The sequence below is a fragment of the Bos indicus x Bos taurus genome, chromosome 19, assembly GCF_003369695.1.
Source record: "Bos indicus x Bos taurus breed Angus x Brahman F1 hybrid chromosome 19, Bos_hybrid_MaternalHap_v2.0, whole genome shotgun sequence".
In the NCBI taxonomy this organism is placed as follows: Eukaryota; Metazoa; Chordata; class Mammalia; order Artiodactyla; family Bovidae; genus Bos; species Bos indicus x Bos taurus.
The window spans coordinates 33,884,705-34,138,599 of record NC_040094.1 but is presented as its reverse complement, the minus strand read 5'-3'; the positions used below and the strand labels follow the sequence as shown (position 1 = coordinate 34,138,599).

Here is a 253,895-nt window from a genome sequence, read left to right as displayed (position 1 = left end):
GCCTCCCCAGAATAAAGTCAGCCACTGTTTCTACTGTTTCCCCATCTGATTGCCATATTTGCCATGAACTGATGGGACCGGATGCCATGATCTTAGTTTTCTGAATGTTGAGCTTTAAGAAATGGTATGGACCTAACAGAAGCAGAAGATATTAAGAAGAGGTGGCAAGAATACACAGAAGAACTATACAAAAAAGATCTTCATGACCCAGATAATCATGATGGTGTGATCACTCACCTAGAGCCAGACATCCTGGAATGTGAAGTCAAGTGGGCCTTAGAAAGTATCACTACCAACAAAGCTAGTGGAGGTGATGGAATTCCAGTTGAGCTCTTTCAAATCCTAAAAGATGATGCTGGGAAAGTGCTGCACTCAATATGTCAGCAAATTTGGAAAACTCAGCAGTGGCCACAGGACTGGAAAAGGTCAGTTTTCATTCCAATCCCAAAGAAAGGCAATGCCAAAGAATGCTCAAACTACTGCACAATTGCACTCATCTCACATGCTAGTAAAGTAATGCTCAAAATTCTCCAAGCCAGGCTTCAGCAATATGTGAACCATGAACTTCCTGATGTTCAAGCTGGTTTTAGGAAAGGCAGAGGAACCAGAGATCAAATTGCTGACATTTGCTGGATCATAGAAAAAGCAAGATAGTTCCAGAAAACCATCTATTGCTGCTTTATTGACTATGCCAAAGCCTTTGACTGGACCACAATAAACTGTGGAAAGTTCTGAAGGAGATGGGAATACCAGACCACCTGACCTGCCTCTTGAGAAATCTGTATGCAGGTCAGGAAGTAACAGTTAGAACTGTACATGCAACAACCGACTGGTTCCAAATAGGAAAAGGAGTACGTCAAGGCTGTATATTGTCACCCTGCTTATTTAACTTATATGCAGAATACATCATGAGAAACGCTGGACTGGAAGAAACACAAGCTGGAATCAAGATTGCCAGGAGAAATCTCAATAACCTCAGATACGCAGATGATACCACCCTTACGGCAGAAAGTGAAGAAGAACTAAAGAGCCTCTTGATGAAAGTGAAAGAAGAGAGTGAAAAATTAGCTTAAAGCTCAACATTCAGAAAACGAAGATCATGGCATCTGGTCCCATCACTTCATAGCAAATAGATGGGGAAACAGTGGAAACAGTGGCTGACTTTATTTTTTTAAGCCTGAAAAATCACTGCAGATGGTGATTGCAGCCATGAAATTAAAAGACACTTACTTCTTGGAAGGAAAGTTATGACCAACCTAGACAGCATATTAAAAAGCAGGGACATTACTTTGTCAAGAAAGGTCTGTCTAGTCAAGGCTATGGTTTTTCCAGTGGTCATGTATGGATGTGAGAGTTGGATTATAAAGAAAGCTGAGTGCAGAAGAATTGATGCTTTTGAACTGTGGTGTTGGAGAAGACTCTTGAGAGTCCATTGGACTGCAAGGAGATCCAACCAGTACATCCTAAAGGAAATCAGTCCTGGGTGTTCATTGGAAGGGCTGATGTTGAAGCTGATACTCCAATACTTTGGCCACCTGATGTGAAGAGCTGACTCATTTGAAAAGACCCTGATGTTGGGAAAGATTGAGGGCAGGAGGAGAAGGGGATGACAGAGGATGAGACGGTTGGATGGCATCATCGACTCAATGGACATGAGTTTGGGTGGACTCCAGGAGTTGGTGATGGATAGGGAGGCCTGGCGTGCTGTGGTTCATGGGGTCTCAAAGAGTCGGACACGACTGAGCGACTGAACTAAACTGAACTGAGCTTTAAGCCAACTTTTTCACTCTTTCACTTTCATCAAGGGGCTCTTTAGTTCTTCTTCACTTTCTGCCGTAAGGGTGGTGTCATCTGTGTATCTGAGGTTATTGATATTTCTCCCGGCAATGTTTATTGCGGCTTGTGCTTCTTCCAGCCCAGTGTTTCTCATGATGTATTCTGTATATAAGTTAAATAAGGAGGATGACAGTATACAGCCTTGACAAACTGCTTTTCCTATTTGGAACCAGTCTGTTGTTCCAGAATCACAGAAAACTAGCCAATCTGATCACATGAACCACAGCCTTGTCTAACTCAATGAAACTAAGCCATGCCGTGTGGGGCCACCCAAGATGGATGGGTCATGGTGAGGTCTGACAGAATGTGGTCCACTGGAGAAGGGAATGGCAAACCACTTCAGTATTCTTGCCTTGAGAACCCCATGAACAATATGAAAAGGCAAAAAGATAGGACACTGAAAGAGGAACTCCCCAGGTCGGTAGGTGCCCAATATGCTACTGGAGATGAGTGGAGAAATAACTCCAGAAAGAATGAAGGGATGCAGCCAAAGCGAAAACAACACCCAGTTGTGGATGGGACTGGTGACAAAGGAAGGTTCGATGCTATAATGAGGAATATTGCATAGGAACCTGGAATGTTAGGTCCATGAATCAAGGCAAATTGGAAGTGGCCCAATAGGAGATGGCAAGAGTGAGTGTCAACATTCCAGGAATCAGCCAACTAAGATGGACTGAAATGGGTGAATTTAACTCAGATGACCATTATATCTACTACTGTGGGCAGGAATCCCTTAGAAGAAATAGAGTAGCCATCTTAGTCAACAAAAGAGTCTGAAATGCAGTACTTGGATACAGTCTCAAAAATGACAGAATGATCTCTGTTCGTTTCCAAGGTAAACCATTCAATATCACAGTAATCCAAGTCTATACCCTGCCTAGTAATGCTGAAGAAGCTGAAGTTGAACGGTTCTATGAAGACCTACAAGACCTTTTAGAGTAAGGGGTGAGTTAGAGATAAATCTTAATATTTTGTCAAACAGCTAGCCAGTTGAACTAACAATCTTTATTACTTAATTCCTTCCTTTCCATTGTAATGAAATGCATGCATCCCAGGGTCTAATTTTGGAGTCTGTTATATCTAATCTTGTGCTGGTTTTAGAGTGATTTTTTTTTTTTTTTGGCCTCAGTGTGCAGCATTCAGGGTCTTAGTTCCCTGATCAGGGATTGAACCTGTGGCCATTGCAATGGAGTGTAAGTTGTAACCACTGGACCACCAGGGACGTCCCAAGTTTTTATATTTAGAATGTAGTTGGAGATACAGACCCGAAGGTCTGAGCTGGAGACGTCAACTTGTCCACTTGGTAACTGAAGGTTAAGGAAGGGATGTACTCATTGAGGGCAGAGCATCAGCTGGGAGAGAAAGTGATCTTGGCTTAAACTTCAAAGAATTTCTTGTCTTTACAGCCAGGGAGAGGGAGAGGAGCAAGAAGAGCAGAAGGGAAAGTAGTGGCCATGAGACAGGGCAGTCAGGAGAAAGAGGGGGAATGTCCTTTGAAGGTTGTCTAATCATTATCCAGTTTTCTACTACATTATCTTGTTTCTTATTAAATTTTATTTTATTGAAATGTAGTTGATTTACAATGTTGTGTTACCTGTTACGCTATCTTGATTTAAAATTTAGAATCTTACAATAACCCTGAGAGTTAGACAAAGCAAGTCCTACTCTTGTTTTTCAGGTGAAGAAACTAAAGGATTGGATGACAAATGACATGCAAACGTGGTTAATGAACCAGTGGCTGAGTTGAGTGCAGACTTGTCTTCTGATTCCTGAGTCTTGGACATCTGTCCTTGGAAGATGACCCCTGAGCTGCCACAGGGGACGTGTCGACAAAAAGGTTTATTTTTTAAAGTTATTAATACTATTTTATGATAATGTATGGTATGAGTTGTTATTTTAAAAGTTGGGTAATTTGGGAAAGCACATTCCAGGTAGAAAGCACAACTACCTGGAAAAACTTCATGCATCTGGATGAAGTACCTGGAATAACTTCATTCCTGCTTTCTACATGTCGATGTGGTGTGCTTGCTCAGTCATTCAGTCGTGTCTGACTCTTTGCAACTCCGGGACAGTAGCCCACAGTCTCCTCTGTCCATGGGATTTTCTAGGCAAGAACACTGGAGTGGGTTGCCATTTCCTCCTCCAGGGCATCTTCGTGACCCAGGGATGGAACCTGTGTTTCCTGCAGTGGCCCACATATACTAAAGCTATGCTTTTGACATAGTCTTCTAGTGTACAATACATTTTATATAACCTTTAAGAAAATATATTGTGATCCTTCCTCATGCCTTTAAATAATGAGTAACTGGTTTTGAATGAGTTAGAAAAGCAAATAGAACAGCTTGGCAGAAGCAAACAAGCCTTGTTGGGTGGATGACCTTCAGTCCTACCCAGCTCCTATGATCTTTTTTATACTTTCTATGGAACATATGCATTCACTTTTTGGAATGAACAGTGGTTGCGGAACTAAAGTCTCCACGGCTCACATCACTAATCCCCACCACTCTCGTGCAACCCTGGAGGGCATGTGTTCTGTGCCTGGGCCTGGTCTGATGTTCCTGGCCCTGTGGGTCCACATGGGTTTCTAGTTTATGGGAGCAGAATGAACACACCCTTTCCCTGGTCCCTGAGAGGAAGCCACACTGTATTTCAAAGACGAAACTTCAGAAGCCCCTATGCTCAGTTGAAGGGAACAAAAAGATAGATTCTATGGGTGTCAGGATGGGTCCCAGGGAGGATCAAGTTTCAAACCTGACACTGATCCAGAAGGCACACACAGGAAGCCAGAACAGGAGGGGAGCACATACCCTCAGGGTCAGTGGAAGCCCTGTTTGCCTGTTCGTGGTCGGGGCTGCAGACCTAAGGCACATTCTGCCGTGATCAGACACCACTTAGCGACTGAACAATGAACAACAACCTACATCCTGAGACTCTCCTGCCTGACCTAGGAAGTGTCCCTGGTGCATGTTTTCTTAGGATGTGGTCTGTCCAGCTTTGAGATGCCGGGACTGAGATGTCATGCTGGGGAGAGAGCCCAGAAGTCTGAACACACCCAGGGTGGGTGGTAAAAAGTCAGAGCAGGTCCTCCTTGACGTCTGTCTGGATTTCTTCAGGCTGAACTTTCCCACCTTTGCCTTTGCTCCCGTTTTACATTCATCTATGGTTTTTATCACCTTTGCTCTCCTCCAACTCTCATATTTACTGTCCCCATCTTAGCATTGTCAGAGAGGAAGACATTTGGAAGCATCACTATGAACAAAGCTAGTGGAGGTGATGAAATTCCAGTTGAGCTATTTCAAATCCTAAAAGATGATGCTGGGAAAGTGCTGCACTCAATATGCCAGCAAGTTTGGAAAACTCAGTAGTGGTCACAGGACTGGAAAAGGTCTGTTTTTATTCCAATCCCAAAGAAAGGCAATGTCAAAGAATGCTCAAACTACCACACAACTGCACTCATCTCAGACAATAGCAAAGTAATGCTCAAAATTCTCCAAGCCAGGCTTTAACAGTATGTGAACTGTGAGCTTCTAGTTCAAGCTGGATTTAGAAAAGGCAGAGGAACCAGAGATCCAATTGCCAACATCCATTGGATCATTGAAAAAGCAAGAGAGTTCCAGGAAAACATCTATTTCTGCTTTATTGACTATGCCAAAACTTTTGACTGTGTGGATCACAACAAACTGTGGAAAATTCTGAAAGAGACGGGAATACCAGACCACCTGACCTGCCTCCTGATAACTCTATATGTAGGTCAAGAAGCAACGGTTAGAACTGGATGTAGAACAACTGACTGGTTCCAAATTGGGAAAGGCTGTATATTGTCACCTTGCTTATTTAACTTATATGCTGAGTACATCATGAGAAATGCTGGAGTGGATGAAGCACAGACTGGAACCAAGTTTGTCAAGGAGAAATATCAATAACCTCATATATGCAGATGACACCACCCTTATGGCAGAAAGCAAAGAACTAAAGAGCCTCTTGATGGAAGTGAAAGAGGAGAGTGAAAAAGTTGGTTTAAAACTCATCATTCAGAAAACTAAGATCATGGCATTGGGTCCCATCACTTCATGGCAAATAGATGGGAAAACAATGGAAACAGTGAGAGACTTTATTTTTTTGGGCTCCAAAATCACTGCAGATAGTGACTGAAATTAAAAGATGCTTGCTCCTTGGAAGAAAAGGACCAACCAAAACAGCATATTAAAAAGCAGAAACATTACTTTGCCAGCAAAGGTCCATCTAGTCAAAGCAGTGGTTTTTCCAGTAGTCATGTGAGAGTTGGACTATAAAGAAGGCTGAGTGCCAAAGAATTGATGTGTTGTTGGAGAAGACTCTTAAAGTCCCTTGGACTTCAAGGAGATCTAACCAGTCCATCCTAAAGGAAATCAGTCCTGAATATTCATTGGAAGGACTGATGCTGAAGCTGAAACTCCAATACCTTGGCCACCTGATGCGAAGAACTGACTCATTTGAAAAGACCCTGATGCTGGAAAAGATTGAAGGCAGGAGGAGAAGGGGATGACAGAGGGTGAGATTGGATGGCATCACCGACTCAATGGACATGAATGAGTTAGAGTAAACTCTGGGAGTTGGTGGTGGACAGCGAAGCCTGGCATGCTGCAATCCATGGGGTCAAAAAGAGTCAGACATGACTGAGCGACTGAATTGAACTGATCTGGGTTCTTCTGGCTTGTCTGAGAGTTAAACGAGACAAATTAACAGGAGGAGATCAGTAAAAGTTTAATAACAATACCTGTACTTGGGAGACACCCAGGAAAACTGAGTAACTTACCAAAATGGTCGAAACCCTCACTCTAAATACCATCTTCAACTCTGGTGGTTTAGATGGTAAAGATTCTGCCTGCAATGCAGGAGACCTGGGTTTGATCCCTGGATCAGGAAGACTCTCTCGAGAAGGGCATGGTAACCCACTCCAGTATCCTTGCCTGGAAAATCTCACGGTAAGAGTCAGACACATGAGTGACCAACACTTTTAAGTTAAAGACAAAAAGAGGATGTTGTAGGTAGTGGTTTGGGATTTCAGAGGGGAGGAAGTCAGTTTACAAGAAGATGGAAAAGTGAATGTTTGGTAAACAAGTGTTTGCTGGGCCAGTGGAGTCAATGGGATGCTGAGTGGAATTCTAACAAACAGACTCGGCTGGATTCCTCCCTGTCCCACACCTAGTTCTCACTGTAGTTATCTCTGGTGACAGCTCCCTTCCTGGAACAGGCCCTTGCTCTACATTCTTTCAGACTGTTCAGGTGAGGTAAACAGATAGACTTCTGTTTTTAAAAACTTTCTAAATTTTATTTTTGACTGCTCTGGGTCTTTGTTGCTCTGCGCGAGCTTTCTCTAGTTGCGGCGAAGAGGGCCTACTCTTCCTTGCGGTGTGAGCGCTTCTCATTGTGGTGGCTTCTCTTGTTGCAGAGCATGCGCCTTAGGGTGTGTGGGTTTCAGTAGGAGCAGCACACAGTTCAGTAGTTGTGGCTTGCAGGCCCTGGAGTGCGAGGGCTTCAGTAGTTGTGGCATATGGGCTTAGTTGCTCTGCGGCATATGGAAATCCTACTGGACCAGGGGTGGAACCTGTGTCCCCTGCATTGGCAGGTGGACTGCCATCCACTGTACCACGAGGGAAGTCCCAGAAAGACTTCTTGGCCTGAAATACCTTTAGGAAAGTGAACAGGGCTCCTTGGAATGTGTGGTGTCCCAGCCTGTTCTGACTGGGGGCTGTGCAGCTGTCCCAGGTCCAGGAAACTGGCCAAAGCCGCAGCTGTCCTGGGACCTCTGGGGTGAGCCTCAGTTGGAACCCATCTTCCATCCCCAGGGTGGGAAAGAGCATTTGTTCTATATTTTAAAAGATTTACTCATTTGGTCAGAATAGGTTGTTTGGCTGTTTTATGCCTAAGCTGTAGAGGGAACTAGCATTTAGTTTGTGTAGTTACTTTGGGTTTTCTCACATGGTTCTTAGAGTTATGTAGGTTGGACAGGGCACAGTTTAAGGGATGTGGTAGCCACCTGCCACATGAAGCGTCGTGCTCTTGGGTTTGGAATGTATGAGGAATGATTGGAGCGTGTGGCCTGGATCCTGGGCTCCCTGTTTCCAGGGCATTGAAAGCTCCCATGGGAGTTATTGGCAGGTCCAGCAGCTAATTATGGCCCTGAGAGCCTGGGTGGCTTGAGGATTGCTGATCAAGGGGTGCGCCGTGACCACACCTCATGGGCAAACAAGAGTGACCCGGAAACAGCCCAGGGCCAGACCCTCTGTGGGTGAGGCAGGAGGTGACCCATGTGCTTCCTTAAGCTGGAGGAGGTCTGTCACTCCAGGCACAGTGAAAGCTGATTTCGGCCCGTTTTCTCTGTCCATCAGCATGAGTTTTGTAGGCTCTGTGGTAGGTGCTCATGAGCAAGGCAGAGCACCCTGTTGGGTTCACAGTCTTGTTTCCTGAACCAACATGTGTGTCCCCCGTCTTTGTGAAGAGCAAGCGTGTGCAGCACGCCAGGACCGCCCCTCCCTCCCAAGTGGACCAGTCAGTCCCTCACAAAGGGACCAGGGGGTAGGGGTGAGGCTGGGGAGGGGCTGCGGTAGCCACAGCCGTCAGGCTCTGAGACTTAGAGCACAGACCCTGTGAGTCTATATTCTTCTGCGGTTTGTTCTCTTAGTTTGCAAATCACCAGAATGATCCAAGAGGCCGTCTTTTCATCTTGAGAGAAAGGCAGGGCTGGGGACCAGTTTGCTGATGGTGACCATAGGCTGGAAAGTTCACTGGACCCACATCCCCAAGTGGCAGGAGAAGTCTGCGCTGGTGTCCGGAGGAGTGATGGTGCAGCTTCCACCTCTGTGGTTCTCAGACCCTGGGATTTCACCAGAAAAGCTGCAAAGTGAATTTGGAGGACTGGTGTAACTCTTCCAGATAACTCTACCCCACTTATTAAAGATAAGACTGCCAGTTCCAGAAAAGGGGAAAGGACACAGCCTCCATTAAGTATTGTCCCTAGAGATGGGTCAAATTCAGATGTATAATTGTTTATTATGTTATTCTTATTTATCTCAGTCTGATGCCTGCTTTTTCTTAATTTCTTTTTGAAAAATATTTATTTATTGAGCTGTGCCAGGTCTTAGTTGTGGTACACAGGATTTCCTATCTTTGCTGCAGTGGAATCTTTAGTTGGGACAGGTGAACTCTTAGAGTGGCATGTGGAATCTAGTTCCTTGACCAGGGATTGAACCTGGGGCCCCTGCATTCGGAGTGTGGAGTCTTAGTCACTGGACTACCAGGGAAGTCCCCTTTCTAATTTTTGACAGACAAGTGTTAGCTAGGTTTATAAATCACAGCTCAGCAGACGCATATGAGAGATATTCAGTGAGATTTTTTTAAAAAGATGTATTTATTTACTTTTTTTTTTTTTGGCTGCACTGGGTCTTTGTTGCTGTGCACAGGCTTTCCCTAGTTGTGGTGATGGCGGCTACTCTCTAGTTTTGGTGTACGGCCATCTCACTGTGGTGCTTTCTCTTGTTGCAGCGCACAGGCTCTCGGGCACACGGGCTTCAGTAGTTGTGGTATATGGGCTTAGTCTGCCCGAAGCATTCGGGATCTCCTCAAACCAGGGATTGAACCCACGTCCTCTGTACTGGCAGGCAGGTTCTTAACCCCTAGACCACCCGGGAAGTCCTCAGTGAGAGTTTTGAAGCTGTTTCCTTAGGGAAAAGGCTGAGAGGCTTCCTTATCCTGAAACTGCCAGACAAGAGTCTTCGGGTGGAGAAAGCTCCTCTTGAGCTCTTCCCTCAGGAGGATGACCTTAAACCCAGAAACCGGGAAGGGGTGTGTTGGTGCTGCTGTTCATGTGGCCCTGAGGGAGAGTGTCAGGTTGTGGGGTTATTCATCACAGAGTCACCCATGAAAGATTAACCATTACCTACCTGCCGACTCATTTCCTACCACTGGGGCTCAAATTCTGGGCAGGAAACCTCCCTCAGTTTCAGAAAGGAAAACCAAGCTGCAGCTTGGCCCTGAGGCCCCCCATGGCAGATGTGATTCAGGGAAGAAGGAAATTATGTTTGTTTTGTGAAGAAGAAAAACATTAGTATTATGTGAGGCTGAACGGTCAGAGGCTGGCGTGGAGGACAGGAGAGGGTGGAGATGTGGGGCTCCAGTTCAGTCCAGTTCAGTTGCTCAGTCGTGTCCGACTCTTTGCGACTCCATGAACCGCAGCACGCCAGGCCTCCCTGTCCATCACCAACTCCTGGAGTCCACCCGAACCCGTGTCCATTGAGTCGGTGATGCCATCCAACCATCTCATCCTCTGTCGTCCCCTTTTCCTCCTGCCCTCAATCTTTCCCAGCATCAGGGTCTTTTCAAATGAGTCAGCTCTTTACATCAGGTGGCCAAAGTATTGGAATTTCAGCTTCAACATCAGTCCTTCCAATGAACACCCAGGATTGATCTCCTTTAGGATGGACTGGTTGGATCTCCTTGCAGTCCAAGAACTCTCAAGAGTCTTTTCCAACACCACAGTTCAAAAGCATCAATTCTTCAGCACTCATTTTTCTTTATAGTTCAACTCTCACATCCACACATGACCACTGGAAAAACCGTAGCCTTGACTAGATGGACCTTTGTTGACAAAGTAATGTCTCTGCTTTTTAATATGCTATCTAGGTTGGTCATAACTTTCCTTCCAAGGAGTAAGCGTTTCTTTCAATTTCATGGCCGCAATCACCATCTGCAGTGATTTTGGAGCCCAGAAAAATATGTGGGGTTCCATCTGACATCAAAGGAGCAGGTGTGATGACAGGATTGGAGGGTGGTCTGGACGTTGTGATAGGGGACTTCCACCTCAGCAGGGCTCTTGGGAAGGGGAGGGGGGCAGCGGGAGAAACAGCACTTTTGGGAAAAGCTGAGCTTGGTAAAGAACCCGCCTGCCGATGCAGGAGATATGAGAGACGCTGGTTCGATCCCTGGGTCGGGAAGATCCCCTAGAGGAGGGAATGGCGATCCACTCCAGTATTGTTGCTTGGAGAATCCCATGGGCAGAGGAGTCTGGAGGGCTATAGTCCACAGGGTCACAGAGAGTTGGACATGACTGAGAGGCTTAGCATGTATGAGCTTCAGTTAAGGCAGGGAAGTGGGGAACTGTGACTGAGAATATTGGGGCACCTGGGGCACAGGGGAGAGAGGGGGTGAATGTGGCACCCTGGGTCAGTAGGGAATTTGGGCTTAGGAGACACGTGGGGCATTAGCCCCAATCTTGAGGTGGTGGAGCATTGCACCAGCAGGCCTGGGGCATGATGGGATGCCCTACAGCCCTGGGAGGTCAGGTTGGAGCTCAGGTAGCAATGTTGTCTGGAAGAAGCTGCATCAGGCCCGGCAGTGAGGGGGACTTAGAAGTTGAGATGAATTCTGTGGTCCTTAGAGGGCCAGGGGCCTCCAGACGGTCAGCATTTTCCAGGCCCGAGCCCAGGCCAGACGTCCTGACTAGACCACAGGGCTTTTTCCCACAAGGTCGGGCAGATCTCAGGTACAGCAGTACAGTTGCCCCTAGAGCCAAACCGGGAATGTGTTTACTGGCCTTGGCTTTGCCAGCCTGCCCACTTCATAGATTAGGAGACTGAGGCTGAGAGAGGACAAATGATCTTCCCAGGTCAGGCTGGCATAGGAATGTCAGGTCTCCTGTTCTCCATGCTGCTGTGGAGTGTCTGCTGGCTCAGGACTCCAATGGGCACCAAGTGCGCGGGCTGCCCTCTTTGTTAACAGGAGAGAAGGGGCAGGCAGGGTGACCATTCGTGAAGGAGAGGCTGGCTCAGTGCCCTCGGATTGGTGCCCAAGGTTGTGGAACAGGTCGGGCCGGGCAGTTACCTCCCCTCCTTCTCCCCAGAAAGATCAGAGGCTCCTGGCATGTGAGTAGACCAGTTCAGTTTCCAGAATCAGGTCATCTAGAGAAAGAAAGGAAAGCAACCCTATTTGTTAAAATCCCAGGAACGGTCTGGGCCAGGAGAAGTCATCTCCTTTCCCTCCCACCTGGAGATTTAAAGCCATGAAGTGGGGCTTCTCTGCTGGTCCAGTGGTGAGGAATCCACCTGCCAATTCAGGGGACTCGGATTCAATCCCTGATCCAGGAAGATCCCACATGCCACGTGGAGACTAAGCCCGTGTGTCACAACTACTGAACATGTGCTCTAGAGCCCAGGAACCACAACTACTGAAGCCCAAGCACCCTAGAACCTCTGCAACAAGAGAAGCCACTGCAATGAGAAGGCTGCGCATTGCAGCTAGAGAGTAGCCCCCACTCGCTGCAAGTAAAAAAGCCTGTGCAGCAACAAAGACCCAGCACAGCCAAAAATAAATAAACAAATAGAATGATTGGGGAAAAAACCCATGGAATGAAATGCAGGGAAACCTCTTCTTGGGTGTCTTCACCAGTGGAGAGGAGAGTCAGGTTGAGGAAACTTAAGAACCTTCATGTTGCTGAAAAGGACCATGTCTAGGCCATCTTGACGTGCATGCTCTCTACATGTTGACAAAAAACAGGGCTGCGCCTGACATAGATTTTTACTGCCTGCCCATCCTCCTACACTAGGCAGGACTTCTTGGTTTGTTTGCTTTTATCTGGATCCTGTAGAACTCACATGGGTGGAGAGCCATGGCTGGGGGGAGGTGGCGGTGCCATGACTTGGACTTACCCCAACGCTAATCTCAGGGGCAAACCAGATCATCCCCACCCCATTCTGTCTTTGTTCCATTAATTTTCCAAATCCCTTGAGTGTATCTGGAGAAATCCTTGGGCAGTGGGGAGCTGTAGAACAGATACAGACAGGGGCCAGGTGACTTGGAATATCCTGGTTCCGTGATGTCCACCTGGTAGATGCTTCGTCTGCTGTCTATCCCCATCTTTCCCCTAAGGAGCTAAATGTTCACGTCTTATCCTCTGGCATCTGTTACGTGGTGAATTGTGTCCCCTCCATTCATATGTTGTAGTCCTAACCTTCAGAATGTGACTGAATTTGGAGACTGGGCTTTTTAAAGAGGGAATTAAGGTAGGAGAGAGGTCATGAGGGTGCTCCTCATCCAAATCTAACTTCTGTCCTTATAAACGGAGGAGATCTGGACACAGGTATGTACAGAGGAGAGGTCATGTGAGCACACGGGAGAAGACGGCCATCTGCATGCCAAGGAGAGAGCCTCAGGAGAGACTGACCCTGCTCAGACCTTGGTCTTGAACTTCTGGCCTCTCGGATTGGGAGAAGATAAGTTTCTGTTGCTTAAATCAGCCAATCTGTGTAGTTGGAGGAAACCCATCACCGCATTTTATTGTTTAGTCGCTCAGTCCTGTCCAACTCTGTGACCCCATGGACTATAACCCACCAGGCTCCTCTGTCCATGGGATTCTCCAGGCAAGAATACTGAAGTGGGTAGCCATTTCCTTCTCCAGGGGATCTTCCCAAGGATTGAACCCATGTCTCCTGCGTTAGTAGGTAGATTCTTTACCACTTAGATACATGGGAAGCCCTCACCATATCTAGGAAAACGTTAATAAGTGGGTAAAGAACCAGCCATCTCTAGGAGCCTCTGGGAAGGTTGTGCAGCCCGAGAGGGCTGTCTGCTTAGTTTTATGTGGAAAGAGACAAGTTCTTCCTGACCCTCCTGATGACCACTAGAAGACCCTTCTCCTGGAATGGAGAAGGTTATATGCAAAAGGTCAGAGACACAGATCTTGTTCCCAACTGTGTCCCTCCTATTCTAAGAGGTGGGAAGGGATGAAGGGCTGCCCTATTGCTTAAGTCCTTACATTTTGGGTCCCTTTAAAAATTGAAAAGAAGGGACTACCCGGATGGCTTCCCAGGTTGCTCAGATGGTAAAGTGTCTGCCTGCAATGCGGGAGACCCGAGTTCGATCCCTGGGTTGGGAAAATACCCTGGAGAAGGAAATGGCAACCCACTCCAGTATTTTTGCCTGGAAAATTCCATGGATGGAGGAGCATGGTAGGCTCCAGTCCGTGGGGTCACAAAAAATTGGATACAACTGATCGACTTCACTTTCACTTTCACTCTGACAGTCCAGTGCTTCTGCTGAAGGGGGCTTGGGTTTTATACCTGGTCGGGGAATTAAGATCCTGTATGCTATCTGGTGGGCTTCCTAGGTGGTTCTACAGTAAAGAATCTGCCTTCTAATGCTGAAGACAAAGGAGATGTGAGTTCAATCCCTGGGTCAAGAAGATCCTCTGGAGGAGGAAATGGCAATCCACTCCAGTATTCTTGCCTGGGAAATCCCATGGACAGAGGAGCCTGGTGGGATATAGTCCACGGGGTCACAAAGAGTCAGACACAACTTAGCGACTGAACACATGCTATGTGGCGTGGCCCCAGGAAAGAAAAAGTTGAAGACAAAAAAGTCAAACCTGTTAAGTTATATAAAGCAACATTGGCTGTGACTGCAGATCTCAGGAATCTCCGGTCCTTTCCAGACTGACCTGCCTTGGCTGAGGTTATAGGGTGGGGGTGGGGGTACGAATGATTTACAGAAGAATAGCTGTTTCGGTTCTGGGCTGGAGGAGGAGCCGGAGCCTGGGCCATTGGGCCTGAGGACCCGGGCTTCCTGGTGGCCGTCACAGTTGGCCATCCTCCCAGCTTATTGGAGTAATGAGCGACCGAGCTGCCTCTGGGGGAGGAAACAGTTAAAGTCCTGCCGCAGCTGCAGTCCTCTGGGCGTGGTTCTGCTGTCTGACTGGGGCTCCGGATCCTGGGCCCAGAGGCAGAGGAAGCCCAGCTCCGCAGTGGCAGACTGTCTACATGGCTGAATTGGATCTGATGGCTCCAGGCCCGCTGTGCGGGGTCCCTGCTCACCCTCCGGCCGCTCTCAGCCCAGACTCTGGCTCAGCCAGTCCCGCAGAAGAAGAGAACCCAGGCTCCCCGGGGAGCCCTCCAGGGGAAACAGGGGAAACTGGGGGACAGGGCTCTGAGTGGCAGGGAGCTCCCAAGGCAGAGGGCCTGGAGGAGGAGGAGGAGGTCCTGTGTGACTTCTGTCTCGGGGCCAGCAGGGTGAGGGCCGTCAAGTCCTGCCTGACCTGCATGGTGAACTACTGCCCGGAGCACCTGCGGCCGCACCAGGAGAACAGCAGGCTGCACGGCCACCAGCTAACGGAGCCCGCCAGGGACCGGGACCTGCGGGTGTGCCCCGCCCACCGCAGCCCACTGATCGCCTACTGCGACCCCGACGGGCAGTGCATCTGCGAGGAGTGCAGCCAGGCCGAGCACAGGGGCCACGCCTTGGTCTCCCTGGACGCCGCCCGCAGGGCCAAGGAGGTGAGTGCTGGGGTCTGGGGGAGAGGGAGGTGGGGAGGCCACCAGGCCTCCGCCAAGGCTCCTGGGGCTGCATTCTCTCAGCCTTGCTACCTGGCGGTACGCCCAGCCTGAATGTCTCTCGCACTTGGCTTTGGATGCTGTAGTAGCTCACTCTGTCCCCACTGGCCCCACTGGCCCTGAAATGCTCCCTGTCCATCTGTCACTCGTCTTGCTAGTTTCCTGCTGTTTCTCACTCAGCTTTCAGTGCTGATCTGTGTCTGGGGGTGGGGGATACAAGGTGTACGACTGAGGACAGTGGTGTCCCCTCTGGTCATGTCTGAGTAGCAATGAATGAAATGTAAACCTTGGCAGAAATTCTAGAGAAAAGAGCCAGAATTTCCGCCTAATTTCTCTTCTTCCCTTTACCCCAAATGAGATATCGGGAGACGGGGCCCCTCTGGAGGTGCCAGCTATGAAATTCAAGACCTTGAGATGGGCTGAGCTAACATAGAACTGGGAACGTCCCTCCTAGACAATGTCAAGGACCACTTCCCTTAGGGAAAATAAACCTTGTCATCAGATAGAGGCATCGGGAGAGACAGAAACTCTGTGCTCACAGCCTGTAATTTTATTCCCATCAGATAGGGAAACTGTTTCTGGAACAATTGGCTTTTCTCTGCCCTAAAGCTGAGAGCCTAGAGAGTTCTTGGGAATGGACTTAAATGCTTTGTTTCCCTGACTTGTACTTCCTTTGAGCACTTTGGTTCTGGGGGGGTGGGGGTGGGCGTGCAGTTGAACTTTGTCCCACATTTCTTTCTTTGTTTCTTTTTTAAAAAATGTTTATTTATTTAGCTGCGTTGGACCTTTGTTGAAGCATGCCAGCTTAGTTGCATGTAGGATCTTGGTTCCTTGATCAGGGATCGAACCCTTGTCCCCTGTATTGAAAAGTAGATTCTGAACCACTGGACCACCACGGAAGTCCTGTGCCACATTTCTTGTGTTCAGATGCTGAGCAGCTCCCTTGTTGGCGCTTAGTACAGCGCCTTGGCTCAGGGCTCCGAGACAGCTGAGAAGGAGCTTCCTGGGAGGGGCAGGTTCCTAGCAGGGTCCCTCTTCCACGTCCTCCCTTAAGTGTGGATTTTATCTGGTGTTAGTAGGAATAGTTCGGAAAGTTCTGTATCCCAGATGTCAGTGAGTCACCATTTCCAGCTCTAGAATCCACTTGTCGACTGTTCCCAGCATCTCTAGTGCCAGGAAACATCCGGTCAGGGGAGCTGGCCATTTCCACCCACTCTTCATGTTCATAGCCACAAGGAGGCTCTGAATCAACAGACAGCTCAGACAGAGCTCCAGGTAATTGAGAAAACTGGTCTTGGAGCGTTGCCACCTGCAACATGCTTCCCTGGGATTTCCCCATTCGGTCCTAGGATAACTACGAGGCGGTGACTCTTCATTCCCACCACATTTGTCCAAGCTCATACAGATGGCTAAGTCATGGAGTGAGGGATGGGAGCTTCTGGAAGGCCACCCACTGAAGGACATAAGGAAGAACTCCAAGGTCACAATATTATAACCTTATTATTTTTTTTAAATGCACCAAAAACCTGCCATACATGTAGTAAAGAGTTGAAGGCAGAGTGCATTTCCCTTGTTCAGAATATCTGAATTCTGTCTTGTTTAGCTGGAAAAGGAATGCATGTACATACACACAGAGGAACAATCACCAAATACTGCAATAGATTTTACCAGAAAAGGTCTCCCTCCCATCCTGGATCCACCCATCTCCTTCTTCAGAAGTATATATGCTCAGTCACTAAGTCGTGTCCGACTCTTTGCAACCCCACGGACTGTAGCCCTGCCAGGCTTCTCTGTCCATGGGATTTTTTCAGGCAAGAATACTGGAGTGGGTTGCCATTTCCTTCTCCAGGGGAGCTTCCCGACCCAGGGGAATAACTCTACATGGGAATAACATCGATCCCCAGGGATTGAACTTGCATCTTTTGCACTGCAGGCAAATTCTTTACCTTTGGGCCACCTGGAAAGCTCCTCTTCAGAGGTAAACACCATCATATACTCTTCCTTCTTGTTCCTTTCGTTAATTCTGTGCCTGTAGCAACATAGATACAATATGAATTTTAAATGTAGTGTAAGCTGGTATGTTACAGAGACATTGAGTAGTTGTCATTCTGAGCAAGGAGAGTTGTTTAGTGCAGGGATCCCCAACCTCCAGGATCTAACCTGACAATCTGAGGTGGAGCTGATGTAATAATAGAAATAAGTATTAGTCGCTCAGTTGTGTGCACTCTGTGACCCCATGGAATGTAGCCCTCCAGGCTCCTCTGTCCGTGGGATTCTCTAGGCAAGAATACTGCAGTAGGTGGCCATTCCCTTCTCCAGGGGATCTTCCCAACCCAGAGATTGGACCTGGGTCTCCCTCATTGCAGGCAGATTCTTTACCATTAATAGAAATAAAGTACACAATAAATAATAGAAATAAGTAATGTGCTTGAATCATCCAGAAAACCATCCCCCTATCCATGGAGGACTTTTCTTCCACGAAACCAGTTCCTGGTGCTAATAAATTTGGGGACTGCTTATATAGTACATATGCAGAACCCCAAATTCGGACATCCCAGGAGGGAGCTGTGTCAGGTAACTCAAAGACACCCAGGACAGTTTTTGGTGCTGAAAGCAGTGGCGATGATAGGAGCAGTGCGGTAGCCCCGGGCCCCAGATCTAGGCTCTGGCCTGTTCACCGCCTCTGTTTGCGGGTCTGCTTGTCTGAGTTTTCTGCTTTTCTGCCCTGTGTCCTTGCTTTCAATTCAGAGTGAGCGTGCCCAATAAGTGCTCTCTCTCTCAGTGGTCCTCACTGCTCAGGAGCTGAAAGATTTCTTGCCAGGAGACCGGCTCAGAAGACACAGTTCCTTGAGGATGCAACCTCCACCAGGATTATTTGGAAAGCCTTAACAGACCTAAGTAAGGCTCCAGAAGTTCCATCTTTCCTTCAGCCAGCCTGAACTTGCTGGAGCTGCTTGCTGAAGGTCACTTTGGATGGTGTTTAGAGCTGCCTGCTCAGGCAAGCCTATCATGCAGAGGAAACTGAGGGTCAGCCACAGGGACAAAGCGCAGCCAGGACCCTGGTCAGCTACAGGGTCTGCAGAGCAACTGGCTTCTCAGTTCTCCGACTGAGCCTCTTCCGTGGCTCCTATGCTCTCCAGCTATGCCTGTGGGCAAAAACTCTGAATTTGGGAATTCCAGGTGTTCTCTGACTATTTCTTCTGTGCTGCTGGGCTCCTAGGGCCCAGCCTTTTCCTGTGGGGACTCACCTCTTCCCCTTCCTGGGGCCAACTTCCCAGGGCCCCTTAACTTAAAATTTTTTTTTTTTTTTAATTGAAGTATAGCTGATTTACAATGCTGTGCCAATCTCCATTGTGCAGCAATGGAGTGACTCAGTTTTAACACATATATATTATTTTTAAAATATTCTTTTCCATTAGGGTTTGTCTCAGGATATTGAATATGGTTCCCTGTGCTATACAGTAGGATTTTGTTATTTATCCATCCTATATATAATTGACATAAATTCAAGCAAACCCCAGAAGATAGTGAGGGACAGGGAAGCCTGGCGAGCTGCAGTGCATGGGATGGCAAAGACTTGGACACGACTGAGTGACTGAGCTGAACTGAATCCCAAACTCCCAGTCTATCCCTCTCCCTAAGCTTTCAAGAGAAGCTGGTCTTAACTCCTCTTACCTTCTCAGAACTCAGGCTCACTGCCAGGAAGTGAGGTTGCATGCTTGCATGCCTGTGTGCGTGTGTGCATGTTGTGAAGTCTGTACCACTTCTGTGACTGCTTTTCTGTTCTATTCTGTTCCTCGCTGTGTTTATCAAACATTATCGAGAGCTTTTTGTGGGCTCAGTGTGCTGCACCCTCCCAGGGAGTGTGGGCTGTAATCAGGAAGCCAAGGCAGGCCCCTGGCTCCCCGGATGTCCAAGGGCTGGGACAGCACAAAAGCTCAGCCGTGTGTTCTGAGGAGGGAGCCCCTAGCAGGTGAGGGGTGGGGGTCTTGGGAGGGGGGAAGGCCTGGGCTGGACCCCATCTTAGATCTTTAGGTCCATTCGTGGCTGCATCCAACCTCAGCACAGGTTCCAGAAAGCTAAGGACAGGGTAGGGATGTGGACACAGTCTCAAGGTGAAGCAAGAGCCAGGTTCTGAGAGCCACAAGTGTCCCCAGTTCTCAGGGGAGCAGTTAACCAGCATTGTTCATGGCCTTCTGCTGCCAGAAGGTGGATGGCTTGAGGCTGTTCAGAAGAATTTCTTCTAGAACTTCTGAAGAGTGTGTTGGACTCAGTATTATCTAATTTGTTTTTTCTTAAACATTCTACTGCCTTCGAGAGCAGGGAGGCTGCCTTATGTAACTGGACTGACATGTAGTGGGCTCCGACCAGCCTCCCGAGGAGTGAAGTCAGGGCCCAGGCGGGACTCTCGTGTTCCCAGGGGGACACACAGAGGGCCTGACACCATGTAGAACGTCTTTCTTTCTCTCTCCTCACTCCCTCTGCTGTTCCAGTTTGCATCTCTAACCTGATCCTGGCCACCCAGCCAGGTGCCACCTGTGCCCTGGAGGAAGAGGCAAGAAACAGTCTGTTAACATTTTCTTGAGGTGCCAGAGGAGATGCTAGAGGGTCTGACGAGGGCCTTGGAGCGTGCCAGTGGCAGGTGTTGGGTCACAGACACGGTGCCCTTTGCACAGCATCTGTCCTCTCCCTGCCAGGGCAGGCAGGGCTCTCTGTGCCCCTGGATGTGGGGCATTTACACTCACTGGCACCCCTGTTCTGCTTTGGTGCAGAGCCTGCCCTGGCCTGCAATGTGTGTGAGGCTGAAGTCTTGGGAAATCCTGGAGCCGGGGTCTGAGGCACCCCGTCATTTTCTAGGAACAGGAATAACTGGAGGTGCTGGTTGCCCGAGTGGTCCCGCCTGTCATGGGTAAGCGGGAATGCCCGCTGGTGGGGTGACTCAGAGGTCCCCATGAGGCACTTTGGAGTCCTTTTCTCCTTTAATGGCAGTCTGCAGACAGTGGGGAGAAACCCCTCCCTATATACTCTGGGGGTCTCCTGGGTCCCTGGGTCAGCTGGGGCTGACCCCTTTAACATGTTCTCGTGTCTGTGCTGTTGCTAGTGTGTGGTCTGTTGTGTCTCCCACCACCTTTTAAACAAGCATCTCATGTCCTTCCCCCCGCCCAGCCTGGAGCGGGTCACTGGGTAAGCCTTTCTGATAGACCAGGATTCTACAATCTCCCCCAAATAGGCCAGATCCCCTCCTTCTCCCCTGCTTCCCCCACTCCAGGACGTCAGGTTTCAGGTGTGGGAAGTCAGTGGACTCCCATCAGCTCTGAGTCACGACTCTGAAGCCTGATCAGAAGTTCCTGGTTTTTGGCAGAGTGAGGCGGGTCCCCTGCCCGCCTGGGCTTCTGTCCCTGGGGCCTGGGATTACCACAGACTTTTGTGGGAGGAAGGGGAGATGCGTCAGGTGCTCCCCACCAGTCCGAGACCTGTTAGGGCAAGTGACTCAGAACTCAGTGCTGACACACGCGTCTGTGAAAGCAGCGAAAGCCGTCCTTTCTGTTGCCACTGTCTCACACCCTTGTGGAGGCAGAAAGTGACGGGGGCCTTTGAAGTTCACAAAGGCTCTGGTTTCCTGTCTTATCAGGTTCTGGGCAGAGAGTGCTTAGGGAGGTGGAGTGAGGCTGGGCGGGGGGTGGGGGTCAAAGCAGGCAAACCCAGAGTTCTCATGTGGGCACTCACCTCGGTTGGGAGGGGTTGCCCTGCCTGCGTCCAGGAGAGAAGATTCTGTGATGGAAAGCAGCCAAGGAGGCACCAGTAAAATGACCAAGTCAATGACGCCACTGCCACCGATGGAGCACCCGCAAGGTGCCAGCTGCTGTGCAGACTTCCCGCTGCCTCCTGTCCTCACAGGAACCCTGTGAATTGAACACTAGCTCTCCCCACCTCACAGTGAAGAAATGCAGTGTGGAAGCATTAAGTCAACTTTGTCCCAAAGTCTTGGCTGCTAAGTAGAAACCCTGGGGTCCCCTCCACCGCCAGCTCCAAGCCCCTGTGCTCCCTGTCAGCCTGTTCTAGGGCCAGATGGCCCTGTCAATTCCACTGACACCTGCGTGACCCTCGTGGCTCTGTTTTCTCTCCTGTGCTATGGAGACAGTGTGTTTACCTGCTGTGGGCATGGTCTCAATGACAGGAGGAGATTCAGCTGGTAATGCTGGCGCACAGTGGACCGTCTCTGCCTCCACGGAGGGCGCCCAGCCTGCTCCTGAGAGCGGCTTCCAAGGCAAACTTTCCTTTCTGTGGAAGAAGGGCAGGTGGCACCGTTGCTTCTGGGGACCTTCTGGGTGCCCTGGGCACCTTCCTCCCTAATGCTGCTGACCTTTCCTCTTCTTAGGCTGAGCTTCGGAGAACCCAGTTAGACCTGGAGCGGAAACTCAAGTTGAATGAAAATGCCATCTCCAGGCTCCAGGCAAACCATAAATCTGTCCTGGTAAGTCTGGCCAGGGTCACCTGCCGGGCTTTGACACACCTGGCTGGCTGCTGCTGCTGGTTCAGTCAGGCCCACCCGGAACTGTGGGACTCGGCTGCAGGCCCGGCCTCCACGTCCGCAGGCCCGGCCTCCACGTCCGCAGGCCCAGCCTCCATGTCTACAGGCCCCTTATATCTTATCATCTGATGGAAACTGTGGGTACAGATCAGGTTGGCTACACTGTAGGGTGGCGTCACCTTGTTGCTGGGATTTGCCGTGAAATTAGTTCAAGTTTGAAAACTGCCATGTGATTCACTTTTAACAATAGAGAATAGAAACAAACTAGTCCTGTGATATGTGTGCATGCTAAGTCGCTTCAGTTATGTCCGACTTTGCGACCCTATGAACTTTAGCCCACCAGGCTCCTCTGTCCATGGGATTCTCCAGGCAAGAATACGGGAGTGAGTTGCCATGCCCTCCTCCAGTCCTGTGATAGCTCTGGCTTATTTTTATATTTGCATATGCTTTTTTGACCAGGAGCAAATGGTATATGTGGGAATCGAGGAGGGTGGTTAGCTAGAGCTCCAGAAATTATGCATCATCTTGGCTTCTTCCACCATGAGAGGGTGTTCCGCATGCGATTCTCACCTGTTCTAAGTCCTGGCAGACAGAAAAGAGAGGTGAGAGTGGCTGGATTTGTGGATGGTACTTCGGGTTTGAATCCTCGGTCAGGAAGATCCCCTGGAGAAGGAAATGGCAACCCACTCCAGGATTCATGCCTGGGAAATTCCATGGACATAGGAGCCTGGCGTGCCACAGTCCATGGGGTTGCAAAGAGTCGGACATGACTTAGTGACTAAACAGTAACAACAGCAACTTGATAAGGCCAATGGTGTGTGTGTGCTCAGTCTGACTCTTTGTGACCCTGTGGACTTAGCTCACCAGGTTCCTCTGTCCATGGCACTTCCCAGGCAAGAATCCTGGAGTGGCTCTCCATGCCCTCCTTCAGGGGATCTTCTGGACCCAGGGATTGTACTCAAGTCTCTTGCATCTCCTGCATTGGTAGGTGGGTTCTTTACCACTGGGCCATCTGGGAAGTACCATAATGGTATGCCAGGCTACTTAGTTTTGGTCTCTCTGGTTTCTGACCACTTTCCATAATAAACTCTAAGTGGACCCAAACAGTTTCACAAAAGCTTCTCGCTAGTGCCAAGCCAATAACCACAACTCAGAGAAGAATGCAAAACGTGAACACATTGGCAGTTAGGAGCAGCAGCATCTTTGCATATGAAGAATGATTCTACCTCTCCATCCATTCATCTACCCATCCATCCATCCCTCCCTCAACCATCCATCCATCCATCCACCCACTCACCTGTCAGCACCAGTACCTGAGAACTACCAAAGATAAGAGGAAACTGTTGAAAACAACGTGGATTGAAGGTGTAAATATGACCTTGACTAAGGCATTTACAAAAGATATGGAAGGACAGACTCCCACATACACAGGTGCCATCAGGCAAATCCCTACTGTCCATCACGTGGAGTTAGTTGTATATGTTTTTGGCCGTGGCATTCCATTCTGCACAGGTAGGCTTGTCCTGCAATGCTCAGGTGCTGTGGCTGCCTTCACATGCCCTAAACGTTTTGTGCTCGGCTCAGACACCAGAGGATGTGCTTTCAGCTCCAGTGGATCCAGTGGGCAGTTTGTTGTTGTTCAGTCACTAAGTCATGTTCGACTCTATGCAACCCACGGATTGCAGCACACCAGGCTTCCCTGTCCTTCACTATCTCCTGAAGTTTGCTCAAACTCATGTCCATTGAGTCGGTGATGCCATCCAACCATCTTACCCTTTGTTGTCCCCTTCTCCTCCTGCCCTCAATCTTTCCCAGCCTCAGGGTCTTTTCCAATGATTTGGCTCTTCACATCAGGTAGCCAAAGTATTGGAGTTTCAACTTCAATATCAGTCCTTACAATGAATATTCAGGGTTGATTTCCTTTAGGATTGACTGGTTTGATCTCCTTGCTGGACAGTTTAATTTCCTTGGTGGGTAGTTTAGCTGGACGTAATGGAGTGCTGAGAAAGCGAATTCATGCTACTGATTTGTACAAAGAAGCCAAATTATTAATTTACTGCAAGAAATATGACTATCAAGTATGCTGAGTAGGTCCATTGTCCAGGCAGGAAGACTGATGTCACAGACTTGAAGAGGAACCTGACTGTCAGAGCTGGGCTCAGCAGACAGTGCACAGTCTCGTCCAATGGATGAGAGACAAAGTTAATGAAGAGTAAATAAGAACTCAGCCCGGGGGGTCCTTCTTGTTTCATGGAACCCAGGATTCAAATGAGAATAAAGGCTTTCTTTTATAATAGGAAATTGTTCCCTAATTTGAGGGTTTCTTGGGTTTATATTGGGATTCTCAGGTGGCGCTAGTGGTTAAAAATTAACCTGCTAATGCGGGAGACTCAGAAGACGCAAGTTTGATCCCTGGGTGGGGAAGATCCCCTGGAGGAGGAAATGGCAACTCACTCCCGTATTCTTGCCTAGGAAACTCCATGGACAGAGGAGCCTGGCGGACTGCCGTCTGTGGGGTCACAGAGTTGAACATGACTGAGCACGCATGCATGGGTTGACGTTCCTGTGTGTTGAGCTGTGATAGACTGATGCTTCACTAATCATTAATGGGTTTTTCACTGATGCTCCCTCCCCGCTCTCGCCACTAGGTGTCAGTGTCGGAGGTGAAGGCCGGGGTGGAGGAGCAGTTCGGGGAGCTCCGTGCTGCCTTGACGAAGGCCCAGGCCGACGTGATGCTCTTCCTGGAGGAGAAGGAGCAAGCTGCCCTGGGCCAGGCCAATGGCATCAAGACCCACCTGGAGTACAGGAGTGCAGAGATGGAGAAGGCCAGGCAGGAGCTGGACAGGATCGCTGCCATTGGCAGTCCCGTGCTGTTCCTGGAGGTATGGGTCACTGCGACGCTGGAGCCAGAGAGACCCTCACTCTGCTAGGTCCGCAGTGGTTGTGGCAGGGCAACCACCCTGTTGATAAATGAGGCAGAGAGCAGCAGAGAACAGGTGTAGGAGGGAGGGCTGCCCAGAGCGGGAGGCCAGACCAGGTCGTGGAAGATGCCTTCTATGTGGTCAGGCGCTGAGCTGGACCCATTACATTTTGTGAAGTACATGCCCCATCAGCCCGTGTCACAGATGCAGAAGGTGCTGTATTGAGTAGAAAGGAAGCACAGAAGCCAGGGCAAGTTCCGCTGTGTTTCTTTTCCTCCAGGAGTACTGCAAGTTCAAGAACACGGAGGACGGCGCCTTCCCCAGCGTCTACATAGGGCTCAAGGACAAGCTATCAGGCATCCACAAGGTCATCATGGACTCCACTGCCCTCCTGATCCAGCTGCTCCAGAGCTACAAAGAGAAGCTCCAGGAGTTCTCCAAGGACGGTGAGACGCCAGGGCTTGTGACATCTCTGGAGGGGTTGGCAGGGGAGTTGGGAGTCAGGAAGGGAGAACAGAACAGGGGCGGAGAGAATGTCCCATTTTCAGAGCCGTCCTCTGGTTGGACCGTGCGGCTGGTGGACACCTACCTTGATGATGTTAACTTACAATTGATTTCAGAAAACATAGTCTCGGTATGCACTTGGCCTGCATCTCCACTCAAGTGCAGACTAACTTCCGAGGTCACTGATGCCTATGCTTTCAAGTGAAACCCAGGTCAGGCTGGGATCTTTCCTCAGTGGATTTTACTTCGATGTGGTCCATTGAGCAGGATTCTCGGAAGCATGACTGGTGTCTAGTCCCTACTTTCCCCAGGAGGCCCAGGGAAGAGCAACAGAAGTGGGGGGTTCCTGTTCCTTAGATTCCCTTGCCCACCTGGACAGGTGAGCATTTACAACTCTTGATTTTCTAGAGGAGTACGACATCAGAACTCAGGTGTGTGCTGTCATTGAGCACAGACATCGGACCTCAGAACCCGAGCCCTGCAGCAGGCAGCAGCTCCTCCAGTGTAAGTCGTGAGCCGCCCTGCTTTCCCCGGGTGTGGATGTGCATGTGATGCTTCAGAAGCAAGGATACCATCTTTCAGCAGGTTTCAGGTTCTTGCAACTTCAGGTCTATCCCCAAATGGTACATTTAAATTTTAAATAAGTTGAATTTCAAAAAAAATTAGAACTTTTAATTTTGAAACCATTTCAGAGTTAAAAAAAACATTGCACAAAAGAGGACCAAGAATTCTGATACACCTTTCACCTAGCTTTTCCAAATGTGAGCACTTTATATAACTATGGTCCATTGATCCAAATCAGGAAGTGAGTATTGCCGGCTGGAATCTATTCAGATTTCACCAGGGTTGCTCCCGGTGTCCTTTTTCTGGTTGGAAGTCCAGTCCAGAGTCACAAATGTTTTGTGGTCTCCTTAGCTTCCTTCAGTCTGTGTCCAGTCCTTTAGTCCTTCTGTGTCCTTCACAACCTTGGCCCCTTTGAAGATCCTGGCTGATTTCCAGGTGGCTCCCTTTTAAGTCTGACTTGGCTGGAATTACCTAGCCCATTGTCCTGCCCTGACATGGAAGTGTCCTGGTCTGTCGGCATTTTTAGAAACACTTATTTCCAATCAATACTTGCTCATAGTTAACAAGACAGGGAGGTCTCATCTCCCAAGAGAGGAAGGACATGTCTGGGTAATCAAGGCTCATTTTTCTGACTTTAATCTCTTTGGAACTCACTGTTCAACCCCACTTCTGCTTGCTTTCTGGGGGTGAGCTCTGGCTAGCCAACTCCTGAACCCTGTTTGCTCTGGTCTTGATGTGGAGCCTCGAGTTTGATGACACTATTCTTACCACAGCTCCTCGTCTGCCCCAGGACCTCTTGGTTTCCAGTTTCCTTTATTTATCTTTCATGCTTCCTGACAGCAGCATATCTATGTTTTATAAACAGACAATACAGTTAATATAGGGGCTTCCCAGCTGGAGTGATGGAAAATAATCCTCCTGCCAATGCAGGAGACATAAGAGACGCAAATTTGATCCTTGGGTCAGGAAGATCCCCTGGAGAAGGGGATGGCAACCCACTCCAGTATTCTTGCCTGAAAAATGCCATGGACAGAGGAGTCTGGTGGGCTACAGTCCGTGGGGGTTGCAAAGAGTAGGACATGACTGAAGTGACTTAGCATGAGCACACGTAGTTGATACAAGAAGCCAACTGACGTGGAGCTGCTGCACGCATTGGGGGAGATTCAGGGGTGGCTTGGATGGGGGTGAACGGGGTCTCTAGGTGGGACTTGGGGCTTCCAGTGTGAGTTGAGGGGCAAAATGAGGGAGGATGGGGCCAAGAGAAATGTCAAAATAACCTGGAGTGTGACTTGAGCATTTGGATGTGTGGAGGTGTCCTCTGGGGCCAGGAAGAGAATATCTGTGTACATGTGGGGGGACTGCTTGAGACTTCCCTTGCTAAATAGTGATCAAATATTTTAACAAATGAGTGAATCAGATGTGGGTGTATGACCCTTGCCAACGCTGCATAGAAAAGCACCTGAATTTCAGGACGTGTTTGTCAAATGAATGAAAACATGAGCCCATCAGTAAATTTTATTTCTTGATTCAGTTCAACAAATAATACAGTAAATGGCAAGCAGTTTGAGCTTCAATAAGGAAGGAAGGAAGTAGGGGTGACTTGTTAAAAGGTATCTGGGACCACTTACCACGTGTATGGGAGTGAGGCCCCCTCCCCCCACCCCCACCTAGCAATTCCCCCAGACATGGCTGGGCATCCCAGGATTTAACTCTGTCCTGATGCTATCTGCCTGGAGATGGTGTCAGAGCCCACCAGACGGACCCCGCTTCAGATGCCAGTCACAATTATGGGGCCCCCAGAGGATCCACAACTTCTGTCAGACTTGGCTACAATCCGAGGCTCCTAGGACCCTCCTTGGATTTGAGCATTTGCTAGAACAGCTCACAGAATTCAGGGAGACACTTATGTTCTCCAGTTCATCAAAGGATGTGATGAAGGACACAGATGAGCAGCCAGAGGAAGGGAGAGATGCTCAGAACGAGGGCTGGGAGGGTCCCCATGGAGGTGGGATCAATTGCCTGGTATGGATGTTTGTCAGCCTAGAAGTGCTCAGAACCCCATACTACTGGGATTTTATGGGGGCTTTATCCCACAAGCGTGATGAACCACTTCCAGCCCATCTCTCTTCCCAAGAGAAGAGGAATTAGGGCTGCAAGATCCAAGCAGAAGTTGGTCATGACTTGGTCCATCTGGTGACCAGCCAGCTCCACCCCCCCATCTCCACACACAGAGTCACCTTGTTAGAACAGAAGACCCTGGGACTTCCCTGATGATCCAGTGGCTAAGACTCTGAGCTCCAAGGCACTGGGCCCAGGTTTAATCCCTGGTCAGGGAACTAGATCCCACATGCCAAAACTGAGATCTGGTGTAGCCAAATAAATAAACGCAAAACGAAACCCCCCAAACTCTACCTCTTAAGAAAAAAAAAGACATTTGTTTAACCCAGGAAATTACAAGGGTTTCAGGAGCTCTGTGTCAGGAACTGGTCTCAGCATGGGATTTTCCAGGAAAGAATACTGAAGTGGGTTGCCATTTCCTCTTCCAAGGGGATCTTCCTGACCCAGAGATTGAACCTGTGTCTCCTGCATTGGAGGCAGATTCTTTCTAGGCAAGAATGCTGGAGTAGGTTGCCGTTTTCTGCTCCAGGGGATCTTCCTGACCCAGAGATCAAAACTTAGTCTCTTGAATCTCCTGCATTGGCAGGCAGGTTCTTTACCTCTGAACTGCCTGGGAAGCCAGTCAAAGACCAAACATTAGAACAAAAGATGGTGCTAGTGCTGTTACCACTCAGGAAATTACAGGGAACTCTGTGCTGGGAGCCAGGGGCAGAGACCAAGTCTACAATTACTGTAAGTCACAGAGTCCCGCTTGTATTCTGTTTCCTGGTTTTCACCCACCTCTTCTCTGGGAGGGAACGGAACTTGGGTAGAAAGGGAACAGAGGGATGGATGTCTTCTCATCCCTTGGAGGCTGGCTAGGTGTGAGTCAGCTGTCAGCCCCTGATCTTCTGTGTCCCCCTCCAGATGCCTGTGACATTGTCTTCGACCCCGACACGGCACACAGGTACCTCCGGCTGCAGGACGACAACCGCAAGGTCACCAACACGGCGCCCTGGGAGCACCCATACCCCGACCTGCCCAGCAGGTTCTCACACTGGCGGCAGGTGCTGGCCCAGCAGAGCCTGTACCTGCACAGGTACTACTTCGAGGTGGAGCTCTCGGGAGCAGGCGTCTATGTGGGCCTGACGTGCCAGGGCATTGACCGCAAGGGCGAAGAGCGCAACAGCTGTATCTCTGGGAACGACTTCTCCTGGAGCCTCCACTGGGACGGGAAGGGGTTCAGGGCATGGCACAGCGATGCGGAGACCCTGCTCAGCGCCAACGCTTGCCGGAGGCTCGGGGTCTATGTGGACTTCCCCGGTGGGGGCCTCTCCTTCTACGGCGTCGAGCCTGAGACCCTGACGCTGCTGCACAGGTTCCAGTGTAAGTTTTCGGAGCCCGTCTACCCAGCCTTCTGGCTTTCCAAGAAGGACAGTGCCATCCGGATTGCGGATCTGGGAGAGGAACCTGAGAAGCCAGGGCCGGCCCCAGTGGAGGCTGCTGCCTAGACACCAATTCAGGTCTCAGACCTGTGCTGACACACAGACAGGTGGCAGTTTTCATTGGAAGACTGACTGGGGGTCTGTGCCAGCGCCTGCTGGCTTTAGAAATCGTGTGAGGATGAGGCGAAGGGTCTCTGGCTGCTGCCCTGGGCTCCTCACTGTGCTAGTCCCTTTGTTTGCAGTAATCCTCAAACCCTAGGTCCCCCTCACCATATTCTTATGATCCCGCCCTGTCTGCTTGGGTGGACCACATGCTGTGCCCAGAGGTGGTCACCAGGCAACCTCAGAGTGATCAGAAAGACTGCAGAGGAATCAGAACCAATCACTAACCTTGTCTTACTCCTGCATCCTCTGTTCTGAGCACCTCCTGAGCCTCAGCCCTCATGATCCTCTTGGCAGCCCCATGGGGAGGTGCTCAACCACCCCCACTTGGTGGGCGGGCAGGCTGCGGTCCAGGGGGTTAGTGAACTCACTCAGGGTCACTGTGGTCATGTGGCGAGTGAGTGGCCGAGCTGGGATTCAAACCTGACATTGAACTTCTAACCACTACCCCACACTGCCCTCCTCCTTAGATCACGTGTAAGGGAATAAACTACAAGCTGAACTGCATTTGTGAGCAGGGAGAGTCTGACAGCCTCAGTGGCTTTTCGTGCCCACGTCTGATGGGCCTTGCAGCTGTGCTGTGACGGAGAGCTCACTACCTCACAGGCAGCTCTCCTGGCTTGGGCACAGCGAGAACTGCAGGACTGTCTTCGTAGGGTCCACGTCCTAGTCCCTATGACCTCGGCGGATGGCCCTAGCACCTCTCTTCTGGAGCCACCTGGACGGTGGGAACGTGTCTAATTCCTTATCCAAAGGGCAGTTGTCTATACACTTAGGAGTAGCTCTCACGGGTCCCCTGGGAATATGTGTGTTTTCACATCCTGTTTCCCAGTTTCCTTGTGGTTTCCAGATCTTTTACCCCTCTGATCACTTTCTCTTCCTTTCAACAGATTGTTCCCTAAAATTAAAAGTGTCCTTAGTCCTTATTCTTGCTCAATCATGTCTGACTCTGTGACCCTATGGACTGTAGCCTGCCAGGCTCTTCTGTCCATGGGATTTCCCAGGCAATACCAGAGTGGGTTGCCATTTTCTTCTCCAGGGGATCTTCCCGACTTGGGGATCGAATCCGCGTCTCTTGTGTCTCCTGCATTGGCAGACAGTTCTTTACTAACATCAGACCTTTAGGCAAATGACAAATTGTATCTCAGTGGGTTTCTGAGGACATAACCTGAAATCCCTTCTGGGATTCACTGGAAATATAACTTCTGGGTCTTTTCCATGACCTGTGTCAAGGCAAGCCTCTTCCTCTTTGCCTTGTCTGGTGATCCTGTCTCAAGAGCACATTATTTCAGCATCGCTTGACTTGTTTCTGGAGACCCTGTCAGACATTTGAATCATAGGATTTACACAGTGTAGGATTTTAATTTCCAAACTGAATTTTAAATTTTTGAATTTTATTGACTTTTAAAAAATCTGAATTGTAAAACTCATGACATCACTGCTGCTTGTGGAGATAGATTTGTTTCATGATCCTACTAGGTTATAACAGCTCTCCTTCCTATCCTGCAGAAATTGGTGACCTTTTCTTAGATCTTACTCTCACTGATACCTAAATTGGTTAGAGTCTTGCAGTCCTCAGTCAATACCTTTTGGTTTTGGTTATTCAATAAGTCATGCATCCAGGTGGGACTTAGGGCAGTCTAGTGGTTAAGACTTCGCCTTCTAATGCAGCAGGTGCGAGTTCAATCGCTGGTTGGAGAGCTAAGATCCCACATGCCTCGTGGCCAAAAAACCAAGACATTAAACAGAAGCAATATTGTAACATTCAATAAAAACTTAAAAAGTAGTCCACGTCAAAAAAATTTTTTTTAAGTTATGCGTGAGTAGAACTCTTCGATAACGCGGTCCACCTCTGCACCTTTGTGGACTGGACACCATGAAGGACTTTTCAACGGCAAAGGTCAAGGTACACTATGTTTGCACTTCTAACAGTGCTCTGAAAGGAGGAAATGAGATCAGCTTGGCCACCGTGTTTTTTCTCAACCCCCGTAGGTTGTTGATGTTTCTTCTTTAAATGCTCACAAACTATTTGATAAAGCATCTTAGAATTCAGGTACAAATTCACATCTAGTCTGCTGTTTCCAGAATCTACCTTATTTTAATTTAAAAAAATCTAGACGATTTTATCTGTCTCCGTCCTCCAGCATTCTCCCTAGTTTCTCAAAATTTACTGCTTGGATTTCAGTCACATTGGTAAATTGTGTCAGTGTTGTGAGATGTCATTTGTTTAGGCCACACTCAGACTCATAAAAGGAACCCTCTGGGTGTCTCCTCACCTGTCTTCAACACTGGCTTCTCTTTTTGTTCACTTGTTAAGGGCTTCCCTGGTGGTTCAGGGGTGAAGAATCGGCTTGCAATGCAGGAGACACAGGAGACGTAGGTTCAATCCTGGGGTCCTGAAGATCCCCTGGAGGAGGAAATAACTCACTCCAGTATTCTTGCCTGGAAAATCTCATGGACAGAGAAGCCTGGTAGGCTAGAGCCCATGGGGTTGCAAAGAGTCAGACACGACTGAGCAACTATCACTTTCTTTCTTTTGGCTTGAAGACCTTTTTTCTTGATGTAAAAAAGTAGAAGTTGCTCAGTTGTGTGCAATTCTTTGTGATCCCATGGACTGTACAATGGAATTCTCTAGGCCAGAATACTAGAGCAGGTAGCCTTTCCCTTCTTCAGGGGATCTTCCCAACCCAGGGATCAAACCCAGTTCTCCTACGTTGCAGATGGATTCTTTACCAGCTGAGCCACAAGGGAATCCCAAGAATATTAGAGTGGGTAGCCTATCCCTTCTCCAGGGGATCTTCCTGACCCAGGAATCGAACCAGGGTCTGGTCTCCTGCATTGCAGGCAGATTCTTTACCAACTGAGCTATCAGGGAAGCCCCTTCTTAAATGTTAGTAACACTCAGTTTTGCTGTGATCAAAATTGATTGATCATCACAGCAAAACTGGGTGTTAGGAACATTTAGTTTCTTTCTATTGTTGCCTAAAGTGACAGTCATATCTTCTTTTCCTTGGTCCAAAACTGAAAATTGCCTAAAACAAACAGATTAAAAAATAAAAAGATAACAAAGGCCAGTGATATGTTCTCTGTCATTTTCTCCAAGCTTTGTATATATATCTCCAAGCTGTATGTCATATAGGAGCCTCCACTCTCTCTGGCAGCTCCTTAAGCACAGACGGAATGTAGGCCTCACACTAGGACACCCCACCAGGCAGTGGTAAGCACGTGTCTTCTATGATGAGAACAGGGCCCAGAGGGGCTGTAGGGCTTGCCCAAGTCCACAGCTCCAGTAAGAAAACAGTGGGGGATTCCAGCCCATCTCTAACTCCCAAGGTTGGGCCCTCAGGCATGAAGTCAAGGCCGAATTGGATTGTAAAACTGCTTCTTTGGTGTATGTCAGCCCCGCAGATTAAAACCCTAATTTATTTAGGCCTTTAGGAACAAGCTACTTCCAGTCTGTAGCATTTCTGGGGGTAACGTGCTCCCTATACAGGTGCTTTGGGCCTCTATGCTCTGTCTGGCCTTCCTGGTGGACCAGAAGCTAATCCACTCTTGCCTCTTCTCCAGGCTTGAGCTGTTAGCACTGATCTCCTGGGCATGATTCCTGTCTTCACCCTAACCTTTTATAAGACCAGTCTGGCAATGACTTCCACTGCCTTTCTCTGGCAGTAGCTGGTTTCCAAATGTGGGCGCTAGAAATGCTCATGCCATTGCCTGCCTTTTGATAGTGTTATAGTTGCTAAGTCATGTCTGACTCTTTGTGACCCCATGGACTGGAGCCCCCCAGGCTCCTCTGTCCATGGGATTCTCCAGGCAAGAATACTGGAGTGGGTTGCCATTCGTTTCTCCAGAGGATCTTCCTTCCTCTCCAGAGGATCATCCTTCCATCCAGTAAAGGATGAAGGGGGATCCTTTACTGTCTGAGCCAGTGGGGAATCCCTGCTTTGCATGTAATACCTCATTTAATCCTCACACTGACAGTGAAATGACACAGACACAGAATGAACTCTGTTCGTTTCCAAGGCACACCATTCAATATCATGGTAATCCAAGTCAATGCCCCAACCAGTAACGCTGAAGAAGCTGAAGTTGAATGGGTCTATGAAGACCTACAAGACCTTCTAGAACTAACACCCCAAAAAGATGTCCTTTTCATTATAGGGGACTGGAATGCAAAAGTAGGAAGGCAAGATACCTGGAGTAACAGGCAAATTTGGCCTTGGAATACAAAATGAAGCAGGGCAAAGGCTAATAGAGTTCTGCCAAGAGAACGCAGTGGTCATAGCAAAGACCCTCTTCCAACAACACAAGACAAGACTGTACACATGGACATCACCAGATGGTCAACACGAAATCAGATTGATTGTATTCTTTGCAGCCAAAGATGGAGAAGCTCTATACAGTCAGCAAAAACAAGACCGGGAACTGAATGTGGTTCAGATCATGAACTCCTTATTGCCAAATTCAGGCTTAAATTGAAAAAAGTGGGGAAAACCACTAGACCATTCAGGTATGACCTAAATCAAATCCCTTATGACTATACAGTGGAAGTGAGAAATAGATTTAAGGGACTAGATCTGATAGACTGCCTGATGAACTATGGATGGAGGTTCGTGACATTGTACAGGAGACAGGAATCAAGACCATCCCCAAGAAAAAGAAATGCAGGAAAGCAAAATGGCTATCTGGGGAGGCCTTACAAATAGCTGTGAGAAGAAGAGAAATGAAAAGCAAAGGGGAAAAGAAAGGTATACCCATCTGAATGCAGAATTCCAAAGAATAGCAAGGAGAGATAAAGCTTTCCTCAGTGATCAGTGCAAAGAAATAGAGGAAAACAATAGAATGGGAAAGACTAGAGATCTCTTCAAGAAAATTAGAGATAACAAGGGAACATGTCATGCAAAGGTGGGCTCAATAAAGAACAGAAATGGTATGGAGCTAATGGAAGCAGAAGATATTAAGAAGAGGTGGCAAGACCCAGAAGAACTGTACAAAAAGATCTTCATGACCCAAAAATCATGATGGTGTGATCACTCACACTCACCTAGAGCTGCACATCCTGGAATGTGAAGTCAAGTAGGCCTTAGGAAGCATCACTATGAACAAAGCTAGTGGAGGTGATGGAATTCCAGTTGAGCTATTTCAAATCCTAAAAGATGATGCTGTGAAAGTGCTGCCCTCAATATGTCAGCAAATTTGGAAAACTCAGCAGTGGCCACAGGACTGGAAAAGGTCAGTTTTCATTTCAACCCCAAAGAAAGGCAATGCCAAAAAATGCTCAAGCTACTGCACAGTTGCACTCATCTCACATGCTAGCAAAGTAATGCTCAAAATTCCTCAAGCCAGGCTTCAGCAATGCATGAACCGTGAACTTCCAGATGTTCCACCTGGTTTTAGAAAAGGCAGAGGAACCAGAGATCCAATTGCTAACATTCACTGGATCATCGAAAAAGCAAGATAGTTCCAGAAAAACATCTATTTCTGCTTAATTGACTATGCCAAAGCCTTTGACTGTGTGGATCACAATAAACTGTGGAAAGTTCTGAAGGAGAGGGGAATACCAGACCACCTGACCTGCCTCTTGAGAAACCTGTACTCAGGTCAGGAAGCAACAGTTAGAACTGGACATGGAACAACAGACTGGTTCCAAATAGGAAAAGGAATACGTCAAGGCTGTATATTGTCACCCTGCTTATTTAACTTATATGCAGAGTACATCGTGAGAAATGCTGGGCTGGATGAAGTACAAGGTGAAATCAAGATTGCTGGGAGAAATATCAATAACCTCAGATATGCAGATGACACCACCCTTATGGCAGAAAGTGAAGAAGAACTAAAGAGCCTCTTGATGAAAATGAAAGAGGAGAGTGAAAAAGTTGGCTTAAAGCTCAACATTCAGAAAACGAAGATCATGGCATCCAGTCCCATCACTTCATAGCAAATAGATGGGGAAACAGTGGAAACAGTGGCTAACTTTACTTTTTTGGGCTCCAAAATCACTGCAGATGGTGACTGCAGCCATGAAATTAAAAGACGCTCACTCCTTGAAAGGAAAGTTATGACCAACCTAGACAGCATATTAAAAAGTAGAGACATTACTTTGTCAAGAAAGGTCCGTCTAGTCAAGGCTATGATTTATCCAGTAGTCATGTATGGATGTGACAGTTGGACTATAAAGAAAGCTGAGCACTGAAGAATTGATGCTTTTGAACTGTGGTGTTGGAGAAGACTCTTGAGAGTCCATTGGACTGCAAGGAGATCCAACCAGTCCATCCTAAAGGAGATCAGTCCTGGGTGTTCATTGGTAGGACTGATGTTGAAGCTGAAACTCCAATACTTTGGCCACCTGATGTGAAGAGCTGAGTCATTTGAAAAGACCCTGATGCTGGGAAAGATTGAGGGCAGGAGAAGAAGGGGATGACAGAGGATGAGATGGTTGGATGGCATCACTGACTCAATGGACATGGGTTTGGGTAGACTCCGGGAGTTGGTAATGGATAAGGAGGCCTGGTGTGCTGTGGTTCATGGGGTCACAAAGAGTCGGACACGACTGAGCGACTGAACTGAACTGAACAGTTGTCTCCCTTTTACAGATGAGGAGACTGAAGCATAAAGGGTTAAGTAATCCACCTGTGTTCACAGACCTTGTGAGCAGCTGGGCTGGGGTCCAAACCCTGGGGTCTGACCCCAGACTCCCCACTCTTCTCCGCTCAGCTGTGGTGTCTCCAGACACCAGGGTTGGCATGTGATTGAAGCTTGAAGAGACCCCAAATATATGCTCAGGTCCAATGACATTTTTTTTACTAAGGAGTTTTACCTGCAGAGATTTCCATTTAGAATTCTTTTTTTTTTTTTAATTATTATTTATTTACTGTAATATGTGTATTTACTTGGCTGTGGTTGGGTCTTTGTTGTTATTTATTTACTGTAATATTTGTATTTACTTGGCTGTGGTTGGGTCTTGGTTGTTATTTATTTACTTTAGTATTTGTATTTACTTGGCTGTGGTTGGGTCTTGGTGGCAGGCCTTAGGATCTTCCTTGTGTTATCAGGGATCTGGCATCGCAGTGCAGACTCTGTAGTTGTGGCTCATGGGCTTAGTTGTTCCTCGGCATGTGGGATTGTGGTTTGCAGACCAGGGATTGAACTCACACCCTCTGTGTTGGATGGGCAGCATCTTAACCACTAGACAGCCAGGGAAGTCCCTTGGTTAGCATTCTGAAACACTTAAGTAACTTGAAAAGTGAAGTGAAACTGAAGCAAAAGTGTTAGTCACTCGGTCATGTCCAACTGTAGCCTACCAGGCAAACATATATTAAGCATTTATGTTTTCACTTTGATGTTAAGAAGATAGTTATAAACGTATACAAGATCATTCTAACTAAACAGCCATCCACAGAAGCCTCCATCTAATTTCATATTCATAAATATTTAAAATTCATTCACAACAACAACGGAAGCCTCAACACCAGGCTCCACCATATATTTTTCTCTTCAAAAGGGGTCTATCACTGTCTAGATTTGACCACCTCTCTTCCTGTTCTAGAAATGAGATGACCAGCTCTTTCAGAATATACAGCAACTGCCTCCCTCTGAGCAGCACCAGGCTTAGGAGATTTACGGTAAAGGCATGTTTCCTAGGAGGTCAGTACTGAAAGCCAGACTCAACCGGCAGTTTCTGGGAGAGAGAACTTCTCCACCCCATTGCAGCAGTGTACCTTTTCTTCAGGAGATGTTCATATCGGAAAAGGCTCAACTGGGATACTCATCAGCGTCTCCTGTCCGTCTGGGGTTTGGCCGAGGGCAAGGATAAAATGAGCCAGTCCTCTCGGGGCCATGGAAAACCTGGAGTCCAGGCTCAAGAATGCCCCGTACTTTCGCTGTGAGAAGGGGAATGATTCTGTCCCTGTGTGCCAGAAGTGTGAGACGTGTGTCCTGGCCTGGAAGATCTTCTCCACTCGAGAGTGGTTCTGGAGGGTGGGTGCTGGGTTCCAGAGGAGGTTCCTGGTGAGTGTCCTGCAGCAACTGGACAGCCTGTACTTGTTACACTACTTCCTAACCCTCCTGCAGACCACGCAGGGCAAGGATCTGGTCTACCACAGGACCCGGGTCGACCTGAGCAGGAAGGAGGGCAAGATGATCCAGTCCTCCTGGAATCAAAAGCTGGACGAAACGGTGGAGCAGAAGATGCGGGAGGCTCTACATTGGCTCCAGAACAGCAGCCAGCGGACGAAGGCCAACTACACGCTCCTGCTGCTGCAGATGTGTGACCCCAGCTTGCTGCTCACCGCCACTGACGTCATCAGAGTCCTGTTTCTGAGAGAGTGGGGTGACACCTCAGGTAAGTGAGGCCACAGGTAGAGAGACCGGGGGTCCCTGGAGACCAGGAGCCTGTGAAGGGATGGGAGATGTGGACGAGCTCAGGTTGACGGGCATTTCCAGATGGCAGGTGGTGGTGGGCTAGTTGCTCAGTCGTGTCCGACTCTTGGTGACCTCATAGACTGTAGCCTGCCAGGATCCTCTGTCCATGGGACTCTCCAGGCAAGGATTCTGAAGTGGGTTGCCATTTCCTTCTCCATGGGAACTTCCCAGGATACAACTCAGGTCTCACCTGCATTGCAGGCAGATTCTTTACTGACTGAGCCACCATCCTGGTGCCTGGTCCTGTTGACTGAAGGAGAAGCTGCTGAAATGTGACTTCCTTCTGGAAAATGATGAAATGACACATGCAGAAGGAACTTTGAGCTGTCAAATGTGGCTCAGGGACTTCTTCATCCCTGAAGCCCAGAAGTGGCTGGTCCTGCTGTCTCTGCTCATTAGTGCCGGGCCGGTTCCCGCCTCAGTGCATTCAGGATCGAAGTGGGTTTGGGAGGGGGTTAAGGTTACTGCTGACTCGTTTTGCCCTTCAGTTTGCACTGCACGGAAACCAGGCCAAGAAGTCCAAACCTAGGACTTTTCTCCATTCAGTCAAAGTCAAAGTGTTAGTCACTCAGTCGTGTCCTACTCTTTGTGACCCCATGGACTGTAGCCCACCAGGCTCCTCTGTCCATAGGATGCTCCAGGCGAGAATACTGAAGTCGGTTGCCATTCCCTTATCCAGGGGATCTTCTCGACTGAAGGATCGAACCTGGGTCTCTTGCATTGCAGGCAGATTCTTTACCGCCTGAGCCACCAGGGAAGCCCTATTTCCATTCATTCCACTGTATTCCTTGCTTGGACATGAAATTGAACCTGGATGTGGAGTTTATCCAAAGCTGGGTCAGATGTTATTGTTTAGTCTCTAAGTTGTGTCTGACTCTTTGGGACCCCATGGACTGTAGTATGCCAGGCTCCTCTGTCCTCCACTATCTCCCAGCTATGCTATGTTAAGTCACCTCAGTTGTGTCTGACTCTGTGCGACCCCATAGACGGCAGCCCACCAGGCTCCCCCGTCCCTGGGATTCTCCAGGCAAGAACACTGGAGTGGGTTGCCATTTCCTTCACCAATACAAGAAAGTGAAAAGTGAAAGTGAAGTCGCTCAGTCGTGTCCGACTCTTAGTGACCCCATGGATTGCAGCCTAACAGGCTCCTCCATCCATGGGATTTTCCAAGCAAGAGTACTGGAGTGGGGTGCCATTGCCTTCTCCGACTATCTCCCAGAGTTGGCTCAAATTCATATCCCTTGAGCCAATGGTGCTATCTAACCATCTCATCCTCTGCCACTCCCAGCCCCTTGCCTTCAGTCTTTCCCAGCAACAGGGTCTTCTCTAGTGGATCTGATCTTCACATTAGGTGGCCAAAATATTGGAGCTTCAGCTTCAAGGAGCATCAGTCCTTCCAATGAATATTCAGGGTTGACTTCCTCTAGGATTGACTGGTTTGATCTCGCTGTCCAAGGAACTTCTCAAGAGTCTTCTGGAGGCATGAAAGGACTGAATAAGGCTGGGATAGGAGTTCTCCATTATTGTTGTATCAGAATCACTTGGAAGGCTTATTGACACCCAGGTGGCTGTGGTCCTTCCCCAGAGCTCCAGCAGGTATGATGTGGGTGATGAGTCTGCACTGCTAACATGTTGCTAGGAGATGCTGATATTGGTCCGTGAACCTCATTTTGGGAGCCAGTGGTCCAGTCTGTTGGTGAGAAGGTGTTGGCCAGCTGGACTAGGGCAGCAAAAGCAGCCAGAAAGGAGGCAAGGGACTGGGGTTGCAGGGGGCTGTCTAGAAAGGCAAGCAGAGGTTTAGTGGCATGGGAGAAGGTTGGAAGGGGGCAAGAGATGGAGAGATTCAGAGGTCGAGCTCTTGAAAGTGGGGGATTCCTGCTGTCCATGAGACCTGGAGTGTGGTCCTGTTTGCAGACTCATAGAATTTCAAGACAGAAAAGGCAATGGCACCCCACTCCAGTACTCTTGCCTGGAAAATCCCATGGGCGGAGGAGCCTGGTAGGCTGCAGTCCATGGGGTCGCTAGGAGTTGGACACGACTGAGTGACTTCACTTTCACGCATCGGAGAAGGAAATGGCAACTAGCTCCAGTGTTTTTGCCTGGAGAATCCCAGGGACAGGGGAGCCTTGTCGCCTGCTGTCTATGGAGTTGCACAGAGTCAGACACGACTGAAGCGACTTAGCAGCAGCAGCAGGGGACTATTAGGGGCTTCCCAGGTGGCTCAGTGGGTAAAAATTCCTGGGTTGGGAAGATCCCCTGGAGGAGGAAATAGCAACCTATTCCAGTATTCTTGCCTGGAGAACCCCATGAACAGATGCGGGCTATAGTCCCTGGGGTCACAAAGAGTCGGACGTGGCTGAAGAGGCTGAGCATGCACGAAGAGGGCTATTAGAACTTGATAAAGGCACTTGCTTTCTTTGGTGTGTCCAGGAAGTAAAAGAATAATTATATGGAATGAAGAAGTGGTGGAGAAAGTTAGAGAATCCGGTCAGTTAGGTTAGAGATTGACCAGTCCAGCGCCTTTATTTTGTGGTTAATGATGTTGAAGTTCAGCGAATCTGAGTGACTTGGTTGTGGTCATCCAGTTGGGGGGTAAAAACCAGGCCTCCCATCCTAAGCATCTCCCATGGGCAAGGCTGCCCTTCAGACAGGGAAGCAGATCTGCCCACACACGTGCCCTGCTCTGAGGTCCTCCTCCACCGTAGGAATCATCTCCTTGTATTTACAGGTCTCCCTCTCCTAGGGGAGCTTCTCTATTAAAAATGAAATTTTCTAATTTGACTCAAGGGCATTTATTCATATCACCGAAGAAAATTAAGTAAGTGCTTCAAAAAAGCAATCTCTCTTTCAACTCCTGCCTCTTTCTCTCTTTCTTTTCCTCCTTCCTTCTCTCTCAGTCTCTATCTATCCTTGCATATATAGAGAACTGATGAGGTTTGCAGTGGAGGCAGGGTGGCAAAGGCTAACAGAAGCTTTCTGTGACTTTTGTGTAGAAACTCAGAGACCCCTAAATAAAAACAGACATGACTGGCCTGGTCTGTTTTGTGTGCTGCTGCTACTGCTGCTAAGTCGCTTCAGTCGTGTCCGACTCTGTTCGATCCCATAGACGGCAGCCCGCCAGGCTCCGCCGTCCCTGGGATTCTCCAGGCAAGAACACTGGAGTGGGTTGCCATTTCCTTCTCCAATGCATGAAAGTGAAAAGTGAAAGTGAAGTCGCTCAGTCGTGTCCGACTCTTAGCGACCCCATGGACTGCAGCCCACCAGGCTCCTCTGTCCATGGGACTCTCCAGGTAAGAGTACTGGAGTGGGGTGCCAGGGCCTTCTCCGCTGTTTTGTGTAGATTTAAAAGAAACCAGTAGACCAAAAGCCACTTTTCTTCAGCACTTCCTCTCCATGCACCTGTTTCAAGGGCCACTCGTCTTGGTCTTTTGTTCTTCAGGGACTGACCCAGACTTTACCAACATGTTTTTCATCCCTGAGAAAGGCCACACACACTCGTGTGACACCTCACAAGTCTGCTGGGCAGCCAGAACCAGGCACACAACCTTCCCGTTGTCCAAAGCTACAGGAAAAGCAAGCTTGCATGACCTTGTGCATCGGGGAGCAGCCACTGCTGGTAAGTCCGCTGGTGGCAGGAAGGCCCAAGGGGAGGGGTCCCTGTGGACCTGGAGGGGCTGGCAGGTGATGGAATCTGAGGAGGACAGATGTGGGCAACTCACACTCATTTGTTGTCTACAAAGTGGGCTGGGCACTCTGGTGTTTATTCCCTCATTTAATCCCACGTCTGGTAAGTGGGCTTCTCCAATGGCTCAGCTGGTAAAGAATCTGGCTACAATGCAGGAGACACAGGTGATGCAGGTTTGATCTCTGAGTCGGGAAGATCCCCTGGAGGAGGAAAATGGCAACCCGCTACAGTCTTCTTGCCAGGAGAATCCCATGGACAGAGGAACCTGGTGGGCTAATCCATGGGGTCACAGAATCGGGCACAAGTGAGCGACCGAGCATGCACATGCTCACTGGTGAGGTGAGAAACAAGGATGAAAATCAGTCAGTGTGATCCTAAGTCTCCCTCTGCACCAGGTTGTATCCCTTGGTCTAGCCCCCCGACCTCTGGTACAGGGAAGGGGAGGGGCACCTCCAGGATCCAACCCACCAGGAGCTATTTTTGCAGCACTGGATTCAGTCTTTATTTATTTGTTTGGCTCTGTGAGGTCTTAGTTGTGGCATGTGGGATCTTTAGTTGTGGCATGTGGGATCTTTAGTTGTGGCATGAGGGACCTAGTTCCCTGACCAGGGATTGAACCCAGACTCCTGGACTGGGAGTGCGATCTTAACCACTGGGCCACCAGGGCTGTCCCTGGATTCAGTCTTGAGGTGGAAATAAGAGCAGTGGGGAATTGGGCTCTGACCTTAAGCCTGTCCTCAGTTGGTTTTTGAATCAAGACACATACATGGAAATATAGGAAACACAAAGCATAGATTCTAAAATGCTTTTTATATGGAAAATTTGAAGTTTCAAAAAATAGGTTTGTTTTTGTTGTTCAGTTACTAAGTCGTGTCTGATTCTTTGTGTCCTCATGGACTGCAGCATGCCAGGCTCCTTCCTCTCTCCTCTCCTGTTCCTGGAGCTTGCTCAAACTCCTATCCATCAAGTCGATGATGCCATCCAACCATCTCATCCTCTGTTTCTCCCTTCTCCTCCTGCCTTCCATCTTTCCTGGCATCAGGGTCTGTTCCAAGGAGGTAGAACAGTGTAATCGTCACCCGTGTAACTGTCTTCCAGGCTCAATAATCGTCACCATCTTGTCCATCTCATTTCATCCACCCCTCTCTTTTGAAATTGTCTGAGACCTTTTCTTGTTGGGATCCTTTAAAGGGAACTCTGGACACCATGCCTTTTCACCAGCAGGGCAGTTTTCATCCTGCAGGTGTCACCTTGAGCTGGGAATGCTGAAAACTGCTTGTATGCTTGGTTAGGGGAAATTGTATTTGCACTTTGGCAGAAGAAATGACCAAAGCTCAGTGGCCTCAGGGTAGACTCTGATGAGCTCTGTTTTGGTGGGGGAGCTTTTGGCAAGGACTTGCTCTGGGCCTGGTGGTGGTGGTAGTTTAGTTGCCAAGTCACGTCTGACTTTTTTGCAGCCCTGCATAGAGTCGGACCTTATTGAACGACCAAGCACATACACACATGAGCTGTAGCCCACCAGACTCCTCTGTCCATTGGATTTCCCAGGCAAGAATACCGGAGTGGGTTGACATTTTCTTCTCCAGGGGATCTTCCTGGCCAAGGGACTGAACATGGATCTCCTGCATTGCAGGCAGATTCTTTACTGGCTGAGCCAGCAGGGAAGCCCAAAAGTGCTCAGAGAAAGCACATGTCCCTGGGTGGGCTTGGACTCATTCCAAAGATGCCCCAGTTGTGCCCCCTTCCCCGGTTTCCCTCTAGAAGTACAGTGGAAGAGTTCGCTCCAGTGTATTTCCGAGATGAACAGGCTATTTTCTGAAAAAGCCAGTGTGTCCAAATCAGGCTTGGCCCCGGCCACTGATGTGCTGTTGGAGCTGGACACTGTCAGAGAACTGTCCTCTGGGGTCAGCAGGTACCGCGACTTCATCCGCCAGCTGCCCATCCACCTCTCCAAGTATATTCTAAGTATGTGGGGCCTGTTGTGGGGTTTCTCAAGCACCCCCTCTCCCTCCTCGTGGCCCAGGTGGGAGGTTCCCAGGCCCACCTCTTGTTCTTCCAGGTTTGCTGGATAGGAGCACCTTGAACAGGTGTAGCTTTGTGAGCCAGCACTGGGCGGCGCTGGCACAGCAGGTCAAGGCCGACCTGTCCATGCACTCCTTCATCCAGCACCAGATCACCTTCCTGCAGGTACGGCCTGTCTGGGAGGGACAGTCAGACCAGCCTCCTTTCTGCCAAGCCTTCCCGTCTGTGGTGGCCCCCAAGCTGGCCTCCAGCTCCACGTGGGCTGCTTCCTCACTGCCCTCATATCCAGACTCCTGATCACCACTGACTCTCTAGAGGGGAGCACCCCATCTAGAAGCCCCGAAGGCAGAGAGAGGCAGAGCCTTCCCCACGCCCCGCGGAGCTGTGAGCTTTCCCCAGGGAGCCTTACCAGAGCTTGTGCCATAAGAGAGCCTCACATACACGGATGTTTACAAGGCCAAAAAGTGTATTTTTAGGTTATGATGCACTATTCCCTGGATAGTAACCACCTCTGGCATTTACAGTTCTGTCTCTTGCCTGAAGCCTGACCCTAAATCAGGGGTTCCTGGTAGTTTGGTTTTTTCCCAGCAGAGGGAGGGGACAGGAGACAGATGAGGAGGCCCTGAGACAGGCCACATGTTGGAGGCTGGGGACCACCCACCATTCTTTTTCTTTTTATTAATTAATTTATTTTAATTGGAGGCTAATTACTTTACAATATTGTAGTGGCTTTTCCCGTACATTGACATGAATCAGCCATGCCACCCGCCATTCTTGCTGGTCCTCCCTGGATGTTTGATGTCATTACCCTCCTCAAGCCGGTCTGCCCATACCACTGGCCCAACTCTCCAGGCCCAGGCCTTCCTGGGCCAGTGCTTGTCCGTCTTTCAGACCCTACCAAGAACTAGTTTTTAGTTTTCTCTTGGAGTGTAAGGACAAAGAATAACTGTTTTCTGTTATTTCCCCCAGGGGTCCTACACCAGGGGAATAGACCCTAATTACGCCAACAAGGTTATTATCCCAATTCCGAAAATGACGGATGATGGGAAGCGCCTTCGTGTGAAAAATCAGAAGTGGAAACTGAGAACGAAGGTGGGTTCTGATGGCATCTGGGGTAAGTGACTGTAGGGTGTCCTTTCTTACTGGCCACGGAAGGCCGAAGTCCAGGCTCGGACCTCACATAAGGATGTCAGACATCAGAGGGTACAGGATAGAGCATATTATGGATGTGGGGTACAGGATAGAGCATATTATGGATGTGGGGTACAGGATAGAGCATATTATGGATGTGGGGTATGGAGGATATGGGATAGAGCATATGGATATGGGGTATGGGAGGTGACGTACCCTAAGAAGGAGGCCAGGGTCCTGTGCTGTGTGTCTGTAAGCAAGTGATTTCCTCTCCTTAAGCAAGTGATTTCCTCTCCTTAAGCCTTATCTTCCTCATCTGTTAAGTGAGGGCTCGTTTGGGTGTCTTCTTGGAGTGCTTCCTGACTGAGTCTCCCACATCAGGTCCTATGTCCATGACGCCAAGCGTCTAGTGGGCAACTCAGAGCCAGCAGCAAAGTCAGGATCACTGGGTGTCCCCATCACTGGGCTGTCCCTGCATTTCATGGCCGCAGAAGTCTGTGGCTGGGGATGGGGAAGGACGTGGGGGCAGGGCCTCTCTGAGGCTACCCTCTCTGAGGCTCAGCTGTCTCATCTGTGAAATGATGAGAATACTTGGTGGGGCAGGTGACATGCTGTGTGATGCAGCTGTGAGGAGATGAGGGTTGCTGATGTGTAAAGACCTGGACACACAAGGCCCAGAGCGTGCAGCAGTGATTTCACTTGTGATTTCACAGCGATTTCATTGTGATTTCGAGTTCCCACAAGTATGCTCTGTACTGTCACATGTATACAATATGAACATAAAACCCTGGGTTCCATGAAATGGTCAGTCAAAGGGCACCAGTGACTTTATTTTGCATGCATCTTGGTCCTGAGCTCAGTTTAAAAAAGTTGTGTTATCAGCAGCACCGGACGTTCACAGAATCAGAGGTGGAAGAGGAATCAGGACCCTCGACTCAGTATTTTCACACTCAGGGGTTCCTTTTCTCACTGGTTGGCGCCCTCCCCATCACCACGTAGCAGTTGCCATGGCCTGAAGAGGAGAAGGCCTCGGACCCCTGCACCCTTGCCAGGGGGAATCCCAAGGTGCATGCCTGGGACTCTGGGTCAGGTTGCCACTGTCCTTTGACTGCGGGTGTTGCCTTGTTAGAATGACTACAACCTGTGGACTGCATACCAGAACCAGGAGACTCAGCAGGTGCAGATGGAGGAGAGGAATGTCTTCTGTGGCTCTTACAACATCCGCATCCTCTCTGACACGTAGGTACTAGGCTCAGAATCTAGGGCCCAGGGCCCCTGGACTACCCACGCAAGCATCTAAGGATTCCCATGACCCTCACTCATTGGAAAAGCAATCCTTCTTCACTTGAAACTCCAGCCCCAAACCCATCTGGAGACTTGGTGCTTGATTTTTGCACCATTCTCAGTAGAGGGTGGGCTTCCCTGGTGGCTAAGTGGTAAAGGAATCTGCCTGTCAATGCAGGGGACATGGTTTCGATCCCTGGGTGGAAAACACCCCCTGGGGGAGGAACTGGCAACCCACTCCACCATCCATGCCTAGGAAATCCCATGGACAGAGGAGCCTGGCAGGCTACAGTCCATGGGGTTGCAAAAGAGTTGGACATGACTTAGCGACTAAACAACAAACAGTTGTGGGTGGAGGACACTCTGCCCTTACAAATTTTGGGTACACTGACCAGCAACCTTTTGCACAATTCACATGCCTAAAATCTTTTAAAACTATCTTTACTGTTTAATTCTTATTTTAGAAGTAATATATCCTCATTGGAAAAAATATCCACTAAATGCCAGAAAATGTATAGAGAAAAAGAAATCTCTTCTATAATCTTGTCACATAGAGATAACTACCATTAATATTGATGTCTATCGTAGAATTTTTTCTTGGCATGTAAAAATACATGTTTTAAATATAAATGGAGCTATGCTATACATATTTTGGTAACCCACTCTAGCAAAGTACTGTGTCTTTTCATGTTAAATATGAAAATGGTAACTATGTAGCGTGACATCATTTGAATATGCCAGAAGAAGATCCTTTCATAATGTCAACTTCCTGACATATTTTAGATCTAGGACTTCACTCTTTATTCAAAAAGTTTTGTGAAGGACATCTTTTATTCTATTTTCGGCTGTGAACCTTACTAACAAACTGCATCTTGACCAGTCAAATAGGGGGAGGACAGAACAGATGGGAAAAGGCAGAGCTGAGTGTTTATGAGCAGTATGGTGATACGTGCTCTTTAGCAGAGAGAATGACAGGTTGAACTCTAGATACGACAAATGGAATGAGGGCAAACATGTCAGGAATTGCTCCTCGTATTTAGAGTGACTATCCATCCCTGTTTATCCAAACAACCCTGCTTTACTCTGTGGTCCTCGAGTAATTAATAATAGTGTCCCCTTTCATGATAAAAACAACCTCAGTTTGGACAATAAAATTTTTGGTCATCCTGCTCATATTTTATCTATTTGCTAATAATCTTATGATTGGAAAATTAATTCAACTCACCCTATTTTGTTGGATTTCATACTGATTGAGGGCAGGGTCCATCTATATCTTACTCGTCTTTGTATTTCCCATGAGCACCTATTAGCACAAGACTTTGCCCCTAATGTAGTATGCTCACTGGATATTGATTAAGGGAAACAATGACAGCAGGGGGATATGCAGTGGGTATAGGGCTTCCCAGCTGTGTTCTTCTGAGGTTTTCTGTGAAAAAAGGTTTCCATGATCAAACAAAGCAGAAAATGCTGCATACTCTGTTCTCTATCCTGGGGATTTATTATACATTAGCAGAAATTGTTAAAATAGTTGTGCCTTTTGTGTTTAGGTTTTAAATCTAATTGAAATGCATTTTTGTTACAGTGTGAGGTAGGGATCCATCAGGGCTTATTAACACTAGGTCTTGCCTTCTGCTACATCCTTGCTGGATGGATCTTCCATGATGGCATTTGCTATAGGCGAAAGGCACTGTACTAAGTAGTTCCATGGTTCTCTTCTCTCATGGTGCGTCTTTCTCCTGGCAACTCAGGTGGGACCGAAACAGAATCATCCACTATTCTGGGGGAGATTTGTTAGCTGTGTCATCCAATCGAAAGATCCAGCTTCTGGACATCATACGTGTAAAGGAGATACCCATCAGGTTTCGAGGCCATGCTGGAAGTGTCCGGGCCCTCTTCTTGTGTGAAGAAGAAAACTTTCTCCTGAGTGGGAGTTATGACCTGAGTATCAGGTAAGTGGTCCAAGAAAGTTGTGGTCCTCACCTTGCCCAGGCTTAAACACAGCTTGTGGAAAAAGCATGTGTGCTTTTATGTTTTTTCACATTTATGCAAAAGTTATCCTAAATGATGCTGACTTCTAGAATAACCCACACTTGTTTTTGGCAAGATAAAAACCAAAAATTTGTATATTGTTTAAACTTTGAGTGAGATAGATTTATAGTAATTATTAGATTTATTTTCTAGCTGAAGGCTACGAATCGGAAAGTATTTTCTTTAGTATTCTTAGATGAAAGCAAAATTTATATTTCTTTTTACAGATTCCTTCAGGGGAAAGTAGTTTTTTTGTGGGTGTGAAACCTGGTATGGAAACCAAATAGTGATAAAAGTGTATATATACAAATATTTTTAAACAATATAATAAACACTCATGTGCTCATTACTCAGGTCAAGAAGTAGGGCATATAGTTCAGTTCAGTTCAGTTCAGTCACTCAGTCGTGTCCGACTCTTTGTGACCCCATGAATTTCTGCACGCCAGGCCTCCCTGTCCATCACCAACTCCCAGAGTTCACCCAAACTCATGTCCATCAAGTCAGTGATGCCATCCAACCACCTCATCCTCTGTCGTCCCCTTCTCCTCCTGCCCCCAATTCCTCCCAGCCTCAGAGTCTTTTCCAATGAGTCAACTCTTCACATGAGGTGGCCAAAGTATTGGAGTTTCAGCTTTAGCATCAGTCCTTCCAATGAACACCCAGGACTGATCTCCTTCAGAATGGACTGGTTGGATCTCCTTGCAGTCCAAGGGACTCTCAAGAGTCTTCTCCAACACCACAGTTCAAAAGCATCAATTCTTCGGTGCTCAGCTTTCTTCACAGTCCAACTCTCATATCCATACATGACTACTGGAAAAACCATAGCCTTGACTAGACGGACCTTTGTTGGCAAAGTAATGTCTCTGCTTTTGAATATGCTATCTAGGTTGGTCATAACTTTCCTTCCAAGGAGTAAGCGTCTTTTAATTTCATGGCTGCAGTCACCATCTGCAGTAATTTTGGAGCCCAAAAAAATAAAGTCTGACACTGTTTCCACTGTTTCCCCATCTATTTCCCATGAAGTGATGGGCCCAGGTGCCATGATCTTCGTTTTCTGAATGTTGAGCTTTAAGCCAACTTTTTCACTCTCCTCTTTCACTTTCACGAAGAGGCTTTTTAGTTCCTCTTCACTTTCTGCCATAAGGGTAGTGTCATCTGCATATCTGAGGTTATTGATATTTCTCCCTGCAATCTTGATTCCAGCTTCTGCTTCTTCCAGCCTAGCGTTTCTCATGAAGTACTCTGCATATAAGTTAAATAAGCAGGGTGACAATATATAGCCTTGATGCACTCCTTTCCCCAAATCTCATTGTGTACCTTTCTCTTATTTTTCCTTTCTTCCTCCCAATCAGTATAAATTTTATACTTAAATTTCTTTATAGTTTTGCTACCTATTTATGTATCTCCAGATATATTCACTACCTTTGTCCTTTCTTGAACTCAACATAAATGTAGTTATATTTTAAAAATTCACGTGCACTTGATTCTTGCACTAATTTTGAGATTCATCTTTATGATATAGATAGCAGTAGTTAACTTATTGTCACTGAGATATAGTATTTTATTGGATGAATGCATCATCATAACTCATTTATTTACTCTTCTGTTGGTGGATATTTGCATTGTTGTTAGCTCTTTATTCTTTCAAAGATTACTGCCATAGACATTCCTGTATGTGTTTCCTGGTACCCATGTGTATGAATTAAAAAAATGTTTTTGTTGAGGTATAATTGACATACAAAGTTTAAACAATTTTTTTATTGAGGTAGAATTGACATAAAATATATTAGGTGTATAATATAATGACTTGATATATGTATATATTGCAAAATAATTACCCCAGTGAATTTAGTTATATCCATCACTTAACATAGTGACATTTTTTTTCTTGTGATGAGAACTTTCAAGATCTACTCTCAGCAACTTTCAAAAATAAAACACAGTGTTGTTGGCTTGCTTTTCTATTCTTATATCAAAACTACCTTTTTAAAAAAGACAATTTTTATAGAGCAGTTTCAGATTCACAGCAAAATTGACAGAAGACACAAAGTTTTCCAATATACCCTCTGCACCTGCACACGAATATATTCTCTTGTCCTCAAGATTCCCCATCAGAGTGGTACATGTGTTACAACCGATGACCCTGCTTTGACACATCATAATCTGTGCTTTCATGATGGCTCAGTGGGTAAAGAATCCTCCTGCAGTGCAGGAGATACAGGAGATAGGAGTTCGATCCCTGGCTTGGAAAGATCCCCTGGAGGAGGAAATGACAACCCACTCCAGTATTCTTGCCTGGAGAATACCTTGGTCAGAGGAGCCTGGTGGGCTACAGTCTGTGGGGTCACAAAGAGTTGGACGCAACTGAGTGACTGAGCATGCGTGCAATTACCTAAAGTCGACAGTTTAACTTAGGGTTCACTTGGTGGTGTACATTGTATGCATTTGGACAAATATATAATGACACATATCCATCATTATAGTATCATACAAAGTATTTTCACTGCCCTAAAAGTCCTCTGCTCTTTACCTATTCATGCTTCTCCCAATCCCTGACAACCATTAATCTTTCTACTGGCTCTGTAGTTTTGCCTTTTCCAGAATGTCATGTAGTTGAAATCATATAGTGTGTAGCTTTTTCAGATCTTCTTTCACTTAGTCATATGCATTTAAGGCTCCTCCATGTCTTTTCATATCTGGATAGCTCATTTTTTACTTACATTGAATAATATTCCACTGTCCAGAGGGACCACAGTTTATTTATTCCTTCATCCACTGAAGGATATCTTGGTTGCTTCTACATTTTGTCTGTTATGAGTAAGTGGCTATAAACATCCATTTACAAGTTTTAAAAAATATTTGCTTATTTAGTTGGCTACAATGGTCTTAGTTGCAGCATGCAGAATCTTCATTGCTGCTTGTAGGATCTTTAGTTGCAGCATGTGGACCTAGTTCCCTGACTAGGGATTGAACCCAATCCCCCTGTATTGGGAGCATGGAGTCTTAGCCACTGGACAACTAGGGAAGTCCCCATTCCTATTTTTCTAAAAGCGTTTATCAAATACCTTTTCTGCATAAATTATGAAAACAACCTGGGCATATGGTCAACCATGCTGCTAGGAAGTAGAAATTCAAAACATGCTTTTTTTTCAGACCACTGGGACCTTGTTAAAGTCAACTATGTATGCATAGGAGGCTCTGATGAACAGATAAAGGCCATGGGACCTTTAGGAATATTAGAAGGAAAAGTCTGACAATGCCTGCCCCCCCCTGCCCCCAATCAAAAGAAACATTTACTTATTGTTTATTATGTGCCAAGTCTCCTAATAACTCTATGGGATAAGTACCATTATTATCCCCAATTTACAAATGAGGAAACTGAGATAGCAGGTGATTCAGCAACTTATTTGAGATCACACAGCCAGTGAGTGATGGATATGGGAGTGGACCTCAGGCAGCCTGGCTCCAGAGCCCAGTCTCTTGACATTATACTTTGTCCTGTCACAAAGTCAGTATGAATGATGGTTGAAAGATCTGAGGCAGGTTTGTATATTAAAAAATAGTGTGACTCATACATGTTTCCCATATATCTCTTAGATATGCTTTGTGTGTGTGTGTTTAGTTGCTAGGTCATGTCTGACTCTTTGTGACCCCAAGAACTGTAGCCCACCAGGTTCCTCTGTCCATGGGATTCTCCAGGCAAGAATACTGGAGTGGGTTGCCATTTCTTCCTCCAGGGGATCTTCTCAACCCAGGGATGGAACCCAGGTCTCCTGCATGGCAGGTGGATTCTTTACCACAGAGTCACCTGGGAAGCCCTAGATATGCTTTAGAAATGCACATAAAATAGTCTGAATCCAAGTGGCATGTGTCAATTGTTCTGTTGTTCTTGTTTGAAGATCAGCTCTACCACTGAATCAGTGTTGTGGATTCTGAGCCTGGTGATTGTTCTAGGGACCCTTCCATCTGATGAAAAGTAAAAGTGTTAGTCACTCAGTTGCGTCTGACTCTTTGCAATCCCATGGACTGTAGCCCGCCAGGCTCCTCTGTCCATGGAATTAAGCCATTCCCTTCTCCAGGGGAACTTCCTGACCCAGGGATCAAACCTGGGTCTCCCACATTGCAGGCAGATTCTTTACCATTTGAGCCACCAGGGAAGCCCAGCTTGTGACAACCAAACATGTCTCCAGACATTGTCACATGTCCCCTGGGAGTGGATGTCACCCCTAGTTGACAATTTCTGCATTACTGTATTTAATTCTTCATAAACCTGTGAGATAATTATTTTTATTATCATTTCCATTGAATCAAGGAGGAAATGAAGTTTTCACTGAAGTTCAGTAGCTTTATTAAAGTTACACCTAAGAAATGCTGCAAGTGGGATTCAAATCCAAGCCTTGGACTCTGAGCTTAATCATGAAACTCTGATGCCTTCCAACTACCTATCAACCTAAAGGAACTCTATGCTATTGAACCCTTGGGTCCTCAGAAAGTCTCAAAAACATCTCTTTTTTGTGGTCTGATTCCTGCAGGTACTGGGATCTGAAAAGTGGGGCTTGTATACGCATCTTCAATGGCCACCAGGGGACCATCACCTGCATGGATGTGTATAAGAACAAGCTTGCCTCTGGAGCAAAAGATTGCCAGGTAAAAGGTGAGAAAGAAATGCCTCAGACTCTCTAAGATGTTTCCCTAAGCCCATGGGTTGCCAGAAGACTTGTTTTGCTCATTTCTACAGGCAGTCGCTTATCCCTTCATCCATCTATCTATGATCCATTGATGACTATTGGTTGAATGCTAGGAGCTGTGCTAAGTGTAAGGAAAGCAGCATATGCCATGGCCCTTTCAACGTGGCTTTCTATTTCCTCAAGAGCCTCGTGGTCTCCTAATGGAGACAGATACATAAATATATCATGGAGGGAAGAGTAAATATGTGAATGACAACAGTTGCCTTTTATTGAGTACTAACTTTGGGACTGCGATGGGTGCTTTACATTATCTTATTTCAGTCTCATAAGCGTTCTATGGGGTGGATGCAGATAAGGGATCCATGACTCAGAGAGAAAAACAATTAGCCATGAGTCAAAACTGCTAAGTGGTTGGGTGGGGATTTGAACCCAGGGCTGTCTGGTTCTAAAACGTGTACTCCAGCAAGTTTGTGGAGGGCTAAGTTACCATAGAAATAAGAGTAAAAGGGAAAGCACCGTAGGCAGGGTACTGTTTGAGTCTGGTCCTGAGGATGAGTAGTTCTACAAGCAGAGGGAGTGTGTAGGGCATTTTAAACAGAAGGAACAGCTCAGGCAAATCACAGAATATGAAAGAAAATGAAGAATTGAGGGACTTTCCCTCTGCTCAGTTGGCTGAGCTGTTGTGTGTTGTGTTGGCGATCAGGCAGGTATGTTTGTTTGAGGCCAGATTATAAAGGGCCTTTTGTGTTGAAAATTGAACTTTATTCTGTAAGATGTAGGAGGCTGTAAATGCATTCTAAGCTGAGAAGCGATATGATGAGATGTGTATTTGAGAAAGACTGCTCTAGTGATATTGTGGAAGAAAGATTTGGAAAGATGGCAACTCTTTGGAGATAGGATATCTTCAGAATATCTGAGAATAGGCAAGTGTGAAGTTATCGGATGGATCTGTATGTACCTGTAAGGAGATGGTACATACAGAGGACGGGGTGGGGGGGTGAGATTTCCAGAATGAGAACTGGCAGGACTTCAGCACTATCAGGAGATGAAAAGCAAGAAAGAAGGGTGAAGGGTGAGGCCAGACTTTATAACTCAGGCCATTGGGTACACAGAAGTACCATTGATGGAAATGGGACCTTGGAGGAAGAGCAGGGTAGGGGAGGGATGGAGGAGAAGATGATGGCTTGTATTTTGGACACGTTGAGTGTGGCAGGAGAACAGCCAGCCAAAGATGGTCCCATCCTAATTCCGGAAACCAGTGACTGTGTCATCTTGCATGGCAAGAAGGACTTTGAAGATGTAGTGAAGTCAGGGACCTTAAAATGGGGAGATGACCCAGGGTTATTGGTGTGGGCCCATGGGTCATCACCTGGATCCATAAAAACAGACATTTTCTTATGTGTGACCAAAAGGAGACATGACTGTGGATGAATGGTCAGAGAGATGGAACGTTGCTGGCCTTGAAGATGGAGAAAGGGGGTGTGAGACAAGGTGTGTGTCGGGGACCCTAGAAGGTGGAAAAGGCGAGGACATGGATTCCTCCCTCAACCCCCCTGAGACTCCCTAAAGGAGCACAGCCCTGCTGACACTTTGGTTTTAGCCTTGTGAGGTCATGCAGTGATTCTGTAAGATAATCCATTTGTCATTTTCAGGCTCTAAGTTGATAGTAATCTGTTACAGCAGCAATGGGAAGCTAATGCATTGAGTGCGAAGTTCCCGCAGATGCCCAGGTGAAGGCAAAATGGTCTCTGGACCCAGACTCCCTGGGTTCAAATCCCAGTTCAATCTGCTCACCACCCCTGTGATCTTGAGCAGGTTACTGAACCTCTCTGGGTCTCAGTTTCCCCATCTGTACAGGAAGGAGTAATAATAGCTTTGTCCTGTGAAGATGAGTTAATGCATGGCAAGCACTTTGATTAGCCCGGCTCATGGCTAGTGTGGGGTGGGTGTGCACTGTGGTTAGTATTTGGTCCTGTGATACTCATTGCATTGCCTGAGGAAGTAGGTTCTATGGGAGGCTTTAATGTTCTCATCACTGAATTTATGATGCCCACTTTCAGTCTCTTCCTTCAAGCTCAGTTCTCCCACCACCCATGGACTCTCATATCCACCCAACATTTATGATATGAGAGGTGGGGGCTCCAGCACCATCTGTGTAGAAGCAGCAGTAGATTCGCCCTCAGCTGTGACAATCTCTTAGAAGTAAAATCCAAAAGTCAGATTCAGAAGTACTTTAAAATGTAAATGGAGAGAGACAGCTTTCTTTTCTTTGAGGGTGGGTAGGAGGTGAGGGTCAGGAGACAGCATCTGGGAGGAATCATGCCCTGAACACCTGCCATGATTTTCCTGAAATCTACTCTAGCATCTTTCAGGCTTGAGGAGGAGGCTTACTGGAGATAAGCTGTCCACCTCTTAGACCAGGAGGCTAAGTTTCAGGGTCAGAGCCAAGGTCTATGCATTGCTGGATCTCCCAAGGGCTATGAGAGGGGAGCCCTGGGTTGCAGGTACATGGACTATGGGTGAGCCAGTGGGGGTGCTGGACCAGATGAAGCCTTCTGGAGTTTGATATGATGGGCTTGGCTGGTCTCAGCTTCTGCGATGGGGTATGGAGCCCCTTTGGCACCCTCTCCATGCACCCTCTTTTCTCTCTCCCCTTCCCTTTCAGAGTGGGATATAGAGACAGGGAAGTGCTTAAAGACTTTCAAACACAAAGACCCCATCCTGGATACCAGGATCAATGACACGTACATCGTGAGCAGCTGTGAGAAAGGCATGGTCAAAGTGTGGCACATGGTCACAGCCCAGCTGGTAAAGGTGAACGGTGGGGACTGGGGGGAGGGGACTAGGGGGAAGGGCTAGGGATGGGGACTGGGGAGCAGAGTGCTGTGGGTGAGAGGCTGGAGGACACTGACAGGCACTGACAGACAGGTAGCTCCCCAGACCACCCTAGGGTGGTTGAGAGGCAGTCACCAAAAGAGGGTGGTCCTGAGAAAGGGAAGGGGAAGACCCCCTAAGAAGGGGCCATTCTGAGTTGGTTGAAGGTCAAGGCCCACGTGAGCCATGTTTTCATGGGTGGAGGTGGTGGAGGCTACGTTCTGACTCCGCAAGATACATGGATTCGGAGGGGTCTTTTCACAGCAGTACAGGTAAAGTACCTTTTCTTCTTCTGGAACATTTGACCCTGATTCTGGCATGGGGTCTGGGAATGAACAAACCACAGTGATCTCCTCTTGCCTCTCTTCTGAGAAGAGAATGTTGGCTGTCTAGAAAGTGATCGAATGTTCACACACAGGAAGTGTTCTTGCCGGATGGGCAGCCCCCGTCCCTGGTGGGTGGTGCTGAGATATCTTTTGTGCTGAGAATACAGGATCACAGCGAGAAGCGGCTGCCTGGCTGGTGGGCTTTTCTCACCAGTGATGTTACTGTGGTCTAAGCAGTAGTTACTGGATATCAAGCTGCCTCTGGTCCTGGCAGGGAGCTGACACATGAGCCTTGCCCTTCTGGCAGCAGAGGAAGGAAGACTGTGTCCCTCTCAGGCACTCCAGGAAGGCGGGGCCTGCCTGGTCACAGACCCACTGGGTACAAGGCCTCCCCAGATCTCCTTCCTCCTTAACTGGGGAGGGAGCAGGTTGCCTGAACCTCACCAACCTTCTTAGAGCAGACATGCAGTGGGCTCAGGCAGACTCCCAGTGTGGTAGCCTCAGACTGGTGGAGCGTGGCTTTGGGATCCATCTCAAGAAGCCTCCAGCTCTGCTCCTTGAGGAGTCATGATTCGGGCTGAAGATGGGCTGAGAACAGAGGCATCTTTTCTTGCAGACGCTCAACGGCCACGAGGGGGCCGTGAAGTGTCTATACTTCGACCAGTGGCATCTCCTGTCAGGAAGCACTGATGGCCTGGTCATGGCCTGGAGCATGGTGGGAAAGTACGAGCGGTGCCTCATGGCCTTCAAACATCCAAAGTAGGTACTCAGGACACCCTGGCCAGGTCCCTGCCCCTGATCCCAATTTTCCCAACAGAACCTAGACTTCACTCTTTAGTGAAGTCTTCATTAAGTAGGGACTTCACTGTCCCTACTGCTCTCTGCTGACCCTCTCGCCTCTGCTCCTCACCCATTTCCACTTTCCTCTTCTTCCACCTGTTGCCCAATATAGTCACCCCCTCTCCTGCCCTCCCTTGTCTCTCTTAAGAAACAATAATACTATGTGGAGATTTTGAGAAGTTACTGAAAATTTACACTTAAGGCACATGTAATAAATTTTATCTGTTACCTACCAAACTTAGGAATATTGGCGGAACTGTCCCTCTGTGATGCCAATTCCAGTAAACTTAAGTTCTTGGAATTTTGTGGTTGTGAAAGCTTAAAATGACCCAGGTGCCAAAGGTTTAAAAATAAGGAAGGGCTTAAAGAAGGCTCTCCCTTAAAGCCTGGGGGCTCAATTCTATTCCGGGACAGCAAATGGATTTCATTTTGCATTTCCAATCCCAGTTTAGTGATGGTGCGTGCTTGGATCCAATTAAGAAGTACTCTGAGGTTATCTAAGCTTATTTGTAAAGGGCATTGTGGTCAGTTAATGGTTCTGCCATAATTGTGGGTTTTACAAACTGCTCTATGCCACTCTTGTACTGCACAAATATTGCTTCTTCCCCTGAGTGCATTATAAGAGACGCCAGGAAGCTAAGTGCTATCCTAATTCATTGAGAGAGGGTCTTCCAGGAGGATCTGTCAAGGAGAGTTATTTAATGAAAAATGGTCCTAGATTTCCTTGTACCCTCACAGGAACCTCTTTTTTTTTTTAAATTAATTTTTAAATTTTTAAGAAAGGTTTTATATTGGAGTATAGTTGGGTAACAATATTGTGATAGTTCCAGGTGCACAGCAAAGGGACTCAGCTGTACATATATATGTACCCACTCTCTCCCAAACTCCCTTCCCATCCAGGCTACCACATAACATTGAGCAGAGTTCCTTGTGCTATACAATACAATAGGCCCTTTTTGGTTATCCACAGAAACTTCTTGAGCAGGCAGACTGGCTTTGTGGGCAGTAGAGGGGGATATGGGCCTATATGTGTATGTTCTCTATCTGGGGTGTAACTGCATTGTTGACAGGTGGGTAGTATCAGGAAGGGCCAGTGTTCAGTGATTTAGTTAAGCCTTGGGTGATTATCGATAAACCTTACAGCATTGATCATCTGGCTTGTCCAAACTTGACCTCAAGGAGGGACTCAAACTTTGTGATATCACATTAAAATGGTAACGCTACATTTTTAAAACCTTCCAAGCATGATTCAGTAGGATTTAATTTAGTTATTGGAAGATAATTGTTTCCAGCAAACTTAGCAGTATGTTCACCATTTCATCAAACCCATTCTATTAATACCTCAGCTTTGGGATCTTCTTAAACCATTCCTACTTCCACTGAATGACAGCCCAACACACCATCCACACTGGCTCTTGATGCCTTGCACACTTACTGCCTTGCACACTTACAGCAAATCCATAGACAGTTATAGTACATTTGGAGGACATGGGCAGTGTTCTCATTTGTAGGGCCCTTTCTCCCACTCATCTGAAGCAGTACTGTGTATATATAAGTGCTTGATTGTTGTTGTTCAGTTGCTAAGTTGTGTTTCACTCTTTGTGATCCCATGGACTGCGGCAAGTCAGCCTTCCCTGTCCTTCACCATCTCCCAGAGTTTGCTCAAACTCATGTCCATTGAGTCAGTCCAGTCATCTCGTCCTCTGTTGTCCCCTTGTCCTCCTGCCCTCAACCTTTCCCAGCTCTAGGGTCTTTTCCAGTGACTCAGTTCTTTGCATCAGGTGGCCAAAGGATTGGAGCTTCAGTTTCAGCATCAGTCCTTCCAATGAATATTGAGGGTTGATTTCTTTTAGGATTGACTGGTTTGATCTTGCTGGGCAGTTTGATCTCCTTTGTGGGTAGTTTAGCTGGACATAGTGAAGTGTTGAGAAAGCAAATTTATGCTATTGATTTGTACAAAGAAGCCAAATTATTCATTTACTGCAAGAAATATGACTATCAAGTACACTGAACACCTTCATTCCATTTAATGTATACATTGTATATTTATATATATTATATAATATATTTAATACATTAAATATATATTTATATACTATATATAACATTTTAATATATATTAAGTAAATTGAATATATATATTTACAACTTAAAAATTAAGATAATTCACATGACACAAAATTCACCGTTTCATGATGTACAATTGAATGTTTTTTAGTATATCCATAATGTTATGTGGCGATTCCCACTATCTAATTACACAATATTTCCATCAGTCAGTAGTAATGTCCTCCGTTTCATTTCTGATTTTAGTAATTTGAATTTTATCTCTTATTTTTTGGGGGCAGTCTAAGCAAAAATTTTATAATTGTTATATATCCTTGGTAAATTCATTCTTTTACCATTATTATGTAATGTTCTTTTTTTGTCTCTATTAACAATTTTGTCTAAAAGTCTATTTTGTGTGGTATTTGTGTAGACACTCTGGTGCTCCTTTGGCAAGGAGTATCTTTTTTTCCCACTCTTTCACTTTCAACATATTTGTGTCTTTGAATCTACAGTGAGCCTCCTGTAGGCAGCATTTAGTTGGATTGTGTTTTTAATCGTTTCTCCCAATGTCTGCCTTTTAATGGAAGAATTTAATCTATTTACATTAAGTGTAAAACAAACTTAACTCTACCATTTGGCTTTTTGTTTTTCTATAGTCTTATATATATTTTGTTTGTTTGTTTCATTTCTCAAGTTTTCTATTGTGGTCTTTTTGGGTGTTGAACAGATATTTAGATATTAACAGTGTACCATTTTAATTCTGTCATCACATTTTTACTATGTATTTTTGAATTACTTTATTAGTGGTTTCCCTTGGGTTGCTGCAAGCCTTTGGTTATTTTCCAGAGTTGCATCTCTCCCAGTGTGGATCGCCATAGGTGGACTGAGGTGCACTTAGGGCGCCAGTAAAGTCATTGCATTTTCATCTTGGGAAAAAATGAGAATTTTGTTGAACTTTCTTACATGTATTTTATACCTTACATTTATTATCTATCTATCCATCTGTCCATCTAGCCATGTGTTCATCACATGATACATCAAGCCGCATTGACTTCTTTGCTGTTCTTTGAATGTCTTCTGCGTTTCAAAGTCTTTGTTATTTTTGTTTTGCTAGTTGTTGGAGCCTTGAAAAGTCTCAGTATGACTCTGGTACCTAGGTCACCTTGGAATCTGACCAAGTCCAGATGATATGTGGTGGATGTCATTCTTTTAACTTTTTATTTTATATTGAAGGATAAGAGTCAGACATGACTTAGCAACTAAACAACAACAAAAACACAGCTGATTAGCAATGTTGAGATGGTTTCAGGTGCACAACAGAGCAACTCAGCCATATACAGAGAACACATATACATGTGTTCTTCCCCCAGACTCCCCTCCCACCCAGGCTGCCACATAACGTTGAGCAAAGCTCCCTGTGCTATATGGTAGGTCCTTGTTGGTTATCCATTTTAAATAGAGCAGTGTGTACTTGCCCATCCCAACTCCCTATGTTGGATGTCATTGTTTTAACATACCTTAGCAATGATCATACACTGAAACGTGAGCCAACGTTCACTTTTGTAATAAATATTTATTGAGGACCTGCTGCAGGGCTGGGCCATGTGCTGGGTGCTGAGTGTGCAAAGGTGGATAAGACAGGTGCTGTACCCAAGAGGATCTGACAATATACCAGAAGTCTATGTATATGAGTAGGGTGAGAGGAGAAGTGGAGATGAGAGGTGGCTTTATGGAGAAAGTAACATATGAATGTGGCCATGGATGGACTTGGATGGGTGGAGGTGGCAGAGGTCGATGGACCTGCTTTGCACACAAGGTCTAAAAAATTGGTGACATCAAGTTCCATTTTTCAGTAGCATGAATAGCAGTAGGGTAATGGCACTTCTCAGATCTGAATACTCCACTTATCTGGAGCCCAGCTAGGACCCAACTGTTGTCAGGGGGATTTTGTTAGAGGCATTTATATAAATCTTCTCCCGATCCCCCCCTCTCTTCCCCTGCTGGTAATCACAAAAGAGAGCTCAAAAATCTCAGCTGGTGGATACAGTTTTCCTATGGGATGTTTCACTGAAAGAATGAAAGCCACTAATTTAAGGACCAAGAGAACCTGCTCAAATACCAGGTTTTTGCTTCTTACAAAGATAACCATTTTCCCGTCTGTTTTCTTTCATTTATATAATAATGCTACTTTTAAAAAGATTAAAAATGTCAAATGATTCTGAGCATGACATTTGTAGAAGTCTGATAGCTAGAAATCAAATTGTAAGAGAGAAGCACAGTCATCTATATATCTGACCAAAAAAAAAAAAAATCTTGACGTAAGCCCTTTTGTTTTTCTGCCTTGTGGCACTGTGACCAAGTTGTAGGAACAGTAACTGCAGAGTCAGGGGAGAGAGTACAGCTGCGTCTTGAGGGTTAATGGTTTACATCCAGAATCACAAAATGATGGCAAACGTTGCTTCAGGGACAGTCCATGAGCCCCCCACCCACTTCCAACCACACACCAAAGTCCCTGACTGCAGACACATCCGAGTGGTTCACCGGAAGGTGGGTACTGCCCGTCGCTCTGTTCCCTTCCAGGGAGGTTCTCCACGTGGCCCTTCTCTTCCTCCGGGTCATCAGTGCTTGTGCCGATGGCAAGATCCGCATTTACAATTTCCTCAACGGGAACTGTCTGAAGGTGATGAAAGCCAATGGCAGAGGTGATCCTGTGCTGTCCTTCTTTATTCAGGGCAACAGGTGGGTGGTCGGTGTGGAGGTCAGGGTCCTGAGCGAGTCGGTTTAGATGGTTTCTTTTTTCCCTCCTCTGGGACACTGGCCCCGGATTTGCAGGCAGCAGGAGAGCACAGGTTGTGCTCACCTGCAGTTTGGGTTGTGGTGGATGATAGGCTCAGGGGCTCATTTGTTCCCAGGCTCGGATCTGATCACATGATGGGCATGATACAGCTCTGCCGCAGGGACCCGGTTCTGCCAACAGGCAGCCTTCCCCTGCCCCCTGATCCTCTGTCCAGCCTGAGCGCTCCTCAGGTCCCTGTGTCTCGTCTCTGATGCAAAGAGACTTGCAGGAAAGTTGGGGTGGCATTGGTAGGTGGCCCCATGTCCAGTGGGGCAGAACTGTGCAGAGGTGTGTGTGCTCAATCACTTAGTCAAGTCTTATTCTTTGTGACCCCATGAACTGTAGCCCACCAGGCTCCTCTGTCCATGGGATTTTCCAGGCAAGAATACTGGCGTAGGTGGCTCTTCCCTTCTCCAGGGAGCAGAGGAGTTTATGAAACAGAACCATGGTGGCACTAAGTGAATATAGCACTGTGTTGTTATACGCTAGGTTCACGTGATATTATGTAAAAATACCCAACTAGACTTGTAAATTCTAGCACAGGCTCACTTGAGACATCACCTAGTCACCCCGAACGACTTTGCCTTCCTTCTGCGTAATAAGGCTCAATAAATGAATACTCTTTCAGTCATGAAGTCAGAAAGCCATAAAGAGAGATCACCTCTGACCTTTTTCTCATTTGTGACATCCAAAGAGAGATGTCAGCTTGAGTAAAAATGAGTCTGAAAGATTTCTAACTGGGATGGTTCTCTAATTCCATTCCAGCGTATCCTACTATAACCAGTCACTTTTATGGAGAGTTTATGCTGACTGTTGACAGCCTTAAAATTACAGCCTTTTGGAGCAGAAAGGAGCCTGCACACAGCATTTCCATCTCTTGTTTACAGCTATAGGCGACCTAGGAACCAGGGTTGGGGAGCAGCGCCCTGTGAATGCTGTGAACCCCAGGAACAATGGGTGGGAGGTAATATTTGGGGTCCCGGGTTCAGGGGGGATTAGGGAAGATGGAAACCCTCCTGCTTTCCAAATACAAATGTCCTGTCTGGATATAGAGTGTGCACAGAGATCCTGGAGTGATGGAGTGAAGATTGGGGTAGAAAGTCAGCAAGGGCTTGAAGACTTCCCCCATTAGCGAGCTTTCTCATCCCATCATGACAATAGACATGTGGCATTTGGATGCTGTGCTTAAGAAAGGAGTGGACTTCCAGACATTTGTGTGCAGAGTAGCTAAGCTTTCTGCCTCGGGTACCTAGGTCCTTAGCACTTACTCCAGGAACAGAAATTCACTTAAAATGTTTTAACTCGAGAAGTGAAGTAATCAGGACACGTGTGCTTTGCTCACAACTCATTTTTAAAGAAAATAGCTACAGAGCTAATGAGTTCTGCTGCATGGCCTGCTACCTTTCTCTGCTCTAGACCCTGAAACAACCTACACCACCCTGTTTGTGTGGTCATTTCCCCAGCACTGATCTCTTGGCTCAGGATCCAGTGGGACAATAGTCCTAATGCATATTTGGAAGCTGGGGCAATGGCAGCCTCCACGTTCCTTTTAAGGGTATGTGGGATCTTAGCTCCCCGACCAGGGATTGAACCCGCTCCCCCTCACTGGGAGGTGTAGTCTTAACTACTGGACTACCAGGGAAGTCCCCTTTTGTGGGCAATCATGTTGCTTTGGTTCCAGGATGGTGATCAACACGGAGAGCAACGTCCTCCTGTTTCAGTTTGAGAATATCAAGTGGCAGTACTCAGTGGAACGGGCCAAACAAAAGAAGAAGGACAGAGAGGAGGACAGGGAAGAAAACAGCTTTGCAGAAGTCCTCTCCAAGTCTAGCACCCAGTTCTACAGCCCAAGGGATTCTGTGTCCAGCAAGCAGACAGCCCAGGAGTCCCTGTTAAGCAAACCTCGCAGGTCCCGCATCTTCCTGAGGGCATCCAGATTACCTACAGGTGAGACAGCTGAACCCAGGCTGCCTCTATGGTATCCATTGGAGCAGGCAAGGGGCTGCTAGGACCAGCTTCTTTGTAGGATATTTTGGGCAGTGGTTTCTTAATGATGTACATCCCAGTTCTTTAGGGCAGGTGGGAACCGTTCTCTTTGACATGACAATCTAATAGGCAGCTCAAGGGAAGCTGCTAATTTTCAAGGCCTAATTTCCAAATGTATTAGACTCTTTCTACAGGAGGTGACGCTAGCCCTTCATCAGTCCAGTTCAGTTCAGTCGCTCAGTCGTGTCCAACTCTTTGCGACCCCATGAATCGCAGCATGCCAGGCCTCCCTGTCCATCACCAACTCATGGAGTTTACTCAAACTCATGTCCATTCTCCATGCCCTTGATCCAAACATATGTTGCCATTGTGTTAGTTGCTCTGTCATGTCCGACCCCATGGACTGTAGACTGCCAGGCTCCTCTGTCCATGGGATTCCCCAGGAAACAATACTGTAGTGGATTGGCATTCCCTTCTCCAGGGGATCTTCCCAATCCAGGGATCGACCCTGTATATCTAGTGTCTGCTGCTTGGCAGGTGGATTCTTTACCACTGAGCCATCTGGGAAGCCACTTTCCAAGCATATAGTACATGATTATTTCCTTAGGACAGAGACAAGCTACATTGTGCTCTTCTCTCTAGACCTCTGGTTGATAACATGCATACCTGGAAAATACTAGATCAATAGATCACCTCCAAGCATATTTTACACAAATGATCAGCTAGGACAGAGCACCAGAAATTTCAGATAACACTTAAAGCTTCATAATCAGTAGGAAATCAGATTGGGGGGGGGGGTGTTCAGCAGGTGACCTAGATGGACCTTTGGTTCCAGGTGACTGCCTAGCTTCCAAGGAATAAGAAACATCAAACAATAAAGTGATAATTTGGGTGAAGATCAGTTGAATTATCAGCTGTGCCCCCAGTAGTCATCCTTGATTGAATCACAGAATTACTACAGTTTCCTCCTCAATCTTAATTTAGGTGTGTTAATGGAGACACCTCCAAGTCCAGGAAAGCCAAAGTCACCCTGGAAAGATGGCAGGAAGAGACTGGGTTCTCAGGAAGCAAATGGCATGGGTGCCGAGCAGGAGAATTTGGAAGCAAAACCTGTTGTCGCCGGAGATCAGAAGACGGGTGATCCTTTATTCTGAATCAGTGTGACAGGATTCAACCCCTCTTTCTCTCTCTGTTCAGTCCAGTTTTTCACCAGGCCAATAACTTTGCTTATCTTTGATTCAGAACAGATAAAATGCCCAGCTTCTCCTATGAATGACTGTGGTGTTGGTTTAGTGACTGATTTCCCCTAATCATCCCCTACTAACTTGAGGCCACACAGAAAAGTGTGAAAGTGTTTAGTCACTCAGTTGTGTCAGATTCTTTGTCACCCCATGGACTGTAGCCCGCCAGGCTCCTCTGTCCATGTGATTTCCCGGCAAGAATACTGGAGTGTGTTGCCATTTCATTCTTCAGGGGCTCTTCCCCACTCAGGGAGCGAACCTGCGTCTCCTGCACTGGCAGACAGATTCTTTACCACTGAGCCACCAGTGTGCTAGAATGAATCTCTTGTCCTTATCAGTGGCTTTTGGACCTTTATCATTCAAAACATTTTGGGATCTCCTGTTCAGGAGTTGCTTTTTGGCCATGTGATAATTTCCATTTTGCAGTGGAGACATATTTTTTGAAGGCAGTTTTGATTCTAAGAAACATCCAAAGATCTTTTGGAATCAAATTTGATTATAATAAAGTGGAGATCAAGCTTTGCTATACAAGTTTTATTTAAAAGTCTATGTTACTAAAAATTTATGGGCTTTCCAGGTGGTACTAGTGGTAAAGAACCTGACTGCCAGTGCAGGAGATGTAAGAGATGAGAGTTTGTTCCCTGGGTTGGGAAGATCCCCTGGAGGAGGGCATGGCAACCCATTCCACTATTCTTGCCTGGAAAATTGCATGGACAGAGGGGCCTGGTGGGCTACTGTTCATAGGGTTGCAAAGAGTTGGACATTACTGAGCAACTAACACTTCACTAAAAATTTATAAGGTCCATAAATGGGGTGTGAAGTTCATTCCCACAGGGGAATTTCAAGACTGTGTGGAACATAGAGATGTTCCTTCCAAAATATGCATATCTAGATGTTAATACACCCTTGGACACAAATACTAGCATATCTGTTAGAAGCTCATGTTAAATATGTTGTGATTGCTTGTCTCAGAGAGGATTTTTGCTCACATGATGGTGGCGTGTCCATTCAGCAACAGCGACCTTAGTCTGCATAATAGTTAGAATGGATTTAATTTTCATGCATGAGTATTTAATGGTTTTCATGGAACACTGATTTGCTTTTCTTTTGTTTTTGGAAAAAGCAGATGATATGGAGAAATTACCAAAACAAAGGTATCTGGGAATTTCGGGAGACTTGATCCATCGCTCAAAGAAGTCCTGGTGCATTCCCATGTCGCCTGACCAGTTCCTCCTGACCGTGAATGCCCTGCAGAAAGCCCATAATTCTGGGGAGTTTGCCTATCCCCGGAGGCCCCAGGCCCAGATCATCGATGTTTGGGGACCTTCCATTCCATACCCAAGGAAGGTCCTGAGTTTGAAGGGCCAAGCGGTCCAACAAGCAGTTGACCGACTGAGATTCAGCACTCTTCCCATAGAAGTGAAGCAGACCAGTATTCCCCTCGAAATCCAGAAGCTTCAGCCCAACCTGAAGAAGTCTGTACATGGTCCCCAAGTGCATTCCACCATCCCCCAGCCGGTGCTTATCTGCCCCAGGTTCCGTGGTGGCTCGAAGGGTGAAGACCGGGCCACCAGTTCAACTGACGGAGTGCGCAACTTCAGCCCCTTAACCAGCACGCAGGTCATCAAGCCAAACCGCATGCTGGCTCCGCCCGCAGGCACGGCAGCCCAGGCTGCCAAGAAAGAACGGCCCCGCTACTACTCTGCCGTTGACCCCTTACGAGTGAACACAGAGTTCATGCTGCTGACTGTGAAGGAGCAGAAAGAATATAGGGAGGCCAAGATGAAAGAGTTTCAGGCCATAAAGCCAGTTGGAGTGGTCGATCCAGAAAAGGCCAGCAGAGCTGCATGGATCAGGAAGATCAGAGGTCTGCCCATCGACAACTTCATGAAGCAGGGGAAAACCGCGGCCCCCGAACTTGGACAAAATGTGTTTATTTGAACCAGCCTTGGGAAATTACTGTGTCTTATAATAAACAGGAAACCAAGTAGATGTTGATATTTGGCCTCTTTTATTTTGTTTGTTTGTTTGTTTTCAACTGTTTCTTGGCAATTACCATGAGGACTCTTCATTATTTTCCTATAAGTCAAAGAACTGATACTTATCAAAGTAAGAAAACAGAGACTAAGAGAGATTGGTATCTGTATTCCCACTGAAAACCACTCACTGAGATGCATGGAAACCCTGTTTCATTGATGGGGGATGGAGAAGTGGTTTTTGGAAGTTTAATACCACTTATCGCTACCAATTTCCTGTGTCATTTCTTCTAGCAAATGGACCAAAGGGATTATATCTGAATTGTGCACTGGAGTCCCCTGGTGTTTTTGTGCAGAAGCCTGATGAAGCGCAGTAAGTTCAATTAAGTATCAAAAAGGAGCCCTTAAATTGTGTTTCCTTCTCAGGGCTAACTCCTAGGGAGAAGAATTAATATGCCAGCAAATTTGGAAAACTCAGCAGTGGCCACAGGACTGGAATAGGTGTTTTCATTTTAGTCCCAAAGAAAGGTAACACCAAAGAATGCTCAAACTACTGCACAATTGCACTCATCTCACACACTAGCAAAGTAACGCTCAAAATTCTCCAAGCCAGGCTTCAACAGTATGTGAACCGTGAACTTCCAGATGTTCAAGTTGGATTTAGAAAAGGCAGAGGAACCAGAGATCAAATTGCCAACATCTGTTGGATTATCAAAAAAGGAAGAGAGTTCCAGAAAAACATCCACTTATGCTTTATTGACTACACCAAAGCCTTTGACTGTGTGGATCTCAACAAACTGGAAACTTCTGAAAGAGATAACAGACTACCTGACCTGTCCCTGAGAAATCTGTATGCAGGTCAAGAAGCAACAGTTAGAACTGGACATGGAACAACAAACTGGTTCCAAATCTGGAAAGGAGAATGTCAAGGCTGTATATTGTGACCCTGCTTGTTTAGCTTACATTCAGAGTTCAGTTCAGTTCAGTCGCTCAGTCGTGTCTGACTTTTTGAGACCCCATGAACCGTAGCACACCAGGCCCCCCTGTCCATCACCAACTCCGGGAGTCCACCCAAACCCATGTCCATTGAGTCAGTGATGCCATCCAACCATCTCATCCTCTGTCATCCCCTTCTCCTCCTGCCCTCAATCTTTCCCAGCATCAGGGTCTTTTCAAATGAGTCAGCTCTTTGCATCAGGTGGCCAAAGTATTGGAGTTTCAGCTTCAACATCAATCCTTCCAATGAACACCCAGGACTGATCTCCTTTAGGATGGACTGGTTGGATCTCCTTGCAGTCCAAGGGACTCTCAAGAGTCTTCTCCAACACCACAGTTCAAAAGCATCAATTCTTCTGCACTCAGCTTTCTTTATAGTCCAACTGTCACATCCATACATGACCACTGGATAAACCATAGCCTTGACTGGACGGACCTTTGTTGACAAAGTAATGTCATCACCGACTCAATGGACATGAGTTTGAGTAATGGATATGAGTTTGGGAGTTGGTGATGGACAGGGAGGCCTGGCGAGCTGCAGTCCATGGGGTCGCAAAGAGTCCAGCACAACTGAGCAACTGAACTGAACTGAACTGACCCTTTCTACACTGATAGTGTGTGTCGATGTTGCTACTTAAACCTGCTGAGGGGTCAGGCAGGTAATTTAGAAGCATGCAGCCCAGCACAGGGCCTGTGGCCCATCAGAGAGCTCAAGCCCCATCCGAAGGGGGTACCCTCCACTAGCCCAGCATGGCCATGGGATGGAAACCATTCAAACAGTAGCAGAACAAAACAACAAAACACCAACCCCACAACCCACACAGTGGGTGGGCCACCAAAATCCTGGCATGATAGACTAGATGCATGGGATACCTGCTCCCAGCCTCTGCTTTACCTCCAAGTGCATGAATACTAATGTTTGACAGCCTTTCTCTCCTTGGAGAATTTTTTTCTCCATTATTTTTTTTTCTCCATTATTAAGACATCAGGTGTAAAGTAGCATTGGCCAATAGCCATACAAAATTGTGATTTGTATGGAGAGAATCCCCTCAATTAAGGAAACGTGCTTCTACTCATTATTCCATGAGTCTTCCAAGAGCAGTTTCACATAGGCCTGCCTAGCAGATAGAACACTGTTACAATCCCAGTTTCAGAGAAGACCCCAAGTCCCTGAACTCAGCTCCTTCAAGGGGCAAGAGCACATCCTTAGCTGCTAAACTTAAAACCATAATTAGAATAACATGTCCTATTGAGTAGGTACCCACCCTGTAGGGACACCCTTTCATCACCTTCTCCAGGAAGGGAAGGAACACAGGGGTCAGTTAGATAATTGGTAAGTGCAGATTTATTTTTTCAATTGTTTCCACCATTTAAAGTACAAAAGCAATGCTGTACAGGATTACACATCATTGTAGAACACTCAAACGAAAACTATGGAACACCCCGCCCCCAAACCTGCCCTGAGGCCATCCACACTGATGGGAAGGACACCCTGTAAGTACAAGCAACATCTCCACATGATAAACCATGAAGCTTTCCCCGTTATCAGTTCAGTTCAGTTCAGTTCAGTCTCTCAGTCGTGTCCGACTCTTTGTGACCCCATGAATCACAGCACGCCAGGCCTCCCTGTCCATCACCAACTCCTGGAGTTCACTCAGACTCACGTCCATCGAGTCAGTGATGCCATCCAGCCATCCCATCCTCTGTTGTCCCCTTCTCCTCCTGCCCCCAATCCCTCCCAGCATCAGAGTCTTTTCCAATGAGTCAACTCTTTGCATGAGGTGGCCAAAGTACTGGAGTTTCAGCTTTAGCATCATTCCTGCCAAAGAAATCCCAGGGCTGATCTCCTTTAGAATGGACTGGTTGGATCTCCTTGCAGTCCAAGGGACTCTCAAGAGTCTTCTCCAACACCACAGTTCAAAAGCATCAATTCTTTGGCGCTCAGCTTTCTTCACAGTCCAACTCTTACATCCATACATGACTACTGGAAAAACCATAGCCTTGACTAGACGGACCTTTGTTGGCAAAGTAATGTCTCTGCTTTTCAATATGCTATCTAGGTTGGTCGTAACTTTCCTTCCAAGGAGTAAGTGTCTTTTAATTTCATGGCTGCAGTCACCATCTGCAGTGATTTTGGAGCCCCCCAAAATAAAGTCTGACACTGTTTCCATTGTTTTCCCATCTATTTCCCATGAAGTGATGGGCCCAGGTGCCATGATCTTCGTTTTCTGAATGTTGAGTTTTAAGCCAACTTTTTCACTCTCCTCTTTCACCTTCATCAAGAGGCTTTTTAGTTCCTCTTCACTTTCTCCCCGTTATGCTGCACGGTTAATTTCAGCTCCTGCGTGGGACCAGTCCGCGAGTCCCCGCCCACTCGCTAGTCCCGCCCCACCCCGAGTCGGCCCCGCCCCACCCTGAGTCGGCCCCGCCCCACCCCGAGTCGCCCAGTCCTCACGCTCGCCTCACCCCACTCGCTCCTCCCCGAGAGCCCGGATGCGGAAGTGGGGCCGGGTTTCCGCTGTTACTTCGGCTCCTCTTGGCTGGTGGAGTGCTTTCCGCGTCTGGTCCGTCCCTCCCCGAGGCTGCGGCGCTGACGTGGCTCCCGGAAGTGGCGCTGGCGCCTAGCCGTCATGTTGCAGCAGGTAAGGGGCTGTGGGCACCGGGAGAGGGTGGCGGCGGCTGGGCCTGCCGGGTGAGGGCCTGGAGGGGCCCGGCCTGCCGGGTTTGAAGGGGGCAGTAGCGAAGACGCCGAAAGTGGACGGGCGAGGGGAGGGGGCCGCTGCCCTGGACATGCGATTAGAGGAGTTGCCCTCCCGGGCCTAGCAGTGAAGTTTATGCCGTCGAAGCAGCGTTGGAGGTGATGGACGCTTGGTCCACTCCCGTGACCACATCTGCCCTCAGGGCGAATTACAGCCCTTACGTTTATATCTTCCTGTTTTTGGAAAAATTACACTTTTACTCAGATTATCGTAGGTGGTGTTTTCGTGTTGAGGGGTTACTGTGGTCGAGGCCACCGTCCTAGGCCCTGGGAAAGAGCTGCGAACAACGCGGAATGCTACCTGCCCTGAATGGGCGGGTGAATTGGCCTGCGCGTGGGGGGGGGGGGGGGGGGCGGGGGCGCGGAGACAGGATAAATTACAAGACGAACGGTGTTTTCACAGAGTGATAACAAAGCCAGGGTGAGCCCTGGGCTGTGAGTTCTAGGTGGCTGTGACCGTGTCTTTCCGTTGTCTTCCGTGTTGACTAGTGGAGGACGGAATTTCGTTTTGCCTCATGAATGTTTGCTTTTCCTATCAGGACAGTAATGACGACACTGAAGATGTTTCACTGTTTGACGCGGAAGAGGAGACAACTAACAGACCGAAAAAATCCAGAATCAGGTATGAGGACAAGTTGCAAGGGATGGGTTAGCGTCTGGTGCTGTTTCGTCTGTTGACTGGTGCCAGGACTGGGTTTCCGGGCAGAGTGGTTGTGACAGTGCTGGTGGAGATTGTGTACTGCCAGTTTGCTTTTCAGTCTGAGATGAGATGACATCTCACGTTTTCTCTGGGAATAATGGACATAGGGAATTTTACTCAGTACTTTTACTCAGATTTACTCAGATTTGAGTTTTCAAATCTGCAAAGCCAATTATTCGAACACTGGTGCTTTTAATTCTGACTCTTGTACCAAGGACACACAATTTTTTTAGATAGTTTCTAAAGATACATTACATTTGAGTTTATTGTGAAAATTTCAGTACTGTATCTTTTGTATCAGTTAATATGAAAACGTCAAGCCAAATTTTAGTTCCAAACTTAGTACTCTGTAAAGAAATAAACTTAATGAAATCAAACTCTACCTGAACCTTGAAAACATTACACCAAGTGAGAGATACCAGTGCAGAAGACCACATTTTATATGATTTCATTTATGCGGAATGTCCAGAACAGGCAAATCCATAGGGACCGAAAGTACATTAGTGGTTACTGAGGGCTGGAGGAGGGGTGAGATTGGGGTAAATGGGGGCATGACTGCCCACAGGTATAGGATTTCTTTTGGAGGCAGAGGGGGTGGGGGTATCATGAAAAAGTTCTAAAATTGATTGTGTGATAGTTGTACAATTCTCTGAATATACCAGAAATCACTGAATTATACCCTTTAAACAGGTGAATTGTATGGCATGTGGTTATATCTCAGTGATGCTGTTAATGAAACACCAACTCTGCCTGATGGGTATTTTGTCTTAATGCCTGAAGGGAATTCTGAGGGAGTGCTTTTTAGACAGGTGAAAATGGGAGTCGGTCCTAAGAGCATAGTGTCCCTTATTTCTCCAGCCTTGGTAAGGTTTCTTGTTACGTATCTTGTGAAAGTTTATAGTCAGTGAGGTGTAAAGTCGTGTTTATATAGTGTATTTTCTGTGACAGCAGGGCCTAGTCAAATAATGGGACTTAGGAAAAAAGAGAGCTACTCGGTTTGCTTCTTCCTCAAGTCACCTTTTATTTTGACAAGACTCTGCATGGTCCTGTGGCTGAAACATTTTCATCTACATCTGCAGTATCTGTCGTAAAATGTAATTGCATTTCTTTTGTTATGTTTTGGTTTTCAGACACCCAGTGGCATCATTTTTCCATTTATTCTTTCGAGTCAGTGCAATTATAGTCTATCTTCTCTGTGAATTGTTCAGCAGCAGCTTTATTGCCTGTATGGTGACAATTATCTTGTTGTTGTCATGTGACTTTTGGGCAGTCAAGGTAGGTTTGATTGTTTTTATTTAAAAATCATTTAATATGATGAGATTGAATGATGTATAAACAGTAAAAAAAAAAAAAAAAAAAGACACTGAGCATTTTCGATTGGGGTTAATTTATCTTTTTGTTACCTTAGGCCTCATCTGTGTAAAAGTGCCAGTTATGTCACAGTAGGTTACCGCTCTACTGACCTGTCTGTGTGTTATGTTAACCTGCATCAGCTTTAGAGTGAAACAAACAAAAATGCGACCAGCTGCTACAGACCACACACATACTGCTTCTGGTCCACACCATTGGTTTTGCTTCAGGGGTCACCTCTGGCTGTGCCATGTGTGATTTCTAGATAAGACACCAGGATAGCTTGACCACAGATAACTGAAGGAGTCCGCACCATTGCGAAGGCTCCCATGGGAGCTCCAGGACCGTGTTTCTTAGCCAGGGCCAATCCCCCCCACCCCAGCGGGCATTTGTTGTGTGTCACCGTCCAAAGACATTTTTGGTTGTCACAGCTTGGGGTGGGGGAGTGTGCTGTTGGCATCACGGTGGAGGCCAGGGATGCTGCTGGACATCTTACGGTGCATAGCCGGGACAGCCCCCCACGTCAGAGAACTATCTGGCCCCGAGCGTAGATAGTGCTGGGGCTGAGGAGCCATGTCGTAGGGGATACTGAGAAAGTAAGAAATGGACCCAGAGGCCAGGGTGGTGGAGCGGTAGTTGTATAGATAGAGGGGCGCGTGAGGAAGTCACTGTGGTCCAATATGAGATGTAGACTCCAGGATTAGGCATATGCGTATTCACTGTAAAACTTTTTTGTATATTTGGAAATTTTCAAATTTCGAATACAGGGGAAAAAAATGCAAAAACTAGTTTTACAATTTCAGAGATGTGTTTACTGATTCAAAAACCAATGAGGTGTTACAGGTCTACTCATGCCCACCAGCCCAGTCATTTTAGATCTTTTGATTCTTACAGATAATCAGAAGTGGTTGGCTTGGTGGTGGCCAGTTTCTGTAGGCCACAAAATGTAGAGAATAAAGATTACAAAGGTCTGGTTCCTGTAGGTACTTCTTTTGTACAGTCTTCTTTGGCTTGAATTTCTTTGAATTCCTTTTGTTGCTTTATGTCCTAAAGTGTTTACTGTATCCAGGTCATAGTTTTGTTTTGACGAATGTTTCTTTTTGTTGTTCATGTTATTTCTGCCTAGCCAGATAGAACACTACCTTTTGACTTTTAGTCAGTTCTTCCTGGTAATTTCTAAAAATTAAATAATTAGAACCTTGTGGGTTTAGAGTTTTAAGAAATAGGGCCAGAATATATATTTTCTGATGAACTCTTTAAAAAAAAAAAAAAGGCTTAAAGAAAGTCACTCTTTGTGTGTGGCAGGATTACTTACAGATACACAAATAATTGAGATATGAAAATAAGTCAGGAATGGGGAAACCATTAAATGGACTGCTTACACAATACCAGAGACTGGGTGGTTCGCAAACAACAAGGATTTATTTTCCACATTCTGGAGGCTGGAAATCCAGGTACAGGGTACCAGCGTGGTCAGCTTCTGGCGAGGGCCCTCCTCTGCGTTCTAGACTGCTCACCTCTTAAACAGCTGAGAGCAGAGAGAGAGGATAGAAACTCTCTTGCCTCTAAGGGGGACACTAATCCCTTCTGCACAGGCTCCCCGCTCTTGACCTTATCTCACCCTCATCACCTCCCTCAGGCTTTTTCCTGACACCATCACTGGGCGATGCTGTGGGGCTAGACTTTCAGCATATGAATTTGAGGGGACTCAGTATTCAGTCCAAAAGTAGGTCCCAGTGGCTAAAGAGTCGGGTTTAGAAACAGGGAACCAGAGAAAGGACGAGAGCTCACGAGGGGAAAGAAGGGTGATGTTTGTGGATGTGCCGACCCTATCACCTCTGTCCTGCTGGGCCTGCCATGGCCATTGTAGTTACTCTTTTGCCCAGGCCTCATATGTACTGGTCTTAATTGGGTGTTATGGATGGAAAGCTGATGATTTGTTGTTTGTGAAATATTACACTAAAATAGGATGTTAAAGTAGATGTGTCGGTGCTGTTTTTAAAATGTGTGTATATGTATTAATCTTCACCAGAATGTCACAGGTAGATTAATGGTTGGCCTGCGCTGGTGGAATCATATTGATGAAGATGGAAAAAGCCATTGGGTGTTTGAGTCCCGGAAGGTAAACAGCCTTTGGTGTTTTGGTTTTCTTGCATGTCATTTAATACATTTTGCGTAGATAATATTTGAATATTTAAGGATAAATTACCTATGCAGACGTAATCAACTCATAAAGAACTACCCCGGATCACTTGTGGGGCAGCACTAAACTAGATGGCCTTCTGAACGCCCCGTTTTCTCTGGCTGGCTCAGGCTGAAAACGGTGTGTCCAGGAAAGAATCATGAGAGAGGGCTTGGGCTCCGAGTGTATGCCGTGTGCCTGGCTGGCCCCTAGGGGCTGCTGCTGCTGCAGGATCTCTTCTGAGCCGCTTGGCTCTGTGGGCTGTGCCAGGGGTAACTGCCTCCAATGGCTCCCTCTTTCCCTCATGGTCCTCCTCCATTCGTGGGCAAGGAAGAAAGAGGATTGCAACTGCATATAAAATCTGAGTTGATGGAAGCAGTTTGCTCTTCAGGCTTTACCTTCAGAAGCCCTGGGGGACACTGGTCTGTTTGGGGTTTTTAGTCTGCTTCCCTGTAGTAGAATCAGCTTGGGCAGCAGAGGACAACATTCTTGGAGACAGCACAGGTTAAATCTCTCGCCTTCTGCTTGGAAGGGCCCTGACTAGTGCTTCTCAGAAAGCAGTGTTGTGCTCAGTGAGCCCTAGACCTTTATGTTATAAAACCCACCTGGGGAACAGCACACAGCCTTTTACATTCCTGGGTATTGCTAAGACGTGGTGGTCATTGTCAGGGTCCTGACCCCTGGACCCTGACTTGACATTTGAGTCTCCAGGATGACCATAGCCTTGATTTACTGAATCCTTACCATGAAGGTGTTGTTCAAGGGTTGATTATGAATAACCAGTGTAAGTGCAAGAGGCATGACTAGAAGTGCAAAAGGCATGACTAGAAGCCTATCAGAGGCCACCCTTACTGTGTTGGGTGATGACAGACTGTCCACTCTGCCTTGAAAATGAAACATTCTTGATTTAAAACAAAGCATGTTAAGACCAGTTCTAAAAATCACAGCGATGGTACATCTACTGTTTGAATGGGGCAGGGAGTAGGGGTTCAAAGTTGGGACTTGGGTTGTCTGTATTAATTTATTTAAATTTGAGGGTAAGGAGTTTTTCACTAAAAATGTTTTAACTTTTTGCCAATAAATAGCACAGAACCTCGGTTATTAAATCTGTGTTGTTTTGTAGGCCTCCCCTCAAGAGGGTAAAACCGTCTCTGAGGCTGAATCAAGGATCTTCTGGTTGGGACTCGTTGCCTGTCCCGTGCTGTGGGTGGTCTTTGCCTTCAGTGCCCTCTTCTCTTTCAGAGTAAAGTGGTTGGTGAGTGTCGGTGACCCACCCAGGTGGCCAGTGGGTAATCGCAATGGGTGACCACCAGTCTTAACAATAACATTAGGGTCCCGTCTCAAACAGGCAGCTTCATCCTGTATTTCCCAAGTTTGGGTTCTCAACTCGGCTTTCCTCTGAGCACCAGAAAACAGAGTCCTTTGAAAGACCCGTCTCACCAGTTCTCCAGGTGCCCAGCAGTGTGTTGACTTAGCCCATCTAAGTGATTACCACATTGGTAATCACAGTGCATTGATTACCACATTGATCCCATGACCTTGTCAGGTGTGGGTGGTCTGCATACTCCAGACATGCTTAGCTTAGTTTGGAACTAACAGTGGTCCTTCCTGAAAATGCTGGTGGTGACCTGTCCTGGTCATCTACTGCAACAGTCATTGTACCATCTCTCTCAATTTCTCTGGTTCAGGAGGTTGGAAGGGGCTTGTCTGGGAAGTCCTGGCTTGGAATCTTTTGTTTTTTTGATCGGACAGTGGCTGGGGGCTGGTATGGCCCCTCTCTATGAGGTCCCATGGCCTCCCACATGGACTTTGCACACAGCTAGTTGGGGCTTCCTCACAGCCTGGTGGCCTTGTGGCCTTGTGGCAGTAAGACTGCACTCGAGGCTCGCAGCTCCAGGTGAGAGTGCTGGAGCTCACACGCTGAGGTACCTGGTGCAGCTGTACCTGTCTGCTCCGGCTGCCCTGACAAAGTACCACAGACCAGGGGCTGACACGGCAGAACTGTGTTTTCTCCCAATCCTAAAGGTCTCTGTCTCTCTGGCTTATTGGCCGTCTTCTCCTTGTGTCTTTACGTGGTCCTCCCTCTGTTCTTGTCAGTGTCCTAATCTCCTCTGCTTATAAGGACATCAGTCATGTGGGATTAGGGTCTTGTTGATCTTTCTCTTGACCATTCTTTTGGAATTCTCAAGGGAGTAATTGATATTTGCACTCCTGGATCTCAGTTGCTTTTATATGTCTACTCACAGAACCATGGAAAACAGTAGGGAGAGAATGGCCCCGCCACTGCACCCCTGGGTCTGACACAGAGCTCGCATGTTGATGGCTGCTTGTTGGACAGTGCAGAGCTCATGGTGGATGAGTCTGTTCTGGAAGGGAGACAGGAGGAGTCTCTGCCACCCTTCACAAAGCTTCCTCCTCCTCTTTCGCGAGCTGGGCTCCATGTCTCATTGATGGCAGAGAGAATGGTCAGTCACCGTCAGGCCTGTAACTGTTGATTGTTGCCCTCTCCCAGGCGGTGGTTATCATGGGCGTGGTGCTGCAAGGGGCCAACCTGTATGGCTACATCAGGTGCAAAGTGGGCAGCAGGAAGAACCTAACCAGCATGGCCACCACGTACCTTGGGAGGCAGTTTTTAAGACAAGTAAGTGTTCTCTGGATGTGAGGATCATTTTGATGTGGTCAGTGACTAATGCAGTGATGATTTCTAACTCTTTTAGAGTTTAATTTCTATGAAATACTTGAAGTTTTTAAAGGGATATATTTAAGTATGAAATGATGATGGTCAAGTTATTTTAATTTGTCTTTGGAAGCTTTTAGGACATTCCAAAAATGTCAGTGTCCTGAAGTTATTTTAAAACCAGAGGGCTAAAATGTTCATTGACAATAAGTTTTTTTTTAGAAAAATTAGCTGAAGTTCAGTTGCTTTCCATTACTTCTGGTGGCAGTCTTGAAGAATGTATCTTATATGGTTTTAGGGTTTATAGTAAGAGCAAGTTAGAAACATAAGACCATATCATTAAAGATTATTTTATTACTGTAGTTTCTGGATGTGAAGGTTTCAGTTAGAGTTTTCAGTGGGATCAGTAGTATTCTCAGGTAAAAATAGTTGCTGGTAAAATCTTTAGGAAATTGATTAGGTCTTTGTGTGAGTGACGCCTCACGTTTGCATTTGTGCAGTAGTTTGGGCAGGTAATGATGCACGGGACAGTTAACATGTTTTCAACCTTGGCCCTGCATCAGGATAGCCTGGAGGGCTAGAACACAGATCTCAGGGTCCTACCCCCGAAGTTTCTTACTTACTTGATAACCTGAGGCCAGGTCTCACCAGTTGCATGTTTACAGGTTCCTAGGTGGTGCTGATGTTGCTGGTCCAGAGATTACCTTTGTGACCTAGGCCCTGAGAGGCTAAGTGATTCAAAGTGAGGGTTTAACCCAGCTCTCCTCTCTTGAAATTCGTTGCTCTTTCCTGTATGGTTTCTCTTGTAGAAAAGTTAAGAAGTGAGGAAAGCAAGGACTCTTGCAGGGCCATGACTCATCTTGAGGGCTTTGGCAGAGTCCTAGTATACTTTTGCTGGGTGAAGTCCACCTTATGGTAGTTTTCAAGTGCGCGCTCAATAGGTTTTTCCCTTCAGATTTTGAACCTTGAGCTTGACGTACATGGACAGGGTCAATAGACTTACATGGCAGCCAGTGATGCTCTGCTCCAGTGAGACTGCTTGCTGGACATCCGGGTGGACTCACTGCTTTACTTTTCCAGCGTGACAGTAATTTTTAACATAATCGGGCCATGTAGTAACTGCATCTGCTGACAAATACGAAATGTTTTCCTAGTGCTTTGAATCTGGTGTTTTATGTAAAATAGCTTTTCTTTATTTTGTAAATCACTTTTGGCATTAAGGAATTGTTTCTCTGTTGCAGACCACCGGCGACACTCAGACCTCCTCAGGAGAGTGAAAGCCTGCGTGCTTTTTTCAAGGGGAACCGCCCAGGGTGGGTCTTGACTGAACCTTCAGAACTCAGAAGCTATTGCAAAGAGGAGTGTGGGGTTTGTTTTTCCATTTAAAAATTTACTTTAAGAAAAAGGAAAAGTAGTTTTCATATTGTCTTCTTTCTAGCACTTGGGCCTTGAAGGTGTGGTATGGCTAGAAACATTGTCAGCATTTGGTTTATGGTATGTCTGTCCATAGTCTTGTGAGATCCCTGTGTGTTAAGTTAAAGTGTCTGTGTTCACATCCATGTAAATGGAGACCTTTGCATCTCGGTCCATAGAACACAGAAGGATGTTCTTAGTCGATCTCAAAACTCTCTGTGTTTACGTACTGTTTCTGTAGATTATTTTAGAAGTTTTTGCTTCCATGGTAAGAGTGAGCACTTTGGCTAATGTATACGTTAGGAATAATGGTTAATTTTACACTTAATATATACTTTCATGGTGAAACTTCTTATCCTAGGCATTCACAGGCAGGTAAACACCACACTTGGGCTGTTGATGTTAACTAGTTTCTAAAATTTGGTTTATTGATGAGTCTTGTACTTAAGACCCAGTTAACATAACAGGAACATTCATAGTGTATTTTCATGGGATTCCTAGGGATTGCTGCTGTTCTATTTATTTTTGGGGGAGAATAGCCAGATTTTACTTTGAAGCCCCCAGAAGCTTTTCAGTGGTCCTCGGCCTAATGAAGTCTTTCTCCACTAAAAGAGTATTATTCTTATGTAATAGTGAGAATAATTATTTCGATACTTGGCATTGTAAATGCCTAAAAGACGTTTTATTTTGCGAATCTATTTTTTTGTCTTGCTGTAATGGGGATATTGTAAATCATGCATTTGTATTAACGGTATTTCTTAAAACAACATATGTAACAATCTGCAAAATACTGTAGGCGTCTGTGAATTCTGTTGTAGGTACTGTAAACTTTGTTTTAATCAATGGGTTATTTTGTGACTGTATTTATACATTGTTAAAAATTTTTTGAAGATGTTTTGTTTAATTGAATGCGTGTCTTTATTGGAGTGAGAGCTTTGAAGGTGCATAACTTTATATTTGTATAAAACTCTACTGTTTACAAAGCACTGTGACGTTTGTGATCTCATTTGATCCTCATGGCAAACCTGTTCTGTGTGACACCAGTGTATTGGTGACAGAGGGGGACCTCAGGTCACTGAGTGACTTGTCCAAGGAGCCACGGATTACAGGAAGACCCATCAGACACGTCTCTGATGTTTGAGGAATCTTTGTCTCTAAAGGTCCTTTCCTTTCTTATGAATCATTAACTAACTAAGTCATTAATTTATACTCATCTGGTGAGGAAAGTGAACGCTGTGTAGAGACATGTTTTTATTGAACCTGAAAGATCCGACGTCAGTCTGTTGAGTTGGGAGTCTAGCAGGAGACCCAGTGGTGTCATTCTCGAGGCAGCTGTTGTTATTTGAGGCTGCGATCCTAAACCAGACTGAATTTGGGAACGTACATGTGGCAGCACCTGCTGTTTGCTGCTGTTTATCCCCCACTATTAGCTTTTCCCTTCTACTCATTTCCCATTTATTAGCCAGAACATGGCAACAAAGACAGTGTTTCCCAGATTTTTCTGCCGTTTCATGGCTGCACTTCCAGGAAGTGTCCTTAGAAGGATGGCATGCCTGTCTCTTCTCCTTTCCACCCCTGTTAGCTGAAACGTACGTGGAACAGATGGTGCTTGAATAGTTGTTGTGGTCAATGGGGTGGAAGCCTCGTCTTGTGAACAGCAATGAGTTCCCTCTGGTGGGGACAGTAGCCCTGAAGTGCCCCTCTGAATTTTTAAGCGAGAAACAGACTTCTCTCTTTTTCAAGTGTTACTACTGTTTTCCTGTTGCTGCAGCCTAACTGAATTCTTATCAGTCCGTATTTTTAGCTTCCCCCACAGTTTCTGTTAGTGTGGAGTTTGAGATGTAGGAGTTCAGCAGACACACGTTTGCTCTTTCCACTGTGAGGTATTTAAGCTAACAAGTTCAGCCCTTCCAGATGCTGTTGTTGCATAAAAATTCGCCCCGAAACCAAGCCTTGCAGAGCATCATTTCATGGCACTTACACAAGCTGGGGATCAGGGGTCTGGGTGAAGCCCGTCAGAGACAGCTTTTCTCTGCTGCACAGTCTAGGCTCAGCTGAGAGGTTTGAAGGCCGGGGTTTGCATGCTCTCCAGGAGGCAGGAAGCATCTAGGGGTGTCTTCTTGGGTCTGGAAGCTGATGCTGGCTGTCAGCTGGACCGAAGCCAGGTTGCAGTTAGAACACCTACATTTGCAACCTCTGGGTTGTCTGTGGAGGCTCATCTGGGGTTGTCTTCACAGCCTGGCCGCTGGGGTCTCAGACAGGCTTCCCTAGGGAGCCAGAGAAGTGCGTGACGTTCTATGACTAGCCTCGGGATTCACGTAGTGTTGCTTCTGCCACACTCTGGTTGAAGCAGCCACAAAGTCCTCCTGCGTTCACGGAGAGGGGACATAGCAACCATCTTTGGAAGGTAAAAATCTGCCCCCCCCGCACTTTAATCGTTTCAAGACTGAAAGCTAGTTGGAAGAGACTGTGGGGTGCAAATATTGCTTTCCCTTTTGTCTTGCTTGGTCAGCCTTGAGCACAAGTGAGTTGGCTGACCGGTGCAGTTAACATGAAAGCAGCATTGCATTCCCCAGCCCCCGTGTACCTGTTCCCTGACCCACACCTTTGAAAGCTGTGTGTTGTGCAGAGCTTACGGCACAGTAAGTCCACCGAGGTGTCGATACTATCATCCATCAAATTAGTAAAACTCTTTAGAGCTCATTCAGAGTTCTTTTATGTCTATTAACCTCATTTGATTCTCCCTCTGTAACCTCGAGAGGGAGGTGAGACCGTGAAAACCTCGTGTTACTGACGGTTGCATGTAGTAGAGACAAATGATGTTCCCCTGCTATTGCTTTTGTTCTCCTCTGCTTCTCAGCAGCCCCCTATTTAACAGAAGCCAGGGGGTCAGTTGTGGCCCATGTGATGCAAGTGAAGGTGTGACCTGTGTCACTTCTGGGTGAGGAACGTACAGCGGATGTGGGCTTCTCCAATCTTCTTCCCTTCCGAGGCAGCCAGGGGTGCTCGAAGTCGTACCTCGGCCAGCCAGGTCTCTGGGGGGCTTGTCGAGCAGACTCTCCCACCTGCTGCCATCAGACGAATGGTGTGAGTGAGGAGTAAACTCCTGGTGGAGCCACTTGATCTCCTGGTGAATTTGTTTCCATAACAACACAACACAGTAGCCTGTTCTGATGAATACAGGTACACAACTGACAAGTAATACTCAGAAAACTTTTAAGTCCCAGTTTGCTGTTGGATTCTGGTCCCTTGGTGCAGGGTTGCCAGTTCTGGTCATAGCAGACAGGTGAAGTCAACCAGGTGAAAACTCAAGCAGGAGAGTCCACCTGCATCTGAATGAACCGGAAGTGCCTCGTTTCCAGCATTGCTTGCCCCCTTAGGTGTGTGGTCCCTGTGTGGCTAGGGTTTTCAGTTTTTCAAGAGAAATGGAAAATTTGGATGCTTGTATGAAATCTAGTCTTTTAATGCTTGTAAATTAAATGTTAAAAGGGGAAAAGAGAACACATGAAGGCAAACAGTTTGTTTGCAGGTCAAGTTCGGCTGTGCTAACTTTTGCTGTTGTGTGATCATGTTCACACTAGTGGGACTCTCTCTTCTGAGTCTTGAGTCAAAGCTGAGTGTCTGTAATGAGCACAGCTGCTCGGCCATCACCCACTCGGCCCTAACCACCGATTTCCGAGGAGCCCCCAAGCCACTGTTTGCAAACCACTGCTAGGAATGTGAAGCCAAAGTCTGCGTGGTTTTGAGGAACACGTTCTCAAATCATGTGTCAGATACATTTTCAATTAAAAACAAAGTCAAAATAATAAGTTCTTGTGAGAAGCAGGAACCATTCTTTCTATCGTTTTTATTGTTATTCTAGAAGGAAAAGAGCAAGCCTATCGTTTCCTGAAGAAGTGAAATGTACCAAGGAAAGGGGTAATCTAACCTTTACCCACTTTTAATTCATGAAGAAATAATAATTAAAGTACTATGGTCAGAAAATCAAATAGTACCGAAGGGCTACAAAGAAATGCAAGTCTTGCCCACTCTCAGTTCTGCTATCAAGTAGTAGACATCTTTATCTGCGGCAGTTTTTGTATTTGGGGGTATTTACCTCCACACTGAATAAAATGCTTGTTGTTTTTACAGTGTTTCTTGACTTAACAACTGTCTATATTAGCTTTTGGCTTCCCACTATGAAAAATGAAGATTTAACTCAAACCCCTCAGGTGGTGCTAGTGGTAAAGAGCCTGCCTGCCACAGTCCCTGGAGGAGGTCATGGCAGCCCACTCCAGCATTCTTGCCTGGAGAATCCCATGGACGTAGGGTCACACAGAGTCAGACGCTACTGAAGTGACTTAGTGCACAGTATGTACCCCCCTCATAGTTTGAGCACTTTTCCCCCAGTTGTTTATAAAATCACAGGCTTAACGTAAACCTCCATTTGTTAACTCCTTCAGTTGTCCGAAGGTAAAGTTAGTTTTCTCTTTTTGTTAGTAATTTGTTCAACTGCAAATAACAGAAATAATAGTGGCTTATTATATTATAAATAATACTGGCTAAAAAAAAAAGTGTATGGCTTTCTACAAAAGAGGTTTAAAAGTGGGCACATGGTGGTGTTGATGCACTTACTAAACAGTTCTCAGAAAGCTGGTTTTTGTCCCCATGCTCATTGTCTCAGGGTCACAAGACGGCTGTCACAGCTGAAGATGACTCATCTGTTTATGAGCAAGGAAGGAGAAGGGAGGTTCCGGTCCTGTCTGTCCTCTTCTATCAGAAAATCAAAAGCTTTCTCAGCAATCACAGTAGGGTTTTGCTTCTGCTTACATCTCATTGGCCAGAGTGGTGTCACTCAGGTGTGTAAAGTCTGGAAAAGCAGGTAGGTAGGTGGACATTGCTGCCTTGAGTAAAAGTGAGGGCTTCCCTGGTGGCTCAGACAGTAAAGAATCTGCTTGCAATGCAGGAAACTCAGGTTCAATCCCTGGGTCAGGAAGATTCCCCTGGAGAAGGAAATGGAAACCCATTCCAGTATTCTTGCCTGGAGAAGTCCATGGACAGAGGAACCTGGTGGGCTACAGTCCATGGGGTTGCAAAGAATTGGACATGATTGAGCGACTAACACTTTCAAAGGAGAAAGGGACATTGGGTAGGGAACTGGCAGTGCCCACCAGTTCTCATGGGGGCTTTATGTAGGGGACACTGATGCTGTCAGCATTGCTTCTACAATAAATAAGTAGGTGGGCATGTTGCTCCATTGAATCTGGACAGCTTTTTAAATGCCAGCTTTTGCTGCAAAGCTATTGAAGCACAACTTGGTGAGGTCTGTGAGGGCGTAGGCTGGTGTGCTCTTACATACGTATTCTTACTTTGGTGTGATTTGGGGGTTGGATTTAGAATATTCAGAGCCTACTCCCTCAAGAGTTCTCTCCAGGTGGTGCCATCCCCAGGGGAGGGTGTTTTTGTAAATACATTAACCATTGGCTTGCACAATGATGGGTTATTTCATGGATAGAGAACAGTTCTGTACAACCCCAAGTTGTCTGGCATCTCTATAGCTTCCATATGTCCCAGGAAAATTAGGTACATGCAAATCCTCCTTTAAAAAGAAGGGAAAAGCAACCCCTGACAGCTGTCAGTTGGAGGCTGACCTGGCCCTGCCCACTAGACTATGGGGTTCTCCTTGAGCATAGGTAGTCCTCTATGACACTGACATCTGACAGAGTCATTCTGTGGCCCTGAGAGAGTAAGACAAAAATGTGGACCCTGTGTAATCGTGTTGGAGCGTAGAAACAACCTTTTGAATTGCAAGTTAGAGTCACTGCCGCAGCATTCGTCTGCTTTGTTGCGGCCACACTTACAGGAATTATATGTGTATTTGCAGCACCTGACTGCCACATGCATGTGTAGGGTCTGCATGTCCAGGAAAGACCTGAAAAGGCGCTAATCTCTCACCTCTAGACTGTCTTGAGGTTCTACACAAACAGGAAATAAAAGCTTAGGTAGAGTTGTAAATTACTAGTGTTACGTGCCCCAGTACACGTGAGCCCTTCAGCAAAAGGCTTACTTCAGATGCCTAAGGAAATCTCTGATTATTAGCTGAAGATGAACCTAGCTGAGTAGAGATTTCAGTGACTACACATGACAAAGAATACTACAGATGCTCAGAGTTAGTTCTGAAAAGTTACTGAAAGAAGCTGCAACCTCCACCACAACAAGCATTAAAGGAAAGAGGAAACAAATCTGATTTCCAGAGTTGTCTCCTTATATTGCTGAAATTGTCCAGTTTTCAACAACAAAAAAAATGGTAAGACACACAAAGAAACAAAGTATGGCTCATACACAGGAAAAAAATTCAACAGACACCTTGTCCAGACTTGAAATCAGCTGTCGTGTATGTTCAAAGAGCTAAAAGAGGCTGTGGGCAAAGGACTGAAAGAAATTAGGGAAATGATCTATGAACAAAATGTGAATATCAGCAAAGATAAAAATTATAAAAAGGAACCAAATAGAAACTTTGGAACTGAAAGTATGGTAACTGACATTAGAAATTCAGTGGAGAAGTTAAACAGATGAAAGAACAATTGAAAACAGGACAATTGAAATATTGCAGTTAGAGGAACAGAAAGAAGAGTGAAGAACAGTGAACACAGCCTGTAGACCTCAAACATACACCCTAGGGGAGTTCCAGGAGAAAGGTGAATATTTGAGGAATTAATGGCTGCAAACTTCTCAAATTTCATGAAAGATTTTGGGGAAAAAAAAAAAACCAATCCACATTGATCTGTACTTCCAAGAAGTGCCATGAATTCTAAGTAGGATAAATTTAAAGAGGCCCACATCTAAATACATTCATAGTTGAATTGTCAAAAGCCAATGCCAGAGAATATTAAAAGCAGCAAGGGAAAACAATATACCACATGTAAAGGATGCTCAGTGAACTTAAAAGCTTGCTTCTTGTCAAAACCATGAGGTCAGATGACACTTTCAAAACAGACTTTAAGACAAAATGAATTGTTACAAGAGACAAGGACATTACATATTGAAAAAAAAAGGTCAATCCATCAGGAAGACGTGACAATTATGAACATATATGCAGTTGGTATCAGAGCTCCAAAATGCATGAAGCGAAAGCTGAGAGGATTGAAGGGAGGAATAGAAAACTCAATAATCATTATTACTGATGGTTCACTATTAATAATTTAATGATCAAGTGAGATGATCCATGTAAAATATTCAGCATAGTCCCAAATACTCAGCTGTCCATAATGGAGACTCAGAAAGGAAAACAGTTGCTTAGCTAGTTGAAAGTAGAGAAGTCAGGAGGCCTAACCCCTAGTTGAGTGACTTCTATATGGTTTGGATTCCCATTCAGGATGCGGCATGGAGAATTCAAATGGACAAAAGCCATCAGTTGCAGGGATTTTTTTTCTATATTCTGTAATTTATTATACTATTGATACATGATTCCATATTATAACATAAGGAAGATACTGTAATAGAACTGTACTGTATATATCCAAATTTTTTTTTTTAATTTTAATTGGAGGCTTATTACTTTACAGAATTGTGGTGGTTTTTGCCATACATTCACATAAATCAGCCATGGGTGTACATGTGTTCCCCATCCTGATCCTCCCTCCCACCTCCCTCCCCATCCCATCCCTCAGGGTCACCCCAGTGCCCTGAGCACCCTGCCTCATGCATCGAACCTGGACTGGCGATCTATTTTACATATAATATACATGATTATATACAAGTTTCAATGCTATTCTCTCAAATCATCCCACCTTCACCTTCTCCCACAGAGTCCAACAGTTTGTTCTTTACATCTGTGTCTCTTTCACTGTCTCGCATATAGGGTCATCGTTACCATCTTTCTAAATTCCATATGTATGCATTAGTATACTGTATTGGTGTTTTTCTTTCTGGCTTACTTCACTCTGTATAATAGGCTCCAGTTTCATCCACCTCATTAGAACTGATTCAAATGTATTCTCTTTAATGGCTGAGTAATACTCCATTGTGTATATGTACCACAGGTTTCTTATCCATTCGTCTGCCGATGGACATCTAGGTTGCTTCCATGTCCTGACTATTATAAACAGTGCTGCAGTGAACATTGGGGTACATGTATCTCTTTCAATTCTGGTTTCCTTGGTGTGTATGCCCAGCAGTGGGATTGCTGGGTCATAAGGCAGTTCTGTTTCCAGTTTTAAGGAATCTCCACACTGTTCTCCATAGTGGCTGTACTAGTTTGCATTCCCACCAACAGTGTAAGAGGGTTCCTTTTTCTCCGCACCTTCTCCAACATTTATTGCTTGTAGACTTTTGAATCGCAGCCATTCTGACTGGCGTGAGATGATACCTCATTGTGGTTTTGATTTGCATTTCTCTGATAATGAGTGATGTTGAGCATCTTTTCATGTGTTTGTTAGCCATTTGTATGTCTTTTTTTGAGAAATGTCTGTTTAGTTCTTTGGCCCATTTTTTGATTGAGTCGCTTATTTTTCTGGAATTGAGCTACAGGAGTTGCTTGTATATTTTTGAGATTAATTCTTTGTCAGTTTCATTTGCTATTATTTTCTCCCATTCTGAAGGCTGTATTTTCACCTTGCTTATAGTTTCCTTCATTGTGCAAAAGCTTTTAAGTTTAATTAGGTCCCATTTGTTTATTTTTGCTTTTATTTCCATTACTCTGGGAGGTGGGTCATAGAGAATCCTGCTATGATTTGTGTCAGAGAGTGTTTTGCCTATGTTTTCCTCTAGGAGTTATAGTTTCTGGTCTTATATTTAGATCTTTAATCCATTTTGAGTTTATTTTTGTGTATGGTGTTAGAGTGTTTTGGATGTGAGGGCGATTTGGTTGCGACATCTGTCACCCCATTGATCGCCAGGGTTGATTTGGCTGATCTGGCTGGCTAGGCGGGTGTCCCCTTTCTCCCTCACCGCTCCATGTGCGTCCCTCCCAAAGCTGTGCACCTGGTCGAAGAGGATGACCGTCCTCCATAGAGGAGGACTGGTCTTCGGTTAAGAGTGTATGAGTAGCTGTGCTTCCCTGTGAGAACCTCCAAACAAGCTTTCAAGGAAAGATTCTTTTGCAGGCTGATTCTTCTATTTTGCATTTTGCTTAGACCAAGTTAGAGATTGTAAGATAAGCTGGTAACTTACTATAGTGTTTATTTACAGCTTATATTTAGAACACATCTTATTATTTGTGTTTTTCAGATAGTCATTGAAATCCAGCAATGCTATGGACCGTGTTCATGGTGAACATTTCTTTTAGGGTATTGCCTTTCTCTGCACGCCCTTTTCCTCTTTTGCTTGTAACTTTTGCAGGGTCCACTAGATGGCAGTACATCAACGTAAAATGCAAAGAAAAGAGCCAGACTGGAGCATCTTGTTTACTTGGTTTGGTGAGAAATAATAGTTTTCCTGGAAAATTAGCCTGCAAGTAGTGAGTTAGGACTAAATCCATGTTTCCTGTTGTGAAATTAATTAAAACCAGTGCCTATGAATGAGTAGATGCTGAATGAATGAGTACAATTATTTAGTACTTACAGTGTACCAGACACCGAGTTAGGTACTACATACATGATATATGTCTGCTTTCCTCACATCACCAACCCCCTTTCCCCCAGTTGAACAATACAACTAGAGCATCTTGTTTACTTGGTTTGGTGGGAAATAATAGTTTCCCACCAAACAGGTGAAGCCAGGACTGGTCAAGTGTCAGGGGAAGGTGATGAGTTTGAATCTAAGATATGTTTGGTTTGAAGCCAGTGTTTACATCCAGGTACCAGAATGCAACGGAACAATGGATTTCCATTAGGACTGGGCAAAAGCTATGAATTTATGAGGCCTCTCTGCAGAGCAGAGTTGAAGCCATAACAATGGATGGGCTGCCTTTGGCAAACGTGCCTGTTGAAGGACAAACAGCTGTGGGACTTCCTGGCCATTGGGTGGCTAAGAATCTGCCTTCCAATGCAGGGGATGCAGGTTTGATCCCTGGTCAGGGAACTGAGATTCCACATGTGGGGCAAATAAGCCCAGAGCTTCAGGTACTGAGCCCACGCACTCTGGAGCCTTGAAGCCACAGCTAGAGAGAAGCCTGCACACTGCAGTGAAGACCCCATGTGTCGCAACTAAGACCTGACACAGCCGGATAAATAAATATGAAAAGAAAGAACAGCTGAAGTGTAATTCCCAAGCAGAAGGTGATTCAGCAGAGGGCTAAGGGAACATGCACTGGAGGCAGACAGTCCTGAGTGTAAAGCCTGGCTTTGTCCTTCCTGGTGGTGTGTTCTCAAGCAAGGTAAGAACCTCTTTGACCCCTTGCAATAACCTCCAGAGGGAGATACTCTCACCATTTTACAGATAAGAAAACTGAGGCCTGCAGAATGTAGGAATTCACCCAAGTTCATGGTGCATCTGGTACATGATGGTGCCAAGACTCGGATCTGGCAAGTCTGACTGAGGCTTAACTTACACTGCCAGGTACCATGTGTGATGCTTCCCCAATCACAGCGCATAGGACACTGCCTGGTAATTCCTTGTGTATGTTTCCATCTCCTTGTATCAGTCAGAGAAACAGACCAGTAGGAGATATAAACGTGAGCTTCTCAGGTGGCACTAGTGGTAAAGAACCTGTCTGTCAATGCAGGAGAGATAAGAGACGCAGTTTCCATCCCCTGGAGGAGGAGATGGCAACCCATTCCTGTATTCTTGCCTGGAGAATCCCACGGACAGAGGAACTTGGTGGGCTGCCGTCTTTGGGGTCACAAAGAGTCGGAAACGACTTGAGTGACTAAGCTCACACACACATTCTATGCTGAAGACCTAACCACTGTGACTGTTTGGAGGCAGAGCTTTTAGGAGGTAACTAAGGTTAAATGAGGCAGGATGGGTCCTTATAAGTGGCCTTATAATAACAGGAAGAGATCACTCCCTGTGCCCATGCCGAGGAAAGGCCATGTGAGGACACAGAGAAAGTGGCTGTCTGCAGGTCCAGCTGAATCCGTTGGCACTCTAATCTTGGGCTTCCATCCTCCCAGAACTGTGAGAGGTGAACTTCTGTTAGCTTAAGCCACCTTGTCTATGCTGTTTTGTTACGGCAGCCCAAGCTGACTGCTACAGTCCTAACCGGAATGAACTGTAGTATTTTAAAGCTTGTCTCATAGAGGATGTGAAATGAGCCAAAGAAGCATAAAGGAAGGAAACACTAATTTTCATGAAGGCTTTTCTGGCTCCAGGAACAAAATAGAAGCTCTTTCTGCATCTAATTGGGTCCCGCCCTGTCAGTGTCCAAATTCCTGCCTTGTGGTGCGGGGCCTCATCACTTTTTGTTGTTGAAACTCACTTTATTTTTAAAAAGTCTTGAACAATAAGTTATAATTATTTCCCCTTTTTATATCTCCATCACTTTTAATCTTGCTAATCCCTTCAAGGGCTTCCCAGGTGGCTTAATGGTAAAGAATCCACCTGCCGATGCAGGGGACGTGGGCTTGATTCCCGGGTCGGGAAGATCCCCTGGAGAAGGAAATGGCAACACACTCCAGTATTCTTGCCTGAGAAATTCCATTGTCAGAGGAGCCTGGCAGGCTATACAGTCTCAGGGTTTGCAAAGAGTCGGACACAACTTCGTGACTAAACAACAACAATCCTTTCAAGCCTGGTTTCCTTGTCTGAAAAACTCGGATAATAAAACCCACCTCACAGAATTGTGGGAATTAAATGATAACTTATGTGCCAGCACCCGGTCATACATAGGATTGATTTAGACATGCTCCTGGACCAGGCATTCTCCCACATCACTGGTGGGACTCTCAACTGGATGAATGTCTAAAAATGCTCAGAAATAACTATTGTTGTTTTGTAGTTCAGTCGCAAGTTGTGTCTGATTGCCCGTGACCCCATGGACTGCAGCACATCAGGCTTCCCTGTCCTTCACTATCTCCCAGAGTTTGCTCAGACTCATGTCCATTGAGTTGGTGATGCCATCCAACCATTTTATCTTCTGTTACCCCCTTCTCCTGCCCACTCTTTCCCAGCATCAGGGTCTTTTCCAATTAGTCAATTCTTTGCATCAGGTGGCCAAAGTACTGGAGCTTAAGCATCAGTCTTTTCAGTTAACATTCAGGGTTGGTTGGTTTCCTTTAGGATTGACTGTGCTGATCTAAACACAGACTGAACTACAAATACATGTTGTGGGGAACTTCCATGAAGTGGTAGCAAGGACTGGACTGAACCTCCCATTGTAAACAATGGGAAAGCTGAACAAGATACATAAAGTAACTTCCTCCGCTACCTTGGCATCGTACCACAAGTGGTGCACAATGGTGGTGCCTGAGAAAAGGGATAAAAATGAAGTGAGCCTTTTAGTTGCCTTGGATTTCCACCTGCAGGCAGTTTCTGATGCTGAGATGGGGAGGAGGAACCCAGAGAGAGGCAGGCAATCCCTCCCAGACTTTCCTGGTAGTCCAGTGGGTAAGAATCCACCTTTTAATGCAGGGGACAGTTTCCATCCCTGGTAGGGGAACCAAGATCCCACATGCTTCAGGGCAGCTAAGCCTGCATGCTCTGGAACCTGAGTGCTCTATCCCACATACTGCAACTAAGACCCGATGCAATCAAGAGGAAAAAAAAGCGCATATTGAGAAAATTAGAAAAAAGTCTCTGAAAAACCCACATGGTAAAAAATTCAAGTGCAAAGGAACAGAGCAGTTTCCCCTACACGTCATTGGCATTTATATTTTTATTTGATTTCTCATCTCTGTGCATTCCTTGTTGGAGGCAGAGACCACTGTCACGCGTCTCCCCCCATCCCCCATGACAAACCCTGTGGGTACCACATGTTTTCTCAATATCTGACTGTCCTCACGCGTAGACCCTTGGCCTGAAGAAGGGCTGGCAAATGTGCACCTATGTGCTGCCCACCTTCCTGGGCCCTGACAGACATCACTAGTCAAGCCTGGAGCACTTTCCCACTGAGCTTGGTTGTAGTCAGGGTTCTATTAATAGGTTATATTAATAGATGGTTGCTTCCAATTCACTAGCATTAGTGCTGACAGTATTTAACTGTTTGGCATCCTGGGCCTGAAGGAACGCTTAGGATTCAGAAAGGCACAGTAACATCCTGTCCCGGACATGGTCTAAGTTTTCTGCCAGCTGTCGTCTGCTTTCCAGTACGTGGTCATGGCTGGCATGCTGGCGGTCTGGCTGAGAGCCGGGTCGGGGGGAGACATTCTGAGGGGACTGAAGGCTTGGGATGCCTTGGGGCTGATGGAATGAAGAGGCTTTTGAGCTTGGCTGGGTTGCTGACAGTGTCCAGGGTTGCAACCACGGCGGATGGAAGTTGGGACTTGATCACAGCTCTGAACCCCTTGTTTTGGGGGTGGAGCCTGATGTGATGTTGGCCCCTGCTTTGGACTCTTAGTGCCTGAGGGGTCCTCTGTGAGCACCTGCAGTTGTTCTCGGCTGAGGATTATCTCGGCCTAATTTGCAGATGGAATAGAAAGAGACTGGGTGTGAGACCTGGCTCTGGACTCATGTTTTGTCTCTGCCGCTTACCAGCCAAGCAGTCCAGCTTCCACCTCTGTTTTTTTTTTTTTTTTTTTAATTTACTTATTTGTTTAATTGAAGGATAATTGCTTTGCAGAATTTTGTTGTTTTCTGTCAAACCATAACATGAATCTTTAAGGAGGGGTTGGCGACATCAACTCAGGAAGTTGTTTGGAGATTTAACGAGACAAAGTAGGTAATATATCAAGCATACAGTGGATATTAAAAATAATAAGCACTGGGACTTGCCTGGTGGTCCAGTGGTTAAGAATCTGCCTTGCAATACAGGGGATGCAGGTTCCATCCCTAGTTAGGGAACTAAGATCCCACATGCCATGGGGCAACTTACCTTTGGACCTCTAGTGCTGCACTGAAGACCTGCCACAGCCGAATAAATGAATAAATGAGCAGCACTGACATACTGCTTACTGTGAGAATCCCAGGGACTGGGGAGCCTGGTGGGCAGCCGTCTCTGGGGTCACACAGAGTCGGACATGACTGAAGTGACTCAGCAGCAGCAGCAGCAGCACCAGCAGCACTGTGAGGTATCTTCCCTCATAGCTAATTGGCCTGCAATGCAGGAGACCTGGGTTTGATTCCTGGGTCAGGAAGATCCCCTGAAAAGGGAAATGGCAACCCACTCCAGTATTCTTGCCTGGAGAATCCCGTGGACAGAGGAGCCTGGTGGGCTACAGTCCACCAGGGGTTGCAAGAGTTGGACACAACTTAGCAACCAAACTACTACTACTACTAGACTAATTCAGTTAACATTCATGACATTGCTCATGCTGTGAGGTTCTATAATTATCATCCTAACTTGATAAGGTGAGGGGAGCTCAGAGCGGTTGGTTTTGGTCAGGGTCACGCAGCTGGTCCCTGCTAGAGACCCGAGCGTTCTGACCTCTGGCCTGCACTCTCAGCTGCTGTTCTCCCCATGGAGGCCAGTCCCCTTCGCCACAGCATGGCCAGCAACTCATATTCATTGGCCACCAGCTTTGTGCCAGCATCTGTGTTAGGTGCTGGGGAAATACAAATATTATTAAGTTATATTTGGGAATGAATGAATGGGGACATGAAGTTGAGTGGCATATGGTTTTGGGGTCATAGAAAGCTTGTAATTGGTGTGGGGTGATGGGATCGGGGAGAGAAACCCAAACAGCAGAAAAGAAGTGTCCTACAGAAACGACTGGCAAACTCAGTGTCCTTTCAGAAATCTCCGCGGGTAGATGATTAGATGTGCTCAGTTGCTCATTCGTGTCTGACTCTTTGTGACTCCATGGCGGCCCGCCAGGCTCCTCTGTCCATGGGGTTCTCCGGGCAAGGGTACTGGAGTGGGTTGCCATGCCCTTCTCTATCTTCTCTCTTCTTGCTGTTGCCTCTGCACTGATGACCTGCTGTGGGCATCCCTGAGCCTCCCTGTGCTTGGAGACCCCAGAGCAAGGGAGAGGCTGATGAAAGATGGATTTTAGGATAATTGTGGTCTTGACCCCTTGGAGTGGTGTTCAGAGGCTCGTGTCTTTATGACCTGGCCTTTCTGGATTCTGCTTCTCCACAAACAAAAACGAGTATGAAAAAAAAAATCCCATTCTTTCTCTCTTCTGAATTCAAGTGACCCTGGTAACATTTCATCATGAAAGTCACATCCAGGGAGGGAAATTCAAGGGGGAGGGGACACGTATACATATATTAATGTATGGCAGAGACCAACACAATATTGTAGAGCAAAAGTGAAGTCACTCAGTCGTGTCCAACTCTTTGTGACCCCATGGACTGTAGCCTACTAGGATCCTCCAACCATGGCATTTTCCAGACAAGAATACTGGAGTGGGTTGCCATTTCCTTTTCCAGGGGATCTTCCTGACCCAGGGATCGAACCCTGGTCCCCCGTACTGCAGGCGGACTCTTTACCATCTGAGCCACCAGGGAAGCCCTGTGGAGCAATTATCTTCCAATTAAAAATAAATAAGTCACATTCCACATAGCTGGCATCTCACTTCTCAGGCCCCGAGGAGGCCTCCTGGGTGGAGAGACGCTGCAAGGCTGGGTGGCAAGTCCTCCATGGAGCCTGGCTCCAGGCCCCCTTCACCCAGCTGGTCGTCCTGGGTCAGGTCCCCCAAGAGGGACACTGAGATGACAGTTCTGCAAGCCCCGTATTCCTGGTTCCCAGAGAGGCATGAGAGGAGCTGGGTGGGAGAGGATATGACTTCAGACTAAGTCCCGAGGAAGTGACTTTAGCCCGTTTCTGCAGGGGGTTTGTAAACAAGGGGTTTGTAAATGCCCAGGAGCAAAGGATGGGGGGCTGGGTTCTCTTGGCTCCTTCCCGTCAGTCACTGGCCATGCCCCCCCCACAAGTGAGGAAGGGGTTCACCTCACCATTTCTGACTGATTCCAGTAGTCCAAAGGCAGCTGTTCAAAAAAGACTTGCATTTGCGAGCTGTTGGAAGGAAAAAGCCCCCTGAAGTTGGGTAAAGGGTGCCCCCATACAGTGATGGGGTCCCTGGTGGGGGGCAAAACTCCTACAGCTGGGAGCTCCCCAAGGCCAGGACCTGTGAGTCATCAAACTGTTAGTCAGAAGGGAGAGAAGCCTTTCACCCTTTTTTACTTTGAAAATGTAAATTGAGAGATTGAAGATTATACGTCAAGGTCCTCTGGGTAGAATCTTGGCTGTTTGGATAGACTCTTAGGACTGGATGACAGTTTGGGCCTTGATGTTCGGTCCCCCATCGGAGGCTTGAACACCCTATTTCTTATTATTTCCAGTAGTGAAAAATCTAAATAAAGAAAATGCATAACTGTTGTAAAAAAGAAATGCCTGATTGTTTTCACATAGAATGTTTCTTAAAGCCCAATTTAAAATTCAGTCCACTCTTGGGATATTTTTAGCATCTTGAGAATGTTCCAGATCGCTGACTCAGTAAGCCCAGGCTCTTAAAAATGCGTGTTTTTAAACCCCACAATGTAACATTGTCTGAGCTCCTTACCATTTCAGTCTGCTCGTACAGCCTGAAGTCGGCCTTGGTTTCCTAGGGGATGTATCTGAGCATCCAACACCCCCAACTCAAATCTGATGACAGAGCAAGTTCCGGGCATAGCACAGAGTAAAGGGGGCCTATGGTGGCATGAGAAGGAACAGAAGTCTACTGTGTTCACGGCAGCCAGAGCCGCCAGGGCTCCGGAGCTAGTGCAGGTCAGCACCCTCACTTTGCAGAGGAAGAAACGAGAGCCCGGGGATGGCCAGGCACTTGTCCAGACCGCCTGCTGCCTGCTTACGTCCTTCCCCATGGCCACCTGAGAGGGGAGTGGGTGTGCCGGCTCCCCCTTGATTCAGTGGAGCTCCTTCCTTTGGTGAAGTTAGGTTTGGTTATGGTGGTAACGGTGGTTTGCTTGACACACGTGGATGCTTTAGGAGGTGGTAAGACAGAGTGTGACACTATTTCCAAATCTGAACTATGTTGCATTAATAAAACTATCTCAGGCTTCCCTGATGGCTCAGTGGTAAAGAATCTGCCTGCCAGTGCAGGGGACACAGGTTCAATCCCTGGTTAGGAAGGATCCCACATACCATGGAGAACTAAGCCAGTGAGCCACAACCACTGAGCCTGTGCTCTAGAGTCCAGGTACTGCAACTACTGAGCCCGAGTGCTCTAGAGCCTGAGCTCCACCAACAAGAGAAGCCACTGCAACAAAGAGTGTGGTACAATCTATCTATTCATCTATCCATCTATCTGTCTATCCATCTATTCACCTATCTATCTGTTCATCTATCTATCTATCTATCCATCTACTCACCTATCTATCCATCTATCTATCTATCCATCTATTCACCTATCTGTTCATCTGTCCATCTATCTATCCACCTACTCACCTATCTATCTATCCATACATCTATTGACCTATCTATCTGTTCATCTATCCATCTATCTATCTATCCATCTACTCACCTATCTATCTATCCATCTACTCACCTATCTATCTATCCATCTATCTATCCGTCTATTGACCTATCTATCTGTTCATCTATCCATCTATCTATCTATCCATCTATTCACCTATCTATCCGTCTATCTATCTATCTAGGGCTTGTCTTGCGCTTGTGCTCAGTTGTGTCTGACTCTTTGTGACCCCGTGGACTTTAGCTCTGTGACTTCGCTGGTGGCTCAGATGAGTCCGTCTGCAGTAGAACCTGGATTTGATCCCTGGGTTGGGAAGATCCCCTGGAGAAGGAAATGGCAGTATTCTTGCCTGGAGAATCCTATGGATAGAGGAACCTGGTGGGCTACAGTCCATGGGATTGCAAAGAGTCAGACACAACTGAGTGATAAGCACAGCATAGCACAGGACTACAGCCTGCTAGGCTCCTCTCTCCAAGGAATTTTCCAGGCAAGAATACTGGAGTGGGTTTTTGCTACTCCAGGGGATCTTCCTGACCCAGGGATTGAACCTGTGACTCTTGCGTCTCCTGCATTGGCAGGCAGATTCTTTACTACTAGCGCCACCTGGGAAGCCCCAAGTCTGTCTATCATCTATAATGTTTATCTAATAATCAATATGCAGCAGAGAGGGAATGCTCCCAGCAGTTTCAGACTGTAGTGACATAGATCACTTCCCTCTCAGGGGCTGGGTACTGACAGTTGGGACAACATATTCTAGTTTTTTTTTTTTTTTTTTTTTATGAGCCCCTGAGCATTGCAGGGGTTGTGTGGGCTGTCATGGTTACCAATGCTGGAGAATTCCCCCTGGAGCCTTGGTTTCTCTGAGCCACATCAGGAAAAGTCCCTTCCAGGTAGACAGACAGAACGTGGTCTTTAAAGAAAAACCTTAAATCGCATGCTGTCTAGCCCACCGGTGGGGAATGCCAGGGTGCACCTACAACCTGACTTAGAGACCTCAGGGCAAAGGTATGTCTAGGATCCTACCCCCGTTCTCTGAGGATGGGCCAGAGAAGGTCTGTGTTCAACAAATGGGCCAGGGGCGCTGGTGCTCACTGTGGTTTGAGAATCACTGCTCTAAAGGACCACCGATGAAGTCACACTCTCCAGCTCTTGAGTCTTCCTTGTCCTTCTGTGAGTTAGGTCTGATACAAAGCTTATTTAACTATATCAGACTTCCGAATTTTTATGTATTAGCTATTGCAAGTTATTTCTCCAAAGTCGTACATATTGTTGAAAAGGGGAAATGAACAAGATTACGGTGGGTCCTGAGCTATCAGGTGAAGAAGGGAAGCCCACTTGTAAACTCAGGGCTATTCTGATCTGGAGAAAGATGGAGGACTGAAGTGATTTTCTGATTAGAACAAAGAGAAAAGGGAAAATGGGACTAATTAAAAGCTCCTCTGTCTTTGTAGGGCCAGGATCTCTATTGTTTCTGTATATTTCTTAATGGTTCTAATTTGTCAGGACCTAAGATTAGTTCCTCTGGGTTCCTGGAGTCTGTAGAAACATTTAGGATGATTTTTACTAAGGACTTAAGATTGGCATACTCTGTAGACTGAAGGCTTCAGTGGGGCAGATATATGTCTTGAGATCAGGGATTGTCTCTCTTGTGGTGATGCAGGGAGTGAAACAGGACCCTTGTTCTCAAGGGCAGTGAGCACTTCCCGGTCTGTAATGTCATTGTTTGCCCAGAATAACCCCTCACATTTGTCTGGCTCTGTGGTTTTCAAAGCATTTCGACATCCAGTCCTGTATTTTGTCTTCCCTAATGGAGATGAAGTACCTGCGATTTACTCTTGCCATCCCATTTCTTTAGGGGCTTCCCTGGTGGCTCAGCTAGTAAAGAATCTACCTGCAATGTGGGAGACCTAGGGTTGATCCCTGGGTTGGGAAGATCCCCTGGAGAAGGGAATGGTTACCCACTCCAGTATTCTGGCCTGGAGAATCTATGGACTGTATGGTCTATAGGGTCGCAAAGAGTCGGACACGACTGAGCAACTTTCACTTCACTTTCATCCCATTTTCTTAGCTGTGAAGCACAGGAGGTGGTTTGTTCAAGGTCAGGTAATCTGTGGGCTGCCCCGCCCATTTTTTGTTGACGTTTAAGTGGCTCAGTCATGTCTGACTCTGACTCTTTGCAACCCCATGGATGGTAGCCTGCCAGGTTCCTCTGTCCAAGGAATTCTCCAGGCAAGAATACTGGAGTGGGTTGCCATTTCCTCCTTCAGGGGATCTTCCCTTCTTAAAATGAAAAGGGCCAGTGACACCTGTTTCCATTTTTAAGGAAACTATGTTAATATCTGAAAAAGCATTGGTGTAGTTAAGATTTGGTAAAGGTTGTGTGTGCCAAGTCGCTTCAGTTGTGTCCGACTCTGTGTGACCCCATGGACTGCAGCCCGCCAGGCTCCTCTGTCCCTGCGATTCTCCAGGCAAGAATACTGGGTGGGTTGCCATGCCCTTCTCAAGAGGATCTTCCCGACCCAGGGATTGAACCTGCATTGGCAGGCGGGCTGTTTAACACTACTGCCACCTGGGAAGCCCTGGTAAAAGTTAGTGGTTACTAACTTGTCATCACAACGTGGGGCATGACAGAGGAATGAAGTGGCTTTCTAGGGACAGCCATGCCATCACAGAGCTGCAGCTCTGGTTGGGGTGATTGGGGCTTCAGCCCTGAGCTCTCTCCCTGAGCTACAGGAAGCAGACATGTCTCATGTGGGGAGGGCTCCTCAGATTTCCCCTCATCTGGCTTCCTCCGTTTCTTTTACCCACGCTCTGCTTCAGCACTCCCTTCTCTGCAATTCGATGCCAGAACCTCTGCGGAGCACAAAGTTACTTACTGAACACCTACTGCATGCAAAACACTGCCCTGGACATGGGGTAAGACAGGTACAAACTACTCTCATTAACTCTACACAGTGTGCAGTGCTCAGTCGCTCAGTCCAGTCTCACTCTTTCGAGACCCCATGGACGGTAGCCTGCCAGGCTCCTCTGCCCATGGACTTTTCCAGGCAAGAATACCAGGTGGGTTGCCCTTTCCTCCTTCAGGGGATCTTCCCGACCCAGGGGTTGAACCTCTGAGCCACGGGGGAAGCCAAAGAGAACTAAGAGGGCTGCAAAATGAGGCAAAGATAGCTGTCTGGGCACCCCGCCCCCCGCCGGACCCTACATTTTCAATGCTCTTCACTGCTCATTTCTAAGGACTGAGGCATTCTGTTAATAATTTCTGTGATCTTCTGCCTCGAGGACCTATCCTCAGATAAGCGGGCTTCTTCACCCAGGATGCGTGAACAGAGCCAGTTACCGGCACCCCCGGCCCCACCCTAAGGTCCCCCTCGTCTTCGCGAGCTTCAGGCTGCGGACGTTAGGTGGCGCTAGCCGCCCGGTGTGGGGCCCGGGGAGGCCCGAAGACCAGGCTGCGGAGGCTGCGCCCGGGACTCTTCCGGCAATCTGGACCGCCTTGCCGACGCCCTGGCTCTCTCTCTCATCTCTTGGCGGGGAGAGAGAGAGAGAGAGAGGGACGCGGCCGGAGACGCTGGGGAAGGGAAGACGGAGGGCTGCTTAGTGGAGGGAAGGGCTTGGCCCTGCCCTAGCTGGGCCGTCCAGCGGCCCCCCCACCCCCTCACGTCCGCTCGGGGTGGACAGGGGGCATGGGGGGCACGGCCGGAGGAAGGAAGCGGTGAGCCAGAGGGTTCCAAACAAAGGATGACAAGACAGGGTCCCAGAACGCTGGGCCTGCCAGCCCCCCTCTTCCCGGCACGGCTGACCCTCCCAGGAGGGGACCCAGAGGGAAGGGTGGAGGCCGGCCACCTTCCTCCCCTGCCGGACGTACCCTCGCGTCTAAGGGTGACTAATGGGTATGGCTGAGGGGTCCAATTCTAGAAACGATCCCTGTCCCTCAGTCACCCCTCCTCCCAGTTGCTTTCCCCCCTTATTGTTTTCTGGGCTGTGATGGTGACAAGTGGTTACTGCTCAGCAGCTAACAGGCCATGTGATCCACTGGCCAGTGGTGATGGGCTGGGGGTGGGGGTCCCAAGAGGATGGACGTGGTGGCAGTGAGGTAGGCAGTGAGGTCCAGTTCTCTCTCCCACTCCTGGGGGTCAGAGAAGCCTTCCTGGCTAAGGTGGACAGGAGCTCCATCTAAAAGCCTGCCCACTGAGGGGGTGCGCTTGCTCTCAGGAGGCCGTGGCCCCCTGAATCAGGTCATTGCATCCTTTCTCACCTAATCCAGGTGGTTTCCAGCTGAAGCCCCCTGCAGCTGGCTGCTCACTTCAGTGCACAGCCTCAAGCTTCCCTCCCTGTACTTGAAGGCTGTGTTTTGGCAGAGGCATGTGAAAGGGCGTTCCAAACTCTGAGCAGAGCCCCAGGCTGGGCCAACCTGGCTTCTTGTGAGACTCTTCTCTGCCCCCCTTCCCCAAGGGCTCCCCAAGGAAGTGGCCCGAGCCTTCCGATCGGAGGCCTATTGCACACAAATGTGATGTCCCCAGGTGACACGCTGAATGAAATAGGAACTACCGCTAATAGGTCACCAAAGTCAGCCCAAGACTGGGGAGGAAGGCTTTATGTCTGTGGAATTAAATAATCTCCAAGTGGTCAGAATGAACTCCAAGCAGAATAGAGGACAGAAGAAAAGGATCCAGTGATTGCAGTGAGTGCCAAGTTAAAATGAGTCATTGGGGATGGATCAGTGATGACCAGGGAAGGACACTGAGAAAACCCCCACAGAAATGCTTGAGCAGCCTCCGGCACCTTCCTTCTGTTACCAGAAGATGCTCAAGTCTTGGTCATTGGAAAAGACCCTGATGCTGGGACAGACTGAGGGCAGGAGGAGAAGGGGACGACAGAGGGTGAGATGGTTGGATGGCATCACAGACTCAATGGACATGAGTTTGGGCAAACTCCAGGAGATAGTGAAGGACAGGAAAGCCTGGTGTGCTGCAGTCCATGGGGTCGCAGAGTGGGACACGCGTTAGTAACAGAACAGCAAAAACTCCTTTCAAAACCTCAGGAAAGTGCTTCCTCCCTGAGTGCCTTCATTCTGCAGGATGCACAAGGAGGACCTTGTACTTGGGCTCATTTTCTCACAAGATGTGCTGGAAAGGTGAGCTCTCAGTGGCCACAAGGTGACCATACTCATGATTTTATGTCCATTACTGAGTCGCGGTGGGAGGACGCTCACCCAGCAGAGGCTGCCCCTGCAGCGGAGCATTGTGGCTCAGGACAGAATCATCTTAGCAACAACACCGCTCTGTCTGGAGGATGGATTTGCAAGAAAAGACAGAACCAAGAGTCTTCGAACTCTTCCTGTATCCCCCCTTTCCCCTCCCCCCAACCCCCTCTGTCTTCCCCTCCATCATCTCCTTTCTCCTCCGCTCTTGTCATCTGCCCACATAGCTGACCCTCCTCTCTGCATATTAGGGGTTTAGACTAGAGCTTCTAAATTATCTGCACTACTGACATTTGGGCAGATAGTTCTTCGTCATGGGGACCATCCTTGCATCCTAGGATTTTAGCAGCATCCCTGGTTTCTACATGTAGATGACAGTGACACTCCTTCTCCCCTCTCCAGTGATAACAACTCAAAATATTTCCAGATATTGCCAAATGTTCCCCTGGGGAGGGGGAGGTATGCAAAACTGACCCCCAGTTGAGAACCACCAGTTTAGACAAATCACATGGAAGTATCTGCTGTCACACTTGGCAGTAATTGCTCTTACACATAATCACTGACATTTTTGTGTCTAGTAGGATCATCCGATAAAGGAATTGATTGATAAAAGCATGCTTTTATTCCAAGCATGATCTTCTGGTCTTCCCTGTCCCCCTCCCTCAGCATCTTTGAAGTAGTGCAAACTGTTTTTTGCTACTCTAGTATCACTCAGAACGATGTCTCTGTGTTTTGGGTCTCTACCAAGAGTGAAATAAGTTTGTTTTCTTTGGGAAACACGATCTCACATTTTTTTCTACAAAAAATTAATTGATTTACCTGGAAGTGATTTAATAGAGTGTTTTTGACTGCCAGTCTGCTGGAGATTGGCGGAAACATTGTCCCAAAGCATTCAATTATGAGATTAATTCCTATTCATGTGTTTTTTTTTTTTTTTTTTTGGCAATCTGTTGGGAATTAGTGAATTTGCAGATTTACTGGTCACAATGCTTATAAATTCTCCGTCTGTATTCTCACCGAGGTCTTGCTTGCGATGCATGACTATCATACTGAGATGTGGTCCATGTTCCTGTTAGGTTATTCTGAGTATACTCTGTGCTCTGCTTTCAGTCCTGCCCTTATCCCACCATGAATTGTTTTTGGACCCTTGATCCATTTTGTACTTTGGGACTATTGCATGAGACAATTGTAAACCGCAAGAGAAAGGAAACCTAAGCATTATGAGAAATAACCTGCAAATAATGAGAAAATGTTGGTTGAGGTACACCACACCTTGCCAGGTGAGAGGTAGCCAGGACAGGTGACCTGGTGTGACCTAGCCATGGTGTGACTTGTCCTCAGACTTCCCTGCAGTGATTTCAGTTGTAACATCAACTAGGAGCACACCCTTATGTTAGAGTCACCTGTCAAATGTGTGACATGCAGTGAAGGAGGTTTGCATCAGAGTTTTCCCAGAAGAGCAGCATTGGCATTCCCACCCTCAGGTTCCTGCCAGGTGCTTCCAGGGACAGGTGGATTTCAGCCCTATTTAGGGAAGACTGAGCTCAAATCAGCAGCATTCATTCAGAGGCTGCTGCTGCTGCTGCTGCTAAGTCGCTTCAGTCGTGTCCGACTCTGTGCGACCCCATAGACGGCAGTCCACTAGGCTCCTCTGTCCCTGGGATTCTTCAGGCAAGAATACTGGAGTGGGTTGCCATTTCCTTCTCCAATGCATGAAAGTGAAAAGTGAAAGTAAAGTCGCTCAGTCATGCCCGACTCCTAGCGACCCCATGGACTGTAGCCTACCAGGCTCCTCCGTCCATGGGATTCTCCAGGCAGGAGTACTGGAGGGAGTTGCCATTGCCTTCTCCGCATTCAGAGGCTGGTAGAGGGAGAAAGACTCCAGATGCCCAGGGGTCCTTCTCCGGGTGGGACAGCAAGACCTGTGGGCAGGGGTAGGTGTCCAGTTCCGGGAGCACTGCCCCCGACTCCACCCCACCCCAGATCACACAAAACTCTTGGCAGAAAAGGGTGAGGCTGTTGTTTCCTCTCTGGATGTGTGGTGACAGGGGATCGGTTTCAGCAGAGGGTGAAGCCCAGGGCTGAAATGCAGTTGGACAGCTCCACAATGCCGGGCCCTGGGGGTTTTCCCCGCGCAAATCCCTGCTTTTGACAAAGACCAGCGCTCTGGGCTGCAGGACAGCTCAGCAGCAGGGGCTGGCCCCAGGAGTGGCTCCACTGCCACCGAGGGCGGGCTCTGGACCTGCACTCTGCTCCCGGGGTCCTGGAGGCACCAGGCTGTCTTCTCCCCCAGCAGTCCCCCCGCTTTTTTGCCAAGACCAGACTTGGGTGGGGGATGTGGAAAAATGAAGTTAGGTCCATTAAGAACAATTATTTATTTGTTTGGCTGTGCTGGGTCTTAGCACATGGCATCTAGGTCCCTGACTAGGATAGAACCTGGTTCCCTTGCATTGGGAGTGAGGAGCCTTAGACACTGACCACCAGTAAAGTCCCAAGAACAATTTCCTATTCAGTTCAGTTCAGTTGCCCAGTCGTGTCCGACTCTTTGCGACCCCATGGACTGCAGCACGCCAGGCTTCCCTGTCCATCACCAACTCCCGGAGCTTGCTCAAACTCATGTCCGTTGAGTCCGTGATGCCATCGAACCATCTTATCCTCTGTCGTCCCTTCTCCTCCTGCCTTGCATCTTTCCCAGCATCAGGGTCTTTTTTTCCCAATAAGTCAGTTCTTCGCATCACGTGGCCAAAGTATTGGAGTTTCAGCTTCAGTTTCGTATTACCTCCATTAAAAAAAAAAAACAAACTTACTGAAGGATCAGAAGGAGGATGCTTCTAGAGGGAGAACTTGTCAGGAGAGCCGGGTGGCGTTGTTCACTGCTATTGCTGTTGTTGCCAGAGCTCGCTGCACTGACACTTGCCCGATGCGGCGTGCCGTGTCTTGCTTACCCCACAATCCTGCTATCACTCTCACTGGACAGCTGAGCAGACTGCCACCTGGCAGGTTGAGTGTTGGCCCAGAGTCCTGAGCTGCTGAGCTGAGCTGCTGGGTACTGTTCCTGGCTTTGGGAACTTTCCTAAGACTGACGTCATGGTCTCCTACTTGGAAAATTCAGGGTGGGTTAGTTGACCTTCAGTGACTTTTTTTTTTTGCTCTCACACACATTCCCTTATGTCCTAATTTCTGAAAGTCCCTTTCCTTGGGCTATACTCTAAGAAATGCATGAAGCAGACTCTTCTTTCTGAGCTTCCTTCCTTCCCCAGTGTTCCCCAGGGCTTCCTCCATCCACGGAGGGGCAAGGAACCAGTGCCTTTGTGGAATTTAGTTACTCCTGCTTCCATCAGAGATCATGAAGGAGGGACTTCCCTGGTGGTCCAGTGGTAAAGATTCCGTTTGCCTTGCAATGCAGGGGACTTGGGTTCAATCCCTGGTCGGAGAGCTAAGATCCCACATGCCTTGGGGCAACTCAGTATCTGCACGCCACAGATACTGAGCCCGTTAGCTCTGCAACTAAGGCCCCAGCCAAGTAAATAAAATAAAAAGAACCCATGAAGGAAAACAGCTTCAAGTATTTCTTTTCCATTCAGTGATGGAACGACAGCTACCAGCCAGTAGGTAGCGAGTTTGCCAGAGGCGTAAGGGTCTTAGTATCACCCCACTGCTAAAAGTCCCCAGATTGTCCCATCCTGCCCCACACCCCCAGTTAGGTAAATGAGGAAAGTAGGTTTTGCAGAGGCGGAGCGTGGGGGTGGGGGGCTTGACTGTGAGCATCAGGACTTTGCAGACCTGGACCAGAATTCAGTTCTCTGCTTCCTCATCGGGAAATCCCATACACAGATGAATACCCTGAAGCTGCTCCCCACTTTTGGAATGTTCAGATTCCTGTCAAGGAGCACTCCAGGGGCCTATAACATTCGAGAGGAAACAAACGCAAGATGAACAGAGAGACAAAGACCTCCGAGCACCAGGTTCACAGTGCCAGGGTGAGGGTGGCTGGAAACTTCCCAGGGGTGGTGGCTGCCCAGATCAAGGGATACCAACAGGAAATGCTGCCTCCCGGGGCCCCTAGGCTGGGAGGAAGCCCAGGCTACACAAGCTTGGCGGTCCCCCTGCTTCCAGAGACACTCTGCCCAAGGTGACTCAGGCTTCCTGAGAAGCCACTTATCACTGCCAGCAAGGACATCTGTGCCTTCCTCGCCCACGACATCACCAAGTGGCATCAACTTTTCCTCAGCCAGGTCAACATCAAGGAAAGGAGGCAAAGCCGGGGTTTGCCAGGAGTGCCCCCAGGACGAGGCATGGTGACTGTCTCCCCAGGATTTCTGTTTCTGCTTCCCTGTCCTCTTCCTTCTGCTCGGAGGCTGCTGGAAGTCCGGGAAGAGCTGACTCACTTGCCCATGAGCTCCTGGCCGCAGGAGGGACAGAGCCATCGCTATAGCAACCATTAGCTTCCAGACTGAATCAGGACAGGAGGCCTGGATGGACAAAGGGTGCTGAAGGGATGATATGACCACACATGTTGAAAATTAGTCTCCTGGATGGATTCTCTGCACGCGGTTTGCCCAGAGGGAGGCAGTGTAGGGTGGGTGCAAGTCATAGCCCAGCTCTCCAACCCGACCACCTGTGTCCCACCAGGTAAAGGATGACTGCACCCCTCTTCAAAGTCCATCCTGGAAGGGGCTAGAGAGAAGGGGGTGAAAATCCCATCTGAGTTTTCTTATTGATGGTGGTGGAGACCACGGAGCATGAGACAGTTGTGTACCGTCATCAGGGTTCCCACAGCATCCTCCTGAGAGACCATGAGATGCTTCTGGATGGCAGAAGCCCTGCTTGCCTCGCCTAGGGTGGTGCTTCTAAGGCTTGTTCCTTGGAACTCATCCTTGGAGGCCAGCCACCACCTCCCCTCCCCCCACCAAAGAGGCACATGGTCACAAGTTCCACCACACACGGAAGTGAATGGAAGCCTCTTGGCAAAACAAATGAAGGAGACACAACCTGTTTAACTGTTTATAAGCAAAGGAGCCTCCCTTTATTGTTTCAGAAAACATTTACTTTATTTTATTATTATTATTATTTTTTTTTTACTTTATAATATTGTATTGGTTTTGCATTTACTTTAAAAAAATAATTCTTGGCTGTTTTGTTTTATTCAGACTTTGTATAACTGTGGTCTTTGTTCAGTCACTAGGTCCTGTTTGACTCTTTGCGACCCCATGGATTGCAGTGCTCCAGGCTTTCCTGTCCTTCACTATTTCCTAGAGTTTGCTCAAACTCATGTCCATTGAGTCGCTGATGCCATCCAACCATCTCATCCTCCGTCACTCCTCCTGCCTTCAGTCGTTTCCAGCATCAGGGTCTTTTCCAATGAGTCGGTTCTTCACATCAGGTGGCCAAAGTATTGGAGCTTCAGCAACAGGTTGATTTCCTTTAGGACTGACTGGTTTGATCTCTTTGCAGTCCAAGGGACTCTCAAGAGTCTTCTCCAGCACCATCGTTCAAAGGCATCAATTCTTCCATGTTCAGACTTCTTAGTTTCTTAAAAAAAAAAATTTAGCTGGATTGAATCTTATTTGCAACACTTGGGATCTTTGTTATGTCATGCGGGATCTTGCGTTGAGGCTCACGGACTCTCTGGTTGTGGTGGACAGGCTTAGTTGCTCCGAGGCATGTGGGTGGGATCTTAGTTCCCTGACGAGGGATTAAACCCACGTCCACTGTATTGCAAGGTGGATTCTTAACCACTGGACCACCAGGAAAGTCCCAGAAAACATCTACTTTTATCTTGGGGAAACCAGAGCCATGCAGACACATCCCAGCCTCAAGTGGCCTTTTAGAAAAACCAGGATCTCCTGAGGAGCTGGAGATTTCATCCTATGAACTGTGGAAGGCAGTGGCAGGATTCTTTTCCCCCTTATATAACATTTCCCCTGACTGCATAAGTAATGCATATTCATTGTAGAAAACTTCGAGAGCCTCTTCAAGTTCTGCCTGCTTCCATCTTGACTCCCTGCAGTCTTTCCCTTTTTGCATCCATCACTGCTTCAAAACACAGTTCTGAGTGTATGCGTCCCTCTTTGACGCCCTCCTGTCGCTCTTAGGAGGGAGACAAAGCTTCTTCATGTGGCTTCTCTCCAACGTCTGCTCTTCCCTGCTTTTCCAGTTCATTTACCCCCACACCCTTGTGTGTGTTTCAGGCAGACTGAGGGCCCCTCGTTTTCACTACTAACTTTGGCCATTTTGTTCCTTATCCTGGAATGACTGCTTCTCCTTTCTTGTCATCATGGATCTTCCGCTCCGTCCTTTGCATTTCAGTAGAGTTATCACTTCTTCAGAGCCATCTTCTCTGACACCTTTGATTGGTTCACATCTCCACATTTATGCCCCATGCAACTTGAGATTGTATGTTTTCTTGTGATGGGTTGGTGTGAATCTATAGGCTGTACAAACTGTAAGTCAGGGTAGGTCGTAAGCTCCGTGGGGGTAGACTGGGTCTGTTTTTGCTCATCATGCTGGAACACAGTGCTCAGAAAAAGCTGTTGATGAGCAAATACATAAATGAGTAAAATGCCACGGACAGTTTGAAAGGTGGTGGATTCCACTAAAGCTGTCGCCAGTGGCACCATTTGCCCTTGGCTTAAAGCAAACAAAGAGACTGTGTCCTTCTCTCAGGGAGCAGGACCTGGTTCAGTGGTTCAGAATTTCAGCAGGAGCTGCGTGTGGGGGGGGCCGTTATTTTAGAGTTCTGCTTTTTCTGAAAGCTCACCGACCCAGCTGCCAGTTCTCACTCCCTCTGTGATCTCATTAGGGAGGGAGTGTTTTGGATTTAAACACGTTTGGCTGTTGAAGAACCCTGATTGCAAAACAGGGTGACTTCACGCTCTTCTTTTTTCCCCTCAGAAGCACAGTTCTCTTCACATGGGGGAGGCCTGGCAAGGGTTCCCCGAAAGAACAGAAAAATAGTGTTTCAGAAGCATCCTGTTTTAATGCTGTAAAAGGACCATTGTAACACGGCTTTTCATTGTGTGTGTGTGTTTGTGTTCACTTTGATCATGTTTCCATGTGTCTGTCACAGAACGCCATAGCACCAGGCATTGGGTTCTCCAGTTTGGGTGAAGTTAAGCATTTTCATCTCTGACCTGCCTGTTTGTGGACAGAAGTCCCCTCCCACTTAGCTTGTGGGAACCTTATAACCCCGTCTCTGTGGGCCTTCAGACATAGCCAGCATTCACTTGGCAGAGTCACTTGTCCTCATTTCCCTTCGTTTATTCATTCAGCAAACACTCAGAGCCCACAGGATAGATGACTGGCTCCGAATTTGCCACAGTGATTTCCTTGGCCTTTGATGACTTACTCTCCCTCTTACGAGAGTGTAAGCTCCAGGAGGGCCAGGATCTTTGTCCACTTTGCTCACTGACACACCTTAAGGACATAGAATAACACCTTGCACTCAAGAAAGACTGTTGAGTGAATGGATGCATGTTACTATGTGCTCCAGGGACCTCTCTGGTGTCCAGTGGTGAAGAATCCACCTTGCGATGCAGGGGCCCTGGGTTCGATCCCAGGTTGCAGAACTAAGATCCCACATGCTGCAGGGCAACTAAACCCACATGCCAGAGCTAGAGAGAAGCCAGCACACTGCAATGAAGAGTCCAAGTGCTGCAACTAAGACCTGATGTAGCCAAAAATAAACTAAAAAAATATGCTCTAGACACCTTCCTGTGTTTTACCTGTCTAGCACTCAGCATCTATGCGCCCCCACCCCAACCCCGCCACTGCCACTTGGGATGAGAACCCTAGTTTTCCATGAGGAAAAATCCTCTCACTTTCAGACTGTAGGGTGTGGAAAGAGACTAATCTTTTTGTTGTTGTTGTTGGCTGAACCACATGTCATGTGGAGTCTTAGTTCCCTAACCAGGGATTGAACCTGTGCCTCTTGTGGGTTCTTAAGCTCAGGTATTTAATAACTGGGCCACAAGAAAAGTCCCAAGGGAGAAGGCTAATCTTACCCCTAAGACTCAAGCTGCTAAGATTGGATCCCAGGTCTACTGTTGGATTTCCTAGGAGGAGAAGCTTTCCCCGAAGAGGATGTGAAATGGGAAGGCTGTCGCTGTTGGGGCCACCATGTAGCCACCGCTTGCCTGGGAGTGGAGCCCAGACTGAGGCTGGCAGAGCTTAGAGAAACTGAGAATCACTGAGTTCTGATGACATTGCTTTTTCTGCTTCCGCTAGTGTCCATCTGTATTAGTTTTCTAGAGTTGTCATAACAAAGTGCCTCAAACTGGTTGGCTTAAAGATCCAGGCACTTTGCATTTGGGCCCACCCTAATGACCTAATTCTAGCTTGACTACCTCTGTAAAGACCGTATTTGCAAATGATGTCACATACACTGGTACTAGGGCTTAGAACTTCAACATTTTCTAGGGGGGTGGGGAGGGACACGATTCAGCCCTTAGCTCATCTCTTGCAGCTGAGAGCTTTACACACTTAATGTTTCATGAAGCAAATCAAGTTCCATAAGGCAAATCAATAATATCAAGTTTGTCTTCCTATGAAAAGCCACCACCCTCTGGTGTTGGTCCAGCTCACGCAAGTTTGCAATAAAGTAGCCCATGATCAGCATTTATTTCCTGAACATCTCCTGCATGGACTTTGATGTGGGTACAAGGTCCATTGGAGGTCAGGAGAGCCACAGGCCACTTCCAGGTTCCTGGACTTATAAAAAGCAGAAATGAGAAAGCAAGTTTCTAGATTCATTCTGAGAATTTTCATGTTTATGTGGAAAAAGTAAAGATTTTATGCTTTGCATGGTATGTCATCCAGGGGAATTGTGAATTAAAACACACATTAGAATGGCCAAAATCCAGAACACAGACCACAGGGGCTGGGGAAGATGTGGAGCCAAGGGAACTCTCGTTGGTTGCTGGTGGGGATGCAAAGTGGTCCAGCCTCTTTGGAAGATGTTTCGTAGTTTCTTACAGAATGGAACGCTTTTGCTGTGACATCGTTGTTCAGTTGCTAAGTTGTGTCTGAGTCTTTGCAACCCCATGGACTACAGCACACCAGGCTTCCCTGTCCATCACCAACTCCCAGAGTTTGCTCAGGCTCATGTCCATTGAGTCAGTGATGCCATCCAACCATCTCATCCTCCAGCCATTGTGCTCCTTGGTATTTATCCCAATGAACTTAGATCTTCATTCACATAAAAAGCTGCACACGGTCATTTACAGCACCTTTATTCATAATTGCCAAAACCTGGAAGCAACCAAGATGTCCTTCAGTAGATGGATGGGAAAACTGTGGTCCATCCAGACAATGGAATACTATTCAGTGCTAACAAGAAATAATCTATCAAGTCGTGAAAGGATACAGAGGAATGTTAAGTGCCTATTACTAAGTGAAAGAAGCCAACATGAAAAGGCTTCATACTGTATGATTCCAACTATAGGACACTCTGGAAAAGGCAAAATTATGGATACAAGGAAAAGATCAGAGGTTTCCAAGGGCTTGGGAAGTGAGGTGAATATATAGAGTATTTTTAGGGCAGTGAAAACATTCTGTATGATACTGTAATGATGGACACGGGTCCTCTATACATTTGTCCAAACCCATGGAACGTGCAGTGTCAAGAACGAACCTTAAGGTAAACTATGGACTTTGGGGATTCTGATGTTTCAGTGTAGATTCATCCTGGGTGAAGCATGTCTCACCCATGGTGTCAGTGATCACCATGGGTGATGCTGATTATACGGAAGCTGTGCATATGTGGGGGCTGGGGGGTGTATGGGAACTCTGTACCGCCAGTGTGTTTAAACAGGAAATCATGCTAGAAAATACAGTCCTTATACAGAGGGCCTCCCAGGTGGCGCTAGTGGTAAAGAACCTGCCCGTGCAAGAGACTTAAGAGATCCCTGGGTGGGGATGATCCCCTGGGGGAGGGGGCATGGCAACTCAACTCCAGCATTCTTGCCTGGAGAATTCCATGGACAGAAGAGCCTGGTGGGCTACAGGCCACAGGGTCGCAAAGGGGTGAATATGACTGAAGGGACAACAAAAACACACGCATACATACAGGGTGAAGTGGGTCAGAAAGAGAAAAAAAGTACTGTACATTAATGCATGTATGTGGAATCTAGAAAAATGGTATAGATGATCATATTTGCAAAACAGAAATAAAGACACAGATGTGGGGAACCAACATATGAATATCAAGGGGGAAAGTAGGGGTGGGATAAATTGGGAGATTGGGATTGATGCATATACACTACTGTGTATAAAATAGTGAGAACCTACTATAAGGCACAGGGAGCTCTACTCAGTGCTCTCTGGTGACCTAAACTGAATGGTATCCAAAACAGAGGGGATATACGTACACGTATAGCTGATTCACTTTGCTTTATAGCTTTAAGCAATAAAAAGCATTGCTTTTTAGTTTTAGCAACTCCAATGAAATAAAAATGAAAAAATGTATTTAAAAAGGACCCACCTCCCAGAGTAATGGAAATAAAAGCAAAAATAAACAAATAGGACCTAATTAAACTTAAAGGCTTTTGCACAATGAAGGAAACTATAAGCAAGGTGAAAAGACAGCCTTCAGAATGGGAGAAAATAATAGAAAACAAAGCAACTGACAAAGAATTAATCTCAAAAATATAGAAGCAGCTCATGCAGCTCATGGAACAGGAAATGGCAACCCACTCCAGTGTTCTTGCCTGGAGAATCCCAGGGACAGAGGAGACTGGTGGGCTGCCATCTATGGGGTCACACAGAGTTGAATATGACTGAAGTGACTTAGCAGCAGCTGCAACATGCAGCTCAATACCAGAAAAATAAACAACCCAAGCAAAAAATGGGCCAAAGAATTGAACAGACATTTCTCCAAAGAAGACATACAGATGGCTAACAAACACAAGAAAAGATGCTCAACATCACTCATTATCAGAGAGATGCAAATCAAAACTACAATAAGGTACCATCTCATGCTGGTCAGAATGGCTGTCATCAAAAACTCTGCAAACAATAAATACTGAAGAGGGTGTGGATAAAAGGAAACCCTCTTACACTGTTGGTGGGAATGCAAACTAGTACAGCCACTGTGGAGAACAGTGTATTTCCTTAAAAAACTGGAAATAGAACTGCCATACAACCCAGCAATCCCACTGCTGGGCATACACACCAAGGAAACCAGAATTGAAAGAGACACGTGTACCCCAATGTTCATCACAGCACTGTTTACAATATCTAGGATATGGAAGCAACCTAGATGTCCATTGACAGACAAATGAATAAGAAAACTGTGGTACATATACACAATGGAATATTACTCAGCTGTTAAAAGGAATGCATTTGAGTTCTAATGAGGTGGATGAAACTGGAGCCTATTATACAGAGTGAAGTAAGTCAGAAAGAAAAACACCAGTACAGTATATTAATGCATATATATGGAATTTAGAAAGATGGTAACAACGACCCTATATGCAAGATAGCAAAAGAGACAAGGTTGTATAAAGAACAGACTTTGGGACTCTGTAAGAGAAGGTGAGGGTGGGATGATTTGAGAGAATAGCATTGGAACATGTATATTACCATACGTGAAATAGATCGCCAGTCCAAGTTTGATGCATGAAACAGGGCACTCAAAGCTGGTGCACTGAGACTACCCAGAGGGATGGGATGGGGAGGGAGGTGGGAGGGAGGGTCAGGATGGGGAACACATGTACACCCATGGCTGATTCATGTAAATACATGGCAAAAACCACCACAATATTGTAAAGTAATTCAGTTCAGTTCAGTTCAGTCACTCAGTCGTGCCCGACTCTTTGCGACCCCATGAATCGCAGCACGCCAGGCCTCCCTGTCCATCACCAACTCTGGGAGTTCACCCAAACCCATGTCCATTGAGTCAGTGATGCCATCTACCATCTCATCCTCTGTTGTCCCCTTCTCCTCCTGCCCTCAGTCTTTCCCAGCATCAGGGTCTTTTCCAATGAGTCATCTCTTCGCATCAGGTGGCCAAAGTATTGGAGTTTCAGCTTCAACATCAGTCCTTCCAATGAACACCCAGGACTGATCTCCTTTAGGATGGACTGGTTGGATCTCCTTGCAGTCCAAGGGACTCTCAAGAGTCTTCTCCAACACCACAGTTCAAAAGCATCAATTCTTCTGCACAAAGCTTTCTTTATAGTCCAACTCTCAAATCCATACATGACCACTGGAAAAGTAATTAGCCTCCAATTAAAATACATACATTAATCTTAAAAAGATAATGCTTTTCAATATACTTAAATCCCAGTACAATACAATTGCAGTATGCTAAATTAATTATAGGATTTCCAAAAAATGAGCTCAGTCATTTAGTCATGTCCGACTCTTTGTGACCCTGTGAATATAGCCCGCTAGGTTTCTCTGTCCGTGGGATTTTCCAGGCAAGAATACTGTAGTGGGTTGTCATTTCCTTCTCCAGGGTTCTAAGAAATAGTAGTTCAGTAATGTACAGCAGGAGGTGTGCCAGGTACATCGCCAGCCTTTTATGGCTCAGATGCAGCCGCCAACTAAAACACAGCTGCTAACCCTCAAGAAGCCAGAGCATTTCTACCTTATAGCAAAGTGAGTCAGCCATATGTACACATATGCCTCTTCTTTTTTGGATTTCTTTCCCATTTAGGTCACCACAGAGCATTGAGAAGAGTTTCCTATGCAACATTATAAAGCAACTATACTCCAATAAAAGTTAATTAGAAAGATAAAGACAAAATTAACATCTCTGATAAATATTATTGTGTAGTAAACACTTTGATGATATTTACAATATTGTTTTCATGTCTTTATATTTTTTTGTTTACGTGCAATTTATTTTTATTTACACACTTCTGTAACTATTAGGAGGGAATTGCTCAAATCTAATATACCAATGAATATGTGTGTGTGTTAGTCGCTCAGTTGTATCTGACTCTTTGCGACCCCATGGACTGTAGCTCTCCAGGGTCCTCTGTCCATGGAATTCTCCAGGCAAGAATACTGGAATGGGTTGCTATTTCCTTCTGCAAGACCAATGAATACATAATGGCCAAAAAAAAAAAAAAAAAGAAAAGAGGAAGAAGCCATTGACCCACTGGGGTTAACATGCATGTGAAGAAGTGACGCTGTTACCATGAGACACGTATGCGTGGCACATCGGGAACCTCCAAGGGGGAATTAGGGGCTCTGCCTGGTGGGATGAGAGGCCTCGTGGAGGTGAAGTGAGCCTTGAAGAATGAGCGGTTTTGCACGTACAGAAGAGGGCTTTTTGGGTGCAGGGCCCAGCACGAACACACCTGATGGAGCTGGGAATAGGGAGCATTCTGGAGCCTCACTGGCTCAGCTCAAAAGGAAGCAAGCCCCCCGCAAATTTCCACTTGGTTTCTCCAGGGCAAGATTTTGCTTTCATGCCCCCAACCCATCATGGGGTTTTTGAGTCTCTCCTCCTGCTCGACTGGCGGTGGGGGGCTGTTGGATGGTGGGTGTCTGTAGTTGACGGGTCACTCAGGGTCCACAGCTGACGTCAGGTTGGCCAGAGTCCCTTGCTGTCAGGGCTGCAGGACTCCGGCTGTGGACTCGGCTCCCTCCCCATCTGTCCTCTGTCCCCTCCACCTGCACCCGCTGTAGCTCCAGAGTTTCACCTGGGAGCAGCGGGAGCTCCTATTAATAGACACCCAAAGATTGCCCACAAAGCGGGACACCTGGGTTTGATCCCTGGGTTGGGAAGATCTCCTGGTGAAGGGAATGGCCACCCACTCCAATATTCTTGCCTGGAGAATTTCATGAACAGAAGCTACAGTCCATGGGGTCGCAAAGAGTCAGATACGACTGAGTGACTACATACAGTAAGAGGTGGAATTAGGTATGTGGATCTCTTGTGAAATAAATTATGTAGTGTTTCAAAGAGAAAAGAAATTCCTGCAGGCTTGCCTAGTCTGGAGCACTGTACACAGCACTTTCTGTCTTTATGGATTTATCTATTCTGGATGTTTCAGATAAATGGAATCAGCATATATTGTCTTTTAGGACCATCACATAGCCTTTATCCATGTATGTTCTGGAGTTGATTCTTATAGACTGTGTCAATGGACAACTCACTTACCATCTCTGTGCCTCATTGTGTTCACTTGTAAAATGGGGATTGAAGTAGTGAAACCTGCCTGTTAGCACGTGGAGAAGATTTTGAACGGTGGATCGGGGAGGGCCTGGTGAGATGAGGACAGTCCCTGGCACGGGGGGCATGTACCCGGAGCCGGCGCTTGACCCCTGGGTGTCCTAACTCATTGTGCTCCCGGTGGAGGGAGGGTGGGGCTGAGCACGTGCTGCAGGGCGATCACGGGGGAGCCAGGGATGAGGCTGGCCCTCCCCCATGGGGGGACGCTGGAAGCCTTGGGGCACTGGGAGGCCCATGGCTCGCCCTGCATGTTCCCTTAGGGGTCCCTCTTGAGGTGATGGCAGTGGGTGGGTGACTGCAGGGGCACAGCATGCTGACTCTCGGGGAATTTTCTGCCCACAGAGGAGGGAAAAATGCACCTCTCTAAGAGGGGACAATCAGAGGCCAGGCAGGCCCAGTGGGAGGAAGAGAACTCAGGCTGTAGGTTTTCTCTGTAGGGCTTGCAGCCTCGCCACAAACAACACAGACACAGCGTGACTAGCATCATGGCCCACTGTGTGCTGGCAGGCGGTGGGGCTGAGGTCACTCCCAGAAGGCTCCTTAGCTGGTTGGTCCAAGGGCCTGGTCCCTGTTACCTGCAGCGCTAGGCCTGTGAGGGGCTCCAAGAGCCACCTTAAGCTGCAGAAGGCTTTACGGGCTGATTCTTTGGAGGTTCTTGTGAATCTGTGCTCACCTGCCCACCCTCCATGCTGCAAACCAGCCGCCACCCCAGGCCTTTGCACACAAGTGTCCACAGTCTCCCTAGACTCCCAAGGAGAAGATGGAATGTTCTCAGAGCCCCCAAATATCACACAAGTGTCCACAGTCTTGTCTCTCTACACCCACCAGGAGAGAGGGCAGATTCTCAGAGCCCCCAAATGTCCAGAAATATGGACAGGTGAGTTCCAGATCTACTGAATCAGAAACTCTGGGGTGGGGTCTGGCAATCTGGGTCTCAAGAGACCTTCCAGGTGACCACTGAATAGGGGTTTATTTGCCTCTCTGGGGCAGAGAACCCCCCTGCTACCTGGGCTAAGGCCCAGGACCCAGTCGGTGTTTATGACCGGGCCAGGGGTCGGGGGATCCCATACCAGGGTTTGAGGACAGCACCCTGCAGCAGGCTGAGCTCCAGGGAGATGAAGAGAAGAGGGAAGGAGCCTCTTCTGCTCCTCTTCTGTTCAGGGTGGTGACCATAACACCTGCTGACATCACAATGCCCATTTACTCTGGCCGCAGGCTCCTGGACCACCTGGGGCAGTGGAGAGAGGATGGCTGGCGGCCACGAGTAGAGGACCAACGGGGAAGTAGAGTCAAGGATACGGGGACATTTGGGGGCGAAAATAAGCCCCGGGAGGGAGAGTCACCAGGCTCCTGAAGGTAGCATGGAGAAGCACAGAAACCTCTCAGGTAACTTGGGGGTAGGTCCTGTCTTGCCTTGGAGCACCAGGTGTTCCAGAGAGAACAGTCAGGGATGAATGTGGAGAAAGGCCAGCCTGTCACAGTAGCAGGAGCCCTTTTGCTGGACGTCGGAGCCTCGGTCTTCCTCCTTCCATGCCATCCACCCCTGGACTCTAACTCTACTGAGGTCTGGATTAACTTTGCAGGAACTTAGGCCTGTCTTTTAAAATGGTCAGGTGACTCCACAAGGCAGCCAGGGCAACAAGTCTAAGAAACCAAAACAAACACACGAAATAAACCCGTTTCCTCCCTAGGGGTGGGGGACGGGGCTCCTATCACGTTCCCTCCCCACCCACCAGGAGCTCAGCACCCAGGACATGCTACATCGGGATTGGGGGAGGCCTTGACGGTTAAGGACCTATAGGAACCCGGAGGGGAGAAGGTCGTGACAGCCACACAGACAGCAGGTTTTAGAAAAAGTGATGATGAATATTCCAGTTGCTTATTGAAGAATAATAAAGAACAGGAGGAAAAAGGGTGAGTACGTAAACACAGCAGTCCATAAGCTTTCTGATCAGCGTGGACACAGTGTGAATGGGGAAGGGGAAGAGGGAGGGGGGGCTGGGCTCAAACCCAGGCCCCCAGAGGCTACCGTCTGTGCCAGCAGCTTCGGTTTTGCATGTGCTTGAGGTGTGAGGAGCTGCTGTGGGAGAAGCAGGAAGGGAGGGGCAAGGATGAGGGGGCCAGAGTCCTGGGTTCAGTTCAGACTGCCCCGTGTCCGGGAGAGGGTCACTGGCCAGCCTAGGGTCAGGGAGCTGGTCCTGTCCACTTCACCTGCTGCGTTCCAAGGTCACAGTCTTCCTTCAGGCCTCCAACCAGCACTTGCCTCCTTCCTTTTCAGCTGAGTTAGTTCGGGGTGTTTTCTGAGTGCTCCCAGCTGGGACCTGTGCAGGGTACAGGGACGCTTCCTCCCTAGTAATGAATGGTCAGGCCCACATGGCCTGGGTTGGAATGCAGGACAGCCATTCCAGTGTCTTCTCTTTGCCCTCCTGGTGCTGCCATGAGGGGTCTGGAGCCCTGGGATCCCTCCTCCTCCCCTAGTCAGAGCAGGGGGCCCTCGGTTGTTGTATTGGAATGGGTTAGTGTGTGTGTGTCTTTGTGTCTGTGTGGGCATGTGTGTATATGTGCTTGTGTGTGTGTTGGGGGCTTCCCAGGTGGCTCAGTGGTAAAGAATCCACCTGCCAATACAGGAGACTCAGGAGATGTGAGTTTGATCTCTGGGTTGGGGAAATTCCCTGGAAGAGGAAATGGCAACCCGCTCCAGTATTCTTGCCTGGAGAATTCCATGGACAGAGGAGCCTGGTGGACTATAGTCCATGGGGTCACAAGAATCAGACATGACTGAGTGTGCACATGTATTTATGTCTGTGTGTGCATTTCTGTTGTCTCTATGTACTTGTGTGTGTCTGGTGGACTCCAGTCGCCCATGGACATGGTTGAGCATGCACACGTGCATGGGTGTATGTATTCGTGTCTGTGTGTGCATCTGTTGCCTCTACGTATTTGTGTGTGTCGGTGTATGTCTGGGTGTGCATGTCTGTATTTCTGTGTGTGTGCCTGTGTGTACATGTTCATGTGCATTTGTGTATATCTGTGTTCCTATGTGCATATGTGTTTCTGTGTGCATCGGTGTATATGTGTGTGTGTGCACACATGGGCCCAACCCCTGCACTTTTTAGCCCCTCCATGGCCGTGCCCCCTGTCCTTCCCCGTCAGCCTGTCAGTGGGGCCGTGGGGCTTGGTGGATGGGCGCCAGGCAGCTGGGCCTGGGGGAGTGAGGAAGGAATAGCAGCTGGTACAGGCCACTCCCTGGGGAGTTTTGGCAGAAGAAGGAGGAAAATAGAAGTCAGAGAAGCTTGGGGTCAAGGGAAGAATTTTCTAGAGGAGGGGAGACTTGGGAACGTTTGAAGCAGAGAGGGAGGGACATTTGGAAAATGCTGGTGATGGGGGCGAGGAGTGAGGCCAATGGGCGGGGTGGGCGGAAGGGGCCGAGCGTGGACAGTGGACGTCAGCACTGCTGCGGTCTGTCTCGGGCCAGTTGCCATGCGCCCAGATTGCTCACACCCCCAGCATCCATGCTGTCGATGTCCCCAGTGAGCGCTGACCAGCAAAGGGCGCAGAGAGAGGATGCCAAACACCATGCCCAGGCCGGGAGCTGGTCTCTGCCTTTAACAGGCTCAGCATCTCCTGGGACAAAGACGTATCAGTCTCCCGCGCCTGAGGGCTTGCCTGGCCCATGGGTCTTCACTTCTCTGCCACCCTTACCCTCACCCCTGCCCCACCCCCACCCCACCCTCTCTTCACTAGACAAAAATGAGGCCAAGTGAGGTTGGTAATTTGCCCAAAGTCACACAGCTGGCAAAAAACAGAACTAGGACAGGAACCCAGTGCCCTCTGACCCGTGTTCGCGCTCTGGGCGAGTGTAGAGCACTGGGTTCCCAGCCCCTCTGGCAACCCTGACTCTGTTGCTTGCTTGACCTGTCATTTTGCCCACTCCTGGCGTGGCCCTTCACTGTCCAGACCTCAGCCAGTCCATGTGCCAGTTCTGACTTTCCCACCAACTACTGGCCCCTGTTTCTTTTCCAGGACCTCAGGACCTTCTTCTCCCAGTTCCCGTTTTCCTCAGGCCACCAGGTCTCTGGTGATGGGACAGACAGGTGTGCGGGAAGTCAGGCTCTGAGGAGGGGGCTGATGACAGGGCATTTCCAGCCGGATGGGTCAGTGTCAGGTCTGATGGCACCTGGTAAACTGCGTGGTGGGCAGTCTGCTGCAGAGAGAAGATGGGAAGTTGCTTCCTCAGCTCATGGAGGCTGGTGCTGCAGGGAAAATGCCCAGAAATCAACAGAAAGGAAGGAAAAGTTTGCCAAGTTGCTGTGAGGAATGCTCACGAGAAGACTCTTGAGAGTCCCTGGGACTGCAAGGAGATCAAACAAGTTCATCCTAAAGGAAATCAACTCTGAATAGTCTTTGGAAGGACTGATGCTGAAGCTGAAGCTCCAATATTTTGGCCACCTGATGTGAAAAGCCAACTCATTGGAAAAGACCCTGATGCTGGGAAAGACTGAGGGCAAGAGGAGAAGGGGGCAATAGAGGATGAGATGGTTGGACAGCATCACTGACTCAATGATGAATTTGAGCAAGCTCTGGGAGATTCTGAAGGACAGGGAGGCCTGACGCACTGCAGTCCACAGGGTCACAGTCAGACTTGACTGAGCGACTGAACAACAACAAGCGAGTGTCTGGTCTAGGTTAGGCATCAGGAATGTGCAGCAGGTCAGGCCAGCAGCCTGGGAAATACTTGGCCCGTTTTGGTTTTCATTTTTCATTGTTTATTTCTAACAAATGTTTATTTCACCGTTGTAATTCTTCAAGTTTTTAGGAACATGCCAGAGAATGACTTTGTTCTGGTTTTTAGACTCTTGACTTTTGGTCGCAGAGAGACAGAAGCCAATTAGCTAATCACAGTCATGGGCTGTCAGCCAGGGCTTCTTGGAGGGGCCACCTGCAGGATGTCTCCAGCCTGTATTGTTCTCCAGCCACCCTGGAACCATCATTTCACTCTTGCTCATCGAGACCCTGACCCTCCCTGACTCTGTAGCCCACTGGTTTTTCCACCACATCTGATCCTTTTTTTCTTCTTCCCAACTTCTTCAAACCAAGTCTCCTCTCTGACGCTAAAGAGAATCCCCTCTCCATATCTAGATGCACCCCCAGCTGGTGGCCCTACAGCGGTGCTGACAGTGGGGGATGTAAGGGTCCCCCTGACTCGGCTCCACAGTCTCTCATCTCTCTTTTCACTTCCCACACTCTTGCCTCCCTTTTCTGGCCCCTGCCATCCTTACATCCTTAAAACATTTTACATTAGTATGTGGTCTGCTGAGTTGCTTCAGTCATGGACTCTTTGTGACCCCATAGACTGTAACCTGCCAGGCTCCTCTGTCCATGGGATTCTCCAGACAAAAATACTGGAGTGGGTTGCCATGCCTTTCTCCACGGGATCTTCCCAGCCGAGAGATTGAACCTACATCTCTTGAGGCTCCTGCATTTACAGGTGGGTTCTTTACCACTAGTGCCACCTGGGAAGCCCCTTTACATTAATACACTTTACAATCAGCTTGTGAGTTTCTATAGACACTTTCAACTTGGTTGAGGTGACGTTGAATCTACAGCCCAAAGTAGGAGAACTGATATTTTTACAGTAAACATGGCATTTCTTTCCATTTATTCAGACTTCTAAACTAACACCCCCAAAAGATGTCCTTTTCATTATAGGGGACTGGAATGCAAAAGTAGGAAGTTAAGAAACACCTGGAGTAACAGGCAAATTTGGCCTTGGAGTGCAGAATGAAGCAGGGCAAAGGCTAATAGAGTTTTGCCAAGAGAACGCACTGGTTATAGCAAACACCCTCTTCCAACAACACAAGAGAAGACTCTACACATGGACATCACCAGATGACCAATACTGAAATCAGATTGATTATATTCTTTGCAGCCAAAAATGGAGAAGCTCTATACAGTCAGCAAAAATAAAACCGAAGCTGTCTATGGCTCAGATCATGAACTCCTTATTGCCAAATTCAGACTTAAATTTAAGAAAGTATGGAAAACCACTAGACCATTCAGGTATAACCTAAATCAAATCCCTTATGATTACACAGTGAAGTGAGAAATATATTTAAGGGATTAGATCTGATAGAGTGCTCGATGAACTATGGACAGAGGTTTGTGACATTGTACAGGAGACAGGAATCAAGACCATCCCCAAGAAAAAGAAATGCAAAAAAGCACAATGGCTGTCTGAGGAGGCCTTACAAGTAGCTGTGAAAAGAAGAGAAGCGAAAAGCAAAACAGAAAAGGAAAGATACACCCATTTGAAGCAGAGTTCCAAAGAATAGGAAGGAGAGATAAGAAAGCCTTCTTCAATGATCAGTGCAAAGAAATAGAGAAAAACAATAGAATGGGAAAGACTAGAGATCTCTTCAAGAAAATTAGAGATACCAAGGGAACATTTCATGCAAAGATGGGCTCAATAAAGGACAGAAATGGTATGGAGCTAACAGAAGCAGAAGATATTAAGAAGAGGTGGCAAGAATACACAGAAGAACTATACAAAAAAGATCTTCATGACCCACATAATCATGATGGTGTGATCACCCACCTAGAGCCAGACATCCTGGAATCTGAAGTCAAGTGGGCCTTAGGAAGCATCGCTACAAACAAAGCTAGTGGAAGTGATGAAATTCCAGTTGAGCTCTTTCAAATCCTAAAAGATGATGCTGTGAAAGTGCTGTACTCAATATGTCAGCAAATTTGGAAAACTCAGCAGTGGCTATAGGACTGGAATAGGTCAGTTTTCATTCCTATCCCAAAGAAAGGCAATGCCAAAGAATGCTCAAACTACTTCACAGTTGCACTCATCTCACATGCTAGCAAAGTAATGCTCAAAATCCTCCAAGCCAGGCTTTAATAGTACTTGAACCGTGAACTTCCAGATATTCAAGCTGATTTTAGAAAAGGCAGAGGAACCAGACTTCAAATTGCCAACATCTGCTGGATCATTGAAAAAGCAAGAGAATTCCAGAAAAACATCTATTTCTGCCTTATTGACTATGCCAAAGCCTTTGACTGTGTGGATCACAATAAACTGTGGAAAATTCTGAAAGAGATGGGAATACCAGACCACCTGACCTGGCTCTTGAGAAATCTGTTTGCAGGTCAGGAAGCAACAGTTAGAATTGGACATGGAACAACAGACTGGTTCCAAATAGGAAAAGGATAACGTCAAGGCTGTATATTGTCACCCTGGTTATTTAACTTATATGCAGAGTACATCATGCGAAATGCTGGGCTGGATGACGCAAAAGCTAGAATCAAAATTGCCAGGAGAAATATCAATAACCTCATATATGCAGATGACACCACCCTTATGGCAGAAAGTAAAGAAGAACTAAAGAGCCTCTTGATAAAAGTGAAAAGGAGAATGAAAAAGTTGGCTTAAAGCTCAACATTCAGAAAACTAAGATCATGGCATCTGGTCCCATCACTTCCTGGCAAATAGATGGGGAAACAGTGGAAACAGTGGCTAACTTTATTTTTGGGGGCTCCAAAATCACTGCAGATGGTGATTGCAGCCATGAAATTAACAGACGCTTACTCCTTGGAAGGAAAGTTATGACCAACCTAGATAGCATATTGAAAAGCAGAGACATTACTTTGCCAACAAAGGTCCATCTAGTCAAGCCATGGTTTTTCCAGTGGTCATGTATGGATGTGAGAGTTGGACTATGAAGAAAACTGAGTGCTGAAGAATTGATGCTTTTGAACTGTGGTGTTGGAGAAGGCTCTTGAGAGTCTCTTGGACTGCGAGGAGATCCAACCAGTCCATCCTAAAGGAGATCAGTCCTGGGTGTTCATTGGAAGGACCGATGCTAAAGCTGAAACTCCAGTATTTTGGCCACCTGATGTGAAGAACTGACTTCATTTGAAAAGACCCTGATGGTGGGAAGGATTGAAGTCAGGAGGAGAAGGGGACCACAGAAGATGAGATTGTTGGATGACATCACTCACTCGGTGGACATGAGTTTGGGTAAACTTTGGGAGCTGGTGATGGACAGGGAGGCCTGGCGTGCTGTGGTCCATGGGGTCGCAAAGAGTCAGATGCGATTGAACTGAACTGAAACGTGTTTTTTTAATAATGTATAATTTTCTGCAGAGAGGACTTGCACATATTTTGTTGGATTTATTTACTGACTTTGGCATTTTTGAAGTAATTGAAAACAGTAACTTTTTCAGACGTTTGTTTCTGGCTGGTATTTAGTAGTATGTTGTCTTTGCCTCCAACAAGTTTGCTAAACTCGGTAATTCTAATAGTTTATTTGTAGATTCACTTGGGTATCTACAGATACAGTCAGAGTCTTCCCTCTGTGTCCTTGGGGGATTGTTCCAGGACCCTTTGAGGGTATCAAAGTCCACGGATGCTCAGATCCCTCACAGTTGGTCCCATATACGCGGGTTCAGCAGCTATAGCTCCGAGGGGCAACTGTCCGCTAGTTACAAGCAGGTTTTAGAATCAAATTGACTTGCTTTTGAATTCTAACCTCAGCATTTGCCAACTGCAGGGCTTTGAGACAGTTGCTTGGTGTTTCGGAGGCTCATCACTCCCTTTACAGAATGGGGACACCATGTCATAGGTGGACAGTGGTAAGGAATGAATGGCATGAAGTGGGTCCCTCTGGTGGCACTGCTGGCCCTCCCGGGTCTCCATTTACATTATTCCCATCCCTGTCCCCACAGCCGCCTCCCCCATGAACTCTGTAGCTCTCCCAGTTCTGGCTTTCACCCCATCATTTTATGGAATCAGCCTCATACACGCTCCTAGTGTCAATGTCAACGGATTCATTTGGTCCTTGAGTTTCTTGACGCCTCTGTGGCCTTCACATGTCCATGTCCATGACATCTTTTTTCTGACACCAAATGTATAGCTTCTGACACCAGCTGATTCTCCCCTCCTCCACCACCAGCTGGGTGCTTACACGTGAATTCAATTCAGCTTCTGTCTCCCTGGAGAGCGTCAGATAGAGGGCTCAGTCTCACAAGACTGCCCCCATTTCAATTCAAGTCCCAAGGGCCTCCTCTACTTCTCACTGGCTATAAATTTGGGGGATCCCATCACCCCTTCCTCAGATTTGCTCATTTGCTAGAATAACTCACAGAACTCAGGAAATGCTTTACTGTTACTTTACAGGAAATGTTCACCAGGTTATTGTAGAGGATACAGTTCAGGACAGCCAAATGGAACAGATGGAGTTTGGTGACGTGCAGTTGGTCAGTTGCTCAGTTGTGTCTGACTCTTTGTGACCCCATGGACTGCAGCACGCCAGGCTTCCCTGTCCTTTACCATCTCCCACAGTTTGCTCAAACTCATGTCCATTGAGTTGGTGATGCCATCCAATCATCTCATTCTCTGTCACACCTTTCCTCATCCTGCCTTCAATCTTTCCCAGCATCAGGGTCTTTTCCAACGAGTGGGCTCTTTGCATCAGGTGGTCAAAGTATTAGAGCTTCAGCTTCAGCATCAGTCCTTGCAATGAATATTCAGCATCATTTGCCAAAGGGACAAATGAGATTTTACTTCCTCGGCCAGTACTTTTCTTTACAAATCAGCTCAGTCAGAGAGTCTGGCTGTATCCTCTCCTTGTCGCCCCTTGAAGCACTAGGTGAGGAGGGAGCCCTGGCAACAGCAGGCCCTCCAAGCAGAGCTGTGATGCGCCCAGGGCTGGCAGCTGCTGCAAGAGCCAAGAAATCTCGCCGTTTTCTTGCCCGCCCCTTGGCTTCAAAGTAAAGTTTTAGAAACCACCCGTCAAGGGTGACCACACTGAGGTGGAAAAAGTGTTTCTGAAGCTGGAGTCAAAAATTTCCACTGACACCAGACTTTGGCACAGCAGTTCTTAGTCCAGGCGACATTCACACACCATTTCTGTGACTTCTTGGAAGCCAACATGAACCTCTCAGCCTTTCTCTGCTATCCGGTGGGGAGATGGCAGAGGACAGCTCTCCTGTGAACCAGCATCGCCTGGCAGGCTTGTTGAACTCAGGTTCCAGCCCCATGCCAGAGTTTCCAATGCAGCAGGCCTGGGTGGACCAGAGGAAAAGCATTGCCAACAAGCAGCCAGGTGATGCTGAGGCTGGTCCCCGGACCACCCTGGTGACCTCTGGTCCGGGTCATATGCTCACTGAGCAGGGAAGTCCCAGTGGGAGTCATCAATGTGTGCGTGCTCAGTCATGTCCAGCCCTTGGAGACCCTGTGGACTGTATGCCATGCTTCTCTGTCCGTGGGATTTCCCAGGAAAGAATACTGGTTGCCATGCCCTCCTCCAAGGGATCTTCCTGACCCAGGGATCGAACCTGAGTCTCTTACGTCTCCTGAATTGGCAGGCAGTTTCTTTACCACTAGTGCCACATGGGAAGCCCAGTGGAAGGCATCAATAAGTCCACTTAAATACGCCCTCTGTGCATCCTTTGGGGCTGAGGACGGGGTGAGAGCCATGGTGAGGGTCAGGGCCCACAGGGTGGCCGTGCACCTCTGTTGCTGCCCCTAAACTGCTTGGCAGCCCTGCTGGAGGTCCTGGGGCAAAGCAGCCATCCTCAGGCTCTGTCTGCACCGTCTCCTTGAAGCCTTCTTGACTTGCAGAGTTCCTCCTGAACTGTGACTGTCAGAAACTGTCAACAGTTCCGGTCAGGCCTATCTGTTGGCAGGGGCACTTCAGGCAGAGGGACGCCATGACCCAAAGACACCTTCCTGGGACCCCCACATAGCCCCAGGAAAAGCCAGCCCCTCGTCTCCCCACCCCAGGGCTGGAGAACATGGGGTGGGGCCGGGCCCATGGCTCCTTCAAAGCCAGGTAGATGCTGGCGGTCAAAGCGAGCCCGGCCCTTGCGGCTCCTGGTTGCAGGCGCTGCGTCCCCGCTGCATATACAGAGCCTCCTTTCTTCCTCCAGGAGAAGCCACTATTTCATAGGCGGTGCAGTCGAAGGAAGTGGAAAGTCCCAGACAGAGCCTATGAGCCCCTCTGGGTCCCTTTGCCTCTTCTGGCCCCTCCCAAGGACAGGGAGGCGTGGCCTCTGCAGGTGGGCAGGGTCCTGCCCAGAATCAGGGTTTCTGGAGCCAAGGCCAGGATCGAGGGAGGGAAGGGGGAAGCCCCAGGCCTGGGCTCTGGGCTGGACTGCAGCCTCAGCCGGCCCTCCCGCCGTGGCCCAGGAGGGCCGTGCTGAGAAGCTGCTGATCTCCACCCCGCCGGCTCCACATTCCTGGATGCTGAGGGAGGGATCCCAGTGTTTATTCCGAACAATGTTTTCCTCTGTCTGTACTGACTGGGCGGTAAATTCTTCCAGATTTCTGGCTCCACGTCGTAACTCCAACGGGAGAGAAACAGGTTTACGGCAGTTGGCAAGGGTGGGAATGCAGGGTCGGTTCCTGTACCTCGTGCGTCTAGAATTTCCATGGGTGGATGGAAAGACTGCTGGCTGTTTGGTGGCAGTGGTGGTGGGGCTCACCCCAGCTCTGCACCCTGCCTTTCACATTTCCCACCCTAGAGGGCAAAGTGAGCTTTCTCTTCTGGAACCCGGCAGAAAGGGGGCCGAGTGCTGAAGGTCAGGGCTTGCTGTGCTTTCTTGGTTGCGATAAACTCAGAAGTTGGGCTCACATGGAACTCATTTGGTGGGGTGCTGGGAAGCTGGCGTGCATCCTGGGTCCTGGGCTGCTGTGTGGGGAGGAGGTCAGAGCTGGAGAGAGAGAGAGGAAAAAAAACAACAACCCTATTTTCACAGAGAAATCTAGTGACATGAGGGCTAGACTGTTGGGCCAGAAAGACCCCAACATAGCTGGTTGGGTCTCAGAACCATGCTGGTCGGTGCCTGTGATGATCTGTGACTGTTGCTGTCCTTTAATAGGATGTCCTTTAGCAGGATGATCACACAACGGGGCCACGGAGACCCTCTTCTCTTTATTAACGATATAGAGACCTTTGGGAAACCAGTGGGATCAATTCAAAGATAAAGGCACCCTTCCCTTGAACACAATAACCTGGTTCCTGGATTTTTCTCGGTGATGATTTGCTCTCTGTGGGGTCCTGGGTGAAGCCTCAGCCCTGGGGGCAGGTGCCCTTCAGCCTTTTGGATAGGAACAGCCTAGATCCACATCAGGCAGGGGGCAGATGGGGGCCTTGAAACCCCCAGTTTTCTTATCCTGTGCTCTCAGACCCTGAAAACCTACTTCTGAATCCCATTCATGGTTTGTGTATGTGTGTGCATGTGCGAGTACACACATGCACTCATGCACACACAGCAGGAGAGAAAGGTGGCTGGCCAGCCACCCAGATCCAGAGCCCAAACAGCATTTATGTTGTAGAGGGGGTGTATGCGTAAAATAATTGCGTGATAGAACTTGACTTTATAATCTGGCTGCTTTCACAAAGCCATTTTGATGCCAAAGTCATTTTTACTTGGCATCATCTAACCACTAAAGCTGCAGCTTTCTGAACCTCTCAAGGAACATGTGAAGAAAGCACCCTGGCATCATCTCTGAGCCCCACCTCCACCCCTTTCCACCCCTCCCTGTCCCCTCTCTGCCTTGACCCCTCCAGCCACAGCAGTGTGTCTGCAGTATCAAGATGGCCTTGTCCAAACTGGCTTTGTTAGATGATGGCCTCATTTCTGTGGTGTTTGATAGCCATGAATTCTTTACATACACATGCTCCCTTGTAGCAGGAGTTGCATTGTTCCCCAGAGATGGGAAGAGAGTGGAAGGAGGAACCATGTAGGGGAATTACCCCCACGGCTGGCGGAGTCCACGTCTCTGTTCAGTATCAGGAGTAGGATCCTTCCTTGGGAAGTCTGATATGGGATGGGCCTTGTATCAGTTACCTCTTGCTGTGTAACAAGTACCCCCAAATTTAGTTTCTTAAAACACACATGTACCTCCCAGTCTCCATGGGTTGAGAATCTGAGTGGGACTTAACTGTGCCTCTGTCTCCAGGCCTCTTTGTGGGGGACAGTTGTGGTTTTGGCTGGGGCTGTGGTCCTACCCAAGAGGCTAACTGGGGAGGGTCCCTGCCAGAGCTCACTCGCATGGTTACTGGCAAGATCAAGTTCCTCACAGGTTGTGAAACTAAGGGCCTCCGTTCCTTGCTGGCTAGAAATATCCCTGGCCATTAGCTTCCCCCTAGGGTGGCTTATAATAGGGTTTCCCTCTGATGTACAGAGACAAAGAAAGACAGACAGAGACAGAGAGTGAGTTCAAGAAGGAAGCCAAGGTTTCTGTGTAACCTAATCGCCATGTAATGTCCCATCACTTTGATCACATTCTATCTGTTAGAAAGGAGACATTAGATACTGGTGGGGGGTGGGTTTCAGAGGATGTGAGTTCTGGTGGGCAGAGGATCTTTGGGGGCCTTCTGGGAGGCTGCCTGCCAAGGCTTCTGGGCCCAGTTCTGTTCAGTCTGTTCAGCCTGTGGGCCCTGGAACCCTGGTGGTTCTGATAAGCCCGTGGCTGTGAGGGGAGAGATAAACGAGTTCTGCGGTCACCAGAGAGTAAGACACAGTGTTCTGAAGACCACCCGGGGCTGGTGATTCTGAGCTCCTGAACTGGTTACACTTGCCCTCCACTCTCTCCTCTCGTCCCACCTCCACCCTCTGCTCTCTCTGGAATTCATCTAGTTCTTGTCTTGGGTGCCCATGTTACGTCATCATCTTGCTACCCACACGCGCCCCAGTCACACATCAGAGAGGTATGTTCATGCCATTAGTTCAGGCTTCCTGATCTTCTCTACAAAAGCAGACAGTTTAGAACTTACTGATCATGACATCCTTCTCCCTGAATCAACTGGATTGGAGTAACATCCATGGGACAGGGTGTGTCTCATGGAGAAACTGAAATTTGGAAGGACCGAGTAACCTACTCAAGACTGGACCAAAGATGCAGAGCTGGGTCTCAGAACTCTCCTCCAGCCCACGTCCCCTTTAAGCTGCTCACATACCCAAGTCTCCAGATTGTTTCCAGCAGGAATCTGGCGAGACTTTTTGGCCCGGTTTGCTCATGAAGTCATCGCAGGCTGGAGCTGCAGTGGCCTGAGGAGAGGAGAAACGGGGTCAGCTGGGACCAGGGGTGTTGAAGCTGAGGGTTTCCCAGAGGCATGCCTGGGGACATCAGGGAGTTGCATGGGGCTTGTGTGTGCACGTGTGCATGTGCACATGTGTGTGTGTAGATAATAGAACCCCCCCTTCACCTTGGGGATCAGGGCCGTGCGCATATCTGTACATTTGGACTCGAGTGGCTGCAGATTGACTGGGATGCCTCAGACCTGCTGGGCTCAGGTCACCTCCAGAGGGTGTCGTTTCTACAAGCAGATGATATAAGCAGGGCTTCTGGGAACTGAGAGTGGCATTGATGTGCGGGATGGGTGGGACTTGGGGACAGAAGTGTGCCCCCACTCCTGTAGCCCATCATTTCATCTCCCCCTGCTCCAGCCTCTTCCTGGATGTCACAGTCCTGCATGACAGTCACCCAAGGAGGGTGAGGGCGGTCCAACCTGGGCTCCCACCTGCTTCACATAATGTACCTCACGACAGAGCCGTCAAGGCCAGAGAAATCCTGTTACTGCCCCTAGTTTACAGACGAGGTCATCGAGCCTCAGGAAGTTTAAGGATCCCACTGCAGGTCACACAGCTGGGCAGCAGCCGGCCTGTCCTGCCCTCATGCTCTTAATTGTACATGCTGTGTTGTGCTTAGTCACTCAGTCAGGTCTGACTCTTTGTGACCCCATGAACTGTAGTCTGACAGACTCCTGTCCATGGGGATTCTCCAGGAAAGAGTACTAGAGTGTGTTGCCATGCCCTCCTCCAGGGGATCTTGCCAACCCAGGGATCAAACCCAGGTCTCCCGCATTGTGGGCAGATTCTTTACCGTCTGAACCACCAGGGAAGCCCACGAATACTGGAGTGGGTAGCCTATCCCTTCTTCAGGGAATCTTCCCGACCCAGGGGTCGAACCAGAGTCTCCTGCATTGCAGGCAGATTCTTTACCAACTGAGGTACCAGGGAAGCCCCTTGATTGTATACTTTACTCCATACAACTGCTTCATATGTATCTTTGTCCCGTTAGGTATATTCTCGTATGTTGCCTCTTGGAGTTGTTGAAATACAAACACAGTTAGGTCACAGAAACACTGTGGGAGCACTGAGGAGAGAGCTGGCTCTCATGCAGGGCTGCACAAGGCTGGGTCTGGAAGGTTGGGCCTCTGTCAGGAGAGGATGTCCCCCCAGCACATATCGTGGAGGGCCCGTTCCCGGAGAGTAAAACTGCTCCGTGCACCCCTCTACTGTGCTAAGGGGAGACACATTAAAACCCTTGTTGAATTGGATTTCTGACTCAACAAAAACTCCTTTTGTCAGAGCCTCAGAACTTCCTGGCACGTGACCGCACATATTTCCTATATGCTAATGGGTCGCTGTGGACTGTTTGTATGTCGGTGCCTAGAAAAATTCGTTTAAAATGAGTAACTCAGTTTTTCTCTCCAATTGCAAAGACCCCTTTCTTGATCTTTGGGTACTCAATCTTTGCTATTTTCTCTTTTAACTGCAGGCAACAGTTTTCCTGCATATTCAGCTGTCCGTTTCCCCTAGAGCATCCATGGTAGTTACATGATAGTGTATTTTACCAGTTTACCTTCCTCATTCTGTATTTTTCAGAAACCTCTTGAAATGAGCCACACCAGAGACTTTCAGAAGCTTGCACGCTGGAGAAACAGAAACCAGAGACGGTCAGAGCTAGGTGAGCAAACCTGGGGAGAGAGACCCCAATACCAAGTCACGCACAATGGGACAAAGGGCCCTGGTAGACCAGGCACAGATAAGACACTTGAGAGAAGAGGTTAGAGCAGGTATAAGGCCGCTGGGGGTGCTGATCAGCCTCCCAAAAGAAGAGTCAAAACAGTCCTGGAAGGAGAGATGAAGGGGTGTCTGAATTTATCATCGTTCGGAGGGAAGAAAAGGCCACTCCACCCTCTAAGAGCAGATGGGAGGCCGCCCGGGGCCGCATCGAGTAGCAGCGGCATCCCTGTGTATGGTGGGCGTGCAGGGGACGGAGCGCGTGCTGGACCAGACGAAAGGACACGCGGCTTCCGAGGAAAAGCGGGGTTGGAATTCAGTCTGTTTGGGCCCTGTGGTTTTCTGTGTGAGACAGGGTTTCAGTGAAGCCTGAATCCTGGACTTGCTGGCTTCAAGCCAGTGTCTTGGGCTCATTTCTGGGCAGGGCTGCCCAGGTGCCACTGGTGGTGTATCCTCCTCCCCTCACTCCGCTGCTTTGCAGGAGACGCAAGAGATGCAAGTTCGATTCCTGGGTCAGGAAGATCCCCTGGAGAAGGGCATGGCAACCCACTCCAGTATTCTTGCCTGGAGAATCCCGTGGACAGGGAGCCTGGCGGGCTACGGTCTATGGGGTTGCAAAAAGTCGAACATGACTGAAGCGATCTGGCACGCATGCATGTATATGTGTATGTATATGTGTATGTATATGCTGAGTTGTTCAGTCGTATATGACTCTTTGAGACCCTAGGGACTGTAACTCATCAGGCTCCTCTGTCCATGGAATTTCCCAGGCAAGAATACTGGGGTGGGCTTCCAGTTCCTTCTCCAAGGGATCTTCCTGACCCAGGGATCAAACCCCTCTCTCCTGCATTGGCAGGCAGATTCTTTACCACTGTGCAACCAGGGAAGCCCATAGGTTATGTGTATGTTGGGATAACTGACCTCTGAAGAAGGTGGCCACATTAGCTCTTTGCTTCCAGGCAGAGTCTCAAATGCAATCACCATTTTTCTTAAAAAAAAAAAAAAAAACAAGATAGGGATTTTAATATGATTAAGTGAAGTCGCTCAGTTGTGTCCTGCTCCTCGTGACCCCATGGACTGTAGTCTACCAGCTCCTCCATCCATGGGATTTTCCAGACAAGAGTACTGGAGTGGGTTGCCGTTTCCTTCTCCAGGAGATCTTCCCAACCCAGGAATCGAACCAGGGCCTCCTGCATTGCAGGCAGATTCTTTACCAACTGAGCTATGAGGGAAGCCTCCTCATATTTTATCCTTTTAATATGATTAAAGTGAAGTTAAAAAAAATCAGGTAAAACATGGCCTTATAAAAATCTTCCAATTAAGAAAAATATACAGGTAAACAGGCAAAAAAATAAAATTAATATTGTGTAAGGATACATAAAATTTTGCTCATCATTATTATCTAAAATATTAACTTTTGAAAAAGAAAGCATTATTTCTAGGATTTGCTTGATATTTATTATTTTTTTCTTAAAGATATTTTAAATGTAAGTAATATATGCCAGGTTGAAAATTCACAGTGTTCATTAAGGATGAAATGAAATTTGATTTCTCTCTGGTCTCCTGGTCCCTGACTTGAAGGGTAATCAATGTTAGCTGTTAGCAAGTCACCATCTTTAAAGCAAACCCTGGGTTCCTGGTGCTTTGAGCACTGTAGAATCGGGTGGTGGGGCCCACTGATTGCAGCCACCCTGGAGATGCCAGTCTGTCCTCCCATTGTTCCAGTGGAGCAGAGCTTCCTCTTTCTGATTGATTACACTCTGCGAAGCCACATGTTTTCATGGTCCCTTTACTCCTGAGCCAGCTGTCAGGCAGAGAGAAGGTCCCTGGGCACAACTGCTTCACGCCTTTCATGTCTGATTTCCTGAGTATGAAGGCAGGGCTGGTTCCTGCTGCCTGTCTTTTCATCTTTCCTAGCCGTCTTGCCTGTCTGTGTACCCGGCTACTGAAAACATCCACAGAAGGAAAAGGTTGAACAGTGTTCCTCTCATTGTGCCTGTTTGGCTCATTTTGGAAATTTTATTTAAAAATTTGAACCTTGATCTCTAGACAGTATGGCCACGGGTGCTGTTTGCTGAATGAGTCTTCATATTACATTTAAATTGGGAATTTTACTATTTATCATGGAACAGTCCTCAGATAAATATGAAATTTAGATTTGTAGTTTTACCCAAGGCTCAGTTCTGCTTCCTGCAGCGCATCTGTCAAGTGTTTATTCTGCCAATTCAGCATCATGGTTCATAGGCAGAAACCCTGCAGCCTGTGTGAGCTGCACCCAGAGAGGAAGGTGGGCCCGAGTAGAGACACACTTCACTCAGGACTTGAACTCCTCAGGACTCACTGCCCCTCCCCCGCCAGTCCATCAGGACTCAGCACAACCATCTTCTCTTCTTGAACCTGTTTCATGCTTTCCCATCCTGACCTGGGTTGAGTTGGGAAGCTTGTGGTCTGGCTCCTCAATGGGCCGTGTGCTCCTTGAACCGAAGCTCCAGGCCTGGTGCGTGGTGACAGTGGATCCCCCCATCTGCAGAGTGGCTGAGGGGCCTGCTTCTGGTCTCTGTAGGAACTTCTCTTCTTTTATTTTTGATGACTCGGATGACATGGGCCGGTTGTGTTTGATGTGTTATGGGCATGGGAGACAAACGTGCTTTGTGGACCCTTGGCACTGTGAAGGGTAGACCCCTTCCCCCCCACCCCCCGAAAGCAAGAGATGAACATGGAGAATCCACTGTGAGTTCTCGGGGAGGGTGGGACCCACACCTCTTAGAAGTGCTGTGTTTGGGGCTCAGTATGGATTTGGTGAACACCTGCACCTGTGCATGAACTGATACGTGTGGCAGTGGGCACTTCAACTCTGCTTCCACTTCTGGTGTCCCTCAAAGTCCACGTGTAATCATTAGAGAACATGGATGTGCAGAAGCGTCTTCAAGAAGCAGCGTGCCCCCCTTCTCCCTCCTGCCACTGTGATGAGTCAGTGATGCCAGGCCTGTGTCAGAAGATGGGCACTTCGATGAGACTCCTGCCTCCCACCCCAGGGTGGTGCCCACCCCCCTCATCCCCTGCCCTGGAAAGAGGTGTGATCTCGATCAGGACCAGCTGACAGCTACCATAGCTGCCCATCGTGTACAAGTAGGCTTTTTAGCAGAGCTCAGTGATGGGCTTGTTTCTCCTCTCTTGGAGTAGGCGTGTGTTTGAGGTTGAGAAGGTGGCCAGCAAGTTGTCTCATAGGGAGTGGGGAGCGGAGGCCAGTTTGCCCCTCCCCACCCCTGTCCCCTCTGTCTTAGCTCTGGAATTCTCAGGGCTTCCCAGTATCATATCAGGATCTCCTGGGTGCCCTCTGGAGCCTGTCAGCTCCATAGTGTTGGGTGGGGGGATGGGGCAGCGTGAAGAGGTGGAGGGAGTCTTGGTAAGTGGGCGGTGGGCTCATGGTAAGTCTGTTGGGGGGCCCAGTGCTTCCCTAGGTCTGAAGTGCGGGGTGTCAGAGAGTGTTCTTAGCCTATAAGACGAGGGTCCGCTCAGGATGAAGGTCAGCATGGGAACACCACGCGGCACCAGGCTGGTTCAGGTCTTAGAGATAAGACTCCCAGGACACTTCTGCCCTAAGTGGAAGCTTCCTCTTCAGCCCAAAATAAATGCAGAGTAACCAGAAGGCAGACAAGGAAACGGGCAGGCCAGGGAGGAGACCGGAGGTTGAGAAGGGTAAGTGCAGAGGTGGAAAGAAACTCTGCACCAGCTTCCTGCTGGAGAAAATATGGTTCTCCATCCGTTGGGGGTGGGGGGCCGAGGGGGGGTCAGACAAACTCCTCGGATGGCTCAGGGAGAAGAGGGAGATGAGATGCAAGCAAGACAAGATGCCTGCAGTCTGAAGCAGAGAAGGGGGCAGGCCAGGCAGAAGGAAGGAAGCAGGTCTACTTTCCAGGGAGCACTGAGCCCTCCATTTGGCTTGGCCTTTCCCAGGTGGTGCTAGTGGTAAAGAACCCACCTGCCAATGCAGGAGACATAGAGATGTGGGTTCGATCCCTGGGTCAGGAAGATCCCCTGGAGGAGGGCATGGCAACCACTCCAGTATTCTTGCCTGGAGAAACCCTGTTCTTGCCTGGGAAATCCCATGGACACAGGAGCCTGGCAGGCTACAGTCCTTGGGGTCGCAAAGAATCGGACATGACTGAGTGACTAACACTTTCACTTTTTTCACTGTTTCTTTTGCATTCTGTGGGGCACAGCTTGGGAAACACTGGATTAAGACACTGTCCTGCCCATCAGGGGTGTGCATACAGCACTATTTTCACAGTGTCTGTGGGGCAAACAATCTGAGTGTTCGGGGTGGATTTGTACCCGCTGATTCATCAGTCTTTCCTGGAACCCACAAAATCCTTTTGCAGGATGGTTTCCTGAGATAAGAATTCGGCTGGTGGCCATGGACAGAGTGTGAACCAGTTCTGCATGAAAGCACCATCCTTAGCCCCCACTTTGAGACACTGGTTCTTTAATCTTCCTGATTCCAGTATTAGCAGGTGGTGGTGGGAATGCTCTACAGCCCTTCATTAAAAAAAAAAATTATTTTTTAAAGATTTTTATTTTGATGTGGAATTTTTTAAAAGTCTTTATTGAATTTGCTGCAATATTGCTTCTGTTTTATTTATTTATTTATTTGGCTGTGAGGCATGTTATAATAAAGCTCTGACCTTGGAAATGATTTACTTTATAACTACAGTAGGATTGATGGTGGCCCTGTTGAGAGCTCCCTTCCCTGCCTTCCCCAGTGGCTCCTCAATGGGGAGGGAAAGGGGGCAGACAGTCTTGGAATTGCTCACCTGAGGGGCGTTTCCTACCTGCACAAGCCAAGCCTCGTGTATGTTGCAGCTGAAAGAAAGATTTTAGAATCATCATTCAGCCTCTAACAGGGCCACTAAGAGTAGGTCCTCACACTGGCAGCGGCACCTGGGCATGACTTGCTGCTGCTGCTGCTGCTAAGTCGCTTCAGTCGTGTCCGACTCTGTGTGACCCCAGAGATGGCAGCCCACCAGGCTCCCCCGTCCCTGGGATTCTCCAGGCAAGAATACTGGAGTGGGTTGCCATTTCCTTCTCCAATGGGCATGACTTAGACATGCACATTCTCAGGCCCCCAGAGCAGGCGGCGGACCCTGCATCCCTGGTGCGGGACCCTGCTGCTGTGTTTTCCCAGCCCCACCCCCCAGGGTTCCCATGGAGTGGCACTGCCCTGGACCCATGGTTCTCAAAGCAGGGTCTCCTGGACACAGCTCCAGACTCACCCTCAAGCTTGTTCAGAGCCACTCAAATTCTTAGTCTCTGGGTGTTGACAGGAGGCAGTGGGCATGCTCCCTGGGCCCTCCCAATGCTCAAGGAATGAATCTATAAAGTCATCCATTCTCCGATGTGCATTTCTGGGGCTTGGAAGTAGAAAGGAGCTGAAAAGGTCGCTGCTGCTGCTGCTGCTGCATCACTTCAGTCGTGTCTGACTCTTAGTGACCCCATGGACTGCAGCCTTCCAGGCTCCTCTGTCCATGGGATTTTCCAGGCAGGAGTACTGGAGTGGGGTGCCATTGCCTTCTCTGGAAAAGGTTGCTAAGTGGTTAATAATAAAATCTCACCAATTTCCTTGCTGAAGATTTGAGTTGTGGCTCTGGACCTGGGCCCAGGGATGTTTTAACAACCCTCCAGGCGGATGGACCCTCAGGCTCAAGAGTTCCTAGACTACAGTTACCATCGGATTCCCACATGTACATGGTCATGTTGGGCAGGAAGGCAGCCTTATTGCAGCCTCTGCCTGAGGGCCTGAGGTTGACTACAGGCAGCTGCCCATCTCTGCTGCCCCTTCCCCTGATAGCAGGCCAAGGGTGCTGCCGGGGAGAGGTATTCCGCCCAACGGCAGTAATGTGCTCACTTGGGCTCTGGTGGAGAAGAAGACGTGGTTTTGAAGTGGGAGCGTTTCTTTCTTCACTTTTTCCCTAGTCCAGCCTTGATGCAGCCCCCAAGCCAGCCCCGCACTGGGTCCTCAAAAGCTGGCAGTCAGAAGGTGGAGGCCTGGAGCTGGCCTGCCCTCCCAGCATGCCCTGGGTTCAGCCCCTCTCTCCGGCTCCCGGAGGCTCCTCCTTGTCTCTGAGACGACAGAGGCCCTTGAGCTCAGGCTCCCAGGGAGGCTGCTCGTTGCTTTCTTCCAGGACTCTCTGTTGGGAGTCCAGGCTTACAGATGTTTTTCTCCTAAGGTATCCAGGCCTTTGCTGTGAAGAATTTGGTAAACATGGAGAGGCTCGATGCAAGAAAGATGAAGATGGAAGAAGGTAAAGCTCAGGTCTTTGCAGCGGGCGGGGTTGGCCGAGGTTAGGGGGTGGTGGGGGCAGGGGAGGCACTGAGGTGGCCGCTCTGTCACACTGGTGCGAGGATCTGGTGGCTTGGAGAGACAGAAGGGGCAGGTCTCTGGGTAGTTTCATCTCTGTCCTGTACAGTGGTTGCCCTAACCCGCAGGACCCTGGAGTTTTGCGTCTGCTTTGGGCAGGCAAGGACGGGTGGTCACGTCTGTGCCTGGAAGCTTGGATGCTCTTCTTCTAGAGTGAGGTGACGTCACGCATCCTGTCTTCCCCCAGGCACAGTGACACCCTTGTCGGGACCTGGAACCTTCCACGATGCTCTTCCTCATGGCCCTGTCTCCGAGAAGCTCTTGTTTCCCCACAAGGGAGCCTGAGAATCACTTTAGTATCTGCCTCTTCTCTTGAGTTATAGTGCTTTTCACTGAATTCAGGCTGGAAATGGCAAGATGAACCTTTTAAGTCCCCTGCCTCTCCAATTCATATCAAAATGACCAAAGGACTATAAAATTAGGGCAAGTAGGCAACACCTGAGGAAACGGGGGAGGAGAAGCTGTGGGAGGGAAATTTGGAGGCCCTTCTTCGGGACCAAGTGAAGCTGCAAAGGAAAGAAAGATCTGACCTGGAAGGACTTGGTATTCACAGAGGGATGGGCTGCTTGGCAAACTAATGGGTGGATTTTCCAGTAAAGCTCGCCCCAACCCAGACACCCAACACTTCTGGCCAGCAGCCAAAGTGAAAAGCTTATGTATGTGTGAGCCTGTGAGACTTGAGTTCAAACACACCATGTGCTAGCTGTGCAGGATGGACAGCCGTGGGCTTGTCCTCTCTTAAAGGGAGATGACACTCTTTATCAGGTGTAACAAGGATTAAATGAAAAAGGTAGTGAGACTCAGCCAAGATGTTCATAGTTGCTGTTCACTGATTACTCTATGCCAGGTACTGTGCTAAATAAAATCTTTACATATATTGCTTCCTTTAATCCACAAGAAAGCTCTTTGGGGTTGGTCTTTTTCTAATCACTGCTTTACACACAAAGCCGATGAAGTTAAGGAGGGTCAGAGACTTGCTCGAGATTCACAGATAAGAAGACGGGGTGGAGAATGAATTTGAACTCAGATAGTCCAAGTGCACGGAGAAGGCAATGGCACCCCACTCCAGTACTCTTGCCTGGAAAATCCCATGGACAGAGGAGCCTGGTGGGCTGCAGCCCATGGGGTCGCTAAGAGTCGGACACGACTGAGTGACTTCACTTTCACTTTTCACCTTCCTGCATTGGAGAAGGAAATGGCAACCCACTCCAGTGTTCTTGCCCGGAGAATCCCAGGGACCAGGGAGCCTGGTAGGCTGCCCTCTATGGGGTCACAGAGTCGGACATGACTGAAGCGACTTAGCAGCAGTAGCAGCAGCAGTCCAAGTGCAAAGCCCATGCTTTCAACCCTGAGCTACACCGTTACAAGTCCTTGACTTATATTACTTTATTTCATCCTTCCTATAGCCTTATGGTAACCATTTTTACTGGTGAAATGACCAGTAAAAAAAAAAAAAAACACCTGAAAACCAGCAGGTTTATAGGTTAAACAATTTGATGTATGCAAAGATTTGAAACCAAGCCTATTGGACTCCAAGGTCCCACTCTTGTTTTCCTTAACTAATATACTCCGTGGAGTGTCATTCTGTATCCCAACTTTACAGATTTTCCAGTAAAGTTCCCCCCACCTCAGACACCCAAAACTTCTGACCAGCAGCTAGAGTGAGAAGTTTATGGATGTGTGAGCCCATTAGACTTGAGTTCAAGCCCACCATTTTATTCCCACTGAATATAGGGGGTGGAAGGGCTATCATGCCTGATGGGGAGAAATCCAAACTCTGATTCCTCTGACCCCTAAAGAATGGAACCACTGCCGCGAGTGCCTCTAAATTGCCCATGTTTCTCTTTGCCAGTAGAACTCACTGAGAACATCGGGCTCCCAGTGAATCTGCTTGAGAAACACGACCCGTGGCCAGCCTATGTCACGTACACCTCCCCAATGGTGAAGAGACTCATCGAGAAGAGCAAGGCCAGAGAGCTGGAGTGCTTGCAAACGGTGGAGGAAAGTCGGCGGGTGGGCAAGCAGAGCAAGCCAGCCAGCCTCATCCAGCTGAAGAGGAGGAAGTCCTCCAAGTCCTCGGGCACCACCACCTTCAAGGACCTGAGGTCCGAAACCATGCTGTCTGTGTGGGGCCCCCTCACCATGTCGGCCATGGGGCCCTCGGGGGTCCCAGAGCCCCTCCACCTGCACTCGGACTCCAGGGCAAGTCCCACCGCCAGCTACAACAAGATCATCTTTGCCCGGGCACCCACCATGAGGACGCTCCCTTACACGGCCGGGCGGCCGTCGGAAATGTTTTGCCTCTAGCCAGAGTCCCCGCAGCCGACCCCCGAGCTTGTATGGCAATTAAGTGCCGTTTGCCACACATTATGTGGCGGCCCTTGCATTGGAACTCGCCCCTGCTGGTGCAGAGTTTGGCTGAGATCAACCCCACGGGATGGGGGCCATGGGTGGGCGGGTACGTTCCCTCTGGCAGTGCAATTAAGTGGGCCTGGGAATGCCAGGCTCCAGTTCCTGGTGTAGATGCTTAGGACCCAGCTGGGGATGAATCAGTTCTGGTCCAGGCAGCAGACAGAAACCACACCAGAGATTCTTTCTATTAATAGAAAGAATCCCTAAGCAGGCCACTGAAAAGGCAAGAAGAGGGTTCAGAGGGCGTGGATGGAGAGGCACCTGCAGGAAGCAGCCTGGGGCATGCACCCAGGGAAGAAGCAAATATATTAAGTTAGACGCTTGGTGACGGGCAGGTGGGCTGATCTCTGATTCCTGAGGTGGGCTAACGAATGCTTCTCAGCAGACACTGGTGTCCTGAGCTCGGAGGACAGCCCTGTGGGGTGGCACCCCCACCTCTTGGCTCATGGACGCCCCAAGCTTGGTTCCAAGAGTGTTGGGGAAACCCAAGAGGGACTCAGATTTTTCTGGAAGGAGTTGACACCGCCCAAGTGAATGAGTATTGCTGAGGAGAGGAAGCCAGCAGGAACCAAATCTGGAGCAAGTCTCTTCTTCCTCCTCCAGCCTTGACGCTCCCTCTGGTCTCCTGATAGGCGGAGCCTAACTGGGAGGGAAATAGAAATGTGGTTTGCAGCAACTCAAACCCTGCGTCTTGAAGCAGAGTGTGAAAGGATGGACTTAGAGCCAGGGAGTTAAGCTTGAGTCCCTTTCCAGTGGGTTCCAAGAGATCCCACCTTGCCATCCCACTTGGTTCCTGAACCTGTACTGGGAGGTTTCTTCCTTGGAAGTGCTTACAAAGCCGCCATGGGGGTCCAAGTGTCCGCTGCTGAGAGATGGGGGATTCTGTCCCCTGGACTTCTCTGAGGCTTGTGGAGCGGAGCTGGCGGGGAGACAGCTCCAGCTGGCCCCCAGCTGTGCTTTGTCAGACAGCTGGAATTGGTCCACCCATGCTTGGGCTATTCCCAGCTGGCCCTAGAGCAAACGATGCTGTCCTCAGTCTGGAGGCAGACACACTACGTGTTTAGTCACAGAGGGACCCCATGTGACAGGCAGACCACCCAGTCTCAGCTGTGGGGCTCCTCCACTGAGCGTGGCTTCACTGATCGCATCTCTCTTCTTTGCCTCACCCAGCTTGTGTTAGTGAAATGGTTAATACTCACCCAGCTTCTCACAGAGACACAGAAGATGCAATGAGTTAGTTGTTGGAAAAGGTGGAAGCTGCCCTGCGAATGTGCCCTCTCCACCCAGGAGCCCTGCAGAAACACTTGGCTGCACTCTGGCTGCCGTAAGCTGTGTAGAGAGCTGCACAAGTTAGGAGCTCCAGATCCATTCCTGGGTCCGCAGCTCTTGGCCAGAATGAATTCTTACAAAAATAATGTGATTTACAGTGAATCCGAATGACTGTCTTTTGGGTCCATGGAACATTTACAGACATGGAGGCAAGTGATGAATTCCCAACGAAAAGTTTTCTTTTCTCTATCCCTTTATGGGAGTTCATAGCTAGAGTATACTTGGGCAGTGATGGATTATAGATTTTCATTGTGTCAGTATTTGCAGGGGTTTAGGCTGATTTCTTTCCATTCCTTTGAAGGCAGAGTTGTTACATAATGTTTTGTTTTGTTTTTGGTGGCTGTTGCTTTTTAAATTTCTAGGTGTTTCACAGTTTTTACAAATATATACTCTAAATTAATGGTTGTTTTATAGATAACATTGCTTAGATTAATTTAATTCTCAGTCTGTTATAACATACAAGCAGGAGCTAAGCACCTTACGCTGTGATGAGAATGGCTTGTGTCTGTGGCTGCAGTACAGATGTGTTGCCTTCTGGGGCTGTTTTAAGAAAGAAAAACTATTAATTGCTTTGAAAGGGAGGAGTCTGTTCAAGGCCAAACTGGGTTCATGGGTTCAGCCACTTCAAGGACTTGACCATGTTGGCTTGAGGACCGAGGGGGCTACCTGGAAGGGGTTCTCCTGGGGAGGCAGCTGATGGACAGAGTAGCTGGACCAGTGATGAAGCCTCCATCACTGAAGGAAGGAGGGTGACCCTGAGGTATCAAAGCGGCGGTTGCTTAAATTTGTCTCCAGGCCCAGATGCCTGACTGCATGGAGGTGGGGGCCCTGGAGCTGAACTTGTGCTAAACTCGTGGAGGACTCGCTAAAATCCTGGGAGGCCCTGAAGTAACAACAAAAAGTGGGGGAGAGACTTCTTGATGTCACAAGGCACCCACGTGCAGGTCCCCGCCCTGGGTGTGGACATGAAACTGTGGGTCTGCAGAGCCCAGTGGATGCTTGGCAGGACTGGACAGCTTTGTTCATGAAGCTGGGAGACTTCCCCGTGCTCCCAGGGCCCGCAAGCAGCCTTCCAGCCGCCTGGAGTCGGCCCAGTGGGCGGGGCTTGGAGTGGAATGTGGATTCTTCCGAGTGCACCCTCCAGTGCAACCTCAGCCGCCTTCTGAGTAGAGGGCCTGGGGGAGCTCAGGTTCCCTTGGATGTGCTGGACTCAGCGCTGGGAGTCCACAGCCCGTAGCCGCCGCCTCTTTATCTCCACAGCATCTGAAAAGTTCTGTTTGGCAGGGGAGCTGTTTTGTCTCCCCACTCTGGTTGGTGTGTGAAACACCAGAGTGTATCTTTTGTTAGCCCTTCTGTGCTGCTCAGTAACTAAGGACCCCTCTGCCTCTGACACGTTGAGTAGCTGTTTTTGAGCAAATTCTCTGGCTCCCATGCACGATATGGTTTTTGTCTGTTTGCAGATTCCACAGTCGGTGTTTAAACAGTTGACGTTTACCTTCAGCTGAGCCTGTGGTCCTTGCCATTCAGGGGTTCGGAGGGGTGGGGGTGGGGAAGGTGGGCTGTAAGGACAGACGATCTGGCAGTTCCTGGAGCTGGTGTGTGCCAGCCAGATGTTTGGGGGTGGCCCAGGGATCCTCCAATTGGAAAGGGAGGCCAGGGCGGGGCCTAAGGCCAGGGGCTTGGTGGAGCCATGGACTTAACTGACAGTGCGTGTGATTACAAATCCTTCTGGTCCATTAGGGGGCCTGAGGGCCTTGTGTGGGAGGCATAAATGCCTCACAGTCCCCCTAGTCTTTTTTTTCAGGACAGAGATAAAATAATGGGTCCCCTGAGGTAGGGGTTTGGACCCCTGGGCTTTGGTGGGGGCCCTGGGAGGGAGAGGGGACACAGCCCAGGAATCCCAACCAAGGGCCAGCCCCACGTCCCTGGAGACGGAAAGCCAGCAGCGGGAACCCCAGCCCTGCAGCCTCACTCCGCATGTCCACAGAAGTGGTAGAAAAGATTGTAAAGTGCACTGTGGGATGTGGGTGCGCCCATTGTGCCTGTCCTGCCCCTGCGGCTCTCTCCAGCTCTATCTGAGTCAGTCACTCCTAGAAGCTTCTTGGAATCCCCACCCTTCTGGAGTGACGGGCGTGTGTGCAAAACCCACACCTTATCAGTGATGAGACTGAATGAGAGCTGCAGGGGCAGTAAACAAGGGCCTGGGATTTACCAGGATCCGGTGCTTGAGAGTAATGTTACTGATTCTTAAGTATAATGGCATGTTCTTGATACAGGTATGTATAAGTGTACTCCTAACCTTGAAAAGGGATGGTTAATAGATATTCTTATGAGTAGGAGAATCTAAGAGTGTTCATATAACTCATAGGTGCTTAAACTTGTCTTGGCAAAGAGTTTTTCCTTCTTCAGATTAAAACAGTAGTTGAGTTAATGAACTGGCGTTATCTGTTGAACACAGGTGGCCCTTCTTAGTCTCTTACAAAGAGGAAATAAACTCAAAGCGACTCTAAAAAGATAGAATGTAAGGGAGATAAAATTTAGATATGAGGAGCTTCCTGTTACTTTTGCTTACTTTAGGTTACCAGTGAGAAGTAAAAAAATTGGTAGAACTTAATAGTATTTAGTCTTAGGTTACCAACCCAGTGAGAAGTAAAAAAATTGGTAGAACTTAATAGTATTTAGTCTGTAGGCTGCCCTGCTCCTGTGTGTGTGCTCAGTGCTCAGTGTTGTCTGACTATGCGACCCCGTGGTCTGCAGCCTGCCAGACTGCTCTGTCCATGGAGGTTTCCAGGCAAGAATACTGGAGTGGGTTGCCATTTTCTACTTTCCAAGCAGGAGGCCCAACAAAGCAGACAAAATCCTTGCCCACAGAGATCTTATGTTCTGATAACAGACTCTTCCTTAGTTTACAACTGTGCTCCTTTCATGGATGACTTGAATTATGAGTGGGATTTGGCATGTGTGACGTTTTCTACACTTTGCTTAGAAGCTGTGATTCGAGCTTTACTATTTTTAACAAGAGAGAAGGAAGAGGAGGTTTTCTATAACTGGACAAAAACTGAAATATGAAAAGAGGAAGTAGGAAGGGGGAAATAGTGTTGTACCTAAGATTAAAATGTGAGCCAAAGATAAAAAAAAAAAAAGAGATTCCTACATTAGGCATGTGGGAAGCTGGGGAAAACACCATTTACTGTCCAGTCTCAGATAGAGGAGTTCTTGGACAGGAGAATGGGCGAAAAGATGGAATAGTGGGAGAAGGGTAAACAGGGCTTTTAACAAGTCTGGTTTAAGTAACTTGGGATGTTCCTATAAAATATATGTTATTTGTGTTTGGAAAAGACCCTTTTCCTTTTCTTTTGTGAACATAGTTGAAAGATTAGTGGTTGGCCAGTAGTGTCTGAAATACTGTCCCTGATTTGTGACTGCTGATCTGTCTCTGGTTAGTTGACAGTTCTGTTGAGGTTAGCTGATGGAGTCAATCCATCTCTTAGTTTATTGTCCTCAAATTGCCCTGTATATCGAACTGCATCCCTTAATTCCATAGCTGTTTATGTATTACTTGAAGTTGTGCCTTTGTTTTCCTGCCTTGTAAGTTTCTGCATGATGTCCTGTTGTACTTAAGAGACAAAGCAGGTGCTTAGTTTTCTACTTTCTGTTTACAGCTTTTTTTCAGTGACCATCCAGTTTGGTAAAGAAGTCTCTTCTTGAGTTTACACAATACATTGCACACTTTTAAAGATAAGCATGAGAGATCTTTGATGTTTGTTTTTGTTTTAATGCATAATCGTTTTTTGCTTTCATTTATGAGTCATTCCGTCAGAGTCTCATGTGATCTTGCCTGCTGTAGTGAATTGAGATAGATTTTTAATGATTTTTTTATTTTAAAGCAAATCAACTTCTGTTTATTTCAGTGCTCCAATATGAAAATGAACACTAGTTCCATTCATGACCTAAGAGACTCCCTTTATAACACCCGAATAAGCCTTCAGAGTACTGGTTTCACTTTTAATGTATTTTTGTAACTGTATTTATCACTTTTATCAAAACTCTGATGTGCAGAACTTGAACTTTTGAATATATTAAATTTAAGATTGTAATTCAGACAAGGTTCATTAAGCTGTTCAACATCTGGACATCTTTGAGTGCCTATATTTTAGACTGAAAAATGAAGCAAAAATAACCTTACTTGATTTCTAAAATTATCTTTTATAAAGTGTTGGTGACTCTAGGTCCTAAATGTAAGGAAATTGAGTTTAGCTTCTTTCTAGTCAACTGTTTTGGAGTGTTTTGAATCAGAATGTGAAAATGAAATAGTAACTTTTAGCTTAAGACATAATAGATTCAGTTATACTTTCATTTTGTTTTTGTTTTATAAAATCTGACTCTAGTTTGTAAGGGAAGTAGAGGCTTCTAAGGATTAGTGATAATTTAGGATGTTATTACTCTTAACATCTTGAGTCTTTTTCTCAGTGATAGGTTTGTATTTTAGTTCAGTTTATTTGCTGTTGGGCTTTTGATTTATGTTGCTCTTTCTGCCTCTGTCTCTGCTTACTTGCCTTTTTTTTTAAGTACAGGGTGGCCACCAAATCTGGAAACAACAACAATAAAAAACCATACACGACAAATGGTTTATTGATGTTATAGAATATGTTAACATAATACCTATGTTTTCAGACTTTATGACCATCCTATAGAGTGGAATTCATGTAAGTAGGTCTTCTGTTTTTGTTTGGATATATATTAATTACATGGCTATTATGGAGTCAGGTATAAGGTATTGAATATAAAGGAGTAGAGATGCATAGTTAATGATAGACAGAGCTGGCTAGAATAACATTGATCCTGAGATTTAAGGGGACTGAAAACTATCTAACAAGGTAAAAATAAGTGTGATGGTTAGTTGGTTTGCAATATTTGGCTAACAAAGTTTGGGAGATGTTGGATAAGCAGTAGCTTCAGGACTATATTTGAGAGATGGTGTTGCGAAGAGTCGGACACGACTGAGCGACTTCACTTTCACTTTTCACTTTCATGCATTGGAGAAGGAAATGGCAACCCACTCCAGTGTTCTTGCCTGGAGAATCCCAGGGACAGCGGAGCCTGGTGGGCTGCCGTCTATGGGGTTGCACAGAGTCGGACACGACTGAAGCGATTTAGCAGCAGCAGCAGCAGCAGCAGCAGCAGTGTCGCTGAGCCTTGACTGAAGCTCAGACAATCAGGAAATCTTCCCTCTTCTTTGCTCACTACCCCCTTCCCCAGCCCCAACTCTCACCAGGGACCCAAAGCCTCAGCCACCTGCTTTCCTTCTAAGTTGCTTCAGTTGTGTCTGACTCTTTGCGACCCCACGGACTATGGCCCGCCAGGCTCCTCTGTCCAGTGGATTCTCCCGGCAAGAATACTGGAGTGGGTTGCTATGCCCTCCTCCGGGGGTTCTTCCTGACCCAGAGAGTGGACCTGTGTCTTTTACGTCTCCTGCATTGGCAGGCGTGTTCTTTACCACTAGTGCCATCTGCTTAGGTACTTGGAACTCACACTGTGCTGCCCTAAACCAGCGAGGCATGGCTGGGCATATGCAGGGGGCTTCCTCTGGGGCATTGGGATGGGCATGGGGGGCAGGCAGGGGATGCGGGAACACCCCGGTTTTAGGTGGAGCCCACCACTGCCCCCACATTCTGTGCCTTGGTCCCCACCTTGATCCAGTTTCCGCATGGGACAGGCAGGAAAAACAGTGATATGGAGATGACCTTGGACTTGGTGCCGAGAGCCCCGTCTCTTCTCCTAGGCTCTCTGTTCCAGGGCAAAGAATTTCCACCCCACCCAAGGCCTTTCTAGGAAGCTCCTAGTTCTGAGGGCCCAGCAAGGTTCCAGGTAACACACTTCCCCTTCAGGTCCAGTTTCCAGCCACCCAGTAACCTCCATCATTTTTTGGTAGATAAGGCAGGCAGGAAGCTTCTGCATTTCAGACAAGTCAGAATGGTTTCTGTGGGTCCACCAGTCGGGAGGGGTCTTGCAGAGAGGCGAACTGGTCCCAGGGGAAGTGACCACTGGAAGGACGATTGCCCTGTGGGCCCTGAGTGCACCAGGCCCTCTGTGCCCACTTCTGTGTGTTCCAGCTCGTCCAGGTCCATTCACTGCCTGGGGGCTTCTGTCTGCTGTCCTGGCTAGAAGGGAGCCATTCTGGGACTGGACCCAAGCCCTCAGGTCTAATTCCTGGCTACCTTCCCTGTACCTGGGTCCCCTTCCCCCCTCTTCCTTCTCTTCCTCCTTGTTTTCATCACTGGCAGTCCTGCTGGTGTATCCTCAGAAGGGCCAGGTGAGCTTGGCCTGTGGCTTTGACCCTCAGGGTCAGTGCCAGGCATCCTTTTGGAAGGCATCCACTCCTCCTTGAGAGTGGCTTTACCAGAAGCCCGTCCTTCATGGCCCATTCCCCAAGGCCAACTCACCTGCCGCCAGACCAGCCAAGTTGGGAAGGAGGCTCTGAAAGTGTCGTGAGAGCTGGACGAGGTCAGCCATGCTCATGGTCATCTTCCTAGAACATGGCCCATGGCCTGACACATGATTTGAGCTCAATTACAAATAATTTTCAACAGCAGTTCCCAACACCTGAAACAGAATGAATTGCGATGTGGTGGTATCTTTTGTAATGTTCAGAGGCTGGAGAAACCACTTGGCCAGGGTTGTGTAGAAGGTTTGAGGCAAGGGGCAGGCGGCTTTGCTGCAAAGCTCCTTTTGGCCCTGATGGTGTGATTTGAATAAAGACGCAGGCGGTACCCTGGATGTGCCCTTCCCTGAAGGACATGGAGGAGCAGTGGGCACAGTTTCTCAAAATTCAACATCTAGTTACTTTGTCCTCTTAAAATGACCAGCCCATGCCCGTCTGATGGAACTCCAAGTTAATGTATTTTCTCCATCCTTTATCAGAAGGGATGTAAATTCACAGACCTAATGCCATCTCCCTTTCTGACATCAGCAGCCATCCAATGGGCACCTGACAAATATGTGCTGGGTGCTGGCTTGTGCCAGGGACCCCATGGGAGCCCAGCGTGAGCACGGCAGACACTCGGTCTTCCGTCTGGCAGTGCAGACCCTGGTCCGTCGCCCTTGCATGTTACAGAGAAGCTTGGGGTTCTGTGGAGTGCTCTTGCTTGAAGCACCTGGTGTGTTCCCCCAGGCTCATGAGAAAGGGATTAGGGAAGAGGCAGGATTAGTATCAGGACAGCTGCTTATAAAAGGGGGTGAGGTCATGTTGAATTTTTGGCCAAACTGAAGTTTGGCGGCCTGGTGAGTTTTTTGAGCTTTGCCAAGCTGCCTTCAGTTTACGCTTACCCGGGTGCCGTGTTTGTTTCTGTAGCACCATGGAGCTGTCCCCGGGGCGTGGCCTCTCTCTCCCGGCCCGGCCCCTCGCAGCAGAACAGAGGCAGCACCCACATCTGCAGGCTGCTCGCCCTAGGACTCTTACCTCTCACCTTCCTGGCTGGAGGGCTGGGGCTGGGTGAGGCAGCTTCAGATGTGGGGGGCCACCTCCAGTGTCTGTACTTTCCCCACCGGGTGGTGCCAAGCCCTTAGCATCTGGGCCCCCAGGCACATGAGCCTCACCTGAACTTCCCCAGGTCTCAGAGCAAAGAGACCAGGTCTGGCTTTCCATGGTTTCTACCTGCCTTTCGGGTTTTGGGGGACCCCTCTGTAGACCAGAGCGAGCGGTGCCCTTCAACAAAGGGACGAGGCGTGGTCCCCGGCTCCACCTCGTCGTCCTCCTGGTCATACCTGCAGAGCCCTCCCTCTCCGCTTGCCTGTCTCCCTCCCTTTTCCTCCTTCCTTTCCATCTGATTTTCATTGTTGTTTATTTTTTTGTCATTGCAAAATGAAATGATGCTTGTTGTGACTCAATCTCCCTGCGGTAGAAGTGACTGAGATGGCCTGGGCTGCACAAATTTTGGGAGAAGCAGGTCCCTTTGTGCTCAGATCCTGGGTCTGAGCCTCCATCCTGAGGAGGTGAGATGTGCTCAGGTGCCCCCGGGAAGCTCTGAGGACTGTGTGTCACCTGAGGTCACCCTGGCCATTCTCTCCAGAGCCATTGCTCCAAGGTCCCAGGCCACTACTGTCCCTCTTCTCCACTGGGTCCCCCTCTGGTTTCCTAGGGCATGGCTCCTCCAGGTTGACACACATCAGTAAATCTGCCCTGAAGGCCTGGGGGTGGCAGAAACTCAACAGAATAAATTACAATTCTACTGGAAGTGTGTATTTGGGGAGGCCCACAGCCTAATTCTGAGTGGTACTCCCTGGTGAGGACCAGCTCCACCTCCAACACGGATCTCAGGGCATCTCCGTTAACTCAGATTCCAGAACCAGTTCCCCCTGAATCCTTCATCTTCCCTTCCTGCATCAATAGCTTCCCTCCTGATCACAGAATTGCTGCTAGGATACCAGGTGCCCCATTTCTAAGAAGAGGTTTAGTAGTTCTGACCTGGAGAAGGCAGTCCCAATGTTCAACAGAACACACTGCAATTAATAGCTCAGAATGGTTAGCAGGGGGCTTTTGTCTAGTCCTCTTTAGGGTCCTGCTGGCAGAATTTGGGCAAACTTTGCCTTCTGATGTGCCAGAGTGGGGAGCTCCTGGCAGAACACACACTACCACACCACCACCACCATTTCCACCTGCAAATCCATCACCACGACCGTGACCATCACCACCACCACCACCACCATCACCGTCATCGTCTTCATCACCACCACCACCACCATCTCCATCACCATCATCGTCTCCATCACCACCACCACCACCACCATCTCCATCACCATCATCGTCTCCATCACCACCACCACCGCCATCGTCTTCATCACCACCACCACCACCATCTCCATCACCGTCATCGTCTCCATCACCGTCATTGTCTCCATCACCACCACCGCTTTCACCTTCACCACCTCCATCAGGCCACGTCACCTCTGAACAAACTTATTAAAGTGCAGCCCTTATTTATTGAACAATTATGAAACCAGCAAAGACACAGTCTCATTAAAGGGCCTATTGATAAGTTAGACGGAGGAAGACAAATACTGTACAGTGTGTGAGTGCTTAGTCACTCAGTCATGTCTGACTCTTTTGGGACCCCATGGACTACAGCCCACAGACTCCTTTCTCCATGGACTTCTCTAGGCAAAATACTGGAATGGGTTGCCATTCCCTTCTCCAGGAGATCTACCCAACCCAGAGATCGAACTCAGGTCTCCTGCATTGCAGGCAGATTCTTTACCATCTGAGCCATCAGGGAAGCCCTTAGGTAGAATCTAAGAATGCTCAACTCAGAAACAGGAGAGTGGAGTGGTGGTTCCCCAGGGGCTGGGCGTGGGGGAGGAGTAGATATTAGTCCAAGGGTAAAACTTCCAGTTATAAGATTGATGAGACCTAATGTACAGGATGCCGATTATAGCTAATAATACCATGTAAATGTTTGAAGGAGGACTGAAGAATGCATTCTGAGAACCCCCAGTATGAGTGGGTGGGGTGGGGTGAGGGATCCAAGTAGAGGTTGGGAAGTAAGGGGGTAAGAGTGGGTCAACTCAGGACACAAAAATGAAAGACCATTTTCCCCCTAAGAATGACCAACAGCTACAGCAGGGTTTCAGGCAGGGAAATAGCGAGATCTATGAGAGGCTAAACTCTGTTTGGATTCCTGGTTCCCTGGCCTGGTACCATGAACATGAGCTCACCAACCACCTTAAACATCAAGAGACGAGGAAAAGAGGGATACGAGGCCCGCCTCTGAGGAGTAAAGAGTATAATATATACATGAATTTTGTTCTCAAGTGAGGGCTATCCCCTCCAAGTCATCCATGTGATGCCGTGTCCTCAACCTGAGAAGTTGTGTCCTGTTCAAAAAGCTGGCTCTGCTTGGAGCCTTCTGAGCTCCACTTTCGTTGTCATTTTCTGATTCAGTTCACGGGCTGTAGCAAAACTCAGCTGCTCTAGGACCACAGAAAGAGGGAGGGCCTGTAAGAGTGGCTTCTTTAATCTCCCCCAGTCATTCTGAAGATAAGAAGACAAGGTTAGAGAGGCCCAGTGGTTTCTGGAGGATTTGAAAGCAGTTCATCCTGGTCTTCCTGATCCACTGCTGACGTCTGCCATGGATCAGGGAAGGGGGCCTCTCCAGATAGCCTTGAGTGCGAGGCTGGAATTTCTTTGTGGAGGGGGTGGGTGGACCACTATCTGCAATTCCTTTTCTTAAGAAAATCGCCAAATATAGTTTTCCCCAGAGATTTTGTTGAAACTTATTTTCCCAGCAGAGCGCCCCAGGCAAGTCATGTTTGCGTGCAAACCCTCCTTCCAAGGTGGTTCTAGATTCTTGTGCTCCAGGAGAGTTTTTTGAAACATTTCCAAGCCCACCTGGTTCTCCTTTACTGATTTCATCTTCATGTGGAATGAGTTGAAGACCAGCATCCTTTACAAAAGACAGGGTGAAAATACCCATGGGGCAAACCACTGCCAAGACTTTTTAAAGGCAACATTCACGTCCCCTCCCCTGCCCGCACTCCAGGCACCAATAACTCTCCACCTGGAGCTTTCTCTCGATGCCCTGGAGGGGACAAGGAGTTCAGGTCCCGGGAAATGCCCTCAGTATGGCCAACAGGAGTGGGAGGACAAATAGCCCAGCTTCCTACCCCTCCCCCACTCCCCAGTTTGGGCGTGTAAGTGAGGGAGTCCCATGCTGGTGACAGACTTGAGTATTTGAGTGGCCATCTGCTCAAGGATGCCCTGTACCTCAGCCTGTGTTCTTCCTCTGCCCACTTCTCCACTCCCCTGCCTGTGTCTCTGGGTTTACACCCCCCAGTAGGCTCCTTGTTCTCCAATCCTCATCTCAGAGTCTGCTTTTGGGGAACCCAAGCTAAAACATCATGCAGGCAACCCCTGGCTTACCCAGCCACCCAAGAATAAAGGAGGCCCTTTGCGGGGGAAGTTCTTTATTTTGTGTTTCACTCAGGGCACAAGGGCTCTTTGAAACGTGAAAAAAAAGCAAGGCGTGCATGTTTGCGGTCAAGAAACAAAAAAGACATCTACGGAATATGATGAGAAATCATTCTCCGCCCCCACCTCCCTGCCGGCCTCCTGCCATTCCTCTGCCTGGAGGTGACCACCATTAACGGGTGGATGTGCAACGGCAACCCACTCCAGTATTCATGCCTGGAAAATCCCATGGACCGAGGAGCCTGGTGGGCTACAATCCATGGGGGTCACAAAGAGTCGGACATGACTGAGTGACTTCTGTGTGTGTGTGTGTGTGTGTGTGTGTGCGTGTGTGTGCATTCCTTGGGGGATTTTTCTCTGTGCGCTCTTAAACCCTGAAGTCAGGTCACGTCACATCTCCTCTCAGTAAGAGACCAGAATCCTTTGTACAACCAGCAAGCTCTTCTGGCTTCTTTTCTGTGCCTCTTCTCCACGTTCTCCTTCCAACTGGCAGCTCCCGCCTGCCTGGACTGTCAGGCTTCCTTCTCTGCGCCCTCCTGGCTGAAACGCTCCCACCCCATCCTCACTCTCTCTCTCCCGCATGGTAGGAATCTTGGCTCAAATACCCTCTTCTTGGTAAAGCTCCAACCTGTCCCCTGCATCCCTCATATCTCTTCGTTTTTTTCTACATCACTTTCCACCTGGTGGCCAGCCCCCCCACCTACTTACTGCTTGTCATTCTCCCAGGAGGATACATTCTCAGGAGAGCAGAGGATCTGTGTTGTGTTTACCGCTGGGTCCCCGGCTCTTGGAACAGTTTCCATATCAGGCAGCTGCTTGGCAAAGCTTTGCTGAATGAATGCACATGTGTGTGCATGCGCACACTCCCCCCACCCCCCCACGTGTTGTATGATACGCAGCGTCCTGCTTGGTGCTTTTCGCACTTAGCCATCTTGGAGGTGGTTTCTCTGGGCACATAGAATCACTGCATCCTTTTAAGCAGCCACAGAGTGTAATGTTGTTGTGTGTCCACCATGAATATAGCTCTTTAGCCGGCCTCCCCATAGTGGACATTTGGTGGTTCCTGGACGCAGAGCTGCTGTGTGTCTGCTCACACGAGGGGCACATCAGCAAGGTGAATTCCTGGAGTGCAGCTGCCCTGGTTCATTCTTATCTGGACAGAAACTATTACCAAATTGACCTCAGAAAAGGTCACACCTATTCACACTCCCCCTACAGTTGTGAGAAGCCCTGTTTCCCCCACTTCCTAATCGGCACATGTGTTAATAAATTTTTGGTCTTTACTAAAAGACTTCCCTAATGGCTCAGATAGTAAAGGGTCCACCTGCAATGCAGAGACCAGGGTTTGATCCCTGGGTTGGGAGGATCCCCTGGAGAAGGGAATGGCTAGTCCAATATTCTTGCCTGGAGAATCCTGTGGACAGAGGAGCGTGGAGGGCTACAGTCAATGGGATTGCAAAGAGGAGGACACAGCTGAGCGACTAATACTTTCATTTTTGACCTAATTAGTAAAAATTTTACAGATTTTAATGTGCCTTTTCTTTCTTTGCATTTGTTTATTCACCATTTCTAATGCTCTCTCTGTGTGAACCATTTGTAAAATATGTTTTACTGATTAAAAAAAATTAACTTGGCCTTTTACTTGTGGCTCTCAAGTCCTCTTTTTGTATTAAGCTCTTCAGTCCTTTGTTCATAACCCATCTTTCCAATATTTCCCAACCTTTCCTTTGTATTTTGATTCCATTTTAGTACTTTTGAAATGCATAAACTTTAAAATATTTATACAGTCAGCCTCATCAATATTTGTCTAATTCAGACAAAAAAAATTTGTCTTAATTATAAAAGCTTTTTCCTCTCCTAATCAGATATGAAAAAATTAACTCATATCCTTTTCTAGTACTTTTACAGTTTTTCTGTTTTTTTTTAAAATTAATTTTAGTATAAATTGTAATTAATTAATTTTAGTATAAAGGCAGGAAGGAGGATTTAGTTGAACTTTCCCTCTCCGGTCAGCCAGTTTTCCCAACAACATTTATGGAACAATCCATCTTTCCCTCAATGATTGGAAACTTGCCTTTCTTATACCTTAAATTATTCTACATTTTCCAGTCTCTTTGGGGACTTTCTATTTCAGTTCATTGATCTGCCTATTTGCCAGAGTCAGATTGCTTCCATTATGGCAGCTTTAACATCTCTTTTATTGTTTGATAAGAGTAAGCCCAGAGAATCTTTCTGAATTTTTTTTCCTGATGACCACTAAGCCTCTTGGTGAGAATGAAAGTGATTTTCAGGTAGTAAAATTGCCCTCTTTTCTCTTAGGTAATGAGACTGGTGACTAGAAGGCAGGCTCCTTGACCCTTGTAATTGACAGTCCTCTTGTTCCTGCTGAAAGGCTGAACTCCATAACAAGGTGACAGCAAGGTACCTGTATTCCCTCACCTCCAGGCAGTGATAACCATGGTGTGCTGGGGCTGACTCACCTCCAGCAGGTGAGATGGGAACATCAGAACTTGAATTTGCCAACTCACGTAGTGGTCTGAAGGCCTGCCCTTTCCACTTGGGAAAGTGATACCAAAATAGAAGGAAAACGCAGTTCAGAAGGAAATTCCTCCTTCGTCACCCTTGGAAAAGGACTGGTGCAGATGATGCTGACAAATATTTAAGGACACTGAAAGCTCAGAGCATGGGGCCGAGGCCTTGGGGCCGCCGCGGACCTAGAAGTGGTGCAGAGCAGCCGCCCCCACCCTGACAGCTCCTGTCTCTGGTCCCCAGCAGTGGGAGCTTGGTATGAAGTTAATGTTCGCAGTGGGTGAGGCGTGGGAAGCAAAACAGATACGAAGACATTTTTCCTTCTCGGCTTCTTTCTCTTAGACTATTCCTGGTTCCTCAGGAACAGGCTTTCATTGTGCGTGCCCACCCTGGGGAGCTTGGCCAGGGTGCCATAGCCCGCCCCAGGAGAGAGTGTGCCGGGCCCTGGGGGGCAGAGCTCGGCTCCAGAGTTGCAGCTACAAGACCGCTCAGACCCCCCCTCCCAGCATGCCCCTTCTCCACCAGCATCTGTCCTGCAGAATCACTCAAAACTCAGGAAGAGTCCAGAGCTTGACACTCAGAGATGAGCCCACTAGTGGGTCCTCATACCTAGCCGATGAGCATCACGTACAACTGGGCTCATCCGTTTCTTGAGGACCACGCTGGTGTGTGTCTTAGATGGAGAAGGGCGGATGAGGATAACAGGGAGGGAGAGTGAAGGAGCTGCATTGTTGTTCATTCGCTCAGTTGTGTCCGACTCTTTGCGACCCCATGGACTGCAGCACGCCAGGCTTCACCATCTCTTAGAGTTTGCTCAATCTCATGTCCGTCAAGTCGGTGATGCCATCCAACCATCTCGTCCTCTATTGTTCCCTTCTCCTCCTGCCTTCAATCTTTCCCAGCATCAGCGTCTTATCTAATGAGTCGGCTCTTTGTATCAGGTGTCCAAAGTATTGAAGCTTCAGCTTCAGCATCAGTCCTTCCAATAAATATTCAGGATTGATTTCCTTTAGGACTGACTGGTTGGATCTCCTTTCAGTCCAAAGGACTCTCAAGAGTCTTCTCCAACACCACACTTCAAAAGCATCAATTCTTCAGCACTCAGCATTCTTTATAATCCAATTCTCACATCTGTATATATCTACTGGAAAAACCATAGCTTTGACTATACGGACCTTTGTCAGCAAAGTGATGTCTCTGCTTTTTAATAAGCTTTGAGTACAGGTCAAGTGAGGGAAGGGCCCCTGCCTCTAGCCCAGTGCCCAGTAAAGCCCTACCCCCCTGTACTTCTGTGAGTGTTCAGCTCAATCAACAGGTGCTAGAGACTTTTGGTTTTTTGGTTTTAGAGTTACATTTGTACAAAACAATTTTTAAATTTTTTAAGAAGAAAGCATGAACATAATATGTAAAGAAGTAATTACAAAACATTTTAACATAAATAGTACAAGTTGTAGAAAAATTGTAAACCTGCCATCTAAAACCGATTACCCTTAAGAAAATTTCATGCTGTTCGACAGCTCCAGAGTGACTTATTATAGGCCTTGGCTCATGCAGTGATGGAGGCCAAGAAGGCGCATGGTCTGCCCTCTGCAAGCTGAAGAATCAGGAAAGCCTGTGGTCTAACTGTTGTTATTTAATCACTCAGTCACGTCTGACTCTTTGTGGACTGCAGCACACCAGGCTTTCCTGTCCTTCACTGTCTCCTGTCAATGCTTCCACTTTTCCCCTCTTTATTTGCTATGAAGTGATGGGACTGGATGCCATGATCTTAGTTTTTTGAATGTTGCGATTGAAGCCAGCTTTTTCACTCTCCTCTTTCACCCTCGTTAAGAGGCTCTTTAGTTCCTCTTCACTTTCTGAGTGGTGTAACTGAATCTGAGTTAAAGATCTGGGAATTCGGGCACCGATGGTATAAGAGCTGGTCTGCATCCCAAAGTCCAAGAACCAGGAGCATCAGTGCTAGAGGGCAGGGGAAGAGGAGTGTTTCAGCTCCAGCAGAGAGAGAGAGAATTTGCCTTTCTCTGTCTTATTCTAGTCAGGCCCTCAGCATGGTGGATGAGGCCCACCTGCACAGGTGGGGGTGATCTTTACTCTATCCATGGATTCAAAGGCTAATCTCCTCCAGAGACACCCTCACCACTGACACTCAGAAATAACATTTTACCAGCTCTCTGGGCATCCCTTAGCCCAGCCCAGCTGATACTGTCACAGTTTATCCCCAAGGAGGTCTGTCACAAGGGGAACTGTGGCATCATCTTCCCCATGCCTGACAGACAGACATCGGCTGCACTCAGCTACTGAAAAGAGTGAATAAAATGATGTATGGAGTAATAAGGACAGTTATGGTTGTGTTTGTTTACTGAGAGCTTCCCATGAGCCAGGCAGGGCTTAGTCACCTTGTATGACTTCAGACTTTACAAAACCAGAGAGGTAAGTACTCTTAATTGTTCCTATTGTCATAGATAAATCATAGTTTAAATGCTAGGATTCAGTGAACCTAAAGAAATGCCTAGTTCCTAGACAAATCTCGGTTAATGTGGCTGGAACAGCCACTCACAGGGGCTCATAAGAGCTAACTGTATGAATACTTCCAATGCCAAGAACAGCTGGCCCCTTGCCGACTCCGCGACATTATGTTGGCAGCTTGAAATGGACCAGGGTGGGAGTGTTCACACCACAGAAATCAGCAGATACTACAAATCAGGTTTTTGTTTTTTTTCCTAAAGAGCCCGCTTCAGCACCATGACTACTTACTAAGATTATACTCCTATGACCTAGAAATTATCTTAGAATTGACCCCTACTAAAATCAATATGGGCTTCTTTCCTGGCTCAGATGGTAAAGAATCTGCCTGTAATGCAGGAGACCTGGGTTTGAACCCTGAGTCGGGAAGATCCCCTGGAGAAAATCAATGCACTGAAAGAGGGGACCGGCCTAAATGGCTTAAAGTGGTGGGAACATCTTTATCATACTGATGATAAATTTCAATCAGAAAAGAATTTTACTCTTGTGGTCTTCAGCCTCAGGGGCAGGAGAACACCTTCGAGGGGTCTGTGCTCAGGGGCAAACGGTTTGGGGAACCTCCAGGTACAGGTGTGATGTCAGGGACAGGTAAGTGGGTGTCACGGTGCCCTGCCACACGTTTTTCTGAACAGGTCCTTGAAAGCAAACATGCTGCCCGGGAGCCCACATCCCTGCAGGAACTTAGGAAAGCCACTTGGAATGTCTGTTCTTTTCCGTAAAGTAAGGGAATTTGATCTAGAAGGAGCTCCAGAAGCACCCAGCCCATCACTGCTCCATACAGACTCTCTGTTCACAGAAAATTCTGAAGACTGTGAATCATCACCTAAGTGCAATCACCACGATTTTCATGATAACAGGTCTCCTTATTTTAGCACAAACCCAAGTGTGTGTTGTAAGGAATAAAGCTGACCGGAGGTTTGAATGCAAAGACTTAAGGGAAGAAAGAGACAGACGGTGTGCACATCTTATCAAGCAACCGAACTTTCGCCAAGCACCTGGGGTGATCGCAACCTGCTGCCCCGCCTCATGCTGCTTTTTATGTCCTTTGTTATCATTTCCCCTCCCCATCCCCAGATTATGAGATTCTTCAAGGGCAGGGCTCAAATTGTATTCATGTCTTCATTCAACAAACATTCTTAAAAGCCTATTACATGCTTCAAAGGGGATTAAAAGAAGATGACACGAAATTCTTCTGTTAGGAGCTCACTGGGAGGAGGAGTCAGAGAGAAACCGGAGGCAGGATGTGATGAGACCCTGGCTGGGCAGGTGGAGCTTGAAGGTGCTGAAGATGCTGAGAAAGGGTGAGGTTAGTAGCGGGTGGTGACAGACAGGGCTAGAAGAAGCTCTGAGGTGGAGGACTTAGGACTGAAACTGGCAGCCACGTGGCTGATGAGAGCTTACAAGAGAGACAGCCCCTGTGCTCACAGGGAACTTGATGCACTTGAGATAGTGAAAAGGAACCCCTGAGCCACAGCAGAAACAAAAGGCAGGAAGTTAGAACCCTCTAGGGACTTCCCTGGTGGTCCAGTGGTTAAGAACCTGCCTTCCAACGCAGGGGATGCAGGTTCAATCTCCTGTAGGGTAACTGAGATCCCACATGCCGCATAGCAATGAAGACCCGATGCAGCCAAATAAAATAAATGGGGAAAAAAAAAAAACCAAACCCAAACAAACCCCACTCTCTTGCTTTTTAAAAAAACTCTCCAAAGCTAAGATTGAGCTTGACATATACATACCACTCCCTGGAGAAGGAAATGACAACCCACTCCAATATTCTTGCCTGGAGAATTCCATGGACAGAGGAGCCTGGTGAGCTACAGTCCATAGGGTGGCACAGAGTTGGACCCGACTGAGCGACTGAGCATGCATAGATAATAGAACCTACTGTATATCACAGGGAACCCTATCCAACACTCTGTAATGACCTACGTGGGAAAAGAATCTAAAAAAGAGTGGATATATGTGTATGTATAACTGATTCACTTTGTTGTACACTTTAAATGAACACAACAGTGTAAATCAGCTATATCCCCATTAAAAGACAAAAGAACTCTTGAAAGCCAGGAAGGCAGCACATCCGAGTGGAGCCCAGGGCACTGTGAATGAACTGAGCTGGCCGCCAGGCTGGGTGGAGCCCTGAAGGCTTAGGTCACTGTAGGCCCCATGGCTGAGCAGGGGTACAGAGCAGGGGTACAGATAGGGGGGCATCAGGTACTGTGCCCCTGACCTCTGGCCAGGCCGACTGCCTTGAGAGGCGCATTGCATGCTGGAGAAGGAGCTGTGAGCCTCCAGAGGGACTGTGGGCAGCTGGGTGCCCCACTTGGGATGTAACCCAAGGCTTGGCATCTCCAAGCTTGGGGCCCTGGGCGTACCCAAGCAAGCCAGACACCCAGGGAACAGCATAACTCAGCCTTGCACACCCCAGAATGGATGCTGGCTCTACAGAGTAGGTGCCTCTGAGTGGATGCCAGCTAGTCCAGCCTCTGACAGGTGGGAGTGAGCACCCCGTCCTGAGGGCAATCAAAAATGCCACTCCATGGAGGGCATCCTGGAGGGGCTTCCTGCCTCAGACCAGTGTGTGGGTTCATGGAGATGGGGGTTGCTCCTAAGGCTGAAATTCTATCTCTCTGAGCAAGTGCATTCGCTGTGACTGGAAGATATTTATAGACCCCAAGTCCATAAAGACAGTCCTTTAATGAGCGTGCTGGCGAGGTTGCCCGGAGCTCCGAAAGCCTCTCTGGGTTTCCCGTCAGGCCCTGCCTCACCCTGGGGCCCTGGAGCAGAGACATCTCACACAGGACATTCCATCACCTGTACGTAGGGCCCCTCTCCCAACCTCACAATAAGAACCCTCCTCCCCACCTCAGTCCCCTCAGCATGGAGCTCGATGCTTCCCAGAGAGAAGGCCCCACTAAGGACTGGGGACAGAATGAGAGCAGGTCCAGTACAGGCTTCCCAAGTGGCTCAGTGGTGAAGGAATCTGATTGCCAAAGCAGGGCACACGGGTTTGATCCCTAGGTTGGGAAGATCCCCTGAAGGGGGAAATGGCAACCCACTCCGGTATTCTGCCTGGGAAATCCCATGGACGGTAGCCCGCCAGGTTCCTCTGTCCGTGGGCTTGCGAAGAGTCGGATGAGACTGAGTGACTGAGCCCACAGTGCAGGCAGCACCCATGTCTGTCCTGGAGCCCCTCTGCTCGCTGCACCCCATGCCCACCCGTGAGGACCTTAAGTCAGGATGACGGTCCAGGGCCTGCTTCTTGCACAACACACCTCTGAGGCCAGGCCCTGCAGCCACCTGGCGAGCTCAGCCCTTCCTTTCCCAGGAGGGGCTTCCACAGAGGCAGCCACATCTGTACAACATCTCGGTGCTCACGGCCTCTTTGGGGAGGAAGAGCCGGTTCTCTCGGCTGGCTTGACTTTGAAGCGTTAATTTGGGACACACAAGACCCGCCAAGGGCATTCTTGCCAGAGATCATCTCCATCCAAACAGTCCTCGTTTTTGACGTCTGAGCATCTTCCCTAGGGACAGATCTCCTCCAGAGTTAGTTTCCTGTTGGCCTGAAGAGCTCTTTCTCATTAGGAGTGAATTGTAGACACACGTGTCGAATCCATGTGATTCAGAAAAGGCATCATAGGCAAGAGGAATATTTATATTTAAAAAATTAAAAAATATTTATTGATATATAGTTGATTGACAATGTTGTGTTAACTTCTGCACAGTGAAGTGACTCAGGTATGCACACATATATTCTTTTCCATGATGGCTTATCACCGGGTATTGAATGTAGTTCCCTGTATTTCACCATAGAAACTTTTTGTTGGATATTTGTATTTTGAGTAATTTTATATGCATGTCAAAATCAGCTAAATCAGTGGCATATATACATATTTATAAGTATATATATAATTAGTGTATTATGCTATATATATTACAGTGTAATACTATATAATACACATATACATTATTTATTATATGTGTGCTCAGTTGCTCAGTCGTGTCTGACTCTGTGTGACCCCATGGACTGTAACCCACCAGGCTCCTCTGGCCATGGAATTTTTCAGGCAAGAATACTGGAGCAGATTGCCATTTCCTCCTCCAGGGTTATAGTATTATCCTATGTTATATCTGTGGTGGTAGTCAGTGGCTCAGTCGTGTCTGACTCTCTGCAACCCAATGGACAGTAGCCCACCAGTCTCCTCTGTCCATGGGGTTTTTCAGGCAAGAGTACTGGAGTGTGTTGCCATTTCCTCCACCAGGGGATCTTTCCGACCCAGGGATGCAACCCCTGCCTCCTGTGGCTCCTGCACTGGCAGGCAGATTCTTTATGACTAGCACCAACTGAGAAGCTCCCATACAACATATAATATTATACTAATTATATACCATTATATATAATCTAGTATATTATAATTAATGTGTATTGATATTATATATAGAATATTTATTTTATATACTCTTTGTAATCATAGAGACTTTTCTTCCCATGAAATGATTTTGGGGTGAAATCAAGCAGGTGAAAGCTGGGTGGTCTGCTTGGAGGCAGGGAGAAGGCTGGGGCTGAAGGGGAGGGAGGGGCTCTGGAGCTGGTCAGGCTCACCCCCTTCCCTGCAGGAGGTTGAGCACATGCTGGGAGCTCAGTAGGCAAACCACCAGTTCTAAGAAGCCCTACAATTACGATCCTCTAACACATGATTTCAAACCTTTCCCAAATGTAAATTGCTATTGTCAGGAGCTACACTACCCCTCATCACCCCCTCCCACCCATATCCACACCAGGAATTTGGTTTAAAAAATTGTTATTTTAAACTTTATATTGCCTTTTTTTTTTTTTTTTACTATGAGAGAACAAATAGGCTATTTTTATTTTTTAAAAATTATTTTCTTTTGACCTTGATGGGTCTTTGTTGCTGCACGTGCGCTTTCTTTGGTTGTGAGTGGAGGCTACCCTCTAGTTACGGTGTGCGGGCTTCTCACTGCGGTGGCTTCTCTTGTGGAGCTCGGGCTGTAGAGCATGAAGGCTCAGTAGTTGTGGCTCCTGGGCCGAGCAGCTCTGTGGCAAGAAGGATCTTCCCTGAACCCGTGTCCTCTGCATTGGCAGGCAGATTCTTAACCACTGGGCCACCAGAGAAGTCCAGGCCTACTTTATTTTGCTTTGTTTTGGCCACACTGTGCAGAATGTGGGCTCTTATTTCCCCAACCAGGGATTGAACCTGTGCCCCTTGCTTTGGAAGCTCAGAGTGTTAACCACTGGACCGCCAGGGAAGCCCCAGGAATTTGGGTTTTCATGCCAACTGTTTGCTCCTCCTGCAGAACAGAGGAGCCTGTTGGGCTACAGTCCATGGGGTCGCAGAGAGTTGGACGCGACTGAACACAGCACGACAGCATTGATGTTTTTACAGAGGCAGCACTGGCCGAGGGCTGCCTTGTCAGCCCCCATCTCTCCGTGTCAATGCACTGTTGGCTGCTTTGGACATTGAGGGGGCATCTTAGCAGAGTCATTGTCTGGGTGGGGAGGAGGTGGGGGCGGGGAGGGCAGGAGAAGGAATTGGGTTGGGTAGGCTTCCTACAGTACCATGCACAGGTGACGGATTGAGTAAAACAACAAAGACAAGTTTTTCAAGGAAAACAGCTAACTTATTTGGGACTAATTACGATGCCTTTATTAGAGGGATTTTGAATCTTGGGAGCATTGTCTTTAACTGAACTCAAACCCTATTCTCTGCTGACTGTTAATTTAGGCTTGTAGAGTCATTCTAACTTCAAGTTTAAAAGTCCTGCATGCATCCGCCAGCTGCCAAAACTCACTAATGAGGATCCCAGGGGCCTCTGGAGGGTGTTGGGGTGAAAGCGTCAGGCTTGATTTATGGATGCAGGGTAGTCAATAAATCTGGGCAAACTTGAGGAACCACCCACATTTGAGGGAACTTTTAAAAACCAAACTTTCTGGGATTTTTGCATCACCACACAAAAATTTCCTATGACTTAGACGACCAAGAGGGAAAACAATACTGTTTTTCATAAACAGTTGAATCTTTTGCTCGGGGAGCAGAATCATGCATATATGCCCACCTGCCTTTGCCAAGGTCAGGTGCAAGACCACCAAAACTGCTGCTGGCACTGTGTGTGACCACTGGCTGTGATGAAGGCAGACAGTCTTAACACCCCAGTGGCTGAAAAGGAGCAACACTAAGACATCTGTCACCCTGGATAAACATTCCAGGCCATCCAGGGGCTCCTGGGCAGCCTGGGTGAATTTCAGAGGGAAGAAATATCCACCTTCTGGGATGCCCCCATTCCCAGAAATGGACCCTTGATACCTGCGCACATTCATGATTGGATAAGAAAGATATTCCCAGCCCGGCAGCTCCTTCCTCCTCCTCATTGACACTGAAGTCAGCCCTGGGTGACCACTTTCTTGGGGTGCAGGGACCCCCCGCCCTGCCCTGCCTGACTCAGCAGGTTGGATTACATGTGCCCTGTCCCAGGAAGCACATGGCTGCTTCAACTGCACAATTGGGCTCAAAAGGTCAAGCTCCTCCCTTAGTTTGTACAGGACAAACCTGGCACCTTTATGAGCTGGTATGAAAAACTACACCCCCAAATGCCAATCCCACCACCTCCCCCACCGCCACGTTAAAGTAGATCTAATTTGCCAGTTCAGGTTTCATCCCCTACCTTCCCAGCCCCATCCAGGCATGCATATTTCCACCTGGATGTTCAGCTCCCTGCCCCTGACAGTATAAACATTTTTGATCACAGCCACCTCTGTAATAACAGGTTGAGTTCCACCTTTAGGGGGCACACGAGATCCGTCTGGGGATGGGACGTGCCTGAGGTGAGGCCTGGCACGAGCTGGGCCCCACCTGCCCCAACGCCCAGCCCATTTGCTGAGCGCACGCCCTGCTTCTGCTCCTCTCGAAGGCTGATCACCCCAAAGCTGGCCGCCTGGCTCCTGCTCACATGCCCAACAGCTTGTTGGTTCTGCCGCCTTGAATAGGGTGATTGGTGAAAGAAAGACATTGATCTTTAGGCTAAAAGGCCCTGATTTTTAACTTTTTAAACACTGTGGTAAAAGACATGTACATGAAGTTTACTATCTTAACCATTTTTTGGGGGGGGGGGGGCGGGCAGTTCCCAGGTGGTGCTTCCCTGGTGGCTCAGACAGTAAAGAGACTGTCTGGAATGCTGAAGACCTGAGTTCGATCCCTGGGTTGGGAAGATCCCCTGGAGAAGGAAACGGCAATCCATGCTGGTATTCTTGCCTGGAAAATTCCATGGATGGAGGAGCCTGGCAGGCTACAGTCCATGGTCACAAAGAGTCGGACAAGACTGAGTGACTTTTACCAGGTGGCACTAGTGGTAAAGAATCTGCCTGCCAATGCAGGAGGACTTAAAGAGACACGAGTTTGATCCCTGGGTCAGGAAGATCCCCTGGAGCAGGGCATGGCAACACTTTCCAGTATTCTTGCCTGGACAATCCCATGGACAGAGGAGCCTGGTGGGCTACAGTCCATGGGGTTTCACAGAGTTGGACACAACTGAAATGACTTAGCAGGCACGCATGCACATTATACTTCACCTAATAGATGCAAAATATGCTCATTTCAGCATGGCAGCAACATAAATGTTTTCAATTTGATCTTTCACACCGTTTCTGCACACTAAGCTCTTGACACCTGTGTGTGTTTTGCACTTACAGCATCTTGGCTTGGATGAGCCATGTTGCTCAGTGGCCACGTGTATTGGTCAGTTCAGACCTAAATCAAACCTTACAGCTCACCTCTGCGAAAACCTGTTGTCCGAGGAACTGGCTAATTCCACACCCCTTGGCACTCAGGTGGGCCACACCTTGGGCTGGCTGAGAGTGAGGGATATACCAGCCTCGATATCAGGGTTCTGTGACCTTGGGAACCAGTCCTTGGTCAGCAGCTGCCTCCCCAACCCTGTTCAGTGGCTCCCACATCAGAGCTTGTCTAGAGGGTCAGGGAAGAAGCACGTGCCCTGAGATGCACGTGGACCTCTTTGGACAAGCAGAGCCAGCAGCAGCTTTTAAAGGACCTGAAATGGACTCCAGGCGGTAGGAAGGGAGTGGAGCTCTGGAAGCTGGTCCAGTGGCCTGGATTGGAGGGACTGGGGATTCTGCACTAGTCCTCTGGGCTGACCTGCGGGCCTCCAGCATCAGGGCCAGACGGAGCATTCCTCCCAGGACTTGGCAGTGCCGCCCCCATGCAGCCACCTCTGGAGATGGCTGGAATGCCAGCAGCCCACGGGCCTCCTGTGTCAGCAAAAAGAGCCCTGGAGATGGGTGGCTGGATAAAAAGTCTTCTGTGTGCCATGGGCGGGGACAATGTCCACGACTGCCCACGCTTCCATTATGGGGACATTTCTTGCTCTGCTCTAGGCTCCTGACAGAAGTGCAGATTTTCTGCAGAATTTGTGGCTTACTGGGCTTCCATTCTACTGTTTCCTTGGAGAGGCTGCTATTCAGAGCCCGGCCCCCTACTCTCTGCCCGCATCCCCCACAAGTCCTGGCAGGTGCAGAGCGTGTTTTGAGCTGGTGGAAGGAGAGGTGTGTGCAGAGGAGTCCGTATATTTTGCATCGACCGGATGAAATATATTATGATTCATTTCAGTTTTTATTTATTTTTATTAAAAATTTTTTTGGCCATGTGGCCTGTGGGATCTTAATTCTCTGACTGAGGATTGAACCTGTGCCTTCTTCAGTGGAAGATCAGAGTCTTAACCACTGGACCACCAGGGAAATCCCCATTTCACTTTTTAAAATGTTTATTTTTATTTTTTAGAGGTGAGAGAGAGACAGTGCACTAAGTCATGTCCGACTCTTGCGACCCCATGGACTGTAGCCTGCCAGGCTCCTCTGTCTATGGGATTCTCCAGGCAAGAATACTGGAGTGGGTTGCCATTTCCTTCTCCTTTTTAGGGGTATAATTTTTTAAATTGAAGTACAGTTGATTACAATGTTGTGTTAATTTCTGCCATACAGAAAATTGATTCAGTTATACATGTATGTGTTCTTTTCCATTATGGTTTATCTTAAGATATTGAATATAGGTCCCTGTGCTATACCATAGGACCTTATTGTTTATCCATCCTATATGTAGTATGTAATAGTTTGCTTCTGCTAATGTGTTTGGATATAATCTTATTATACAGTCTCAACAACTCAGTACAGACTTCAATCATAGAAAAGAAAAAGCTTGTGTTCAGGTTGGTTTCATATCTTCAAAAATTTTTTAACTTGGCATAATTCGCTTTTGTGATCTAGATGCCCATTTCACTTTTTAAATGGGGCCGCTCGAAAGTTAAAAAGCACAACTGGGACTCATATCTTTCTTCTGTCGGGCAGCGTGTGCCTGGTGGGTGCTGGGTGTTATGACATCATGATGTCTGAGTTCCAGTATCACCTATCAGTTCAGTTCAGTGGCTCAGTCGTGTCTGACTCTTTGCGACCCCATAGACTGCAGCATGTCAGGCCTCCCTGTCCGTCACCAACTCCTGGAATTTACTCAAACTCATGTATCACCTATGGGTCCTCCCCAAATAAAAGACTTCGAGCAAATCCTTTCTCTGGGCCTCCATTTCCTCTTTTGTGAAATAGGGGAGTTGAATTAGCTAACATCTGAGCCTCCTACAATTCTTTTCCACTTCTCTGCTACCCACTCCAGTATTGTTGCCTGGAAAATCTCATGGACAGAGGAACCTGGCAGGCTATAGTCCGTGGGGTTGCAAAAGAGTCGGACATGACTGAGCGACGAACACTTTCTGCTACCCAAATAATGTGGGTGAACTGGGAAGCAGTGCTGGTTGGCCCAGTCTGTCTCGGTTCCTGCAGGTTAGGGGTGACACTCACCTCTCAGATCAAAGATTAAATAGCACAGTGTCGGTGAATGGATGTCAGGGGCATCTCGGGAGCTTTTATTTATTCATTAGCCAAAGCCCCCTGAATTCCCCGAGGACAGTTCTTTCTTTGGAAACCTGACCTCCCTGAGTCCCATCAAAAACCCACCCAGGAGAGGGGATGTATCTGAGAAACCCCACTGGCGGCCAGCCCGTGAACACCTGGACTGCTTCTCAGAAATGGATTTCAGGGCCGGGAGCAGAGGCATTAACCACCTCTTCCAGAAACACTCCTCCAGCAGTCTTTTAAGAGCTGGAGGTGGGGGCAGCTGCCTCTGGGCTCTTGCTTATGCATGCAGACATTGAAATAAATATTTAAGATGAGCAGAGAGAAGGGCTAGAAGAAACCCATGTCTGTCTGTACGTGTTTCTCAGTCCTCTCTGCAGACCCCTAGTCCACTGGCCGGTCATCACTTCCTTCCCTGCTGGTCGCTTCTTTGCCTTACATACCTTGACCTGTTTCTCCTTCTCCGGAGCAGAATCTGGTCTGGTGTTGGGTGCTCCCTTGCTCTGGCCCCTCCCCCAGCCCAGGCTCCCCTCCCCTACACCCCCCAAATCCATCCAGCCCAGCCCTGTGTCCTGGCCCAGGATCCCCTCTGCTGGAAAGGCCTTTTCCTCCAGTTTCCAGCCCTGGAATCCAACCCATCTCTGTGTTCTTAGCTTTTATGGCCTGGAATTCCCCACAGTCATGACCCTTTACTGTGGGCTTAGTCTGTAACCAATTTGTTTTCCTTCATCCTGCAGACAACCACACCCAGTGGGACTGTCCCCCGGGGAGGGTAGGTGAGGGAGTTGGAACCCAGTCAGTTGGCTCTGGAATCCACACGAGTGGCCCCTGAGTGGACCACTTTCCCATCTGCCATCTTCTCGGTCTGCTGGCTTTCTGAATAAAGTCGCTATTCCTTGCCTCAACGCCTCCTCTCCCGTTGTGCAGTAAGCAGAGTGACCTTGGTCTTGGTAACACACACAGTGTTCCCTCGCCCCTGCCTCACTCCGTACACATCTTTGTCCTGCTCTCCTCTTGTCAGAAGAACACTGGTCAGATTGGATGAGGGCCCATCCCTGTGACCTTATTTTATCTCTACTCCCTCTTGGCTTCATCTCCAGATGCATCACATGTGTAGGTGGCAGGAGGAGGACGTCCAGATGTGAATCTGGGGACATGACTCAGCCCACAGCTGCAGGATCAGGGTCAATTCTAGACTGCAGTGGTATAGGTGATACTTACCCTGATTCAGCCCTGAGTCCCTCTCGGTGCTAAATCCCGCTCAGCACTTGTGAGGAGACACTTGAGATTTTGAGCAAGTCTGGGCCTTGGACCACGACAGCCTGAGGGTCACTGTGCATGGCAGGAGCATGCGTGACATCATTTGCTTTTACCTGGATGTTTCGTGTGTCATCAATCAGAGCATCACTGTCACCCACTCTGCTTCTAGTTAGAAGAGAGTCTCAGGAGGCCTGGGGGTCCTATGGGCTTTGCAGGAGGTCCTGGGGTTAGGGAGAGAGGTTCAGGTAGAGCAGACAGCTTGCATGTGGGTCTCAGAAGTGAGGGGGTGTGGTTGGACACCCTTGTGTGTGAGCACAGGGCAGTGAAGGTGAGAGAGTGACAGCTGACATCCCCAGGTGTGGCTGCCGCTTGGCTTTGGGACATTATGGACTTGGCCCAAGGGGCTGGGTCTCTTGGCTCCTCATTGTACAGAAAGTCCAATCAGAGGTTAAGATGCGGAGCTGGGCTGTGAAAGGGCAGAGGGCGGTGCTGATAAAGTGCTGATGAGCTCAGGGTAGACCCAGATCCTTCCTCAGGTCTGTTGAGTGGAGTATCTGGGGAGGTTCATCTAGAGTCCTGACTGATGCTTTTTTTTTTTTGGTATAATAACAGCTAATATTTATTGAATGTTTATTAAGTGTGGGTAATTATTATAAAGCTTTTATTGGGATTATCTGAATTAATGCTCAAAACAAGTAGTTGTCAAACTAAGGCCTATGGGCCAAATCTAGCCCTTCATCTTTTTTTTTTTTTGGTTGGGGGGGTGAAGTTGTTTTACGATGCTGTGTTAGTCTCTGCTGTACAATGAAGTGAATCAGCCATATGTATACATATACCCCCTCCCTCTTAGACCTCCCCCCCATTCCCACATCCCACCTCTCTAGGTCATCACAGGGCACCAAGCTGAGCTCCCTGTGCTATACAGCAGGTTCCCACTAGCTATCTGTTTTACACACAGTGGTATAGAGAAGGTGATGGCACCCTACTCCAGTACTTTTGCCTGGAAAATCCCATGGACGAGGAGCCCGGTAAGCTGCAGTCCATGGGGTTGCGAAGAGTTGGACACGACTGAGAGACTCCCCTTTCACTTTTCACTTTCATGCATTGGAGAAGGAAATGGCAACCCACTCCAGTGTTCTTGCCTGGAGAATCCCAGGCACAGGGGAGCCTGGTGGGCTGCTGTCTATGGGGACAGAGACTGACACGACTGAAGTGACTTAGCAGCAGCAGCAGCAGTGTATATATGTCCATGCTACTGTCCCAATTCATCTCACCCTTCTCCCACTGCCCACGCGTCCATTTTCTACGTCTACATCTCTACTCCTGTCCTGTAAATAGGTACATCTGTACCATTTTTATAGATCCACGTATATGCTTTTCTATTTCCTTTAAGTAAGAAAGATACACCACATCTGGCTGAACAGTCCCTAGGGCTCCCTGTCTTGGTAAATGTCACCACACAGATGCCCAGTTGGAAATGGGACCACCGCCCAGACTCCTGAACTGCTTTCTCTGGAGCGAATGCATTCCCAGATCCCAGTGAGTTTACCTGCTGCAGGCCTCGTGGGCCCTGCAGGACCACGCACAAGGCTCCAGCCTCTCCCTGGGGACCTGTGGGGGCTGGGTTCCCTCCTGGCCTGAGATCCCTCCCCTGGGATTTTTCTTACCCTCATGATCATCTTTCCAGAATGTGAATCCTTCCCCTGCCTGGGAGTTTCCCAGGGCTCTCCACAGTTCTTCAAGGTTAGTCCAAACTGTTAGGTGACCTCCAAGCCTGTGTGAGCCCCGGGCCGTGTGGGTGGTGGTTTGAGTTGTGCCTTTGGCTTGGTCCGAATCTGCCCCCTTTGTTTCTCTAAACCTCACTCACCTCACTCGACCCCTCGTCTGGGATCACATATAGCTCTCTACACCCCTCAGCAAAGTATGGCCCTTTGGGACTTCTGGTGCAAGAAGGCAGATGGGACCCATATTCACAAAATTCTGTGAACATCACTGAGGAGGGGCTGGGGTAAAAAGGCTCACATCTGTAAGGGTAAAGAAGATGAGAAAAGAGTCAACTGCAGGGACATTTTGGAAGGTAAAAGATAGGGACACACAGCAAGTGATTTTGCAGATGTGGGAGGCTCACTGCTAATCCTGGGTGAGAAAAATGAAGCCCAGTTTCCAGCCCAGAAGTCCCCAAAGCCTGAAGAATGGCAGCCCCCATGTGCCTTTAAAAGTGGACATCAAAGTACATCATTCCTTGAAAAGCTGTTTAAGAAGAAGTGAGATATTCCTTCCCCAACTCCCCTTTCCTCCTTTGCTCTGTTCGGCAGGTAACCGCCTGGCCCACAGGCTAATACAAAACCAGAAGTTCTTCTCTCTGGAAATGCTTCAGCTGCAGGTGTCTGGACAGGAGGACACTAAACACAATGACACAAAACGCAAATGGATGTTTTGGAACTCTTCTTGCAGGTGTTGAGCTGGATCCTGCAGAAGCTGGTGGCTCTGAATTGATGGAGGTATTTAGCACAAAGGCCAGGGGAGGCCAGTTGTGGAGGAGATGGTCTTGGCTGGAGCCAAAGAGGGATGGTACGGGGCACACAAGAATGGGAAGTTGAAGCGGGCTCTCAGGGCAGTGATACTGTCAGACTGGGGACTCTGATTCAGTGAGAAAGATCCTTGCTGGCTTAGCAAGCAAGACATGGAATGATGGACATGGGATTTCAGAAAGACTTTTCTGAAGCTGAAGATCTAGGCTGGGGCCTGGGGAAGCAGGGAATCCAGGAAAATGCTAACTAAGGGGTAGGAGGGTATAGGTGAGGACAGGGGTGGGATGGGAGTGAGAAAAAACCCCACAAACCCAGAAGGCAAAGGCTTGTCTATTCCCGTGACCCTGCCCATCAGCTCTCCTAAGACCCTGCCGAGTTTCATAAATGCAAAGAGGTTTTTGGCAGGGAAGAACACTAGATTTGTAAAAGCAAAACCCCAGCTCTTTGAATTATTTGAAGGAATCCCAGCCAAAAAAGGAAATGAACTCGACTTTAGACAGAAAAAAAAATTCTCTTAAGAGATTTTTCAATCCATTAGCAACCTTTGTCCATTCCCAGAGCACTGGATGTACTGTCCACACAGGGGAACATCCAGAAGGCAGTGAAGTCCCACTTGCTGTCATGAGGCCTGAAGCCTCCATGAGGTCCTCTGGGCCGCATCCTTTCCTGCCTTCCTTCCTTCTGGGCCCACCTCTCTCCTCTCTACTGCTGACCCCGTAAGGCAAGCAAGGCAAGCAATCGCTCAGTCATGTCCGACTCTTCACGATCCCATGGACTGTAGTCTACCAGGCTTCTCTGTCCATGGCATTTTCCAGGCAAGAGTACTGGAGTGGGTTGCCATTTCCTTCTCCAGGGGATCTTCCTGACCCAGCGATCGAACCCAGGTCTCCGTAAGGGGGGCACGATATACCTTGCAGGTAGTAAGTGCTCAATAAAGCCAGCTGGTATTTTTGATCATTACAGTTAAACCTCAGGGACCCTCCTGACATCGCTAATGGTTCAACCTCTGACCTGCAAGGGAAATAGGAGTTGGAGTTGCCGGACATCACATAGCCTATTCCACGAGCAAGTGGGTGGGCAGCACTTCCCCAGGTACCCAAGACATGAAAGCAGCCTAAATGCCCATCGACAGAGAAATGGATGAAGAAGATGTGGTACCTATATGCAATGGAATGTTAATATTACTCAGCCATTAAAAAGGATGAAATAATGCCACTCGCAGCAACAGGGATGTACCTAGAGACTGTCATATCGAATGGAGTAAGTCAGGCAGAGAAGGAGAAATATCATATGACATTCTTTATATGTGGAATCTAAAAAGAAATGATACAAATGAACTTACAAAAACAGAGACAGACTCACTGACTTAATGAATTTGTGGTTGCCAGGGGAAAGGATAGGGGAAGGGATAGTTAGGGAGTTTGGGATGGACATGTACACACTGCTATATTTAAAATGGATAACCCACAAGGACATACTGTATAGCACAGGGAACTCTGCTCAATGTTATGTGGCAGCCTGGATGGGAGGGGAGTCTGGGGGAGAACGGATACATGTTTATGTATGGCAGGGTCCCTTTGCTGTTCAGGTGTTGGTCCCACCTGAAACTATCACAATGTCATTAATTGGCTATTCAGTTCAGTTCAGTTCAGTCGTGTCTGACTCTTGCGACCCCGTGGACTGCAGCACGCCAAGCCTCCCTGTCCATCACTAACTCCCAGAGTTTACTCAAACTCGTGTCCATTGAGTCAGTGATGCCATCCAACCATCTCATCCTCTCATCCCCTTCTCCTCCTGCCTTCAATCTTTTCCAGCATCAGGGTCTTTTCCAATGAGTCAGTTCTTTGCATTAGGTGCCCAAAGTATTGGAGTTTCAGCTTCAACATCAGTCCTTCCAATGAATATTCAGGACTGATTTCCTTTAGGATGGACTGGTGGGATCTCCTTGCCATCCAAGGGACACTCGAGAGTTTTCTCCAACATCACAGTTCAAAAGCATCAATTCTTCGGCACTCAGCTTTCTTTCGGAGAAGGAAATGGCAACCCACTCCAGTGTTCTTGCCTGGAGTATCCCAGGGATGGGGGAGCCTGGTGGGCTGCCGTTTATGGGGTCGTACAGTTGCACACGACTGAAGTGACTTAGCAGCAGCAGCAGCTTTTTTTATAGTCCAACTCTCACATCCATACATGACTACTGCAAAAACCATAGCCTTGACTAGATGGACCTTTGTTGGCAAAGTAATGTCTCTGCTTTTTAATATGCTGTCTAGGTTGGATATAACTTTTCTTCCAAGGAGTAAGCATCTTTTAATTTCATGGCTGCAGTCACCATCTGCAGTGATTTTGGAGCCCCCCAGAATAAAGTCTGCCACTGTTTCCCCATCTATTTGCTGTGAAGTGATGGGGCCGGATGCCATGATCTTAGTTTTCTGAATGTTGAGCTTTAAGCCAACTTTTTCACTCTCCTCTTTCACTTTCATCAAGAGGCTCTTTAGTTTTTCTTCACTTTCTGCCATAATGATTGTGTTATCTGCATATCTGAGGTTATTGATATTTCTCCTATACTTCAAAACAAAATGAAAAGTTTTAAAAAAGAATGCTATTGACTAATTTTTTGGTCATCCCTCTTTATTAAAATTCCAAGATATAGCCAGTCTAGCGGGGAGCCCATGACATCTACAATAACATTGGAACCTTCTGTGTTTGAACCTGTTTTCAGTCTAGTTGTGGATCTGTCCCTTTTCCTCCCTTTTACTGACTTTGATATTGTGTAAAATACACACAATGTAAAATTTACCATTTTAACCATTTTGCATGTACGGTTCAGCAGTATTAAGTGCATTCACATCGCTGTGCAACCTATTTCATGCATTTTAAGCCTCATCTCATGCCCACATTCTTTATGAGCAGCCAACTCTCTCTGCCCTGATGGAGAACTCTCATTTTAGCTGCAGTCTTGAACTTGGTAGAGCTTTAGAAATCAAGTTTCAACCTCCAACCCGAGGTAACCTTCTTTGTAGTCTTCTGATCTGGTCTCAAGACCTCTTCTCCGACCCACTCTGATGGAAATTCATCACTTAGGAAGCTCAACCATTTTCCTCCTTGGTCACCCCTGTGCCTGCGAGCCTGGCTGGCCCTTCTGTACTGTTGCCCACAGACCCCTGCTCTGCCGATTTAAGCACATTCCAGGAGTTTCTTCCCTGTTCTACAAGAGTTTGTCAAATATCTAAAAAGGCATGCAGTAGCAGAAACCCCACTGGCTCTGTGGCCAGATGGATCTGAGTTTCAATCTAAAAATCTATTGATGGGCTCCAGGGCAAATCAGTTCTTTTCTCTGAGCCTCAGTTTTTTCTTCTGTAAAATGGGGATCTTACCCTTTAGTTGTTGTGAGGCTAAGAAATGATGCACAGAAAACATCCAACATCATTCATGAGACACGAGAAACTCTGGACATCATTTTTGTTTAAAGATAGAAAAGACTTTCCTGCATTCACATCCCCAGGGCTCCCTTCTTTCCCTCAGGTGACAAAATGTCTATTTATCTACAACTAGAGAAGAGGGTGACAGAAGACGAGATGGTTAGATAGTATCACAGACTCAATGGACATGAATCTGAGCAAACTGGGAGATAGTGAAGGACAGCGAAAGAAACCTGGCATGCTGCAGTCCATGGGGTCACAAAGAGTAGGACACAACTGAACAACAACAACAAAATCTGCAACTGGCCCCTTCCACTATCACTAGAGTTACATCCAACTGAGAGTCTATGGTTATCCATCTGCATTTCAAAAATAGTTCTGCACTTAAACTGGACTAAATGATTCAGAGAGTCAGTAAATCAGAGGCAATACTCACCCACCCATCGAATGTTCGTAACACTGTGTTTTTGCACAGAATTAGAGGGTCTGGGTATTGCTTACATAAACGACTATGATTATTTTGTAACAGCTTATGATTATGTAACAGCTTAGGAGCCTGAGATGGAATTCAGACGTGTCTGTGGAAGGGGGATGGGGTGGACCCTGGAGTCTGCATGTTCACCAGAGGGTGAAGGGCATGCTGGGAGGTCCCCCGGCAGGAGCAGCCAAGTACGATAAGGATCTCTCTAGTCATTTCGAGGGAGGGTGAGTCTGTGTGGGTGTCACTCAAAACCACCCCCAGAACACAACAGTATTTGAACACACTTCTGGGTTCAAGGAAAAGTGAGGATCTGAAAGCCAAAACAAAAAAAAAATATGGTATTAAAAATGCTGATGGAAGGAAGGAAATAAAAAAGTTCAGAGTGAAAGTAAATGAAACAGAGACTAAAAAAAAAAAAAAAAGAAAAGATCAAAGAAATTAAGAGCTGGTTCTTTGAAAAGATAAGCAAAATCAACAAACTTTTAACTAGACTAACCAAGAAAAGAAAGAGGACTCAAATGAAGCAGAAGTGAAAGAGGAGATGTTACAGCTGATACCACAGAAATCGTAAGAGACTACTATGAACAATTATAAGCCAACAAATTAAACAACCTAGAAGAAATGGATAAATTCCTAGAAACATACAGTTTTCTAAGACCGAATCGTGAAGACATAGAAAACAGACTGATTAATAAAACAAAACAAAACAAAACAAGACTCCCAACAAGCAACAGCCCAGCACAGAGAGTTTCACTGGCAAATTCTATGAACATTCAAAGAAGATTTAATACCTTTCCTGCTCAAACTCTTCCAAAAAGTAGAAAAGGAGGGAAAACTTGCAAACATTTTATGAAGCTAGCATCACCCAGATACCAAAGCCAGACACCACAAAAAAGAAAATCTCAGGCCAGTGTCCTTGATGAACATAAATGCAAAAATTGTCAACAAAATACTAGCAAACAGAATCCAACAATACATTAAAATGATCATGTAACATGATCAAGTGGGATTTATTCTAGAAATGAAAGGAGAGTTCAGTATATGCAAATCAGTCAATGTGGTTCACAAAAAGAAGGGTAAAAATGACACAATCATCTCAATAGAAGCAGAAAAAGCATTTGAAAAAATTTTTAATAAAAATTCTGAGCAATGTCAGTATAGAGAGGACATAGTTCAGCATAAGAGGACTATATATGACAGACCCACAGCTAACATTATAGTCAATGGTGAAAAGCTGAAAGCTTTTCCTCTAAGACCAGGAATAAGACCAGGACTCCCACCATCACTACTTTTATTCAACACAAATCTTGGCCACACAATTACGCAAAAAAAGAAAAAAAAAAAAAAGAAAGAAAGTAAAGGCATCAAAAGTGGAAAGAAAGAAGGAAAACTGTCACTATTTTCAGATGACATGAAACTATATAAAAAACCCTAAAGACTACCAAAAAAGCTGTTCAGTTCAGTTCAGTTCAGTCGCTCAGTCGTGTCCAACTCTTTGCGACCCCATGAATCGAAGCACACCAGGCCTCCCTGTCCATCACCAACTCCTGGAGTTCACTCAGACTCACGTCCATCGAGTCAGTGATGCCATCCAGCCATCTCATCCTCTGTCATCCCCTTCTCCTCCTGCCCCCAATCCCTCCCAGCATCAGGGTCTTTTCCAATGAGTCACCTCTTCGCAGGAGGTGGCCAAAGTACTGGAGCTTCAGCTTTAGCATCATTCCTTCCAAAGAAATCCCAGGGCTGATCTCCTTCAGAATGGACTGGTTGGATCTCCTTGTAGTTCAAGGGACTCTCAAGAGTCTTCTCCAACACCACAGTTCAAAAGCATCAATTCTTCAGCTGTTAGAAGTAATAAATAAATTCAGTAAAGTGGTAGGATATAAAATAAATATACAGAAATCTATGGTGTTTCTATATACTAATAATGAACTATTAGGAAAAGAAAGAACCCATATGAACCCAGCTATTCACTCATGTGTGTTTATCTGAACAACAGGAAAACACTAATTCAAAAAGACAGCTACAGCCCTGTATTCATTGCAGCATTATTTATAATAACCAAGGTATCAAAACAACCTAAGGACTTATTGATGGATAAGTGAATTAAGAAGACATGGGACACACACACACACACACACACACACACACACGCACACACTGGAATATTAGTCAGCCATGGAAAGAACGAAATCCTGCTATTTGCGACAACATGGATGGACCCTAAAGGTCTAAGTGAACATAAGTCAGATGGAGAAAAACAAATATTGTATGATTTTATCCATATGTGGAATAAAAAAAAAAAGCCAAGACAAGCTGACAAAACAAAAACAAAGTCAGAAGGGAAGGAGGTTGGGGGCGGGAGAAATGAGTGAAGAGGTTAACCGTATGGTGGTGGATGGTGAGACTAGAGGTGATCAGTTTCGTGTACACAAATGTGCAATTACAGTGATATACGCCCGAAACACCATCATCACCATTATCATCATAGAAGCTGCTCATAGACTCTGGGTCAAAGTTAGGAGGCTGGTCAGGAGTCAGGGGACCACAGATTATTGTGATGAACATTGCCGCAGCTGTATCCACTGCTGGTGTGGACAGGAGAAATTCCAGTGAGTTCAACACGGAATACTGCCCTGTGGGTGACCAAAGTTCATCGGGGATATAATAAAAGAACACAAATGGCTGTAAGAGGGTAGGAAGAGCTGTGTGCTGGGAGGGAGGGCCAGGTAAACTACTCTAGGAATTCAGGAAATGGGGAGATGGCTTGTGGAGAAGGTGCCCTCCTGCCGTGCCACCATCCGCCTCACTCCTCACGAGTGTTTGTCCTGTCTAGAATATTTCTCACTCAACTCACATTTGCCCAAAATACTTGCCCTCTCTGCTCTTCTGCTGACCTCCTGCTTATCCTTCAAGGATCTCCCAACCCCATGGTGTCCAGCTTCTCCCAACTGTCTTGGGAAAACTGAGGTGGTCATTCCTCGAGGCTTACTGCTGTGTCTGGCACCTCATCACATCGATTGCCAAGTTGTGGCTTGTTGTCTATACCTGATGGAGAAACCCAACTTGCAGTCACATCTGTTTTCATTTCCCCAGAACCTTGCACAGTGTTCAGTATATATGGATGCCCAATCAATATTTTTTAAAATATTTTATTTTATTTCTTTATTCTGGCTATATCAGGTCTTAGTTGCAGCACACAGGATCTTCCATCTTCCTTGTGGCATGTGGGATCTTTAGTTGTGGCATGTGGGATCTAGTTCCTTGGGAAAACTGAGGTGGTCATTCCTCGAGGCTTACTGCTGTGTCTGGCACCTCATCACATCGATTGCCAAGTTGTGGCTTGTTGTCTATACCTGATGGAGAAACCCAACTTGCAGTCACATCTGTTTTCATTTCCCCAGAACCTTGCACAGTGTTCAGTATATATGGATGCCCAATCAATATTTTTTAAAATATTTTATTTTATTTCTTTATTCTGGCTATATCAGGTCTTAGTTGCAGCACACAGGATCTTCCATCTTCCTTGTGACATGTGGGATCTTTAGTTGTGGCATGTGGGATCTAGTTCCTTGACCAGGGATTGAACCTGGGCCCCCTGCATTGGGAGTGTGGAGCCAGCCACTGGACCACCAGAGAAATCCCAAATATATTTTCTTAACTCATTTACAGAAGAAAAGGGGAGTAATAAATAAAGAGACAGAAATGTTGAACGTGCCACTGATAGAAGAGTAGGTGGGTGGGATTCAATAACTGGATAGAAATCTGAGACAGAAAAATATACTAAAACAGTGTTTGAATATTTTAAATAAATGTTGGCTTGGATATACAAGGACTGTTGGTAAAATTGTTTTTTTCTCCATTCCTGAAGTTTTGGGGTCTGAGAGGTCAGAAATGTAACACTGTACTTTGCCTAAACAAAGCCTTGGTTTTGTCATCTGCAAATGAGGGGGAGGATGCTGGGGGAGGAGGAGGGGAGCCGACAATGGCTTTTTTTACACCCATATTCTGGTCTGCAGGGAGTGGAGTTTGCCAGGGAGGAAAGCCCTGGGGCCAGACAGTGTGAGTCATCCGTAGAGGATTTGGAGTTACCCAGGGGTGAAGATTACAGAGCTTTCCAGCTCTAGGTGGCTTTTGAATCTTATCTTGGACATTCATCCCTTCACATATTTAAAAAGATACCCCAGGTACCTGCCTTGTGTTCCATAAGGAGGTACCAGGCACCCAGAGGGGCTTCCCGGGTGGCTCAATGAGTAAAGAATCTGCCTGCAATGCAGGAGACATAAGAGACATCGGTTCGATCCTTGGATCAGGAAGATCCCCTGGAGGAAGGCACAGCAACCCACTCCAGTACTCTTGCCTAGAGAATCCCATGGACAGAAGAGCCTGGTGGGCTACATACAGTCCATAGCGTTGCAAAATGTGGGACATGACTAAGTGGCTAACACACACAGGCATCTGGAGTCGAGCGCTTAGCAAAGTCAGAGTCTAGTGGAGAAATGTTATTACAGGGTGATCACCCCAGTAGAATTCAATAAGTCACCAAGTGCTGTGGGCACACAGAGAGAAGACAAACTACATCGGTTAGCTCAAGGTCCAATGCTGAGAACAGAAACCCTCAAAATACCAGTGGCCTACACTGGTTAGAAGTGTATTTCTCCTGCACATAAAACATGCCCAGAAGTGGGTAATTTAGAGCTGGTGTGAAGGCTCTGGGCATCAGGAACCCAGGCCCTTGTCTTGCGCTCTGTCATCATCAATCTGCGGCTTCCTCGTCCTCTGGTCCTCTGGGGCTGTCCTCCCGGTAGAAAAACGAGCCCCTCTCACCTCAGGCAGCTCTTTTAGGCAGGCTTCCTTCTGGGAAGTCCCACATGGCATTCCTGCTCCTGTCTCCTGGTGGTACCTAACTGTGAGGGTGGCTGGACACTTGGTCGTTTTTCTTTTCCAATCAGCACTGTCTCCATGTACTAGTTAGGGCTCCTCTACCAAGGAGGGAAGGGAGAATGGATGGTAATGTGATCAACACACTAGGGAAAGATTGGAGGTAAAAGGAGAAGGGGGTGGCAGGGGGTGAGACGGTTAGACAGCATCACTGACTCAATGGACATGAATCTGAGCAAACTCTGGGAGATAGTGAAGGACAGAGGAGCCTGGTGTGCTGCAGTCCACGGGGTCACATAGAGTCGGACATGACGTAGTGACTGAATGACAAAATCTCTTTTCATGGGGAGTCCATCTTATTGTAAAATTATCACTGCTTAAGATTCCATGTGCCTGCCCCATAAAGGCAGGAATGCTGAGCTGAAGGTGTCAAGACTGGGCTTTTGGAAGAGGTAGGGGTGGGCAGAGTGGTGGAGATTGTAGTCGGGCCTCTGCAAACTGGTTTTGGTGCTTGAATTCTGATGAATGCTGTCTCCCCTCTGAGACAGAGTGAAACACGGAGGGACATGGCAGCTACGCCCCCGTCCCAGGACAGAGCTCTCTGGGGAAGCTGAAAGGGTGGCTGTACCTTTCGTCAGGAGGCCACGGTGATTACTAGGAGTCTGAGGTGGTCCATGCAGAGCATACCAGACTGGACTTACTCATCCAGCCAGAGAACTGGGAATGGAAAGTCCAGAGCATGGATGCATTTCCACCTCCCCCATTGAACTTGACCCAGTGAACTGCTCAGACTCTCCCTCATGAGACCATCAACGCTTCCTCCCCTGGGGATTGTCAGATCTAAGCTGGAGGTTTCAATGATTCTTTGACCTCTGGGCTGAGACTGAAGTATAAGGACAAAGTATTTTCCTTTATTGCCAGCATTTAAGTGTGTGGGTGGCGTGAAATGGCACTTCACCAGGATCTTACTTGGATGATCGAATTGCTCTGAACTTGAGTCTCCTTCTCCAGGATAGCTGAGAGTCCTGTCTGCTCTCCTCACCTTTCCAGTGTTATGATGATCTTACTGTTATTTACAGGTTTTTTTTTTTTCTTGGTTCAAATTCCTAAGAGACAGAAGTTGATGGGAAAATATAGGAACATGAAGAAAATCCATGCAGTGAGTATTTAAATATTCAAACAACAAATAAAGAAGAAGTGCAAACATTTGTAAAAAAAAAAAAAAAAGAAAAAAAAAAGGAAGCCCTAAGAATGAGAGGAGAAACTAGAAATCACAGAGGAGCAAGAAGTAGGTCCGTATACCAGAGAGAACGTCAAGGCGAGTTACCATGTCATATAAGAGCTAACCTTTGTTTAATGGAGGTATGATTTAAACAAATTTAAACTTTTAAATTGTACAATGTTTGCTTTTACAATTAATTTACAGTGTGGCGCCAACCTCTGCTGTATATCAAAGTGACTCAGTTATACACATATAGACATTCTTTTTTTCATATTCTTTCCAACATGGTTTATCACAGGATATTGAACACAGCTCCCTGTGCTATACAGCAGGACCTTATTGTTTATCCATCCTATATATAGTAGTTTATATGCTAATCTCATATTCTCGGTCTTTCCCTCCCCAACTCCTCTCTCCTTTGGCAACCACAAGTCTGTTCTTTATGTCTATGAGTCTGTTTCTGTTCATAGATAAGCTCATTTGTGCAATAATATGGTATTTGTCTTTCTCATTCTGACTTACTTTCAGTTCAGTTCAGTCGCTCAGTCATGTCCATCTCTTTGCGCCATGGACCGCAGCACGCTAGGCTTCCCTGTCCATCACCAACTCCCAGAGTTGCTCAAACTCATGTCCATCGAGTCAGTGATGCCATCCAACCATCTCATCCTCTGTTGTCTCCTTCTCCTCCTGCCTTCAATCTTTCCCAGCATCAGGGTCTTTTCTAACGAGTCAGTTCTTCGCAACAGGTAGATAATGTATTGGAGCTTTAGCTTCAGCATTGGTCCTTCCAATGAATATTGAGGGTTGATTTCCTTTAGGATGGACTGGTTTGATCTTCTTGCCATCCAAAGGACTCTCTAGAGTCTTCTCCAATACCACAGTTCAAAAGCATCAATTCTTCGGCACTCAGCTTTCTTTATAGTCCAACTCTCACATCCATACATGACTACTGGAAAAACCATAGCTTTGACTAGATGGACCTTTGTTGGCAAGGTAATGTCTCTGGTTTTTAATATGCTGTCTAGGTTGGTCATAACTTTTCCTCCAAGAAGCAAGCGTCTTTTAATTTCATGGCTGCAGTCACCATCTGCAGTGATTTTGGAGCCCAAGAAAATAAAGTCTCTGTTTCCATTGTTTCCCCATCTATTTGCCATGAAGTGATGGGACTGGATGCCATGATCTTAGTTTTTTGAACGTTGAGTTTTAAGCCAGCTTTTTCACTCTCCTCTTCCACTTTTATCAAGAGGTTCTTCAATACCTCTTTGCTTTCTGCCATAAGGGTGATGTCATCTGCATATCTGAGGCTATTGATATTTCTCCTGGCAATCTTGATTCCAGCTTGTGGTTCATCTAGTGACTTACTTTACTTGGTATGATAATCTCTAGGTGTATCTGTGTTGCTGCAAATGCCATTATTTTATTTTTTTTATGGTTGAGTAGTATTCCATTTTAGGTATGTACCACATTTTCTTTATCCATGCCTCTGTTGATAGACATTTAAATTGTTTCCGTGTCTTGGCTCTTATGAATAGTGCTGCTACAAACACAGGGATGAATGTATCTTTTTGAATTATAGTTCTAAGTGTGATATAAACAATTTTAAGTTTTTTCACATACATATATATATGTGTGTGTGTGTGTATGTGTGTTAGTCACTCAGTCAAGTCCGACTTTTTGTGACCCCATGGTCTGTAGTCTGCCAGTCTTCTCTGTCCATGGGATTCTCCTGGCAAGAATACTGGAGTGGGTTGCCATTTCCTTCTCCAGGGGATCTTCCTTACCCAGGGATTGAACCCGAGTCTCCTGCATTGCAGGCAGACTCTTTACCGATAGAGCCACTGTATATATGTGTGTGTGTGTTTGTGTGTGTGTTTGTGTATGTATAGCATATTCATGAAACAATCACTACCATCAAGGTAATGAACATATTCACCAACCACTAAAATTTCCTTGCCTCTCCCTCTCATTTCTCCCTGCCCCTACCTGTCCCTGCTGTTGCTGCTGCTGCTAAGTCACTTCAGTTGTGTCTGACTCTGTGTGACCCCAGAGACGGCAGCCCACTAGGCTCCCCCATCCCTGGGATTCTCCAGGCAAGAACACTGGAGTGGGTTGCCATTTCCTTCTCCAATGCAGGAAAGTGAAAAGTGAAAGTGAAGTCACTCAGTCATGTCCAACTCTTCTCTACCCCATGGACTGCAGCCCACCAGGCTCCTCCATCCATGGGATTTTCCAGGCAAGAGTACTGGAGTGGGGTGCCATCATCTATCTGTTTGCATTATCTGAAATTTTATACAAAGAGAATCTTACAGTACAGTTTGTAGTCTTTTTTTGCCTGACAATTATCTTAGGGTTCATCCATATCCCTATATATAACAATTGTTCACTCCTTTTTGTGGGCTTCCGTCTATGAGGTCGCACAGAGTTGGACACGACTGAAGCAACTTAGCAGCAGCAACAGCAGCAGCAGCAGCAGCAGCATTGTATCAGATGGATAGATCATATTTAATTTATTCATTCACCTATTGATGGGTACTTCTGTTGTTTTTGATTTTTGGCTCTTAGAAATAAAGCTATTATATACATTTAGGTATATGGTTTTGTATGAACATATGCTTTCATTGCTTTGGGATAAATACTTAGACACAGACTGGCTGGGTCATGTGGTAAATATAACTTAAAAAAAAATTGTTCAGTTAGTATAGCAAATAATGGAAACATCCCACCTTGTTACTAGGATGATAAAAAGAAAAGTAAGGATAAGCCAAAGATTGAGAAATGTGTTTAAACATTTGCTAGTTCATTTGAAATGAAATGCCATCATTTTATTTTTCACTACATTTTTTGCTGTTATTCATTAAATAGTTGCCTTTATTTTGGTTTGACTTTAATTATGAGTGAGATGTAACATCTTTTAAGTGGACTGACCATTTGTATTTCTTTTTCTCTGAAAAAGCTTTCAGGGCTTCCCTGATAGCTCAGTTGGTGAAGAATCCACCTGCAATGCAGGAGATCTGGTTCGATTCCTGGGTTGGGGAGATCCCCTGGAGAAGGGATAGGCTACCCATTCCAGCATTCTTGGGCTTCCCTTGTGGCTTAGCTGGTAAAGAATCCTCCTGCAATGTGGGAGACCTGGGTTTGATCCTTGGGTTGGGAAGATCCCCTGGAGAAGAGAAAGGCTACCCACTCCTGTATTCTGCCCTGGAGAATTCCATGGACTATACAGTCCATGGAGTCTCAAAGAGTCGGACATGACTGAGTGACTTTCACTTTCACTTTTCTCTGAAACGCCTGTACATTTTTATTTGCCATTTTTCTATGGGATTGTTTGTCTTTTTATTGTTGTTGATTTGTACAATCTTGTTTGTTAGTTAATATTTACATATATATTTGCATGTGAAGCGCAGGTTTTTTTTTTTTTTGCCAGTTTGTTATTAGGTTCTATTGGTGGTTTTTTCACATAGGAGTTAAAATTTTTTTAATGTATTTATTTTTAATTGAAGGAAAATTGCTTTACAATATTGTTTGGTTTCTGCCATACACTGACATGAATCAACCATAGGTATACACATGTCCTTCCCTCTTGAATCTCCTTCCCACGTCCCACCCCATCCCAGCCCTCTGGGGTGTCACAGAGCCCCAGTTAAGGTTCCCTGAGTCATAGAGCAAATTTCCGCCGGCTATCTATTTTACATATGGTAATGTATATGCTTCCATGTTATTTTCTCCATCTGTCCCATCCTCTCCTTCCTCCCTGCCCCTCGTGTCCATGAGTCTGTTCTGTAGGTCTGTGTAGGAATTTAAAATTTTACCAGCAGCATTATGAAGGGTGAGAGATGAAGGCACATATTCCAGACACTTTCCTTTGGCACTTGTGGTCCACAAAGATGAGAGGAGGTTCTGGATCCTGGGGAAAAGGATTCAGAACCATCTGGGCTTGTTGAGAGAAGATTTATGGGAAGAGAGCAGGGCTGCCGGCTAAGGAGGTAAACAAAGCGTCTCATCCAGACGATTGCTAGGGTCTCTTCCAGGGTCAACATTATTTGCACCTGGTGTGTGTAGCTGTCATCTTGCCCTGCACCTCTGCTGGCTTTCTTCTGATGGGCAGAACCGGGGCACACCTCCCCACGCCAGGCAGCCTCCAAGTTCAGGAAGTGTCACCCATTTTCAACTTTCTTTCAGTCAGCTCTTTTGCATTTCCCTTTCATGATTTTTGCTCAAAATATGCAGCTTGTGGGGAAAAGACAGGAAATTGCACAAAACCCCTCAGATGAGCCTCGCTGTCTGGGGTTGGCCAGTGGCAGGAAGGCAAGACTTCTGCTTTGGGGCTTGATGGATTTGGCCCTGGTCCTGGCTCTGTCCCTCGCCAACTGCGTGACTTGGGTGGGCTCCTGAAACTCCGCGGGTGTGTATTAACATTTCCTCTTCTGAAGTTTTCCCTTTTCTGCCTCTCCCCTGGATTATTGTCGGGGCCAGGGAACAAATATATACCTTTCCAGCTATGTTATATTATTGTTGTTGTTAGTTACTAAGTCATGTCTCACTCTGCGACCCCATGGACTGTAGCCCGCCAGGCTCCTTTGTCCATGGGATTCCCCAGGCAAGAATACTGGAGCGAGTTGCCATTTCCTCCTCCACGAAATCTTCCTGACCCAGGGATCAAAGCTGCATTTCCTGCATTGGCAGGTGGATTCTTTGTCTGCTGACCCACCTGGAAAGACCAGTGTTACGTTATTAAATAATAAAAATTGAATGACTATAAATACATGGTGCTTAATCAGTGCCTTGCATCTAATAGGTGCTTAATACATACTTGTTGATGAAAGGGGTACATGACATGAATCACATGGCAAAGAGACCATGAGGGTTTTCAAGGGTGCAGCATTTTGGAGGCTGACCTAGGACTATGAATTAGTAGCCTTAAACATTCGGCCCTTTCTATCCAGCAATTCCAGTTCCAGAAACTTTTCTTTTTCAAAGAGATAACTAGAGGAGGTATAATGATATTTTTGTGCCACACTGTTCATCACAGTGAAAAGAACTGACAACAATTCTATGTGCACAGTCATGGCAGGGGTGCGGATGGGGTTGGAAGGTAGTGGGGGCAGGTCAAATAAAGTCTGGTTCTGTCCCGGTGGATTCGGGGCTGCAAAGGCCCTGTGGAAGCATAGACTGGCTGCGGAACAGGCCTGGTGTTGGCAACAAAGCCTGGTGCTGATGCCTGCCGGCGCTGTGGAATTTGACGAGTTTACTTAAGCTCTCAAAACATTAATTTTCCCCTTTGAGAGTGACTTTAATGATTCTAACCTCATTGGGTCAGGAAAATCTGACTGGAGCTTGGGATGGCTGTTGGCAGGCTGCCAGGGCCCCCAAAAGGCAGGCGCAATCGAGTCACACAAAAAGGTGGAATACAGCAAATTAAATCAAAACCGGATGATCACATTTGTGTGTGTGTGTGTGTGTGTGTGTGAAAATAAATACACATATGGAGGTAGGAAAAGTCTGGAAGGATATATGCAAACTTGTTGGTTGCAGTTGGCCCCGGGGGCATGTGGTGGGTGGTTTTTAGTTTCGTCTTTTTGTTCATTGGCATTTTCTCTTTCCTACAAGGTCTTACAATCATCTCTGATCCAATATTCTTGCCAGGAGAATCCCATGGACAGAAGAGACTGGAGGGCTGCAGTCCACAGGGTTGCAGAGAGTTGGACACAACTGAAGTGATAAAAACACATTCAGATTACATATATGGCATCACTCCTAGGGTATTTGGGAAAGGATTGTGTACTGTCTGGCATAGTTTGATGATTTGCCATAAAGGCAGAGTACCTGCTGGGCAGTTTTATTTAGTCGATCTGTTTTATTTAGTAAGAGAACAAATTCGATTTGGTAAGAGGTAGCTTCATCCTTTTTCGGATGAATTTACATTATTTTCCTAGGCTTCCCTAGTGGTAAAGAATCCGCCTGCAATGCAGGAGATGCCGGTTCAATCCCTGGGTCAGGAAGATCTCCTGGAGGAGGTCACAGCAACCTATTCCAGTATTGCCTGGAGAATCCCATGGACAGAGGAGCCTGGCAGGCTGCAGTCCACAGGGTCACACAGAGTTGGACTGAAGCGACTTAGCATGCACATATATCATTTTCCCACCAGAGACTTACTCTTTGAGTGGGGCTGGGGGGGGTAGTATCCCAGTCACCATGGACAGTGCTCGCTGGCAGACTTTTAACAACAGTAATAATATCTCATATTTTTGTCTGCCGGATACTCTCCCAATCATAGCAATCCTGTAATATGATGCTATTGTGCTGTTACTACCTTTATGAGGTGGCTTAGGAAATGGAGGCATAGAGGGATTGAAGAAATGCCCACAGCCTCATTGCTTCCAAGTGCTGTACACATAAAAGCACTGATTCCCAGCTAGAGGGTTCTGGCAATTCCCCCGGGCAGCTTTGTTCGCCGATGGATCTTGTACAAGTTCCTTCATCCATAAATGGCTATGTTAATGGCGCTTGTTGGGGGGAATCCACAAGCCGGTGCATAGAAGGCACTTAGCACAGAGCCTGGATGAAGTCTGAGTGGATGTCCTGCATGTGTGGCCCCGCTTCCCACTAACCTTGATGGCAGAATCATCCCTAACAGGGCTCTGAGGGACCACCCCCACCATGAACTGGAGCTGATACGGCAGATTCTCTTATCTGCCATCTCTGCGCTAGATGCTCTGATGGTGTCATTTCAAACAATAAAAGTGCAAGCTCTGGTTGAACATGGTTCTCTTTTCCTGTCCCTGTGCTGAAGCCACCACAACCCTTGTGCCGTCTTCCAAGCTGTCTTGCTCTCCTCCTACCTTGGGGACAGCTTAGATGTTAATAAGCTTGGTTACATTGGTGATTTACACGATTTTGATACTATCGATAGTTCTGCTTTTTTCAGATTAAGGTACACTGAAAATTAACTAATGAATTTGTACAGTTTGTACCGGGATTGATTATTCATGATGATTTTTAGTGATTTATTTCTAGTTATTTGTAGTTTTTATTTCTTCTTTCTCAACTGCAATGTTGTCCTACATTTCATAGTTATGAGATAGAGTACTTTTTTTCTATTTTGTTTTGTTTTATTTTTTGAAAACTTTTCTTGAAATATAGTTGTGTTACTTTTTGCTGTCCAGCACAGTGAACCAGTTAGGCATATACATATATCCACTCTTTTTGGGGGGACTGTAAGGAGATCAAACGAGTCAATCCTAAAGGGAATCAACTCTGAATATTCATTGGAAGGACTGATGCTGATGCTCCAATACTTTGGCCACCTGATTCGAAGAGCTGACTCAATGGAAAAGACCTGGATGCTGGGAAAGACTGAAGGCAAAGAGGAAGGGCATGTCAGAGGATGAGATGGTTGGATGGCATCTCAATGGACATGAGTTTGAGCAAACTCTGGGAGAAAGTGAAGGACAGGAAAGCCTGGTGTGCTGCAGTCCATGGGGTCGAAAAGAGTCAGACACAACTGAGCGACTGAACAACAACCACCCATGTGGGTCATTACAGAGAGATACAGTATTATTAACTCCGGTCACCAAATGGCCATGAAGTTGCAGCATTTCAGTTTGCAAATTTGACCTTGGAAAGAAGTTTATTGATTTTCTAAGGAAATGGAATTGGGACGTGGGTGTGCTGTCACCTGACGGTGGTTCTTGGGCTCCACTGTTCAGTCTGTGAGGCGGGCGTGTTGAGATTTACCTAAAGATTAAACGGTTGTGTAGGACTGTGAATCATCCCTTCTGACTCAGGGCCAAAAGGGTGTTGCCAACGTTGTGTAAATACCAGTGTCTTTTGTTTTCCTATTCTTCTAATGAGCAGAGTATTAAGGTTCATAAAAAAGAAAATGATATGCAAAGTCCAGTGGAAATAAGCAGGTGGGTAAAAGTGTTAGTCACTCAGTCGTGTCCGACTCTTTGCGATCCCATCGTCTGTAGCCTGCCAGGCTCCTCTGTCCATGGAATTCTCCAGGCAGGAATACTGGAGCAGGTAGCCATTTACTTCTCAGCAGATCTTCCTGACCCAGGGATCAAACTCACGTCTCCTGCACTACAGGCAGATTCTTTACCATCTGAGCCACCAGGGAAGCCCCCAGTGAGAGGGTAGCATGCCCAGAAAAGTCTAGAAACTCTGTGGATTTATTACCCTAATCAACACCACCATGTTTCGTGCTATTTTGTTTTGCTATTATTAATGGAATTGAATATACTTTTCAGGAACAGGAGCCAAGAATGAAGTCTGTCTGGGGCCACCCCTCTTTCTCTCGACCCTCATCCTTATTCCAGAGGATATCTGTGCTGTAAACAGGGGCCCTTTTCACTGTGTACTTGGGGCCACATTTTTCACATTTTTGTGCTTTTTTGCTGGTGATTCTGCAGTTTAAAACGGCTTCCAAGATGCTGAGAGGCTGCCCAGTGATCCTACGTGCAAGAAGCTTGAGACAGTCCTTATGGAGGAAGCATGTGTGTTAGGGAATCTCTGTTGCACATCTGTTACCCTGCTGCCGGCCATGAGTGCAGTGAATCGCCGGTGTCTATTAAATAAGGTGTCTTTAAACAGAAACACACAAAAAATCAAGGGTTATGTGTCAATTGGTCAATGAAAACATTGTCATCAAAGGTTCCCTGTACTTCCCCAGCCCTGGAGCAAAGGTTCAGGATTCACTAATTCAGCGTTCTCAATGACTTTTATAAAACTGAACTGTCCCGGAGAGCAAGTATCGACTGTACTCATGTTGATAATCTATAACTAAAAATAACTAAAGTTCAACATATTAATGTGTTTCATTGTAATGAAGACCCTACAGCAGGATGGGAAAGTGACTCCTCAGTTGCAACAAACCCAGAGCACCCCCCCACCCCTACCACACACACAAGGTTGTGAGTCCTGTAAGGATATTGTGAGCCCCTGGTCGGGGAGCAGACACAGCAACTGAAGAGGGGCAGCTCTTCTGAAGATGACACGAGGACAATCTGAATCATTTCAGGTGGGTTGGGATGGACCTGTGAGATGATTTTCAATGTAGGCATGAAACCCACACCCTGTTGCCACCCTTCCACTAATAAAAAGTTCAAACTTCATAAAAATTAAGTTATATGCCAAAGTCCAGTGGAAATAAACATTAGAGGTGAAACACTCAAAAAGCGTTACAAGGTAAGAAGGCGAATTTACCGCCTAGGAAGGGCCCAGGTGTGTCTGATTTTACTTTGTTATTATTTTGTGAAGGCTTTGCTTCTACTGTTACCTGGTTGATAGCTTAGAGTTGGTTCAAATGAAATCACCATGCATCACTCAGAGGTTTGGATTTGCTCCTTTGTATGGTCATTGGCTGGAGTCCAGCCTTGAGACAAACCATGGTAGATTTTCACAAAGAAGTAAAGCTGCAGAACTATGTTTCTAGAACGATAAGCAAGCGTAGATGGGGATTCCTCTCCTCTTGTTGTTTGTGCAGATGAAGAAATCAAGCCCCCACTGCCAACCCCAGGGAGTGAATTAGGAGCCCTGGGTCTGGACTCCATGCCACCTTTGAAATTTTATTTTTATTGAAGTAGAGTTGATTTACAGTGCTGTGTTAGTTTCAGGTGTGCCGCAAAATGATTCACATATGTATATGTATATGAATGTACATTCCTATGAATGTGTATATATGTATTCAAGCCCTGCTCTTTTGAAGTCAGTAGACCCAGGCCGTCTATTCAAGGTTCTTAAGAGCCCACACTCTGCCTAAAGTTGATGGAGCAAATCCTATCTTCTTGGAAAAAGACGTGTCAGCTTGGGTGGACCCTAGGACACTGGGGTGTGGCCTGTCCATCTTCTCCACTCTTCCCTGTGGTGGTCAGCCCTTAAGGCATCTGCCCTTAGCTAACGTCCTCCAACTTGTCCAAAAGTGCGTCGTTAATCCAGCTGGCCCCCTTCTGAATGCATAAAATTAGCTCAAAATGGGACTAAAAATATGTGAATCAGAGCAAATCCCTCCAAGTTGGAAACATCTTTTCAAGCACATCCTCCTAGTCTTGGGAGGGCTCTTCCTCTGAGCCCTTGACCTAATTGAAATAGGTCCATATGCTGTTTACTAAGTGCCTGGTACAGTTCCAAGGACTCCACACTTTGCATCATTGGAGGCTGGAGAATTTCTGTGATGGAGGCTGTGTCATTGTGCTTGTCACAGCACACAGAGCTGCGCTCATCTTACTGAAGAGCAATGGTCTTACTGCACAGTGGATCTGATGTCCGGGTAATCCAGGTGGACCTAGATTAACATTTCAGCTCTGCCAGATAATCAGCTACCTAACCACTCGGATCATCGTTTTCCCTAGTTCTGTAGTGGGAATAATGACAACTACCTAGTGAGCAGGTTTTCTTGTGCGCGTCTGTCATTAGAAAGAATAACACAATTTGAAGATGATTTATCTGTGAATCAAACGGCCAAACTCCTGTTTCCACATGTCAGGAGACATGGAAGATGTCTCTCCATGGCCGTATCTACGCACATTAACAAAAGAACCCACCCAGTTTTCTAGAGGGATCTTGAGCTTTTTAGAGCAATAAATCCTCAACCATCAGATCAGATCTTTTGAAAGCGGCGTCTTTTCTTCAGGAGGTATTTGCTCTCCTCCTCCTTGAATAGAGCACGGTTCACGAATTCCTGGGATAGTTTCGCTGTAGAAGCTGAGATCCGGGACATCTACAATCGAGTCTCTGGGCTCTGTGCTCACTCCCACCGGCTGGAATTTTTTATGGGAGTTCTGACAAAGGCCATTTTGTGGTGACTCCCTCTGCCCCCTGCCCAGAACTGGCTCTGCTGGAATGCACTAATTGCTGTGAACAAAAGGATGCCTATGTACTCTCTGCTCCATGGCTGTGCATTGATTCTTTATGGCGTTGGCATCAAAACTGCCAGTGTTTCCTCTGGACGGTCTGCTCCCAGAGGGAGGACACAGTGCTGGGTCTCCTGTGCTCCTGGGGACAGCTTGTGAGGCTGAGGGGTGTGAGAGACGGTGCATCCACTCACCTAGCAGCCTGGGGGGAAGCCCCTTCCACTGGCCATAGGCCCCTTTGACGTGGGCCATTCTTAATGTCTTTATTGAATTTGTTACAATATTGCTGCTGTTTTTTTTTTTTTTAAGTAATGTATTTATTTTAATTGGAGGCTAATTACTTTACAATATTGTGGTGGTTTTTGCCATATATTGACATGAATCAGCCATGGGTATACATGTGTCCCCCCCATTCTAAACCTCCCTCCCAATCCCATCCCTTGAAGTTGTCCCAGTGCACTGGCTTTGAGTGCCCTGCTTCATGCATTGAACTTGGACTGGTCTTCTGTTTCACATATGGTGATATACATGTTTCAGTGCTGTTCTCTCAAATCATCCCACCCTCGCCTCCTCCCACAGAGTCCAAAAGTCTGTTCTTTACATCTTTGTCTCCTTTGCTGTCTTGCATATAGGGCCGTCGTTACCATCATTCTAAATTCACTATATATGCATTAATAAACTGTATTGGTGTTCTTCTTTCTGGCTTACTTCACTCTGTATAATAGACTCGTTTCATCCACCTCATTAGAACTGACTCAAATGCATTCTTTTTACCAGCTGAGTAATATTCCATTGTGTATATGTACCAATGGATAATTTCTTATCCATTCATCTGCTGATGGACATCTAGGTTACTTCTATGTGCTAGCTATTGTAAACAGTGCTGTGATGAACACTGGGGTACATGTGTCTCTTTCAATTCTGGTTTCCTTGGTGTGTGTGCCCAGCAGTGGGATAGCTGGGTTGTATGGCAGTTCTATTTCCAGTTTTTTAAGGAATCTCCACACTGTTCTCCATAGTGGCTGTACTAGTTTGCATTCCCACCAACAGCATAAGAGGGTTCCCTTTTCTCCACACCCTCTTCAGCATTTATTGTTTGTAGACTTTTGGATAGCAGCCATTCTGACCGGTGTGAGATGGTACCTCATTGTGGTTTTGATTTGCGTTTCTCTGATAATGAGTGATGTTGAGCATCTTTTCATGTGTTTGTTAACCATCTGGATGTCTTCTTTGGAGAAATGTATGTTTAGTCCTTTGGCCCATTTTTTGATTGGGTTGTTTATTTTCCTGGTATTGAGCTGCATGAGCTGGTTGTATATTTTTGAGATTAATTCTTTGTCAGTTGCTTCATTTGCTATTATTTTCTCCCATTCTGAAGGTTGTCTTTTCACCTTGCTTATAGTTTCCTTTGCTGTAATATTGCCGCTGTTTTATGTTTTCTGTATTTTGGCTGAGAGGCATGTATGATCTTAGCTCCCTGACCAGGGATCAAACCTGAATCCCTTGTATTGGAAAGTGAAGTCGCTCAGTCATGTCCGACTCTTTGCGACCCGTGGACTGTAGCCCACCAAGCTCCTCCGTCCATGGGATTCTCCAGACAAGAATACTGGAGTGGGGTGCCATTTCCTTCTCCCTTGTATTGGAAGGTGAAATCTTAATCACTGAATCACCAGGGAAGTCCCAGTAAGGTTCCTTTGGGCACGTGTCCCAGGGACTGACTCCACGGGTACAGTCCAGCATGGTGAACTGTCAGCACCTTGCAAAGGTGTTCAGTTCACCCACTAGGCATTGATTTAAGAAGAAACCTCATACCCAGAGAGGCTTCGAAAAGGAGACAGAGGAAGGCCATGACCAGGGGGTGGGCTGAACACCTGTATGAAAGCTTCTTGAAAGAATGATGATACAAAATGAGCCAGCAAGGATGGAGGACAATTTTTAAAGATGAGGGGCAATCAGGACACAGAAAAGCCAGAACACAGGACAGTCCATTGAAAGGCCACCACGAGATGCAGTGACGTGAGGAAGCCCAGAGTCTTCAGACAGAAACACAGGCTCAGGTAGGAGACCCCTGGTAGGAGACCCTGGGGTTACTTCAGGGAGGGCCAGTTGGAAGCCACCTTTGGAAGGCCAGCTGGGCTGGGGAACCCCCTTTTCCTCCTTCAAGAAGCAATGCCTTCTGCCTACTGACTCTGATAGCGAGAGTGACTTTTATATTATAGAACAAACAGATGAAAGGATGGGACAGAAGGTAAAAGATCTGAGACCCAGAAACTCCAAAGAATACATTTTGAACAACTTTGAAAAGAGATAGAAACCCTTGAAAGGATACAAGGCCCAGATCCTTTCTTGGACAAGTTCTGCTGAGAAATATATGAGCCTAGAAAAAGATATAAACCTTCCCAATTTGTACCATTAGCTTAACTTTGAAACTAGACAAAAATATAAGAAAACAAAAGACCTAATAAAAGATGACAGATGAAATACATGTGTGTATCTTTTTTCTCTCCCCACCTCCTCACTCAAGGCCAGCCTAAAATAACATTATAGGAGGACAAAATGTATAAGGCTTGTAAGGGCTAGGAAGGCCAGACAGGAGTTCCCAATGGACAAGAGATTTAAACAAGTTTCTGCAAGATGGAAAACAGATGAGAGAGAGAAACTGACTTAGTGAAGAGGAAGAGGGTATGTTCTGACATGTGGAGGCAGGGAACACTAAAGGAAAATAAGCTATGTAATTTCATGAAACCCCTTGAAGGCTCTGGACTCAGAAGCATCACTTATGGAATAAAGTCAGAGCTGAGTTGAGCTGGAGACGAGAAATGGGAAACTGTCTCCAGTGGGGGTCGTCTCCATCCGGGGCTCCTGGTCTTCTAGGTCCTCCCCGCTCCTCTCGGAAAACTGCAGGTTTGTGTTCTGCACGGATTAAACAGCAGGTGAGCTGGTCTTGGACATTTCAGGTGCAAGGTGCGGGAGGTATGAAACGAGTGTCTGGTCCCCTCCCGCCTCCCTGCCCCTTTCCCCAGCTTTGTTCACAGAGTCCTCGCTGCTACGTGCAGAGGTGGGGGTTTGGGGATTCATCCCCAGAGAAAATGGCTCTGCACAGTGAAATCTGCCTGAACGTGGAGGCCATCAGGTGACAAGACTTATTCACTGGAAGGACACTTCCAGTGTCCTTCTTAGAGCCTCGGTCTGAAACATAAAAAGGAGTTAGGGATCACTAGACATTTGAGGCAAGGGTCCAAAATGAACAGGAAAAGAGGGTTTAGTTATGCATGGTAGAGAAGAAAACAAGATACCATGCAGTTTGATATCTCCAAACTGATATGAGATAGCATTGCAGTCATGCAAGAGTGCTGTTTTCAGAATAAAACAAAAGTCGGGCCATGTTAAAGGGCTCTTGGAAATTAACAGTTTTGGAGCAAAACAAATGGAACAGGAAGTCTGGGGGATATAATTGAGGAAATCTTCCAGAACATAAAAGGTAAATGACTAAGTAATAGGAAACAGGAGAGAAATGATGGGAACATTAGAGGATCAATTTAAGGGAAATAAAGTCATCTAATATTAGTTCTGGAGTAAATGGAAGAAAGAAAATTATCAAAGAATAGTGCAAGAAGGTTTTCTGGAAGAGAAGGATGGGAGAGTCCACATGGTAACCAGCCAAGTGTCCAGCATCATCATCATGACGAATAAAACAAAACAAGCAAATAACAAGCCCCTTGTGGGTCAGTGGGTCAAGGGTCTTCCCTGGCGGGTCAGTGGTAAAGAGTCCGTCTGCCAGTGCAGGAGTCTCTGGTTCAAGCTCTGGTCCGGGTAGATCCCACATGCTATGGAGCCCATGCCCCACAACTACGGAACCTGTGCTGTAGAGCCCGGGAGATGCAACGACTGAGCCCACGAGTCACAACTGCTGAAGCCTGTGTACCCTAGAGTCCATGCTCTGCAACAAGAGAAGCCACTTCAGTGGGAAGCCTGTGCACTGCAACTAGAGAGCAGCCCCCGATTGCTGAAACTAGAGGAAAGCCCACGCAGCAACCAAGACCCAGTGCAGCCAAATACAAACAAGTAAATGAAATTATTTTTTAAAAGTAGGTTGTTTTACTATTGATTTATAAGAATTCTTTAAAAAAAATGAATAAGAAATCTACCTTTCTGAAATTTCAGAACAATAGTGATTTTAAAAAGCATTGAAAGTTCCAAGAGGGAAACCAGGTCACAAACAAAAAGGATAAGGAATCAAAATGGTATCATGCAGCCCTGGATGGTTCATGACAAAATTCTGAGGGAAAATTATTTTCAACCCAGTATTTACTACTGAGATGACCTGGACTCAAGTGTGAGGAAAAAATATGACATTTTCAGGGGGAAAAGGCAATCATACATTTTGCTGACCATGGAGCTTCGCGTCAGAAACTCTAAGGATTTATTCCACTGAAGTGAGAGAGAAGGCCAGATGTGGAAATAAACAAAGGAGCCAGGAAACAGAATATTTAATAGAGGGAAAAAGGTAAATGAAAAGTAAATCAAAGCCTCAGGGTGTCAGCTGTGCAGAGTGAAGCTCACAGTTCTCTGAGAAAGCCATGTTGACTCGGGCTGGGACACGCTCCTCCTTGGCTGGGGTCAGAGCACCTGCGCTCTGGTTCAGAATCTTCCAGTGGCGTGACTGGCAACTCACCCAAACTCCCTGGACTCCCCATTACTTTCCTTGCTTGTAAAGAGATGAGACTGAATGCATACTTCCTGAGTTTCCTTAGATTTCCAGCAGTCTTTGTTTTGCAGAGCAGGAGGAAGAGGTCAGGGATGAACTTTTTCCAGAAAAAAAGTGCAAGCATGTATACTTTTCACTTCCTGTGGAACAGAACACTGATACTGGAATAAGAAATAAAAACAAAGCCACTTGACTTGTTCTCTAGTTCTGAAAGTCTGCTCTTCCTTCCTTTGGGTGAGTAGCCATCAATGTTGAATTCAGGGTGGTCTATACAAGTGTGACGATTGTGGACAGAACCGCCAAGGACAAATGGCCCTATTATCATCTTTCTTGAGATCTTGCACTGGCCTGAGCCATTTCATTCACTGCTGCTGCTGCTAAGTCACTTCAGTCGTGTCCGACTCTGTGCGACCCCATAGACAGCAGCCCACCAGGCTTCCCCGTCCCTGGGATTCTCCAGGCAAGAGTACTGGAGTGGGGTGCCATTACTGGCTAGTATTTAAGCCCCCAAACACATTCTTAAATATTGTGGTGATTTTTAGTCAAACAAACTGTGAATCAAAACAACATACATTCATGATTAAATTAATGCAACTCTTACTGCTAAACTGGGCTTGTTTTCAGTGTCAGTTCTGTGCCAATGCCTCATTTTTCCAGCAGTTGATATTGAGAAATCTTGTTCATACAGATAGGGGTGAAAGGAATATTCCTTTTTTTTTTAAATTTACTTTATTGAAGTAGAGTTGATTTACAATATTGTGTTAGTTTCTGCTGTACAGCATAGTGATTCAGTTATACATATGTATGCATTCTTTTTTTAATATTCTTTTCCATTATGGTCTATCTCAGGATATTCAATATAGTCTCCTGTGCCATACAGTAGGCCCTTGTTGTTTATGCACCCTATATACACTAGTTTGCATCTGTGAATCCCAAACTCCCAGTCCATCCCGCTCCCTTGGCAACTGCAAGTCTGTTCTCTATGTCTGGGAGTCGATTTCTCTTTCACAGATAAGTTCATTTGTGTCCTATTTTATTGTATATTATTTATTCTTGTGTGTGTCCTAGTTTAGATTCCACATGTAAGTGATAGCGTATGTTACTTTTCTTTCTCCTTCGAATTTATGGAAAGAGTATTCTTACGTGAATGCTACTTGATGGCTCAGCTGGTGAAGAATCGGTCTGCAATGCAGGAGACCTGGCTGGGTTCATTCCCTGGGTTGGGAAGATCCCCTGGAGGAGGGCATGGTGACCCACTCCGGTATTCTTGCCTGGAGAATCTCCTGGACAGAGGAGCCTGGTGGGCTTCAGTCCATGGGGTCGTAGAGAGTTGGACACAACTGAGCGACTAAGCACAGCACAGCTGGAAATAGGACACCTTCTGAGTCATGTGTCGAAAATAACAGATCATCTGTCACCAAAATTTATCTGAAGAGTGAACTGCTGTTTAGGTCTTCTTTCCATTTTGTAGGAAACTGATTGGAAACCCCTGAACTGGCAACAGAATTCACTACCTAATTATCAGAGTGATATACTTTCTGAACCTGTTAACAAGTCTTTGAAGTGTCCTGCAGTTGGACATCCTGGGATGTTTTACGCCCAAGGCAACACACTCCTGAAAGTCAGAGAGAAGACTGTTAGTGAAAGAGATGGGGAGCCAGGAGGAGGGTTTCCGAACCCTTCTCCCTGAGGCTGGGTAGGCTGTAGAAATGAACACGTACAGAAGCGGAAGCCCTGAAATGGTTGGAGGGCCTACCTGCCCCTTGGAAAGGGTTCCAGTACCTCCAGAGGTCCGGTGGTCTTCCCTGGGCTGGAGAAGAAAACTGGGCTGCATCTCAGACAGTGCCCCAGACCCAGCTAAGACTCTTCCCTGCGTCCCCCTCTGCTCTGTGCTTCTGGGCCGCATCCTCGGAGTTGGGGTGTCCTCACCTGCCTCCATCCTCACCATTGCTTCCTGGCTCCCACAGAGACTCCGAGGAGAGACTCCTGAGTGTGTGTGTCAGGAATCAGGGAATCCATTTCCATGATTATTTCTAGGTTTGTGCTTGAAAAGCATAGGAACTATAGGGATGTAGAACTAGGCGAAAAAATTAGCCCCAGGACTCAGAGCCCATCTGCCTTAAGCTGAGAGGAGAAGAAAAAAAACTTCCCCCCTCCCTGGTCTAGTTATTTAAAAATAGTTGTCACCTTTCAAGAAGCCCTTGGTCATTTTCAGGAACGGCTGGTGAACCGTCCCCGGTTGTGGCTGAGTTACAGCCACCTGTAATTACATCCTGTCCTGTTGCGGTTCTGTCGTGAGAGGCTTCCTTTCCAGCGGGGAGAAAATAGCCGCCTGGGGCTGTGTAGGTTTGCAAACCCACCCCCCAGGTACCTCTCTCTTGTTCCACGGGAATGAGCGGGTTCTGTGGCTGGGAGGCAGGGACTGTTCCACCTGTGTTCTCAGTGAACCCAAGTAAGAAGCTGGGGAGTTGGGATGACTATCCCAACATCGCAGACAGGAAACCAGTGAGGTTTGCTGCATCCCAGAAGTTGTGGACCCGTTGTGCTTTCGTTTTTGTTTGTTTCTAGGTATTCTTTTATTTTCTCTTTGATTTCTTCAGTGATCCCATGGTTGTTGAGTTGCATATTCTTTAGCCGCCACGTGTTTCTGTTTTTTAGAGTTTATTTCTAATCTCATGGCATTGTGATCAGAAAAGATGCTTAATATGAATTTCAATTTTCTTAAATTTTACCAAGGCTTGCCTTGTGGCTGAGCGTGGAGTCAATCCAGGAGAACGTTCCATGTGCGCTTGAGAAGGTGTAGTTGAAACCAGTGAGATTTAAATGGCATGTTCATCATCTTGGACCAGAAGAGGCAGAAACAAAACTGCAGCCTGAGTCTGTCTCATCACTGAGCCCACGTCTTTCCAACACATCATGGGCCCACATCAGACAGAAAGACCTTTTTCATGGTTCTTCTACTGCTGGAGCACGCAGCTCCTGGCTGGGGCAGGTACCAGGAGGGGACGTAGGCAGTCGCTGCAGGTGATGCTGGGATCTTTAGGGATGCCTGGCAGATAGGAGTCCTGAGCAGCGTTACCCAACCCTTTCTACATCAAGGCTCAAAGAGAAAAGGAAAACGTGTATTCTGCAGTTATACAGTGGGAGCTGGCCAAGGCTGGAGGCCAGGGGCCCTACCTTGACCTGGCTGCTGAAGGAGGCACCCTGCCTGCGTGCCGGGTACTGACCCACCAAGCACGTCATAAGGGAACCACCACTGTTGACAGCGGGGCCTCTGCAGAGTTGCGCCCCTTCACGGGATGAGCCATGGGTGGTGCCTTCTTCACCTTTAAGAATCCCCAAATATTTTTATAAAGATTAAAGAAAGGGCTATCTGAACAAACGTAAGATCTGGTATGGTTGCCCAAATCCAAGTAAAGCCCTTCTCTGTTACAAAGTTTGCCTGGATTTCCAGGCCCCACCCTAGACTTACTGAATCAGGGCCTCTGTGGATGAGGTCCTGAAATCTGCATTCTAAGAGCTCTCAGGGAAGTTCCGATGTGGCCTGTTCCTCACTGGGGAAGGTTCTCCCAGAGCCACAGCGTCCCTGTGCTGTGACTGGTGAGCTAATTATTGGCCTATGCGAAGAAGTTAGTATTTTTATGAGCATTCCGGGGAAGTGTGGGGTGGGCGTGGAGGAGCTGATGTTGATTCCAGGCGAGCACAGATCCTGTTTGTTTGCAGGAGTCTGCAGAGGGCTGGTCTACCATCTCCGATATGGAGGGTTGCAGCTGGCATCTCTCTTCTCTGCACCCCACCTGACAGGTTACCCTGAGGACGGTTCAACCTCCATTTCTGAACAAAGATGTCTGCCTTGAGCTCCTGCCTCTTTGGGGGCCCTGGTGAGCCAGGTTAGGTCAGAAGTTCCTTTTTAAATCTAGTTAGAAGGCAAACCTGGAGCAAGCCTGGACAATGAGCCTCAGTCTCCACTGATCCCTAGAACTCACATGCTTTCTTAAGCAAAAGGCAGCGAAAGACTCAAAAAGCACCTCCAAGCCAAAGGCCGCAGCATCCCTGATTTATAGGGTTTCCTGGTTTATAGCCTTCCCATTCTTTCTTTTTGTGATTTCTCTCTTCCTTATGTTGAGAGCCTCACCTCGGGAGAGAAGGGGCATAGAAGATAAAGGGGAGCCAGCTGCTTCTTCTACTTCTGCTTCACCCCAGTTTTTTTGTGGCAAAACCAACCTGTGGTCACCAGGGGACCAGTTCTGTGTAGGTAACCAGATGGCTTTTTTTCTCTCAAGCCAGCATCTCCCACTGACCAAACTAAACCCCCAGTTCTGGACTAGGGCAGAGGGCTTGCCTCACCTCCTTCCTGGAGTAGACACAGGGACAAACACACACTGTCCTGTCACCTTCTTTGCCTCCTCTTTGTGCTTTGCAGGTGACACACCTTCCTTTGGCCCCTGGTTTGGAAAAAAAAATTCATGCTCCTGGCCCACGTTTATGTTTTTCCTACCCTTTCTATTTCATACGTTCTCATACATTTAACATGTAAAACAGACTGTGATATTATTATTATTGTTGTTGTTCCATCTCTGTCTTGTCCGACTCTTTGCAACCCCATGGACTGCAGCACACCAGGCTTCCCTGTCCTTTACCATTTCCTGAAGTTTGCTCAAACTCATGCCCATTGAATCTATGATACCATCCAACCATCTCATCCTTTGTTGTCCCCTTCTCTTGTCTTCAATCTTTCCCAGCACCAGGGTCTTTTCCAATGATATTATTATTACATAATGCGATGTTATTACATCATAATAACATTGTGATGTTATTATTACATACTGTGATTTTAGTGTTACATATGGCACCCCACTCCAATACTCTTGCCTGGAAAATCCCATGGATGGAGGAGCCTGGTGGGCTGCAGTCCATGGGGTTGCTAAGAGTCAGATAGGACTGAGCGACTTCACTTTCACTTTTCACTTTCATGCATTAGAGAAGGAAATGGCAAACCACTCCAGTGTTCTTGCCTGGAGAATCCCAGGGACGGGGGAGCCTGGTGGGCTGCTGTCTATGGGGTCGCACAGAGTTGGACACGACTGAAGTGACTTAGTAGTAGTAATGAATTAAAATTAAAACAAAAATGGCGTCTTGATCCAGGGCCCTCTCCTCCAGCACAGCCTCTGCCGGCCCTGTGGCTCTGGCAGCAGTGTCGGCGAAGAGGTCACTGGAGACTCCCTGGTGGTGTCGGGCTGGGTGGCAGGTGACCCAGTAGCAGTACCCTGTGCAGGTAACTACTATGTGTATTGCTTGTGCAACTTCATCTGCCTCTTCCAGCTTTTCAATATTGCATACAGTTTCCTTCCATCTTCACTACTTGAGTGATATGAATAATAATTCGACCTCACGTTGCTTCTGCTGAATCATTACAGCCTCCACAGTAGTTTTCAGGACCCTTTCCCTAAGAATTTGACAATGAGTGGCCAGGAAATTGGGTCCACCAGAGGTGATTCCTTGCTTGTGTTTTAGGCTCTTTGAGAAATAGAGACAATGATTACCAGCAGGATATGAAGAAGGGGATGTGGAGAAGTAAGAAATCTCTTGGAAGATTGTTTGGAAACTGGGAAGTCACCGAGGAGACAATAAGGTTCCAATGACAGGGTATCTGGTGGCTCCCAGGCAGGCCAAGTGTGTGATTCTCGACCAGAGTTTTGCAACATCGAATGTGATGACTAGGCTACTCTCTTGATGACTCAAGATCAGACTTTCTAAGAGAGCGGATCTGCTTAGAGCAGCCTGGGTGACAGCTCCTCAGCGTGCTGGCCAAACTGCAGACAGGCTACCTGTGCCCACCTGTGGCCAGTCAGCTGGGGCCGTGAGTGCTAGACGGAGTGAGGACCACATGATGTGGAATGTGGCCATTGTCTTAGCTTGAGTTCCTCTGAGGATTCATGTGGAAGTGATTGATCAGAGGATGTTCCTGTGGAAAAGCTGGTGGAGAAACAAAGCAGTGGGTCTGGAAGGGAAGTCAGGAGAAGCAAGAGTGTGATGGCAGGGAAAGTCCCTGTGGTGGGGAGTTGGGGGTGACTTTGGTTCAAACCTACAGGGGAGCCCTGGGGATGGCATATGTCATCAGCATTGTCTGATTGTCTAATTGCTCAGCATTGTCTCAGCTGGACTCTTTCCACTCTTGAACTTGGTCTTTGGTTAAGGGCTGGCGTGATGCATGTCTTCCCATCTTTTCTGGTGCAGGCAAGCTAGATTCTGGAGATCCTTCTTCAGGGAGAGGTAGAGTCCACTGCTAGAGGGAAAACCCACCAGACACCTGTGCTCAAGAATGGTCGAAGAGTCCGAGGTTGGGGGGATTGGGGCACCAATAGCACCTCTACAGCCCCCCAAATAACTCTCTGGAGAGGCTTTGTTCCCCAGGCTCTGAGGTCATGGCTGATTCCATCAGCTGAAAAGTCTTTCCTCTATGGCCTGACTATGACAACAACAAACCCAAATAGAAACTAGGAGCAGGTTGTAGCAGGCACCTTCAGTTTTCTAGTAACTTTGTCCACAGCGTGATCTCAGCAGAAGCGATCAACTGAAGTGGACAGAAATCAGACAAAGGCCAACACCAGGCAGACCGCAATCACCACCAACCACACTCTGCCTGTTTCTAGTTTACAAACAAGCGATAACCTATTTTCAGTCACATCAACAAAAATAAATTAACTTTCTCATTAAGTCATATGAAATGCCATTTCAAATATCTCATACACATATAGCATGTCTATGTATATCCAACTCCGTTTGTATTTCCACACACTTCTCAGTCTAAAGAGCTACATGATTTTCCATGTAACCTGTGAACCAATCTTCCAGGAGTCCCTGGATGACTGCTGCTTTGCCCTGTCAGAACTCCAGATTGAATTCCTTTCTAACACTTCTCACCACCCTGGAGCCTGCACCACAGGCGTTTTGCCTGGGTCCTGCCAGATGATAATCTCTTTAAGGATAAGCACAGGGGCCCACTTCCAGTGATGTAAACATTTAACAGCTGGCTCTCTTGGGAAAATGTCTGTATATATAAACACATAAGTTTACTACACGTTTTACTATACAAAGATAGATATTAGTAACATACAAGTTATAAATAATTGCAAAAATCACAGGGCTCTGGATTGTAAGTTCCACACAGCCAACTGATTTTCACCACACACTTTTATTGATTTTTCCTACACTCTTCTATCTCTAGCCAACCCTGCAACGATGACCAAGAGTTTCAACTTGACCGTTGGTCAATATTTTCCTTTATGTTAATGAATAAGACAAAACTGGAGATATATCCCAAAATTTCACTTAATAAAATGAACTGCTTCTTTGCTGAATCAGATGTTTGCCTTCAGTAAGAAGAATATAGCTTCTTTTTTTGTTTGTTTGTCACAATGTAGGGCTACAGACACGAGACTTTTCTTAAGTTTCATCAGTATTATATAGCATTTTTTTAATGATGTTCTTGAGTCTAGACAATCAAGAAAACAATAAATCAATCCTTGATTTATAGCTTTTAATGATTTTCCTGGTTTAAATACTCCCATCATGGTCAATTCCAATTTACCAATGTGATATCACTGAACTTAAAAATGGGAATGGATATTGTCATTATGTATTGATTTTCTACCGTAACAGGGCAAGAGATGAAAATAAACTCGAAGGGATTTCCCTGGTGGTCCAGTGGTTAGGAACTGGAGCTTTCAGTGCTTGAGGGACCAGGTTCAATTCTTGGTTGGGGAACTAATATTCTACAAGCTGTGTGGAGCAGCCAGAAAACAAAGACAAAAATAAAAAAAAAAAAAAAGAGAGAGAGAGAAAATAAACTCAAGAGGATGAAAAATAGTAAAGTGCTATAAAAGAATTAGAAAGTGATGTTTTGAGTATTTGTTGCCATTGTCTCAATACAATTTATTTAATTATACATTGATATAATTTAGTTTTTAATAATGACTATAAAACAGCAGGCTTAAGGAATTCCTGAGAACTTACCAATGGGCTCTTGTGAGCCAGTATAAACCAAACTACAGTCAGTTACCTAGTTCACTGCCTTGCATGTCCAGTGTTAAAAAACACTCCGGTAGCTTGCGTGATCTTGGTCCAATAAATTCGAGACACTGACTGTCTCTGTTTGACATGGTCTATCGCTTTCACTAAAGTTTAAAACCTCTCAGTGGTAGCTGAGTTCAGAAGCTAATTTTTCTTTTTTTTTATTTACTTTTTATTTTGTTTTGGGGTATAGCCAATTAACAAACAATGTTGTGGTAGTTTCAGTTGAACGGTGAAGGGACGCAGCCATACATATATACATGTATCCATTCTCCACACTCCCTTCCCATCCAGGCTGCCACATAACACTGAGCAGAGTTCCCTGTGTTATATGGTAGGTCCTTGTTGGTTATCCATTTAAGATAGCAGTGGGTACATGTCCATCCCAAACACCCTAACTATCCCGTCCCCCCATCCATACTCTTGGCAGCCATAAGCTCGTTTTCAAAGTCTGTGAGTTTGTTTCTGTTTTGTGAATAAGTTTATTTGTATCATGTTTCTTTAGAGTCCACACATAAAGGATGTCATACGGACCTAGAGAATGTCATACTGAGTGAAGTAAGTCAGATAGAAAAATATTGTTATGACATCCCTTATATGTGGAATCTAAAAAAAATGATACAGATGAACTTACTTAGAAGCTAATTTTTCTTAACTGATAAAGGGTCATCTAGATGAAAAATGGTGTATCGCTGCTTAAAAACCAGCCTACTCAGTCCTATTAGTCTCTTTGCTTGTAACAGTCACATTTAAAAAATTATACAGTCTCTGAAGAATCTTTGCAAGAATATTACAAAATGGCTTCAGATCTTAAAACATCAGATTTTGAGTAGCCTTGATATAGTCCTCTGCTTGTTCATACATAGCATGAAGTATAATTGACAACCTAACCTTTACCATTGTATGACTTTGAACAACTTTAAATGGAAAGTTCCCCCACCCCAACTGTCCTGTTTGTGCCTTTGCTTCTTCCTTTAGATGGCCAGGACCTCCCCTCAGTTCAGTTCAGTTCAGTCGCTCAGTCGTGTCCGACTCTTTGCGACCCCATAAATTGAAGCACACCAGGCCTCCCTGTCCATCACCAACTCCCGGAGTTCACTCAGACTCACGTCCATCGAGTTGGTGATGCCATCCAGCCATCTCATCCTCTGTCGTCCCCTTCTCCTCCTGCCCCCAATCCCTCCCAGCATCAGGGTATTTTCCAATAAGTCAACTCTTCCCATGAGGTGGCCAAAGTACTGGAGTTTCAGCTTTAGCATCAGTCCTTCCAATGAACACCCAGGACTGATTTCCTTTAGGATGGACTGGTTGGATCTCTTTGCAGTCCAAGGGACTCTCAAGAGTCTTCTCCAACACCACAGTTCAAAAGCATCGATTCTTTGGCACTCAGCTTTCTTCATAGTCCAACTCTCACATCCATACATGACCACTGGAAAAACCATAGCCTTGACTAGATGGACCTTTGTTGGCAAAGTAATATCTCTGCTTTTGAATATGCTGTCTAGGTTGGTCATAACTTTCCTTCCAAGGAGTAAGCATCTTTTAATTTCATGGCTGCAGTCACCATCTGCAGTGATTTTGGAGCCCCCCAAAATAAAGTCTGACACTGTTTCCATTGTTTCCCTATCTATTTGCCATGAAGTGATGGGACCAGATGCCCTGATCTTAGTTTTCTGAATGTTGAGCTTTAAGCCAACTTTTTCACTCTCCTCTTTCACTTTCATCAAGAGGCTTTTTAGTTCCTCTTCACCTTCTTCCATAAGGGTGATGTCATCTGCATATCTGAGGTTCTTGATATTTCTCCCAGCAATCTTGATTCCAGCTTGTGCTTCTTCCAGCCCAGTGTTTCTCATGATGTACTCTGCATATAAGTTACAGCACTTAAAATGAGTCATCTTTGTTGTTGATGATGATTACTTGATGATGTTGGCCTGCCAATAAATACCAGAACATTCTACATGGAACTTTGAATTTTAGAGGCATCCCAGATCATATAAGACTTTAGGTTATGGAGATAAATAAACTGTCTAGCCATCTCAGCTGCTGATTAATACTCTATAATGCACATCCCCTGATAACTCCAATCTGGGTTGCTCATCCCTAGAGTTTCATTTCTTTAGGGAGATGGGGAGGCAGCCCAACTGGCCCTGTTGAAGTGGTTGCCATTCCCCTTAGATGAGCTAAGTACCCTTAGCTTTTCTAGAATCACTTGTAAGTGAGCATCTGAATTTCAATCTGTTTTCTGGGAAGAGTTTCAACAGAGCATAGGATTAATACTCCTCCTTTCAGGGCCATGAGGCATCATTAGCCCCATTCTATGGAGAGCTACAACAGACCTGGGGTGTTTTCAGGGTTTGCCCAAGACCACGTCATCAGTAAGAGTAGGGGAGAGAAGCTGATCCTTCTTTTTCCAAGTGCTCATTCATTCTCTCAAGAGACACACAGTGGTAAAGAATCTGTCTGCCAATGCAGGAGACACAGGAGAGGCAAGTTTGATCCCTGGGTCAGGAAGATCCTCTGGAGAAGGAAACGGCAACCCACTCCAGTATTCTTACCTGGGAAATCCAATGGACAGAGGAGCCCGGCGGGCTATATATAGTCCATGGAGTTGCAAAGAGTTGGACACACTTGGGTGTATGCGCGTGTGTATGTGCGCGCGCACTCACACACCAAGCTTGATGGTGTGCTGAGGCTAGAAAGGAGAATATACGAGAAGGAATATAGCCATTGGATGTAGAGGAAAGACTGTGGGGTTTGGAGTCAGACAGACCTAGATTAGACTCTAACTCTAAGACCTCTTGGCTAACGTGACCTTGGTCAACTTATTTAACCTTGGTAAGTCCCTGCCAAAGGGGGATCATATCATCAATTTTATGGTGATGATATTTTATGATGAAGGTCATAGAGGATGTGTATGAAGCTGGCACAGAGGGAGTGCTTCCAAATGGTTCCTGTGACTAAGGAACCATTGAAGAATATTGTCCCTGTCCTCCCAGGGACATTGCCTGACGGGGAAGGCAATACGTGCAAACATACAACAATGAGATCACAGAGGATGGGAACATAATGAGTGAGGGACCTGCAGCGTCCACTGTTTTCTACTTGATCCTAAAGCAACGCAAAAATGTGACCCTGGGCATGTCACTTAGCCTCTAGGAAACAGTTCCTCACTTGCTAAGCAAGGGAGCTAGAATGTGATATCTAAACTTGATGGAGTCAGTGTACCTTGGCTCTCTGGAAATATTCCCAACAAGGTGTGCCCTGCAATTTCATGTCATTGAAAACAGTCATTCAGTGAAAAAAGCTGATGGTAAAACACACCCCTATAGATAACCTAGTAACATAAGCAAAACATAACAGTGACAACTGCTATTACCTTTCTGTTGTTGTAGAAGATAAAATTCTCAGTGAATGCATCACACACTCAAGTTGCCAATAAACCCTCCATAAAGTGCTTTTCTGTAAATATTAGTGTTATATTCTGTTCATGAAGGCCACTGGGATCCCATACCCAATGATAGATTAAGGAGCTCACAGTCCAGGGAAGTTCCAGTGGAGGGTTGGGACAGCTGGCTTTTCTGCATGCAGTGTGTCAAACCAGGCTGGACTACTGGACTAGGGATGTAGACACAGATTCTGACCATTAGACATGGACCTTGAACCCATGGAGACTGGGATAGTCGTGACATCAGGGAGGAATTCTGTGTAGAGGCCATGTGCATAGATCATTTATCTAAGGATTTGACAAGGCAAGGAAGGGCAGTATAGGTCAATAACTCAGAGAAGCAGGAACGCCCAGGGGCTTAATTCAGTACCAGCCATGGTTGGGTTGTGTTGGAAGGTGGAAGGGAAGGTCCTGAGGGAGGAAGAGAAGTGAAAGATGCTGGAAATATTTCAGACATCTGAGTGGAGGGAGGCAGTGTGCTTCTGTGAAAAATCTTCTTTCTTATTGGATGAGGGCTTCCTTGTTGGCTCAGATGGTAAAGAATCTGCCTGCAATGCTGGAGACTCAGGTTTAATCCCTGGGGTGGGAAGATCCCCTGGAGGAGGGCAGGGCAACCCATTCCAGTATTCTTGCCTGTAGAATTCCGTGGATGGAGGAGTCTGGTGGGCTGCAGTCCATGGGATTGCAAAGAGTCGGATACGACTGAGTGACAAACACTTTCACTTTTCTCTAATGATGAGGGTGTGAGTGAGAGAAGAGTGAGGTATGGAGGGTGATGAACAGGCCTTCATAGAGATGGAGGCTAAGCTTTTCATTTACCATGCCTCTTGAGCAAACAGGGGTGAAATGGGAGTTTTAGGACAATAGTCCTTCATGAATTAGGGAAAACTGAGTCAACAGATTTCAAATAGCATCAGATCTTAGACCAAACAGGAATGCACTGATGTCCAGTAGCAGCAAATCTAAAGCAACGCACAACCTCAGGGTTTGAGAGGAGGAACAGAGGAGTAGGCCAAGGGCAGGCCAGCCGCGGGGGTGGAGACAATGGTGGGGATCCAGGAGTGAAGATGGAGGGACCACATGTTGTTTGTGAAGTAGAGCTGGGAAGGGGCTGATAGCATCTTTTTTAAATTAAAAAATAAAAAATAATTTTTTTTGGCCTTGCCATGTGGCAGGCAGGATCTCAGTTCCCCTAACTCCCAAGCTGTAGAAGGGTGGAATTTTAACCACTGGACCTCCAGGGATGTCTCTGGCTGATAGCATCCTTGAGAAAGAGTAAAGGGCTGAGTGATGGGAAGCCCCAGAGAGACAGGCGAGGAGGCTGGGTGGTTATGGGGCTGAGGGGATGAAACATAGCAGATATGGAAGTCAGAGGTAGAGAGGGCCTCAAGCAGTGTGTTCCTTGAGCAAAGTTAAAAAACAGGCACAATCTGCTTTATTGCTTGTCCTCCATACCTTTGATGATCTCCTATTGCTAATCATCACACACATCCTTTCACTTAACCAAAAAAACAAAACAAAACACCTCCCGTGTGGCTGGACTAAGCCACACGCTGCAGACACAGGGATGAAAAGAAACAGATACATCCCTGAGTTTCTGGAGCTGCCGAGAAGAGTGAGATTGAATCACAGAATGCAGGTTGTTTAGGTTTATTCTCTTTATAAACAGAGAAAAATAAGCAGTTAGAAGGTGTCTATTGTAAAATAAAGCTAAAGAGTGAGATAACTAACCTCTTAATTCTGGCAAAGACTTGATAATCAAGAAACAATTTTTTGGAGGGACGGTTTCTAAGTTATTTTAGGAAATCATCCAGTTATTTCTGTGGAGATCAGAGTTGATCAATAATTAGGAAGTTTTAAATTTCAGTGACTCAAAGAATCATGCAAAAGACCAAATCTGCTATCATTTTTCATATTTATTTTAGAATCAGACATTGACTGATTTTGATATTCAATTAGCAATGATACCAGGCATTTTGTTGTGTGCAGGCACAAAGGTTGAGTATCATCTCGAATGAGTTTGCAGGCAGTTAAGTCTGTTTCACGACTGCTGCAGGCCTTTCAGCTGGTGGCAATGACTTCATCCACAGCCTGAGGCATCAGAAAGGCCCATCCAGAATTCTGAGGATTAATACAAAATGCAACACACTGTGCATGGGAAAAGCAATAGAAAGGGTGCTTGTGTCTCCAGTCATATCCTACTCTGTAATACCATGTAGCCTGCCAGGCTCCTCTGCAAAGGAGAAAAGGAAAGATATACCCATTTGAATGCAGAGTTCCAAAGAATAACAAGGAGAGATAAGAAAGCCTTCTTCAGTGATCAGTGCAAAGAAATAGAGGAAAACAATAGAATGAGAAAGACTAGAGATCTCTTCAAGAAAATTAGAGATACCAAGGAAACATTTTATGCAAAGATGGGCAAAATAAAGAACAGAAATGGTATGGAGCTCATGGAAGCAGAAGATATTAAGAAGAGGTGGCAAGAATACACAGAAGAACTATACAAAAAAGATTTTCATGACCCAGATAATCACGATGGTGTGATCACTGACCTAGAGCCAGACATCCTGGAATGTAAAGTCCAGTGGACCTTAGGAAGCATTGCTATGAACAAAGCTAGTGGAGGTGATGGAATTCCAGATAAGCTATTTCAAATCCTGAAAGATGATGCTGTGAAAGTGCTGCACTCAATATACCAGCAAATTTGGAAAAGTCAGCAGTGGCCACAGGACTGGAAAAGGTCAGTTTTCATTCCAATCCTAAAGAAAGGCAATGCCGAAGAATGCTCAAACTACCACACAATTGCACTCATCTCACACAATAGTAAAGTAATGCTAAAAATTCTCCAAGCCAGGCTTTAATAGTACTTGAACCATGAACTTCCAGATGTTCAAGCTGGGTTTAGAAAAGGCAGAAGAACCAGACATCAAATTGCCAACCTCCTCTGGATTATTGAAAAAGCTAGAGAGTTCCAGAGAAGCATCTACTTCTGCTTTATTGACTATGCCAAAGCCTTTGACTGTGTGGATCACAATAAACTGTGGAAAATTCTTAAAGAGATGGGACTATCAGACCACCTGACCTGCCTTTTGAGAAATCTGTATGCAGGTCAGGAAACAAGTTAGAAGTGGACATGGAACAACAGACTGGTTCTCAATAGGGAAAGGAGTATGTCAAGGCTGTATATTGTCACCTTGCTTATTTAACTTATATGCAGAGTACATCATGAGAAATGCCGGGCTGGATGAAACAAAGGCTGGAATCAAGATTGCCGGGAGAAATATCAATAACTTCAGATATGCAGATGACACCACCTTTATGGCAGAAAGCGAAGAAGAACTAAAGAGCCTCTTGATGAAAGAGGAGAGTGAAAAAGTAAGCTTAAAGCTCAACATTCAGAAAAGTAAGATCATGGCATCCAGTCCCCTCACTTCATGGCACTTCATGCCACTTCATGGCAAATAGATGGGAAAACAGTGGAAACAGTGACAGACTTTATTTTTGGGGCTCTAAAATCACTGCAGATAGTGACTGCAGCCATGAAATTAAAAGACGCTTACTCCTTGGAAGAAAAGTTATGACTAACCTAGACAGCATATTAAAAAGCAGAGACATTGCTTTGCCAACAAAGGTCCATCTAGTCAAAGCTATGGTTTTTCCAGTATGTATGGATGTGAGAGTTGGACTATAAAGAAAGCTGAGCTCCAAAGAAATGATGCTTTTGAACTGTGGTGTTGGAGAAGACTCTTCAGAGTCCCTTGGACTGCAAAGAGATCCAATCAGTCCATCCTAAAGGAAATAAGTACTGAATATTCATTGGAAGGACTGATGCTGAAGCTGAAACTCCAATACTTTGGGCACCTGATGTGAAGAACTGACTCATTTGAAAAGACCCTGATGCTGGGAAAGATTGAAGGCAGGAGGAGAAGGAGACAACAGAGGGATGGTTGGATGGCATCAACACCTCAAGGTACATGAGCTTGAGTAAACTCCGAGAGTTGGTGATGGACAGAGAGGCCTGGTGACTGAACTGACATGAACTGAGGCTCCTCTGTCCATGGGATTCTCCAGGCAAGATTACTGAAGTAGGTTGCCATTTCCTCCTTCAGAGGATCTTCCTGACCCAGGGATTGAACCTGAGTCTCCTGTGTGTCCTGCATTGGCAGGTGGATTCTTGATCACTGAGCCACCTGGGAAGCCCCAGTAAAAATGGAGAAGTGAAAGTCATTTAGTCATGTCTGACTCTTTGCAACCCCATGGACTATACAGTCTATGGAATTCTCCAGGCCAGAATATTGGAGTGGGTAGCCTTTTCCTTCTCCAGGGGATCTTCCCAACCCAGGGATCGAACACAAGTCTCCTGCACTGCAGGCAGATTCTTTACCAGTTGAGCCACAAGGGAAGCCCAGTGAAAAGGGTAGCTCAGGGTAATTGTTTTTTATGCCAGATATAGAAAGAGTTGCTGGTAAGGAATATGGGAAGGAAAAGACCCTGATGCTGGGAAAGATTGAAGGCAGGAGAAGAGGGCAGCAGAGGATGAGATGGTTGGATGGCCTCACCGACTCAATGGACATGGGTTTGGGTGTACTCCGGGAGTTGGTGATGGACAGGGAGGCCTGGCGTTCTGCGGTTCGTGGGGTCGCAAAGAGTGGGACACAAATGAGCGACTGAACTGAACTGAACTGAACTGAATACGGGAAAATAGGATGACGCTGGCAGGGCGCTGGTAAGGATCTGGGAGCCTAGACTTGGTTTGTCCTTGCCTAAGTCAGTGAACTTTACCAAGCGTGAGTAAGTAATGGAAGGTGCATGGATGAACCCTGATGTAGGTAAGACACGTGGCCCAGACCTGTCCAAACAGCGAGGACTCCTATTTACAGAAGCTCCAAATCATTTCCTGAGAGTGAGGAAATGCGGAAAGCTCGCTGGATAATCCCTTCATGGAGCGAAGCAGGTGGAAATGTGGGTGCCTGTCAGCATTCCTAGCATGGACCACCAACATCTGGCGGGGAATCCCTCACCCCTTCACCCCTCCCGTCTCGAGGTCTCCAGGGAGCCGTGGTTACTACGCGTCAGAGCGTCCATGGCAACCATCACCAGCCCGCCGGGTTTCCCTCTTCCCTCCACCTCCCACCACCCGCCTCTCTCTCTCCACCGGCCAATCGGCTGCCTCGGCATGCCCTCAGCGGCGGCCGTTGAGTGGCCCGTGGGCGCTGACGTCACAGGCGGGATAGGCGGGGCCAGGGCGGGGCCGATCCTCGGAGCCTCAGCGGGTTGTAGGTGGTGGGGCTGCGACCCCTCCCATTGCGACCCCTCCCGCTCACCGCCCACTTCCCTGCCCCTGGTCCGGCACCCCTGACAGGTGAGTGGTCCCGTGGGCTCCTGACTGCCTCTGGGACGACCCCTACAGCGCCCCCGCCCCGATTCGCACTCCAACGTCTGGCCTCCGAATTCGGGGTGAAGTCTTGGAAACCCTGGAATTCTCACCTCCCCGTCCATCTTCACTTCTCTCCTCCCACCCTTCCAAATAAAAACTATACACACCCACAGGCACCCTTACCCAGTCCCCCAAGCCTTCCTAATGCATATTTCTGATGCTTTTCAAGGATTGAGAAGTTATTTCTAAATGCAGAACCAGGAAGGGGACGTCAGAATCCCAGGCCCTAAGTATAATATCTTACACCTGTTACCTGTGCGGTGCCCCAACCTTGGTCCTTGTTCTCCCGGATTCCTTACCCAGGTCTTCAGAATGCAGACAAGGCGGGGGCTGGACAAGCACTCACCTGGCCTGTCAAAGAGGTGCTGAAATTCAGATCATGGCAGTTGCTCACTGTCCATGGCCTTTTCTGTTTAGCTCTAGCTATGACGTGCTCACTTGTATTTTGACAGTTTACACCAAGTCCCTTTTTTCTCCCTGGATTCTTGTGTAGGTGTAGGTAAATAAACATTTTGCTGCTGCTGCTAAGTCGCTTCAGTCGTGTCCGACCCCAGAGACGGCAGCCCACCAGGATCCCAGGTCCCTGGGATTCTCCAGGGAAGAACACTGGAGTGGGTTGCCACTTCCTTCTCCAATGCATGAAAGTGAAAAGTGAAAGGGAAGCTGCTCAGTCCTTTAGAAATGGATAAAATTACTCATTTGGCTATTGTGAAAAAAGCAAGCAAATTGTTTGACTTATAGGCCAAGTGTTTTGATAAAATCTTTTTCTTTTTAAAAGAAAGTATTTCACAAAATAAAGTGTTCAAGCATGCATGTACGCCTTGTTTAAAAAAATAAAACAAAAAACCAAACAGCTGTTACAGACACGGAAGAGGCCGCTTATGTGTCCCTTGGGAATTTCATGTCCTTTTTCTCCTTCCCCACCTACCAGAATATAGTGTTTATTTATACTCTGCATATTTTTATACTTTTACTCCTTAGGTATTTATCCAGAAACCAATATATAGTGTCCTTTTGAACAGTTATATAATGATACCATTCTATGCATGCTCTAGGTCATTGCTTTTAACTGTTGTGTGATAACTCTGGCATGAATTTACTACAAATTACGCATGCATACTCCTATTGATGGACTTTCAGGCTCTTCCCTTTTAAAAACTACTAGAAGCATATTCTTGTACATTCTGATTGTATACAAACTTGGGTTTTTGTATTTATGTGTGTATATATAATATATATTGAATTTTGGTTTTTAGAGAATGCGCATTTTCCATTTTAATAGATACTGGCCCATATGTAGTTCTTCAATGTGTAGTGATTTATACTCTCACGAGCAATGAAGAGAGTTTCTTATCAAGCTTTTATTTTAGAAGAAAGAGTTATTAAACCTTTCCTGCATTCTTATTTAATATATGCATAGGGAGAAATTACTTAAACATTGAAATATGATATAATTTCTTCAAGTCTGGTACTTATTAATGTGTTAAGGGCAGTGTTTTATTTCTGTTTCAGCTTGAAATTGTAATTAAATACATATGGCCAAAGAAACAGGTTTTGTGTGATTCTTTCAAGCCTGTGCTGGGCACTGATCTGAGACAAGGTGTGAAACAATTCATGGAAACTTTCTGTCCTTGTCATGCCTTCTGTAGACTATAATTTATAGGTTTTTATACATTAAAATATTTATGATCTTAAAGCCTTGCCTAAATGTGCTAATGTTTTTCTCCAACTTGAGGCCACTTTTTGGGTTTTAAATAGAGCTTTCCCGGACTTACAATCTCTGTTGGATTAATTATATTTTAGCATGTTAATATTTATAGAAGACTATTATAGCATTTTTCCAGTATGTAAATAACTATTGACCCCACCTTCAGTGAATACAGTCAAATACTGTATTTGACTTTGTAACAGGTCTTATTTCTTAAAATGCCTTTTGGTCATGACTAAAAGCAAAAAAAAAAAAAAACAATTGCATGATTTAGGGGATGAATTTTTCCACAGCTATTTTCAGTCATCTTCCCAAAGAATTTGTTTAGTTTGCTTGCAAATATGAGATATTTATAGCATCAGTTAATGATCTTAGTATGTGCTGCTCATGGCCTCTTGGGAAGAGGCTGAGTTAGAACTTAGAAAATAATTTAAATATTGTGAAAGGCACATCACCCAAGTAAGTGATGGGCTTTTAAAAACTGATATTATTCCTTAAAACTTTGGTAGAATTTATCATTGGACCCATCTGGGCCTGAAGTTTTTTTTGAAGAAAAATTTTAAGTTACATATTCAATTTCTTTAATTCCTATATAGCTATTTAGGTTACCTTTTTCTTCCAGTTAATTTTGGTTGGTTGTGTTTTTAAAGAATTGTGTCTATTTCCTCTCTGTTGTCAAATTCCTTGGCATACGGTTGTTAGTAATAGCACCTTATTAACTTTCTAATGTTTGCAAGGTCTTTAGTAGTATTCCCTCTTTCATTTCTGGTAGTACTTTGTCTTCTCCTTTTTAAAATCTGGATCAGTCTTGCAAGAGGTTTATCAATTTTACTGTTAAGATTTCATTGCTTTCCAAAAATTTGTTCATTTTCTATTTCATTGACTTTTATTACTTCTACTTTGGGTTTACTTTGCTTTCTTTTTTTTTTTTTTTTGCTAGCCATTACCATGAAAGTGTAGATCATTGATTTTAGCTCATTATTTTCTAGTATAAGCATTTAAAGCTAAAAGCCTCACTCAAAATACACTTAGCTGCATTTCATAAATTGGATATGGTCTGTTTTTTATTCTCATTCAGTTCAAAATATTTTCTAATTTCCTGTGTGATTTCTTCATTGACCCAAAGGATATTTAGAAATGTGTTGTTTAGTTTCCTACTTTCTGAAGATTTTCCAAATACCTTTCTACTATTGATTTCTAGTTTAACTCTGATATGGTCAGAGAACATATCCTGTAGAGCTTTAATTTAATTACACTGTTGATACTTATTAGAAATTAAAATTGAGAAATTAAAAATACTAACTCTTTAAAAAATAATGACGAAAGCCTCTTAGTAGCATAAATAACACTTTCCATTGAAAAACCATGTTTTCTGAAACAAATTGAGAAGAGTGGTGTTGTTTTACATTTTTGGTAAAGTTTTAAAATTACTCTTATCCGGCTCTCATATCTATTTCTGTATTGTCTGTCGTGATAGCACATATAATGTCACTTCTGGAAACCTCTAGCGTACGTTTGTGAGAGAACAAGAATGAAAAAGGCAAATTGCATCTGGGTATTTTCTATAAAAATAATTTTGACCTTGTCACCCCAGAGGAGGTCTGAGGCAAGCCTATGGTTTCCTGGATCATGTTTTGAGAACTGCTGCTCTAAAGTTTACAGTATGCATTTTTGATTTATTGCAGTATATGTTTAAATAACATTATTCCATTTAATCATAAGACCTTACAGTAGTAGTTTTCCATTTCAGCTCTCCCATCATTTGTGCTATTATTATCATACAACTTTTGTTTTTTTATAATAAACTTCACAGTATATTTTTTATTATTTTTACTTTAAACAACCATCTTCTAAAGAAATTTAAGAGTTAGAAAAGGTTTTTTTTTTTTTTTTTTCTATTAGCACACATACTTAACATTTCTGACACTTCATTCCTTTGGGCAGATTCAAGTTTCCATCTGGTATAATCTCCTTTTGCCTGAAGAATTTCCTTTACCAAGTCTCTTACTGCAGTTCTGCTGCTGCTGAATTTTCTTGGCTTTTGCTCTTTTATTAAGAAAAACTTCTATTTTCAACTTCATCTTTGAAGAATACTTTCACTGGAATAGAATTCTAGGATTACAGTTTCTTCCAGTCCTTTAAAGAGGTTGTTTAATGGTCTTCTGGCTTGCAGAGCTTCTGAGAATTCTTCACTTATTTTTTTTCTTGCCTACCTAATGTGTTTTTTCCTCTGATTTAAAAGTTTTCTCCTTATTGTGGACTTTCAGAACTTTTATTAAGATGAGCCTTGAGGAGGTGATTGTAGTGGTGGTGTGTGTGCACACACACAGGCATGTACTTATTATCCTCTTGGAGTGTGTGGAGCTCCTTAGACCTAGGGGTTTATAGTTTTCACCAAATTTGGGAAATTCGCTGCCATTTTTTCTTTAGATATTTTGTCTCCTCTCCTCCCAATATGACATTCCGAGTACATGATGTTAGACCACTTGATATTATACCATAGTTTACTGAGCCCCCTTTCATTTTTTTTTCAGTTAATTAAAAAACTCTGTGATTTGGTTTGGTTAGATTTAAGCTCACTAATCTTTGCTTCTCTGGTGTCTATTGTGCAATTAATCCAATCCAGTGAAATTGTGAAAATATATATTGTATGTTTTATCCTTAAAGTTTCTTTTTAAAAAAATTTATTTGCTTTAATTGGAGGCTATTTACTTTACAATATTGTAGTGGTTTTTGTCATACATTGACATGAATCAGCCACAGGTGGACATGTGTTCCCCATCCTGAACCCCCCTCCCACCTCTCTCCCCATCCCATCCCTCTGGGTCATCCCCATCCCCAGCACCAGCCCCGAGCACCCTGTCTCATGCATTGAACCTGGACTGATGAATCTGTTTCACATTATCCTTAAAGTTTCATTTGGTTCTTTTTTAAGTCTTCCATATCTCTATTACGTTCTCATCTTTCTTTAAATACTTGTACATAGTTTTCTATCTCCATCACATTTCCTCCATTTTTATGCCTGTTTCTGTTGACTGACTTTTATTTATGGGTCACAGTTTTCTGCTTCTTGGCATGTCTGGATGGTTTTGATTGGGTGCTGGACGTTGTGATATTATATGTTTCAGCATCTTGGTGTTGTCAGGCACTTTACTTGTGGGTTAGCTTCAGTTCTTTGAGGCCTGTATTCAAGCTTTGCTAGAGTCTTTAGTACCTTCATTCTAGAGGTATCAGTCCCATTCTAATGAGTGACCTCTCTGGGGTCTCCACCGAATGCTGTAGGTGATCACTAACAGGTTTCTACTCCAGCTGGTCTGGGTTCAAAATGTCTCTGTGCTTTCTCTGGCTCTAAGAATTGTTCAGCTAACAACACTGCCATCATTCTTTGCTAAGGTCTGTGGAATGTGTCTTGATGTCTGTACAGTCTATTACTCAGCAAAGACTCAATTGGACCCTGCATAGATTTATGGAGCTCTGTTTCTGCATAAATCATTTTATTCCAGAACCCTGCATCACAACTTCCAGCTGTCTCAGACTTTCCAAATTCTGACCTCTTCCTAAACTCGCAAATTGAGGTCAGAGCGTCCAGGCTGTTTGGTTTTCATCTGTTTTCCCCGTGGTCTGGAAATTGCCTCCAGGTGATCAGAGGGCTCACCGTATTTGTTTCTCTTCTCTCAGGGCTTGGAGTCCTGTGCTGCCTGAAAACAGTTGCTGCGTATATTTTGTCTAGTTTTTTAGTTGGAAGAGGCTAAGTCTACTTTTTATTGCTCTATCCTGGTTGAAGGCAGAAATCTATTTTGAGTTAAGTATTTTATGGGCCATGAGATTCTTAATTTTCTTGGCCAATGTGGGGAAAAAAATTACCATGCTGTTGTCTTTTATTAGGCCTTCCTAAATGACTTATAGGGCTTCCCAGGTGGTGGAGTGGTAAAGAATCCACTTGTCAATGCGGGAGACACAAGAGTCATGGATTCGAGCTCTGGAGTCAGGAAGATCCCCTGGAATAGGAAACAGCAACCCACACCAGTATTCTTGCCTGGAAAATTCCATGGGCAGAGGAGCCTGTCAGGCCACAGTTCATGGGGTCACAAAAAGTCAGACACGACTGAGCAATTGAGCAGAGTCATGACTGATAAGATGGCCTACTGGAGTTAGAATATGGAATATTGGAGTATGGAATAGAGAGAGAATATTGTCTCTCATGTGAAACTTACTGCCATATGTGAGGAGCTCTATATCTGGGAACTTTTTAAACAACTGAGTTTATACTGCAGATTCCAGGTTTTAAATTATATCCCATCTCTAATTGTAAAATATCACTGGATGCTTTTTCAAGCCATATTGATTTTCTTGATTCATAGGTCTCTGGCTTGTGAACCTCAGCCTTTCACATATCACCCTTTGGAGTAGATGACTCATGGTCCAATATTTGACAAACATGGATTGAAATGCCTTAAGATTCAACATCAAAGGTGTTGATTAAATACATGTAGTAATTCTACACCTGGAATTCCATGGCTGAAGAACCAAGTGTGACATTAACTTTTCGATTCATTGTCAGTAATTAAAAAAAGCCGGTCAAGAGTGGTCTAGTCTTACTTGAAGCTTCTGGCTCAAAGGAAACTGACCAGTTTATTTCTATATGGGACTTGAGCAAGAGGTTGAAACTAAAAGTAGCCACGAGGACCCTAAGGTCTCAAGTTACTTTGAATTTGCTTTTTCAAAAAGCAGTGTGTTTCAAACAGAGATTCACAATGGAAAGTGGTTGTTAAGGCTTTTGTTTTTTCTGTTGTAACCTCAGCTTGGCCAGTATAAGGCATTAGGGGGCTGAGGGAGGGGAGAAGTAGGAAATAGTCAGGGAGCTAGTGTGGTGGGAGATACCACCTGTGGCGGCGGGTAGCTGTTTCATCACATGTGGTCTGAGTGGATTTTGATTTAGCTACAGTTTGACAAATAGATTATTTTGTGGTTTGGGTAGGAATGGTGTCAAAACAGCTATTTAAAGAATCGTTGAACTTGTTTTTGTTTTGTTTGTCTGTTTTTTTTTTTTGAGCAGACTACAAAATCAGATCTGATATTATTTTTTATTTTCAGTAAATGAGTCCATAGACATTAACCCCCAAGTAGAATGACATTTAGATGCTGAATGTATGTCATAGTCTATGGCATCCTTGGCTTTGTGGACTGACAGTGACCTCAAATTCCAGACAATAGAATACTTTTCAGCTGGTGAAAAGGGGTGTGCTAAGTGGCTTCAGTTGTGTCCTACTCTTTGCGACCCTATGGACTGTGGCCCTCCAGGTTCCTCTGACCATGGGATCCTCCAGTCAAGAACACTGGAGTGGACTGCCATGCCCTCCTCTAGGGGATCTTTCCGACCTGAGGATCGAACCTGTGTCTCTTACATCTCCTGCATTGGCAGATGGGTTCTTTACCACTGGCACCACCTGGGAAGCTCCCCAAAAGGATGAAGTGCATCTATATGTTTTAATAAGGAGAGAGATCCAAAATACATTTATTTTAAAAAATGCATGTTATTGGAATGATACATATAATGATTACGATAATTCAGTTTTTGTATTAAAAAGCCCTGTGCGTATGTATGTTAGGAGATGTATATGGATTTTAAAGTAGTATATGTGTTAGTATAAGAAAAGGAAAAATCTGGAAAGATGAAACTATTAATGAACTATTCACAATGTATACTTCTGAAGAGTAGTTTTTTGATGGGAAAGAATGGATAAACTTTGTTTATTCCTCTACACTAGTAGTTTTTAAAGTTAACATTTATTGAGCATTTACTTTGTGCCTGGAACTGTGCGAAGTATTCCAAACACTCAGCCTCGTCCTCCTCAATCCTCATAGCCCTGCAGGGGCTGAGTTACATGTCTGTGTATATTGGAAGTGGCAAGTTGCCAGGAAAAGGGTATCAGGGTACTTCCTTGACCTGTGTTTCCATACTTGCCATTGCTTCTCTGATTGCATGTTTATTTAGGAAGCTCCATTCGGGCTGGGGCAGGAGAATACTAAGTAACCCCTTGCTGCTAATACTGCTCACAGGAATCCAAAGTAGTGATTGCTATTATTATTCCCAATTTAGAGATGAGGCACAGAGAGGTTAAATCATTTGCACAAGGTGTCACACCTAGTAAAGAGCTCAGCCAAGATTTGAACCCAATCTGTTAAAAAGCATGGTTCAGGCTCTTGATTTGAATCTGTTACAAGACAATGTTACTCTCATAATTAAAAAAAAATATTTCAAAAACTCAAATGGCCAATCTACAAAAATGTGATTTGAATACAGTCTAGAGATACAGAGATTAAAAAAAATTGGGGTATGTTATCACTAGTAAAGGTGGACATTGAATTAAAACAAATATCTAATACTTTATCACTGCTAATTATAGTAAGCCAGATGTGACCTTTTATGTGTAAGTTTTTGCCTAAGTTAGTTTATGTGACTATCTATTTTTGCTCCCCACCCCCACCCCCCAACCTCTTTTAAACAGGAGAAATTTACAAATAGTGTTTGAGCATCATGGAGCTTCTAGGTTCTACCTTAACAGCAACTTATGCCCACCCTAGACCAACACCAACCAACTTCCTACCAGCCATCAGTACCATGGCTTCAACCTACAGGGATCGCTTTCCTCACTACAATTTGACCCATAGCCTGAGCCTGCCTTGGAGACCAAGCACATACTACAAAGCAGCCTCCAACTGGCCAACCTTGGACCCGTACTGCACCAGATCTCAGAGGGTGTCCGAGAGCACCATGCTACCTTTTGTCTCCAACAGAACCACTCTCTTCACCAGGTATACACCTGACGATTGGTACAGGTCCAACCTAACCAACTTTCAAGAGTCCAACACTTCCCGACACAATTCAGAGAGACTAAGGGTGGACACATCTCGCCTGATTCAAGACAAATACCAACAAACAAGAAAAACCCAGGCAGACTCCACCCAAAATTTGGGAGAACGAGTCAACGACATAGGGTTTTGGAAATCTGAAATCATTCATGAGTTGGATGCAATGATTGGAGAGACAAATGAACTAACTGACATTAAGAAAAGATTGGAGAGGGCTTTGATGGAGACAGAAGCCCCTCTTCAGGTAAATATAAGACTTTATTAAAAGGATTATAACCCAGTCATTGAATTGTCAAGATCATTTATCTATTGCAGTATATTCCACTTAACCTGTAGGTGCCAAGCCCCTATCAATATATCTGTAACAGGTTTCATTGATGATAAAACCACTGCTATTTTTCACACATTTTTCAGAACAGCGTTTAAGTAGAAAGAATTTGGGGATTCTCTGGTGGTCCAGTGGTTAGGACTCTGTGTTTTCACTGTTGAGGTCACTGGTAAAACCCATGATTAGAGAACAAAGATCTCCTGCAGGCCCAGTGGCACAGCCAAAAAAAAAAAAAAAGAAGAGAAAATTCTTCATACAGGCTAATTAAAACAACATTCTTCAGTTCAGTCACTCAGTTGTGTCCGACTCTTTGTGACCGCATGGACTGCAGCATGCTAGGCTTCCCTGTCCACCACCAACTCCCGGAGCTTGCTCAATTACATGTCCACTGAGTCGGTGATGTCATCCAACCATCGTATCCTCTGTTGTCCCCTTCTCCTCCCCGCTTCAGTCTTTCCCAGCATCAGGGTCTTTTCCAATGAGTCAGTTCTTCACAACAGGTGGCCAAAGTATTGGAGTTTTAACTTCAGCATCAGTCCTTCCAATGAATATTCAGGACTGATTTCCTTTAGGATTGACTGGTTTGATCTCCTCGCCATCCAAGGGACTCTCAAGAGTCTTCTCCAACACCACAGTTCCAAAGCATCAATTCTTCAGTGCTCAGCTTACTCTATGGTCCAACTCTCACATCCATACATTACTGTATCTCACATCCATCCATACATACATGTAGTCCAGCTCTCCCACCATATGTGGTGGAGCGTTCTGACAGAATGTGGTCCACTGGAGAAGGGAATGGCAAATCACTTCAGTATTCTTGCCATGAGAACCCCATAAACAGTATGAAAAAGCAACATTCTTAGGACACACAGTATTTTATGGTGAAAATGCCATTTTCCCATCTCTTAAATAGGCTGCTTGGTCATTGCTGTCCATTGTATAACATAAACATTGTTTGAAAGGAAAAAGATAAGCTGTTCTTTTAGTCTATGTCATGAAACACATGTCATGAAACACACATGCCTTCGGTGTGCATGTGGTGATTCCACTTTGGGGCACAGTGAAATGATCAAATGAGACCTTCTTAGGAGATGGAATGAGTTTGATTAAATAGAGAAATGGGATGGAGGTTGAGCCAGTTGTGGTCTTGGAGGCAGCCTTTCATCTGGTTACTGGCCTCTGATTAGGCTTCTGAGTGGAGATCCAGTTACCACTAACCCTCTGAGTGATGTTGCTCCCTACCCCGCCCGCCCCCCGCCCCCTTACCCCAACCCCATTCTATCCACTACCATTGAAAGAAAACATTCTGTCTTTGAAGATGTGCAAATGATAAATTATTTGAGAAGTTGTATGTATGTGGATGGACAAGGCTAACACCATTTTACTCCATGTTTGTATAACTCATTTTCCAAGTGATAAGCATTTCCAGTAGGTCTTATTTTATGGCATCTGTAGTAGAAGAGATTAGAGTATTGAGGAGCTAGAAGTCTAGTGGGTTGGAGGGTTTGCTGGAGACCCCTCCCCCACACTGTAACTTCTCACTGTGCCTCCTCCCCACTGAACACAAGTGCACACAAATACACAGAACCACAGAAACGCTGAGAAAGGTCTATAGCACGCTAACGAGATTGTTTTAAATGAACTTATCATGAATTGTTTTTGGGGATCAGAAGTCCTTCTGTACTTTCTCTGAGCTCTGGATCATTTTGAGAATTTCTGGTCTGTTTTACATCCCTCGCCACTCCCACTTTAATGAACCCTTAAAATGATAGCCACTTACTTAATTCCAGAGAAGATTAAATTTCTTCCCTTACCATTCCTTTCAGTAATGACTGATTTCCATAAGATGGGTATAATTTAAATTTCTTTTCTGCAGTTTTTTTGGTCCAGATATCTTGTGTGTTTAAACATTTACAATTAGCACAGTAGCAGAAGACCCTAATTAAAATGAGAATTAGTCACGTGACAGATACATCTCAAAAGATGATATACTGATGGTCCACTGTATGTAAGAAAAAATATTAAAACTCAATGATAAACATCCAAGCTGAAACAAATGCAAGCTAAGGCATGAAGTAAACCTCTTTGGCTCATTCAAATTTGCAAAAATGAAAACTGATAATGTATAGGGTCAGCAAAAATGTAGAAGACAGATACTCCATATATTGTTAGTAGACTATGGATGAGTATAAACTTGCTGGAAAGCAATTTTGTGTAATACATATTAAAATCAGAGTTTCCTTCAACCCATTAATTCATCTTCTAGTAAGTGTACATTGTACTATTAAAAAATTAGAGATTCACTCCAAGATTTTGTTCAATGATATTATATCCAGATTATGGTATACATACTATTATGTTTTATGCTTTAAAAAATTTTAACATTATACAGTCATCCCATGACATGAAATACTCTTTGAAAAACAGTATTTTAACACATAAAGTTCTTTCATACATAATTTAGTTGTTGGCTACCTAAGCTGTTTTCTATTGGAGTCATTAACATACTTTGTCTCAAAGACAATATTTCAGGTCTACTATTTAATATCGATCCTAAAATGTAAAATTATGAGGGCATTATAACTTCTGTTTTGTTAAAAACAAACACAGTGGTGATAAGAGTATGAATAAAATTTTCAACTTCTTTTTTTCTAATGATTAAAGTGTATTTTTTTATAATTAGGAAAGCAATAAATGGTACTTAACAATCACCTGGATTTTTGGCTACACAAATGTTTTGGTGTCTTTAAATAATCACTTGTTTATTCCTCTCACTTCTCAGTAGAAAATATTTAGAAATAATATCTTGAAGACTATGATCTGGGTTATTGAACTATTCTCTAGAAGGAATTAATGCCAAATAATTTTCTCAGATGATCTGTGAGGATTAAGTAGGACACCATCTGCTTCATTTTGTCAACTTCCCAAATAAGTAATTTTTCAAACAAGTAATTTTTCAAATTCTTTACCTTTTCACCAGCAGTAAGGATTCATTTAGTTGTCACAGTGAGTTTCTTGTTTGGTTTCCACCAAAATGGCTTGAAAAGTTGGTATTGGGAGTATTTATTGACTTGTCTTAGAAACAGGTTATTAGAAGCGCTGGTCACTGATTTCAGTCAGTTTGTATTCGTTTTTCCCATTATTTCTGTGTCTGTAGGTAGCCCGAGAATGTCTATTTCATCGAGAGAAGAGAATGGGAATTGATCTAGTTCATGATGAAGTGGAAAAAGAGCTGCTGACGGTAAATATGGGGCAAATCCTTCAATAATAAGAAACTTACTTGCAAATGTGCATTTACCATTTACTGTATAGAAACAAAAATGATGTTACATAAAGACACTTATAAGTATGGAGTTGTAGTATCAGATATTTATAGCATTTAGAAAAAAATACATTTAATTTTTTTATTGAAATGTAGTTGATTTACAACAGGCTTCCCTGATAACTCAGTTGGTAAAGAATCCACTTGTAATGCAGAGGACCCTGGTTAGATTCCTGGGTTGGGAAGATCCGCTGGAGAAAGGATAGGCTACCCATTCCAGAACTCTTGTGCTTCCCTTGTGGCTTAGCTGGTAAAGAATGTGCCTGCAATGTGAGAGACCTGAGTTCAGTCTCTGGGTTGGGAAGATGCCCTGGAGGAGGGGAAGGCTACCCACTCCAGTATTTCTGGCCTGGAGAATTCCATGTACTATATATATAGTCCATGGGGTCACAAAGAGTCGGACACGACTGAGCAACTTTCACTTCGTTAGCTTCTGGTGTACAGCAGAGTGATTCATATATGAGTGTGTGTGTGTATAAAATATACACATGTATATATTTATTTTCATATTCTTTTCTATTATGGTTTTTTACAAGATATTGAATATAGTTCCCTGTGCTATGAGTGTTATTTTTTTTATAAAGGTATATTTGGGGGAGGTTATAAAAATAATAGATATTTCCTGAGGGAATTTGAAAAATGCAATAAATATAAAAATAGATAAAGAAGATAAAAAAAGAAAAGATAAAAATCACTCAAAGTTCAGTTAGGAATGACTATTCATTTTAGAGTGTTTTGGTCTTTTTCTTAATCACGCTTAGATAGATGTCACCCAGTCTGAAGACACACAAACGTATCTTCAAGATTAGAATTATACTATATCTATGAATTTGAACAGTGTTTTTTTTGGTGGGATACACGCTCAATGGTGTTTATTCTTAAATGTAGATTTGGAAAGGCAGTGCTACTTTTTAAGACAATGTTTTAGAGCATTTTTAGGTTCACAGACAAATAGAGAGAAAGGTACAGAGATTTCCAAGTGGCCCTTGCCCTCGTACAGGCACAGTATTAATAACTGTATGTATTTCTGATTATTTCTTTAGAATACATTTTTGAAAATCCAATTGATTTGTCAAAGGGGACATGCAGCAAAATTGCCATCCAGAAGCTTATAGTTATATCTGATGTATGGTGCTGGTCCTCCCATTAGGCTCTCTTCCACCTTCCACCAACTAAAGATGATTTTGTTCTCCATTCTCTGACCTTACCTCCTAGGCTCTCTCTCACAAGGTCTCTGCCATTCCTTAAAGGTTTCAGCTCTTATGTACCTGGTACTCTTCCCGTTTCTGTTTTTCAGTTTGCATACTCTATTAAGCATTCATTCTGCATCCCCAAGTGCCAAACATATGTCTGTTGGTAACTCATTTTTTCGTTCATGTTCATGAAGCCTGAAAGTGAACTGTTCTTGGACCATGATGCCTTCTGCCTTCCCTTCCTATTGAGGGGCCTGTTACTGGTTCTATGACTCTGTCCAAGGAGGATTCTGCTCCGAGACAGTATTGAATAGAAACTTGATGCCAGCATGGAGAGAATGTCTGGCTGGGTTCTCACCACCAGTAGCAAGACATGCCTTCCCTATCTGGGATTTCCGCCTCTAAATAGGTTGGGGGACTACAGCCCCCTCACAACTAACCGGGTGATGGGTCAACTTCAAGTGATGGAGGAGCAAATACTGAGAATGCAGATCTCTAAGGAAACACCTTCTGCATCCCAAACTCAAGGATACGTGAGAATTTGAGAGTATTATCATTACAAAACACTGTATATAGAAACCCTGGTGGTCCAGTGGTTAAGACTCCACACTTCCACTGCAGGGGGCATGGGTTTGATTCCTGATTGGGAAACTAAGATTCCACAAAACAAAACCCCCAACAACAACAACAAAAACCACAACAAAAACAACCCCACAAAGAAATGGAGTGTCCACTCCTATAGGTGATATTTGCCGTCATCCAGATTCCAGATACAATCGGACTTACAATTTGATTTTTAAAGTTTGATTTTAGTAACTGTCTGTTAAGAGCATGTTATGACCCACTTTCCCCAAACTTAAAAAGGCTCAGTTAACGTGGATACATAGAATGACAGTCCGCTAGAAGCAGGGTCTGGGTTTAACAGTGAGGTCCCAGAAATGACTGTATGTCCACAGTTCAGGCTGTAGCCGAGTCAGCACACAGCCACACGTGTGGTCAGCATTCAGGGTTCTTGTGACCTGGCCGATGTCCCTCAGCTGAGAATAGGGCGGAGCCCACATTGTGCATGAGGATCAAGTTGTAAGTCACGCACTGTGACCTATGTCATGTTGTAAGGTCCACGTCTTATTGAGAACTTTTCACCTGTGAGGCATGTAATTATCTACCCTGCAGCCTAGAGAGGTAAGTGTTATCTCCCTTAGTTTATAACTTGCCTTTGGTCCCAGCATCTGCAAAGCCAGCCTTGGAGCTGGGCTAACTGATGCCAAAGTGTCTTTAACCACTATCCCACCCAAGACCCAGGAGTGTGAGGCAACAAGGCAGGGTTTTGCTTGAGGTGAGGGGAAGCCAAAGGCTGTGAAGTCTCTGTTCTATCCCCCAACCCCTCTCCCCATCCCGAGACTATATAGCTCCCAAGAGGATAACTGTAACGAGATGCCTCGCAAAGGTTTCACCTGCTCTAAGAGTAGGATTCATTCGAGATTCTTCAAATGCCTGGATGTGTCTTCTTGTTCTCTTTCCATCTTAAGGCACAACATATTCATTCTGATCACTGAGACTGAGAAATGCAGAGCAGTCACCGTGACCCTTTTATTCATGAGGTTTATTGTTCTTCCCCAAGTTCAGGATCCAGAGGGAGTGGGCCCACTTGCCAGGCTCCTAGTATGCTGTTCTTGGGTTTCCTGCCATGATCTCTGTTTGCTTCCCTGGGTGTCGGGCGGTAGCTATTGATCTGATTACATTTGGGCTTTTCTCATTTCTGCCCTCTGTCTGTGTCCACCATCTTCTGTACATGTTCTTTTCATGGGTGGTTGAGGGGATATGGCATTTGACCTGCATTTGCTTCCACTGGGAGCATTGCTGGAGGCCCATGTATGAGTATGGATTAGTAGGTGTTAGCATTGGGGAACAGGTTCCAAAAGTCTTTGGTTTCAGGCATTCCCTATCCCCACGAAGCCTTCTACCTCCAACCATGATGTTCATCATATGACATTATTTAAATTCAGATGTAAAAAATACTGCTGAAGGATCTCATAGCAAGTGTCTCATTAAATGTAGTTTTTTTCCACTTGAAGTTCCAGGAATTCCCTCTGTGTGCATTGTATACACATAGCATAAAAGCTCGCTGAGATTTTGGGTTTCAAGTGGTGTTTTCTCAGCAGTATTCCATGGATCCTTGGTCAACACATCTGTGAACTAGCTATACACACACACACCAGGTCAGAGAGAAAGATGAAGACTGCATAGTACTAAAAATCAAAGACACGCACAACCTCCGATGAGAACACGTGAGACATCCTTGCTGCCTGTAAGAGTCGGGGAACTTGGTCACATGTTGTGGGAATTTAGCTTTTCATTTACTCCAATCATTCAGAGGATCAGAGGATCAGGCAAGAGGCTTATCACTGAAATAAGCTCTAGGCATAATATTTTTATGTTCACCAATTAAGCAGTGAAAGAATAAGAAGATTATATGGTTGAGTAATAATTAACATTGAAGAGAAAAGGACTTTCAAATCAAATTAATGAAAGCAGAAACCCAAAGGGGGAACTTTTAAGAGTTTAACACCATAGAAATCATAAATGTCTGTATCAGAAACACTACACACAAAATACAAAGGCAAGGACCAAACTGGTAAAAAAATATTTTATGACACATATGTTATACTTGTGACATATAATGGGAAAAGATTGAATTATAAACATAAGAATATTTATAAATAAGAAAAACAGCAGAAAAGGTATACAAGCACATGAACAGGTGGTTCACAAAAGAAGAAAGTCAAATCATGAACAAATACATAGTCATAATATTAAAATGCAAATCTGAACAAGTGTGCTTTTATGTGGGGGGCTTGTCACGTCGGCAAAGATTGAGAGCAATCATAGTGTCTGCTGGGTGTGAGGGTGAGGAAATTCACCTTCATTTATTGCTAGATTAAGAACTGGGGCTAACTTTTCTGAAGGGCAACTTGGCTGCACTTGTCAAAACCTTGAAAAAAGGCATCCCCATTAGTGGTGTCTACGTGTTTTTGAGGTTGTTTATCACAGTATTGTTTTATGTCACCGGAGAGTGTTCAGGAGTTCATTGTTCAATAGGATGGTGCGATCGTTTTTCACTTGAAAAAGTGGTAACAGTGCTTATGTGCACTTCTTAAATGTCTTCTTGGTGCTATTTAGGGTTCTGATATGTGAATATGAAATTCAAAGGGAAGTAAATATTGAAACAATCTCTGCTACAATGTATGTCAACAGTGTATACATACATTCTAGCAGCATCAAAGTACCACGTGTGTGGCCAAGCAGATGTGAGGATAGTGCAGCTTTTTATACCAGTATAGGAGCTGGGCTGAGGGCAGAGGCTGGGCGAGGGAGGGCTGGCCTCCCAGGGTGGAGGTTGGGCTCTGTCTGGAACATACAGCTGGGTTATTTGAAAGCCACATGCACTTTCAGAGAGAACTGCCTTTTAGGCTCTCCTTTTCCCTCCCAGATTTGCTTTTCTTGGAAGAGTACTTAGTACAGAAGAAGCCATGCATTCAATTCAACCTTGTGCATCACCAGAATTTGATTCATTGATCCATTGATTTAATTAAAGACCAGCAATAAAAGATAAAGAAAACTCCTAAAATTTTACCCCTGTCCCAACTTGTTCCATAATATAATTTCCCTATAACCCTGTAAAGGATGAATTTCAGTCTACTATTGAGACAGCAATGTCGTAGGGGCATATAGGTAGATAAGGGGGTATCAAATTATTTTCTTATTTTATGTCACAATTCTCCCAGTAACAAGGTTTTCCTCATTGATGTTTTGTTACATTGTTGACTTTGAACGTTATGTTCAATAATCAAAACATTAATGTTCCTTTTCTTTCAATTGAGTAGGAAGTTGATACTATTCTGTGTTGTCAAGAAAGGATGAAGCTGTATTTGGACAAGGCCATTGCCCAACTGGCGTAAGAACTTTAACTTCTCTATACAATTAAAAATATCTATCATGAAGCTATACTTCCCTGCCTCCCAATCAGATTTCTCTTAACTTCTTATGTAAGGATTTCTTATACATGGACACACATCCATATGCACATATGTGTTTTTATTTAGAGGTTAAGATGAATACTTGGGATATTTACTTTACATTTTTATTTTAAGAAATATTTTTTCGCAATGGTTTAGAAAGGATTTTTTCCCTAAATTGAGGTATGACCAAGGTTTCTTTTAACTCAAAAGACTTTATTTTTTGATAAGAGATTGACTTGTACATGCTCAGATCAACAGCTGGAAAAGTGATGACTTTTTTATATTTACCCCTGGAAAAGGCACTGGCTACCCACTTGAGTATTCTTGCCTGGAGAATTCCGTGGACGAAGGAGCCTGGCAGGCTGTAGTCCATGGGGTTGCACAGAGTCAGACACGACTGAGAACTACTTTCACTTTCACTTTTATATGTACTCTGCTCCTCCTTAAAAACTCAGCTTTCGCTGGTTTCCTGCAACCCTGGTACATGGTCCTTGGTGCTGTGATGACATCTTTGCATTCACTACATCCATGGCATTGCAATCATTCATCCATCCTCCTCTCTAACCAAATACAAATTATTCTTCTCTTGGCAATAGTAGATAGTTCAGTTCAGTTCAGTCGCTCAGTCGGGTCCAACTCTTTGCAACCGCATGGACTGTAGCCCACCAAGCTCCTCTGTCTGACTCTATAGTAGATAGTAGGTACTTAAAATTTATAGTGGAGTTTGAGGGCAAAGAAGAATAGTCAAAGGAGGGTTCGAAGCCTTGATAACAACTATCAGCATAGAAAAAGTACTGGCTGAAAGGACTAGAAAGATCAACATGCATTTGGTGATGACCATGGAAAGAAGTAGTGTGGAATATGTCACACAAAGGGAACGATCATTCTGCCTGTACTGATGTTGTCAGCAGTAATGTGTGATGCAGCCAAGGGAACAGGTGCTCTGAAAGTGGTGGTTTTTCTCAGTCTGCTGACCTTCAGGATGGATGCTGTGAAGGTCAGTCAGGTTCAGGTGGCTAAGGTGTCTCTCAAGCTGTGATTGAAAGGGCTTTTTAAATTCAGAAATAGCTAAGGACTGGTTATGGATGGCTGACTTCCCATGGCTTGGTTAAGTAAGTGGACAGTTCACTTAAGCTATAAATGCAAGATACAGCAGCTGTGATATTAATTTCTGGTTTCTGCTCCTTGGAAATTGCAAAATCAGTTGAGTGTGGTTCCAATGATTGTTCTGTTTTCTTCTGGTCCAGTTCCTAATCTTCATTTTTTTTCATAATCTAAAATCTGCCACCCATCTTCCATATCCTCTGCTCTTTAATACACAGTGGCCAAAATGCCCACCTAATTTCCTGGGATGGTTTCTCCATCCAGGAGATGGGGGCTGGAATCCCTAACATGGTTACTGGACTTGGTCTAGTAGAGGCAATGGGAGAGGGGTTTCAACTCTACTTGTCTTGGGAGGAATAATGAATGAAGAAACGAGACCAGCAAGGATCTCAGCTGAGAATGGAGTCTCATTAGGAACCAACATGGCAGCATAGATCTCTCCTGTCTTGGGTGCTAGGGTGGTGGATGGAGGGAAGACCTTCCTAAGGAGGTTCTGAAGTCAGGTCAGAGGAGGTCAAGGGTGTCAGCCCGAGAGAGGAAGCCAGGGGAGCATCTTGGTCCCAGACGACAGATGAGGAAGGTCTTCGAGTCCCAGAGATTCAACCCAGTACCTGAGGCGAGAGACTGGACTCGGGAAGCAGCAGGAAGGCAGCTTCCTCTTCTCTCATCCTGTGAACACGGATGCACTGACTTAGAACTCACAAAATACAGATGACCTGCATGCCGCTATCATTTCTACTTTACAAACCACAAAATTTAGAGCTCTGACAGGTCTGGTGAAGTACCCAAAGCCACAGGCCAAGTTAGAAATCAGCTGGTTGAGTCCCATGCAGGTTTTCCTGGGTGGCTTTTCTGTGCTGAGACCAGAATTCAGAAATGACTAAGATTATCCAGTTCTTTGCGTCTTTCAGGTGCTCCCTGTATGTGATTTATGCGATTGCCTCCTCAATTTTTACTCTAGCCCAGAACTTTCTCCCCAGTTCCAACAACCCACTTCATATCTGTACTTGGATGTTTAATAGACACTCAGACATTAAGCAAGACCTTCTGTGTTCTTCCCCACCCACCCTCAATTTCGCCCACCTCCACTGATGGCTTCCTGCTATTCCAGTGACTCAGCATCAGGTTTTTTTTTTTTTTCACCGATGTCTGATCTCCTAGGAGATTCCCCTGGTTTTATCTTTAAAGCATCTCCAGAATCTAAGCCTTGCTCTCCTCCTCCCCGTCCCCCACCCCCGCCCTGTTGGTCTAAGCCGCCACCATGTCTCACCTGGGTAACTGCACGTGTCTGCTAATGGGACCTCTCTGTCCCCTGAAGTCTGTTGTAAACCCCACATCAGAATGATCCTGTAAGAATGTGAGTCAGTGGTCTCTCATTCCATCTAAGAGAAAAACCTGACTCCCTCCAATGGCCAGTAAGGCTTTGTCTGGTCTGGTTCTCCCTCTGCAAGTCTTGGGTCAAGCACCACCTCCTCTAGGAGTCCTACCCTGACTATCCTGTTTAACATCATCACTCACATTCCTGGCCCCCTTTTCCTGCGTTGTTTTCTGAATTGTTCTGCTAACAAGCCACAGGATTTGTCTATTCCTTATGGGGACTGCCTGTTGCCTTGCAGTAGGATGTATGCTCCTCTGGGGAGGAGACCTTTGCTTCGTCCACTTTGCTTCCTGGGTACTGAGTAGGCACTCTGTGATTATAGCATCTCAGAGCTCCCCAAGGGCTCCTCCTTCCCAGGAGGGTGGCCGCTGGGGCACGAGCTTGGGTACCGCAATTCCTGATCTCTTTCTGCACACTGGCTTCTACCAGGGAGGTTCATTTTGACTCTTGGTTTCTATCTCCTGGCAAACCTCTCAGACCTGCGGTGACCACACACTGAGGTCATTTCAGATGGAAGGAGGCTGACTCTGAATTCCTAATAACTCCACAGGGGATTGCTCTCCAGGAATAGAAGGGAAAGGGGTCAGGATGTAGAAGAGGAAAAGGAAGAAGGAAAGGGAAGCACAGATGTGGACAGATTGCTCCAAGCCAGTGTCCTGTCTGGGGTGGTTTGTGTGTTAGGAAGATGGGGGGCAGCCTGAAGGGCTGCAGATACCCAGTTATGTGTGCTCACACATCTTCTGCCCATAGCAGGGGCAGTCTGGAAAGCGTTCTCATCACTCATATGTATGGACATCTCCAGGGGAAGCTCCTTTTTGTTTTTCAATTAGAGGATAATTGCTTTACAGTGTTGTGTTGGTTTCTGCCATACAGTAATGTGAATCAGCCATAGGTATACATACATCCCCTCCCTCTTGAACCTCCCTCACACCTCCCACCCATTCCCACCTCTCTAGGTTGTCACGAGCTCCCTGTACTATAGAGCAGCTTCCCACTAGCTAGCTATTTGACATATGGTAATTCAGAAAACGAAGATCATGGCATCCGATCCCATTACTTCATGGGAAATAGATGGGGAAACAGTGGAAACAGTGTCAGACTTTATTTTTGGGGGCTCCAAAATCACTGCAGATGGTGACTGCAGCCATGAAATTAAAAGATGCTTACTCCTTGGAAGGAAAGTTATGACCAACCTAGATAGCATATTCAAAAGCAGAGACATTACTTTGCCAACAAAGGCCCATCTAGTCAAGGCTATGGTTTTTCCTGTGGTCATGTATGGATGTGAGAGTTGGACTGCGGAGAAGGCTGAGCGCCAAAGAATTGATGCTTTTGAACTGTGGTGTTGGAGAAGACTCTTGAGAGTCCCTTGGATTGCAAGGAGATCCAACCAGTCCATTCTGAAGGAGATCAGCCCTGGGATTTCTTTGGAAGGAATGATGCTAAAGCTGAAACTCCAGTACTTTGGCCACCTCATGTGAAGAGTTGACTCATTGGAAAAGACTCTGATGCTGGGAGGGATTGAGGGCAGGAGAAGGGGACGACAGAGGATGAGATGGCTGGATGGCATCACTGACTCGATGGGCATGAGTCTGAGTTGGTGACGGACAGGGAGGCCTGGCGTGCTGCGATTCATGGGGTCGCAAAGAGTTGGACACGACTGAGCAACTGAACTGAACTGAACTGAATGAACGTTTTGGTGCTACTCTCTCGATTCGTCCCACCCTCTCTCCTCCTCATGCTTCATCCACAAGTCTGTTCTGTACATCTGTGTCTCTATTCCTGCCCTGCAAATAGGTTCATCAGTACCATTTTTTTCTAGATTCCATACATATGCCTTAATATACAATATTTGTTTTTCTCTCTCTGACTGACTTCAATCTGTATAACAGACTTCGGGTTCATCCACCTCAGTTCAACTGACTCAAATTCATTCCTTTTCATGGAGTAATATTCCACCACATACATGTACCACAACTCTATCCATTTATCTGTTGATGGATGTCTAAGTTGCAGGGGAAGCTCCTTTTAATGGAGAAGCTGGATATTGTGTGAAGGAGCAGACTTTCATGGGAGGTCATGGGAGGGAGTGGGTGTGGGGATGGGGGTAGGGAGGGGGTAGGGGTGGTTCCCCACCCAGAAGGGCAGTCACACTTCCTTGTGTGACCTTGTTTCCTAAGCCTGAAGCTCTGTCTCTTTCTGCCTTTTAGAGCCAATAGAGCTGCCCAGCACGAGCTGGAGAAGGACCTGAGTGACAAGCAGTCGGCTTACAGGATCGACGATAAATGCCACCACCTGCGAAACACGTCGGATGGCGTCAGCTACTTCCGTGGAGTGGAGAGGGTGGATGCCACGTAAGTAGGCACAGGCCGCCTGTGACTTCCACGCCACTGAGTCCATTCTCTCCGTTTTCCAAAGGATGCAGCATACAGGTAAGTTGGAAGCCATGGGAGGACGCAGAAATGTAAGACTCAGCTGCTATGGACAAGTCTTCAGTAAGCTCACGTGTTCTGTGGCCACTTGTATCCTGTGATCTTTTGTAAAAGAATTATTTGTTGTTTATAATCCTAAGTATGAAAATAGCACCTGCTTGAGGCAGAAAACCTAGAAAACACAATTAAGCATAAAGAAAATAAAATGTTACCAGTATATTAGATGCCCTGAATGGGGGGGGTGATAGGAGTAGAAGCTGAAAAATAGCTGAACGTTGAATAATTTATTTCCCCTCTTTGTTAGACTTGCCCTGTCCATGGTTTCTTTGCCAGGCCCCTGGATGCGATCTGGGATGGATGGTCTCTTCTCTGAGAGGACCTGTCTCTCTGCATCTTGATAACCCTGTGTTACCTTTCTTTGTGTGTGTGCTCAATCACTCAGTTCTATCTGACTCTTGCGACCCCATGGACTGTAGCCTGCCAAGCACCTCTGTCCATGGAATTCTCCAGGTAGGAATACTAGAGTGGGTTGCCATGCCCTCCTTCAGGGGATCTTCCTGATCCATGGATTGAACCTGGGTCTCCTGCATTGCAGGCAGATTCTTTACTGTCTGAGCCACCAGGAAGATATCTTAAAAATTCTCATCCTGAGTAAAAGATTTGTAACTGTGTGTGATGCTGGATGTTAGTTAGACTCACTGTGGTGGGCATTTTGCAATATATCCATAAATCAAATCATTATGTTGCACATTGGAAACTGATGTAATGCTACATGTCAATTCGAAGTGTAATTTCTGGGTTATGACATTTGAGAGACTCAGTTCACATTGCTCTCCACCAGGCCTGTAGCAATTCAACATTCCTACCTACAGGATAGGGCTTCCCTGGCGGCTTAGATAGTAAAGAATGCCTGCCAATGCAGGAGATGCAGGATCAACCCTTGAGTCAGGCAGATCCCCTGGAGGAGGAAATGGCAAACCCACTCAAATATTCTTGCCTGGGAAATCCCAAGGACAGAAGAGCCTGGTGGGCTACAGTCCTTGGCGTTGCAAAGAGTCTGACACAACTGAACGACTAACGCATATACCTGCAGGATATGAGCGAATCTGTTTCTAAACATGCTCACTGGAAAATAATTGTTTTCTTAGCTCTTTGCTGTTCTGACAAAGGGTCATTAGCAAGCTGTTTTCAGCAGTACTTCTTTGATTAGTCCTGAGGTTGAATAGTTTTTCGTAACACTTATGGGGCTGGTGAGACACCTTTCTAATGAATGGACATACTCACACCCTTCAGCAATCCTTTCTCCCCCTACCTTGGTAGTGAACTTAATACATGCTGTGGCTTTCCAGAGTAAGCAGTGAAACAAGGAGCAATTAAGACAGGTTTAAAAGGCGCTTTGCTCTGCCGTTTACACTTCATGCAATAAAACCAGAATCAAGTGATTTGGTTTTTGTTTTTTTTTTTTTCCTTTCGCCGGATGGACGATTGCCTGCAGACCGTCTAGGCTGATGCATCATTGTTTCCGTTGTCTGGATCTGTTTCCTTTCTCTTCAGGGTCTCAGTGCCCGAGTCCTGGGCCAAATTTACCGACGACAACATTCTTCGCTCCCAGAGTGAGCGAGCCGCCTCTGCGAAACTGAGAGATGATATCCAAAACGTCCTGGTGGTGACAGCCAATGAGATGTGGAATCAGTTCAACAAGGTGAACTTGGCTTTCACCAACCGCATTGCTGAAACCGCGGATGCGAAAAATAAGATTCAGACTCACCTGGCAAAGGTAAGCCTGGTACTGGGGGGTGGGCCCCACGGCTGACCTAGAGAGACAGGGCAGGGGCCCTGGGACCACAGATCTCCACCATAAGGCACACGACTTCCTGGCCATACAGGCTAAAGAAAATGAGAACCAATAGGAAGCACACCATTTATGTTAGCCAGGTAGCCAGGTGTCAGAATGAAATTGGAATCCACCAGTTTGGGGAGCACAAAGAATGCACTATATCGTGAAAGGCTCCTACTATTTAACAGTTACAAAAATATTATTATTAAAGTTTAATGAATTACTGTATGTAACTAGCAAGTGAATTGGTAGGGATGTTTTCTGTTAAATTATTTCAGCCCCCTTTTTTTTCTGGAATATAAAACCAAACACAGGAAACTATTAGGTGGTTCAAGATGTTTCTGATATTGAACTTTTTAAAGTGCTTTTGTTTTATAAGGACAATAAAATGAAGGATTTAGGCAGAATTCGTGGGTTTCAAGATAAACAAGGAGCTCTTATATTACTTAGTTTCGGGCTTGGAGCTCTTATTATTTCTGTGGATTATGCTGTATATAGTTTTCTGTTTCTCTTTTTAAGAATCTTACACTGTTGGCTGTGTTTCTCTAAGGAGGTACTATTTGATTGAGGTCGCCATTCTTCCCAGGCTGTAAGAATTCACCTTCCCTTCTCACAGTGAATTCTTTGGGCCACAAACATTTGGGCCAGACAGCTTCTACTTCGGAGAAGGGCAGAGAGATGGATGAAAGGTAGTTTTTGTTCCAGGAAGCTTATATTTGTAGAGAAGGTGTGTGTAACTTGAAAAGCTCACACACAATTAAAAACAATAGAAAATTCCAAGTTGTGGTTGCCAAATAGCCAATAAAGAAATTGTTTTCGGGGTTTGGAGAAAGAAGCGAACATTCAGGTGGGGCAGTATCATGAACAAAGCCTCGAGAGGGGGCAGATCAGGGGCTGAGTCAGGTCTGTAAAGAGCCTGGTCTGGCTGTCATGGACAGTGTGTGTCCTGAAAGAGAAGCTTGGAAAACTAGCTGGAGCCAGACCGTGGATCTCACTGATGGGAAGGGTTACGACTCCCTGGGCATCTAAAGGGGAGTGAGAGGTCATCTAGAGGCATGGTCCCCTGGCCAGTGAGAGATCATCTAAAGGCGTTTTAGAAAGTGACAGGATGGAGTCCCTTTGTTCAACAGATTTTTATTTACCGCTGTATTAAGTTTGTTCAGGCTGCCATAACAAAGCACTCAGACAGGGCGGCTTAAACAACAGACGTTTATTTTCTCACAGTCTTGGAGGCTGAAGTCTGAGGTCAAGTTATCAGTAGGGTTGGTTTCTTCTAAGTCCTCTCTCCTAGACTTGTAGATGGTCACTCTCTCCCAGCATCATCACGTGGTCTCCCCTGCATGCATGTCTGTCTCAGTCTCTTCTTTTTATAAGGACACCAGTCGGACTAGATTAGGACCAACCCTAATGACCTCATTTTAACTTCATTACCTCTTCAAGGGCTTCCCAGGTGGGGAGGGATTCAGGTTTAGGTAACTGGGGCAACCCTTTTCTAAGGCAAAATGAATATAAATTTGGGCTTACCAGACTGCCAGCGCTCCTCCCTTCCATGGAGACACCCCAAAGCTTGACCTTGACTTGCTTCAAGGCAAATCCTCCATTGGCAGGAAAACCTCTTTAAGATTAGTGAGAAGAGACAGCAGGAAGATAAAGACTTAAGGGCATACAAATTTGGGAGGGAAGTGGGTGCCCTCAAAGTTCCTGGCCCCCCTTTTCTCTGGGTCACGTACAAATGTGCACTAGTCAATGTCTAACAGCCCGTGATCTGGGGAAAGGAGGACAGCGAGCTTGGGTTTGCAGCATTTGCCCATTTCTGTGGTGTCAGTGTTCACATGCCACGTCTGGAGGATGCTCTCTGGAGGGTGCGAGCAGGTGCCGTACCTCCCACCACAGGTCCCAGATGGCGCTGAAAGGAGGAGGCCCCCAGAGAACCCCTGTTCCCAGCAGAGGACAAGTCTGGGTCCCAGCTGCACAGGGTGGGAAGCAGGTTGTTGGTGGCTCGGCACCAAAGCCTCAGGCATTTGCTTCTCTTGGTACAGACTCTGCAGGAGATTTTCCAGACAGAGATGACTATTGAATCCATCAAGAAGGCCATCGTGGAGAAGTCTGCCTTCCTGAAGGTGGCTCAGACCCGTCTGGACGAGCGGACCAGGAGACCCAACATAGAACTGTGCAGAGACATGGCTCAGCTGCGGTGAGTGGGTGGCAAAAGGTGGGGAGGACCAGGCTGGGGTCATGGTGATGGTGGGGGGCGCCTCCTGGGTCTGCTTGGGCTCTTCTGGGGAAGCCCCCAGCCTGCCTGCAGCTCTGAGCTGCTTTCAAAGGCGTGTCTGCCAACTCGGGGATGTGGGGGAACCTAGTGATGGTCGTGGTGCCGCAGACTTTTTTGTTGTCATTGTTGTTCAGTCACTAAATCGTGTCCGACTTTCTGTGACCCTATGAACTGCAGCATGGCAGGCATCCCTGTCCCTCACCATCTCCTGGAGGTTTCAAGTTCATGTCCATTGAATTGGTGATGCTATCCAACCAGCTTGTCCTTTGCTACCCTCTTCTCCTTTTGCCTTCAATGTTTCCCAACATCAGGATGTTTACCAGTGAGTTGGCTGTTTACATCAGGTGGCCCAAGTGTTGGAGATTCAGCTTCAGTATCAGTCCTTCCAATGAGTATTCAGGGTTGATTTCCCTTAGGGTTGACTGATTTGATCTCCTTGCAGTCCAAGGGACTCTCAAGAGTCCTCTACAATACCACAATTCAAAAGCATCAATGCTTCAGTGTCTAGCCTTCTTTATGGTCCAACTCTTATATCCATACATGACTACTTGAAAGACCACAGCTTTGACAGGAGCCTTCTTTAAAGTGTCAGTAATGGTGTTAGTATTTGCAGCTTGAGATGATGATAAGTTCTCGAAGTGTAGAAGTTGGTGATGGATGCACAAGATTGTGAGGGTACTAATGCCGCAAACTTAAGAGCTGGGATGGTAAATTCTGTGTTATGTATATTTTACCATGGATAGAGAAAAAAGGAAATGACATCAACGCTACATACAAGAAAAGTGTTAACAAACATTTAGCCTCCTTCAGCAGATGGAGGACGTGCTGGGTTCCTTTACATCTGCCTAGAGTCTCTGGGGTTTCCAGATTCCTGTCTTGGAAGCAGCTCAGAGGTTGGCCACTATGAGCTTCTCAGTCCCCCGGACTCATAAGAAAAGGGACTTTGGGCACCAGCTCCCCAGACCCCATCTGTCTGCTCTCACCGCTGCTCTCTTTCACCACTTTGGGGAGCTAATACCTGCCCTGGTCCTTCAGAGCATCCTTAGGATTCCCTAAACCTCAACAGCTCATCTCAGCTCATTTCAGTTTGTTCTTGTTCTCAGTAGAACTTGAAAGCAGCTGGTCTTCATCAAGCATCTCCCACATGTGCCCGGACACTAGGTATATTTTATTCTTATCATTTTAACTTGGAAGATTCCTTTTAGATGGCCTCATGTGGACTTGGCCACCCTCACCCCCATTCTGGCTTTATTTCTAATTTCTCAGTACCAGTCTGTCTGCCTCTTTCTGGATTTCATTATGGCTCTTCTTAGGTCTTGAAACAATTTGTGTAGAAGCAAGTCAAATTTATAGCAACTGGAGGAGCGATGGGGCAGCACTTGAACTTGTGCAGAGGGGAGAGGCCACTGGCCTTGTCATCTGCCCTGCTCCATGATAGAGTTCCCTTCTATCTAGGGACAAAAGGACTCTGAGCTCTTACCCAGGGAACAAGCAGGAGGGTGAGGCTGTGTGTTCCCCGGAGCGAAGGAAAGGGGGCGGGTCTTTTTTATTTTTTAATTGAAGGATAATTGCTTTATAGAATTTTGTTGTTTTCTGTCAAACATCGATGTGAATCAGCCGTAGGTATACATATGTCCAATGTGGGGGGGGGCAGTTTTGTGAGGCCGGAAATGATGAAGATGATAAAGGTGGTGATGCTGACAATCACCATGAAAAGTGTTAGTCACCCAGTCAAGTCCGACTCTTTGCAACCCCCTGGACTGTAGCCCACCAGGCTCCTCTGTCCATGGAATTCTCCAGACAAGAATACTTGAGTGAGTCGCCATTTCTTTCTCCAGGGGATCTTCCCGACCCGGGGATTGAACCCAGGTCTCCTGCATTGCAGGCAGGTACTTTACTGTCTGAGCCACCAGGGAAGCCTGACAATCACCAGGGCCATTGTCATTTATTGATCTTATTCTGTGCTGGGCGCTGTCCTGCACACTTTACCTCCTGCATGATCTTCACCTTATAAATAGGGAAACTGAGGCAGACGTGAGCTGAGTGACGTGGCCTGGCTGGCACCTGCTGGAAGGATAGTTAGAATCCTTGTCTGTCTGCTGCTGAGCTCCGTTCAGCCAACCCAGCGATTTGCTTCTGCTTCTCTTTCATTGGGTGGGGCCCCTGGCACCCCCAGTCCTAGGCCTGAGCTCCTCTGGCTTCTGGATTGCCATGGGATATCTTAGCCGAGCACAGGCTACATCTGGCTCTCGGAGAAGATGATGAACCTGAGGCTCACAGAGGAAGCATCACTGCAGAGCCCCCTCCACGGGCAGCACGCATGTTGTCTGTATTGGATACTGAGAGATGGGCTCTAGACCACATGCCACTGGCTTTCATCTCCTGCAGCAGCTGCCTTTCTCTCAGTGGAGGTGTCGTCTGGCCATCCCTTGGAGGAGGCCACCCACCCAGGCCACCTTTATCCAAGTGGGTTCCACAGAACCCCGACTCACATACAGCCCATCTCAGAGGATAAGTGGGCCTCCACTCTGGAGGCAGCCAGTCGGAAGTGTCTGCTTATTACAGGAACCTGGTAGTGAGTGGGGTCACACCCATTTGGCCAGTAGATCATGAATTGTGGTTTTATGCAAATATTATTAGGAAAAGCTGAGCTGCAGTTTCATGCTCCGACAATTTCTGCAAAGTCATCGAAACAGAGGCGGGGCGAGAGAAATTGTCCAGGCTGCCATCAGACCAGCCAGGGTTGCTTTCTAGAAGGGCTTGGGTCATGGTCAAATTTGACTTTGCAGTTATCAGACAGTGAGGTGTTTACAGCCACTTCTAAGATGCTGAATGCATTTTCCTCTTTTCTTGCCCTTCCTGGCTGAGCAGAATTTGCTTTTTTTTTTTTTTTCCTTTACTTCCTGGCGACCCTGCCATGTGTCTATTTCCTCTGCTCCTTTACCAACTTCAGGACAAAACCTGCTTTTGTTTCCATAAAGATTTCTTGTTAAAATATCGTTGCCAAAAATATGGTCCTAGAGGAACAACTGTGGAATTGAGGATGATTATTGAGGGAGGGGATTATTTTTCTTTTTCATCGAGCATTCTGAAAGCAGCCTTTGGCTGTCTGGGTGAAGAAAACATAAGAACCGTGAACTCAGGGGAGTAGGGACAGAGAAGAAGTGCTGTTTTCATTTCAACACTTTGCTTTGCATTTGAAGTTTTTCTAAATGGGTTCTTTCAAGAGCAATTCTAAACATTCTTGGCATCCTTGGTGGCAGGCCAGACCAGGCTCTGCTGTACTTCATCTTGATTTTTTTTTTTTTTCAAACGATGGTAGTTTTATTTGTATTTGAATGCAAACTGTTTTTCAGTTCTGTGATTTCCCCCAGAAGGAGTGGTTCCAGCGGAATGGCTCTCTGCCATCTGCCAAAAAAATAAGGAAACTGAGAGGGGAACGTGGCCTTGAAAGAGGAGGAAAAATGTATTTGTAATGGCGCAAGTTGAGAGAGGCGTAATACCTCTGCGCTGCCTTCACACAGCAATAGGGAAACAAGGATGCTAGCTGCCTGCATTCTAAGTATCTTTTTAAGAAATTGTATTCCTTTTAAGAAATTGATATTTTAATGTGTCTTTCTTCAGAAGATCTCTCACAGATAAATTTCCCACTAGACTAACATATTTGGCTTGGAGGAGTAAAGACTCATATAATCCTGCTCCATCCCTACCTTCGGGTTCAGAGTTCCTTTTGAAGCAGTGAAAACAGTTCAGTGAAGGATGCGAGACGAGAAGCAGGCCGGTGTGATTATAAACAACGGGCCCTCGTAAATCCTACCACCAGCCCTATCCAACAGTCTCTCTGAAGACCTGTTTCTTTGCTAGTGGTATTGTAAACCCTGGGATCTTCAAAAAATAACTTAACTTTTAAAATCCAACTTGACCTTAACAACAGCAACAAAATATGCTTTTAGCTCTGTTCTCAGATGCTGCATTTACTGATTTTAGACCAAAGGAAACTTTGGCACAAAAGTTTAATTCCTCCCCTCCCCCTTGCAACATAAGAAAACAGGTTAGGTTCTCAGATGAAGTCATGGTGTGGGTGTGCACAGGCTTGTCGTTGCCTCCATGAGCCTTTTGGGGGTGCTTTGCAGTGACCCCAACCTTGGGATGGCTGCAAGAGGCTCCCAAATAGCTTAATGTTTTCAACCAACATTATATTCTGAGTCTCTTTCCCCATGTGCATGCATGCTCAGTCACTTCAGTCATGTCCAACTCTTTGGGACCCCATGGACCGTAGCCCGACATGCGCCTCTGTCCATAGGTTTCTAGACAAGGGTTGCCATGCCCTCCTCCAGGGAATCTTCCCGACCCAGGGATAGAACCCACGTCTCCTGCATTGCAAGCTGATTCTTTACCCACTGAGCCACCAGGGAATCCCAAGGCAAGAACAAATTCTTTTGTAAAAGGTATGACTGTGTAGTACCCCATCATCCAGCTATGGTGTCTGTTATCATCAGACATTGATGTTATTTCTTCTTGTTCTCACTTAATATTATTCAACACAAGTTAACACAATGAAGAAATCATTCTTTTATCCTTCTATGTCAAACTTTTCACTTTGTTCAAATTCATGAGTAGGAGAGAGTGCAGAGGCCAACTTCCCTGCTCTCTGCTTCTGGATGCTGAGCGGGTCGGGCAGGAAATGGGACCCAGTTCTTTATTATGGTTGTCAAGTCCCCTGATTTCCTTCCATCTTCCTGGATGACCGTGCTGTGTATAAACATGGATATGTGCCTGCAGGGAGGGCAGTTCATCAGTCCCTGGGGTGTTTAGTTTCTTCAACTGTAAAACAAGGAAACGTGGCTTAATGACCTCTCACATTTATTTTTCAGTTGCAAAGTTCTGTGGAGCTATAAGATGGCCTTGGTATAACGATTTAAACATGGTCTAAATATTCTTCTATGATCATGAGATCATTTTCTAGCTCCAGGGATGTCCCCATCCTATTTGTTTACTGTCACTCTTCTCTTTAGATTATGGTACATTTTAGTTAATTTCATGCACTCCAGTCTCCTGATAAATGAACCTCCAAATAAGGAAAACTAGCTTTTAATCGCTGGTCAAAATTTGATGAATTTGGAGTTGGTGTTTTCACTGGCTTCCCAGGTGGCTCGGTGGTAAAGAATCCGTCTGCCAATTCAGGAGACACAGGAGATATGGGTTTGATCCCTGGGTTGGGAAGATCCCCTGGAGGAGGAAATGGCAAACCACTCCAGTATTCTTGCCTGAAAAATTCCATGGACAGAGGAGCCTGGTGGGCTACAGTTCATGGAGTCACAGAGTTAGACACAACGGAGTGACTGAGCGTGCATGCATGTATATATATATATATATATATATATATATATATATATACACATACACTAATGCAGTCAATAAATTAATTATCATTATTATTGTCATTTTGTAACCTGTTTCATATTCTTTCTCTTGACTGACCATGTGGTCATATCCTTTGGATACTATTGGCCAGGTCAGACTGTAAAGGAGTCCTTGCTTAATTGTTCTTTGGGAAGAGAAAAGGCTTCTAAATATAAATACAATAGAAGAAATCACAAAGACATCTTACTAAAAATTGAAATCTTACTTTTAACAAAAATATCATAAGCTGATTAAAAGTCAAAAACAAATTGGGGAAAACACTTGCCAAATTGTTTTTGCAGAATTGCAAATGCCCAATAGACATTGAAGAAAGGTTCACTGATAATTAAAGAAATGAAAATGAAAACAATGTGGATTAAAATAATTTGAGAGGGAGATGCTAGATTTTTTTTTAATATAAAATCATGCCTTTTTTCCTTTCAGTCTTAAGGAAAATGTTTCATGTTTTTCATCAGCAGCACAATCAGAACTGCAACTTGTTTCATGGCTCACGTAGCTGATTTCATGCATTGTCATTTTCATGTTCTCTTGGGTTTTGACATTTCCTCCTGGTCTCATGCAACTGCGCACCGATACTGTTTCCCGTGTGACGTGAAGTAGTTTCTGAGGTTGGGGTGACCGGTGGGAATGCAGTAAGCACACACGCCCCCGGTGGAGCAATGACCAGCCTGACCTCTGCTAACCTAACGGGCGCCTCTTCCCCACGCAGGCTGGTGAACGAGGTGTACGAGGTGGACGACACCATCCAGACCCTGCAGCAGCGCCTGAGGGACGCGGAGGACACGCTGCAGTCGCTGGCCCACACGAAGGCCACGCTGGAGCACGACCTGGCAGTCAAGGCCAACTCCCTGTACATCGACCAGGACAAGTGCATGAGCATGCGCAGAAGCTTCCCCAGCACCCTGCGCCTGGTGGGCTTCTGTTAGGTGCTCTCCCCGGACCAGATGTGGCGCTCCCGGGACCAGGCGGGACCAGGGCCCTGCGCCTGCGCTTATGCAAGGGATGATCTGCTCACTTATTAAAGGATCGTATTTATAGATACGTACTGGGGTCCTGTCTTGGAGAACCCTTTCTTTGCATCCAAACCTTCATTCTCTAGATTTACTAGGCTTCTGAGCTAGATAAATACAATGTAACAGACTAGGTAAGAACATTTATTTGTATTATTCCTCTTATTCTGTGTAACATGAATGGGCTGGAAAGGAGAAGTGTATTTCCTCTGAGGCGTGGGGACAGAGATCCTGTCCTGGCAGGTGGGTTTTGAGAGAAGGAGAAAGGTTTCTGGGAAGGTGGTTGTCCGGGTTCTTGGAGCAAAAAGGAAGCTGGAAAAACAGAGTGCCTTTGGACAATAGTAAGGGGACAGTTGGCTGTGATTCCTAATGGAGGGCGTGTATGAAGAAATAGGATGGGTGAGACGCCTGGAAATGTTGGGGGAGGGTTTCAGTTCCATGTCGATTGGGGGAACAGTGGACATCTCTGGGTGGGGACATGTCCTTGTGAAAGCCATGACTGGGGAAGGAGAGTCTTGAATTAGAGAGATGGCCGTGGAAACCAAGAGGGGAGAAACGCCAGACATGGTGCAATGAATCAGCAGGACTTGCTCACCTCACTTGTGAGTGCAGAGCGTCCAAAAAGGTGACAAAAAGGTGCTGATGCTGGATGGACCAGTAAATGGGACATCACTTACATTGTAGGAGGTCCTGCCTTATCTCAAGGGTTGTGTATTTTTTAAAAAAACTTTTTGTGTATTACAAATGAAAAACATTTGCTGAATACCTGTTTTGGAAAATAGGGAACACACACACACAGAACCCCTGAAAATTGCTTTATTTTCATAACACCCAGAAATAATCACTGAAGCTTGTTAGCATTTTATGGTACGTGTTTCCAGTCCTTTTTCTATTACAATATATGTACATATAAAATTTATTTGCATATATAGGTAATATGCAATGTTTATGTTTATTTACAAATATGTATAATATGTAATGCTTGTATTTAAATACATGATTAATAACATTTTGGATGATGCTGCTGATTGGTAATCTCATTTCCTTATTCAAATGGGTTTCTGTCATTAGCTGTTAATACACAGCATCATTTTTTAAAACCTTGCCTCAGTGTCTGTAAAAACAATGAATACCACTCGTGGAAATGTCAGAAAACACAGACAAGGGATAACAGAATATTTCCCTTTCTATGGCTGATTTATTTCACTATGTTATCACTTATATGTGGAATCTGAAAAATAAGACAAACAATGAAATTAATAAAACACAAACAGACTCACAGAGAATAAACTAGTGGTTACAAGTGGGCAAAGGCGGGGGGAGGAGCAAGAGAAGGGTAGGGGATTAAGAGGTACAAACTATTATGTATAAAATCCATAAGCACAGGGAAATACCGCCTTTATGTTGTAACTTTAAAGGGATTATAATCTGTAAAAATACTGAATCACTGTCATACACCTGACTCTAATATAATTCTGTAGGTCAACTATACTTTGATAAAAAAGAGAAAGTACAAATGAGCAAAAGAGAAAAATAAAAACCTCCAATTACTTTTAAACTAACTAGATGTTTTGATATACATATATTTTATTTCTGTGATTTTGTGCACATTTTCCATTCAGAAATGGAATTCCCAATAAAGGAGCCCTTATAAAGCTGAAACTTATTATGCGACTGACTCCATCCCCAGAGCCTGCTCACCTCAACTCATTTATGCTTTTTCCACTTGAAAATGTATACTCTTTCCATGTCATTTAATCCCTTTCCACAGCATCATTTTGATGGCTTTTTAATATTCCATTGTCTTGAGTTTTTAGAACGCTTTATGTCCTATCCCCCATTACTGGATATTTTTATTGTGGCTGACTCTTCTTTTTTAGTTTATTTTTTAATAACTATTTTTTTTTTTCTCTTTTCGTTCCACTGTGCAGCTTGTGGGATCTTAGTTCCCTGACTAGGGATGGGATTGAACCTGTGCCCTTGGCAGTGAAAACATGGAGTCCTAAACCCCTGGACCTCCAGGGAATTCCTCTTTATAAAAAGGAACTTTTCTTTATAAAAAGGTAGCCATGACTGAATCTTGTTAGTGAAATGTCTGCAAAGTTGCAAACATCTTTAATATTTCCCTTAAGTTCCTAGATATGTAATCATTACATCAGAACTCAGGCACACATTGGGAAAGGCTTTTACGGTATTTTGTCAAATGGCGTTCCTGAGAGAATGTGTTACTTAGCATCCCTACCACCAGCGCATGAGAGGGCCTGACTTTCTGCATCTTTCCCATCACAGGAAAGTGCTTCTATTGCTTTCACATCTCATCTTTGGAAAATGATGACGTAGGACATTGTTTACTGGATCCTTGACTTTCTTTGGTCAATTGCTTGTCCTTGTTATTTGCCTGTTTCCCCCAAGGATTTATCTTTTCTTCATTTGTTTTTAAGAGTTCCCTGTATATCCTGTGACACACATTTTCATCCTACGTGCTGAACATATTTTCTTTTGGCTGCACTTGCTCCGCGGTTTGTAGGGTCTTAGAACCTGGGCCCCAGGCAGTGAAAATGCTGAGTCCTAACCACTGGACCACCAGAGAATTCCCAAGAATATATAGTCTTTTTTAAAAAACTTTAAACTTTTTACTTTGTATTGGAGTATAGGTGATTAACAATGTTGTGGTAGTTTCAGGTGAACAGCGAAGAGACTTAGCCATATACATACAGAACATACATTCTTTATATGCCTCTTGTGTTTACATTTTGCTTATAGTTTTTAATGTTCAGAGGGTGAACTGTGTAGATGTCTCCATTATGATTTATTTCTTTGGAATTACACCAAGAAAGCTCTTTCTCACCGCAGGATTATTTACTTATAATTTCTTCTAATTCAGTTCATGACTTCTTAAGTTTCACTTAACCATCTGGAATTCAATTTGATATGATGTAGAGAGCATGCTAGCTTTGAATCCTTTGATCTAGAAACTCTGAAATGGGAAGATGAAATTACGGGGGGTGGGGGTTGGGGAAGGACGTCTCTTCTCTCCTGTTTCTCGCTACTTGCGTCTTGCATGCCCATCTCTCTCTCTCATTAGCATCTTTTCCTGCCTGAGTTCTTTCTGCTCTGTCCTAACCGCTGTCTACTAACCCCAAGTCTATTTCTCTCTCTCTCTCTGTTTCCTAAAGTTTTTCCTCCAGCAATTCTTGGTTTAGTCAACCTCACAAAACGTCTCAAAATGCTAGTAGGATTGACATAAACATGATAAGCTTGTCCTCGTGTTATTTTCGTAGTCCCAGTATATCATTTTAGACATCAAATTGTAGGTTTCATCATCCTTCTTTTGCTTCTAATGGAAACAAAGATATATACGTGCCACCAAACACTTAGCAATTAGAGTAATCAAGTGTTGGTGGTCATCATTTTTAGACAATGGTGAGAAAAAACATAAATTCCACATGTCTCTTATTTGTTGTGTGTTTCGGGAAAAGTCTTGCCTACTTTTTCCATGAATTATAATTTGTTGTATTTTTTTGAGGAATGTGTGAATATGGAGTCCTTTTACTTAAACATATGTTCCCAGGATTACAAGAATGTGATGGGAAGAAGACGCAGTTCAGACATAGGAAAAGGCTAGTTTTCTTGTTATTTTGGTAAAGTGTGGGCAAGGCAAAATTCCACAAATAAACATTTGGTTTCTGGTCTAAATGTCACAACTACTTCACCAGGGCAAATATTCAAACACAAGGACCCACGAACAGCCAAGACTCACAGAGCGTGATCTTGTGTAAGAATCCCAGGTCTGCAAATATCAACACGTGATCTGGCCTCGTGTCCTCAGGCTCAAACTGTCTTTAATATTATGTGGCTTTAAGAAAGGCTGTGGAATGTTAAAGGCTTCCACCCAGCCAAGCATCATTCCGATTTAGAAATGTGTGTGACTGCCCCTAAATAGCCAAGTCACCTATAATTTTAGTAATTTCCTTTTATGTCCCTGGAGAGTGTTGTCATAAACACCTCGCTGGGCATTTTTGAGTCTTGAGTTCATGCTGTAAATAGCTGATGTGGGGTCTAGTGCTCAGTTATAATTTTTGTTTTGCCCTGAAAACGGGGCTGGAGTCCTTCCTTTTGTGTGTGGGGCTGACCCAGTGCAGGAGGAGGTGGAATGGTTCTCACTGATGTGTCCCCTTTGACCTTGTCAGTGTCCACTCCTCTAGCCCTGGCCCTTCAGCTGTTCCTAGTGGTGCTAGACCCAGCATTGTTGAGATTACGCACCCAGCATTCTACGCAGGGTGCCATGATGGTATTTCCTGAACCCTATACCTTCATGCATTCATGGGGAAAAGAGACAATACTTCATCTCTTCTCCAGGGGTGGGAAGTCTATCTGATCTTGAGGACCAGCTCTAGACCACAGTTGTGCTTACTCAGAATGTTGAGAAGGATTCTGGGGCCATGTGTGTGTTCACACAGGTAAGAATCTAGACGTCGGAAGGGGAGTCTAACCTGCAGGGGCCCAGGATGAAGAAGCAGCAGCACAGACTCTGCAGCCTCTGCTCTAACACTTCTGACTTCTCCCTCAACCCAGATCTTTCTCTTCTGACATCAGAAGGATTCTGTTTTGTGATTGATGGCTGGTTCCCTGGGGACCCTGCTGTTCACTCATTTTGCTGGAAGCTAATAGAAGACCCTTTCTGCTGCCAACTCTTTCCTTTTAGCAAAGAGCTTCTAAAGAGCTCATCAAGACCAAAAAGCAGCTCCAGTGACACCATGGTAGAGTGAGGAGGGAACTCTGACTGTTTAGAATAAATTAGACATTATCAAAGCTTGTGGTGGTTTAAAGAAAATTATTTTAAGACCGATGTATTATTTTTCCCAACAGATATTCATGAGGATATAATATTTTGAACAATCAATCTCATCAATATTAGTGAATTAATTTTGCCAAAATATTGCAAAGTCCTAGATCTAAACTTCTTTGAGTATATCTTTAAATAGAATTTAAGAACCATATCTGAGTGTATACTCTGTTTTACAGATAGAAGGAAAAAATCTCAAACAGCTTGACAGAAGGTACTCAGTTCTAGGAATCAAGCTCTTCTAGCATCCTGTTGGCAATAGCCATTGATACTGATGGACTGTAGAACTGCCCTCCATGTGCCTGTGTCTTTGACAGCATGTTTTTCCTTAAGAGTGTTCAGTTGCAAATGGAAAACGATTGTGTTTTGTGACACCGGCATTTTAGTGCTAGTTAACTAAAATAGGTTCTTTCCCGTATGTGTGCATTTTGGACTGTCTTCTTGAGCTGGAGTTATAGCAACAGAAATAGCTAACTTCCTCTAGACAGAAAAGAGAATTTAGAAGTAGGTCCCTCCCTTTCTCACTTTGGTTTGGTTTCTGTTCATCTTATCTTGAGGATTTTAAGACCCTTAGCTAAGGACACATTTTTCTTTGTTTGCAAGGAGCTGAGGATACACAGGAATGTATTAATAAAATGGGTACTAAGCAGTGCGGAATAGCAGTGTTAGGGAATGTAGAAAGGGCTCTAATTATGAAATTTAGAGATGAGGAGTCAACAAAAACCTCAAACCTACTGATGCAGAGCTACCTAGGGAGAATTTCAAGAGTCATTTGAGTTCTGGTTGGTCAGATGAGTAATTACCTTCTTAGAGAAGTTTTGAGATGTGTTTATTGTTCAAGAAAAGAAACAAGGTACAAAAATTTCATGGTCTAAAGGTATTGAAATCATAGAGTCTGTTCTCTTATCACTGTGGAATTATGTTAGAAATCAATAGCAAAAGTTCAATAGCTAAGTTGAAGATCTCTCAGTAAGTGGCACATTGCACTTGCAAAAAAAGAAAATATGTGGGTTATTTGCAGTTCATTCTTTATTCATTCACTGAATCAATAGATTTCTACTGAGTTCCTTCCATGTGTTTGTGCTTATTGCGCTCTGGAAATAAGACAGTAAACAAGATTGACATGGTCTTTGCCCTCATGGAGGTGACAGCCCAGTGAATTTGACGGGCCACCCAATCAAATTTAAGAATTAAGAACCCTTAGTTCTTAACAAAGAACTAAGCTAATTATGACAATTTATGAGAGGGATTGAACCTTGGGAGGCTGTCTTGAAATTGTGACATTTAAGCAACTATCTGAAAGGGACAGGATCAATGTGCAATGTGCTGGGGGTGGGAGAGCCCACAGTGGTACAGAGAAGTGCATTTTCAAAGACCCCGAACATTTGAGGAGCTTCATACAGGGCTTCTCTGGTGACTCAGACAGTAAACAATCTTCCTGCAATGCAGGAGACCCGGGTTTGATCCCTGGATCAGGAAGAAGCCCTGGAGAAGGGCATGGCAACCCACTCCAGTATTCTTGCCTAGAGAATCCCAGGGACAGAGGAGCCTGGTGGGCTATATAGTCCATGGGATCACAGAGTCAGACGTGACTGAGTGACAGCACTAACATAAGAGAGTTACAAATGGGCAGGGCTGGCTTCATAGGCACAAGACCTGCACAGTCACTCAAGGCCCTGGACCCAGGGGAGCTCATGCTTGGGCCAGTGCTCTGCTGTCACCATCTTGAAATTCTTAATAATTTTTGAACAAGGCGCCCTGCATTTTCATAGGTGGTCCTGGCTGTGGGAGTTTGATCTTGACCCTACTTGTGATGTGTAACCATTGGAGGGTGTGACTCAAGGAGGGTCATCGTCTCAATTCCTGAAGGATGCTCTGGTTGTGATGTGAAGACTGGAGGGGAGTGGTGTCATGGTTGTTGCCCTTTAGAAACTTACAGTACAGCAGGTACAACAGAACCTGGCCAAGGGGTGTCCTTTGAAGAGGATCCTGAGAATTGAACAGAGGGTTAATAGGTTAACAGGACATTTCTGAGTTGGGAAAGGTATCATTTCTCATATGTGTCCTCCCAGTCTTCTTTTCTCTGGGCTAAACACCATGTTTTTGCCTCTCAACTCAAGCTCAATTTCTTTCTTTTCTTTTTTTACTCAGAGAAAGATGTATTAAAAGCCATTTTTGAACTCTAAAGTACCATACAAATAAAAGGTACTGTTATTATG

The 253,895-nt window shown here is 46.3% G+C and overlaps 5 protein-coding genes across 8 annotated transcripts; all 5 read left to right on the top strand.

The window, feature by feature from the left end:
- The first annotated feature begins 2,740 nt into the window (after nt 1–2,740).
- Nucleotides 2,741–30,345, top strand: TRIM16 (tripartite motif containing 16). Of its 2 annotated transcripts, XM_027518041.1 has the most exons (8): nt 2,741–2,781; nt 3,515–3,673; nt 14,870–15,137; nt 21,574–21,669; nt 24,375–24,608; nt 24,928–25,093; nt 25,560–25,655; nt 28,740–30,345. In XM_027518041.1, the coding sequence occupies exons 3-8, from the start codon at nt 14,904–14,906 to the stop codon at nt 29,321–29,323; spliced, it is 1,410 nt and encodes a 469-aa protein (XP_027373842.1). In that variant the 5' UTR covers nt 2,741–2,781; nt 3,515–3,673; nt 14,870–14,903; the 3' UTR covers nt 29,324–30,345. The 2 variants fall into 2 exon arrangements, with proteins under 2 accessions (XP_027373842.1, XP_027373841.1); XM_027518040.1 differs by lacking the exons at nt 2,741–2,781; nt 3,515–3,673 and having other exon boundaries at nt 14,363–15,137.
- A 6,215-nt stretch (nt 30,346–36,560) lies between these two features.
- Nucleotides 36,561–66,828, top strand: CDRT1 (CMT1A duplicated region transcript 1). Its single transcript, XM_027519024.1, is given in 14 exon segments — nt 36,561–37,760; nt 41,280–41,456; nt 43,287–43,522; nt 43,524–43,712; nt 44,517–44,639; nt 45,808–45,917; nt 47,711–47,911; nt 52,523–52,644; nt 55,344–55,492; nt 56,495–56,637; nt 61,348–61,506; nt 63,285–63,550; nt 64,574–64,726; nt 65,957–66,828. Coding segments are annotated over 14 exon segments (3,348 nt in total). The 5' UTR covers nt 36,561–37,255; the 3' UTR covers nt 66,772–66,828.
- A 3,470-nt stretch (nt 66,829–70,298) lies between these two features.
- LOC113877025 (Golgi apparatus membrane protein TVP23 homolog B) lies at nt 70,299–79,868 on the top strand. 2 transcript variants are annotated; one of them, XM_027516708.1, is made up of 7 exons: nt 70,299–70,444; nt 71,100–71,182; nt 72,391–72,535; nt 74,643–74,732; nt 75,916–76,047; nt 77,305–77,433; nt 78,711–79,868. In XM_027516708.1, the coding sequence occupies exons 1-7, from the start codon at nt 70,433–70,435 to the stop codon at nt 78,744–78,746; spliced, it is 627 nt and encodes a 208-aa protein (XP_027372509.1). In that variant the 5' UTR covers nt 70,299–70,432; the 3' UTR covers nt 78,747–79,868. The 2 variants fall into 2 exon arrangements, with proteins under 2 accessions (XP_027372509.1, XP_027372510.1); XM_027516709.1 differs by lacking the exon at nt 72,391–72,535 and having other exon boundaries at nt 70,313–70,444.
- CDRT4 (CMT1A duplicated region transcript 4) lies at nt 71,100–144,111 on the top strand. Of its 2 annotated transcripts, none has more exons than XM_027516711.1 (4): nt 71,100–71,182; nt 131,384–131,465; nt 137,749–137,823; nt 139,795–144,111. In XM_027516711.1, the coding sequence occupies exons 2-4, from the start codon at nt 131,396–131,398 to the stop codon at nt 140,244–140,246; spliced, it is 597 nt and encodes a 198-aa protein (XP_027372512.1). In that variant the 5' UTR covers nt 71,100–71,182; nt 131,384–131,395; the 3' UTR covers nt 140,247–144,111. The 2 variants fall into 2 exon arrangements, with proteins under 2 accessions (XP_027372512.1, XP_027372511.1); XM_027516710.1 differs by lacking the exon at nt 71,100–71,182 and adding an exon at nt 117,372–117,616 and having other exon boundaries at nt 139,792–144,111.
- Nucleotides 144,112–213,732: 69,621 nt separating this feature from the next.
- Nucleotides 213,733–248,388, top strand: TEKT3 (tektin 3). The gene is made up of 8 exons (XM_027518539.1): nt 213,733–213,855; nt 222,148–222,755; nt 225,997–226,080; nt 231,239–231,309; nt 236,066–236,209; nt 237,842–238,064; nt 240,164–240,318; nt 246,530–248,388. Exons 2-8 carry the CDS (start codon nt 222,177–222,179, stop codon nt 246,744–246,746), a joined length of 1,473 nt encoding a protein of 490 aa, XP_027374340.1. The 5' UTR covers nt 213,733–213,855; nt 222,148–222,176; the 3' UTR covers nt 246,747–248,388.
- The last annotated feature ends 5,507 nt before the right edge of the window (nt 248,389–253,895 follow it).

Bases quoted from the DNA above. Each gene is read 5' to 3' on its own strand.
- TRIM16 (XM_027518040.1), top strand. From the start codon at position 14,625: ATGGCTGAATTGGATCTGATGGCTCCAGGCCCGCTGTGCGGGGTCCCT. The intron at 21,670-24,374 runs GTAAGTCTGGCC...TCTCGCCACTAG, and splicing joins CAAACCATAAATCTGTCCTG to GTGTCAGTGTCGGAGGTGAA. The intron at 25,094-25,559 runs GTGAGACGCCAG...TTGATTTTCTAG, and splicing joins CCAGGAGTTCTCCAAGGACG to AGGAGTACGACATCAGAACT.
- LOC113877025 (XM_027516708.1), top strand. The intron at 71,183-72,390 runs GTATGAGGACAA...TTTGGTTTTCAG, and splicing joins CCGAAAAAATCCAGAATCAG to ACACCCAGTGGCATCATTTT. The intron at 76,048-77,304 runs GTGAGTGTCGGT...GCCCTCTCCCAG, and splicing joins CTTTCAGAGTAAAGTGGTTG to GCGGTGGTTATCATGGGCGT.
- CDRT4 (XM_027516710.1), top strand. From the start codon at position 131,396: ATGAGCCACACCAGAGACTTTCAGAAGCTTGCACGCTGGAGAAACAGA. The intron at 131,466-137,748 runs GTGAGCAAACCT...TTTTCTCCTAAG, and splicing joins CCAGAGACGGTCAGAGCTAG to GTATCCAGGCCTTTGCTGTG. The intron at 137,824-139,791 runs GTAAAGCTCAGG...TCTCTTTGCCAG, and splicing joins AAAGATGAAGATGGAAGAAG to TAGAACTCACTGAGAACATC.
- TEKT3 (XM_027518539.1), top strand. From the start codon at position 222,177: ATGGAGCTTCTAGGTTCTACCTTAACAGCAACTTATGCCCACCCTAGA. The intron at 226,081-231,238 runs GTAAATATGGGG...TCAATTGAGTAG, and splicing joins TGGAAAAAGAGCTGCTGACG to GAAGTTGATACTATTCTGTG. The intron at 238,065-240,163 runs GTAAGCCTGGTA...CTCTTGGTACAG, and splicing joins TTCAGACTCACCTGGCAAAG to ACTCTGCAGGAGATTTTCCA.